The sequence below is a fragment of the Pristis pectinata genome, chromosome 9 (assembly GCF_009764475.1).
Source record: "Pristis pectinata isolate sPriPec2 chromosome 9, sPriPec2.1.pri, whole genome shotgun sequence".
Taxonomy (NCBI): domain Eukaryota; kingdom Metazoa; phylum Chordata; class Chondrichthyes; order Rhinopristiformes; family Pristidae; genus Pristis; species Pristis pectinata.
This window is the reverse complement of record NC_067413.1, coordinates 93,268,373-93,543,509: the sequence shown is the minus strand read 5'-3', so window position 1 is coordinate 93,543,509 and position 275,137 is coordinate 93,268,373. Positions and strand designations below refer to the sequence as shown.

Below are 275,137 nucleotides of genomic sequence, written 5' to 3'. Positions count from 1 at the left end.
CCTCAATGACTACCGACCAGTGGCTCTGACATCCACCATCATGAAGTGCTTTGAGAGGTTGGTCATGGCACATATCAACTCCAGCCTACCAGGCAATCTTGACCCACCGCAATTTGCCTATCGCTGAAACAGGTCCACAGTGGACACCATCTCCCTGGCCCTACACTCAGCTCTGGAGCATCTGGACAGTAAAGACACCTACATTAGACTATTGTTTATTGATTACAGCTCTGCCTTCAGTACAATAATCCCAAGCAAACTTGTCACCAAACTCCGAGACCTAGGACTCAACACCTCCCTCTGTAACTGGTTCCTTGACTTTCTAACCGACAGACCGCAATCAGTAAGGATAGGCAGCAATATCTATGGCACAATTATTCTCAACACTGGTGCCCCACAAGGCTGCGTCCTCAGCCCTCTACTCGACTCTCTATACACTCATGACTGTGTGGCCAGATTCTGCTCTAACTCCACCTACAAGTTTGCAGATGATACCACTGTAGTGGGCCGTATCTCAAACGGCAATGAGTTGGAGTACAGGAAGGAGATAGAGGGCTTAGTGGAATGGTGTCATGACAACAACCTTTCCCTCAATGTCAACAAAAGAGCTGGTCATTGACTTCAGGAAAGGGGGTGGCGTACATGCACCTGTCTACATCAATGGCGCTGAGGTCGAGAGGGCTGAGAGCTTCAAGTTCCTACGAGTGAACATCACCAACAGCCTGTCAACATCAATGCACTCTGTACTAACCCAATGTAACTGCACTGTGTAATGAATTGATCTGTACAATCGGTATGCAAGACAAGTTTTTCACTGTACCTCGGTAAAAGTGACAATAATAAACCAATACCAATGACGGAGCTGCCTGAGTCTATAACTCTCTGCAGCCTCTTGCGATCCTGTGCATTGGAACCTCCATAGCGGGCTGTGATACAACCAGTCAGAATGCTCTCCACCGTACAGCTATAGAAATTTGTAAGAGTCATTGGTGACACACCAAATCTCCTCAAACTCCTAACCAAGTAGAGCCACTAGTGTGCCTTCTTCGTGATTGCACCAATGTGTTGGACCCAGGATAGATTCTCTGAGATGTTGACGCCCAGAACTTGAAGATGCTCACCCTTTCCACCACTGACCCTCAATGGGGACTGGTGTGTGTTCTCCCGGCTTCCCCTTCCTGAAGTCCACAATCTATTCCTTGGTCTTGCTGACGTTGAGTGCAAGGGTGTTGTTGTGGCTCCACTCAACCAGCCGATCTATCTCACTCCTGTATGCCTCCTTGTCGCCATCTGAGATTCTGCTGAGTCTTCAGCGAATTTAAAGGTGGCGTTTGAGCTGTGCTTAGCCACACAGTTCAAATACTCACCCCTCATTCCTGCCCCATCTGTCCCCTCTCACTCTCTCCCCACACTCCTGCCCCATCTACCCCCTCACTCTTGCCCCCTCTGCCCTCCTCACTCCTGTCCCGTCTGCCCCCTCTCACCTCACTCCTACCCCAAATGCCCCTTCACTCTCTTCCCTCACTCCTGCCTGTTCTTAATTTCCCCTCACTCCTGCCCTGCCTGCTGCCTCTCATTCTTGCCCTGCCTGCCCCCTCACTCTATCCCCTCATTCCTGCCCCATCTGCTCCCTCTCACTCTCTCCCCTCACTCCTGCCCCATCTGCCCCCTCTCACTCTCCCCTCACTCCTGTCCCATCTGCCCTCTCTCCCCTCACTCCTGCCCCATCTGCTCCCTTTCACTCTCACTCTCTTCCCTCACTCCTGCCTGCTGTCCCCCTCTCACTCTCTTCCCTCACTCCTGCCCCATCTGCCCTCTCTCCCCTCACTCCTGCCTCATCTGCCCCCTCTCACTCTCTCCCCACTCCTGCCCCATCTGCTCCCTCTCACTCTCTCCCCTCACTCCTGCCTGATCTGTCCCCCTCTTTGCCCCCTTTACTCTCCCCCATCCTCACTCCTGCCCCCTCTCACTCTCCCCCACCTCTGCCTCATCTTCCCCCTCTCACTCTCCCTCCCCACTCCTGCCCCCTCTCACTCTCCCTACCCACTCCTGCCCCTCACACTCCCTCCTGCCCCCTTTCACCCCTTCCCCCATTCCCCCCTCACCCTGGCCCCTCTCACCCCTTCCCCCATTCCCCCTCTCACCCCTTCCCCCTCACTCCTGCCCCCTCTCACTCCCTCTCCCCGTCCTCACTCCTGCCCCCTCTCACTCTGCCCCCTTCATTTCCCCTCCTGCCCCCCTCACTTCCCCTCCTTCACTCCTGCCCCCTCTCACCCCCCTCACTCTGCCCCTCACTTTCCCCTCCTTCACTCCTGCCCCCTCTCACACCCCTCACTCTGCCCCCTCACTTTGCCCTCCTCCACTCCTGTCCCCCTCACTTTCCCCTCCTTCACTCCTGGCCCCTGTCGGCCCCCTCACTTTCCCCTCCTTCACTCCTGCCCCCTCTCACCCCCCTCACTTTCCCCTCCTTCACTCCTGCCCCCTCTCACCCCCTCACTTTCCCGTCCTTCACTCCTGCCCCCCCTCCCTCTCTCCCTCACTCATTCCCTCCCTCTCTCCCCCCTCCCTCACTCTCCTCCCCCCCTTTCTCCCTCCCTCACTCTCCCTCCCCCCCCTCACTCCCTCCCCCCTCCCTCCCCCCCCTCCCTCCCCCCCTCCCTCCCCCCTCCCCCCCCTCCCTCTCCCTCCCCCCTCCCCCCCCTCCCTCTCCCTCCCCCCCTCCCTCCCCTCCCTCCCCCCCTCCTTCCTCCCCCCTCCCTCCCCCCTCCCCCTCCCTCCCCCTCCCTCCCCCCCCCTCTCCCCCCCTCACTCCCTCCCCCCTCCCTCCCCCCCTCCCTCTCCCTCCCCCCCTCCCTCCCCCCTCCCCCCCTCCCTCTCCCTCCCCCCCTCCCTCCCCCCTCCTCCCTCCCCCCCTCCTCCCTCCCCCCTCCCCCCCCTCTCTCCCCCCTCCCCCCCCTCCCCCTCCCTCCCCCCCCTCTCCCCCCTCACTCCCTCCCCCCCCCTCACTCCCTCCCCCCTCCCTCCCCCCCTCACTCCCTCCCCCCTCCCTCCCCCCCTCCCTCTCCCTCCCCCCCCCTCCCCCCCTCCCTCTCCCTCCCCCCCCTCCCCCCTCCCTCACTCTCCCTCCCCCTCCCCCCCCTCCCCCCTCCCCTCCCCCCCCTCCCTCCCCCCTCCCTCTCCCTCCCCCCCCCTCCCTCCCCCCCTCTCCCTCTCCCCCCTCCCTCCCCCCCCTCTCCCTCCCCCCCCTCCCTCTCCCTCTCCCCCCTCCCTCCCCCCCCTCTCCCTCCCCCCCTCCCCCTCCCTCCCCTCTCCCCCCTCCCTCTCCTCCCCCCCCCCCCTCCCCCTCCCTCACTCCCTCACTCCCCCTCACTCCCTCCCCCCTCCCTCCCCTCTCCCCCCCTCCCCCTCCCTCTCCCCCTCCCCCCCCTCCCCTCCCCCCCCTCCCCCTCCCTCTCCCCCTCCCCCCCCTCCCCTCCCCCCCCTCCCCCTCCCCTCCCTCCCCCTCCCTCCCTCCCCCTCCCCCCCCTCCCTCCCTCCCTCCCCCCTCCCTCCCCCCCTCCCTCCCCCTCCCCTCCCTCCCTCCTCCCCCCTCCCTCCCCCCTCCCCCTCCCCTCCCCTCCCTCCCTCCCCCCCCTCCCCTCCCCCCTCCCCCCTCCCATCCCTCCCTCCCCCTCCCTCCCTCCCCCCCCCCTCCTCCCCCCCCTCCCCCTCCCCTCCCTCCCTCCCCCCCCTCCCCCCCCTCCCCTCCCCTCCCCCCCCTCCCCTCCCCTCCCCCCCCCTCCCTCCCCCCCTCCCCCCCCTCCCTCCCCCCTCCCCCCTCCCCCTCCCCCCCTCCCCCTCCCCCCTCCCCCCTCCCCTCCCCTCCCCCTCCCCCCCTCCCCTCTCCCCCTCCCCCCCTCCCCTCTCCCCCCCCTCCTCCCCCCTCCCCTCTCCCCCTCCCCCCCTCCCTCTCCCCCTCCCCCCCTCCCTCGCCCCCTCCCCCCCTCCCCTCTCCCCCTCCCCCCCTCCCCTCTCCCCCCCTCCCTCCCCCCTCCCTCCCCCTCCCTCCCCCCCTCCCCTCTCCCCCCCCCTCCCTCCCCCCCCTCCCCCTCTCCCCCCCCTCCCTCCCCCCCTCCCCTCTCCCCCCCCCTCCCTCCCCCCCCCTCCCCTCTCCCCCCCCCTCCCTCCCCTCTCCCCCCCCTCCCTCCCCCCCTCCCCTCTCCCCCTCCCCTCCCTCCCCTCTCTCCCCCTCCCCTCCCTCCTCACTCACTCACTCACTCACTCACTCACTCTCCTCCCTCCCCCCGCGGTTGCGCCGTAAACATCCGGTGTGTTTGAACCTCTTTGGGCGGGAAGTGGCAGCGGGCGCCGCCATCTTGTCGAGCGCTGGCTGGCGGCCGTGCGGAGCGGCTCCGGACCTGGCGGGCGAGCGGCCGGCCGGCGGGGGGAGGCGAACCGAGCAGCGGTCCTGCACTTCTTACCCGTAAGTGATGGCGCGGGTAACCGAGCCCGCGGCCACCGGGCGTGAGGGTTTTATATTTGCGGCCGAGGACGAACGGAGGCGGGCCTCAGCGGTGGTGGAAGCGGAGAGGCCCGTTGCCCGGACCTGGGCCTCCGGCCCGGGGAGCAGGATCCCTGCACCGCCGTGTACCGGCGGGAGGAGAGCTGAGCAACCCGCGGGGGAGAGGACATCCTTCCCCTTTTGCTGGGAGAGAGAGCCGGCGATGCGGGTAAAATGGCGCCAGCGGACGAGACGAGGCCTTGTCCCCGACCTCGAGTTGCTGGATTGCCTGCTAGCCCTGCTCCTGAGAAGCGGCTGGGTCCGGCCGCTGTCTCATTGCGGCCCGGGCTGTTTGGCAATTCATTTTAGGTTTGTGCATCGGCTAGATGACGACCCTAAGATTGTTTGATAACTCAGTGTGTGTCTCCACCACCCCCCCCCCCCCCCGCTCCATTTCACACAGGCCTTTCGGTTATTCCCCCGGTAAATTGCGGCGCTGCCTTCAGATGCGCCGTTCTGCTCAGATTTTACGCGACCCGAAGGCTTTCTCTTTAACCCGCGCTTTATTGGGGGCCAGTTCTAGTTTTCTACGTGTTGTGCCCGCTGCAATTGAACTGGAGTCAGTTCCTCTGCAGTGCTTGGGGCGCCTGAACAACACAGCTCTGAGGCGCAGTCCTGTTTTACAACATTGTTCGTTGCCCCATTAACATTACCGAACTAGAAAGGTTCCGGATGTTTCTACGTTGACCCCACGTCCGTGAGGTTCCTATCTCGTATTAAATTGTTTTCGACATAACAACATAGGAAAAGTATTTTCTCTTGTCCTGATCTGTTAGCCCATGGCAGCCCAGGAGGAGAAAAAAACTTACTCAATTTCCCTACTGTACAATGTCACGGAAGTACCTTTGTTCACGAAATGAGCAACCAGCGTAGCATCTAAATGTTAAATTTTTGTCTTGTGTGCAGTGACGGGATGGGCATGTTTTTCTGCAAAGCTGAAGTGAAAACTGTTTATGGTATTGCCGCCTAAGTCGCTTTTACTTTCTAAAAATAGGTTGGATATGCTATTTGCATTCTTGTTTGGAAGGTCCGTTTATTATGCGTTGAAAGAAGACGCCAGGCGCCAACTTTTTGGAATTGTAATGGAACATTGAATCATTATTTTGGTCATAACCTTTATGCAGAATGTAGGATTTGGTCTCTAATAGGATTTATAGACTCGAGAATATTTTCGCTAAGTTAATAGTTGCTCAAAACAACTCAAATATAATGAACTGAATTATTGGGTATTTGTGTGGGGCGAAACAAAAGTGCTGTTGTTCCCTAGGGTTGGAAGATGACTTGTTCGATCTGGTTTTCTAAGTTCCAAGGTAGCTAATGAGGCCAGTACAGCACTCTTCCTTAGATGGGGCAGAAGGTAGCAGATGGGGTGGGTAATTGGTGCATTCCTTCCATCATTTACACACGACTTCTGCTTGTTCTTGATGCGTACACGTAAGGTTCTCAGTACCATCCTGAATATTCCTTCTCCGATTTGAGTAGTCGTGGGCCAAAGATTCCCAGGAGTCAATGGGGATGTTGAATTTATGACTTGATTCTATGTGACATCTTTTCAGGCCAGATTGGCATTACACAAGAGCTTGTGTTTCGTGTCTGAAGAAAAGTTGACTTGTAACAAGAATTGTGTAGTTGACTTGTAACAAGAATTGTGTAAGTGAGAGACCTTCAATAATAGTACTTTTCCCTTCTAAATATTAGGTTAAAAAAACTCAGGTCTGAAATTCAATTTGTTTTATTGATATAATTATTGAATTACTCCTAGTTAAATGGCTCTTGTGTAACATTTCTGGTAGATCATTTAAGGTGCACACAAATCTGCCACTAGCCAATCAGAATGCTAATATAAAATCTCCAATCCTGCAACTGTGTTTTTGGGGATTTTACATCTATGATAAACCCTGTCTTTGAAAACCCATCTGCTGACAGTTAGATATTGTACAAGTGCTAACTGTTGTCAATGTATGTGTTTTGATATATTTTAACCATGGTTCCATTACAAAATTTGTTTGAATAAATTAAGTATTCGGAGGTAAGCAACCTGAACAATGGAAATACTGTGGTGTAATTTTGCGCCATTCTACAGCTGAAGGTGTTTTGCATACTCCTGACTTTGTCAGTCACTTTGGAGAGCTTTTGTTTAAAGTATCAGGGCCATAAAGGATATGCTCCATTCGCAGACTTTTTTAAAGAAGGAAAAAATATAATGCAAACAAATTTGATCTTGAGTAAATATTTTCAGTTGGAGACATCATATTTGAAACTTTTTAAGGTAAGAATTATAAATATAGGCTGCAGCATAGCTTGTATGCTTAATATCAATGGCACACACATGATTCTAACGCTTGAATTACGTTCTTGTATAGCGTTGTCTTTTCACCTGCCAAAAGCCTTGTTTTTCTCATCACACAGTTCTTTATTTCCCCAGGGTAGCCATTGTGTTCTGTAAACCTAGGGGTAGTGAACAAATACACTATCTGTATTTTCTCTTGTTCCTTTCTAAATTTAGTGGTGTAATTTCCATTATAGCACATCTGTTTTCAAATTTGTATTCTTGAGATGTGAAATTACCCAGTAAGTGGTAACATCAGAACAGAAAACCCATAGGAGTAAATTGGCTCAGGTCATACTGTCATTTGTCATAATGTTCTGTCCCAGGTTTGCAGTGCATAATGCTATTAAGTAATGAGGTTCTAGATTGTTACTAGAAAAGGATATGCTGGTCACTCTTAATGGCCATGACCAGAACATTTAACTTTTTTTTCCCCTTATCCCACCAGCCCATCCCACCTTCTCTATCTGCCCACCACCCACACATTCCTCCCTCCAGTTCCCCTCCTCACCTCCTTCCCTTTATTTCATGGTACCCCTGTCCTCCTATCAGATTCCATCTTCTTCAGCCCTTGGTCACTTCCACCTATCACCTCCCAGCTTGTATCATTCCCACTCTTTCCTTTCTCCACCCCCACTCCCCACCTGCCCATCAACCCCCTCTCAACTGGATCCACTTATGACCCACCAGCTCTTGCTCCACTTTCCCCCACCTCCCCACCTTTTTATACTGGCTTCTCCACTCCTCCTTTCCAGTCCTGATGATGGGGCTCAACCTGAAACGTCATCTGTCCATTTCCCTTCATCGATGCTACCTGACCCGCTGAGTTCCTCCAGCATTTCATGTGTTGCTGATTATTCATCTCATTTGTTTTATGTGGGACCTTGACTGTGAGCAAATTGGCTGTTACAGTGACTGCTAAATGGTGTGGCGCCATTATTCTCAGCTAGAATGCAGGTACCATTCAATCTGTTAATCAGGGACTAGGATTGACTTTACAGTTTCCTTGTAACTACCCTGCACTCCATGCTTTCTGCTGCAATTGTAATTGATTATTACATAACGCCCCTGCATTCATTTCAGAATAAATATGATCTTATCAGAGAAAGATGATATTTTGGTAATGAATTATGTTTGCTGTAATCCATACTATTTAAATAGCCACGTTTAATTTAAATAGACTCATTTAAATAGACTAAATGTGGACTGTTTGCTGTAGTGTTTTGTTTAAATAAACATAGTTTGCTGAGCAACTTGATTGAGAGTCCTATTCCTGGCTGGCACAGTGGTATCAGTGGACACTTTGAACTATGTATTTCAGAGGTAAATAATTGGCTATGCAGTACTTTAAGGTGTTACAAGGGGATTTGAAAGGTACCATTCTTTCAAAATGTCTTCCCTTGGGATAAAATAATGAATGACATAACAATTTATTTGGAATAGAATTAAAAATTAATGTAAAAAAATAATTCTAATAGTTAACAATAGAGTTCAACCCAATAGAACTTAGCTTCATGCAGGTCAGTGGAACTGTTGAAGATTCATTTCCAAGATGATTTAGCATTTGAAGTTTTCAAAAATTGAGAATTTTGTAGTAAGAAATAAAGAGCACTGTGTTTTCAAAAGGTTAAGTTTAATTGATCATCATAATAAAATGAGAATTCTCAAGCAGAATATTGCCATAAGATGTAAAATCAATCATAGGACAGTATTTATATTGGAAATATTTAGAAGATGCAGAACAAAGCCATTCAGAAGAATGACTGAGAAAGTACTTAAAAGATTTCAACTTCAGTTTGCTGCATTTCTTTAATCCATCTGGAATGATTTTTCATCCATCAATTGGTCAGAGCTAAAAAGACATACTACATTGAGTTCTACAAGCGGGGGGATAAATTTAAAATAATTGGTAGAAGTATTAGAGAAGAGGTGAGGAAAATTTATTTCAATCAGGCATCTGGAACTCCGTGAAAGGATAGTAGATGCAGATTTTAAAAAGTACTAGGACGTTTACTTGAAGAAGCACGATCTGCAGACTAAGGACCTTGTGCTGAAAGGTGGTAATAAGCTGGTAGCTCTTTTTGACTGGTGATGGACCAAATGGCCTTGAGTGTTGCCAGTTTTCTGTGCCTTGCATTAATATTTGAATACTCAAAATATGTTGCATATTCAGTGGACCAGCTTGCTGAAGGATAGGTATCCAATCGCTTCTCTGTTTGCGATAGTTGAATGACATGTATTTCCAGAACATGATTTCCATTATTTCATGTGAGGTGTGAATTTTATAATTGGTGAGGGTTTTGTAATTCACAGTGGCTTGATGTGAATGATATGTAGTTAATTCCATGAATTAGTTCACAGCTTTCGTGTAGTTGATAAACTGGCTTATTCTCAATAGTTTAAGGGCAAGATGACGTTTCTGATGTATACTTTTAAATACAAAGGAGAGTATTATCTGATTCTTCAAGCATAAATAGTAGCTTCTCTTGTATGTTTTTCAATGTAATAGAGAGGGAAACAGTCCAATTGATTAATGATATTCCCCAGTAGCTTATTCACTTGGCTTTTTCTTTTAAATTGTAAGTGGTATCAAATTAGGGTCAATAGTGAAGCAACAGTGCACACCAGTGGCCTCAAAGTTGCCACAGATTTTCCAGCATGAATGGCAGAAACCAGTAAACTGATGAGTACACCAGGTTTTTAAGAATTATCCTCACTAAAAGAAACCATAAAGTTCTTTCCTCCCCACAGTATTTGAAGGCACTTCCATTGCAGCTCTATATTCCATATCTACTATCACTCACTCCCCTTTCACGCAACGACAGGAGATGCAACACCTTCCCTTTTACTTTTTGCCACCCATCATCCGAGCTCCTGAACACTCCTTCCAGGTGAACCCTAACCCTTTTCAATTTAGCATACAGCATTTGGTGCTCACATTGAAGAAAAGAAACGCAGATTCGATGATCACTTTGTATCGTGTTTTATTTGCACCAAATTTTGGTTAGGCCACATTTGGATTGCAGTATATTTGTTCTCCCCACTCCCCATATAGTGAGAATATTACAGGAAATGACAGGGAATATGTGTTATTAACAATTAAGTTATAGTCATGAAAGATTGTGAAAAATTGTGACCTCTGGTGAGATCAAAATTGAGGTCTTCCAATAAAGGTTTCAAAAGTGATAAAATATTTTCAGGTTAAACAGTGAAGGGGTTTTTCCACTGGTTGGACGTACAAAGTTAGGCTTATCACTGGCATTTGGAAGATACCAGGACAGATCTGCTGTCTGAGGTAGTGACTAGACCTACTGTTTCCAGGGTGCAGCAGCACGTGCCTTCATGCTGATGTGCATATGTTTGACAGCCCAAGACTCTTTGGTTATCAAAGTGACATTTATTGAAAGTTTGTGAATATCTTTGACGCATTCAAAATCGCAGGATCTGTTAAATACTTCTTTTAAAAAAAAATGTTTGGTTTTTGATCTTTTAAAAAAAATTTTTAAAAAGCTAACTTAAATCAAAATAATATCTTTTTACTTTTCTCTCTGCAGCCAATTTATCTCTTTGATTTTAATGGAAGTGCTCTAATTGCCCAGGGTTTAACCTGACATAAGCGGAGTGGGCAGATTTGTCAGTCTGAATTGGAAAATTTATTGTGGAAGTTGGTACAGTGCCACTGGAATAGCCAAATCCAGGTCCGTGTCCAAGATGTGCACCAGTTTTCCACAAAAATGGAGTGCTTTGCGTTAAAGTGCAGCATATAAAAAAAATGAAATATATATTTACAAAGGAAGAATGAGGATTAGAGAGATGATTGATAAAATTGGATTGAACACATTGCTGCTTTTGAAGAGCCACTGCATTAACTGGTTGAATGCCTTTAATTGGGGGTAATTTAAATTTTGTTACACTAAGTGATCATTTCAAATTAGGTCACCTGTTGTTTTGCACGTGGGTCTATGTTACTTAATACCATTGAAAGAATCCTCATTATTTTCCATACATCTCTCTTTGACCATTATTCAGGAAACATGTTAGAATGGTTATTGATCTTTAATAATTTCACATATTTTGGGTCAAATTGGTTATTTAAAACCAGTAAATTCCTAATGCCAATGGGTACTAAATTAATTTCCTTCTCTCTGTTGTCAGATTTCTAAATATAAAAATTAAGAGCAGGAATAGACCACTTGGCTCCCTCAATCTCACTCTCACTTAAACAGATCAACCGTAGATTTTTATTGTATCCTCAAGTCCACATTCCTGTCTACCTGCGGTCATGCTGTTATCATGTATTCATCTATCTCTGCCTTAAAGATATTTAATGACTCTGCTTCCTCCACCTTTGCACGTGAGTTCCAAAGGCTCTCAAACTCCAGACCAAAAAATATCAAACTCATCTCTGTTAAATTGGTAACTCATTTATAAGCAGTGGATCCTAGTTCTAGATTTTTTTCACCAGCGGAAGCATCCTTTCTGTGTTCACAGACATCTTTTCAAGACCTCTCAGGATCTTTTGTGTTTCAGCCGAGTGCCCTCTCACTCTTTTAAGCTCCAGTGCAAGCAAGCTAAACCTGTCCAACCTTTCATCGTAGACAACACACATTCCAGGTATTGGGCAAGTCAACATTCTCAGATCTGCTTATGTGCTGTTCTTGAATACTAGCTTTTTGTGAATCATGCATTCAAACAGCCACATCTCTCTGCGTAATGGAGGTCTGCAATCTCTCATCATTTCAACAATATACTTCTCTTTATTTTTCCTGCCAAAAGGGACAGTTTCACATTTTTCCATATATGCTACGTTTGCTAGATCTTTGTCCATTCACTTCACCTACCCACACACCTCTTGTATCTTTCTTATGTCCTTCTCACAACTTGCTTTCCTACTTGTGAAATATATATTCTAGACATCAAAGTATTGTATTCCCCTTTATCCACAGCATATGTTACTTCAAACAATTGTAATAAATTGGTCAAATGAGATTTCTCTTTCATAAAACCAAGGTAATCAAGCAAAGTTGGTGTGAATTTTTTTTCAATATATCCCCTATTATTATGTCTTTAATAAAAGCTTGTTTTAAAAGAAAGTCCCCATGACAGATATTAAGCTAAGTGGCCTGTAGTTTCATGCCTACTGTCTCCCTTTTTGAATATACGGTTACATTTACTATTTTCCAATGTATTGAAACCTTGTCCAAAATAGGCAGTTTTTAGGAAATTAAAAGTAATGCATCAGCAATTTTGCTAGCTGCTATTTTTAAGAATCTGGGATGAAGTTCATCAAGCCTTGTAGACTTGTCAGCTTGCAACTCCAGCTATTTGCTCAGTAACACTTTGCTGGGGATGGTGATTCTCCTGAATTCCTCCCTCCCTTCCAATTCCTGACTTAGTGCTACAATGAAGACTGGCATACGATAACAAAAAACAAACTGGAGGAACTCAGCAAATCAGGCAGCATCTGTAGCAGGGTTTCAATCGGAAACATTGACTATCCCTTTGGCTCCACAGATGCTACCTTATCCACTGAGTTCCTCCAGCAGTTTGTTTTTTTTGCTCCAGAGTCCAGCATGTGCAGTCTTGTGTGTCTCCATTTTACTGGTGTACAATATCTTTTTAATTCACCTACCGTGTCTCATTTAATTTTTTTAAAGATTTATAGAAGCTCCTATGATCTTGCTGGGTAGCTTTAACTCATACTCTGATTTTTCCTTCCTAATTAATCTCATAATTCTTTGCTGTTTTTATGTTCTCTCCAGTCTTTGTGCAGTACCTTTTATTTAAATATGATGTTATCTTTAACTTTTTTGTTAACAAGAGAAGATTAGTGCTTCCCTCAAAATTTGTCTTTCTCGTTAGTAAGTATTTAGGCTGTGCATTCAGACTGCAACCCATGGATACAGTATCTGCCTCTGGATCTTGACCTACCAGTTCCCTTTATCTAAATTGCCAAATTTCTTGAGCTTGCTCTACTTTCATGTCCTCACACCTGCCCTTATTTAAATTTACAATGTTGGTCTTAGAACTTTTCTTTCTATTAATATGACTGAATTTTACATTCCATTTATGTTGCCGTCAAGATGAGGTAATTAATTCTATCTTGTCTCACAGTACCAGATCTAGTAAACTGCTGTCTGGTTTGCTCCAGGACTTAGTGTTCTAATAATGTACCCCAAAAACACTGAATTCCTCATCCAGGCTATCTTTGCCAACAAAATTTTTCCAGTCTATCAATGATTATCACTGTTCCTTTTTGACAAGCCCCCATTATTTCTTCTTCTATGTGCTGTCATACTGTGAGATTCCAATTTGGGAGCCTGTACACCACTTCCATGTGTTATGAACTAACATGGCTTCTTCTGTCACCAGTATTACATTTGGGATTAAGTCACTTGTAACATAGATTTAGGCTGTGCTGGAGAGACAATTTTCAGGTACTTTTATTCCACATGCTTCTGTCTTGAAAAGGTGCTCCAACAGTACTTTCTTGACCTTCTGTGTAAGCTGCGCTCTTGTCATTCTTTATTTGTTGCATTCTAGATGTTCCCATCACAACCAGCTCTTGCCTGTTGTTAGTATTCTATTTGATTTTAACCATAGAACAATACAGCACAATACAGGCCTTTTCTCATGCTCTATCACCTGGGAAAACTTTACTTCATAAATGCTTATTTTTGTTATTTACCTAAATATTGTAAGCCTTTCATATCCTGCTTAAATCCTTCAAAAGCAGACTAAATATATTTAATCCTTTTGTGTGTACAATTTCTGTTCTGACAGCAGCACACCAAAGCATACAAACTGTTCCAAATGCATCTACACTGCAGTTTTTGATGCTTCCCACATATAACTTGTAATCCAGGTTTTCTGCTTTTGCCAAATAAGTTTCTATGAACCTTTTTGATACTGCTTTATTATGTCATTGGAAAATCAGAGATTGTTTACATTTTTGCCACATAAGGGGGCTCTTCCAGAATCTTTTTATCACCTTTACGAATGGTAATGACTTTTGTATCAAATGAGAAAGTGCATCCTTGTCTTAACTACTGAACAAAAAATAATTTCAACAGAATAGAGGTGCTTAATTTTTTCTGTCTCTGGCAACATTTTCAGGGCATGTCATTGATACCATTTAGTGCCATACAATGTCAAAAGCTTGCATAAAGGCTAGAATCTTAAAATCTAGTTCTAACAATGAATATTTTCTCAAATCTGTTTTGCCACAAATAATAAATCTTGTGTTTATCTAAAACAAGCTTGTACTTCACACATGGTATGATGTTTATGATGCTTTTCATTCTCTGGTGAAGTCATATGTTCAACAAGCTGATATTAACTCCAGCCAAAACCTTCAAACTCTAGCTCTTCACAGATTTTACGGTACTTGGTGCATGCATCACTTGCATGCAGTGATGATGCAATTATATTATGGAATTATATATGGCTGGAAGATTGGCTGACTGGCAGAAGGCAAAGAGAGGGAACAAAAGGGAGCCTTTTCTGGTTGGCTGCTAGTGACTAATGGTGTTCCTTAAGGGTCGGTGTTGAGCCCGCTACTTTTCACGTTATAGGTTAATGATCTGGATGACAGAATTGATGTCTTTATGGCCAAGTTTGCGGAGATACAAAGATAGGTGGGGTGGGCAAGTGGTGTTGAGGAAGCAGGCAGTCCAAAGAAGGACTTGGACCGGTTGGGAGAATGGGCAAAGAAGTGGCAGATGGAATACAGCATTGGGAAGTGTATAGTCATGCACTTTGGTAGAAGGAATAAAGGCGTAGACTATTTTCTAAAAGGGGAGCGAATTCAGAAATCAGAGGTGGAAAGGGACTTGGGAGTCCTAGTGCAGGATTCCCTAAACTTGCAGGTTGAATCTGTAGTAAGGAAGGCAAATACAATGTTAGCATTCCTTTCGCGAGGACTAGAATATAAAAGCAAGGATGTAATGCTGAGGCTTTATAAGGCATTGGTCAGATCATATTTGGAGTATTGTGAGCAGTTTTGGACCCCATATTTAAGGAAGGATGTGTTGGCATTGGTGAGGGTCCAGAAGCGGTTTGCGAGAATGATCCCAGGAATGAAAGGGTTAATGTATGACGTGCGTTTGATGGCTCTGGGCCTGTACTCGCTGGAGTTTAGAAGGATGAGGGGGGGATCTCATTGAAACCTACCAAATATTTGAAAGGCCTGGATAGAGTGGATGTGGAGGGGTTATTTCCAGTAGAGGGAGAGTCTAGGACCAGAGGGCACAGCCTCAGACTAGAAAGATGTCCCTTTAGAACAGAGATGAGGAGGAATTTCTTTAGCTAGAGGGTGGTGAATCTCTGGAATTCATTCACACAAATGGCTGTGAAGGCCAAGTCATTGGGTATATTTAATGTGGAAGTTGATAGGTTCTTGATTAGTAAGGGTGTCAAAGGTTACAGGGAGAAAGCAGGAGACTGGGGTTGAGAGGGAAAATAAATCAGTCATGATCGAATGGCTAAGCAGAGTTGATGGGCTGAATGGCCTAATTCTGCTCCTATGTCCTATGGTCTTGTATATGGAAGGATGCAATATTAGTTAAACTCTGATAAACGGGCATCTATGGGATTTTAGTGCAGCTGGATTGACAGATTTGTCAGACTACTGGATATTACCCTTACTAATATCCCAACATGTCTTTCGTTCACTTTTCTTTAGATGTTGCACAGTTATATAAATTTATCAGTTAACCAGGTGAGTTTAAAGGGAGCGTGGGAACAGGGACCTGATGAGGTTAAAAAGAGGGTGGGAAACAGGTTCCTGGTGAAAGGGAGCTTGGGAAGCAGGGCCCCCGGTGAGTTTAAAGGCAGCGTGGGAAAGGGGCCCTCAATGAGCTTAAAGGCAGCGTGGCAACCAGGGGTGTAGTGAGTTTAATACAATCACTTGGATATGTTTAAGGTGGTGATAGAAATATTTAAAAGACAGAGGAATTGATGATTATGGGGGAAATGGCACACAAGAGGAGTGGAAGACTGCATAGATCAGCTGTGATCATAATGAATGGCAGGGCAAGCATGAAGGGCCTCGTGGCCCACTCCTATTTTCTTGTGTGTTCTTAAAGGGTGTGGGGGAAATGGGCCCCCAGCTAGTTTACAGGGAGTGCTGGAAATATCACTCAGTGAGCCAAATGCCAAATCATTGGGATTTCCGAACAATCAGATAGCATATTATCAGAGTTTTACTTTAACCTGTTGTAAATATTTAGAAGAATGAGAGGCCTCATCAGAACATGCAAGGAAGTTGCTTCTCCTGACAGAGGAGTTTGGAACCAGGGGATGAAATTTGAGAATAAGTGGCGGACAATTTACGACTAAGATTAGGAGAATTGTTTTCCACTCCTGTGAAGGGTGGTGAACCTTTGGAATTTTCTGATGTGAGTGGTACTTGTACCTTATTTGTGTTAATAACTTCTTTGTTTCTGTCATAAAAACAGAATATTAGAAATACTCAGAACAGGTCAGGCAGCATCTGTGGAGGGAGAAACAAAGTTAGGCTCCGACGTTGGTGACCTTTCAACAACTTTGTTTCTGTCGCCTTGTATTCTCTAGCCACTTCAGTGGGATTGTTAACATTCAAACACTGTCATCAAAGTCATTTTCATTAATACATGGTACCAAATATTTTCAGGGAAGTACACACATGATTAAAGTCAAAAGGACAATGTTAAGCTATGTTTAAGTTAGACCATACCAGGTTGTGATGAGCTTCATGGATCTTGCTGATCTTTATTAACATTTCCAATTGTCCTGGTCCAGCCATCTGTACATAATTGAATGGGTTCAAGGAAAATTTGTGGAGTTGAGTATTTGCAGTGTTTAACACTTTAAAATTAATTTGCTTACCATAAGTTTGGTATATGAAAGATTGGGTAGGTGACAACAAGGATTTTAAGCTGGTATCTTCAAGTGCAAATGTACCTCATTATTTTACTCTTTAACGATACTAATTAATTATATTATGGTTTAATAAATTGTTCCTTCCTGAAGAAAGGAAATTGTTCTTTTGTCCCATATTCTCATCTTTGACAGCTCCCAACAGAACACATGCTTGGTGGGTGGCTGGCTGGCATAGTCATGCTTTTGTCATTGTTGTAATTTCTCTAGTAGCTTAGAGGTTTTTCTCTCATAAAATTCGTCCCTGTTTGAGAAAAGGTAAAACGCCACCTTTGATTTCATTGCTAAAGCTTTTGTCCACTGCAGCAAACAAAATAGCCACGTTTCATTTCTAATCAGCATTGAATTAGTTGATTTTTAAATTGCACTTCTGTGATGTTTTTCTGTTCTAAATGTGTGCCAAAACAAAAGATGGTTGTGTCTATTTTTAGTTTACTATTTTGAAATTACTTCCCTTTGATGTGAATATATGTGTAATTATTTCATAAAGTACTGTAAATCCTTGTGTCACTGTCTACCAGTGATACAACTTTGCATTCAGTGGTTAATGGTTTCTGCTTTTTCTTTGTGCCTATTGATTAATGTATATTAATCTATTAAATACTATTCTTGCAAATATTGTTTTGAATATTTTTTCCTGGATTATTTTTGGTCTTTATTATTAACGCTAGCACTATTGAATTTAGGCTGGGGAAATTGGGATGAAATATTTGCACTCTAATGTGGAGTAAATCTGTACTTTGCGGGTTATTGATGTTTTTTTTTCTTTATGTAGATTAATGATCTGGTGCTGCAAGTGATCGCACAAGATGTTCTACGCTCACTTTGTGTTGAGTAAAAGGGGGCCGCTTGCCAAAATTTGGCTTGCAGCCCATTGGGACAAGAAGCTCACTAAAGCCCATGTATTTGAATGTAATCTAGAGAGCAGCGTGGAAAGCATAATTTCTCCCAAGGTAAACCTTAACCTAATTAAGCCAAATTTTTTGAAAATCACTAACGTGCTTTTTGTAAATGCTTATCGCAGAAGTCCTGCATTGTTGCATATGGTATGTGTACACTGGCTGTTCTGGATACTCTCGTTCTTTGCTTGCACCTAGCATGCATGCACCAAATGCTTCAATGCAGGACTTCCAAAATCTGAATTTTTCATAGTTAATTCATTTCAATGATAACACCTGGTATTGTCTACCAGGATTGCATAATTCCCCTACAGTAAAAGCTTAGTTCTTTGACAGGTTAACCTGACATCAGCTGACCATTTCCTCAGTGCTGTTGGGCCCTGTCGCTCCCTTGGCGCAGTCTGCTCCTCTGTCAGTCCCTATCACTCCCTCTGAAGTATTGTCTGTGGGATGTGTTAACTTGTGAAGCGCTGGGTAACTGAGCTGTTACTATATTAGAACTTAGAAATGACAATGGTTTAATCTCTCATGTTCCAATATTGTTATGAAAACCAAATTCAGCTGAGTAAACGTTCAAATAAAGATTATTTTAAGACTTTATAAATAAAACATTTTGAGATTTTAACCTCTCATTGGAGAAGAAATTCATACATTTGATGATTGATAATTTGGAAAAATTTTCAATGTTAAAAGTTATATATACTGTTTTCCAGGTCAAGATGGCTTTGCGAACCTCTGGGCACCTTTTGCTCGGTGTGGTAAGGATTTATCATAGAAAAGCCAAGTATCTTTTGGCAGACTGCAATGAAGCCTTCATAAAGATTAAAATGGCTTTTCGTCCAGGTAGAATATGGTCCTTTGTTTGCATACTATTAATGTTTTTGGTATCTTAAAAAATGGAAGAACCAAAGACAGGGTAGAAATATTTTTATTCGGAAATGGCTAAGGATTATATGTTAGAACCTTGGAATGACAGCTTATAAAATTTTGAGCCAACATTTCCACTGGTTTGTTTCTGGTTTATTTATTAATTGGTCCTAACTTAGGATATATCAAAGAGTGCAATGTTAGTTCTTTACAATCCTCCAGATCAACAAAATTGAAACAAGTCAAAAAATTATATGCCAGCCATAAGTTGAGCTGCTAAGACTGTTGTATTGTGTCTCCTGTTGCCGTTTGTTGCCACTGTGGTAGAACGTGAAATTGCTGGTATTGTCATTTTTGCTCACAACAGCTGCTTTTTTTTACCAGTAGTTAAATTAAGGGATGCATAATGATATAAAAAGTAATTACTAAATGTTTTGTATTCTAATGCATTGTGTAATATCATTGATGCAAAAGTTGGGAATACATCTGAGATTTTGTTTATTCTCTTGGAACTGAAGAGAGAAAATTGGAAAGCATATACCCGTTTCATAATTTTCAATCCAAAATGATCTGCCACATTTTTTATCATCATGCATATTGCAAATTTTCACTGGGGATCCAACTTAATTTCATTTAAAAAAGAACATTATACCACATGTAAGTTAGAACTGCAGCATATCTTTTTTTTTCTGTTCTTTACTCCATTCCAGACATAGAGCAAGCAAATTTAGTAAAGTCTAAAAACTGTTGGGTCCAGTGGGAATTCCTGCCATAGTTTGACTCCTATATGTCCAATACGTTGAATGTTTGTACGTGGATGCTGAGGCCAAACTAAAGACAAGTTTTGGGTTGGAATTAAAAATTCAATGCCGTTTTAAATGCTTAGTGTAGTTTAATCTCAGAAGACAGACAAATTCTAATCAAATTCAGATTTTTGACAGCATAATTCATTTTGGACTGGAACTTTAAAATTGCCTAATGAAGAATGCAAACAGTTACTTTTGTCTAATTGTACATTATAATGCATTCAGTCATGGGGCACGTTTGGTGTTCACCTGAAACCTGTGGTCAGAAACTGGTCATCGATAGTGGCCTTGTGATACTTTGGCATTCTTTTTCTCATTTCTTCCAGAGTAACGATGGATGATGGCACACCAGGTATTTAATAAAATTAATTAATTTTTATATGCCTTATAGGTGTGGTCGATCTTCCAGAAGAGAACAGGGAAGCTGCATACAATGCTATCACCTTGCCTGAGGAATTTCATGATTTTGATCAACCATTACCTGACCTAGAGTAAGTGCTATTAATTGTTTTTTAACATTTTTCCTGCACGTCACACAAACGTTTGAGAATTAAACTCGAACCTAGCACAACTTGAGAACATCTTACTGTTGAATAATATTAAAAATAGCGTTTGTTGTCGGATTGGGCAGAATGGATTAAAAGAAACAAAGCTGTGTATTTTAGACAGTACAGAATAATTGTGTTCATGGCATTGTGCTAGAGTGAAAATTCAGCCTGCGTTCCTAGTCTAGACTGTTAATTGTAAAATATTTAATGAATTAAAGTTGGTGTTGAGATGTGATATCTTGAATTCACATGAAGGAAAGCTAAGTGGAAAAGATGCAACTGTTGCTTGAGCATGGAGAGCCATCCCATGCCACTTGTCATTGTTTTAAGGAGACAAGATAAATTGAGAAAGAAATTTAATAGTTGCCAAATGTGATCCAACAAACTTTTCTTGAGATAGGATATTGAGGCATTGAATAATTTTGCTGTACACATAAGCAAGCATATGATAGAAAACACTCACTGCTCATTTTGAGGACCTGACAAAACTTAGAAATTGTAAGGTATTTCAAGTTTTCAAAATGCACAATAATCATTTTTTAAAAATTGTAGACAGAAAAAAGATTTAAATTCCATTTCTTTCTAATTATTTTACTCTCCCATCTGTTAATGATATTACCACCATTTCCTTGATGGCCCTCCAATATCTTGCCAAACAGGCAAACCTTGACAATGACCATCACAACAGACTGTAGAAAAACTGGCATTACAAATGAGTCCCTTGATAATGATCTTATTCAGTACCAAGTGCCAAGGAAGGATATTCTTGCTATGGAGGGAGTGTAACAAATGTTTACTTGACTGATTTCTGGAATGGCAGGACCAGCATATGAGGAGAGACTGGGTCATTTATGTCTATGTCCACTGGAGTATTGAAGAATGAGGATCTTTTAGAAATCTATAGGAATTCTAACAGACACGAGACAGAAAAGATGTTCCTGATGGCTGGAGAGTCCAGAACTAGGGGTCATTACTTCTGGATGTGGGATATGACGTTTAGATTTGAGATCAGGAGAAATTTCTTCAGCCAGCAGTGAACTTATGGAATTCTCTACCACAGTAGGTAGTGAAGGCCAAGTCATTAAATATATTCAAGAAGGAGGTAGATGTATTTCTCAATGCCAGATGAATCAATGGATGTGGAGAAAAGGCAGAAGTAGGGAACTATTATTGTGCTGAATGTTTTTGCAGGCCCAAAAGGCTCTACAGCCCACACCTCGTTTTGATGTTTCCCCTTTTCTAAATATAAAGAATTATTTAGTGATTAGGAACAAAAAAACCTTAAATAATTTCCTTTTCTGCTATCTTATTTAACGGTGGGACATGGATTTTAATATGATTATGCATTTTAAAATAATTGCTTTCCACTGAAAATACATGCAAGGTCAAATTTGTTGTTTAAAGGTAAAAACTTAGTCTTGTCCCACTTACCTATTTGGATTGTGTATTTCAGTTTATTAAATTTTTAACTGAACAGTGTGCAAAATATATTACAGTAAGAAACAGTGCTATTGCATATTATTAAAGGACTAGTTTTGTTTTGATGTCAAATTTGTAAATGGTGTTAACATTTTTGTTTGCGATCCTAAAGTGAATATAAAATCATTCTGTGGAGAAGCCCCCATATTACAGTTAAGTGTTCATGGGTTTTGAATGGTCCATGAACCCATCATTACCTCGTTATTCCTTTTTTTCTTGGGTGCACATTATTTATTTATTTCATAATTTATAGTGATTCTATGTCTGCACTGTACTGCTGCAAAACAAATTTCACGTCATATAAGACAGTGATAATAAACCTGATTCTGATTGAAGCAAAAATCAAGTTGTGTAGCATGTTTAAAAACTGTAAAATTGTCCACCAGAAGCTCTCAAAACGTTTGAATTTAATCTAGAGTGGTTAGCTACAACGATGGCTATATAACATTTCTAGCAGAAAATTAAGTCTCTGTAAAAGATGCATATATTTTGATCAAATAAAATTGATAAAAAATTGTTTTTGTATGTTGTTGCCAATCATAAATTTGTAATTCCTAAAAAAAAGCAACTATCCAGTAGTCATACCAAGGAAATTCGCCTGGTCCTGGTCCTGAGCTACAGGGTTCGCTGGAAAACTTTTCTTCATAACATCTTTCATATGGCGGTCAAAAAGTGAATTCAAAGTGTGTTGAAGTATTAAGTGGAATGATAGTCCAGAAAATCTGCTAGTCCAGGGCTACCAAAATCCCAAGCATGCTGTATTAACATTTTTTTTACTGTATTTTGATTTACTGCTAAGTTCTGGAATAGTTACAAAACCTGAATATAGTGGGTATCTTGGGTGAACAAAATGTCATATGTAAATGTCTAATTGCTTTTCTAGAGTTATGATAAAAATATAAATTTATAATATTTGAAACAGGATTTTTATGAATACTATAGGCAATTCTTTACCGACTCCTGTGTAATGAATTTAATTTGCACTCTCGATGTTTTCTCTGAGGCAAGTAAAATATGATCCATTTTCTAGTGACATTGATGTGGCTCAACAGTTTACCTTGAACCAGAGCAGAGTGGAAGAAATCACAATGAGAGAGGAAGTGGGGAACATCACTTTAATTCAGGATAATGACTTTGGTAAGAACTGAGATTTATCTTTACTGCAGCAGAAATTTTTGTAAAAACTCAAGACACAACTCATTCACATTTTTTCATTTATTTAATAACTTGGGAATTTAGTCCCTAGCATTTCTGCTGTTGGGTACAAGTTACAAAGTATTACTTTAACGGTTAAATAAAATTGTACAGTGATAGCTAAGAAGAGCTGTTAGCTCAATTGTTTATTCTTCATTGGTTGCTTCATTAATGTACCACAAAGGGATTTTGGTCTTGAACCAAGTCATTAAAGTTACCAGTAAGTAATTATTTTCTAAATATTTTAAGGTTATAATGTGTAATTTCCATTTTAGAAAACATTGCATTTGTGGTAAGAGTGCTATAGCAAAGCGAGCTTACGCAGTGAGTGGATTGGTGGAATGATTGTATCTCACTCACATAGAAGTCACATCATAATAATATGGCTAAGGCTTCATGGCTGGATGCTCTTTTTCTCTCTCATTTTTGTATCTTAATAATAGTATTTTCAACCCACTGTCAGTAACATTGAAAAGATTGTTTTTTTTTGTTTTACTGAAATAGGTTAGCTGCAAAGCATTGATTCTTTGGCTGTGATTTTAACTCTTTATACAGAAAAATTGGTGAAACAGGTTAAAATTTCAAAATTCTAATTATATGTTCCAAACCATTTTGTTCTCAGCCACACTAATTTTTATAATAGCGAATCATTGTGGGCAAAGCAGCCCTATTAAAGTCAGGTAGAAGCCTACGTAACGTAAACAAGTAACAGTCCAATGACATTATTTCTGCTGCTGTTTGGAATTTAGCTCTGATCTACATTTGTAAAAGGCAGTGACGAGGACTGGAGCTGATCAATTCTAGCAAAAATGGGCTCCAGTGAACAGATTGTTCGTAAGTGCTACTTGATGGCACAGGAAGCCCAGTACTGTCTGCAGCTCAACAACTGAAAATATAGTGGAAATGGATTAGTCTTGATGAGGTCACGATGCAATTTTTTTCCCTAAAAAAAAATCTTTTGGAATTTTTTATGGGCTGTGAAAAGCAGGAAAGTTCATCATAGTTCCAGTTCTGAAGACACTCCATAACTAGTGCCACCTGCAGCTAAGCAGCTACAACACCAGCATCTACACAGTATGTCATATTTTCAAAAAACAAGACACATCCAATCTGGTTAATTGCCAGTTAGTCGACTCTCAATGTAGTGGAAGGTGTTGTTGCAATACAATCAAGCAACACTTACCAATAAACTGCTCACTGGTGACCAGTTTTACCAGAATTGATCAGCTCCAGCCCTCATCATTGCCTTTTACAAACATGGATCAGAGCTGAATTCCAGAAGTGAGATAAGAATAACTGCCAGCGTTTGATAAAGAGTGTTGTGAAGGAGCCCTGGTAAACTGAATTAATGGGCATCAAGGGAAAACACTCCAGTGGCTGGAGTCATACCTCACATAAAGGAAGATGGCTTTGGCCATTGCAGATCATTCATCTCATCCCCAGGACAAAACTGCAGAGGTACTTACGGGCAGTATCCTAGACCCAGCTGTCTTCAGCTGTTTCATAAAGGCAGAAGTGGGGACGTTTGCTTGTGATTGCACAATGCTGATTTGTGTTTGCAACTTCTCAGCATTACCTGCATGCAGCAAGACAACATTCAGGCATGGACTAAGATATGGCAAGTAATTTTAGAACCGCGAAAATGCCAGGCAGTGACCACTCCACAGACAGCGATGAACCACCTACCCATGACATTCAATGGCATTGCCATCTCTTAGTCTGCCATCGTTAGTAACCTGGGGGTCACCTTTGACCAGGCATTTAATCATATAAATACCAGGGCTCCAAGAGCAGTTGAGAGGTTCTCCACTTACTGGAGCTAATTCATCCAGGCAACTCTTAAGAAGCTTGACATGGGCATTAGACTCATGGGAGCTTTAGCAACTCCATGTTCTCCTCTATGTTGCACACTATACTGATTTGGTATATATCACTCCTCCTTTCATGGTCACTGGGTCTAAATCCTGGTATTCCCTTCCCAATATCACTGGGAGTACCTTCATGGGAAGAATCGCAGCTGTTCATGAAACTGACTCACTACCACCAGTAAGGGGATGCAATAAATGGTGGGTTTACCAGTGATGCCCATACCCTGAAAAATGAATGAATTAAAACAAAATGGTTGAGCTAGAAATTCTTTAACTAATCGTGATGTAACCTCTCTACCCTTTGACTATTTCCATATCCATGGCCTCTTCCAGATACCTTCTCTTAGTCCCAACTAGATTGTTTTTTCAGTATGAATGTTATTTAATTAATACTTTTCTATTAGGAATAAATAGATGGGTTTCCACATATTGGATTCCTCAGGTAGGCTGGAACACTCAAATATAACCCTGCCTTTAGATAAATCTTGGTAGTATCACATGTTATAGGTCAGTGTGTTCTGGATCCGATAGGTTGTGCTGGAAGAACAACAAATAATGAGTTTTCTAATGGGTTTTGATTGTGAATGTCATTTAAGAACTTATTTGTTTTGAGAATTTTTTGCTTTGGTCATTCTGGGAAGATTCAGGCCAATAGCAAAATTGAATATTTTGGGGGAGAAACATTTTACAATGTTCAGCAACTGTGCCACTGTATGCTAAGCATTGATGTTTTGATTGTGCAATGATATACAAAAGTATGAATGAATATTGAATGTCCTAATATAATGAATAATGATAAACATTTAAATACTTCTAAGTACCATATGATGTACAGGGACTCCCCAGTTTACGAAATTTGACTTCATGCAAATTCCCCCATTCATTTTTAAACCATTTTTCAAGATGGTAATAATAAAATGTTTCATGGTATTCATCAACATCTGGATACAGTATATGTTCCATTAGTTTAATTATGGGTAGTGTTAGCGTGAATATTCAACGAAGTGAAAGAATCAGAAGTGCAATACAATATAGCTTGTTAAAGAAAATTGGGTGAATATGAAAACAGACAGTTCTTAGGAATAGAACTCTTACATAACCCAGGGACTGCCTGTTGCTGGAACTATGTATGGCACTCTTCCAACTTGAAGTTATTGGCTGTTTTACTCCTGTGTTATTAGAACATTAAAAACTGAACAAAGTCTAAATTTAGTTTCAGATCCTTTTTCCTGTTTGACATAAATTTTGTTTTAATACGCTTGACATCTGGAGGATATTAAAATTTATTACTGATGTGGAATTTTTGTCCTGTGTGTAGGTGACTTTGGAGTAGATGACCGGGAGATTATGCGAGAAGGAAGCACATTTGAAGAAGATATAATGGGAAGCACTAGTGATTCCAATCTATTGTTGGAGCCAGTACAGAACACCACAGCTCAGCTTGCTGAGAAAAGTAATCATCTGGCATATGATGATCCCCTCAAAAATGATGGATTTGGGGATGGTATTGATGGTGGAATTCTTGGTATGTTTTGCTTATCCTCCTTGCTGCAGAATTTAGAATATGGCTAGACATTACACATAATTCCTAGAGCAGTAACTTAATCAAAATGAGTGCTGTCAAAAGTGCTTTCAAAATAAATATAAAACTTTTGTTTATTTAGAACTTCACATGTAGTTCAACTTTGTACAGCTTTCACATGTATGCCATTCAACTACAGTGAATTTTCTTGCGCAGTGTAGCTTCAGTATTCAAAGACTCATCAAGCCATCAGTTATCCAAAGCATAATAACAGCATGTTTGCTTACTGTCAGAATTTTCATATACAAATCACACATTGGCTATAAAATCAAACCACATTTGTCCCTTGTTCTGATTGTTTGAAAGAGATGCTCAGTTTGTACAAAACATTGTTTGGGCTGAACTTTGGGTATTATGTACAATTCTGGTCGCCACACCACAGGAATGATATGGTAGCAATAGAGAGTGCAGAAGAGGTTCACCAGGATGTTGTCCGGATTGGAGAGCTGTATTTTTAAGGAGAGCTGGGTTTATTCTCACTAGAACGTGGGAGGTTAAGGGTTGATCTTGTGGGGAGTTACAAAATTATGAGTGGGATCGGTGGTCAGAATCTTTTTCCAGGACAGGGGAGTCTAGAACTAGATGTTTTTAAAGTGAGAGGGGAGAAATATAAAGGGGATCTGAGGGGTAAATTTTTCACACAGAGGATAGTTAATATTTGGAATGAGTTGCCAGAGGAGGTCATGGAGGCAGATACAGTTATAATGTTTAAAAGGCATCTGGACAGGTACTTGGATAGGTAAGGAGTAGAGGGATGCAGGCAATGGGATTAGCGTAGATGGGCATCACCGTCGATGTGGATGGGGTGGGCTGTAAGGCCCCTTTTCTGTGCTGTATGATTCTACGAATTATTCCCACTACCCCGTGGATTATTCTTTTGCATATGTTTCTTCTGCAAGCTATTATTGAATCTGCTTCTCCTGCCCTTTAGTGTTTGTCAGATCAGAAGAATTCATTGATTTTAAAAAAACAAGTTATCTCTTGTCCTTTTGCTAATCATAATTAATTTTTCTTTTGATTACTGATCCTCCTACTAGGCAAATCTGTTCTCCATATTTACTCAAACCCTTCATGGTGTTGTACAGTTATTAAATTGCTTAACCTGAATTCCTTATAAGAGAACAACACAACTGAAATTTCTTATTTCTAACAAAATGTTGCCTGTAATCTCTCCAAACCCTTGATCTCTTTCCTAAAGTTTCAAGGCAAAGATTTAGTGTTTCAAATAATCTATAACTATTTGTATAACTTCCTTGCTTTTGTACTCTTAAACTCTAAAAGGCCAAGTTTGTCCCACATGCCATTTAAACTATCAACTTATCTTTCCACCTAAAAAGATACTTGCACATGAATCTCCAAATTTTGCTCCTCTGTTATCTTAAAATAGTGTCAGTTTTTTATTGTGGCTCTATTCTGCTTACTTTCATAAATATTTAACAAAAATATTCTACTTGCCAGATGACAAGCTTTTAAGTCACAACGATGGTGGTATCTTTGATGATCCACCAGTGTTAACAGATGGAGGAGTGTTGATGCCGGAAGAACCTGTTCATAATGATGATGAGGATGACGTCATGTCTAGTGAGTACTTTGAAATGTCTTTAATCTTCATAGGATGCATAAACTAAATCTGAATTGCTTTGTGTCAAGGTTCTATGAGCATTACATTATGGTTAGGAAAATAAAGTCTCACAAATTTCTTTTAAAACAGTTGGTGGACCTGACAGTCCAGACTCCGATGATCCTGTTGAACCTCTTCCAACAATGACTGATCAGACAACTTTAGTACCAAATGAAGAGGAAGCATTTGCATTGGAACCAATTGATATAACTGGTAAGTTTTTTTGTGGAGTTCCATTAGGACCTGTGATCAGATAAGTTGGGTCAAATATCAAAACCAAGAGGACTTTCCAAACATTTGTATAAAGCAAGCCAGAACTTTCAGGCAAATGTTGCATGGAGCTTGCAAGTCAAGCTCTTGAATGTGTTTTTCCTTTATTCTCCAAGGTTACCTTTTCCAAATATTTGTGAAGTCTTAAGTCCCCCATGATTGTCACATTACATTTGTTATGGTTGCCCATTATTTCATGATTGTACCTTGCTCAACAGCACAGTTACTGTTTGAATGCCCAATGAGTACACCCACCAATGGCTTCTTTGCTTTTTTTTCTCCACCCAAAGTGATTGTACTTTTTAACCTCCTGAGACAAAAGCATTTCTTGCTACTGTCCTAATGTCATGCTTTATTATCAGATCTATATCATGTCATTTTTCATTCTATCTCCTTTTGCCCAATGTCGAACACCCTGGAATATTCAGTTCCCCAGCCTCCGTTCCCTTGCGTAACTTCTTTTTCTAATGGCTACAAGATAATGCCCATGGCTACTTAAGAAAACAAAGTATTTAGGTAATTTTCACTCACTTATTTTTTTTTGAGGTGTGTAAAACTCAGATTCCAACTTGTTTACTCTGAACTGAAGAGCAGAAAAATAAATTGATAAATTTGGGATGATTTCTTTCAGTTAAAGAAACAAAAGCCAAGAGGAAGAGGAAGCTGATTGTAGACAGTGTAAAGGAACTGGACAGTAAAACTATTCGGGCACAGCTGAGCGACTATTCTGACATTGTAACTACGTTGGATCTTGCACCACCAACCAAAAAACTTATGATGTGGAAAGAGACAGGCGGTGTGGAGAAGTTATTCTCGCTTCCAGCTCAACCTCTCTGGAATAACAGATTGTTGAAAGTAAATAATGATTTATGTATCCATGCTCTGTTCGTGCTCTTGCATATGTATAGTAACTAGTCATTTTTACCAGATAAAAAGTAAAAACCAATCTTTAAAGTTTAATTTTTGTTATTGTACATTTGATATTTAATACAATTCAAATGTGAAATACAACATTGCTTTCTACTACAAAACTACTTAGAGGGTTAGCAAGCAATCTGATGTCCAAGTTTTATCTGTTATACTTAATATAAGGTACAGTGATTGTATGAATTCGTGTCACACTTAGAGATAAGCATATATGTTATTTGTTATTTAAAATGTTATTTATAATCCTCTACTTCATTTCTGCATAGCTGTTCACGCGTTGCCTCACTCCAATTGTCCCCGATGAGCTGAGAAAAAAGAGAAAGGGAGGTGAAGCAGACAATTTAGAACAATTCCTGAAAGAGATTGAAAATCCAGAAGTACCAAGGGAAGAGCAACAGCCACAGCAGCAGCAGCGTGATGTAATTGGTAGGAATTGTTGTTCATTTGTTTTGCCATTCCTTCTCTTTGAGAGTTTGGGTATCTAATTTCTTTCAACTGAACAAATTCCCTGAATCATCCATATCCCTCTTTGAATTGTATTTTTTTAAAGTAGCATGTCAGAATTGTTCAGTATTACAAATGTAGTTTTGTCAGACACCTTAATTGTGATCACCTTCAAGGAAGACAAATTCGACTGCATTAACTACAGAAGGATCTCTTTCAAATGGCAATTAATCCTGGGTCAATTTTAATTTTAAATCTAAGATCGATTTTAAATATGTGATTGATTAGATTTTTGTTAACCAAAAGATATTTGCAGACATATGGTAAAAGCAGGCTTATGGAGTTAGTATTCTTCATAAATGTTGGAGCATGTATAAGGAGGTAAGTAGCCTGCCCATGTTCCTGTGATACCCATTTACTACTTAGTGAAGAGAATATTATAGATTTTGTCTGTTCGTTAGGATTTTGTTTCCACATTGTATTCTTATTGTGAAGTAGTGCAAAATTAGGTTTGTAAAGATTTATTATCGATGTCTTTTTCAAATACTGGGATTCAGAAAATATCAAAAATTGTGTTTCACTAGTGGCAAATATTTATAAAGCATTCAGTTTTTAGTCCAGATTTAATTAAATCCCTTGAAGAAATGAGAGGCAGTGAATAAATTTATTGTGATCCTGCTAATGGCAAAGTCAGGATCTGCACACTGACCAGGATTGATATTCTTTCTATTATCTAGATTGATCTTTAATGGTTTCTTGACCATTCCAAATAGTTGTTGATTTCTTCTTTTTGCTGTTGTCATACTTTATACATTAATTTTACCAGGTTTTTATTTTGCTATTTTCTTTACTATTAATGCACATGGTAACTTTAAAAAGACAGCTACAATATGAAATTGAATTTGTCTGGCAAAATAAGTATATTAAAATTTTCAGTGTTTTTGGAATCTAGATGAACCCATCTTGGAAGAGCCCAGTCGCCTGCAAGAATCGATATTGGAGAGCAGTAGAACCACACTAGATGAGTCAATCATGCCACCACCACAAAGAGTTTCCAAGCGTAAATCAAAGGAAATGGAATCTGAGCCCCCATTACCTGTAAGTATAGACATTTTAAATAACAGCTTTTATAAAAAAAAACTTTTTGCACATTACCAAATCTTTATTCCAAATTTTAAGTATAGTCATAAAGTAGCAAGTTACATTGGAAAAATAGTGTATAGTTTGGAGTCAAACAGCTTGTGACTTAGATACTAATTAAAATATCAGCTGAATTATGAATTTTCTTTTTAAATTGAAAGCTGTTTTGTTCCCTTATTGAATGTTACATGTACCTAATGAGAAAATCAATGTTTTAGTGTTTTTCACCAAGTGCCAATGCAGTAATGGTGGCCACTATCAGCTCCTTCTCTACTGACAATGAAAATCTTTCTCAGGTGATTTATCTTGCTAGGTCATGAATGGGTGAATGCACTTACAGTTCAGTCCTGATTTGGGAGCCTCACAAAAGTGATGAATATTTTCCCCACAAATGTGATGCCCTTCTGTTTTGATGTCAGCTATTGCTGCTTGGTGAAGAAACTTCATTCCCATTCCTGCGGGATGTATTTGTATTTCTCATTTCTAACAGTGTCTATGAACTTTCCTGCAGCAAGAAGAGCAACAGCAGCCACAGCAACAAGAGCAGGAACTGCAGATTCCACCTGTGGAGCTTCCTCCAGAGGAGCAAATGCACATTACTGACCTTGTCCCAGAACTTGCAGTTCTGCCAGAGAAAAAAGAAAAAGATGAAGAGGAGGAAGAGGAGGTGGGAACAGCTACTTGTTTACTTCTGAACCATAGGGAAAATAATTTTATCAGATAGATTCTTTTATTTTTTTTCCAGTCATTGATGTAAATCTACGAGCAGTGGATTTTTTTGATCTTTTGCACAGTGGTGAATATATGAGCTATATGCCATCATTACACAGCTCTGAAACAGGCCCTTTGACCCATCCATAGAACCATACAGCACAAAACAGGCCCTTCGGCCCACCGTGTCGTGCCGTCCATCAGACCACCCTCACACTACCTAACCCCTTCCTCCCGCATATCCCTCTATCTCACGTTCCTCCATATGCCTATCCAACAAGCTCTTGAACCTGTTCAATGTATCTGCCTCCACCACACCCCAGGCAGTGCATTCCATGCACCAACCACTCTCTGGGTGAAAAACCTCCCTCTGACATCTCCCCTGAACCTCCCACCCATAACCTTAAAGCCATGACCTCTCGTCTTGAGCATCGGTGCCCTGGGAAGGAGGCGCTGACTGTCTACTCTATCTATTCCTCTCAATATTTTATATACCTCTATCATGTCTCCTCTCATCCTCCTCCTTTCCAGTGAATAAAGCCCTAGCACCTTAAGCCTCTCCTCATATTCAATACCCTCCAATCCAGGCAGCATCCTGGTAAGTCTCCTCTGCACCCTCTCCAACGCCTCCACATCCTTCCTATAATGAGGCGAACAGAACTGAACACAGTACTTTAAATGTGGCCTAACTAGAGTTTTGTAAAGCTGCATCATAACCTCGCGGCTCTTAAACTCAATCCCGCGACTTATGAAAGCCAACATCCCATTGGCCTTCTTAACTGCTCTTTCCACCTGTGAGGCAACTTTCAACGAACTGTGAATATGAACCCCCAGATCCCTCTGCTCCTCCACACTGCCAAGTACCTTGCCGTTTACCCTGTACTCTGCCCTGGAGTTTGTCCTTCCAAAGTGTACCACCTCACACTTCTCCGGATTGAACTCCATCTGCCACTTGTCAGCCCAGCTCTGCATCCTATCAATATCCCTCTGTAAGCTCCGACAGCCCTCCACACTATCCACAACACCGCCTATCTTAGTGTCGTCCACAAACTTACTAACCCAGCCCTCCACCCCCTCATCTAAGTCATCTATAAATATCACAAAAAGTAGAGGTCCCAGAACCGATCCCTGCGGGACACCACTAGTCACTGCCTTCCAATCCGAGGGCACTCCTTCCACCACAACCCTCTGCTTTCTACATGCAAGCCAATTCCTAATCCACACAGCCAAGCTTCCTTGGATCCCTTGGCCTCTGACCTTCTGAAGAAGCCTACCATGAGGAACCTTATCAAGTGCCTTACTAAAATCCATGTAAACCACATCCACCACACTGCCCTCATCAATCTTCCTGGTCACCTCCTCAAAGAACTCTATCAGGCTTGTGAGGCAAGATCTTGCCTTCACAAAGCCATGCTGGCTGTCCCTAATCAGTCCATGATTCTCTAGGTGTTCATAAATCCTATCCCTTAGAATCCTTTCTAACAGCTTACCCACCACAGACGTGAGACTCACCGGTCTATAATTCCCTGGCCTATCCCTATTACCTTTTTTGAACAAGGGGACCACATTCGCAATCCTCCGGCACCACCCCCGTAGACAACAAGGACTCAAAGATCCTTACCAGCAGTTCAGCAATCTCCTCCCTAGCCTCTCGAAGCAGTCTGGGGAAAATCCCGTCAGGCCCCGGAGATTTATCTGTCTTAATATTATTTAACAACTTCAACACATCCTCTCTCTTGATATCAACAACCTCGAGAACACTACCCCTACCAGCACTCCCTTCCGCATCATCAAGACCCCTCTCCCTGGTGAATACCGAAGAGAAGTACTCATTCAGAACTTCTCCCACTTCCGCCGCCTCCAGGCAAATTCTCCCACCTTTGTCCTTAATCGGACCTACCTTCACCCTAGCCATCCTCCTACCCTTCACGTACTTGAAAAAGGCCTTGGGATTTTCCTTAACCCTACTAGCCAAAGCCTTTTCATGTCCCCTTCTAGCTCTCCTCAGCCCTTTCTTAAGTTCCTTCCTCGCTACCCTATATTCCTCACGGGCCCTGTCTGAACCTTGCTGCTTATACCTCACGTATGTTACCTTCTTCTCCCTAACAAGTCGTTCCACCTCTCTCGTCACCCACGGTTCCTTCACCCTGCCATTCCTTCTCTGCCTCACCAGGACATATTTATCCCTAACATCCTACATAAGATCCCTGAATATCGACCACATCCCCATGGTACATTTACCTTCAAAAAGGACATCCCAATTTACACTCCCAAGTTCTCTCCTTATAGCCTCGTAGTTAGCCCTTCCCCAATTGTCCTCTCTGCACCTGTCCCTGTCCATGACAATTTTAAAGGTTATGGAGCAATGGTCACTGTCCCCCAAATGCTCACCCACCAATAGATCCTTCACCTGTCCCGGTTCATTTCCTAAAACTAGATCTAACATGGCATTCCCTCTAGTCGGCCCGTCAACATACTGCGTCAGGAATCCCTCCTGGACACATTTAACAAATTCTGTCCCATCTAAACCTTTGGCACTAAGCAGGTTCCAGTCTATATTTGGGAAGTTGAAGTCTCCCATTATAACAACCCTGTTATTTCTGCTTCTCTCCAAACACTGCCTGCCAATCTGCTCCTCTATATCTCTACTGCTACCGGGGGGCCTATAGAATACTCCTAGTAGAGTAACTGCTCCTTTCTTGTTCCTTAACTCCACCCATATGGACTCTAGAGATGATCCTTCTACAACATCCATCTTTTCCACAGCCGTAACAGTGTCCCTGACCAGTATTGCCACCCCTCCACCTCTTCTCCCCCCCTTCCCTATCCCTCTTAAAACACTGAAAACCAGGAATATTCAATATCCACTCCTCTCCTGACGTCAGCCACGTCTCAGTAATAGCCACGATATCAGAGTCCCCCATACTTATCCAAGCCCTCAGTTCATCCCCCTTATTCCTGACACTTCTTGCATTTAAGTAAACACACTTCAGTCCATCTACCTTACTACTTTTACAGCCTGTATTCTGCTTCTCCTTCCCCAAAGCCTCTCTACCTGTTTGATCTAACTTTTCCCCATTCCCTTCTTCCTCTGACCTACTCCTCCGGTTCCCTTCCCCCTCACAAACTAGTTTAAACCCTCCTGTACCACCTTAGCAAATCTCGCCGCAAGGATATTGGCCCCCTTCTGGTTCGGGTGTAACCCGTCCTCTCTGTACAGGTCCCACCTTCCCGAGAAGAGATCCCAATGATCCAGAAATTTAAAACCCTCCCTCCTGCACCAACTTCTCAGCCACACATTTATCTGCCTCCTCCTTCTATTCCTACCTTCACTATCACATGGCACTGGCAGCAATCCCGTGATTGCTACCCTTGAGGTCCTGTTCCTCAATTTTCTGCCTAGCTCCCTGAACTCGCTCTTCAGGACCTCATCCCCCTTCCTACCTATGTCATTGGTGCCAATATGGACCACAACTTCTGGCTGCTCTCCCTCCCACTCAAGAATTCTGTGGATCCGATCAGTGACATCCCGGACCCTGGCACCTGGGAGGCAACATACCATCCGGGATTCATGCTCACTGCCACAGAACCTCCTGTCTGTTTCCCTGACTATCGAGTCCCCTATCACTACCGCATGTCTCTTTCCCACCCTTCCCTTCTGAGCAGCAGTACCAGCCCCAGTGCCAGAGACCTGGTAACTGCAGCTAGGCCCCTGCAGGTCATCCCCCTCAACAGCTTCCAAGGCAGAAAACTTGTTACTGAGGGGAACAGCCTCCGGGGCTCTCTGTCCTGTCTGCCTGCCTGACTTCTTCTTCCTCTTCCCTCCCCTGACCGTCACCATTCTATCTGCCTCCTGAACCTCAGATGTACCTACCCTAAGGGGGGTGACTGTCACCTGATGCACCGTGTCTACATAACTCTCTCCCTCCCTTATGCTGCGCAGTGTTTGTAGCTGCGACTCCAGCTCATCAACTCTGAGCCGAAGATCGTCCAGCCTCAAGCACTTACTGCAGATGTGACCATCTTGGACCACAGCAAGGTCCACGAGTTCCCACATCAAACAGCTGCAGCACACCACCATGTCCTCCATCTGACTACCTTTTTTTTCCCTAGTTAGTCCCACCTACAAATCTATAATGAGCAAAAGCTAAACCTTGCCTTTACCTACTTACCAGCTACTTACCCTCCTTGCCCCTTCACACCGAAGCCCCTTGAGCCAAAGCCCAGAACACTCTGCTCCCTCTCACTCCACGGCCCGCTCTATAGGCTGTTTCCTTTTTAAGCTGCCCGCGCCGCGCCTGCGCAGTCCAGCCCCCACTCGACTACTTAAAAAACTTATTAAAAAATCTAAACCTTACACTAAAAACCCTAACAAAAACTAACCCTTACACCCAAAAACCCTAATAAAAGTGATAAACAGAGAAAACACTTAGCTGCTCCGAAGTCCTCCGAACTGTAGCCCGAGTCCTCCGAAGTTTTTTTTCTCTCCTTTTTAAGCTGCCCATAGGAAAACTAGCCCATAGGAGATGATGCATATTTTTATTCACAAAATTATTGGAACATTATGCGAAAATGGGAAGATACTAGTCAGAAGAACATGCCTCATTGCCTCAAAAAAACGTAAGGTTAAGAGGTAAAGCACAAAGCTTTAGGAATGTCGTTTTTCTCTAGTTATTTTGAGCTTGTTGATTTTTGTTGGTATAATTCATCCAAACATTATTGTATCAGAGATGAGAAATTTTTCCTGGGGCTTACATTAATCATTGAGCACATTGTTGTCAAGTGAGAGCAGATTCAGTTCAACTATCCTATCTGTCAGATACTAGTATTGTCCGCTTAAGTGAGATACTGGAGAGTGCCCATGGAATCTTGGTCCAAAGTCATATTGATATCTTGGGGAAAGGAAAAGGGGGGGGGGGGGGGGGGGGGGGGGGGGGGGGGGGGGGGGGGTGGGGGGGGGGGGGGGGAAAAAACAAAAAGAATCAGAAGCTTTCCATATTTACCTTTCCTAAAGCTTACCCCAGAACAAAATTCAATTAAAATGGCTCCAGTATATCCCAGAGGATTGACTGGCTGTTCCAACTTACTAAGCATTCATTTGGGAGCTTTCTAGTTTGCAGAGGTAACTAACTACAATTGGTAGCAATAAGTAATTGGATTCTAGTAAGAGTTCTGTTTGAAGACCTCTTGTGCTTTTTTCATTAATTTTAAATATCAAAATTCCTTTCTTAACATTACCACAAAGATAATTGTGTAATGGAAAAGGATATGGATTTGATCAACAAAGTGACTTTCATTTTATTTTAATTGACTTTATTTAACATATGAAAAATAAATTCTGGAAAATTTCTGTTCTATGAATTCAAACAGAATGATCTGAGCTGGTTTGCAGCCTTTTCTGGTGCCAAGTGTAAAAAAAATACTATTGTTGGAAGTTGTAGCTCTGAAAACAAAAAACAGTGGCAATACCCAGAAGTAGATCTGCAAATTTTGACATCCATTATGGCCTTATTTCTTTTGAAATCTGTTTACTTTCATACAGCAACTTGTAATTCATGTACTTGAGTGATTAGAATGCTTGATAGGCTTATTATTTCATAGAGATTTTTATTTTATTCAAGCCTCTGGGATGAAGTTTGAGTTATTGGTGTTTCCTCTTCTATACTTAAAATATAATTACTACGACATGAAACTGTTTTGTTTTCAGGAAGGGGAAACAGTAGGAGGTGACCAGGATCAGGAAGAAAGGCGGTGGAATAAGAGAACTCAACAAATGCTTCATGGTCTACAGGTAAGATTATTTGTATGTAATTTAGAAATAATAAGCTACTGAATATTCAGTAGAGATTTGTGCAGTTAAATTGTATAAAATGATCCAAATGTTAAGCTGTGATTCAATGACATGTTAGTTAATAAAGTAAGAATTATTGAGAAATTGCAGAAAATGGTTTAACCATTTAACTTACTCATGTCAACACAGCAATTAATTTTAATATGCTGTTTTAAATCTGTTCTGTCCATATTTCTGAGAGTAGGGGTTTTGCACTAAATCTCTGGAAGGCCAAAATAGGGTCAAGACAAACTATTACATGTTCTCAGCCAACTGAGATACACGGAGTAAAATTGTAGTTAGATGACTCATCATTGGATGGCATCTTTTGGACTGAAATTTTACCTTTTTCATTGGGTGTTTGGAAGGCCTCTAGGACTACAGAATAATACACCACAAAAGAAGGGCATTTGAACAATTGTTCAATTCTAGACAACAAGCTTTAGAAAGGATATGAGAAGTTAGTAAGATTTTGAAGTATAATCTGAGTTGGTCCCAATCCTGCACATTCCCCATAATCACTACTGCAATGTTTAAAAAAAATTTCTTTTGTAAGTCTCAATTGAATGCATATACATTACTCAGCTAGTGCTTTCTAAATGCTAATCACTTATATTAAAAGATTTTTCTTATTGGAAACAGTTTCTCATTATTTAAAACCTTCATGATTTTCCAGCACATTCTGTCAGATTTCCTCTTGACACTTTCTGCTCCAAAAAAAAAATGTCGTTCTTGAAAATATTTCAGTAAAATTCTAGTTTCTCTGAACTTTTCATTTCCTTCCTAGTGCTGTGCCTAGAACTGAACATAATACTTAATCTGGCGCTAAAATAGGATTTTATGTAGGTTTAGTGTAATTTCACAGATATTGTACCCTATACTTCATTTGAAACTATTGCTGCCATTCTTGATCCATGTGGGGGTGGTCCCTGTGGGAGACATCATTGGAGTTGCTCAGTAAGAAGGAGCCTGACATTTGAGCCTCCATGTAATAAAAGGTAAATATCAATTGTCAAGCTTTATTTAAATAAAATAATTTTTGTATCAAAAGGAGTCGGCTTCATAACCCCATGATATCTTCAGCTGCTCCATCAGTGATGTTCCCTTATTATAAGGTCAGAAGTATGGATCTTAGCTGATGTTTACACAATGTTCACTTTCATTAGTAACTCCTCAGGTAATGGAGGAGTCTGCCTTCATGCAAGAACAGGACAATATTCACACACATGTCATTAAGTGGCACCCAACTTTCTTGACAAAAAGTCTCTGGCAATCCACCCGTCACCTCTTAACGTTCACTTCCATTACCACTGCCAGAACTTTCGTCATCAACACATTGGTGTCACCATTAATAGAACTGAATTGGTCACTAACTACTGTCCTTGGTGTTTTGCACCAACTGACTTGTCAAGCACATGGCAGATGTCAGGTGCCTTACGAAATACTCCCCAGAATTTCTGGATCTGTTGAGCTCCCAGCAGCAGCCTAGATGGTCAATACCCATCTACAAGTAAACAGTGAAGCAGTGTGCCTGATTGGCATGGCATTCATCACCAAAACTTTGTCTTAATCCCAAAGGTGCACTATGGCTGCAGTGTGTTCATCTAGATGATGGCTTGCAATAGCTCCTAAATGTTTAATCTCTGTTACTGAGAGAGTCATGGACCCAGCAAGGTATAGTTACCATCATAGTCATTACCCCTCCGAGTCATTACCATTCAGACTTGGAAGTATAACATTTTTCCTTCATAGTACTATGTCAAAATCCTGGAAATCCTTAATTAGTAATCAGGTAGGAACACCTTCACCACAGACCGCAAAGGTTCAAGTAGACAACTAGCCACGAAACCTCAAGGTTAAAAAGGAATGGGCAATAAGTATTGGCTTTGCCAACTACAGACACACTGCACAAGTGTATAAAAATCCCTTTCATCCTTTAAAGTGGCTTTAACCTCAGCTTTTCTTTTTTTCTTTTTCAATATTTTTATTAATTTCAAATAAGTACAAAATGCATGAAACAGGAAAAAAAAAACAAAATGTTACAAAATAGATTGTATTGAATCACACTAGAAATCACAATGTTTCATATTGATAAACAAAAAAGATATCAATTGATATTGATAAGTTGGAATAATTTTATTATATAAAAAAAATCTAACCCCACTACCAAAACCAAAGCCGTTTAATAACATCCTAAAGACGTAGTATTGGCCAATATCTGTACATTAAGCACCAAATCAGTGGTTTTGAAAGTAGTTCAAAAAAGGTCCCCATAATAATTGAAAGTCCAGAATAGATCCAGAAATAGAGCAATGGATCTGCTCTAAATTTAGATATGACATAACATCCCGTAACCATTGAGCATGAGTGGGAGGAATAGTTTCCTTCCATTTAAGCAATACGGCCCTCCTGGATATAAGAGAAATGAAGGCCAATATGTGTAAGTAGGAAGTCTCCAAAATTATATCTTTTTCTCCAACAATCCCGAATAATGCAGTTAAAGGATTTGGCTTAAAATTTATTTTAAAAAGTACGGAAGAAGTTTGAAATACCTCTATCCAGAATTTTTCCAAACTCAGACATGACCAAAACATATGGATTAAAGAAGCCTCTCCATTATTGCATTTGTCACAATAAGGAGATGTATCCGAACAGAAACGCGATAACTTATCTTTGGACAGGTGAGCTCTATGGACCACTTTAAATTGAAGGAGGGAATGACGCGCACATAATGATGAAGTATTAACCAGTTTAAAAATTTGATTCCAGGTTTCCTCAGAAATTGAAATCTGCAGATCGCATTCCCAAGCATTTTTAATTTTGTCTAAAGGGCCCTTATTCATTTCTGATAATCTACCATAAATCTTAGATATTGAAGCATCATAAAAAGGCTTCAAATTAAAAATTACATCTATTAAGTTCTTATCAGGACTTACAGGGAAGGTATGTACTTGAGATCGGAGAAAATCTCTAATTTGCAAATATCGAAAAAAGTGAGTTTTTGGCAAATTATATTTAGTTGCCAATTGTTCAAACGTTAAAAAATTTCCTCCTACAAACAGCTCCTGAAAACGAGTAATACCCAATCTATCCCATTCTTTAAAAACTATATCAGTCATAGAAGGTTTAAAGAAAAAAATTAGCAAAAATGGGACTAGACAAAGAAAATGTCAATAAACCATAGTATTTTCTAAATTGTAACCAAATCCTCAAAGCACGTTTATCTACCAAATTATCAGTTTATTTATTGATAAAGGAAGTGAAGAATCAAGCAAAGAAATAATAGAAAATTTTTTAACAGAATTAACTTCCAAAGAGACCCATACTGGACAGGCTTGGTGATTAATATAATGTAACCAAAAAGTAAGATTTTGTATATTGGCTGCCCAGTAATAAAACCTAAAGTTAGGTAAAGCAAACCCTCCATTATTTTTAGCTTTCTGAAGATGAACTTTATTTAACCTAGGATGTTTATCTTCCCATATGTAAGAAGAGATAATTGAGTCAAGGGAATCAAAAAAAGAATTAGGAATAAAAACAGGTAAAGCCTGAAATAAATACATACATTTAGGTAAAATATTCATTTTAATAGAATTAATGCGACCAATCAGCGATATAGAGAGGGGTGACCAATTTGATAAGATCTTTTACACATAATTCAATAAGGCAAGAAAGTTATCTTTAAATATATGTTTATAATTCTTAGTAATAGTTACACCCAAATAGGTAAAATGATTTCTTACAGTTTTAAAAGGAAGATTAATATCAAATGGTATCAGATTGTTCAAAGGGAAAAGTTTGTTCTTGTGTAAATTCAATTTATATCCTGAAAATTGGCTAAAACGGGAAAGTAAAGAAAGCAGAGAAGGTAACGAAGTCTCAACATTAGAAATGAAGAGCAGTAAATCATCAGCATAGAGTGAAACCTGCCCTAGAGATACCGGCAATCTCTGTAGATTCTCAAAAAGCAATAGCTAAAGGTTCTAGGACTAAGTCAAATAGCAGAGGGCTCAAAGGGCATCCCTGTCTAGTTCCACGTTGAAGTTTAAAAGGTTCGGAAAGTTGAAGATTAGTAAGAACATGGGCAGAAAGAGATAAATAAAGTAATTTAATCCATTGAGTAAAATTGGGCCCAAAGTTAAATTTCTGTAAAGTTTTAAATAGGTAACTCTATTCAACCCAGTCAAAGGCCTTCTCAGCATCTAGAGAGATCACACATTCTGATATTTCGTTAGAAGGAGAATATATAATATTCAATAAACGATGAATATTAAAATGAGAATAATGGTTTTTGATAAACCCCATCTGATCATCAGATATAATCAATGGTAAAATATTTTCTAATCTACGAGCCAAAACTTTAGATAAAAATTTTAACATCAACATTTAGTAAAGAAATTGGTCTATATGAAGTACATTCCGTTGGGTTTTTATTCTTCTTAAGAATAAGTGAAATGGTAGCTTCATAAGAAGATTGGGGTAACCTTCCCAATTTAAAAGAATCCAAAAAAACAGAACTTAAATAAGGTATAAGCAATGAAGAGAAAGCCTTATAGAATTCTCCCGAAAATCCATCAGGGCCCGGTGTCTTTCCAGAGTGCATTGATTGTATAACCTCAGCGATTTCCTCATGGGTAATAAACTTATCTAATTGTTTTCGGTTATCTGCAGAGAGTGTAGGAATATTTAATTGGTCAAAAAAGTTGTTCATTACAATATCTTCTTTAGGAGAGTCAGAACTATAAAGTTCAGAATAGAATTCTTTAAAAGTATCATTTACTTCTAAATGATCTGTTGTCCTTTGTCCATTGGCTTTGCAAACTTCTTTGATTTGCCGTCTAGCTATAGAGGTTTTTAATTGATTAGCCAATAATTTACCTGTTTTATCTCCATGGATATAAAATTGAGTTTTATCTTTTAAGAGTTGATTCTCAATTGGATATGTTGAAAGGAGATTGTATTTGGTTTTAATTTCAACTCACCTTTTGTATAAAGTGGGATTTGGATCCAAGGCATATTTTTGGTCTAAAAGTTTCAATTGATTGGCTAAATCAATCCTCTCTGTATTATCTTTTTTCTTAATGCTTGCTGCATAAGAAATAATTTGTCCTCTAATATAGGCTTTAAAAGCATCCCATATAATAAGACTAGAAGTCTCTCCCGGGGTATTCTCTTTAAAAAAGAAAGTGATTTGTTTCTCCAAAAATTTTAAAAAATCTTTTATCAGATAGCAAAGTTAGATCAAAACGCCAGGAACTGTTTACTTGAGGGAGTCTGGGGAGGTTTAAAGATAAAAAGACAGGAGCATGATCTGAAAGAGCAATCTCTTTATACTCACAGGATCGAATTGATGAAATCAATTGACTATCAATACAAAAAAATAATCAATCCTGGAATATGTGAGATGAACATGAGGGAAAAAAATGAATGTTCCTTGTTTTCTGGATGTAAAAAATGCCAGACATCAGTAATGCCAGTTTTCATTAAAAAAGATTGAAGAAATAAGGCTGATTTATTAAGAGCTGCTGGTTTAGTAGATGACCTATCTAATCTTGAATCTAACCAACAATTAAAATCTCCTCCTAGAACCAGAGAGTAAAGATTCAAATCTGGCGAAAGTACAAAAACTCGTTCAAAAAATCCTGGATCGTTCGTATTCAGAGCATAAATATTGGCAAATACCACTAGTCTGTTATCTAGCTTCCCTGATACTGTAGCAAAACGACCTTTAGTATCCGTTATTACCTTATGTTGAACAAATGAAACAGTATTATCTGTAAAGATTGAAACGCCTCTGGATTTAGCCTGGAAAGAAGAATGGTATTGTAACCCTCTCCATTGGCTGAAAAAGTGTAAAGTATCACAATTACGCGCGAGTTTTGCGTAAAAAAAAAAATAATAATAATTGAGGCTTTGAGCTTCTTAATATAAGCAAAAATCTTGTTTTGCTTTACAGGATGGTTTAGTCCTTTAACATTAAAACTCATTAAATTAATCACTTGATCCATTTTAATAATGTTTAACTGTGAATAATAAACAAGGTAATATACAAGTCATATTAAGATGTAAATTCAAATAAGACACTGAACTTTAATTAAGCAACAGACTTGGCTAAAAGCCCAAAACAGCTTCCAAAGAAAGAACCCAAACCCCCTCCCCCCACCCAAAGAGAGAAAGCAGCTGACCAAAAGAAAGCCGGCATCTCTACCTAAAGACAGTATAACCCAAATAAACCTGTTGCCAATTTCTCAAGGTTGGTAAAATTCAAGCCAGTCAAAACAGTAACTCGAGAAGAAACACCACGGTTTCAAAATCATGAAATAACAAGTATCTTTGTTAGTTTATTAGTAAAAGACCTCAAAGAAATATATATAAAATAACATGTCAAAAAAAAGATCAAAAATCAAAGTACATAAAATATTCAAAGTATTAGTAAAGAGTTATTGAGAAAAAAATTAAAAAAGTAGATGTTAATGAAGAAAATTACAAAGTATTTCAATCCTCAGATTGTAGAAAAGCTTGAGCATCTGCTGGAGAGGTATTTTTCAAAATGATTCTTAGCTTTGCCGGGTAGCTCCGACATGACCTTTTTAAATTTCACACGTTCATTCATAACTTCAGGTGAGGAATCTTCAACGATTCTAATCTTGTAATCTTGGTAGTTAATTATTCCTCTTCGGTGGGATTCACGAATCAAAAGGTCTTTGATTTGAAAGTCATGCAGTGAGATAATGACTGACCTGGATTTGCCTTCTGTAAGAAATTTGTTCATTGGTGACCTATGTGCTCTGTCAATCTTAGGTGCAGCTTTTAAAATAGAAGGAAACAATTCAACCAGAAGGTTTGCAAAGAATTCAGTAGGTTGATTCCCGTCGACAAATTCTCTAAGTCCGAGAATTATGATGTTGTTCCGTCTGGTCCTGTTTTCTAAATCAATAATCTTCTGCTTTAGCTTCCCATTAGCTTTAGATTGTTTTTCACAGAGCTTTTCCAGGTCATGAAATTTCTCATTCAGAACAGAGAGAGATGCTTCATGTTGCTTAATCTGTTCGTCATGATCATGTAAAGTTTCTTGGAAAGAGTCCAACTTAGAATTAATATGCTGAAGTTGCTTTTGAAATTGTTCAAATTTCTCGGAAGAATCATCTATATGTTTTCGAAGCAATTGTAAAATAGATTCCAGAGATGCAGGAGGGTCATCTTCTTTAGTAATTTTAGTAACCTTTGGCAGCCCTTGTAGCCATGGTGAAGTAAAGTTGCAATTAGAGAGAGAGTTTCAAGCCGGCATGTAGCTGTTACTCCATTGATGACCAGCAGGCCTCTCTCTAACTGTAGCTTTTCAATCAATTTTTTTTCTTGCTCCCTTAGCTAACAGATAACAGATGCTCTTTTCTGTAGTCTTTTGTCTATAAATATTGATAGTTTGATTTTAGGGTGCACCTTCAATATTTTTATCTTTTGCAGAGAGCTTTGGCTAAAACAGGAGCTGAATCTATTAGCCTGGCAGATTTATGTCGGAAAAATAATCGAAAACAAGCAGCTGCAAAATTCTACAGTTTCTTGGTACTGAAGAAGCAACAGGCAATTGAGCTTACGCAGACTGAACCTTACAGCGACATTATTGCGACACCAGGACCCAGGTTCAATATTGTCTGATCTGATTGATCTTAAATGGCTAGTGTTTATTCACTAGATACGTATTGCCCCAAATGGGGAATTGAGACCATTGCAACCCTTTGATATGATGGTTTTAATGTATATTGACTATTAAAAGATTATTTTGGACAGAGAAACTTCAATTTTTTGGGATAGGTGTGTTATTCCAGTGTTTATGGCAAATAAAATTAATTCTCACTCCTTGGCAGGTTTTATACTGAAAAATCATGATTGGAGAAATACATAACATTTAAGATTATGAACACATTTGGTATGTTTCTGTGCAGACATAATTATGGGTTTGTTGATTGCATTATTCAGAAATGTCACATGTACCACCATTGCTGGTAGATTATCTCAATAAGCTGTCTTTTGATTAAATTTGCAACAAAGTACTATAGAATTGGTAGTGAAAACTTGCACTTAAGTTAACTTTTACAATTGTGTGCTGGTTCCTCTGTATTGAGATTTTTTTTTAGAACACAGGCTACCAGTATGCCCATTCTGCACTGGAATTTCAAACTATTTGTTAAAATTACAACCAAGGACATATGAAATATTCAATTAATTCTAAAGTCATGCTCAATTTTAGGATGCTCTAACTGTCTGGAGTGTTACAAAGCTGTTTTCATTTTAAACATTATGTGCCTGTAAGCTTAAATCCCCATTTTGTATAAAATGTGTAGATAATTTTTAATGAATGTTTAATAATGGAAAAGGTGACAGCTTTCATTTTAAGCAGCATTTTGCTGATGCTACTGAGTCTCTAGTTTGTTGCTTAATTAGGTCATTGCTAAATGTTGCTGAACAGTGATAGTTCTTGCTGTTATGTATAACTTTTCTAATAAAATACTTGTATCAGTTTTGATAGTTTTGTCTTGTGCAATGCCTTAATCTGAATTTTGTTTTCAAATCATGTATGTGTTCGTGTAGATGTAAACTAATTTAGCATGACATTATTACATTCAGTTTTAATTGGGTGTGATCATTTTTGGTCCATCTTATTGGGGAAAGTGGAGCTTCTGTTTATGATTAAGTGAAGTCCTGAGGCATTGTCCAAGCTTTGAGGGGCTAGAAGAATTTTATTTCCAGTATGTGCAACTGAAAGTAATGTACAAGGAAGGCAATAGATGTGAGTTAAGCATTGGTTAGTAAATTATGGAGCAAAGATGCCATTAAAATATATGGGTTTCCCTACTGGCCAGTGGAAGGTGGAAGAAGAGAAAGTGCCTGGGGTGGGAGAGGTCTTTGATTATGTTGGCTGCTTTCCTGAGGCATCAGAGAGTATACACAGAGTCAATGGAAAGGAAGCTGGTTTTCGTGATGGACTGAGCTGTGTCCACAACTCTCTGCACTTTCTTGCGGTCACGGGCAGAGCAGTTGCCATACCAAGCTGTGATGCATCTGGATAGGATGCTTTCTATGGTGATTCTACAAAAATTGGTGAGTTTCTTTTTCTGCAGAACCTGCCTGACCTACAGTGTTTCCAGCATTTTCCATTTATAGTTTAAATTATTCATAAACTTGGCATGGTGGTTAATCATTGGACAGAGCTTCTGGACACTTTTTTGCCTTCACTATTGTAGCATCACCCACAGCATCCTTGCCTCAGCTGCTGAACACCTTGTTATTGCTGAACGTCACCATTCCAATGTACTCCTCAACTCCTATTTTCTATATTTTGTAAATTAGTGCAGCAGAGTTGTAATAACAAGAAGATCATTGGTTACAGGAAGGAAATGCCTTTCATCCCTGAGCCTGCTCTGAAAATCATCCATTATTAGCATCAACGTGTTCAGCCACTTAGGCCTGAAGCCCTGGATTTCTTCCCCAGTTTTATTTGCTTATTTTTTTTTCTCCTCTAAGAATTTTTCTAAAGCCAATTTCTGACTAGGCTTTGGGTCATCTACCCTGATTATGACAGTCAATAGTTTGAAAATAATGGTGTTTGGTGCTAACCAAGTGCAATTCATTATATACAATCATTCTGGATGAACTCTTTGCCTGCATTCTTCACCCTGCCACTTGGTCTAATAATCTCAGACACACTATCCATGGACAAATTGTTTCTGGATTGGAACAATAAACTGCCATCCGCCAAGGAATGTATGTTGAGAAAAATAACAAGGTAGAAAAAAAATTCAAAGCCGTGATTTAATGGTGTACTTTAAAAAAAATGCTTTAGTGCCAAAGCCTACTCACTTATAAATTGCTGCTACTGATAAAAGTGAATACCATATTTTTCTCAATTTTGCCTGCCTTATTCACATCTCGACTGCAATTTTTTTTTGAAGTTCACCCACTATTTAGGTGGGGCCAAAAGGATAATCCTTTCCGTGGCAATTTAGTAGAGGCCATTATAACACCCACATGTTAAGCCTTGGAAGAAAGTGGAGGACAGCTGGATATCAAAGTGCTAAAGGTCTACCAGCAAGGCAATGAGACTAAGTGCAAATATGGACAGTTGACAATAAGACTGAATATTTTCTTTCATCCTTAATTAAAGTTAAAGGAGCCAGCAGCTTTTTTTTTTAAGAAGTTTTTTAGTTGGGACTTTTTTTTTGTAGTTCCAGCAGCCAGAGCAGCAGAGGGGAGGAGCTAGCAGCTTTAAAAGTTGCTTCTGATTGGCTAAGTGCGTGGCAACTCAGCCAATAAAAGGCAGGAAGGGTAAAGCGGAGCAGCCATTGTGTGAGTCGGCCAGTTTAAGAGTGGGGAGCTGAGGCTCTGGCTCAGGCGTGAAGAGGTGGAGGCTAAGGTGAGGTTCTGTTAAGTTCTCTTTCTTTATTATTGCACAGGTGGAGCAGTGGGAATGACGCCCAGGGCAGTGGTGTGCTCTCGTCTGATGTGGGAAGTCGGGGAGACCTCCAAGTGTCCCTGATGACTACATCTGTGAGGAGTGCATCCGGCTGCATTTCCTTACAGACTGTTAGGGAAATGGAGCTGGAACTGGATGACCTTCAGTTCATTCGGGAGACTGAGGGGTTGATAGGAATTACAGAGACGCAGTCACACCTAAGTTGCAGGGGGCAAGTAGCTGGGTGACTGTCAGGAGAGAGAAAGGGAGTAGGCAGTCAGTGCAGGGTATCCCTGTGGCTGTTCCCCTCAATAACAAGTGCATTGTTTTAGATACAGTTTGGGGAAGGGGGGGGGGGGGGGTGGAAACCTACCAGGGGAAAGCCACAGCGGTCAGGTCTCTAGCACTGAGTCTGGCTTTTCGACTCAGAAGGGAAGGGGGGGGGGGGGGGGAAGAAGAGGCAAGCGGTAATGATATGGGGATTCATTGGTTAGGGGAGCAGACAGGAGGTTCTGCGGACGAGAACGAGACTCAAGTGGTATGTTGCCTCCCAGGTGCAAAGTCAGAATTGTCTTGGATCGAGTCCATAGCATTCTTAAGAGGGAGGGTGAGCAGCCAGTGGTTGTGGTACATGTTGGTGCCAATGACATAGGCAGGAAAAGTGATGAGATCCTGTGAAGTGAATTCAGGGAGTTGGGTGCTAAGTTAAGAGACATGACATCCAGGATGGAGATCTCAGGATTGCTACCCGTGCTACTTGCTAGTGAGGTAAGAAATAAGAAGATAATACAATTTAACATGTGGCTAAGCAGATGGTGCAGGAGGGAGGGCTTCAGATTTTTAGATCATTGGGCTCTTATCCATGGCAGGTGTATCTGTACAAATGGGGTGGTTTGCACCTGAACTGGAGGGGGACCAATATCTTTGCGGGAAGGTTTGCTGGTGCTGCTCAGGGGGGTTTAAACCAGAGTCGCAGGGGGGTGGGAACCAGAGCGGCAGGGCAGCAAGTGGAGGGGCTGTGGGGAAGGTAGATGTTAAGACTACAAGCAAAGATGGAAACTGAAAGCATGGTGGGACTGATGTTCTGAGTTGCATCTATTTCAATGCAAGGAGCATTGTAGATAAGGCAGATGAACTTAGAGTGTGGATCTGTACGTGGAGTTATGATATCGTAGCCATTAGTGAGACTTGGTTGCAGGAGGGGCAGGACTGGCATCTCAACCTTCTGGGGTTCTATTGTTTTAGACATGATAGAGGGGGAGGTATTAAAGGGGGAGGGGTGGCATTACTCTTCAGGGAAAATGTCACGACAGTGCTCAGAGAAGACATACACAAAGGCTCAACCGCTGAGGCAAGTTGGATGGAACTGAGGAATAAAAAAGCAATGACCACATTAATGGGACTATATTATAGAACTCCCAATAGTCAGTAGGATTTAGAGGAGCAAATTTGTAGAGAGATAGCAGACAATTGCAGGAAATATAAAGTTGTGATTTTAATTTTCCACATTGGCTGGGACTCCCCTACTGTAAAAGGACTGGATGGGATCCAGTTTGTCAAATGTGTTCAGCAAAGTTTTCTTAATATGCAGAGGTCCCAACTAGAGAGAATGCAATACTGGATCTTCTCTTAGGGAATGAGACAGGGCAGGTGACAGAAGTGAGTGGAGGGGAACACTTTGGATCTACTGATCATAATTCCATTAGTTTCAAGATAATTATGGAAAAGGATAGGACTGGTCCTAGGGTTAAGCGTCTAAGCTGGAGGAAGGCCAATATTGATGACATCAGAAGGGATCTGGCAGACGTGCAATGGGATAGGTTGTTTTCCAGCGAAGAGATGCTTGGTAAGTGGGAGGCCTTCAAGAGTGAAATATTGAGAGGACAGAATCTGTACGTTCCTGTTTGGATAAAAGGCAAGGCTAACAGGTTTAGGGAACTTTGGTTACCGAGGGATATTGAGGCCCTGGTAAAGAAAAAGGAGGTGCATATCAGGTATAGGCAGTTAGGATCAAATGAGGCACTTGAGGAGTATAAGAAATGCAAGAGAACACGAGAGAAATCAGGAGGGCTAAAAGAGGACATAAGGTTGCTCTGGCAGAGAAGATGAAAGAGAATCCAAAGTGTTTCTATAGCTATATTAAAAGCAAAAGGACAGCAAGGGACAAAATTGGTCCTGTTGAAGATCAGTGTGGTCATCTATGCATGGAGCTGGAAGAGATGGGGGAGATTTTAAATGGATTTTTTGCATCTGTGTTTACTCAGGAGACAGAGTCTACAGAACGGAGGAAAAAAAGTAGTGAGGTCATGGACCGTATCCGGATTACGGAAGAGGAGGTGCTTGCTGTCTTGAGGCAAATTAGGGTGGATAAATCCCCAGGGCCTGATGAGGGTCCCTTTGGACTTTGTGGGAGGCTAGTGCAGAAATTGCAGGGGCCCTGGCAGAGATATTTAAAACGTCCTTTGCCACGGGTGAGGTGCTGGAGGACTGGAGGATAGCTAATGTTGTTCTGTTGTTTAAGAAAAACTCTAAGAATAAACTGGGAAATTATAGGCCGGTGAGCTTGACGTCAGTCATAGGTAAGTTATTGGAAGGTATTCTGAGGGACAGGATATACAAGTATTTGGATAGACAGGGCCTGATTAGGGATAGTCAACATGGCTTTGTGTGTGGCAGGTCATGTCTAACCAATCTTAGAGTGTTTTTCGAGGAAGTTATCAGGAAGGTTGATGAAGGGAAGGTGGTGGACGTTGTCTACATGGACCTTAGCAAAGGCCTTTGACAAGGTCCCACATGGGAGGCTATACCAGAAGATTAAGTCGCTTGGCATTCAGGATGAAGTAGTCAATTGGATTCAATGTTGGCATGGTGGGAGAAGCCAGAGTGTGATAGTAGATGGTTGTCTCTCTGATTGGAGGCCTGTGACTAGTGGTGTGCCGCAGGGATCGGAGCTGGGTCCGTTGTTATCATCTATATTAATGATTTAGATGTTAATGTGGTAAACTGGATCGGCAAATTTGTAGATGACACCAAGATTGGGGGTGTAGTGGACAGCGAGGAAGGCTATCAAAGTTTGCAAAGTGATCTGGACCAGCTGGGAAAATGGGCTGAAAAATGGCAGATGGAATTTAATGCAGACAAGTGTGAGGTGATGCACTTTGAGAGGACAAATCAAGGTAAGACTTGCACAGTGAATGGTAGGGCACTGAGGTGTGCGGTAGAACAAAGGGATCTGGGAATACAGATCCACAATTCCTTGAAAGTGGCATCACAGGTAGAGAGGGTCGTAAAAAGAGCTTTTGGCACATTGACCTTCATAAATCAGGGAATTGAGTACAGGAGTTGAGATGTTCTGTTGAAGTTGTATAAGATGTCGGTGAGGCCGAATTTTTTGTGTTCAGTTCTGGTCACCTACCTACAGGAAAGATATCAATAAGCTTGAAAGTGCAGAGATAACTTACATGGATGTTGCTGGGACTTGAGGACCTGAGCTACAGGGATAGGTTGAATAGGTTAGGACTTTACTCCCTGGAGCACAAGAGAATGAGGGGAGATCTTATAGAAGTATACAAAATCATGAGGGGTATAGATAGGGTGAATGCATGCAGGCTTTTTCCCCCTCAGGTTGGGTGAGACTAGAACTAGAGGTCATAGGTTTGGAGTGAAAGCTGAAATTTTTAAGAGGAATTTGAGGAGGAACTTCTTCACTCAGAGGGTGGTGCAAGTGTGGAACGAGCTGCCAGCAGAACTAGTGGATGCGGGTTCAATTGTAGCATTTAAGAGAAGTTTGGATAGGTACATGGATAAGAGAGGTATGGAGAGCTATCGTCTGGGTGCATGTAGATGGGCCGAAGGGCCTGTTTCTGTGCTGTAATTCTCTATGATTCTATAAAACTTTGGTCAGGAATTGGAATACTGTAGTTTTGGCTTATGATGTGTGACATTAAGGATTTGGAAAGGATGCTGAGGAAAGGCCTTAGATCAATTCCCAGTTTAACGCATTTCAGCTGAGTATATGGGTGAAGTAGACAAGCTAGTAGCAGACTTACTCTGTCATTTCATGTTCATGTGTGCAAGATTCATTGGGAAGTAATTCAGACATCTTGGGGGTTCAGAGTCATAGAGTTATACAGCACGAAAACAGGCCCTTTGGCCCAACTGGTCCCTGCCGACCAAGATGTCTCATCCAATTTCGTCCCATATGCCAGTGTTTGTCCCAGAACCTAAACCTTTCCAATCCATGCACCTGTCCAACTGTCTTTTAAAAGTTGTTATTGTACCTGCCTCAACCACTTCCTCTGGCAGCTTGTTCCACATACATACCACCCTTTGTGTAAAAACGTTTCCCCTCGAGTTCCTCTTAAACCTTTCATCTTTCTCCTCTCACCTTAAACCTATGCCCTCTAGTTCTTGATTCCCCAACTCTAGGGGGTGGGGAGGGAAGTCTGAATGTATTCAACCTATCTATGCCCCTCATGATTTTATACACCTCTATAAGATCACCTCTTAGTCACCTATGCTCTAAGGAATAAACTAGCCTGTCCAACCTCTCCCTGTAACTTAGTCCCTCAAGTCCTGGCAGCATCCTTCTAAATATTTTCTGCACTCTTTCCAGTTTAATAACATCTTTCCTATAGCAGAGGGACCAAAACTGAACACAATACTCCAAGTGCAGCCTCACCAGTGTCCAGTACGACTGCACCGTGACCGACTTTTATACTCAATGCCCTGACTCCACTTTCAGTGAACCATGTGCTTGTACTATAAGGTCCCTCTGTTCTACAACACTACCCAGGGCCCTGCCATTCACTGTGAAAGTCCTACCTGGATTTGACTTCCCAAAATGCAACACCTTTCATTTATCCGAATTAAACTCCATTTGCCATTCCCTGACCCACTTACTCAACTGGTCAAGATCCCCCTGTAATTTTTGATAACCTTCTTCATTGTCCACTATACAACCTATTTTAATGTCATCTGCAAACTTACTAACCATGCCCTGTACATTCCTATCCAAATATAGATGACAAACAACAATGAGCCCAGCACTGACCCCTGAGGCACACCACTTGTCATGGCCTCCAGTCCAAGAAACAACCTTCCACCATCGCCCTCTGCTTTCTACCATCAAGCCAATTATGTATCCGATTAGTCAGCTCTCCCTGGATTCCATGCAACCTAACCTTCCAGAGCCTACTATGATCTAACCTACCATGTGGAACCTTAACAAAGGCCTTACTGAAGTCCACATAGACCACCGCCCTGCCCTCATCAAAGGAACTCAAGTGCGTAAGACATGATCTATGCACAAAGTCATGCTGACTACCTCAATCAACCCATTTTACCAGATGCACATATATCTTATTCTTCAGCAACTTACCTACAACAGATGTTATACTTACTGGTCTATAGTTCCTAGGTTTTTCTTTGCCACCCTTCTTAAATAAAGGCACAACATTCACTACCCTCCGGTCTACCGGCACCTCACCCGTGGTTAATGATGATGCAAGTATCTCAGCCAGACCTCCTGAAATTTCTTCTCTAGCCTCCCACATGTTCTTGGATATAGCTGGTCAGGCCCTGAAGATTTGTCGACCTTCATACCTTTTAAGACATCCAGCACCTCCTCTACTGTCATGCGGACTATCCCCAAGACCTCCCCATTTATTTTTTCTAGTTCCGAAGTCTTCATGTCTTTCTCCATGGTAAAAACAGAGGAGAAATATTCAGTAAGGATATTGCCCGTCTCCTGTGGTTCACGCAAAGGTGTCCCCTTTCATCTTTGTGGGTCCCTATTCTCTCTCTAGTTAGTCTTTTCCCCTTAATATACATAAGATCTCCTAATCTGTACTTGGGCTCTTCAAGTGTATAGGAGACTGCATCGTGAGCAACAAATACGGTACAAAGCTTGATGAGATACAAGTCATATGCACCTGGTAGGAATGTTTGGAAACCTGGACAATGGGGAAGATGCAGGTCAAAGTGCAAACATTGGATCTCCTGTGCAATCAAGGCAAAGGATAGCAGGTTTTGGTGGTGCTGGAAAAGTATATCAGTAGATACATTTGATTATGTGAATGGGAACTACAAAGCAGATTTGGAGGGTATACTTGTGAGGAACTGTATCAGTATAAATGTAACATACCTTTTGCAAAATATGCTGAAATGAAGCCATTTAGAAGAAAACCAGGAGAGACCTCTTCCAAACCCATGAGTATGTGAAGCCTAGGAGCCAACTACCAGTGTTATGCACTAAAACCTGGTTTTGCTGAAGACTTCTAAGTATTTTGTTCATGGTCTAGAGATAGTAATGAATTATTGGTAACTACTATCACTAAAAAGTCTCTGCAATTGAATCTTTAGGGTACATGCCTTCAATTTATCAAGCATTTTTTTCACTGTCATACCCAACACTTGATGTTGGTGATTCAGAGGATGGTGCAATGGTACAAGTAGTGTTGTGCCTCACGGTTCCAGTGATCTAAATTCAATCCTGATTTCTGATGCTGTCTGTGTGAAGTTTGCACGTTCTTCCAACAACCCAAAGGGCTGGTTGATCAGGTAATTGGTCACTATAAGATATCCTGAGCCTAATTAGGTGGAAGTTGATGTGGGAGAAAGTGGGTTAAAGAGAAATAAGAGAAATTGCTCTAAGAGCCAAGTGGCTTCTTTCTTAAAAAATATAAGAATGAATGGCAATTGAAATCACAGTTGAATTTGGGAGGGAAGACTGAATGTATTCAACCTATCTATGCCCCTCATGATTTTATACACCTCTATAAGATCACCTCTCAGTCTCCTATGCTCTAAGGAATAAACTAGCCTGTCCAACCTCTCCCTGTAACTTAGTCCCTCAAGTCCTGGCAGCATCCTTCTAAATATTTTCTGCACTCTTTCCAGTTTAATAACATCTTTCCTATAGCAGAGGGGCCAAAACTGAACACAATACTCCAAGCGCAGCCTCACCAGTGTCCTGTGCAACTGCACCATGACCGACTTTTATACTCAATGCCCTGACTCCACTTTCAACCTTCATTGATCTAAGATCACAATCCATTTGACTCACAGCAGGGGAGATGGGGGAAGAAACAGTGGGGAAAGGTGAGGTGGAGTGAGGGGATGGATAGTGGGGGACGAGGGAAAAGAATTGGTGTGGAAGAGTGAGTGAGCAGTTTGGGAGATAAGAGTTATGGGTAGGAGGGAGTTGGTGGACTGCAGAGAAGGACATGGCAAGAATCAGGTAGAAAGAAACAGGTGGAAAGAGGGAGGGGAAGGGCTGACAGAGTGTTTCACGGTGAGTACCCTGTAAGGACCAATGTTTATGTTACGTATGTCTTATTATCTTATTTTGACATTTAATTGTTAGTAATCAATATTTTATTTCAGATACTCGTGTTCCTGGAATACAACCAGAGCTTTTACATTGAAACCAATAGAGAATGCTTTTCCAAATTAAAAAATTTAGCTTAATGGATTTTTGTTTTACAGATTGTAACCCCTTCATAACTCAAGGAATATCAGTAATTGATGTTTTGTCTGTTTGCAGCATAACCTAGGTTTAGTGTTAATAGAGGACTTTTAGGACAGAATATCCACCAGGTTCTTCTTAGGCCCACATTAAAATTGCTTTTATTGGATTACCTCTACATTCATTAAATGGTTTTGTTCACTGTCTTCTCATCTTAGGTAAATTTACTAAGAGGACAGAGGTATTTCCAGTATGCACCAACACAGATTATATCTTGGATATTATTGTGGAGAAATAACCATTAAACACAATGGGAGCCTGTCAGAGCAATCCCCACTGACTCATGGAACAAGATCTCTACACTTAATGAGTACTATTTGTATGCATATCTACAGTGGTGTTTTTACATTTTTTTGTTCCTAACAAAGGTAGTAACACAGGAAAATGGTTCAAATTATGTTTGCTCAAACACTGAACTTCTTGGTTTCACTGATAGATGAATTTCAGGACTGTATGTATTACACATAAACAAGTAAACTAACCAGAGAAATATTTTGTTTAAAGAATTCAGATTGAAATGCAAACTTTTACTCTTTTCATCACACCAGGGGATAGAGTTAGGAAAGAAACTTGCTAAAATACAAAAAAAAGTTCTAAAACCCATTAAATTAAATACCTCACAGCAGCAAACCTTGTAGTCTCTGCTATTGCATTCATTGCCTCTTTCTGGAGCCTGCCAAGTCTGGCATTGGTTCACTGCATCAAAACCCTGGAACAAAACATGCTGAATGGGGGATGCTGAAGGGATCAAATCCCCAGTTTCCTATGTATCTAAGATGCCAGGTGACCAAGCCCTCTCAAATAATTTTTTAGACCAAATGAAACAAGACCCAAAACAAAAATAACATGCTACACTTCCACTTTCATTTCACCTCAGTGCAAAGTATCATCTTTACATTTTGCTGCTGATTCTATAAGTAACATTATTGCATTATGATGTTACCTGGGACAATGGAGTGCTGACAAATATAAGACAATGATGCACACCCAATACTTTATTGATTTGGTTTTGCTTAGTAGGTAATAGGAAATACTAAAAAATTCTGGAACGACTCAGCAGGGCGGACAACATCCGTGGTGAGAGAGACAGAGTTAATGTTTCAATTTGAGAACCTTTTATCAGAACTGTTAATCCAGCAAGCTCGAGACTTGGTTTTGCTGGATGACAAGATTTTAGGATAAGATTTTAGATAATACTCTAAAACACTTCTAACCCATTTTTTAAAAGGTATTACACAGTAGAATAATATTTTTCAGCAAACCTAGTAAGTCAAAGGGGGCGCAGAAAACAAGGCACCAGTAAGTTTCAAAGCGGCATGGGTAACAGAACCAGTTAAGTTTTAAGGGAGGATGGCCAATGGAACTAGTTGAGTTTAAAGGGAGCAGCAGAACCGGGACACCAGCGCATGGAATGTGGGAACGGATGACCAGGTGAGTGGAAGGGAGTGTGGGCATCAGCAGCTGGTGAGCCAGATGTTGAACAAATGAAACTCGTGGACAGTTGGATGGCGGATTATTGGCGTGTTCAATTCCAAAAGTGAGGGAGGGAAGAAGGGAAAAGGCAAGGCCCGTCACAGGGTGGAATGCAGCAGAGATTAATGACAAAAAGATTGTAATACAAAAGTAAAACACTACAGATATTGGACCTCTGAAATAAAAACTTAAAGTTCTGTAAAACACACAGCAGGGCTTGCAGCATCTGTGGCTAGAGAAAGAATGAACTGTTTCCCTCTCCACAGATGCTTCCTGACTTGCTGACTACTTGCAGAATTTTCTGCTTTTGTTGAAAGGATGGTAGTGCAAAGTGAAACAAGGTAGTAATTGAACTAACAAGGGAACTAAGGTCCAGACCAGAAGAGGTGCAAAGGCGGGAAGCAAAATCATTATCTGAAGTTACCAGAGGGAAATAATGTGAGTGATGGAATGTCAATTATCTGAACTCAATGTTAACTAACAAAGTCGTAATATGCCTTATCCAAAGCTGAGGTATTGTTCCTCAAGCTTACATTCAGCTTCACTGCAGCAGTGGACTAGGGAGTCAGAGTGGGAGCAAATTAAAATGACAGGTAACTGGAAGTTCAGGGTTACACCTCTGCACTGAATCAAGGTGTTCCACAAAGCAGAACACTGGTGAGCAGGGTTAAGAAAACAAACCTACTGTTTAATGATGGAAAACAACATTCAGCCACAGAAGACTGGAGTACTGTGAGGAATGGAGGAAAAAACGGAAGGCATTGGACTCATGGCCTTCTTTGGATTTTGCAGATGGAACAAAGTGACTGTAAAAAAATATTAAACCTGGGCTTCTGCAATATGAAATGGCCACAATGGTTGAAATGAAGTCTGTTTATACTGCAGAAAGACATTATGTTTTGAGTATCCAGTAAGTATATTTGGAAATTTCAGAAGCCAAGGTATTTTAGTTATATTTGCATTTTTTCAGGTCACTGAAGAGCCTTTTAGTCTAGTATCAAGAAAGATCTTATGAATTCTATAAATGTTAAACTAATTCCCAAAATTTCTACTTTCTGAATATCTGCCAGTAAGTTTGCGGATGGCACAAAATTAGGTGGTCAATACAGATAAGAGTGAGATAATGCTTCTTGGAAAGTCAAACCAGTGTAGGACTTATACTATGAATGGTAGGCACTAGGGAGTGTAATGGAACAGAGGGACCTAGGAGTACGTGCATAGTACGTTGAAAGCGGCATCACAGGTAGACAGGGTGGTGAAAAAGGCATTTAGCACGCTGGTCTTCATCAGTCAGGACACTGAGTACAGGAATTGGGAGATTACATTGTATAAGTAATTGGTGAGACTGCATTTGAAGTACTGTGTACAGTTTTGGTCACCCTGTTAAAGATATGGTTAAACTGGAAGAGTATGTTGCCAGGACTAGAGGGCCTGAATTATAGGGAGAGGTTGGCCAGGCCAGGTCTTTATTCCTTGGAGTGTAGGAGAATGAGGGGTCACCCTATAGAAGCGTTTAAAATTGTGAGAGGCATAGATAAGTGGGATGGTAGCAGTCTTTTCTCCAGGGTAGGGGAGTTCAAAACTAGGGGGCATAAATTTAGGGACCTGAGGGGCAACTTTTTCATGCAGAGGTGGGGAGTGTATGGAACGAGCTGCCAGAGGAACTGGTTGAGGCAGGTAAAATAGTAGCATTTAAGAAGCATTTTGACCGCCTGCTTTTCTCCACAGATGCTGCCTGGCCCACTGAGTTCCTCCAGCATCATAGTATTTTTCATTTAAGAAGCACTTGTACAGGTACAAGGAGAGGTGGGGCCTAGAGGGATATGGGCTGAACGCAGGAAATTGGGACTAGCTGGGTGGGCACTGTGGTCAGCATAGACTGGTTGGGCCGAAGGGCCTGAATCTGTGCTGTATTGCTCTATGACTCTAAGAGGTACTTGCCATGAGTAGAAACATTCCTATTTTCACTGATGAGGTTGATCAAACCATACAATACTTTCTAAATGAGGCCTTCAGAAATACAGGGCACTGCAGTTCAGCCAGCTCCCCAGATTTTCCACTGATTTCCTTCAACACATGGTGAGAGGTACAAGCAGAAACATTTTGAAAAAAGGTTTCAATAAATATTTGTAAATTAAAAGACAAACTTGAAATAATAACTTATGGTCACTATTTTTCCTCATAAGTGAGCCACCTAATGTACAAAAACTCACACTATCTGCAAGAGTAAACATGTTATTGGAATACACTCTAGTGATTTGCCAGTTCTACTGGTTCTATGTAGTCATGACCTCAGGGGCAAGAAGTTCAGCTATTTCTTCTCTGAAACTCAATAAACCAACTATCACCGTCACATTTTCACCCCTCGAAGAATCATGTCTTTGGAATGCTCTTCCTCAAAGGGCAGTGCTAAGAGGCAATGAATATTTTAATACAGAATTAGATAGATTCCTGATAAGTAAGGGGGTGAAAGGTCAATACAGATAGGTGGGAATGCAGAGTTGAGGTTACAATAAAATCAACCAAGATTGTATTAGAGGGGAGGAGTGGTCTACATTATGTACTTAAGAATGTTGGTTGATTCATTTATGGAAGTAGCTCCAAAGAAATTTAGTGAAGGAGACATTCCAAATGATAATGGAGGCATTTTTATATTCTCAACCATATCTTTGCAGTAAATTTACCACCATAAAGTACCTTGTTGTTACTTTATGTTTGTAAACCAAACAAAGTAGAGATTTCACATTTAATACTTAAATTTGAGATTTCTAATGTAATATTTAACATCAGGGCAAAGCATTATACTTTTTAATCAATAATCATTTTCTATGGTGCAATTTATTTGCACCATTGTTATAAACAGACCATCAGCATTTAGGCAATGTTTCATATGAAATTACAAATACCGTACAAAGCCAAAAATGATAACTTTTCCTTCCAACAAAGATTTTTTCAGATAGTCTTAAATTTTAAAAGCTGCTTCCATTAGGTTGTATAGTGAAGTTGCTGTTTAAATTTGTTGCAAATTTGAAAATGCCCAACCCAGCTACCAAATGATATGGAAAAATGATGCTGTAATACACTTTGACCCATGTCTTTATAAACTTTATAGTTACACAGAGGTTTCTACACTGGTGGTGCTTGATTGAGCTGTTCTCCTTCTCTTCCTTGATCTTTTCTTTTTCTCTTTAGCTGGTTGTTGTGGCGGCTTAACTTTCTTTTTCAGACAACTGAGGGGATTAGGACCTCCTTTCCTTTTGCGTTTCTTGTGTCGGGGTTCAGATTCCATCACTAGACCCTGTTTTTCTTTCAAGTGCTGGATAGTCTGCTGCTGGTGTACAGGGACAAACTGATGACTATGCAGTGATGGTAGCTGCGCAATTGATTTGGAAGAAGGTTTCTCCAAGACTATGGTGTTCTGTATAATGTACATGAGAGGTACTCCTGGCAACTTCTTAATTTTCATTGTTAACTGTTGATCCTGTTAAAGAGTTGGAAATAATGGCATAAAAATTATCATAAGAGTGCGTCTGTTTGCCTTATCTGTCAAATGGCACTATACATGCACCATGTGTTGCTGGAAACAGGTACGAATGATGGCACAGAGATATCAAGGAAGCATCAGGAAGAGTAATCAAAATACACTGCATTTTTGAGAACAACTAAAACAAGGATCTTAAATCTGAACAACAGTAATGAGGACCAAGGTAAACCGAGCAACCATATTGAAAAGATAAGGCAGGTAAGCCAGAGCAAATTTTCAAAGAAATAATTCATAATTTTTAACAAATATACATTTCCTTATGGAATAAAAACCCTTAGGCAAAAGTATTTAAAATGGCTAGAAGAAAATAAACAAGATAATAAAACAGATAAGAGCTTCAATTTATTTATAAAAGCTGAGCAATGGTAAATGAACACATTACAGGGAGAAGCAAGAGAAATGATTATGATAGTAGTCCTCACAAACATCTTAGAAATAGTAAAGTAATAAGTGAAGAATTAGTGGACTAAATGATAATGAAGCCCCTGGCTCTCAAGACTTACAACTTTAAAATTAGGCGGTACAGAGAGAGTAAATGTATTGGTTTTGATCATCCAGAATTACCTGGATTGTAGAATGGTCCCCTGTGATTAGAAGGCAGAAAACATAAACCGAATGTTTGAATGAGAGCGAGAGAGAGAAACCAGTAAGCCATAACCTATTAAGCTTGACATCAACAGAATCTATTATTAATGACAAATGACATGGTAACAGGGGACTTATAATATGAAAATCATATTATAAAAGGGCAGCAGATTCAATACAGAACCTTAGAAAAAGTTTTTTTGAGTTTGTAACTAGCAGGGTAGGTTAGGGATGATGATTGGAGGTTGAGTATTTGGATTTTAAAAAAGCATTCAATTAAATACCATTTGAGAGGTGATTACTCAAAATGGGGTTGGGGATAACAGTTTAGCATTGTTTGATGATTGGTTAACAGACAGAAAACTGCAAGGAAGAATAAATGTAATTTTCAGGTTGACATGGCTAGTGTAGTATCATAGCATCAATACCTGGCTTCAGACATTTAAAATTTATATTATTACGCTGCATGAGGGAACAGGATGTGATATATCCTTGTCTCTGATGGTGGAAAACTAGGTGGGGAAAAAATGGCTGTGAAGATGAATCCCAGAGATAACAGATTGATGGAGACAGTTGCGTGAATGGGCAAGCACATTCAGATGGAGTATACGGGGAAATTTGAAGTTATTCACCTTGGTAGGAAAAACAAAATAGAATAGTTTTTCAAATAGTGAAAAGCTAAGAAATGTTGATATTCAAAGGCATCTGTTTGAATATGCATCACAGAAAGTAAACATCTAAATACCATTTGCTTTCTTAATTGTGTGTCATATGTGAACATAAATTAAAAAAGGACTGGAGTTTCCGATCAGCAAAGTTTTGCCTGAAATTATGTAAGGTCTAGGTTGGACCACATGTGTGTGTACATTTTCAGTCTGGTCTCCTCATTCAACTAAGGATGCATGTGCCTTAGAGGGAGTGAATTGGTTTATTGGATTGAAGTGGTTTATTATTGTCATATGTACTGAGGTACAGTGAAAAGCTTGCCTTGCATACCATTCATACAGATCAATTCATTACACAGTGCATTGCAGTAGTACAAGGGAAAACAATAACAGAATGCAACAACAATAGAGTGCAACAACTCTAGAGGATGTGCATTGCAGGTAGACAATAAGGTGCAAGGCCATAACAAGGTAGATCGTGAAATCAAGAGTTCATCTTATCATACTAGGGAACCATTCAATAGTCTCATAACAGTGGGGTAGAAGCTGTCCTTGAGCCTGGTGGTACGTGCTTTCAGGCTTTTGTATCTTCTGCCCACTGGGAGGGGGGAGAAGAGAGAATGTCCAGGGTGGGTGGGGTCTTCGATTATGTTGGCTGCTTTATTGAGGCAGAGAGAAGTATAGGCAGAGTCCATGGAGGGGAGGCTGGTTTCCGTGATGTGCTGGGCTGTGTCCACAATGTTCTGCAGTTTCTTGCGGTCAGGGGCAGAGCAGTTGCTGTACCACTGAAGGTTCACTAGATTGATTCCTGGGATTGGTTGGTGGGAGGAGGAGGAGACACTGTTCTATTTCATATGTTCTTTTGAGACCACATGGAATTCATGCTCAATGGTCCCAGCCAATTAAATTTAAAGAGAGATAAACAAAGCAAGTGATGGAGCAGAAAATAATGAATATGATAAAGAAAAGTAAAGGGAAAGAGTGGATTGAGAGGGAGAAAAAATAAAAAGGAAAGGAACAAGCAAAAGTTTTTAATATAGTTGTGTTAGGAAAATATGGTCTTGTTCTATGAGTCAATAATTGCAATGCAGATATGCAAAATGTGTAATGATGTTACTCATATACCAGATCCCAAAACAGAAGTGTTAAAAATTATGAAGAGTAATTGGTAGACATGAAGACAATGTTTCCAATTATATGGAGACATAGGAGATAAAAATTAATGCCTTTAATTTAAGTCATTTGCTAATAAATCCAATAAAGAATTCAAGGAATCTTCTTCACTCAGACATTAATTAAAATGTGCAAATGGTGTTGTTACAATGTGGAGAATAGCCTAGTTATGTGGTATGCATAAAAAGCAGGACAAATCCAACCGAGCTAATATTAGTAGCCAAATAATCTAGTATCAGTCATCAAGGTCAGGGAAGGCATTGTCAACAGTGCTGTGAAGTGGCACTTAATCTTCAATAACCTGCTCGCTGATGCCCAGTTTGTGTTTTGCCACGACCATTCAGCTTCAGTCCTCATTAAAATCTTAATCTAATCATGGACCAAAAAGATAAGTCCAAGGGGTGAGGTAAGAGTAACAACTCTTGATATCAAGGCAGGATTTGACTGAGGGGGGCATGGAGATGCCCAAGTAAAACCAAATTCAATGGGCATCAAGGGAAAAGCATTCCAATGGTTAGTGTCTGTCATTCCTTGCATATTAGGTCAGAAGATCTGTATATATTTGCTAATGATGGCACAATGTTCAATTCCATTTCATCTCCTTAGCACATGAACCAGTCCACACTAACAGGTGGCAAGAGGAAATATTCAGACATGGGCTGATAAATGGTGGGTAACATTCATGCCACATTGCCAGGCATTGGCCTTCTCCAACAAGAGTGAGTCATTGACATTCAATGACATGACAATCACCAAGTCCTCTAGCATCAATATCCTGGAGGGGTTCCCCTTTGACCAGATATTCAACTGGACCAGTCACTAAATACTGTGGCTACATGTAGGTCAAAGCCTAGGTATCCTGCAGTGACCAACCCACATCCTTACATGCCTAAATATTTCCACCAACAAGGAGGAGTTTGATGGTTTACTCTTCACTTGCCTGCATAAGTGCAGCTCAATCAACACTCAAAATATTCAACAGGTCTCCGGCACTGGGGCTGGTACTGCTGCTCAGAAGGGGTGGGAAAGAGACATGCGGTAGTGATAGGGGACTCGATAGTCAGGGAAACAGACAGGAGGTTCTGTGGCAGTGAGCATGAATCCCGGATGGTATGTTGCCTCCCAGGTGCCAGGGTCCAGGATGTCACTGATCGGGTCCACAGAATTCTTGAGTGGGAGGGAGAGCAGCCAGAAGTTGTGGTCCATATTGGCACCAATGACATAGGTAGGAAGGGGGATGAGGTCCTGAAGAGTGAGTTCAGGGAGCTAGGCAGAAAATTGAGGAACAGGACCTCAAGGGTAGCAATCACGGGATTGCTGCCAGTGCCACGTGATAGTGAAGGTAGGAATAGAAGGAGGTGGCAGATAAATGTGTGGCTGAGAAGTTGGTGCAGGAGGGAGGGTTTTAGATTTCTGGATCATTGGGATCTCTTCTTGGGAAGGTGGGACCTGTACAGAGAGGACGGGTTACACCCGAACCAGAAGGGGCCCAATATCCTTGTGGCGAGATTTGCTAAGGTGGTACAGGAGGGTTTAAACTAGTTTGTGAGGGGGAAGGGAACCAGAGGAGTAGGTCAGAGGAAGAAGGGAATGGGGAAAAGTTAGATCAAACAGGTAGAGAGGCTTTGGGGAAGGAGAAGCAGAATACAGGCTGTAAAAGTAGTAAGGTAAATGGACTGAAGTGTGTTTACTTAAATGCAAGAAGTGTCAGGAATAAGGGGGATGAACTGAGGGCTTGGATAAGTATGGGGGACTCTGATATCGTGGCTATTACTGAGACGTGGCTGACGTCAGGAGAGGAGTGGATATTGAATATTCCTGGTTTTCAGTGTTTTAAGAGGGATAGGGAAGGGGGGGAGAAGAGGTGGAGGGGTGGCGATACTGGTCAGGGACACTGTTACGGCTGTGGAAAAGATGGATGTTATAGAAGGATCATCTCTAGAATCCGTATGGGTGGAGTTAAGGAACAAGAAAGGAGCAGTTACTCTACTAGGAGTATTCTATAGGCCCCCCGGTAGCAGTAGAGATATAGAGGAGCAGATTGGCAGGCAGTGTTTGGAGAGAAGCAGAAATAACAGGGTTGTTATAATGGGAGACTTCAACTTCCCAAATATAGACTGGAACCTGCTTAGTGCCAAAGGTTTAGATGGGACAGAATTTGTTAAATGTGTCCAGGAGGGATTCCTGACGCAGTATGTTGACGGGCCGACTAGAGGGAATGCCATGTTAGATCTAGTTTTAGGAAATGAACCGGGACAGGTGAAGGATCTATTGGTGGGTGAGCATTTGGGGGACAGTGACCATTACTCCATAACCTTTAAAATTGTCATGGACAGGGACAGGTGCAGAGAGGACAAGAGGTTTTTCAATTGGGGAAGGGCTAACTACGAGGCTATAAGGAGAGAACTTGGGAGTGTAAATTGGGATGTCCTTTTTGAAGGAAAATGTACCATGGGGATGTGGTCGATATTCAGGGATCTTATGCAGGATGTTAGGGATAAATATGTCCCGGTGAGGCAGAGAAGGAATGGCAGGGTGAAGGAACCGTGGGTGACGAGAGAGGTGGAACGACTTGTTAGGGAGAAGAAGGTAACATACGTGAGGTATAAGCAGCAAGGTTCAGACAGGGCCCGTGAGGAATATAGGGTAGCGAGGAAGGAACTTAAGAAAGGGCTGAGGAGAGCTAGAAGGGGATATGAAAAGGCTTTGGCTAGTAGGGTTAAGGAAAATCCCAAGGCCTTTTTCAAGTACGTGAAGGGTAGGAGGATGGCTAGGGTGAAGGTAGGTCCGATTAAGGACAAAGGTGGGAGAATTTGCCTGGAGGCGGCGGAAGTGGGAGAAGTTCTGAATGAGTACTCCTCTTCGGTATTCACCAGGGAGAGGGGTCTTGATGATGCGGAAGGGAGTGCTGGTAGGGGTAATGTTCTCGAGGTTGTTGATATCAAGAGAGAGGATGTGTTGAAGTTGTTAAATAATATTAAGACAGATAAATCTCCGGGGCCTGACGGGATTTTCCCCAGGCTGCTTCGAGAGGCTAGGGAGGAGATTGCTGAACTGCTGGTAAGGATCTTTGAGTCCTCGTTGTCTACGGGGGTGGTGCCGGAGGATTGGAGGATTGCGAATGTGGTCCCCTTGTTCAAAAAAGGTAATAGGGATAGGCCAGGGAATTATAGACCGGTGAGTCTCACATCTGTGGTGGGTAAGCTGTTAGAAAGGATTCTAAGGGATAGGATTTATGAACACCTAGAGAATCATGGACTGATTAGGGACAGCCAGCATGGCTTTGTGAAGGCAAGATCTTGCCTCACAAGCCTGATAGAGTTCTTTGAGGAGGTGACCAGGAAGATTGATGAGGGTAGTGTGGTGGATGTGGTTTACATGGATTTTAGTAAAGCATTTGATAAGGTTCCTCATGGTAGGCTTCTTCAGAAGGTCAGAGGCCCAGGGATCCAAGGAAGCTCGGCTGTGTGGATTAGGAATTGGCTTGCATGTAGAAAGCAGAGGGTTGTGGTGGAAGGAGTGCCCTCGGATTGGAAGGCAGTGACTAGTGGTGTCCCGCAGGGATCGGTTCTGGGACCTCTACTTTTGGTGATATTTATAGATGACTTAGATGAGGGGGTGGAGGGCTGGGTTAGTAAGTTTGTGGACGACACTAAGATAGGCGGTGTTGTGGATAGTGTGGAAGGCTGTCGGAGCTTACAGAGGGATATTGATAGGATGCAAAGCTGGGCTGACAAGTGGCAGATGGAGTTCAATCCGGAGAAGCGTGAGGTGGTACACTTTGGAAGGACAAACTCCAGGGCAGAGTACAGGGTAAACGGCAAGGTACTTGGCAGTGTGGAGGAGCAGAGGGATCTGGGGGTTCATATTCGCAGTTCATTGAAAGTTGCCTCACAGGTGGAAAGAGCAGTTAAGAAGGCCAATGGGATGTTGGCTTTCATAAGTCGCGGAATTGAGTTTAAGAGCCGCGAGGTTATGATGCAGCTTTACAAAACTCTAGTTAGGCCACATTTAGAGTACTGTGTTCAGTTCTGGTCGCCTCATTATAGGAAGGATGTGGAGGCATTGGAGAGGGTGCAGAGGAGATTTACCAGGATGCTGCCTGGATTGGAGGGTATTGAATATGAGGAGAGGCTTAAGGTGCTAGGGCTTTATTCACTGGAAAGGAGGAGGATGAGAGGAGACATGACAGAGGTATATAAAATATTGAGAGGAATAGATAGAGTAGACAGTCAGCGCCTCCTTCCCAGGGCACCAATGCTCAAGACGAGAGGTCATGGCTTTAAGGTTATGGGTGGGAGGTTCAGGGGAGATGTCAGAGGGAGGTTTTTCACCCAGAGAGTGGTTGGTGCATGGAATGCACTGCCTGGGGTGGTGGTGGAGGCAGATACATTGAACAGGTTCAAGAGCTTGTTGGATAGGCATATGGAGGAACGTGAGATAGAGGGATATGCGGGAGGAAGGGGTTAGGTAGTGTGAGGGTGGTCTGATGGACGGCACGACACGGTGGGCCGAAGGGCCTGTTTTGTGCTGTATGGTTCTATGGTTCTATTATCTAGGGGCCTATTTGATTAGCATACCATCATCAACACTAAAGGTTCATTCCATCCACCACCATCTAAATGTGGCGGGACTGTTCCACATCCATAAAATGCACTTGTCCAGGCCACTCTGACAGCACTCCATTATCATGACTTCTATCACCAAGGAGAAGGGGAGCAATAGCACAGGAACATCACCATCTACAGGGTCCCCTTCAAGTCACATAACTCCTCATTGTGGCTGGAACTGTCCTGGAACTGGCTACCCAAAAGAACTATGGGAGTATCTTCACCAGAAGGACTTCAGTTCAAGAAGGTGGCTTACCACCACCTTCTCAATGTCACTTCACCATGGGCAATGGACGCTGACCTTCCCAACAATGCCCACATCCAAAAAGTGAATAAGTTGAGGAAAGTTGCATAACTATATTCAATAGGAAGTTAGTAAGTACTTGTGGGAAAAATTAATAGAACCATATCCTGACATGGTGTGGCAAATAAACACTTGCATAGATTCGTTGGGTTAGATGTCCTGTTTCTATACAGTAAAACAGCACCCTACGGTTAACAACAGAATATTGTAATACCACTAAAATTGAAGGACAACCTTTCAGTATGTTGGAGATCTGCTGATACAATCCAAATGGATAAATGACTTGCTAGTGCTGTAAGATGTATGTAATTTTACTTCTAAAATAACTATCTGCTTCACATTTCTCATTGGGAAAATTATTGTTATATGACAAGGTCAGCATGCTGCCAGGATAAATTAGAAAAAAATTATCAACTTCCATAATTCATTACAGGCTGAATGGTGACTTAGTTTGTTGATTTTCTGGGTCACCATGGTCAAATTTCATGTCAGGATCATGAATCGTGTGATTATAATATGAATAATCAGCACAAGTGTTACTAGCAAGATTTGTTCCTGTTTACAATGCAATTAATTTCTACAGAAAGGCTCACAGAGAGATTGCAATTTTTAAATTTGGCATGTAAAATGGTTGCTATCACTTTAGGAACTGTATGTGACCAACTGCTAAGTTGTTGTGATATTATTTAGCTGTGAACTAGCCAGAAAGTCAGTCTGTCTACATGGAGATAGTCACAGTGAAACACATTGTGGCATGCTTGGCAGCTTTTTTTTAATTAATAAAGAATTTCTTTTGTTAGTTAAACTGTCAGCTAATTTCTAGTTTGTTTTAGACAGTGTCAGAAGTGCTGGTTGATGAAACTATAAAACTTGATGCTGTGACCAAAGTGGAACACCAGATTCCAGGTGTAATCCCTTCCTATTGTATCTCATTTGTCTCAAAGTAAGAGAATTGTACCACACCATAAAGCTCTCAAATGAATTAGACACCTCACAAACTCATTGCAACTGCCTGGAAATCAAAATATTGACCATTGTGGATTCTTTACAGGCAAACTAAAAACAACTGAAGTTAAATGAGCAAAAACTGATATTCAAAATTAATCAAGTCTTTTTCACTAACCACTTGATACCAGAGATGGTCTAAAGCCAAATTTTATCAAAGTAAAGGTAATAAAGGAGATGCCAATGTTCTATTACTTAAGTTACCTGTGTGGCCACAAAGTAATGATGAAGATTGTTGTTTTTAACCATTGACAAAAGACAAGCTGAGGCACTTTCAGGGTTTTTGAAATGTGCACAATTTCTAACTTGAAATCGTTGAGCTATTAATTTGGCACCATATAATTCTTTCCCAAGTGATTCCAGCTCTTTCAGGACGCAACTAGAGAAATAAAAAAAAGACATTTATTTACTTTTACTCTTCTTGGACTGCAAGACAAGTAATAAATGACATTAGAGAAACAAAGGACTGCAGATGCTGGAATCTAGATGAAACAATACGATGATGCTGAAGGAACTCAGCAGGCCAGGCAGCATCCGTGAAGAAAAGCAGGCGGTCAATGTTTTGGGTCAGGACCCTTCTTCAGGACTGAAGATAGGACAAGGGGAAGCCCAATATATAGGAGGAAAAGCAGATAAGTGAAAGGTGGACAGAAGAAGGGAGGTGGGGTGGGCACAGGGCGGTGACAGGTAGATGCAGGTAAGAGATAGTGATAGGCAGGTGCGGGGGAGGAGGTGGATGGGACAAAGGAGAGAGAGGGAAGAAAAGTACAAAAAGAGGGGCTAGGAAAGGGAAGAAGAGAAGCATGGTGGGGGGCGGGGGGAGGAATTACCTAATGTGGGAGAATTCAATGTTCATGCTGTTAGGCTGCAAGGTTCCAAGACGGAAAATAAGGTGCTGTTCCTCCAGCTTGCACTTGGAATTCTCCTGGCCGTGGAGGAGGCTGAGGACTGTCATATCAGTGATTGTGTGGGAGGGGGAGTTGAAGTGACCGGCAACGGGGAGATGCAGGTCGTGGTTATGGATGGAGTGCAGGTGTTCTGCGAACCTGTCACCTAGTCTGCGAAACAGTCACTTTTCTATTGGGCTTCTCCCTTTTCCTATCTTCAGTCATGAAGAAGGGTCCTGACCCGAAACGTGGACCACCTGCTTTTCTCCACGGACGCTGCCTGGCCTGCTGAGTTCCTCCAGCATCGTTGTGTTGTTCATAATAAACGACATTCATATTTTTGAAATGGTGTAATCTAGAAGATGCCCTAAAAGCAGGCACCGTAGTGTAGCGGTTAGCGTAACGCTATTACAGCGCCAGCGACCCGGGTTCAATTCTGGCCGCTGTCTGTAAGGAGTTTGTACGTTCTCCCTGTGTCTGCGTGGGTTTCCTCCGGGTGCTCCGGCTTCCTCCCACGTTCCAAAGGCGTAGGGGTTAGGAAGTTGTGGGCGTGCTATGTTGGCGCCAGAAGCGTGGCGACACTTGCGGGCTGCCCCCAGAACACTCGACGCAAAAAGATGCATTTCACTGTGTGTTTCGATGTACATGTGACTATTAAAGATATCTTATCTTAAAACAAAATCACTACACACTAGCTTGCACCTTATTGCACTGCACTTTCTCTGTAGCTGTGACACTTTACTCTGTACTGTTATTGTTTTTACCTGTACTACATCAATGCACTCTGTAATAACTCAATGTAACTGCACTGTGTAATGAATTGACCTGTGTAAACAGTATGCAAGACAAGTTTTTCACTGTACCTCGGTACAAGTGACAATAATAAACCAATACCGATAAAATAATATGCAATTTGACGACGACACTTACGAAGTTGTACACAGCTGAACCTCTCCCATCAGATACTTGGGCATCTGCTCCTTGATCTGAATTTTATTCCTCAGGGCGGCCTGACAAAACGTCCCATCGAACAGGATCTGGAAAGGTTCTCGGAACCCATAGTTTTGTTTATAAAACGAAATAAGTTTTCTTGCTGTTTTCTGTCGTTTTATTTTCATTTTCACGGAGTAAGAAAAACAGAGCGGAGAACGTATTTGAAGTAAATAATGATGAAAAAAAATGAACAGGAAAACCCCCTCAGTCGGAGCTGATCAGCCCTGGGAGGAAGAACCCACGTGTTCACCCCGTGCATCAACTGAACCTTCCCCCGCCCCGGAGGACTGGGCGGCTTTGGCTCCTGGATACAGCAATAAAAATATAAAAGTTAATGAACTAGATGGTCCTTAGTGTCTGTAGTGAATGAGAACAGTCGGGAGTGAATGAAAACAGTCGCACGGTGCAAAAATGCGCCTTCCTTTGGAAAATTATGCAAATAAATAAGAGGCTGAAACAAATTAGTCGCCTGCCGGATTAAACACTGCATTTTGCAAATACGAGTTTAACAACTAATGTGCAAGGTTTTTTTAATCTGAAAAAGGTGGGGGTGGGGGTATCCTGATGCGGATCTGTCTCTCCCGTCGGGTGTTTGGAGCGGACACGTTTTCCCCGCTCGGTGTTTCCAGCGGACGCGGTTCTGCCGCCCGCTCCTTGCACCCACAGCATGGCGGCCCGGAGGGAAGGGGGCAGCGGCGCGGCGGCCTCGGCGGCAACAGCGGCGGCGGCGGGGCTCGACTCTCCCGTCAAACAAGTTCAGATCGACGGACTCGTAAGTAACGGCACCGGGGCCCGAGGATCGAACCCCCGGGGGAATGAGGGACCCCGGGGCTGAGGGGGAGAGGACGGTAAACGTGTCTGTGGTTGGGCGAGGCCGGGTCCCCGGTCCCGGCACCGGCGGGCGGCGAGGCCGGGTCCCCGGTCCCGGCACCGGCGGGCGGCGAGGCCGGGTCGGCGGGCGGCGAGGCCGGGTCCCCGGTCGGTGAGACCTGGTCCCTGGACCGGCGAGGCCGGGATCCCGGTCGGTGAGACCGGAGGGCGGCGGAGAGGCTGGGTCCCTGGTCCCGGGACCGGCGAGGCCGGGTCCCCGAGGCCGGAGGGCGGCGGTGAGGCCGGGTCCCTGGTCCCGGGACCGGCGAGGCTGGGATCCCGGTCGGTGCCCCACACGTGCGGCGTCCCCCGCTGACTCGTCTCGCAGCTTCCATCGGGCAGGAGGTACAGAAGCCTGAAGTCCCAGACCACCAGGATCAGGAACAACTACTTCCCTTCAACCATTCGGTTCTTGAACCAATTGGCACAACCCTAATCTCTACAGTTCAGCAACACTATGATTACTTTGCACTAACATGGACTTTTTTTTGTTCTAATTTTTCTTTGTAAAAAATGTGTATAATTTATGTTTGTTCTTGTGAATGCTGCTCACACGATGCTTATGTCCCTGTGATGCTGCTGCAACTAAGTTTTTCATTGTACCTGTGCATATGACAATAAAACTCAACTTTGACAAGGATAGGTTGTTAAACTCTCATTGACTTTGACTTTAAAATAGGAACAGGAGTAGGATCTTGGGCCCCACCAGTCTGCTCTCCTGTTTCATCAAGATGACAATTGATCTACCTCATCTCCATTTTCCAATCCTGTTCCCACTTTCCCTTAATTTCCTTAGTATCAAATTTTTTTCTTTACTGTTGATCATTGACTCCCTGCAGCCCTTGAGGATAGAGATAAAGATTCGCCATCCTCTGAGTGAAAATTTTTCTCCTCATCTGAATCCTGAATAGCCAATCCCTTATTCTGAGAGTGTGACTTGGGTTCCAGACTCAGCTGGGGAAAGTGTCTATTTTTACATAAGGAGACTAAAACTCCATACAATACTCCAGGTGGTATCTCACCAAGATCTGATATAATTGCAGTAAAACATCTTTGGTATTGTAGTCAGTTAAATCCTTTTGTAATAAAGGCCAGTGTACAGTTTGCCTTCCCAATAGCCTACTGCAACTGCACGTTGGCTTTCAATGACTTGTGTTCAGGCGCACCTAACATCACCATTACCCAATCTCTCACTATTTATACAATCAAAAGTCAGAATTGAGTTTATTGTCATATGCACAAGTGCATGCATGCGCAGGTATCATGACAAACTTACTTACAGCAGCAGCAGCATCATAGGCACATAGCATCATATAAGCAGCATTCACAAGAAAAACAAAGTAAACACAAATTATACACATTTTTTACATGAAAGAACACAGAATTTTAAAAAAGGTCCATTTTAGTGCAAGGTAATCAAAGGCTTCTGTACCTCCTGCCCGTGAGAAGATGGCATGGCCCAGATGGTGGGAATTTCTGATGGATGTCACCTTCTTGAGGCAGCACCTCTGTAGATACTATTGATGGTGGGGATGGATGTGCCTGCTGTATTGGGCTGAGTCCACTATTCTCTGCAGCTTATTATGTTCATTTATAAAGTACTCTGCTTTTCTGTTTTATGTATCGAAGTGGATAGCTTCATATTTTTCTGCATTATATTTTGATTTGCCATGAAAAACACGATGATGCTGGAGGAACTCAGCAGGCCAGGCAATATCAATGGAGAAGAGCAGGTGGTCAACATTTCCGGTCAGGACCCTTCTTCAGGACTGAAGATAGGAAAAGGGGAAGCCCAATATATAGGAAAGAAAAACAGCAGTGATAGGTGGACAAAAAAGGGGAGGTGGGGTGGGCACAAGGTGGTGATAGGTAAATGCAGGTAAGGGATAGTAATAGGCAGGTGCAGGGGAGGAGGGGAGAGCAGATCCACTGGGGGATGGGTCAAAGGTAAGGAAGAAAAAAGGGTAGAAAAAAAGAGAGGGGCTAGGAAAGGGAAGAAAAGAAGAAACATGGTTGGGGGTGGGGTGGGGCAGGGCTGTGAGGGGATTACTTAAAGTGGGAGAATTCAATGTTTGTGCCATTAGGCTGCAAGGTTCCAAGATGGAAAATGAGGTGCTGTTCCTCCAGTTTGCACTTGAACTTCTGGCAGTGGAGGAGGCAGAGGACTGACATATTTGTGATGGAGGGGGAGTAGAAGTGACTGGTAATGGGGAGATGCAGATCGCGATTACAGACGGAGCACAGGTGTTCTGCAAAACAGTCGCCTATTCTGTGTTAGGCCTCGCCAATGTAGAGGAGGCCACACCGAACGCAGTGATGATATTAAGGGAGGTGCGGGTCAATCTCAGTCTCACCTCAAAGGACTGCTTGGGTCCTGACCCGAAACGTTGACTGCCTGCTTTTCTCCATGGATGCTACCTGGCCTCCAGCATCATGGTGTTTTTCATTTAGATATTCCAGCATCTGCAGATCTTTGTTTCTCTTCTTTCAATTTGCTATGTTTGTTGCCCACACACTTGCCCCTTTGAGGCCCCTTTACGTCCTCCCTACTGACAGTCTCATCTAGTTTTGCATCCTTCAGCCAGATTGTTGATATAGACAATAGTTGAGGCCTAAATACTGATCCCTGCAGTTACCCATTAGTCATATGCTGACAACCAGAGAAAGATCCTTTCATTCCTAATCTATGCTTTCTATCCAATAACAAATCTTCCTTAGCATGTTATCTCCAGTTTTGTGTCTTCCAACTTTGTTGGTCAATCTCCTGTGTGGGACCTTATCAAGAACCTACTGAAATTGTAAACACACTGTTGTGAAACAGATTCAGGGTCTCAGCAGGCAAGGACTCTGAACACAGTCTTGGAAATAAATGATTTATTTACAAAAGGACAAACATGGGAAAATGGTAGCGGGGATAACACACACAGTTTATAGCAAGTGTGGGAAAATCACAACGGGGGTAAAATACACACACAACGAACTAGGTACATGGAATCAAGGAAAAACAATATGATACCCGCCACCCCTTGACTCAGTGCAGGCACAGCTCTATGCTACTAGGGACACTAACTAAAACGCTCCCAACCCTTTTAACAGTGCACACCTCACCAACAATTTCTCCAGCACCATTCCACAGTACTCAGCCTGGAATGAAGCAGGGTGATGCCTCAGAGCAGGTAAAAGAGAGCAAGCTAAGCACATGTGGCCCTCTTTATAGGGCTGGTGCGGGGGCGTCCAGGCCAGGTGATTTACAAAGGCCAATGGCCCCATGCCAGCAAGGACTGATTGATACAAAGGCTAATGGCCCAAGGCCAAGCACAAAGCTATTTAAAGGGACCAATGATCAGGTGTGCACTGATGGGTGGGGCCAAACCTTGATTGGCAGTGGTGTGCCTTCCGACCAGGTAATGAGCAGTGCTGTCACGTGACAGCCACAACCCTCCACAATACACACCGTGTTCACTTTTTTTCTTTTCTAAAACAAAACCACAATGTTGGAAATGCTGAGCAGATCAGCCAACATCCGTGGAAAGAAATAGTTAAATTTTCAGGTCAAAGAACTGATTAAGGCTTTTCAACCTGTTACATTAACTTTTTCTCTTTCCACTGATGCTGCTTGACCTGCTGTGTTTCCAGTATCTGCAGTTTTTATTTTTGATTTTTGATTTACATCCACCTGTTCCTCATTATCTATTCTACTGAATCTATCTCCAAAGATTAATCAAACATGATTTTCTTTTCATAAATTCATATTAATTCAGTTTAGTTCTATTATACTTTGAAGTATTTTGTTAGTACATCATACTTTGTAGTTTCCAGGACTTTCCCTACTATTGACATTAGTCTGTTTACACCCTCCCTTCTTAAACAGTGTGGTTGCATTTCACCAAGGTTTTGCAATGTAGCTTCACTGATGCATATTGTCGTGATCCAAATGCACTTTTGGGGATTTCTGAATTGTTTTATTATGAGGATGAGATATACCTCAGCCTCTGATTTAAAAAAAATGATTTGGTGATTTTACATACTGGTTGGGAGTTTAGTAGAACGCAGGTAATGTGTATTTAATGGGACTTCCTGTACATTAGTGATGAAGGGGTCTGTTTGAAGCAGTTGAATTTTTCAGTTTTATTTGGTTCTGCCTGAGTGCATTTGGTTTAATTAGTGTTCAGTGAAATCATTTATTTTCAGTCCATTTTAATTTCTGAGCATAACTAAATCAAAATATGAGCCTGCCAAAATCATATTATGATTCCAATTTATTTAATTCATTGCTTGTATGTAGCATACTTTGCTTACAAAAATGCTACCATTAAAAGAATAAATATTTAAAATGTATACATCATGCATGTTTAGATGGAAGTTTAATTCCCACTCAACATTAAGATTCAGAAAATTGATTGTAGAAGTACATGGCATTTATTTGTCAAGCCTTGTCCTAGCAATTTGTTTATGCATGTTCCTAAGTAAACATTGAATGAAAGGAAGACTTGAAATATTTGTTGGATAGTTGTGAGGTTACCAGTGAACAGGTTTCAGACTTGTAATCACTGAAGTCATCAGATTTTTATTGAACTGTGGTTTTAATTCTCACTTCAAGTTCAGCCTAAGCTTGGTGAACATGGATTGATTCACTTTTTAAAGTTTATTGATTCAATCTGGTAGATAATGTCATGTGACACAGACTTAAATTGATTAAAATAAAATGGAATTTTTTCTTCAAAACAGATTAATTTGCTCAGGTTGAGGGATTTTGACTACGTGGTTTGTAGCCTAGCAGAAATTCTGTGAATAGATTCTTGTATACAACCAAACAGCGAATAGTCTTGGTAAAGAAAGATGCATTTCAGTGTTTCGATGTACATGTGACCAATAAAAGATATCTTAAAAGAAAATCTATGACAAATTGTGACTGATAGTTCACTTTTTGTGCATATTTGAACAAGGCACTAACATAAGTGACAAACTCAACTATCTTCTTAAGGAAGCAGATTTAAGGCTAGCCTTTATCATGGTGTCTAATAAGTGGCAAGGGTTCTGCATGAAAAATCCTATAAAATCATGGTAAGTGGATTTCAAGTCACAGAACAATTTGACTGCAAAGTCAAAGTTGAGTTTATTATCATCTGCACAAGTCCATGTGTGCACAGGTGCAGTGAAAAACTTACTTGAAGCAGCATCACAGGCACATATAATCAGATGAGCAGTATTTGCAAGAAAAAAATAAATTGGTTTATTATTGTCACGTACTGAGATACAGTGAAAAACTGTGTTTTGCCTGTAATCCATGCAGATCATTAATCACATCAATGCATTGAGGTAGTGCATTGCAGAACTGGCGTGCATATACCATACACGTGCAATAACTGACACATCAGTTTTTGAATGTTTCCTAAGCATTGTTGCTGAAGAGGGGAATTGCATAATTTCCAAATTGGACAATAGTATTAATTGTTCTGATTTGTATGCTTACAGTGAATCACTATATATCCTGGGACTTTATCGAGGGTTTTGGCCTTTTTATATCACTTACTATCTTTACAATTTGTCACAAATCATTTTCATTATGGTCACTGATCTCACTAGTGTCCAAGCAAATTCATGAGTGACATCCCATTTTTTGTGCATTTTTAAAGAAAAAAATAGTTGAAGTTTCCTTTAATGACATCTTTACTGTTTCAGAAGTTGGATTAGAATTTTTAATGTTATTTATGGCATACTGCGTAGGTGACCCAACATGATTTTGTTAATAGCAACAAATAACAACTCTCCAGCTTGGTTTCAGTTAATTACTTTAATTTTTGTAGTTCTACACTTGAGGTGGTGAATAGGGTCCAAATCCAGTGGACTATTTTGTCCTGGACCCTGTCAAGCACCTGAGCTCGATGGAGCTTATGACTTTGAAGGAGAAGGTTTTTCTTGTGACTATTTCTGGGTGGCTGATGAACAAGGTTTAAAGGAAGGACCGTTCTCTTCTTCCAGCAAAGCATGGCATTTTCCACACCTGGATTCTACATTAGGATTTTTGTTTTTGAATTGGTGATCACTTTTTCCATGTTGCAGAACATCTCTGAAAGTCTCTGTGTTCAGCTGTTCTTGTTACTGCTTAGGTGGCTTCCGGCTTCTGTGACCTCTAACAGATCCACACGTGTATGCTCTTTGCCACGCAATTCCAGTATCACTTGCACATCATTCCAGTTATATTTCTTCAAACCCAGCCTCATTTTGCTATTTTTTTAACTGAAACAAAAAGGAGTAACCAGCTATTTCAAGTAGTTAATTAAAATAGGATCATGTGGTTTGTGAAAGCCTTGGGAGTCATCACCCAATGATTTTTAACGACTGAGGGGCAACTCTGAGACTGGGAGAGGGGGATTGAGAGAGCAGAAGGTGTAATCATTGTTCTTTACGATTTAAGATAGAATCACAATTTTGTTATTTAATTGAAGCAGACCACCAGGATGATCTGAAGGTCTGATCTGAAAGGATTGTTGCAAGGTAGTAAGAGAAGAGGCGGCAAGCCAGTTGGATTTCCTCCCCTTCATGGGTGTGTTTCCATTTAGTAGGTCTTTCAGTTGTTTAGGATTAGATTAGTTATGATTTGTAGGCACCATTTTAAATAATTTCAATAAAACCCATTAATTTCAAGCAATTGAAGATACTTTTTTGGTCACTATGGATATCATTTCACTTTCTTGAATTATCTTGGCTGTCACTTATGTGATGCATATGTTCAATAATGAAACATTGGTCAGTATTTTTACTTCTTGTGCTCATTGGTGCAAGGGATATTTGATAAAGGAATCTTATGTTGGCATCCAGCAATCCCAGGTCCAGAATAACGTAGTTATACAGATAGGAAACATATACAGATAGTTATACAGATAGGAACTTCCTAGTTTGAGCTAGGAATCCATACAACATGCAGACGGTTTTGTTGTGGATAGGAATTCATGTCCTAGAGGTGAATAACCTACTGCTCACTGTGTACTGTCTGCTTGTCCCGATATATGACTTGTCTCTGGTCAGTGCCTGATACTTGTGGGGTGTGAATGTTATGGCATTTATCACCCAAAGACTGAAGTTTGTACATATCTTTCAGCATGGTATGCTTTCTTATCTGAGGAATATATATATGTGTGTATGTGTGTGTATTTTTCATAACAATATTAGAAAGTTATGAAATCCTGTTGAAGGATTGCTGAGACCCAGCATAGATGTTTCCCTGTAACCTGTTCTTGTACACATGAGGTGTAATATACAGTTGCCATTTACCTCAATGACCAGCATGTCTTTGGGATGTGGGAGGTAAACTGGTGCACCCTGTGAGAAACCATGTCACAGGGAGAAGGTGCAACTTCCACAAAAGTAGCACTGGAGGTCAAAATCAAATGCAGGTTGCTGGACCTATAAGATGACTGCTTTACCAGCAATACCACTGTCACTGTCAATGAAAATGGAGAACTACGTTGTGGAATTTTCAGTGAACTTTCTCTCTTCTGACATGATGGAGTGATGTCTTTCAAGCAGCTGAAAGTGGTTTGGCCTCAAACACTACCCTGAGGAACACCTGCATCAATGTCTTGCCAATTTAAATAATTGACCTCCAACAACAATAGTTATTTTCCCTTGTGTTAGGTATGACTCCAGAAAGTTTCCTCCTTTAATTCCTGTCATTTACCAGGGTTCCTTTATGCCACACTGTCAAATGTTGCTTTGATGTAAGGGCAGTCACTCTAGAATTCAACACTTTTTATTTACTAATAAGATCCAGATCTGGGTGTCCTGATGAAAACCTAAATTAAGCTTTTGTAAGCAAGTATCAATAATATCTTTCTTAACTTAATACCTTTCTTAACTTTGAGATAATGGTGGCAATGCAGTGTTTCAGTTACCAGGCAAGAAACCCTGGACTAATATGCCAGAGACTGGAGTTGAAATTCCATTGTCAGGTTTAATGTGGTTAATAATGTGGCCTACATTTCACTTGAAGGCATGAGACTTTGTGGGATGCAGAAACCACGCTGAGAATTTCAAGGGAAAACTCCTGGCCTTGTGTATCTCCCTGTGCCTTTTGTAGTGTGTCCTTTTATTGGTTGGTGCTGGAGAAATCAGAAACATTAGTTGAAAATGATAATTTTGTGAGTCTAACTCAGATTGCATGTGCCTGCAGAACAACATTCCTAATTTTGGTCCAGGTCCCAAATGTTAGTGAGGAAGATTGGGTTAGAGGATGTTAGAACAGGATTGAATGTGCAGGATGTGTCTTTGTCATTCCAGGTTCCTGGGTGACTCTCAATTTTTCTAACTGATTTTGGTAAATGTTTTATATAGTAGAGGGCAGATAAAGATCAGCCATGTTGTTTGGGTTGGTGGTCAAGGAAAGGAAGGCAGATTTTCACCCCTAAATGAATATTTGTAGTCCAAAAAAGTTTTGTTTTAATTATGACTGCTCTGTAGTTATGTGACTACTTTTTAATTTAATTTATTAACAGAATTTAAAATTTCCTGCTGCTGTTTTGTGATTTTTTAAAAAAAAATCTTCTTTCTCCAGATAAATAGACCAGGCCTCTGGGTGACTGGCCCGGAAATGTAATTACTAAAGTTGGGCTACATCCTGCTGAAATAAGGGAATAAGAAAAACAATAAAAAAATTTTTAAAAAGTGTAAATGCTGGGAACTGGTTTACATGTCATGAATCCAGAATTTGCATTGTTAAAGTAGCCCAGTAAAGAAACAGCATTTTTCAGAATTCAGTACTCTTCTTTTGTATGAAACCTCCCAAGAGGTGAAATTCAATATCATTGTAACATAATAAATTAGAAGATGTCTGGAATACTTTCAGGAATTGGATTAGGAGTTCACTGTGCCATGAATTGTATAAATGGGACTTTTCAAAGCAGTGTGAATTTATGCCGTCCTTATCAAGGGGAAAAATATCAGAGTTGTGAAATTGAATGTTCCAATTATTGCTGTCTGTCAGATTAGCATAGCACAGAAGAATGAAAACTAAACATTTTTTTATTGATTTTTTTCCCCTTGTGCACCTTGGGCTCTTACTAAGATGACAGACTTCAATAGCATTTCAAGCAGTTGCCTTTGGCTCATTTGGAGCTGGGTTCACCCTACACAAATTCAGATGGCAATCAGTAACATGGAATTCTGACAAAAAGAATCATTAATCGTTACCTTGGTTTGGAGTTGAATCCAGATTCAGGAGGTGATAGGCATGTGCCAAACAGTACACCTTAATTTCTAGCTTTGCCTTTTAGTCTTTTGGCTTTCATTGTAAATTTACAATAACATCTTGTTGCTTTGCTTTACTTTTGTGTGAAAAAAGTTACTCAGTTGAATTAGCATAACTAGTTGTAAAATGATGCAGTGCCACCTATGTACGATATATTTATATTGCACTTTAATATAACAAAATATGTACTGCAATTGCTGTAAGATTTTATCTTGAACAATATCAGACTCTACTTTACTGTTTAAATCTATTACAAATGTTAAAAAAAATATCCAGAGAAGAAAATAAATAGGGCTAATGTTGAAAGGATAGCTTGTTGTCCCCCCCATGTTATTTCCCTACTGTTGGATTAGGGTCCAGAGTGTTGTTTTTATTGTGTTTTTCCTTGTAGTTTTAGCTCTCTTTACACTTGCTTATATGTTTGTATAATTAACTGTTTGTCTGTAAACTTTTAGTAACTTGTAGTATATTTGGTTCTGTGGTTCTGTAGTCTGCAAAGCTGAAGTGTGAATCAGTCACTGCTCACAGCTTTCCTATCTGTGACCAGTCTGACCAGTTTTGCAGTGTAAAAAGGGAACATGTGCTCACATTCCTTTGTTACAGTTACTTCTCATTACTGTTACCTGTACTGTGATGAACATGTAATAAAATGGCTGTAACCATAAGATTTGCACTTCATTCTTGACTTCCGAAGAACCTTCTGGACAACATCATCTCCAGATCTAACACTAGCAATAGCTGCTTCTGGCTGTGTTTTACCAACAATATCAGCTTAACAATCTAATACTTTGCCCGTGGCCATCATTTACTGTAAAATGCATTGCTTTTTGTGATTTAATTTTGATTTTTTTCTCTCTTCTTGATATTGATGTGGATGAACAAAATTGGACAATGTTAGTCCATGGGGTTGCAAAGCATACAATAAGACAAATGGCTGCACCTACTAATTAAGTGGAGACACTACAAACAGTAGCATGCATGTTTTCTGCAGTAAAGCATTTCTGAAAGCCTTTATTCATATTTGTTCTATGGAAATCATTAAAAATTGATAGTTTGCACAAAAATTCTGTGGATTTTTAATTAGATCAAAATAATTTATACATTACCTGGATGAATGCAGCTTCAACAACACTCACGCTTGACACTATATAGGACATAACAGCCCACTTGACAGGCACACAGTCCACCACCGACACACAGTGGCAACAGTTTGTACCATTTACAGGATGTGCTGCAGCAACTTGCCAACACTCCCTGGACAGCACCTTCCAAACCCACCACCTCTACCAGCTAGAAGGAAATATCAAAAATTGTTTTAATATTTAAAAATCCACAGAACTTTTTTGTGCAAACTGTATCCATTTTTATGATTTCCATAGCATGGGGACACCACCACTTGGAAGTTGCCCTCCAAGCCACACACCATTTTGACTTGGAAATACATAGCCTTTCCTTTGTCACTGGGTCAAAATCCTGGAATTCTATGCCTTTTAGCATTGTGGGTATACCCACACCTCAAGGGCTGCAGCAGTTGAAGAAGGCAGTTAAATGCTGCCTCAGCTTGTGAAGCCAACATTCCTTGAATGAATGTAAACAAAAATTATAACATTTGTAGCATGAAAGATGTGTCCCCAGAAAATAAAAGATAGTAAGGTAAGAATTGTAGTCTTAAAATCATATAAATCATTACAGCTCATGAGGGGTCACTCAGCTTATCAAGACACAGCCAACAGAAGTGAAAAGCTGAAGCTGTAATCTGACAAATAAGACATATTCCTGAGTTTTGCATTCTGCCTTCTAGCTGGCTATGCTCCAGAATCACAGTCATAACACACACAAACTGCATTTCAATCTAAGATGATGGAATGAAGGTCAATGAGCAAAATATTCATCCATTATGCTACCTGGCTTGTATATCCTTTCCTCAGCCTCAATAATGAGTTATTTAGAACCCTCCCCAGCTATAGAACATCTTCTCTTCCTTCCCACCTCATCCCCAAATCTTGCTCTACAGGTTTTGTTTTTTAATGAACAAGATAACTCCTCAAACCAATGTTAGCAAAACACAGCATAATATCTGAAATTGTTGATGGATCATCACATCCCCTCTTGGCTGCTTCGAGCTGAGCATCAGTTAGGGGTGGGGCCAGTAGGTGAATAGCAACCATTTCTAACCCCCCCCCCATAAATATTACAGGTACACATATACATTATACCAATAGTATCTCTCTAAATACAGTGATATTTAAGTTCTTCACTATGTCTATGTTTATATATTTTGGATTATCCAGCATGTTGGTCTTTTTGCAGTGATCAGTTTTTCACTTCTTGGGATGTTACCACAGTTCTATATTCCAGCATGTTCCCACCTTCATTCCCTGTGCTAAATTTAATCTTCAGCCCCAGCAAAAAGCTGTGGATGTTGGTAATCTGAAATAAAAAGGGAGATCACTGGAAATAATCGGCTAGGTCAAGCAGAGTAAATAACCATTCTGATGAAAAGTCATTGACATGAAACGTTAACTGTTTCTCTCTCTCCACATGTGCTGCTTGCCCTGCTGAGCATTTTTTTCATTTTTAATTTTTTGGCCTTCTGTATTGAAGGCAGAGTTTAATAAATGTGACTGTGAACGTAACAACCTGATTTGCTGACCAAGATGCACACCTAATATGGTCTAAAAACAGGGTCTTAACTTAAAGAGAAGGAATGAATCTTTCATAGAGTGTGGGACCTTACCCCACCTAGATTTTCAGGACGTGTGATTAGATATACCCACTTCAGATTTAACTCTGGTTTTCAAATGGGAGTGGAATATCTACTATTAGAGTCATAGAGCACTACAGCACAAAAACAGACCCTTCGGCCCATCTAGTCCATACCGGCTTGGTTTTCTGCCTAGTCCAATCTACCTGCATCTGGACCAGAAACACAGTAACCCTCACTCAGTGCTGTAATCCATGCAGTAAGCTGCAAAGGAAATCTCTGCCTCCAGAGGGGAGGCAGTTAAATGTCCTTGCTCCCACTGAGAAAGAAATACAGACTTGTAGAAGGAAGAGTAGACCACGGAGATGCAAAGGGCATGGCCCCTTTGAAATGCTGAAAGGGGAGAGAAGGATGCCAGGCAATGGCATTTCTCTGAAGATGGTGGAAATTAACAATGGTGAAAGGAAAGCTTAACTCAGCCTACTTAAAGAATTTTATCATCTCCACCCTGCCCCACCTCACAAAGATAGCTCCCTTGCCTTTGTTTCACTTGAGCCTCCAACACCTGCCAGTAGCACAATAATCATGTTAGTAGACAAGTAGCCTGGACAAATAACCAGAAGAATACAGTTCCTCCCCAGCTTACAGACACCTGACTTGTGTATAGTCTGTACATATGAGTGAATATTTGGGAGACTGGCAGGATGGATTTACCAGCTGCTGTGGGGCTGCAACCATCTTCTGCCATGTAGGGACTCGGGTTACAAACTGTTCTCCAGAATGGAACCCTGTTCTAACCTGGGGAGGACCTGCGAGGACTTCAGATTCCACCTCAGCAGCTGGAATGAATTAACTTTGGTTAATTCTGGTCTCTAAAAAACTGGTCTCAGTAATGCACATCAATCCACTGGATTATAAATGCCATCCAGTTCATGAATATCCTTCTGGGAAGGAAATCCATTGTGTGGCTTGGCCTGTATACAATTCTGGACCCAGAATAGTGTGGTTGACTCTAAACTACTTTCTCAAATGTCCTAGCATTCAGCTGTGTTAAAAATGATAACAAAACAATCAGAATAAAACCAGCATGTGAATTTAGTCAAGATAAAGGGTCTCCTTATCCCATTTGACCTTGTAACATCATCCTCAGGGACATCTGGTAACATGTCTAAGCTGGGAGAGCTATTCCTCAGTCTGGTAAAGCAGCGACCTGATTTGGCATGTTTGAGGAATCTTAGCTTTTATTCCTTCCATTACCATCTCTGGGAATGACCTGTTCCATGGGCAGGTCAGTCCCATCAAGGATGGAAGAACAGAAATAAGCAGTGAACAGAGAATAATGCCAGGAATCTTCAACACTGGCCAGACGTCATTTTTGTGAAACGCGAGCCAGGAAACCTTCTGCTGATAACCACACTCAGCATTAAGGTGATGAGTCAAAATTTGATCCTCCATCTCCACAAATGTTCACTCCCTCTATTACTGACAGACTGTAGTTGTAGTGTGTGCCATCAGCAAGATGCAGTGCAGGAATCTGACAAGTTGTCTTCGACAGAGCTTCTCAAAGCTGTGACAGCTTGCACCTAAAGGGGTAAGGGCAGCAGGTATGGCCTAAGAGCACTGCCTGCAAGTTTATCTCCACGTGCATTCCACATGACTTGGAAATTATCACTGATTCTTCATTGTCACTGTAAGTATGGGAACTCCCTGACTATGCCATTGCAGAGCCTTTACTACAAGGCTCAAGAAAACAATTTTACAAAAGCTTTTGGGGGGGATTTGAGAAGGGCAATCTGTGTTTGTGTGAATTAAAGAAAATAATTGCCCTTCTTTTCACTGTCACTTCACTGTGTTTCTATTGTAGGTTGTCCTGAAGATCATTAAACATTTCCAGGAGGAGGGGCAAGGTAATGAAGTGGTCCAAGGTGTACTTCTGGGACTTGTGGTTGATGATCGGCTTGAAATTACCAACTGTTTCCCCTTCCCTCAACATACAGAGGAGGATGCTGACTTTGATGAAGGTATGTTGTGGATGGTGTTTTCTTTGAATATTTAAATTCCATTTCAAGCAGCTATATTCTGTGAGTATCCTGGTTGGTGCCTTGCAATTGGTGTTCCAAATGTCACAGCTTAACTGTTACATTACACAATATATGCTTCAGTCAATGCAGGTGAAAATGTAAGTATTTTCTGAATTGGAGCATGCTGGATTTGTTCTTTTAATATTACTAAGTAACGTGATGCTTGTACCACATCATGGCACCGTTTAAATAGTCACGTACAGTGCACAATTTTGGCCTCTGTATTTAAGAAAAGAGTTTCACTAGGTTAATTCCTGGGATGAGAGGGTTGTCCTATCATGAGTGGCTAAAGAAATCAGATTATTTTCTTTGGCGTTTAGAAGAATGAGGGGTGATTTTATTGAAACGTGTCAGGTGGGGGGTAGTGTGTGATAGATAGATGTTGACATGTTTACACTAGTGAGAGAATCTTGAACAGGGACATTGTTACAGAACTAAGAGGTGGTCATTTAAAACTGTGGTGTATAAGAACTCCTCGCAGAAGGTGGTGAACCTTTGGCATTCTCCACGCCAGAAGGTATGGCAGCTGCACCATTGGGCCTATTTAAAGAGGAAGTAGATAAATTTTTGAAAGGTCAGGGACTTGAGGGCTGTGGGGCACAGAAAAGCAGATGCGACCTGTAACGGATCAGCCATGATGATAATGAACAGTGGGGCAGGTTTGAGGGGCTGAATGGCCTACTTCTGCCCCTATTTTCTTAAATTCTCAGTTTATGTTCAGTTGGATAAGGGATGAAGGTTGTTGTTGTTTGGAAGCTGAAAGATTTGAAAACAGTAATCTTGAGTGCTGAAAATTGGAAATCAAAATCATTTCCAGTTATTCAAAGCTTTATTGTTATATTGCAAAAGCACTTGCCAGTTCTGTTACCTGCTAGTATATGCTGCATGGGTAGACGCATCCAAGAGATTCCTAACACCAAATTAATAGTACAGTCAGCAATCGCATTATAAATGATTGGAATTAGCAATTAATTTATCCTGATGTTGGAATTAGTATGAAATGAATTCTCTTCCTAAAACTATGTTGGTGCAATGTGGAGCCACATATTTTGGTTAAAACCAGTGTATTCCAGCATCCCTTTTGGAAGTGAATGAACTGATTCAGTTCAGTAGTTAGTGGTTGGTATTCTTCTACCAGTGTGAGATGATGAATTTACAGTTTTCAGAGTTTGGTGAGGTCATGTTATGTACTCCACTTCCATTGATGATTGAATAGTTTACCACAATTAATGCAATGGAAAATGTTGGTTAGTGACATGGGATGATCTTTGGTTTTTGTGGCCTGCCTTATGACGCTGTCATCTACTCTGGAGCTATTGACGTCACTGTTTGTCAAAGTGGCACATTCTAACCCTTCAGCTGATATCACCATTGGTTCTGTCATGATCACTGTTGAAGGTTTTCATATCCCTTTCATGAATATTCTTGGAGTGGAGCTTTGTTTGTCCAACTGGTCTTTAGCTTGTATTTTCCCATTGCTGTATCCTTGGGGATCTGCCCAGCTTTCAGCCTGTGATGTGCCTTGGCTAACCATGTCATCTTTGCTTGATGAGTGCTGGAATGCTTGGCCTCTGGGCTTGTAGGATTCACTAAAATCCTGGCTGATCTTTTATCTCAGTTCCACTTTCTTGTACTAAACCTACATCTCTTCATTCCCTTTAGTATCTAAAAACCTTTCACTGGAATATAATCAGTGACTGAGCCCCCAATTTCTCTTCAGTATTGAATTCCTAAGATTCACCATACTCTGGGTGAAGAAATTTATACACATATCGCTCCTGAACGTTCAATCCCTTATTTTGAGACAGTGACCCATGGTTCTAGATGTTTCATCTGCATGTTATCACAGATGTTCCCTGTGCAACTTAAAACATACTTGTCTTTCATTTTTTTTTCCAGTTTTGATGAAGATTACTTGACCTGAGGTGTTAACTCTGTTTCTCGTCCTTCTGATGCTGCCTAACCTGCTGGCATTCTATTTGTGTATGGTCTTAAAATGGTATTTCAGATTGTGACTGTGTTTAATACAAACTTTTGTAGTGGCCTTTTTCAAAGTTTCCATCCAGTTTGGGGAATGGATAAACAGAAATGAATGGGGAAAAATGTGGCTTTTGAGAACTCTAAGTAAATTATTTTGCTTTATCACCAGTTTTCAGCCGTCATGACTGCACTGATGATGAGCAACTTGTGTTGGACATCTGATTAGACAATATCACTTGTTTCTTTCACTTATATGAAAATAAAAGTTTTTATATTAGATGATCTGATATTTGTTGCATTTCATGTACCACCTTTTATTCTCTTACAAATTAAGTGGACTTGGCACAGCAAGTTTCTTGGTCTGTATGCTTGCTGTTTTCTGCTGAAGCTTTTTGGGGGTAAAAAAACAATTGTGCAGTCAGTGAGACACCACCTTTTTGCTTCTGCTGTCTGGATTTGAATCCTGTTCAAATGAATTAGATGATAATCTTTCATTGTCTGGTGGCAGGAATGGTAAAATGTGCTTTCTCGATCAAACTCCTAATGTGTATAGGTCTGCAGTTTGAAACTGTCCCAGTTTGCCTTTACTGCTGATAATGCTAATGAATTTGGGTTTTCTAGAAATGGACAGATTTGACAGACAGGTCACAGAATGGTAAATGTTGGCAACTGAGGGATGGGGAAAGCAAATAAAATCAGATTAAGTATAATACCAGCTGTGCCATACCTTCCTTGGGGAGCGTGGATGTTGCTGGGTGTCTGAGGTGGAAATAAACAGTGGTTTATTATTGTCACATACTGAGATACAGTGAAAAACTTGTTTGTGTGCCATCCAGGCAGATCATGCCATACATAAGTACATTGAAGTAGTTAAAAGGAAACAATGCTGAAGACAAAGTAGCCACTACAGAGAGAGTGCAATGCAAGTAAATAAATAAAGTGCAAGGGCTACAATGAGGTAGATTGGGAGATCAAGAATTCATCTTTAGAGTATGAGAGGTCCATTCAAGAGTCTGATAACAGTGGGATAGCAGCTTGAGTCTGATGGTACATGCTTTCAAGCTTTTGTATCTCCTGCCCTTTTGTTCCTTAATTTGAGAAGCACAAAATATAATTTCTGAAGTTGAAATAATATTCTGCTTCAGATAACCTGGGAGAGTTCCTGTGATCAGCAATCTGATTTATTCTACCACCAAGATCTATTGTCTTCAATTTTTTTCCATTTCCATTGTCAGATTTAACATATTATCTTCAGTCTTTACTGCTTTCCAAATTATCGACTTGTAGATAATCTTGTTTTATTTTGTTGTTCAGAACTGTGTCAAGAAGTGCTTGCTGCTTGTAGTAGTAATACATTGTTTTGAATTTTACACCCAGCAGCAAGGGAACTTCGCTTTTAGTGCCACGGAGACCATTTTTTTTTCGCAGGCTTGTTAGTGGCAATTTTCATGAATCTGGTGACTTTTTTGAGTGCAGCACCACCTACAGGATATCTGTTGTGTGTACAGTTAAGCAGCAAGGCTCTTCAATCAATCAGGAAAAACAAAAGATATCTAAATGTAACTAAGATTTGTCATGCAGAGGAAACTAAAGTTAGAGCAATACATATAGGTTTATGTAAATTAGATAGGGAGCATAAAAGAACTTAAAACAATTTAAAATACACGTGACATTCATTTTCTGAAAGAACAAGACTTCACTTTTATAAGATTAATTTTCTGTGGCCATAGTGGCTGTTGAGCAATAGATATTCATTATGTTGTTATGAATTCACCTGTTCTTACGTGTGCAGGCCCTTTGGTTTAGGTGTAGTTGTGGACAAGTACTTCAAATTCAAGGTAATATGGTAACTTCATTAGCAAGACTGCACCAAGGCATCCTATGGAGGATTAGGATATATGACAGAAGCTTTTTCCATCAGTAGTAATGATGACTGTTGATAGCTTAGCTTTTATTATTAGAGTAAACATGGAATATTTGCTCAACAATATCAAAAAGTAGAAACTGCTTGTCCCTTCACACCCTACCTTTTTGCCATAAATATTTGCCTGTCACAGCCTCTGGTCGACTGAATTTTTAAAATTTTACATGTTGCAAATATACCTCAAATATACTGAGAAATGTTATCCTCAGTTTGCTTCCATGGTGGATCTGGAATACACATGCACCTCAAATATACAATTTCTTACTCTAAGATGGGTTCTGTTTGGACAGCATTCAACACTGCTTTGATTTGTCTCTGGTAGAACCATTGCTTTTTAATCTTTCTTCTGTATTCTGAAATTTTTATATCCAAGAATATTTACTTAGCAGATATGACAAACTGCAGGTGCTTTTCAGTGATCTTAACCAGTAATTCAAGATCTCTAATTTTGTTTTCTTTTGTAATATGTGTATTAATATGCACACATTTAATTTGAACCTTTGGCTATTTTCCATTTTTTCTGCTAACTACTGATTTTTATTTTGCATTTTCTTCTGTCATTCAAATCTTTTAATTACATACATTTAGTTATGAAGAGCAAGAAGAAAATGTAGCAAGGAAAAGAAAAGTAATTGAACACAGTGAGTTTGAATGCCTTTTCATCTGTTGAGAAATTCAGCACTACAAATTAACATAATAGATTAACTGCAACTGATTACCTAAATGTATTTTTTTTCCCCCTAGAAGTGTTAAATCTATAGCACACTTTGATTGCAACTTAAAATTGTAATGACAGCGCCAGCGATCGGGGTTTGATTCCCGTCGCTGTCTGTAAGGAGTTTGTGCGTTCTCCTGTGTCTGTGTGGGTTTCCTCCGGGTGTTCCAGTTTTGCTCAATATTGCAAGAGAGCCCTATGTGATTGCAATAAGACACGTTCACTATTGTGCTCATATCCTTTGTGCAATAAGTGCCAATGGGCAGTTTGCTCTCTGCCTTGCTGTAGATATGGCATGTTAGCTCTGTGATTCATGTACAAGGACACTCAGGACCCATTGAACATCAAGCCTTTTCAATCTCAGCAAGTGGAAAAATACTGATTTTTCTCACAAAATGGATAACCTTGCATCTTTCACATTATATTTCAGCTGCTGTATCCTTGCCCATACACTTAGCTTGTCAATATCCCCTTGCAGCCTCTTGGCATTCCCCTCACAACTCCAGCTCCCACCCAGCTTTTACCATTAATAAACTTGGATGAATTACACTCAGTCCCCTCATTTATATCAGTGATTTAGTTGTGAACAGCATCGATCCCTTTAGCCTCCCACTGGTTACAGCTTCCTACCTATGTGTTGTTTATTCCTACTGTTTTGACTTTTAACCAATCCTTAATCCACACCAGGATATACCCCAAAATTCCATGTTCTCTAATTTTGTTTAATAGCATCTTGTGTAGCATCTTAACAATCTTATAGCCTTCTGAAAATTCACATCACATTCCTTGGTGTTCCCTTATCTATTGCCAAGGTAAATTACTTTGTGATTATAATATTTCTGTGCCATTAAATCAAATGGAAATAGGAGTGGCATGGTAGTGTAGCAGTTAGCGTGACACTATTATGGTGCCAGTGATCGTGGTTCAATTGTCTGTCTGTAAGGAGTTTGTACCTTCTCCCCGTGTCTGCATGGGTTTCCTCCGGGTGCTCCGGTTTCCTCCCACATTCCAAAGACGTACGGTTAGTAGGTTAACGTGGGTTTAAATGAGTGGTGCGGGCTCGTTGGACCAGAAGGACCTGTTACCGTGCTGTATAAATAAATAAAATAAGAAATAATGTAAGACATGCTTAAGTAATTGTTTCTCAAAGAAGAAAATAGTTCAACCAAAATCAAATAATACAACTTAGCCAAGAGAGCCATTGTTTTAGCTACATTTTAATAATGTATTTGTTTTAATCATATAAGTTAAACTTTCATGACCATGTTACAACTTGTATTTTGTAAGCACCACAGTTGTTAGAAAAATGTTCTCATGATGCTTTGTGGGATATTATGAAACAAATTTTGATACCTAAACATGGGTTCAAGGAATGAGGATATCGTTGGCTCAAGAGGACCAAGCAAACATCTCTCTCAACTATTTCTTCTCTTATCAGTAGGGCTATCCCACCATGTTTTCTTTCCTGCCTCTCCTTCCTAAAAGTCAAATATCCGTGACTATTGAGTTCCCAGCTTTGACCTTACAATCATTAAGTATAAATGAAACCACTAAGTAAATGTATGCAATCAGATATAATATTGCTGATTTGAGCTTTAACATACTAAAATGTCCTGCACTCCTGTAGCTTTTCATTGTATTAACAGGGAAGACCAGAGGAGGTCACTACACACTGCAAAAGTCGCATAGGAAACATCTGAAAATCTTCTTGCAAATTGTAATTGTAATTCCTCACTTTTCAAAATCATTGCAAATAAAGTTAAGATTTGAGTAGTCCTACATAAGTGTCCATCTCTCATCCAACCTAAAAGTGGGCTAATGCTTGTGGTTTGATACATCCCTAATTGGCATGTGTGCTCAGATCAGATTCTTCCCTAGTTCTTATATTGTCACTTGTGGTTAAAAAGGCTGGTGCCTTGTTTGAATTTCTTCTTAACCTTGAGGCAGTATGAGAGATGTGTGCCCTTGTGTGCATTTACATTAATACTTTTTGGAAGTCATCACAAAGTTTAGACCTCTTTTTGGTCAGATAGAGTAGTCTGAGAGGCATGGAAACAATGGAAATCTGTGGTACTGCTTGAAGAGTGTCTTTGTACTCCCGATGATGAGGATTAATTTCTCAATGTGACAGTGTCTCTCGATAAAACTGATGCATAAAAATATTTGCACAGTCATGGCAAATGGTGAATAAATAAGTGCATTTAGCATATATGGAGAAACTGATGCAACCCTTTTAAATGCATTGTTAAATAGAATGTAAGTATTCCTGGGAATACCTAATGGTGGTCTGGGGACAGGAAGAGCTGTTGAGGCTGATATATTAGCAACATCTGGTTAGATGGGAATGGAACTTTGCAGGATTGGCACCCTAAAGCTGAATTGTAGAGGAGAAAAATTGGCCCTTGGTGGAAAAAAGCTGAAGGAAGATGGAGAAGAGAAAGGAGAGGTAAAATGCAGCAGCCGCAGAAAATGTAATTTATGATCTAGGTTGGAAAAGGCAGGCGTTTTGGGAGGCAGATATCGAACTGGAATCCAATGGTGTGTGGATCTCCACAAAAATAGGCTGAGGGACAGAAGGTTAACTATTAGCAAACAGTTATTTTATAGATCTGAGGAGTCTTGAATAGAGTACTTGGGAAACATAATGAGGAGAATTGTGAAGTGAGACATTCTCATAGAAAGATTGAATAGTGATAATAAAGAATAAATTTTACAATTTTATTATGAGGTTTGGGAAGAGAGAAATGTGAATATGTAAATGCATCTCGGAAGGTGATGAGTAGTGGAGAAGGCTATTTTAAGAGACATACACTGCAGCACCAGCGACCTGGGTTCCATTCCGGCCACTGTCTGTAAGGAGTTTGTATGTTCTTCCCGTGTCTGTGTGGGTTTCCTCCGGGTGCTCCGGTTTCCTCCCACATTCCAAAGACGTACGGGTTAGGAAGTTGTGGGCGTGCTATGTTGGTGCCGGAAGCGTGGTGACACTTGTGGGCTGCCCCCCAGAACACTTTATGCAAAAGATGCATTTCATTGTGTATTTTGATGTACATGTGACTATAAAACAAAAGATAAGATATCTTTATTATATATAAAAAAAAAGTCATGGTCTACAGTAGTAATGAAATTCTGTAATATTATACAACACAGGTTAAGTTTCAGCTGGAATATTGTCATTAGTTCTGGACACCTGAATTTTAACAAAGATGTCAACGCGTTGGTGAGGGTGCAGCTGAGATTTGTTGGATTGGTACCTTGATTAGCGATTTTGCAGAGACTGGCAAAGCAAGAATTGCTCTGCTTAGAGCAGTGAAGGTTATAGGGAAATCTAATGTGCTCAAACTCCTTGAAGTGTTTTGATACAATAATTAAACAGTTTCAAGGGGCAGAATGGTTGATAATCAGAGAATTAAGGTAGTTGGGAAAACAACCAAAGGTGACGCGAAGAAAAATATTTTTATGCAGTGAATCATGGTCTGAGATGCACTGCTGGACAGCGTAGTGGAAGCAGATTCAATAATAACTGTCAAAAGAATATTGGAAAGAGGCTAGGAAATTTACATAGTTGGTGAAGAGTGAGTGTGTGAAACTAATTGGATAGCTATTTCAAAAGCCATCATGGGCATAATGGACCTTTCATAGCCTCCTTTTGATCTGAATCAGCGTTTGATTCTATGACTTGAGAAACTTTTGAGGCTGAATGTGAAATTGGAAAATGGTGAAAATTACAACAGATGGGCCCAAAAGGAGGGGATCTGATTAGTGGTATTGAAGGGTAGGTTTAAGGTCTGAGGGAATAAAACCAGTAATGTTCTCAGCCCATGTGGAAACCAAAGGTGAAAAGTAGGACGTCAGAAGGCAGGAGGTTAGGTTTGAGCAAAAGTCTGGTTTGGAGAGAGCATTGCTGCTTGAAAAAAGATATTGTTAGTAATTTGACCTGAAAGCTGTTCCCATTAGCAGGTGGTTCATGGACCCAGGGTACAAATATATAATTTTGCATAAAAGATGCAAGCAGGATTTTAAGAAAAATAGTAGTAGTGATCTGGAATTTGCTCTTTAAAACTGTAGAATTATCTAGCACGGAAACAGGCCCTTTGGCCCAACTTGTCCATGCCGATCAAGGTCCCTTCCCGAACAACTCCTGTTTGCCTGCAGTTGGCCTATGTCCCTCTAAACTTTTCCTATCCATGAACCTGCCCAAATGTCTCTTAAATGTTGTAATTTTTACCCACCTCCACCACTTACTCTGGCAGTTCAATCCATATATCCACCAACCTCTGTGTGGAAAATCTTTCCCCTCTCACTGTGAACCTATGCCCTCTAGTTTTGGACTCCCCTACCCTGGGAGTAAAGACTATGGCTATTCACCCTATCTATGCCTGTCATGATTTTATAAATCTCTTTATGGTCACCCCTTAGCCTTCTACGCTTAGGAAAACAGTCCCAGCCTATTCAGTTTCTTCTTATAACTCCAGCCCTCCAGTCCTGGCCAAATCCTTGTGAATCTTTTTTGTAACCGCTCTACTTTGATGGATGCAGAATTAGTTCATGTTTTCAAAAGGTCATTGGATATATTTGATAGGAAATAATTTGTTGGGGAATGCAGAAAGAGCAGAGGATTAGGACCGATGACATTGCTTGTATTCCACTTGGATGATCCCTTGGGATTGAGGATGATTTGCCTCCTTTCTGGTTCTGTAGGTTCTGCCGTTGTTAATGAGGCCAATGTGAGAACCATGGGCTCCTCCGTAGTTGGGGTGTGAAATGGCTGAGGGTGTGGGCAGGTGAGTAATTTGTGAGGTGGTGCACTCCTGCCATTTATGCAGAGCTTTTATGTGCTCACAATGCATGGGCTTGAGGTTCTCAATACCATTCTGGATACATCTCCAATATGAGCTGTTATGGGCCAAAGGTTCCTCAGAGTCAGTGTGGATATTGCAATTCTTTGAGGAAGCATTGAGCATCTTTTTCTCTGTGCACCTGGAAAGCTCGGAATGTTTCAGGAGTCTAGTGTCAGGTATGTGTATGACATGGCCAGCTGAAAGCAGCTGACGGAGTGTATTTAGGGCCTAAATGCTTAGAATGGTGGCCTGGAAGAAGGCACTGATGTTGGTTCACTATTCCTTCTGGTGAATTTAGGGGTTTTTACAGAGACTGCTTCAGTGATATTTTTCTTGTGCGTTGAAATGCCTTATCTAGATAGTCCAGGTCTCAGAAGCATATAGGACGGCAAGAATTGCTGCTTTCTGGTCGATCTTGAGTTTTGTGCCAAGTTTGAGCTCTTGACCTTCTTTGATGTTCTTTTCCTCAATTCACCATTGAATTTCATCATTGATGTCTGCCTTCACTGAGAGTTGGCTCTCAAGATACGGGAAATGGTCTTGATGTGAACCTTATCGTCGGAGATTAGTGTGACAGGGATAGAAAGAGCCAACATACATCTGATGGACTGAGTGGTCTCCTCCTGCACTGTAACAATTCAGTGACTCTAAACTGGTTCCATATTTAGAAATATGAAGGTATCTCTTTAGCCAATTGGTAAAGTTATTTTAGGCTCTGTTGGAAGATACGGTAGTGTGCAGGCATGGTAGTGTAGTGGTTAGCATAACACTATTACAGCGCCAGCGATCTGGGTTCAAATCCGGCCACTGTCTGTAAGGAGTTTGTACGTTCTCCCTGTGTGTCTGCGTGGGTTTCCTCCGGGTGCTCCAGTTTCCTCCCACATTCCAAAGATGTACGGGTTAGGAAGTTGTGGGCATGCTATGTTGGTGCTGGAAGGGTGGCGACACTTGCGGGTTGCCCCCCAGAGCACTCTACGCAAAAGATGTATTTCACTGTGTGTTTCGATGTACATGTGACTAATAAAGATATCTTATTATCTTATCTTAAGACTGTACCCATACTGATAAGGTTAAATTCTAATTTGTTTGAGGTCGCAGTGATGCTTCCAGATTTAGAGTCAAAGCTATTAAATATAAAAACTTATTTAAAGGTTTGCTGTTCATTATTGGTTGATAGATGCATTCATTATAGTGGATCAAAGGTGATATTTGTCCTTCGCTGATATAGCATTGGTGGGGCTTTTGTCCTTAGAGCAAGTTTTCATCATGCTTGATTTTGAGCTGTGGCCTTTATAAAGGGAGAATATGCAAAATCAAAATGAGCTGATTTCACAGTCAGATTTTACTCAAATTTCTTTTGCTTTCACTAACAGGATGTCGATTTAAATTCTGCAATTAAACCGTGCTAATCAAATATTATAAGCATAACCATTGAACCAGAATTTTTACAACAAAATATGTGGAAAATATTCCAAAGGTCAAGAATTTAAGCCTATAATTTTATGTTAATGTTTGAAGGCTGCAAAATTAGATCTTTCATTGAGCAGTTTTGAATTGAACAGTTCTCGATTATAATGGAAAGAACAAAAAAACCCAGTGTCTTTCATTGAACCATTTTCATCATTGCCTCTATTTTTGGATTTTAAAATCTTTGTTATTTAAAACATTTTTTTTTTGCTTTTATCTTTTTCCATTAAGCTCTGTTATCCAAATGTTCAGTGTTCTCATGTTTTCACCCAGCCTGTGGCTAAATTTTTATTTTTTTATTTTTTGTTTTGCCTCCCTGCCAATTATTTGTCAACTTTGTTCATAGCCTTCCAAATTTTTAAGTCACAATAATCTGATGATCTGTTTTTTTTTTATTAATGAATAACACTCCCCTCTATGTAATAGCATTTTAGCAATTAAGAATCTTTTCTGGAGTAAAGTTATTCTGATGATAGCTGCACTTATGCCTTTGTAATTTTTTTTTAACTCATTTAATTTCATGAAATTAGATAGAAATCAAAATAATTCATCTTAAAAATGCTGACACTGGAACCAAGTGTATAAAACATCTTGTATTATTTATTTACAAGTTATATGACCAAATGTGTAAATAAGTTTGGAATGTATACTTTGATTACTTGTGGTTGGTAAGACCGGCTTAACATACAAGTTGGAACTGTGGTATCAATATATGTCATCAGAAATAGACTGTAAATTAAGACTAACTATCAGTGGAAAATTCAGAGGATTTCTTTAGATTTTGTAACTTGATGAAATTGATAACTGGAGGCATTGTTCAATAGCTTCTAACGTTATTTTCCCCTACGCAGTATGATTTTTTTTGGGTTCATTTTTAGGCATGTAATATTTCACTTTGAAGTTTGTGAGGCAATTTGTGTCTTTCTATAGGGTTAGAGAGAGAAGAAGGAGTGCCCTTTATAACTTATGCTGATTATCATTGAATTGTTAATCATTGAAACACAATTACTATGATTAATTTGTTTGAAGAAGTATTTTGGGAATGTTTTTAATTAGCAAAAATTGAAGTATACTATTGTTGATAAAGTGTATTGCATTACTTTGCTGTTATCGGGATAACTCAACTTGAATACCTTTTTGCTATTTCAAGGTTTATAATTGGGGCCCAACGTCACTACTGTTACATCAGGATCCACGAGGTTGTGACTTCAAGCTAAAACTCAGGAAAGAAAGAAAGAGATTTAAATTTATTTGAAGCTCCTCCTGTTTTATCTGAGCTACTGGTTATCCCAATGCATTATACAGCCATTGAAGTACATTTGAAGTGTAGTCTCTTTTTATATAGTGCAGGCTATGTGGCAGCCATTTTATGCACAGCAAATTCCCACAAGTAGCAATGCTTTCATGATCAGATAATTTGTTTTTGTGATATTGATTATTGGATAAATATTGGTCAGGTACAAGGATAACTTGATCTAATTTGAAATAGTGTGATAATATCTTTTACTTCTGTCTGAGAGACTACATTGGGCCTTGGATTAATAATGAATCTGAAAGATGACGCATCAAACAGTGTAGCACTCCATTCATACAAAATTAGTCTCTGGAGTGAGCCTTGAATCCACAGCCTGCTGACTTGAAAATAAGAATACTTTCACTGAGCTGACAACATGTGAGTTTAAAAAGAATGGAAGCTTTGGAAAGCTCAACATAGTTGTGTATTTTAAAGTTGATAGTGACTTTTTGCCTCAATTCTTGGGTTGTGATATGAGTGAACGATTATCCAGCATGCTTTGAAACTTAGCAGAAATTTTGTAGTTTACAGATTAAAACCCTGTGAGAGCTGAGGGCACTTAATGCTGATGGCTCTGCATAAAATCTAACTGCCAGCAGTCATTTTGAATCTTAATCAGCAAAAAATTAAAATGAGAAGGAGAAAAAGATTAAGAAAACTAGCTGTCTTATTTTATTAATGGACACTTAAGCTGCTGCTTGGATACTTTTTCCTGCTTGGAGACTCATCTGTTGCTTAGTTGCTTGCATCGGGCTGCAAAAAGAAACAGTATTCACCTTCTGCCAAAGCTTCTATCAGTTGTGACATTGGGAAATTTATCCAGGGATTCAATAATTCACTGGAAATGTTGATATCACACATTATTTTAATAGTCATCATTTTAAGATTCTCTGCTTTTGGTTTGGTCTCTGGTTTGCGATTTATTTCATCTCTCACCCATTTAGTGCACCTGTATTTATTTGTTCTTGAATCACACTTAAGATATTTGAATCTCACAAATCTGTTTGAATTTAGATGTTTTAGAAATCAATGACCAGCAAGTGGAAACACTCCAACAATTATCATGGTTGTCGGATGTAAGTTGTGCCTAAGCCAGGACATTACTGCAGAAGGTTCTCAGGGCAGTGTCTTATACCTACCATCTTCAGATGCCTCATCAATGACATTCCTTCTATCATAAGGTCAAATGCAGAATACATGTTGATGTTTGCACATCGTCCCATTCTCAACCCCATAAAATGAAGCCTTCGTCTAACAAGTTCTGTACCACGTTCAGGCATGTGTTGATGGTTGGGGGGGAAACATTAACACCACACAGGTGATCATCTCCATTAAGAGAGAGTTTAACAACCTATCCTTGTCAAAGTCGAGTTTTATTGTCATATGCACAAGTACATGTGTGCACAGGTGCAATGAAAAACTTGTAACAGCATCATATAAGCAGCATTCACAAGAAAAGCATAAATTAAACATAAATTATAGACTTTTTTTGACATCACCATTGGTCTTTCCCTACTGTCAACATGGAGGAGGGAGGATTAAGGGATTGGCGTTGTTGGTGAAAAATGTTTCTGATCCAACCACACACCTACTTTGGCTGCAAGAGCAGGTAAAGGGCTAAGTATCGTGGTAAGTGTCTTGCCTTTGGCCATGCTAAAACCTTTCTACTCTCTGCAAGGAACAAATCGGGAGTGTCATGGAAAATTCTCTCCTTGCCTGTCCGAGTGCAGCTCCATAACAACACAAGAAGATCAGCGCTATCCATGACAAAGTTTCCTGCTGTAATGACACCCCATCCACCCCAAGGATTCATTCTCTTAATTATCAAAACAGCTAGGTTGCAGTCATTAGCCTAGACTAATCCAATGGCATCTTCTAAGCCTAACCCACCATCACCAACAAAGACAAGAATAGCAGGTACATGGAAACACACTCCCAGTTTCCTTCCAAGTTGCACAGTCTTGTCTTGGAAATATATCACCGTTCGATTGTTGCAGGACCTAGATCCCTACCCAATAGCATTTTGTGCGTGCCTTCACCAGAAGGACTGCAATAGTTCAGCAAGGTGGTCAACTAGCACTTGACTAGCCAATGCTAATTTTTTGAGCACCTTCACCTAAAGGACTGTAGCAGATAAACAAGGTGGCTTACCACCACCTTCTCAAGAATAATTAAGGACGATCAAAAATTCTGGCTTTGCCAGTGATGCCCACATTGTAGGAAGTTAAAATTGTACACGTTTTGAAATATAAAAAAATTCTACCCCCCCTCACCCCACCCCGCATACCCTTGATCGTGAGGCCTTCAAATGAGAGGTAGAATTTGTAATTAAGTGTAATGCTTCGGTCCAATTGATTCCCATCTGGAATGTTTATGTTGAGTAATGAAACATGAATTTCTTCTGTTAAATTATTTTGTGTATATCTGGTGGCTTATGTCCCGAATTGGTTAGGAAAAATTCTGCAGCTATTTTTAAACATACTAGCTTTGTACGTCCACAGATACTTTGAAAGAATAAACACTAGTTGTAGAGGAGAAAGAGCATATTTGCTCCTGCAGAACAATAAAAGTAATGATTTTAGCATGTGATTTTTGTGTATTTGCTTTGAATATAATAACATCAGTAAAAGTAGAATGATGTGTTGATTGTCTAATTACCCTGGTGAGTGAAAGAGGAAGATGGTTAGGCAGTGTCAAAAGCTACAGAATGTGAGCAGGATTGCTGCAGTGCAGCTATATTATCTTGGATGTCATTTGCAACACTGAACATGATTTTTGTGCAATGGGAGTGCTGGACTTCTGATTAAGGAGGTTCAAGACAGAGTTGTAGGAAGATGAACTTAGTTTTGGAAATGGCAACACTGAAACTTTTTGGAGAAGAAATTGTAAATGAGGAGATCAGTTTTAAGGATAGAGGAGAGAATATTTTTAAGAAACAATAAAAGAAGTTTGAAAAGGAAATGGTGCACGGCATTATGGACCAGAAGTTGCATGGTTCAAAGGCAGTGGGGTCAAAGAAACACAAGGTCTATCTCAAACAGCAGAGAATCTTGGAATGGGAATGAGAAGAGTTGATAGGGACCAGAGGCAGATGGAGAGGCTTTAAAACAGACTACATAAATGTGTGTGTGGAATTCAGGTTATTCACACGTTATGGATACAAGACCGAGGAAGTGATATGAGGAATCCAATTTAAGATCTGTGGTAGTGTGGAATGATTTTAAATTTGTAGATGTGTAGATTCAGGATTAACAAAACTACTCTCAACGGTGGTTACAGCAAGATGGATTAGCAGTGCCCTCAAGAGACAGATTAGTAGTATGTACATTACTGAAAATTTTCCTATGTCCGCAGGCTGATTTATGACTAAATGGTTTAGATCCACTGGGTGAGTGTATACTGAGGCCACAAACCAGGGATTATGTTCATACTTCAGGATGATGGTAGAGAGTGGGCAGTTATAGAGAAGAATAAGGCCCTGCACTGCATGAACACACAGATCAGTGGAGATGCCCTTATTGTGAATGGGAAGAAGACAATGTGAGAAAGGCCAAGATTATTAATCTTCAGTGATGGGATGAAGGGACTTGAAGTCAACTTTGGAGCATCCATAAACCAGTGTCAAGTTCTGAGATGGAGTGGAGCCAGAAGCCATTCAAGGAATAAAATTCATGGTATCCAAGAAGGAACTCTGAGCTAGCAGCAGATGTTCAAGAAATCCAGTCAAGGTGCTATGTATTGCACCTGTGTCTGCATGAATATTTTAATTCATTTGGCAACCTGATAAAAATAATTAGGTTATCAAATTGGAAGTTTGGGTAAATTTATACACCCGTATTTAACATCATATTTAACATCAAGGCTTTTTGTCATAATCCAGTAGATCTTCATGTACATTTGATTTTTGGCTTTAGCAATGAGCTGCTTTTATTTAGTCTTCTCTGGGGCAATATTTGTAGAATGTCTTTGAGTTGCATCAAATGAATAACTACTGTACCAGCACTGCATTAAATATGGGTATATCACAAAATTTGCAACGCACCAAAATGATGAAAGTATGAATAAATGACAGATGCACATTTGTGCCCTCGGGTGGCAATTCTAAATCTGATCTCCATACTGACATCTATGTAGTTATTAGTGCAATCTGAGAAAATTTTCTCCTTCATGTATATACTAATGTTGAAAATCTAAAAGGTCTTTGTAAAGGCCAAAACTGAACACAGTGCTCAAGATATCTCGCCAAAGGCGGATGCAACCAAGATCACCCAAGAACAACATAAGAAGCATTTTATCTGTTTTTTTTATTGAATTGCAAACACTAAACTCACTATTTTAATGACCTATTTATCATAACCCATTGTTTGGTTTCCTGCTGTTGCATTATGTGACCACTTAACAATTACCTTACATTCTTGTACTTGCCCAATATGTTTATAGCTTTTAGTACTATCTGCAGCTGCCAACTCAATAAAATTTACTGTCAAAATCTTTTGAGTTACCACAAAGTGGATAGCTTCCAATAATGTGTGCTGTTTGTGAAAACCTAGGTTAGAACCCAAGAAAATGTTCAGTCCTCCAAATCATTTCTGAAAATTACAAATAGTGCGCCCTGCGACTGACCTGGAACTGGTTTCCATAATCTTTTCCATAATCCTTTTCCATTCACTATGTGCTGTACTGTATGTTTTCCAGGTTTTAACTGGCATTTATTCTATGGGCATATAAACTTGTCAATTAGCTTGTTATCTTTGGAGCCATAGCATAACTTTGGATGTTCATTGCAAGATTCAACTTGAGTTTGGTGGAATTTGATTTTTTTTCTTGTCTGCTTTCTCTGTGTTGTACTGAGATCTTTATTTGAACCTTCTGTTTTATTTTTCTCCTTGAGACTGGCAACTGATGGTTGCTCTATTGCTTTTATAGGCCAATTATCAATCGTTCCTAACATATACAATTGTACCTGCACAGCAGTTTGATGGAAATAGTGTGACTTGAATCTTTGTGGTATAACACTGAAGGCATTGACTGTGGAATATGTGATCCATTTATACAAATAGGCCATTGTATAACTGAGGTTTCGTGATTTTTGGGTATAATTAATCATGTCTGATAAAACAAGACTGAAAATTTGGAGACTATTTATTTTGGTTGTGTGATTTAAAAGGCGCAGTCCTAAAGGAAAAAAGGTTAAAGAAAAAAGACGATATTCACAGCCTCAGGCTAGAACATGTTGACATCATTACTGTCCACTGGTCCATCAACCTGAATTTAAGATGTAAACTAATTCTTGTCTGCATGATCGCACCAGTACACTTGTAACTTCCCTTTCCTGACTTCACTGAATTTAACACTTTTTTTTAATGAAAGCACCTTAATGCTGGAAATTCAGTGGGGAGAATAAATTTAAAAAACATAAAAATTAATAAGCAGATCTCCCACATAATACTTGGTTGATAATGAATGAGTTCCTTTGTTGCCAAGATAATCAATTTTGCTAAGTTGGGTTTACTGCTTCATCCTGTGCTATGTTACTTCAGTCTTTCAATGTAAAAAAAAATAAATGCAGGAGAAGATAGGTATTTCAAATCGCTTCGTCTCTAGGTATGATTAGTTGTATCCCAACGATTGGCTAGTCACAAAAATCATTTTGCAGTGCGAGTACTCAGAAGAGCGCACATTTTTAAAATTCACAACAAGCTTCCTTTTTTCAAACAAAAAGCCTATTGCAACTGGATCAATGTTCAGTTGCAGCATCAAAAGAGGCTGCAGAGGGTTGTAGACTCAGCCAGCTCCATCACAGGCACAACCCTCCCTGCCATTGAGGACATCTTCAAGAGGCGGTGCCTCAAGAAGGTGGCATCAATCATTAAAGACCCTCACCATCCGGGGCATGCCCTCTTCACATTACTACCATCAGGGAGAAGGTACGGGAACCTAAAGACCCACACTCAACGTTTCAGGAACAACTTCTTCCCCTCCACCATCAGATTTCTGACTGGTCCATAAACCCCTGAACACTACCTCATTATTCCTCTTTTGCATTATTTACTTTTGTAACTTATAGTAATTTTTACATCATTATGTCTTGCACAGTACTGCTGCTGCAAAACAACAAATTTCATGACATATGTCAGTGATAATAAATTTGATTCTGATTGGTAACTTTTTAGAGGCTGAATAATGCAATGTTACTATTAGATGCACTGTTGCTATTGGCATATATCTAAAATTCACCAGAAGACCAATTGACATGAACTGTTAATTCTTTCTCTTTCCACAGATGCTGCCCGACCTGTTGAATATTTTCTGTTTTTATGAGCTAAGATGTTGCTTGAAGACTGTTGGCTTTATTGTACCAAGTACAGACAGATATTTGTTAATGTCATGTGGGATAAAGTGACTGAAAACTGGCTTTTGATATTTGTGACCTCAGAAGAATCCAGGATGGATTATCCAATCTGCACTTGACGGTTTCAAATGTTTCATCTTGTTCATTTTTGTGCTTGGGTCCACCGTTGTTGAGGAAAGAGACATTTACAGATACTGTTGCATCCATTAGTTCAACTGCCTAGCATTACTCTCGGTTGGATATGAAGGATAATATACTGATCCATTGATTGTGGAATTGCATTACTCTCTCTATAACTTGCTACTTCAGCTATTTACCACGCATGTAGTCTTTTGTTCTATCTTCACCAGTTTGGTTCCTCTTCATTAGGGAGTCTATGCTGTTCATGGGATACCCTATGAAATGTGCCAAAGTTGGCACTCTGGCTTAAGGGATATGCTGGGGTATGAGGTTACAGATTTTGGTGAAATGCATATCTGTTGATGGCTACACTGTTTCATGGATGACCAGTTTTGATCCATTGCTTACCTGATGTATTTCTTCTAAGACAGTTCTTATGAGTTGAAGATGATTTGCTTTTAGTTCAGTTCTGTGGCTGATGAGACCAATGTGGAATCTGTAACTGGCAGACATGGAACAAAAGGTGCTTGATGGGATGGGAAGAGCGGTGGGTGGGTAGTATGTGAGGTGGTCCCCTCCTCCTCCCATATTTTTGCCGGACTTCTGTGTGCTCCTGACAAAGATTGATTCATGATGGCACTAAGAACCTTTCTTCAAGTTGATCAGTACTGGGCCAGTGATTCCCACGTGGGTCTTGTACTTTTTCAGTGAGAACATACTTGAAGCGTTTTCTCTGTCTGTCTCCTGATCTGCAGCTGTGATGGGGATTGGAAAAGAATGCCCATTTCGGGAATCTGCTATGAGGAGTGCAAGCAATGTAGCCTGCTCATTGGAGGTGGTTGATTATAATTAGAATCCTGATGCTGGTCGTGTGGACCTGGGAGAGGATGCTGACATTGGTTCAATTCTCCTGCCAGTGTTTATTGAGGCTTCTGTGGAGATAGCATTGCTGTTGCTTCGGCAGAATGTTAATGCCTGTTGTAGATGATGTCACTGAAATGTAGGGGAGGATGGGGTAATAGATCAAAAACGTGCTGGGCTTGAGGTCTTGGTCTTTAAGCACTTTTCTCCCTGCAGTATTGCATCATGCATCCAACATAGTTCCTGCTAGAGCAAAGCTAATCTGCAGGAGAAATAAAAAATCTTTCAACCTCCACTTCCTCCACTGCAGAACCAAGATCACTGCACCACTAGCCATCGAGCAGATAGCACTTGCATGTGTACATGTTTGAAGGCTGAACTCCAAGTCATCACTAAAACATATGAAAGAATGTGTCTTACAGTAAATATTTACAAAACAAGGGTCCTCTATCAGTCACTCCCCGATAATACAGGTCTACAGGCCACTTCATATATCTCAGGACCCATAGCAAAGGCAGGTGTCGATGAAATACATCACTGCCTGCAGTATGCCAGTGCAGCCTTTGGCTGTCTCATCCATTTAACATTGTAGTACATTGTGAAGAGTGTCTTTGTTGTGAATTTTGGACTTGAATCTTCATGATGACTGTGTATTTGGAATGTCTGCCAATACTATCATGACCTGATACATCTCTGATGTGTAGATCAGCAAGGATGAAATTAATTTAGTTATCACCTTTATGTTGGTTCTCTCACCTGCCACTTTTGACTGCCTGCTATATCCATTAGAATTCAGTTAGTATTATTAGAGATTGAAGACCCTTTGAATATTTTCTGTACTCTTGCTAACCTTGCTGCTTTCCTAAGCGCTGTGGGGCAGTTAACAGGTGGCAAACAGCGGATGGTTTCCTTGCCTGTGTTTTCCCTGATGCTTAAAGAGTTGGAGGTTCAGAATCAATGTTAAGGATTTCCAGGTCTACTCCCTCCAGTTGTCTACCTCTGTGCGGTTCTCAGTTCTGCAGTAGAACTAGGCTTCCTGGACTTGGTATAATTGTGGTCTGGGATATTGAATGATATGTTTTTAGATGATAACAATGTTGGGCTCAGGACAATGAAGGAGAGCTATTGTAATTTAGGTGAGTTCCCATATGTTCTTGAGAACTCTGCAGTGTTGCTGTCCTTTTGTCCTGTCTGAATCAAAAGTTGGGACTGATGTCAAGTGGGCTGAGTGATTTTATTATCCAGATGGCTTGCTGGAGCCTTTAAGAGGGTAGTTAAGAGTGAACCTTAATCACGTGAGTTTGTCATTATAGTTTGGCGGAGTTTAAGAGGCTTTTAGATAGACACATGAATGCGAAGGGAATGGAGGGATATGAATGAAACACTGGAGGAGGACATTTAGTATAAATTGGTACCAAGATCAGCACAACATCATAGGTTAAATGTCCTGTCTAGTGCTGTACTGTTCTATGTAATTATATAGGCCATGGTGATACAGTATCTGGAATATTATTTTCAAATCTGGTCACTTACCTAAGGAAGGATAAATGTGAGGGCAGCATAAGTAGACTTCTTTTTCCCACTACGCTCAAGTTGAGAAGGATGAGAGGTGATCTCATAAATTCTTATGGGGCTTGATAATGTAGATGCAGGGAGAGATTTGTCCTGATTGGGATGTTTAGAACCAGGTTTCCTAATTGCAAAGTATGAGGTTGGCCATTCAGGTTCAAATGGTATCTTTTACTGTAGTAAATCTGTCAGTTTTATCCCGTGGTTTCTTTGTGACTATAAATAAAAACAGGAATAAGCCATTCGATCCTTTAGGGTATGCTTGACCATTCAGGACTGAGATGAGAAGAATTTGTTTCACTCGGAGGGTAATGAATCTTTGAAATTATCTATCCAAGGCAGATATGGAGGCACAGTTGCTGAATGTATTCAAGAAGGCAATTGATAGATTTTAGATGTTAAGGAAATTGAGGGGTATGGGGTTAATGCAGGAAAGTGGTGAAGAGGCAGAAGATCAGCTATAATCTCATTGAAGGATGGAGCTGGCATTAAGGGCTGAATGGCCTATCCCTGCTTGGAGTGGGCTCTTCAGCCCATCAAGACCACACTGACCATCGAACACCCCCTTGCACTAATCCTACACTAATTCTATTTTATTTTCCCTTGTATTCCTATCAACTCTCCCCAGATTCTAGCACTCACCTACACACTAGGCACAACTCTGCTGTCACCAGAGGTTGGGTTTGAATGTGGTTGCTGGACCTGTAGGGTAGCAGCTCTCCTAGTTTTGTCCTATTCTCGATCAATAAATGCATAATTCATTATGACCCTTTTTAGAGCTACCTTAGTTAGGTCTCCAGTTCCTGGGAATGCCCCCGAATGCTAACCAAGGCACGAGAATGGTTTCATGGTCCCTCCATTCCTGATGTGGATTTTATTTGTGATTATGTAATTAACTGAATTTAAATTCCCCCGTACTATGGTAGGATTCAAACTCCTGCCTCAATAATTGACCAGGCTCAATATTACAAGTAATAGAATCAACATGGTTCCATTCTATAATTAACAGTGAACCTTAGTTTTAGTACATATCACAGAATGACTTGCGTGATCCAATGAAATAAAATTTTTTAGTTTCTAAATTCTCCTAATACTTGCTATTAAACTCTAAGTAGTTAAATTGAAGGATAAAATGAAGCTGGAACTATGGGACTCAAATGTAGATTGAAAAATATCTGTTGTTAGATTTTAAAAGAAGTATTTCCAAACTCCTTCTAGTGAATATTGGCTGTAAATTTGACCAACTAGGTAATCGGTTAGATTTTAATTGTAAGAGTAAATGAATTACAGAACAAGTAAGACAGACATCAGGTGAACATGTTCTGTTGCTTTGTCTTCTTGACCAGTGCCCAACATTAAGCACTGAGGTCAAGGTGGATCCTTCAAATAAAGCTCAGACCATCTAGCAGCTAATTTTAGTCAGCCAAAGCTATTTTTATTATTTCTCATTTCATATCTTGAGCATGTTGGCCTAAAATAATAGTTTTGTTTATGGATGACAGCAGTTTAAAGACATCTGTTCGGATTGTTCAGTTATTCTGAGCAGGTTATTGCTTCTAATTGGCTCTAACCTTTGACCCATGATCTCCACTTGCTAGGCCAGACCATCCACATCTGATGGGTTTTTGCAGGGGCCTAATTACTTATCTTTTTGCAGGCGTGTTTTCTTTCCTTTCAACCACAGCTGCCTTCCTTCAAACAGACTTACTTCTAGTAAGATGTATTGTCCTTGATTCCACCACTCACTAATGTAAAAAGGCCATTTCTTTGTCTCTTCTAAAAGAGTGTGACTGAACTGAAGCTATTTCACAGGAATTAGTGTGCCTAATTTCTGCTGAGAACACTATTATAACTTAAAAACCCGATTTTTTTTCCACATAATTTTTCCAACTATTGTTACACACAAAACACAATGTGCTGAAAATACAGTGTGACAGTATCTGTTGAGAGAAAAATATTTACTGACTAGGATTGACCCCAAGTGTAAACTTTGTTAATATTAACAGCATTTTCTGCTTTAATTTCAGGTATCCAGTATCCATGGTACTTTTGCTTTAGGGGATTACCCCAAAATAGTTCTGAAGTCCCTCCATCAAAGTCAAAAATGCATGAATCCATTCTGATGAATATTCCTCCTTATTGCTGTCTCTTAGGCAGTCCCCCAGGATCAAGGATAACTTGCTTCCACTGGTTTTGTAGATTCTGAGCTGACTAATGAGGCCAATGTGTGAACCTTAAATTCTTTCCCAGATGGGACAGGAAATGCCTGATGGGATGGGTGGATTGTAAGGGGGTGTGCTCCTTCTGCCATTTATGTAAGGCTTTTACCTGCTCCTTGTGCATGGACTCGGGGTTCTCATCACCATCCCGAATACTGTTCCTTACCATGAGCAGTTGTGTGACAGGACTCTGAGAAGTCGGTGGAGATGTTGCACCCTTCGCAAAGGGACTTTAAACACCTCTTTGAGTCTTTCCCACTCTCTGCTCAGTGATCTGTTCTCATGACAGAGATTGGAATGGGGTGTCTGTATTTTTGCGTCTGGTGTTGGGTATACGAACGATGTGGGGGTCGAACTGTAATCAGGGCCTCTGCTGGGGAAGTTGGTCTGGGAGAGAACACAGACTTTGGTTTACTTTTTCTTCCAGTGGATTTGGAGGAGCAAAGTATAAATTTAGCGCTCAATCTAAATCCGTGCAGATTAATGTACAGTCTAAAATTCTAACACTGCTCTGGTCCAATTATTGGTATTGGTTTATTATTGTCACTTGTACCGAGGTACAGTGAAAAACTTGTCTTGCATACCGATCGTACAGATCAATTCATTACACAGTGCAGTTACATTGGGTTAGTACAGAGTGCATTGAGGTAGTACAGGTAAAAACAATAACAGTACAGAGTAAAGTGTCACAGCTACAGAGGAAGTGCAGTGCAATAAGGTGCAAGGTCACAACAAGGTAGATCGTGAGGTCGGAGTCCATCTCATCGTATAAGGGACCCGTTCAATAGTCTTACCACAGTGGGGTAGAAGCTGTCAAGTCTGGTGGTATGTGCCTGGCTCCTGTATCTTCTACCCGATGGAAGAAGAGAGAATGACCCGGGTGGGTGGGGTCTTTGATTATGCTGGCTGCTTCACCAAGACAGTGAGAGGTAAAGACAGAGTCCAAGGAGGGGAGGCTGGTGTCCGTGATGCGCTGGGTAAATGCTCAAATGTTGCTTCATTTGAAGATTACTTGAACACAATCAGCTGTGTGGAAAATGTTAATTTAAAGAAATAGAATTAAAAATATGCATATAGTTACATTTCTGAATGCTTAAGGGTCAGGTGGAAAATGGAGGTGGCGGGTGGGAAACATTTGCCAGACCTACTGCAAACCATTTTAGGGTGTTGTGACCCCCGACATCCTGCTCTCAAAGTACCGCGTGAAATACTAGGTGTCAGAGTGAAGACAGCATGTGACTGGTGATGTGCTGTGCTGACGTACAGAATTGCAGGAAGCATCACTTTTATCCCACAGGAATAAGGGAGAGGGGAAAGGGAATGCTGGAGCTAATGAAATCTCTTCCACCTCTCCCATCCCTTGATTCTGCCACATCTCTGCTTTTTCTTTCCTGTCCTGTTCCTGCCACTGCCTCCCACTTTCACTCACTTCCCCCGCTCATCCTCTATGACTCTTCATTCCCCCTCCCCTTCCTCCAAAGACCTTTTCTCCCAGGAACCCCAACCCTCCTCTTGCTCTTGTTCACCAGATCACCTCAGTGAGATTTGGCCATCATCCCCTGGAGCATTTGGAGGGTGATTTATACTCTCAAGTGTTCTTGTGTGTGAATATCACGTGAGCACAGAATCAGGCTCAGCTGTGGTACCTGTTACTGTCAAATATCCGTTAAACACCTACTTACTGGCTTAAGCATGACGAATAATGGCTGTCTGAGTGAGTTATTGTAGGTCAATGTTTTGTGAGCAAAATAGAATGCTCAGGTGTCTGATTTGTGTTGACATTGACAGAAATTAATATATTTTGCAAGCAGACAGAAAAGATCTTATTTTGCAAGATGCTAATGGCTTGGGGGAATAGGTAAAAACAAACACAGAGATACCTGCTATGCTTTATGCAAGTTAAATTTGCTATGCTATACAAGGCTTGAAGTGAATGCCATTTTCAAATATCCTCGGAATGGGTAAGTAAATTACTACACATCTGTGCTGCAGGTTCAGACTGCATTACTGTTATGGTTAATGTGATCCAGAAGGGTTGGGGTGATGGTTTGACTTGAGGAAAAGCAGGATCTGTTCTTTCGGTTTCTCACTTGAGAGGGTTGGTTTTTGCTACTTTCTGATGACTTGTATTAGTGTTGGCTATTTCCTCGGCTCTTTTGGTGACAAGTGTGGAAATCAAACTTAAAAATATTGGAGATAATAAAAGGCTGGTGCCTTTAGTTGTGGAGTACCTAAGATATTGTTAGTCCTGCATATGAGGCTCTGCATTTTGGAGAAAAACATTTACAGCATGTGACAATGAAGTTTTTCCTTAAAGGGAACTTTTATTTTGTTGTAGTAATGCTGAGCCACAAGGAGACATTGGCCCAGATGTTGTGGTCAGTAGCAAAGCTACGATACTTGCTGCTGACCATGAAGGTAACTGCACAAAAATTTAGCTGTTTCTATGGTTGATGCTGGTATCCAGCATTGCAATTTCAATTTCACCAAGCCAGTTGTACACCAATCACCTTAAAGCAATCTTTCAGAAAATAAACCAGGAACAAAAGCTTAATAATTAATCTTTTAACTGAGGCCTAAATAAAGATGTATCTATACACACTTGGTTAAGACAGAGGATGAAATATTAAACTTCAATATATTTCAAAATAACATGGAGTTTTTTATTTGAGCAACTCAGTCCACACGAACCTAGGTTTTAGGGCTTGAGAGTTTTGCTAAGCAGCAATGATGTCATGAGGTGCTATTTAGAAACTCAGACCTTGAAACAAAAGCATAAGATTTTTATGAATTTGGATAGTTATTAAACACCCTGTTCACATCTGTTCAAGTGATTTTCCTTGATTTTGTTGGAGAAGACTGCAAACAGCATGTCTTTGGGCGAAGGCTGAAATACCCGACTGTAGCTTCTGGGTTTCTATGTTAAGTTCTATATGTGTGAAAATCCTGAAGCTAGTGTCAGGTTCACAGTGTAATGAAGAAAATGTCAATAGATTACTCATCATTACTCCACTGAAATGAGGGCATATAAAATAGGTTTTCATTAACATTATAAAGGAGGAAAATGTGGAGAGGTAGGGCGGAAATTCACAATTTAAAATCCTGGCAGTCCAAGGTGTGCAAAAATGGAACTGGATAAGTAGGCAGAATTATAGAAATGCAGAAATATTAAAATGGGTTATAGAATTGGAGGAAATTACAGAGTCAGGGAAACAGGATCCCAGGTGTAAGTGAAAATTTTAATAGCAAGGTCTTGTTTTGTAACATTGAGCATAATTTCATACTGAAAGGTTAAAAGAATCTAGAATCAAAAGAAAGGTTGTAAAACTGGGGAACTGTTGAAAATGCAAAGATAAGAAATAGTTGAAAGAAATGGTAATAAAATGGTCCTTTCAGTCTACAAGAAAAGTAGTGAAGTGCCAAAACACACAAGACAGAACCAAGCCCTTCTGTTCAAACCATTCCCAGATTCTCTTTGGTGGAAATACCTATAAGTTCAATTTGACACTTTATCAACAGTCAAGAAGCATCAAGGACCTATGCTGCAAAACAGATGGGAAGAAAGGTCTTGTAAATTGTTTTGTAATGTATGTAATAATCTGAAAGTTCCTTTTCAGTTCTTTAATGTGCTCCTTTTATATTTAAAAGGTGAACTTTATTATTTATTTCTTTGTAAACGAATGAAAATTGCAATTTTATTTCCTCCTAAGGTATGCCAGTAGTTGGTGTGCTTGTGATTTGAAGTATTACCATTTAGGAATTTCAGGTTTTTGCTTCATTATGAATAGATTTTTATAGACATTGATTTCATTGTTAATCCCAATCTGGGTGCGAAATATCATGATTCTGATGAGCAATGTTGTCAGAAGAGAAGGGAATGGAAAAAAAAAGTAATATTTCAAGCAAGTGTACTTATCTGATGCAATATCATATAATTATTAGCAAATTTTCATTATTTCAAATGTTTGTTTAAGTTGGAAGTTGGCCAACCACACTTTTTTGGCAAGTTAACAAAATTTAATCAAGAACGTAGCAGAAGCAATGGAAGCTTTTTAAACAATAAACTTCAGGTGTAAAAACAGTTCATGTTTAAGTCAAAATCCTAGTTTCCTTTGTTCATGCATGGCCAAATGAAAACATTAGTCAATTAAGTGCTTCATTATCCAACAGCTCAGAAAAATGATAGGATAAACCAGAATCATTCCTTTTCTTGGTCTTGTTCTACAGTGGGAAATAAAAAGCAAATGAATAGGTATCTTATAGCCAAATGATTTGCTTATTTTGACCAAAGGCAAGAAAGCTATACTGGTATTCAGAAATCTGTTTTTGAATTTAGGTGGGTGGCAGGAGATTTGGGAGAGAGTTGATGGGTATGTGAAGAGCAAAGGTTGAGAGAACATGTGAGAGAAGATAGACAAGTGAGGAATGGGATTGATGGGTGTCCTCTGAGAGCCAGCTCAGACTCTGGGCCAAACGTTATTCTCCTGTGATGTAGGGAAACATGAGAAGTATCTAGGCAATGGGATTAATTTCCTTATTTAGCTTTTTATTTTATAATTTTTACAATAGAACTGAAGAACAAAATTATTTTTTGTTCCATTTTCCTTTTGGCTCTGGAGGTTTGATTGAACCTAGAAAATCCAAATGATAAGTGTACCTTTGAGACTTTTAATAGAAAATCAAATGGTCTTCATTATTCTTGAAACATCCAGGGATCCAAAATTAGAATTTTTTTCCCCTTAGTAATTGGATCATCGAAGTGTAGGCTTATTTGGCTCCTATCTTATGTTAAACAGTATGAAAGAAACTTTGCATTTATCTGGCATTTTTGTGTACTCATGATATCTGATGCAGTTCCTAGCCAATGAATTACTTTAGATCTGTAAGCAGAGATTCGGTTGTGCATGCTGCAAGGTCACACAGACGGGAATGAGATAAAAAAAACTTACTAAACTCTTCTGATGGTGTTCATTGAGAAGTGAATGCTACTTATCCCCAGAAAAGTATGCTTTCCCTTAAGTAGTGAGGTGGGATTTTTACTTGAGTTGGTAACTAAGGGTCTTCATTTCATAACTTATTGAAAAAGTATCCAGATGCTGTAGCAGCCCTTTAGTATTGTTCTGAAGGAACAGACTAAATTATCTGTACAAATGCTAAGAAAGCTAAGGAAGGCTTTAACTTATGATTTTTTACCATGCATGCAAGCGTTTCACCACTGATTCAAGTTGACACTGTAGTCAACAGTGTTGAATGATGACATTAAGTTTGAATTAAGCTATTCCTTTTAGCTCCATTCTCTTAAACTTCTAATTCAGCCACAATGTGTCCTTTAACAATGTCAGAGTTTGAGGTGGGTAATTTGGAAATGTTCAATAACTACTTCTTGAAGCTGAAATGGAGAACAGCAGACTTCCAAACAAATTTGTTTAAACCATGGGTTTGTTTTCCATTTATATTTAGTAGAAAAGAAAATGCTTATCCTGCATGTTAATAGGAAATGTTAAGATGAATGCTTGGAGCTTCAGCTTCAACAACAGAAGCAAATTCTTCATGGATTTGAGGCAAAGTCTTCTTTAACAACTTTGAGACGTGTCTTTTTTCAAATCTAATGGTACAGTTATACTATGAAGGGAAATGAGCATAATTTACTCCAAAGCTCACATTGCTGACAGAAAAGTAAGCTTTGTAGCAGTGTCCTGCTGGGCATTGGCTCTCCGGGAGACCAGAGTTGTGCTGCTGCAAGGAATTTTCACTTCTGTGAAATCACTAACTGCCTGGAGTTTTGATTTGCAGTCTCAAGTGTTCAAATTTGCATCAGTGTTGTAATGATATTCTGCCAGTATGTGAAGTTTAACCCACGATGTGCCTTTCATTATGTTCATGTTAATTCTGTAAAGTGTTGCAAAGGTACAAGCTTAAGAAAATCAGAATATTGCAGATGCTGGAAATCTGAAATAAAAACAGAAAATGCTTCTTTGTGAACAAGGCTCACCAGAAACTCATTCACCTCAAATGGGTGCATTTTTCTAGTCTAAGTTAATAGGTGTGAGTTTCAGGTTATAATAATTTATATGGACTTTTATTATAACTACTTTTTAAAGAAGTGGTGCAGATACGAGGTTCTGCTCAGTTTGCATCAATGTTCTCAGGTTTTTCTCAACTTCATCATCATAAACTAGCAGTATCAGTTGCTTGTGACCGTGTAAAGACATGAATAGCAGCACCTTGTTTTACCATGTTTTAAAGAAAGTTTGAGCACTTTATAAATACATTTGTCTTGATGTTTACCTGCATGCTTTGCTGGCATTATTGATTATTGAGCTAATTAGGCTCTCATTGCCACCCTTTCTGAGATCACTGACTATAGGTACCCACTGCACAGTATACTCACAGCTGAGCCACTAAAGGACCTGTGATGTAGTTGTATTAATTACACTCAGAGTTCACAGTGGTTAGTTTAACTTTGATTTTATGAGTGAATGTTTTTAGTTGGGGGAGGGCACTGTTGTGGAATGAGGATTTGAATGAAGAACAATACAAGGAAGTGAGCAATCATGGCTGTATCTGTATTGAGGTAATAGGAACAATGAGTTCATGTGAGGTGACAAGATCAACAGATCAATTGAGAACATAGGTTGAGGAAGATGCATGGAGGAAGACGTTCAGAGAGGACAAAGAATTCATTGTACAAGAGAGGATGGTAAACTGAGATCTTGAAATCAAGAATGAAAAATCAGTCAGTCCAGAGGGCGAGGGAGGAAAGCATTCCTGATATCTAGGTAGGCAGTGGTAAATGACAGCCTACATGGAAGACCAGTGGGTGGAGCAAGATAAGGTGATCTGAGGAAGAGAAAGCCTGCGAGGAGCAGGGATACAAACCAGATGTACTTTACTGTTGAAAACCACACTGCCACCTGTGGGGTGAGGAGCTGGAATACACTGGAGAAATGGGTACATTTTGGGAAAAGGTGTCAAGGTCCACAATCCTTGTTTCTGCCAAAGTGAGGACATCCAAAATGATCTCATCAGTGGTGAGCATCATTTTCTGAAGTGACTCAAGGTTTTGGAGGTAGATGCAGAGAGGGGCGGTGATAGCTTTATGTGGTCAATTGCTTGTGAAGGAGATTAACAGGATTAGGCTCCGTCAGATGCACTAAATGGGTAGATGGGTGAAAGACGTGTACAGGGCAGTTGGGGGACACTGCTGTGAAAGATGTAGTGGTGAGAGATTTGATGGCCCGACAGGGAACATTAAGAGACGTACAGCTTAAGTTTATTTAAAAGTGAATAGGGTGAAGGTTGGTTTGGTGTCCCAACCTTGAATAATGACATATGACTAGAAATGTTGAGAAGGACTACTCAAAGGGTTGAGAGGCAGATCTTGAGAAGAATGAATTGAAATATGAGGTAAGGCATTAGAGCCTAGGAAGTGGAAAGCAGATTTAAACAAAAAACAGGGGCAAATGTGCCAGATGTGGTAGTGGGCTTGTGTCTGGAGTTACCTCACCTTGGCTGTTTAAAAAAAGTACATATATCCTGGCTTTGACTGGTAAATTGAGAGAAAAAAATAAGGAATTCAGAATTAACCCCATAAGCTCTGTGTTGGGATATTGATGTAGGTAGGATTAAATCTATATGGAGTGTAGTTTTTGAATCTCGGACTTCAGAGATTAGTGTGGCTGTTGAATGAAAGATAGAAGGAGACAAGGGAAGGGTGCTGGACTGTATCAAGTGAAATTATTTCAATGGGATGTTGGATCCAGTATGGTGTGCAAATTTAATGGTGGATGGGGGGGTGGGAGGGAAGAGTGTGAGGAACTGTGAGAAAGATTTGAAAGCAGTAGAGAAATATATTTTTGACTAGGCATGAAAATCAAGCCAGTAAACACATTTTGGCTGAAGAACTGGTTTGGACCAATTCACCAGGCACAAGCAGAGCAGCAATGTCTGTACACTGAGTTACAGTGGTTGAACAGGAGAACAGAGATGCAGTAGCTGAGAAATAGTGTAATAGTGTAGTCTAGTGAAGAGAATGGAATCTCAATATGCATGGGAATCCAGGAGTTTAGTTTCAAATCAAGGGAAGATCCAGTGCTTCGGACTTGTGGTGGAGCAAGACTGGAGTAGTTGAGCCTTGAAATGGAGAGCAAAGCTTTCTATTCCTAATGTTGACGGGATACAGGAGTAAAGGTCAAATGAGCTTGTAAAGTCCTTGAAAACACCACATTGAAAAGCCATCCTGAACGCTCTTGCTCCACAATGAGCAGTCAAGGGCCAAGGATTCCCAAAAATCAGTGAGGATATTGAATGTTTTTTTGAGGAGGCTTTGAGCACATCCCTGAATCACTTTCTTAGTCCATCTGGAAATCTACACCCCAGACAGGGTATCGGGCATTTGACTTGCAAATTATATGGCCTGCCCATTGAAGCCAATTGAGTGTAATTAGGGCTTATTACTAAGAATGCTGTTCTTGGTAAGGATACTGATATTGGTTCACTTGTCCTTCTGGTAGATTTGGAAGATTTTGTAGAGTTATCCGCTGAAGATAGTTCAGCCTGAGAATCATGGGTGGGCAGGGATTATTACTGCCTGGTGGACCCTGAGTTTTGTGCCATGTCTCTGTCATTATTTTCAAACATGCCTTTTGTCAATTGTACAAACATCATGCTGGCACATTGAAGGCAAGGGAAATTGAGAAAAGTGTGCAGCCTTGTTTGACACGTGTATTCATTGATAGCAGCTCTGTTGCAAAACCATTGATTAGGATCATATCTAGGATACTGTTATGAAGCAAATGTAAAAATTCTGTGGGCAGCCAAATTTTGTGTATTCACATTCTTTCTCAATTGAGAGAGTTAAAGGTTTACATCAGAAAAGGCTTAGAGTTGTCATATGATGGAGTTTATGTACATTTTGCATCTAGATGGGTGGAGTCCACACTATATTCTGGGAACAGCTCTTTGGCCATATGGAGGATGTAGTTGTGGAGGACCTGGCAATGACTTGCCTTGTGGAAGACAGCAGGGAGACCACTCTATCGTTAACATAGTTGAATGTTTCCCTTCTTGAAGATGGTCATGATTACAGTATGAAATCTCTTGGTATGTCCTTTTCCCAGATGTGGATAATGCACTGGGCTCCTCTTAAAACCCACCTTTTTGACCAAGCTTTTTGTGATTTGCCCTCATACTTGATCTAGGTTGGCATAACTTCTGGTTATTATTGCTCCTGAAATGTCTTGTGATGTGAATATTTCTATATTAATAGAAGTTGTTGTAGTGCCTAAGTTGAAATATACATTTTATAAAAAAAAAGGAAACTGCATAGCTTAATCTGCCCAAACCTTTTAGCTTGATCTTGATGGATTTATGCCAAGGCTGTCTTTGCTGTTTGACTTTGTAAATGCCATCTGAGTGAATCTCTAGCACTAGGTGGCAGTCTATTTCATAACTTGAGCAGAATGAAAAAGCTGGCATCATAGTTAAGCTCAGCAGTTCTTAAACTTGGGCTGATCCAGGAAATGTTTACAGTCCTCAAGCTATGTATACAGTAAATGCAAATATAACTGTAGAGTTCATTTTGCTGCTAACCTTGCCTTCCCCATCAACATCAGAACAGGTGGACGGAGAATGAAGACAATTGGCAAAAGAACCAAAGATGACATGGGGAAAAGCTCCTTTGCAGTGAGTGGTTAAGGATCTGGAATACACTCCCAGGATGGTTATGGAGGCAGATTCAATTGTAGTGTTCATAAAGGAGCTGAATAAGTATCTGAAAGAAAAGAATTCTCGGGCTATAGGCAGGTAACAGGAGAGTGAGATAAACTAGACTGCTCTTGCACAAAGGCAGTGCACGCATGGAACACTGAATGGCTTCTTTCCATGCTGTGAACCTTCCATGATTCTGTTATCATTTTCTTTTGGTTTATCTGTTTATATCTCCTGATGATGGAGCACATTTTGTTTTTTTTTATCTTGACTGCTTCATCTTAATTCTAATTGTGTTACCTTGTCTTTTCCTTTGTTTTTGTAATGAAATACTTCTCCATCTTAGCCACAAGCCCAGACCAATTCTTCATGTCTTCTCCTTACACCATCCAGCCCTCTAATACTCTGGCTGTGTGGATGACTTCAGTGATTCTTTCCTGCTTTTATACATTGTGGTACAAATATCTGTAAGGACCAGCCCTCTATCAATGAGATGGCAATCACTCGGCATTTCAGGAAGTATTGAGCAGGCAGCTTTTCTACATTTGCAAGGAATTCTTCATTGTATAACTCCCTCTCTCTGTTCATTGGCCTTAAATGTTCTAATCCCACTTGTTTTAAAGAACTTGGCAGCACACCTTCTAAAAGATATCCAAGACCTAAGAAAACCATCAATCTTTATTTTGAAAAAGAATTAAAATGGCTAGAAAACAAAAATTTAGAAAAACAAAGCACTTAAACAATTTTTAAAAACAGTACTTCAAAAAAATCATACAACTAAAATAAAATCTAAATTAACCATTATTAAGTCTCCCACAGTCTTTCTGTTGCGATGAGCTGTGCAGTGAAGTACTCCTTGAAGTCCATGCAGAATACCCACTTTAAGTGGTGGGAAATTACTGCAACTTCAGGTCCCTTGAGGAGTCAGAGATGGAGAATAGACAAATGGCAGCAAATCACTGACCACACCTTCAGGACTTGAGTTCCCACACAAATCCCAAATTTGGTTGCAACTATAAGGAGAAATAATGGTAGTTACATGAAAAAATGCTTACATTTACCCACAAAACCTGTTTTATTCCTCTTCTAGTATAAATACAGCCTCGGTCAAAGAATTCTAGAATCTTTAGAACACAGAAATATTAAATTCAGTTTAGTGTTTAAAAGAGAGAACTATGAAGAAGCTACAAAGATTGTAATTTTGGAATAGCCTAAATTCCCTGCAATAAGACAGACTATTTGCAATAAATTGAGCAAAGTTCCTCCTAGGTAGACCAGAGTATAGCAGTGAAAGATGTTCAAAAAGGAATTTGTGATACCGAACTAATTTATACCCCTGAGGGAAAGAATTCAAGTTGCTTAAAAGAAAGCTATGGATCACTCAGTACATAAGGGACAAAATAAATCTAAAGAAATAGTACATATAAGAGAAATAATCCATATAAAGCAAACACTGGTGTATATTCTAGCATCTGGGGAAAATGCAGAGATCAGCAAAACATGACACAGCAGTTAGACTTAAGTAGAAATCAAAAGGTAGAGTAGTTTTTAAATAGTGAAAAATTGTAAGGTGTTGCTGCCCAGAGGAACCAGGGTGTCCTTTTGTGCAGATCATTGAAATTGAATATGCAGGTTCAGCAGTGAAAATTCATCCAATTGATTCCTGTGATGGCAGATTTGTCTTATGAGGAGAGAAGAAGCAGATGGGGCCTGTACTATGAAATTAAAAACAGGAAATGCTGGAAACACTAGGCACGTTTTGCAGCATCTGTGGAAAGCGAAATAGAGTTGACATTTCAGGTCGAGGCTGCCTTGAGTTTAGATGGATTGAACTTATTGAAACGTACAAAATTCTTGGTGCAGAATAGATGATATTGTTGACTGAGTTGAGTAGCACCAGGGGGCCACAGTCTCAAAATAAGTACCTGACCATTCAGGACAGAGATGGGAGGAAATTCCTTCACCCAGAGGATAGAAAATGTTTGGAATTCATTATTCGGGAGGGTTGTGGAGGCTCGGTCTGCGAGTTTATTCAAGATAGAGTGCGATAGAGCTTAGGATATTAAGGGAGTCGAAGGCTGTGAGATTCACGCAGGAAGATAGCGCCATGGTCTTGTCAAATGGCAGAGCAGGTTCACAGGGCTGAATAGCCCACAGTTCCATTTGTGTTCATAGAAGTACAGTTGATTGTCAATTATTAAGGGTAATTGAGAGGAGCGTTGCCATGATAATGCAAAAAAAATGCATTAGAAAGTATTAAATATGTTGCATATTGTTGTGAAACAGATTCGAGGTCTCAGAGGCAAGGACTCTGAACAGTCTTAGAGATAAATGATTTATTTACAAAAGACAAACATGGGGAAAGGGTAACGGGGACAACACACCATTTATAGCGAGCGTGGGAAAATCACAAGGGTAAAATATACACACACACACACACACACACACACACACACACAGCAAACTAGGTACAGACAATCAAGGAAAAACAATACGATACCCACCATCCCTTGACTCAGTGTGGGCACGGCTCTATGCTACTGGGGACACTAACTAAAATGTTCCCAACCCTATTGACAGTACACACCTTACCAACGATCTTTCCAGCGCCGTTCCATGGTTCCTCGGCCTGGAATGAAGCAGGGTGAATCCCTCGGAACAGCCAAAAGAGAGCGAACCGAGCACACGTGGCACTCTTTATAGTGCTGGGGTCTGGGGGTCCAGCCCAGATAACTTAAAAAAGCCAATGGCCTGGTGCCAGCAAGGACTAATCGATCACAAAGGCCAATGGCCAGAGGCCAATTATAAAGGCGCTTAAAGGGATCAATGGTCAGGTGTGCACTGATGGGTGGGGTGGAGCCAAACTTTGATTGGCAGTGGTGTGTCTTTCCACCAGGTAATGGGCAGTGCTGTCACGTGACAGCCACAACCCTCCACAATACACACATCACTTAGATTGTAATTGATGCATCACGATCACGTTATTTCTGAACTGCGTGGTTCTACAATTCAGTAATTAATGTTATTAAATACAGTGCAGCGAAGATGGTGGAGGGCCCCCGGGCCCAGAGCTGGGAGGGTGGTGGACTGCCTTAGATACGGAGCCAGGAGGCTGCATTGCAGTTGGGCCCAGGGCAGTTGTGTGTTGGTGTGAGGGGTGGTTGCAGGTGGCATGGCTCATCTGCTAACTGGATGAACCACTGCCAGATAATCAGGTCTTGATCATTTGAATGGAAGCTTACAAGGGATATCAACATCAGCACAACTTTTACACATAATAGGGAGCAAGGAGTGATCAAGCAATATGTGTCCCTTAAAGATATAGGTGATATTGTAAAAGAAATGAGAAAATAACTGGCATGCCAGGTATTACTTACAATGAAACAGAATAATTACACACCCCTTTAAGGCAAAAGAAACACAAAAAGTGATCCAGCCATGGCTATGAAGTGAAGTCAAAGATAGTCTTAGATCAAAGGAGAGGCTTATTGTGTTGCCAAAAAAAATCAGTCAACTTGATTTCAGAGCTCAGAAAAGGAGGACCAAAGCATTAATAAGGAAAGTAAAATACAAATAGTCTAGCATGAGACAAAAAATCGTACTGCAAAGTTCTGTAGATGTGTAAAAAGGAAAAGGTTAGCTAAGTTAACTTGGGTCCCTTGCAGACTGAGACAGCTCAAATTGGGAAAAAGGAAATGGCAGAAAAATTCTGGAAATGGTGTGGAAGTACAGGCCAAGAGTGAATAAGGAGCTCAAGGAACTTAGCATTAGCACTGAAGAAATTAAGAGTTGATAAATGCGCAGGATTTGACTATCTGCATCATAGGGGTTTTGAAGGAATTGGCTGAGGAGGTTGTGGATGCATCAGCTTCCAAAATTGCATAATTTCTGCAGATTGTAAGCAGCAAATCTAACTCTATTTAAGGAAGGATGCAGTAAAAAATTTATACTATTTGAAATGCAGGTGGATAAATATTTGACTGAGGAATGAAGGAGTATGGAGAAATGGCACAGAAGAGGAGTTGAGGCCAGCATGGATCAGCCATGATCATATTAAATGGTGGGGCAGTTAGGAAGAGCCTGATGGCCTATCTTGCTCCTATTTTCTTGTGTTCTTGTGTATAGATCCATAAGGCTGACATCCATAGTAGGGAAAATGCTGAAATCTTTTATTAAGGAAGTGGTAACAGTGCACTGAGAAAATAATAGTAAGATTGGGTAGAATCAACATGGATTTATGAAAAAAAAATTCATGTTTGAGAAACCTTGTGAATTTTTTGAGGTTGTAATGAGCAGAATATGGGCGAACCAGTTTTGTGTTTGGACCGTAAGAAGGCCACACAAGAAATAATTAAGCAAAATTTATAGTGCACAGGATCAGGGGTAATATACTAGTGTGGTTTGAACACAGATTAATGGACAGAGAAAATGGAATAGGCAGGTCATTTTCCAATTGGAAGGCTGTGACTACTGTGGTGCTGTGTAACTATTAACTAACTATGCCAGTGATTTGGATGTGAGATTAGGTTTAATTTATGCAAGTCTGTTGACAATACAGAGCTGAGTGGCAATGTGGACTTCTGGGCAAATTCTGAGCCGCCTTAGGGATGTAGATGAATGGATGAGAACATAATCGATAAAATGTAATTGGGAAAATGTGAAATCATTAATTTAGTAGAAATAAGAGAAAAGAGGAATAATTTAAAATAGAGATTTGAAGCGTGTTTTGACTCTGGAGTCATTATGCATAAATTAATGAAAGTTATGCTGTACCTACAAGCAGTTAGGAATGCCATAGGCTTCTATTGCAAGAGAATTTGAGTACAAGAGTAGCAATGTCTTGCATTTATGTAGTGTACTGCTGAGATAGTATCTTGGATATTTTGTGCAGATCTGGTCTCTCTACTTAAGGAAGAACATACTTGTCATAGAGGGAGTTCATCAAACTTAATCTGGGGTGGCAGGTTTGTCTTGGGAGGAGAGATTAATCGGGCTTGACAATGCACTCTTAACTTTAGAAGAATGAGTGGTGATCTCATTTGAAGATGTTTCTCCCGGCTGTGGTGACTTGAACCAGGCACCATGATCTCAAAGTAAGGGGTCAGTCTTTCCGAATGGTTAAATTTTTTCACCCAGTGGGTAGTTCCCTATCATAGAGGGCTATCGATGTTCATTCACTGCGTGTACTCAATAAACTTTAGATATGAGGGATTAGAGTTGGTGCAGGAAAGTGCCACTGAGGTAAAATATCAGCCATAGGACTAAATGGCCTATTCTTCCTATATTTCTTCCTAAGAGGAATACAGTAAGATCCCAGCCATCCCAAGAACACAGACAATCAGAGATGGGAACTTGGCAAACTTGCATGAGCAAAATGCTGACTAAGAGAAGCATGGCATTTAAAAGTAATAAATGTGCTGGTCCAGGAGTTTCCATCCCAGAATTTTAAAGAAAGGTATGTAAGACCATTGATGAAGGTCTGATCTTTTAGAATACAAAGTTGCATTGTGTCACTCCAGTGCACTAGAAACTAGAATCCAGTGAATGTTAATTCAGTGAACCTAATGTCTGTTGTCAGTAAGTTATCAAAGTCTATAAGAATGGAGTAACTGAACACGAACATTTTCAATTCATTAGAGGGTGTGGATGTTTAATGTGTTATGCTTGATGAATACTTGGAATTGGCAACAGAAGTAGTGGACAAGAGAATGTATGAGGATGCTATTTCTATGGGCTGTCAGGATATTTGATGTCATCCGTCATTAGAGATTGTTAGCTAAAGTTGAAGCTCATGGGATTAAAGGAAACTTACTGAGTAGCCTGAGGAGCATGAGACAGAACAGCGATAATTGAATGGCACTTGAATTGGCTGCTTGTGACAAATATGGTTTTGAAGGATCTGTTCACTGTAATGACAGGTGATATGATTAAATGCCATTTATTGAAGTTTGCAGATGACACAAAATAGATGATGTAAGCACTTTAAATTGCAGCATTACAAAGAAATACTAAATAGATTGAGTGAACAGGCAAGACTCATGTTGATTTCAATGTAGACAATTGCTGGGTCATCTACTTTCCACCTAAAACTAATAGAACAAAGTACTCCTAAATTGTGGAATGCAAGAAGCAGTGAAGACTCAAGAAACTTTGGGTCTGTGTGCATCAATGATTCTGAAACTGCCTGCATTGATGCAGACACACATGCATGCACACAGACTGAACATCCCCTGACATATGAAATCTCTCTACTATCTACACAGCACGGGAATGTGATGGAATACTCTCCACTTGCCTTGAATGCAGTTTCAATAAAACTCAAAAGCACAACACTGCCCAGAACAATGTAACCTGTTTAATTGGGCCACCTGCTTACCATTCTACCTGCGACACATGCATCTGTCCGTGATGTTACTGGTAGGTGGAGACAAAGTCCAACCTTCATACTGAGGGCACCTTCCCTTGATGTGTGGTACTACTAATGTGCTAAATAGGATAATTTCAAACCTGATCTAGCAGCTCGAAATTGGTCATCCACAAGGTGCTGCAGGCCAACAGCATAGTAGAGTCACACTACCACAATCTGCAGTGTCGTGATTCAGCATATTCCTCACACTACTGTTACCATCAAGCTAGGGGATCAAACAGGGCACTGCACCATGCAGAAATAAAAATGACAATGTGCTGGGTCAGTGAAGCTGCAACAGGAGGACCTATGTGCTAAACAACAAAAACAATGTAATAGACTGAGCTAAGTGATCTCACAACCACTGGATCAGAACGAAGCTGTGTCCTACCACATCTAGTCATGAATAGTGGTGGGCAATTATACTGCTAATGGGAGGAGGCAGCTCCAAGAGTATCCCCATCCAAATGATAGTGGGGCCAAGCACATGAGTACTAATGAAAAGGCTGAAGCATTCTCAGCCACCTTCAGTGAGAACCGTCGAATAAATGATCCATCTCGGCTTCCTCCAGAGATCCCCACCTTCAGATAAGCCAGTCTGCAGTCAATAACTATTCACTCCACATAATACCAGGAGATGGTTAAGAGCACTGGATACGGCAAAGGCTAAGCAATCGCTCAACATGCCAGCTGTAGTACTGAATAACTGTACCCCCAGAACTAGCTGCACCTCTAGATAACTGTTCCAATACAGATAGCACTGGCATCAATGTGGAAAATTACCTAAAATGCCTTGTTTATGGAAAGCAGGACAAATCTAATCTGGCCAATTATTGCTCAATTCATCTACTCTCAATCAAAGGATGGAAGCTGTGATTGGCAGTGCTATCGAATGGCACTTTCACCAATAATGGCAAATTCAGCAATAACCAATTCATTGATGCCCATTTTGGCTTTCTCAAGATCAGTCTGCTATGGAACCCATCAGAGTATTAAACAGAAAGCTGAATTCTAAAAGTGAGGTGAGCATGATTGCTTTTTGACCTTAAGGCAACATTTGACCATGTGTAGCATTAAACTGTCCTGGTAAAACTGAAGTAAATGGGCAACAAAGGAAAAAATTCATTAAAAGGACCAAGGGCCACTCCAGTCTTGGCTTCCTGTGCGCAACTGAGTGGACTGTTAACACTTGTGTGTTAGGTGGCTGATAAGGTCAAGTCAGAGAATATTAGTCTCACCAGCCTGTAAGCGATCAGTCTAACAGGTTTTTATTTTTTAAGTTCAGACTTTACTCCTTAAATTTATGTTTGTGATTACAGTTCTTCTGCTTTTTGAGAGAAATTCAGCATTGCAACATTTTAATGTCAGATATCAAGGCTGTTTTGTGTACTAACTTGTGCTTAGAATTTGCCAAGCATCAGTTACATTAAAAATGCAAAATATTTTTTTAAAAAGTAATGTATTTTAATGCAACCAATGAATTTTTTAGTTTCTTAGTAGCAATACTGCACCATGAGCTTGAGGCAATCTTGTTTCTTATGAGCTTCAGCAGTGAGTGTCGGCAGGAATCAGTTAAAAGTTAATATTGCAGGAAGGGATTGCTCAATACTGATCAGGAGTGGGTAACATGGCTAACTTCTTTCTTTCTCCATAACCCCGAGTACTCAAGTGCAGCATTGCTTCTCTCCTGCTGCAAATACTTTCCTACAGGCTGAGAATTGAGTATGGGATTCCTCTCTTTTTTGTCCACCACTTATAAATGTGCATATTTACTGAGTCATGGGATGAACATCTCCATCTACTCTCATCCAAGGTATACTGATTGCTCTTTTTTTCCTGCAGCTGTCTATTCTGTCCATGATGTGATTTAATCACTATTCTCCTCCAACGCCTCTCCACAGCTATCTAAGCTTGTTGGATAACACTTGTCTGGGTCCATCCTTACCTTTCCACTTGTGGCCAGAGAATTGCCAGTAATGGCTTCCTATACTTCCACCATTATTGCTTATGTATCCCAAGGATCTGTCCTTGGCCCTTCACACTGCTTCCATCATTTCTCACTTTCACATTACCCTCTAAGCAATATCAACGTTAATTTCCACATGCATATTGACGTATCCAACTCTATCCCATCACCACAAAGGTTGTTCCCATCACTGTCTCTTAATTGTCACGTTGTTTGGCAGATATTCAGAACTAAATGAGCAGAAATTTCCACCACCTAAAAACTGTGAAGACCAAAGCTTCTATTTTTGCTCCCTGGCATGACTTTGATTCCTTGGCCACTTGACACCATTCATTTTCCTGTCATCTTGCCAGAAACTTTGCTGTTATACTTGACTCTGAGATGAATTTCAGATTAACCATCTTGTTAATCAATAACACATTTTTCCACTTTCATAACACCACCAAACTACACTGCTGTCTCTGCTCATCTGCTGAAGCCCTTGTCCATACTGTTTTTACATTAATTATTCCAATGTACTTCCATTGATTTCCCTCCTTTCCTTGGAAGTGAGGTTATCCAGAACTTTGCTGCCCATGTCCCAACCTGCCTCCTGTCCCAGTTTGTTAGCACCTTGGTGCTTAATAACCTGTATTTGCTCCCAGTTAAGCAATGTTATCCATAAGATTATCCATGAGATAAGGGTGCATGGAGCTGGGGATAATGTATTAGCATGGATAGAGGATTGGTTAACCAATAGAAGGCAGAGAGTAGGGATAAATGGGTGTTTCTTGGTTAGCAATCAGTGGTGAGCAGGGTGCTGCAGGGGTTGGTACTGGGCCCACAACTGTTCACGATATACATTAATGATTTGGAACTAGGGACTGAGTGTAGCGTATCCAAGCCTGCTGATGACACTAAATTATGTGGAAAAGCAAATTGTGCAGAGGTTGCGGAGAGTCTGCAAGGGCCAAAGGTCTGGCAGATGGAGTATGGTGTTGGTAAATGCAAGGTCATCCACTGTGGAAGGAAAAATAGAAGACCAGATTCTTATTTAAATGGTGAAAGATTGCAGCATGCTGTTGTGCAGAGGGACTTGGGAGTGCTTGTGCATGAATTGCAAAAGGTTGGTTTGCAGGTGCAACAGGTTATCAAGAAGGCAAATGGAACGTTGGCCTTCATTGCTAGAGGGATTGAATTTAAGAGCAGGGAGGTTATGCTGCAACTGTACAGGGTACTGGTGAGGGTTCTGGTCTCCTTACTTGAGGAAGGATATACTGACTTTGGAGGCAGTGCAGAGGAGGTTCACCAGGTTGATCCTGGAGATGAGGGGGTTAGCCTATGAGGAGAGATTGAGTCGCCTGGTACTATACTCGCTGGAATTCAGAAGAATTCAGGGGATCTTACAGAAACATAAAATTATGAAAGGGATAGATGAGATAGAGGCAGGAAGATTGTTTCCACTGGTAGGTGGGACTAGAACTAGGGGACATAGCCTCAAGACTCGGGGGTATAGATTTAGGATGGAGATGAGGAGAAACTGCTTTTCCCAGAGAGTAGTAAATCTGTGGAATTCTCTGCCCAGGGAAGCAGTAGAGGCTACCTCATTAAATATATTTAAGACACAGATAGATTTTTGAATAATAGGGGAATTAAGGGCTATGGGGAAAAGGCAGGTAGGTGGCTCTGAGTCCACAACCAGATCAGCCAAGATCTTACTGAATGGCGGAGCAGGCTGGATGGGCCAGATGGTCTCCTCCTGCTCCTATTTCTTACATTACTGAAAATAAAATATTCAGATGCTGGAAATCGGAAATAAAAACAGAAAATACTGGAAAAACACTGCAGATCAGGCTGCATTTGTGGAAAACACAACAGATAACATTTCAGCTTTGAGGCCCTTCATCAGAACTGAGAAAGAGAGAAACTGGTTGGTGTCGGTAGCAGAGGTGAGGGTGAAATGAAGGGAATTTCTCTGATAGGGTGAAATGTCACCAGTGTGTTCAGGGTCCTCTGTGCTTTGCTCTTCCCTTTCTATGTGATCTCCTGCAGCCCTACAACCCACCAAGGTATCAGCACTCCTCCAGTTCATCTTGATCATCCCTGAATTTAACTGTTCTGCCATTCCTCACCATGCCTTTAGCCACTGAGGGCTTAAGCTCCAGAATTCCCTACTCAAACTTCTCTGCCTCTTTCCTCTTCTTAAAACCCATCTCTTTGACCAAGCCTTTGTTTATTTGCTCTATTATTGCCTTTTGTGGATCAGTGTCTCTGTACAGCTTCTCTATAACTGTAAAACTTTATTTTGCACTCTGTTATTGTTTTACCTTGTACTACCTGAATGCACTGTGTAATGAATTGATCTGTATGAATGGCATGCAAGGCAGGTTTTTCCACTGTACCTCGGTACATGTGACAATAATAACCCAATTTTCCAGTGTCATTTTTTGTTTGACACACTTTGAAGTGCCTTCAGATGTTTTGCAATGTTATGGTGCTATTAATGCAGGTTATTGTTACTTAATGTGACTTGATTAACTTGGCCTGTATTCTCTATTTCTATTTATTCCAGTACTGTATTTTAGTAAATGGCCAAATGTAAAAGCATTAAAAGTTGTTAAAGTGGAAGAAGTCAATTAAAATACTGGAGTTGGGAATGCCAAGGTTATGAAGCAATTTAAACCCAAGGATGAGAATTTTAAATGTAAGATGTTGGAAACTTTGTGGCCACTGTAGACCATTGAGGTCAGGGGTGGGGTATGGTATGGAGAAGGGTATACAAATAGAATTTATGATAAACTGTTCACAGTCGATGAAAAATAATGACCATCTAGTGTTAAATATTTATGTCTGGAGATAAGGAAAAGTAAGAACAAATTAAGTGCTGTTACTCAGATGAAAGTAGGATGTCCTTATTGCTGAAGATCTTGGATTGAATAAGGCGCTGAGGTTACAAACAGCCTGAGTGGCGGAAAGGCTACAGATTGTGGCAGGAGGAAGGTAACGGTCTAAGTAGTCCTGATGTTTAAGTGGAAGAAATTGTGGCTCATTGAAGATGGAGGGTTCATAAGCATTTGGATGGAATGGTTGAGAGAGCAGGTGAAAAGCCCAACCTGGGTGTTATTAGCAGATATAATGGGTGGTGACCTGTTGACTGTGGATATTGTCACCAATCGCAGCTTGGGGATGAAAAATGGGGTGAAGGGCATTTCCTTGTGGAAGCTCCAGACATAATAGTATGAGGTGGGAAGCAAAGTTGGTTACAGTCAGGTGTGAGTGGTACCAAGCAAAGGTTGTCCCACTGTGCTGGACAGCAGAGGTGTGACTTTGCACATGGATGGTTTCATTCCTCCAGCAACCAATTTAAAAGTTGGAGGGAGTGGAAGATACTTAGGTTTTATGAACAGTAAGACACACACTTTTTTTTGGGGGTATATTTTCCACTTGCCAAAATTGCATGCGTTTCTTGTGTACATATTGCACAATCTTGAGTGGTGGGCAGGCACTGGTTGTGTGAAAATTATGCAGTGAGATGAAGGCCGTTCTGCATGATTATATCTGGAACATTAGAAAAGTTAAATTTTAGGCATTTTTGACAAATTTGCATCATTATTCCGTCAGATGATTGTAACATATCCTTTTTATCCTACATTACCATTGTGGCCACATGTCAAAAGTTGATTTACAGGTCCTCCCCAGGTTACAGCATGGTTTTGCATCTGTGAACTGTTCATAACCCCAGACAATTTGCAAGTTGGAAATGCGGCTGCAAGCTGAGTTCCCATCCGGCAGAGGATTTCTGCAGCCCTGTAGCAGCTGGTAAATCTATCCTGGGTGTTTGTACGTACAGGCTGTACATAAGTCGGGTGTTCGTAACCTGTCGAGGACCTAAGACACCCTGAGTTTGTGAAAACCACTGTATAAATGCAAGCTATTTCTTTTGCTATTTGTCTTCCCAAAGTGTTTCCTGCAGTGGTTGTTCAATAGCATGCTGAAATTCAAATCATTTCCACTTCTGTTGCTTGCATGACGCAGTGGCAAAAGCTAATTGTTAAGGTGTTTCCCTGCCAGCCTGGTTGACCAGGAATCATACCTGGGTTCAAAGTGTTGAATGCAGTAGCATGATGGTTATATTGTTGGACTGTTAATCACCATGCTACTTCAAATTTTACCATGAATGCTAAAGCGTGCTGCATCCTGTGAAGCATTAAATCATACTGAGGACCCAAGGTTGAATTGTTTAAGATTCCATGATGCTGCAGTAATCCCTAATTAGGGGAAGAATTAAGCAGGATCCCCGTTATCACTTTCCAGTGATCCCGCCTGTTAAATTTGAATGGATGGATATCTAGATTATCTGCTGTGCTCTTTCAGACTGCACTTTTCATGACCACTGCTCACTGTTGCACCAGGTAACAAGGGTAGTTGGCACCTTTGGCCTTTGAGCACTGACAACAGTCACCGGTAGAACATAGTAAAGGAGACTGGTTTCCAAAGAACATTGATCTACCATGCTGAGTCAAAATTCTGGAACCTACTGATAAACTTTGGGGTAGCTGTGAGTGGAACCAAGCAAGGAAAGGTGTGAATTTGGAAGTGAATGTTTGGTCCATCAAACAACCAAGTGGGAGGGAGGGGAAAATATTTACATTTTGCGTAAAGTAAGGCATGCCCGCTTGTTTTTTCTTCTATCTGTCATTTCTCCCTGCTACTCCATGTGGAATCCGAAGGTAGGGCATAATTTTCCTGGGATTTCTCAACATCCCGCCACGGAATCATCATTTTTGCCAGCACGGGCCCAGAGCAGGAACTGAAACCCCACTGATTTCAGTGGAGCTTATAGGGTGCAAATTAAGGAGGCAAAAGAGAAAGGTTTATTTTGTTTTTGTTTAATAATGTCTTTAAACATTTTTAAGTGTCATATGCTTCAATTAACTTAGTTTTTATTTTTAGTCATTTGTAAACTAATTTCCTTCAAATTCAATAATTTTTAAACTGTTAAGATCAGTGACATCTTTGGGAGAAGGCAACATTTCCCTCCCAGTTTTGCCATCTCTCACAGCCCTCCACACCTGGTCCAGATAAATGCAGGCGTGAAAACTGTGGAGAGCATTTCCCGGCAGCGATCCTATGCAACGCAGTTCAGCCCTATACTTCCAATAGATTGAGAGAAAAAATTGCCAAATATAAGATTTATTGGAAAAATTGCTCTTTAGCATTTTCAGTTATTTCTGTGTTTTTTACATACTTTATTTTGATTTCATGTTTTGTAATGTATTGATAACTCAAGTTCAGAACATTGTTATTATATCAATGCAACTTAATTGCTCTGGTAACATTGGCATATCTTGAATGTCTGTTGCTTAAACTATTTTTAGGTTAACTTATTCTCCTTGCTGCACAGATATTGCCTTGTTACTCCAATAATTTCTCTCTCATTCATGTTTTAAAGAAAATTGGGACGAATAGTTGACAATTTTGCATGAATTTGAGATAATTATAGTAAAAGGATCTTGAGTTCTGGAGAGTTCCAAGGGTTCATTTGAAACCAGTTTCTATTCTGTGTGCTTCTACAATTATAGTAGGGGCTGTGAAGCTTACAAGATGAACAATACAAGCTGAAAATTATAATTTGCACTGATTTAAGGTATCTAACAAAAAGGCTATTCCACAACAGGAGTTCAGTTTTACAAAACACTAAATATTGATCAAAATAAATGTTACTGCTAAGTTAGTATCCACAAGAGACCAGATGATGATAGTTACAAAATTATTGAAGAAACTGTGCAAGCTCAACTTCTTAACATTTTAATATACTAGTATGGATACGTTGTTTGCCTTTAATGATCAAGGAGTCAGATATCTTAACTATTCCAGGCAGTGCCATAAAAGTATAGAAATATTTTAAAGGCACAATTATAGAGAAAATGGAAAAGCAAATGTGGATTGAGAGAGGTTGCTTTTGGCTTCACTGAAAACACATTATTTCTTTATTTTGATTGTATCTTGCATCAACCCATTAAACTTGTATTAAAAAAGCTGTAAGATTTATAGCAGTTCTAATCAGTTACAATGATGTCCTGTGCTAGTACAAAAACTAGTTTTAGAGTGTTTGACCATGAAAGAAATAATTTACAAAATGCTACAGCTATGTCAGTCAATTGTTCCTTCCTAGTGAAAAAATGTAATGGACTATTACTGATGCAGTGTTCAAATGTATATTTCAGCCCTCTGTAAAGATGATAAATGTTTTTCTGTGATATTTAGCAAATTATCTTGACTTTCCAGATAATGAAGCTTGATGATCTATGCTTTAACAGTATTCTGCTTCTTGTGATGAGGTGAATATGATATAAAAACAAAAGATGCTGAAAATACTTAGCAGGTCAAACAGTATCTGCAGAGAAAGAAATAGAGTTAATGTTTCAGGTCTCATCAGAATTTTCCCTCCATTTTACATCAGTTAAGTTGGATGCTACCTGATCTGCCTTGTATTTGCAACATTTTCTGTTTTTAAGATTAACAGTATTTGTAGAATTTTGCTATGTAAATATGCTACTTTTGGAGGGATGTTAGTGTAAGATTATGAATATGTTAACCACGACGTGGTAACTATGATTGTTGCTTGGAGATCAATGTAAAGTCTCGATTGTTAAACCAACTGACAATAATGCTGCTCTTGTTACTTTGACAAGCCAGCCTCTAACCTTTGGAACTGAGTGGCAATTCTTTTGACACCACATCCTTTTCACCCTGGACTATGATAAACTGACAAATGTCAAGAAGTTATTTGCCAGGCCGTCATTGTTCTCAACTGTTCTTCAGGTCTTCCTGCCACAGCCATTAATTTCAATTCCACGTCCCCCCACCCATCTCAGCCACGATCCACTTGCACCCTATCTTATTTTTTTATTTGCCCTGTTACCAATCCCTTTTGTCATTTAATCTCTCTTGACTATTACAGTCTTTTCCTTTTGTTCATTCCTCTGAATCCCTGCTGATGTACTAGCTTAAAAGTTGTTCTAGCATTTTCCAGTTCTAATGAAAGGTCATTGACCTAAAGCAATAACTTTCTTTCCTTTCTAAGATACTGCCTGACTTGTGAAGTATTTCCATCACTTTCTGCTTATAATAAAGATACAGTGTACTTACCTGAACACTGTATAAAAGCTCTACTTATTCCTGTGTAGGATATGAGTACGGAAGTCATTCATTTCACATTCTGTTTCAGAGGCAGAAGTAATCTGAATTGTATTTACTTCTCATCTGAATTATGATGTGGCTGCTGGATGAATTAAAGTTGCCCACATTCAGTGTTTTTGATTTATCTTTATGAAGGTTTGAATTCTGGTGCATCCATTAAATGTCAAATTCATTCTAGACCAGCCATGAATGTTTCCAGTTAGAACAGATGGAGGTCCGTGAAATAGTGAGGTTGCTACTGCCTTTCAAAAGGAATTCAAGTCAGAAATGGGCAGGAACAGTTAACTGGAATCTATTCAATCAATTGAAATGGTGGTGCTGACTAATATTTCAAATGGAGCCTTTTGTTTTCTGCAGGGATATTGGATAATTGACCTCCAACAATGGCATCCATTTTCCTTTGAGAGAGGTATTGACTCCAGCCACTCCTTCTGATGGCCATTGATTTCAATTTTACTAGGGTTCCTAGATGCTACATTTGGTCAAATGCTGCCTTGATATTGAAGGCACCCACTTTTACCTCTCTTCTGGGACTTAGCTCTTTAGTCCAGAGCTGTGTATGGTCAGGCTTGGAGCTAAATGGCCCCGGCAAAACTAAACTCTGCACTGGTGAGCAGGTTGTCATCATGAAAGTGCTTTGAGAGGCTGGTCATGGCACACATCAACTCCAGCCTCCCAGACAACCTTGACCCGTTCAATTCACCTACCACCAAAACAGGTCCATGAAAGCTGCTATCTCCCTGGCCCTACATTCATCTCTGGAACAGCTGGATAACATAGATACCTATGTCAAAAATTTGTTTACTATAGCTCTGTCTTCAATACCATAATTCCAAGCAAACTCATCTCCAAGCTTCTAGACCTGGGACTCAGCACCTCCCTCTGCAACTGGATCCTTGACTTCTTGACCAACAGACCGCAATCAGTAAGGATAGGCAGCAACATCTCTGCCACGTTTGTCATCGACCTGGTGCCCAGCAAGGCTGTGTCCTCAGCCCCTTACTTTACTCTCTATACACTCATGACTGTGTAGCCAGATACTGCTCTAACTCCAACTACAAGTTCTAAGATTACACCACCGTGGTGGACCAGATCTCAAACAATGATGAGATGGAGTACCGGAGCCTAGTTGCATTGTGTCAAGACAATAACCTTTCTCTCAATGTCAGCAAAATAAAAGAGCTGGTCATTGAATTAAGGAAGCAGGTGGAGCACACACCCCTGTCTGTATCGATGGTGTTGAGGTGGAGATGATTGGGAGCTTCAAGTTCCTAGATGTAAATATCACCAGCAATTTGTCCTGGTCCAACAACATAGAATCTATGGCCAAAGAAGGACACCAGCGCCTCTACTTCCTCAGAAAGCTAAGGAAATTCAGCATGTCCCTGATGACCCTCACCAATTTTTACAGATGCACCATAGAAAGCATTCTATCTGGATGCATCACAGCTTGGTATGGCAACTGCTTTGCCCAAGAGAGCAAGAAATTGCAGAGAGTTGTGAACACAGCCCAGTCTGTCATGAAAACCAGCTTCCCTCCACTGTCTACACTTTCCACTGCCTCATAGTCATGTGTGTTTAGAGAGTAGAGCAGGGGCTAAGCACGCAGCCTTGAGTTGCACCTGTGTTGATGGTCGGCGAGGAGGAGATGTTGTTAGTGATCCTCACTGATTGAGGTTGTTGATGAGGAAGTCGAGTATCTAGTTGCAGAGGGAGGTACAGAGGCCCAGGTCTTGAAGCTTGATAATGAGTTTGGGTGGGATGATTATGTTGAACGACAAGCTATAGTCAATGAACAGCAGCCTGACATATGAGTTCCTGTTGTACATATGGTCCAGAGCAGAGTGAAGAGCCAGAGAAATCACATTTGCTGTTGACCTGTTGTGGCAGTAGGCAAATTGAAGTGGATCCAGACCATCTCTGAGGCAGGAGTTGACTTGCGCCATAACCAAACTTTCAAAAGCAGCCAACATAATAAAAGATCACCCCCACCCCTGTCATTCTCTCTTTTATCCTCTTCCCCTTCCATGATACAAAATCTTGAATGCTTGTACCACCTGGCTCGAGGACAGCTTCTATCCTGCTGTGATAAGACTCTTGAATGGACCCCCTTGTACAATGAAGATAAGTCTTGATCTCACAATCTAGTCATGGCCTTTGGCACCTTATCTGCCTACGTGCACTGCACTTTCTCTAACTGTAACACTGTATTCTGCACTCCGTTATTGTTTTTCCTTTAGTACTACCTTGATGTACTTGTGTTTCAAAGTAGAGTTCATTGTTATATGCAGGACACGTGTGCACAGACAGGTACAATGAAAAACCTAATTACAGCAGCATCACAGGCACATAGCATCATATAAGCAACATGCACAAAAAAACATATTTTAAACATAAATTGCACACAATTTTTAGAAGAAAGAACATAATAAGAACAAAAAAAATCCATATTTGTGCAGTGATCAAAGTGGTCATAGTGTTGCAAAACTGTACCAATTAGGGTTGTGCCAGTTAGTTCAAGAACTGAATGGTTGAAGGGAAGTAGCTGTTCTTCAACCTGGTAGTGTGGGATTTCAGGCTTCTGTACCTCCTGCTTGATGGTAGCTGCAAGAAGATGGCATGGCCTGGATGGTGGCAATCTTTGATGGATGTTGCCTCCTTGAGGCAGTGCCTCAGGCAGATACTATGGATGGCGAGGAGGGATGTGCTCGTGATGTATTGTGCTGAATCCACTACTCTCTGCAGCTTCTTGCGTTCCTGTGCATTCAAACTGCTGTTCCAGGCCACGATGCAACCAGTCAGGATACTTTCAACAGTACATCTGTAGAAGTTTGTTAGTGTTCGGTGACAGGCCAAACCTCCTAAGAAAGTAAAGATGCTGGCACGCCTTCCTTGTGATTGCATCTATGTGCTGGGCCCAGGACAGGTCATCCAATACGTTAACGCCCAGGAATTTAAAACTGCTGACTCTCTCTGCCCCCGATTTCCCCCCCCCCCCAGTGTAGATTGGCGCATGTTCGCCTGCCTTCCCTTTCCTGAAGTCAACAATCAGCTCTTTAGTTTTGCTGACGTTGAGCGAGAGGTTGTTGTTGTGGCACCACTTAACCAGGTGTCCTATCTTGCTCCTGTACATTGATTCATCACCACCTGTGATTTGTCCAACAACAGTGTCATTGGCGAATTTGTAAATGGCATTGGAGCTGTGCTCAGCCACACAATCGTGTATATAGAGTAGAGCAGGGGTCTAAGCACGCAGCCTTGAGGTGCACCTGTGTGGATGGTCAGCAAGGAGGAGATGTTGTTACCAATCCTCACTGATTGAGTTCTGCTGATGAGGAAGTTGAGGATCCAGTTACAGAGGGAGGTAGAGAGGCCCAGGTCTTGAAGCTTGGTAATGAGTGTGGATGTGATGATTGTGTTGAATGCCAAGCTGCTGTCAATGAACAGCAGCCTGATGTACGAGTTCCTGTTGTCCAGATGGTCCAGAGCAGAGTGAAGCACCAGAGCAATCACACCTGCTGTTGACCTGTTGTGGCGGTGGGCAAATTGAAGAGGATCCAGGTCATCTGAGGCAGGAGTTGATTTGCGCCATGACCAGACTCTCGAAGCACTTCATCACGGTTGATATAAGTGTGACTTGATAGTAGTCATCGAGGCAGGTCACCACGCTCTTTGTGGGCACCGGTACAATCGATGCCTTTTTGAAGCGGGTGGCAACTCAGACCACAGAAGCAGGTGGGAACTTCAGACTGCATATGTCCATAAATACTCCAGCCAGTTGGTCTGCACAGATCTTTAGTACTCGGCCAGATACACCATCTGGACCAGATGCCTTTTGTGAGTTCACCCTCTTGAAGGATGCATTGGCCTCTGAGACTGAGATCACAGGGTCATTTGGAGGTGTGGGGGCTCGTGTGGGTGTATCATTAGTTCTTTTCATCAAAGCGTGCCTATAAAGCATTGAGCTCATTTGGAATGATCTGTCTGGATGGCATGCAAAACAAAGTTTTTCACTGTATCTTGGTACATGTGACAATAATAAACCAATTACCAATTGTTGAGCAAGTGGCACCTGATAGCATTGTCATCAGTGTCTTCTGTTTCTTGATGATTGAGATAAATTGATTAGGCAGTAACTAGCAGATTGAAATTGTCCTGCTTTATGTGAACAGGACACGTATGGGCATTTTTCCACATTGTAGCTTGTAAGTTTAGTGGAGCAGTTTGGATAAAGCTGCAGATAGTTCTGGAGAAACAAGTATTCAGTACTACAGCAGACATGTTCTCTGATCCTGTAGCTCTTGCTGTCTCTGTTCTCAGCTGTTTATTGATATCACTTGGAATGTATTGAAATGGCTGGGGACTGATCTTAGGAGCAAGTCAAGACTGATCACTCACTCGGATTCTTGGCTGAATTTGGCTACAGACAATTCCGTCCTTTCTTTAGCATTGAAGTGCTAGGTGTTGCCATCATTAAGGACGGGAAATGTTCTTGAAGCCGTCGCTTCCATTTAGCTGTTTAATTGTCCACCAACATTCACGACTAAATGTGGCAGAACTGTAGAACTTTGATCTCACTGTTTTATTGTTCAGCACACACATTGCAGCTTTACAGAAAAATTCTGGCAACACTCTGCAGGTCCGGCAGCGTCTGTGGAGAGACAAACAATTATGTTTCAGGTCCAGGACCCTTAAGAACATCAGAATAGTTCTGATAAAGGCATCCTGCACCTGAAACATGACTGTTTTTCTTTCCACAGATGCTCCCTGACCTTCTGACTATTTCTAGCATTTTTAGCTTTTACTTCAGATTTCCAGCATCTGCTATCTTCTTTTATTTTCATTTGCAACTTTATTAATTTGTATCTCATTTTTAGGTTTGAATTTTGGCATGCCATTCTGTATTACTATTTGAAGCAGAGTTGAAACCCTGGCTTGAATAGAGTGACAGGATATGGCAGGCCAAAAGGTTATAGATTGTATTGTGTGCATTTCACTGCACTGATGGTCCACAGCACCACATGCATTCTGTGATATGAGTGTCTCCTTTTTGGCAGGATTTTTGTGCCACACCGCACAATTGACGATGTTCTGTGGCATTTTGCGTCCACAAGGGCTGTAGGGTGGTTACTCCCTCCAGTGTTATGGGAAGATTTGCAACTGGTGGATTGACGAGAGCACTATCAAATAGGTTTATCACTGTAGTGCCTTCTCTATTTGTTTCATCTGCTTGAACTTAATCTTCTGACTCAGGACTCCACTCCTTTGCCTGCCTTAAGTAAAACCCTTCATCAGTCTGAGCCATCCCTGGACTTGGTGAGGAATGACAGAGTGAGGATTTTCCCAGGAATTAGGGGCTTCCATGTTTATGCAAAAGGCTATCAGGAATGTTTTAGATTTTCGATCTGTTTTTTTAAAAAAAATGCACCATTGTTCTTGAATGTTCTGTGGGGGTGGACTGCACTTCACATGACATTGGAAATTGGAGAAGGTCCTGGACCCCTTGCTGTCTTATATTAAAAATCCCTGTTTTAACCATAAATTGAAGTCAATATGTGGCTGAAACTCCTTCCCAAAAATATGAAAATGTCAAGATATCAACACACTAAGTTTTATCAAATTTATAAAGATTAATCGAAAATTTAGAAGTTGAGTTTTAAAATGTTGTTTATGTTCTCATCTCACAGATATATTCATTAGGCATCAGAAACAGCTAATCATTTTCCTGGCCTGATGAAAATATTTGAATTCATGTTTTTGATTACATATTTGAAAATAGAGTATAGCTGCAGAGCCCTAAAACCATTTAAATCTAATGCATTATAAGTGTACTTGCCAACTGGTATAGACTACTTTAGAATATTTTAATAAGCATGACTGTCTCTTGGCATTGCAGGGAACAGAGAACTTTTGAATATTTCTTTGTGACTGTTATAATTTTGTTGGTTGAATTTAGCTAAACTTAACTTCCAGGCATGTAAATTATATTATCTGATCTCCATCCCCAAAATGCACCCTTAATTTCAGATAAAGCTGAAAAACATTATTGCAACTACTTTTTCATTTATCCGCTTTTTAGTTAGCTGCCGAAAGGTGATTGCAAGCAGCCAAAATGGCTCACCGACTCCATTGCTTGGTACAAAGATTTTAGTAAAGCTTAATGAGCATGTGAAATTTTTGTTTTCATTCACTTTATCTGAGGACAAACACTCTTTTCCCTTTCAAGTTTGCAGTGAATTTTCTGAGCTGTTTTGACATGAAGATAAAGTACTGTTGATTACCATTGCCATTATTGTGACAGTTTGAGATGATTTCAGAGTATCATATAAGCGTAGTCGACATTTGGCTCAAAAGTGATTTTTATTTTCCCCTGCAGCATATTGGCATCAATAGTTTAAATGGGATTAATGAAAACCTTGTGATTGATTTCCCTCCCTGTGGGAAGTGGCTAGCACCTCCTTTCTTGGCATATCCTAATTAGTAATTTGCCATTTGAGGAGTTTATAGATGTGATCTCATGTCTTATCACATTGGTATATGACTCCTTGTCTCTAATGAGCTTGTGCATTTTCTAAATTGTAGCCATAAAGGTGCTTTGTCAGCCGTCTTGGCCAGACTTTAGGAAACATTGCTGTTCCCATGCAATATGAGCTGTTCGGGGGGAAGAACTGGATAATGGAAACTGACCCATAGAAGTAAAAGCTGCTGCAGCCTACATCTCATCAATCTCCTTTACTTTGTTTCTGACTGCTTTTCCCACTCTTCACTACTGTTGCTATGTATCAGGATATTCTGCTTAACCTTCCAATGCAGCTTGAATTCTTTGATGACAAGATACAGACTACAAGTTCGAGGGGGAGAGGTGTGATTTAAGGGAAATGCAGGCTACAGATTGGTGGATTATAAAGAGACCAGTCACAAGTGTTTACTTTTATATATAAAGAGTCCAAATTGAACATGCAGAACTAGTTTGAGCAGCTTCATACATTGCAGGTAAAAATCATTACACAAAAATTTAAAAGCATGAAGTGGTAGACCAATGGAAAGGCATTAATGTTGTATAATGCATGGGAACATTATGGTGCAGCAATCAAGTATTCTTATCCTGCTCTGTAGTGAATGTGTATTAGTCCTGAAGATGTGCTTGTGGCCGACTTTCCTTCATGAAGATAGTATTGGCATCTGCTGTTCAACCCCTACTGACCCCAGCCCACACTGGGGTCACTACCTGTGCTAGCACCACAGCCTCAATATATTTCTGCGGCTGCATGGCTCTTGAGGTCCTGTAGGTGTGGTTGCCTTGCTCGCTCTACGTGATGCAATGGGCTTTAGGCAGCAGAAAGAAGGCTATATGCACGGATAACCTTGATGGACCCCCAACAGCTTGTGCTCTCAAAGGCCTTTTGACTATTTCCAAATGTCACTGATATTTGAAAATTGTTGTTTAAAACAAAGTTTGCCATTTTTTAAAATTTGTTTTATTTAAAACAAATGAAATAGCTGTTAACTAAGCAAAAAAAACCTATATTTTTATAGATAGAAAAATAATCAAAAACATGCCAGAACTTAAATGAAGTTTGGTGGATCCCTTCGGCTATGGTTGGTGAAAAGCTGAAGGGAAGTATTTCTGGCCCTGAGGCTCGACGTATGGAACGCTCCTGGACTCAAGGTGGGTCCGGCAGGTGCAGAAGTCCAAATGCACTGCTGATTTCTACAGACCTGCCAACTAACTGTCAGTGTGTTCCAGTACATTGTATGGTGATTGGAATGTAATCTTTTGTTTTACCAAATCTCTCCCATTCTTGCGTAAATTGTTTAATAGCAAATTTATGAAAAAAGACTGCGTGAGTTCCATAAGACTTGAAAATGTATTTCTTCTGCACTGCATTTCTCTCTCCCTCTTCATCTAACCCATTTTGATGTAGAAATGGTTTTGTATTTCTTAAACATTCAAGGTGCAGACAACTTGCAAAGCTGTCATTCATTGATTCCATGGCTGCAAGGATTTGATCCTTGTTTAAGAAAAATCAGCATAATCTGGATACAGCCAAGGAGATGATTTAAATGTGCAAATTATAGCAACTATGAGCAGAACGGATTGGAAGTTGCCATAAAAATCTTCCCTTTTTGTAGAGTTGAAAACAGGATTGATTAATTTTAAATATCAACACAGATTTTCAAACTATTTATATATGTGTGGGTAGTATAACTTAACAATTGGGGTGTTTTTTAATTAGATGATTTGTTTTTAGGCACATTTGTTTGTTCAAAGAGCGATTGCTGTAGCCCAAAATGTCCTCAAATTTCTGTCTTGATTATCATGAATTAAGTGTACACATTAAATGAGAACAAACTTGAAAATAAGATTGTTTAATGGATATGAAATTTTAGACCCCTACTGGTCTGAATGACTATAATAGTGAAAACACAGGATGTTTGAGATTTAAGCCAAATGTCTCCGGTATCTGAATCTTTTTCTCCATGGCTTAATATCTCTTATTAAAGGTCCAGTTGCCATATGGCAGAAATTTTCTCTCTGAGTATTGTACTGTATCTTTAAAAATATCTAGCTTTTTAATTCAGCATTATATTGCTTCTTTCCTCTGGCTTGTATGTGCACTTGAGACTTTTAATGTTCTTTAAAATGGGTAAAAGCAGTTCATAACCTGTACTGATTATTTAACTATGAAGTATTTACAGGTGAAATATGTTTGTATGTTTTATAGACCAGTTTTGTTTGCAGGAAAAATCATGATTACTCCGAAAGATAGTTTAAAAAATGTACTTTGTGTAGAATTCATTGATATTTTGATTGCAGTTGCAATTTTACTGGTCACTGCAAGTGAGACTGCACTTTTTTTCCCCCAAATAGTGCTTAAATAATGAAAATTTGTTGATAAGAATTCTCATATTTAACCCCTTTCACCTTAGTCAAGGTCAACAGTCCTGGGATTTGCATTTGAAGCTCCAAGGTTGTGGATGAAGATAGTGGAATAAGGCTGGTTTAATCTTCCTTGGTGGCCTATACACTGCACCTTTTGGCTTCCTGTGTAATTAATTTGAGATTCTAACAACAATGATGTTTGGAGTCTTGCTTTCAGTTCTATTAGGGCACATCTGGTGAGCACTTTAATATAGTAGCTGTTTTCAGATCTATGGAAGAGTAACTTTTGTGTTTTGTAATTTTAACTTCTCTGGTTATGTGGGATGTTTATATGCCAATAGACGCAGTTCCAACTAGCAGAAGCAACAAAATTATTTTGAGAATTAAATAGAAGTGATGTTTGATGGTCATCTTTGAGTCAGCAGCCTTGTGTAATTTAAAGTCTGGGGCGTGTCTGGACACTTTTGTGGTGTTGAGCATTTTAGACTTTTTGTAAACAATATTCTAAGGAAATTGGATAAAGTTGACCCCTTGATTTTTTTTCAGCCCAACTAATGACCTTCACTAATGCGAAGTAAGTTTTACATTTGTGAAAGGCTCTGCCATGCTGAATATCCATTGATAGTACTTTAATATTCAGCGATGTCTGAGGGTATTTTCAGATTTCTTAAAACATTTGGTATGGGGTAGAATACACATATTCTACCTGTGGCCCATTCCTGGTTAAATGCAGATTGCGCAGAGTTATAGTAATTAGATACTAGCTGGAATAAGTAGAAAAGTAAATTTTGCACAGTTTATTTCTTGCAGCTGTTTCTACATGCAGTGTGAATCTTAATGTATGTGAATCTTAAAATCTTTAACTATACAGATATTTTGCAGAGATTGCTTAAAATATTCGTACCTCCCAAAATTTTTTTGCAAATTTTATTTTTTTAATGAAGTGCTTGTACATTCATCCTATTTCAGTTGTGTTCAGGATGCATTTAATGTACCATATTGGTGGATTTTAATCTTGGGATTTTAATGTTAACAATTTGAGGTCTGAAAACCTCTTTGTGCTAGACTGTAGTATCATCCAATAGAAACTATACTTTTTAAAAAAAAACTCAAGTCTTAGGGGTATTTAATTGGGGGGCTACAAAATGAACTGTTGGTGACTAGTGGTTTTGGTTGGTTGGAATTTTTCTGCCCCACATCAGAAAGCCTCAGCATTGCATATACTTGCACACAATCTTTAATCCAAGGGCCAAATTGGGGGATAATTAAGGCACGGTAGTGTAGCGATTAGAGTAACGCCATTACAGAGCTAGCAGCCCGGGTTCAATTCCCACCGCTGTCTGTAAGGAGTTGGTACATTCTCCCCGTGTCTGCGTGGGTTTCCTCCGGGTGCTCCGGTTTCCTCCCACATTCCAAAGATGTACGGGTTAGGAAGTTGTGGGCATGTTATGTTGGCGACGGAAGCGTGGCGACACTTGCGGGCTGCCCGCAGAACACTCTATGCAAAAGATGCATTTCATTGTGTGTTTTGATGTACATGTGACTAATAAAGATATCTTATCTTAAAATTATTAAACAATAACTTTCAAGCCAGTACGTTTTAAGGTAAGATGTAAAGGGGGAAAACTCACTTCCTCACTGAGATAAGTGCTTAAAGCTAGGAATAGTATTTTTGTACTGGAGAGGGGAATTTTTCTTGCAAAGCATCTAATAAATCATAAAATATATTAGCAGTGGAAACTAGCTTAGAAACTTTAAGAATCAGAAAACCATGATTTTTTTTCTCTGTTTTGTTTTGCAGTTCAGTACCAAATGGAAATGATGAGAAGCTTGCGTCATGTTAACATTGACCACCTCCACGTTGGCTGGTATCAGTCAACTTACTATGGTTCTTTCGTCAGCCGAGCTCTATTGGATTCCCAGTTTAGTTACCAACATGCAATAGAAGAGTCTGTGGTCCTCATCTATGGTCAGTGACGCTTTCCTATTCATTTCTTCTCCGGCACTGTTTACCTGGCAGTGCTGCCTGGCAGCCCCTCTCAGTAAATACCAGCCCAGTGTCTGCCTCAGCCCCAGCAGCAGCTCAGTCTAGACAGGGTTTCCTTCTTTCTGTTTATTTTTCTTGCTATCAGAGCCCTGATGTGTACATTCTGGAATGCTGAAGTTGCTGCTTCATTTTTTTTCATTCCTCTTCCCCCTTGTTGATGGCGGGTGGAACGGGACCAGATGTCTAACAAAAACTGATTGCTTAAGTCTGGCTCAGTACGTGACCTTACAGTTATGACACATTTTGCCAGATTTCGCCTCTGACAGCCGCTCACAAAACATTGACTGTTCCTAGCACAAAGATTTTCTTCTTTCTGACCATTTAGTAGTGTTTCCTTTACTTGCTAAACCAGATGTTCTGTGCAGTATCATAGCTGTAGGTAAAACATCTTTATTGCCTTCCCCAAGCTCACTATTTGCCATAGCTGGCAGGCTGTTACAAAGTTTCCAACCGAGAAGTAAATGTTACATCCTGAATATCTGTCAGAAAAAATACTAATGAACACGATTAATCTTTGAGTAGGACAAAAATTGTTTCAGTATGTTAACAATCGGATTACAGTAGAAAAGCTGTTAAAATATACTTGTATTCATTGGAAATTCTATGTAATTTTTTAATATTCCCTCTCAAATTTTCCATTTGTATCACATTTTCAGTTCTATATATTTACATATGTAGAAGTTTATTTTGTCTGTCTCTTTTCAGTTTTCCATTTACTTGAAACTAATTTTGCATGCAAGTTTACTCGCATTTAATGTGGAAGTGAAATCTATGTATCTTGGAAGTATTAAAATAGAATTGCCAGTAAGCCCATCTACATTTTATCAAAAGAAACTTCATCTGATTTAGTGTCTTTCAAGTATAAAACTGAGATTACATGTAATAAATTAGTAATGAAATGAACATAAGCAGATTTATCCAATACATAAAGATTTATAATGTTGACCTTGGGTGTTTCATATCTAACTTAAATCTACACAGTGATTCCACAGGGCAGTGGAAGAGTGGACATGTGCCGGTACAATTTGTTGTGGAACAATAGAAGCAGTAGTTACATTGTACATTGAATACCCAAAAAAGGAAGCAAGAGTTCCCACATATTGTTCTTCAATACCTCCCTGTCAGTTCCTTGTCTGCCCCCATTTAGAGAATGGTCCAGATTTCTGATTGGACCAGAGACAAATTTGTTATTTAGAAAATAATAGTGGACATTATATTCCTGCTTGATATTTGGTAGTACCCAGCATTTCCTATCTTCTGGGGGCACTGATGTCTTATTCAAATATACCCTTGTCTGTCTGATTTAGTATGACTGAATATATCTTCAAGCTCTCTTTATTCTGCCCCAACAATGTGCCTCATACTGTCCTTAGAGAGAGGAAAAAAGCTTTCCATTTTTCTCCCATATGTAGATGCTTGAGAATCAGGTTTTCTTTACCAACTCATAGCTTTAATTCCCAAAGGAAGATTTTTTTTTCAGATGTATTTCAATTCATAATTCCAGAGAATTTCTGGAGTTTGACTTATCTGACTAAGAATATAAAATATTGCCCATGGATATTTAGTATTCTATTAGTAAGCCAAAACATCATATTCCATCAGTGCAAGAGCTCTCGGTATGGATAGAAGCTTATTTTTCCTTCCATACACAGGGGATTCACTGTATCAGGGTAAAGATTCCTTATTTGCAGCAGCAGGTCCACAGAAAAATGTCAGACCATTATATATGCTCTTTGTATGCGATATCCAAACAATATGACTTTTCTGCAGTGCATACACAACAGAGGCCAGTTTTAGATACAGCTCCAAATGCTTGTTTAAATAAAAAGTTTTCTTGCAGTTTGGCTGACTCTATACTATAGCTTTTTTAAAATACCTGCATTTGTTGGATCTTTTGTAAGTGGAAGAGTATGTCAATGTTGATCCAGTTTGATTTTCACAATGATATTTCTGCAGTGGAGTAGTATCATTTATCTGTCAAATGCAAGTGGTTTTAAGAATTAGGTTACTCTTTCTAACTTTGATGTTTCCAGATCCAATTAAAACCGCACAAGGTTCTCTTTCACTGAAGGCTTACAGACTGACTCCAAAATTAATGGAGGTTTGTAAAGAGAAAGATTTCACTCCTGAAGGGTAAGTTTGTCCACATGGAAAGGTTAAAGGAAATGCAAAACAATCTTGCACACAAAATCAATTTCACTGTCTTTTCTGGAGCCATCCTTGTTCAAGAACATTGAAATTCATCCAGAAATTGCAGTCAGAATTACTCGGTAGATAATTCAGTATGCTGGTGTTGACTATTTTAAAAGTGGATCTTAAACCATGCAATACATATGTATTAAAACATCTGTGAACTCAGTCTATGTATGCTGTAGTCATAGCATCTACTTTCTTAATTTATGGTTTGTGTTGATTTTTAGCTTTTTTTCTGCATCCTAATACAGTCTTGATTGGCGTCAGATTATACACAAAACAATTTAAATACCGTGGACATGCACACATACTAATTCAGTTCTCTGTTTTTCAAAGGTATGGCAAAGTTTGAAATGCTGGAATAACTTCCATTACCCAAGTCTTCAATTTCCATATTAGGATTTTGCAATACAGATGAAAGGTCTTTGACCTGAAATGTCAACTGTTTCTCTCTCCACAGATGCTGCCTGACCTGCTGAGTGTTTCCAGCATCTTCTGTTCTTATTTCAGATTTCCAAAGAAATCTGTGGATGCTGCAAATGTGATATGAAAACAGAAATTGCTGGAAATACTTTGCCAGTCAGGCAACATCTGTGGAGACGGAAAAATGCAGTTAATTTTTCAGGTCAATGACCTTTCAAAACCACAAAATGTGAGAAAATAATCATGTTTTAAGGTTCAGTGAAGGGGAAAGCGTGGAGACCAAAAGAAACTGATTCAAGTGGTGCCAGTTGAGAAATGGCAACGAAGCTCCATAATTGCAAATGATCTGTCTGGAGGAGATACAAGTGGAAGGAAATGATTGAGTGCAGAGGAGAAGAAAATATAACAATTTTGGTATTGTGAGATAGAGAACATGAGTAAATGTTGTCTCTCCTCATTACGAATTCATCAATTTCAGATAACCATCTATCCAGTTTGTATGCTGGCTATTGCAAGGATTCCCTTTTATTTCAGAACTACATTGTTCTATATCTCACAATTCCGGCATTGTTCTTGTTTCTCTCTCTCGCTCTTGCTCTCTCGCTCTCCTCTCATTTCATTCTCCTTTCTCAAGAAAGATAATCTGAAACAAGCCTTCATCACCCTCCTCAGCAGGTGGCAGCAGTTTCATCATGGTCTTTCTTAGACTCTACCCTATCACAAAAATTCCTCAACATAAACATGCTTATTTTCTAACTCTTTCCAGTTCTGATGAAAGGTCATCAGTTTGAAGCATGAACTGTTTCTGCCATCACAGATGCTGCTTTTTCTGCTGTGTATTCCCTGCATTTTGTGTTTTTATTTCAAAACATCTGTTATGCTGCTTTTGTTCTCACCTTGTGTCTTTACACACAAGTAACTTATTCTTTATCCCAATCTCAATTTATGTATCCAACTTCTCCCTCAATGCACTTATGCTAATTGCCTCAAGCACTTCACATGGAAATCTGTCCCATTTATCACATTGAGTGAAGACATTTTTCCTGACTGATTTATTGGATTGATTAGTGATCATCTTATATTTATGGCTCTAAGAAGTGAACACTTTCACATAAGGAAACATCATAATAAGCTATTCTGTTGAACCCAATTATAATTTTAAAAGACTTTAATCAAGTCACCTCATGTTTTTTTTAAAGAACTGGATCACAGCTGCTCAGTCATTTCTGAAGGATATACCATCTTTGTTCTGGTGTTAGTAATGTAATTTTTTTCCACTTTGCTTTTTCATTGTGCATTAAGCAATTTGCACATTTGCAAAAATTAAGACTACAGCTTTATTTCAGTTCTGGAAAGTGCTGTATTGTCAGAGGTGCAGTTTTTCAGAGAAGATATTAATTTAAGGCTATGCCTACTGATTCAAGTGGACGTAAAAGATCTTAAAGCACTAATTTGTGCGAGTTGAGAGGTGGCATTCCCAGTAATTTTCTTTTAATCAACATTGCTGAGATAGTTAATCAGATCATTATCAATTTAATGTTTGTGGGAACTTTTCTGCAAATTAGCTGCCCATTCCCTGCAGTATAACAGTAATCACCCTTTAATAAAGTACTTTGCAAAGGCAGCATGTAAATGCAGCTTTTTTTTATCTAATGCCTTTGTAGTCTTTTTGTATCTTTATAAATTTAACTTAAACTAACTTGCTTGAACTTAGCCAGAACTTAAATTGATGGTTATCAAGGTCAACAATAGCATTTGTTTGTAGAAATGTGAATCATTACACATACTTGTTGTGTATAATGTTGCTATTATCAAACAAAATGGCAAAACTACATGAGGTGGAACTTGTGGCGATTAACATGGGCACTCAAGTGGTCACTTAAGTAACCATTTATGTAATTTATATTTCATAATACATTGTTGTTTATGGACCTGGGCAAAACATTTAATCAGAGAGCCTATAGCAGTGGTTCCCAACATAACATGATAATCAAACCTTTAATAATATTGAGGCAATTTAATTAGAAATCTCGCAAAAAAAGGTGAAAGTAGTTAACAGCAGTAGTTAAAACACTGGCTTCCCTGCTGTAGAATTATTCTGTGTGGATATATAAACAGCATATTTTCTTTATGAATTTAATTGAATTGATAAGAAATCATAAATATATTGGTAGAGGGAAAATCAGTATTTTTTTAATTTCAGAAGGCATTTGGTAAGTTACGATTCAAGAGACTTAAAGGGGCATGATATTAAAGGGAATGAACTCTTCTGACTGAAAGATTTTGAAAGTCAAAGCAAGGAAACATTGAATATACACAAGATGCTAATTCAGAATCAGGTTTATTATCACTGTATGTATTGAAATTTGTTATTTTGTGGCAGCAGTACAGTGTAAGACATAAAGACATTAAAAATTACTATAAGTTACAAAGATAAATAAATATTACAAAAGAGGATTAACGACATGGGTTCATGGACTGTTCAGAAATCGAACAGCGGAGAGGAAGTAGCTGTTCCTGAAACGTTGAGTGTGGGTCTTTGGGCTTCTGTACCTCCTCCCCAATGGTAGTAATGTGAAGAGGGCATGTCCCGGGTGGTGAAGGTCCTTAATGATGGATGCTGCTTTCTTGAGGCGCCGCCTCTTGAAGATGTCCTCAATGGTGGGGAGGTTTGTGCTGTGATGGAGCTGGCTGAGCTTACAACCCTCTGCAGCCCCTTATAATCCTGCACATTGAAGCTTCCATATGCTCTCCACTGGATGCAATCTTACCGGCTATTCACTCAGCTTTGGAGCACCTAGACAACAGCAATACATGCGTCAGGCTGCTGTTTATCCATTACAGCTCAGCATTGAATACCATCACCCCCTCGGTACTAATCAACAAGCTTCAAAACCTGGGTCTCTGTACCTCCCTCTATGTACCTAAGTGAGATAGAGTGTATCTATCGCACTTTTGTAAGTCTTATCATTGCCATCTGAGATTCTGCCAACAACAGTGGTGACTTTAGCGAATTTATAGATCGAGTTTGAACTGTGCCTAGCCACACGGTCATGAGTGTAGAGAGAGTAGAGCAGTGGGCTAAGCATGCATCCTTGAGGTGCGCCTGTGTTGATTTTCAGTGAGGAGGAGGAGATGTTACTATCGATTTGCACTCCTGATAAGGAAGTCGAGGTTCCAGTTGCAGAGTATTGTCTGAGTTCCAGGCACATATTATTGGATGGATCTTAAAACCATGGAAAGGGGGTATCAGAGTTTTGGTAGAATGATGACGTGAATGAGAGGTTGCAGTTATGAATAAAAGCTCATTAAATTGGGTCTCTCCCTTCATGGAGGCCAATGAGAGGCAAATTGAGAGGTTGCACAATGAGATTATTTCCATTGTCTGGGGACCTGATAAAATGAACGTAGTCCATGATCATGTTGGAAATACAAAGCAGAAGTTAAACATTCTTTCCAGAATTGTTACTAAAATTTGTGCACTTTTGATCGGTTTGTCTGAGAAGACCCAAGTTTGCATGGGACAATATTTGTTTCTGTCAATGGAGGGAGCTCTTATGTTTTTCTAGCTCTCACAGGACCTCTGGTGTTTAAACCTTGGTAGTGCCACTGCTTAGAATCAGAATTGCTACTGCACAGGAGGCCATTCGGCCCATAGAGCTCTCTACCAGCTTTGAGCAGAGCAAATTATTTTCTCTCAAGATCCCTTCCAATTCCTGTTTGAAGGCATTGATTCTGAATCCACAGCCATTACAGGTAGTAAACTCCAGATCATAAATGCTCTCTGGATTTTTTTCACATTCCTCTTTGTACTTTTTGGCCAAAATTTTCAATCTGCATCCTAGTCCTTGAAATCATCAGCGAATGGTTGGGCTTTTATCCGTATAACTGATATAAACCACGATCTTGTATACCACCTCCAATCTCTCAACTCTTTTGCTCCAAAGAGGCAAACTCTTGTTTCGACAGTCCAACTTTTAACTCGATTCCTCACCCCTGGAATCATTCCAGCAGATCTTTCCTACACTCTCTCCAGGGTCTTCACAGCCTTTATCTGATCAGAGTTAGTAGCATAACGAGTAATTCATGAAGGTTCAACATGAACTTCCTGGCTTTTGCACATTGTTTCTATAGATAAAGCATATTATCCTTAAGCTTTACAACATGTTCTGCCACTTTCAAAGATTTATTTGCGTATACACCCATGTCTCTCTCTCTGTGCACACCTTAGAACCATGCCATATGTTCTTAATTGTTTCTCCTTATTCTTTCTGCCAGAGTGCATCTCTTTACACTATTCTGCTTTACATTTCATCTGTCTGTTATCTGTATATTCAGCCAGTCTTTCAGCCTTGCAGTCTTTGACTATCTTCCTCACTCTCTTGCATTGCAGGTTTTGTGTAGTCAGTAAATCTGAAAATATTACCCTACACATAATATGTTTAAGTCATATGTATTTTTTTTAAAAAAGTAGTGGTTCTGTCATTGACCCTGGAGACCCTGCAGTCTGCCACTTACCAGTCTGATTCTGTGCATGATGCCTTTTAAGCCAACTTCCAATCCTTGATGCTGCTGACCCTTTAAATCCATAGACATCAACGTTACCTGTCTTTGTGTGGGATTTTATCAAATGCTTTAAGAAAATCTATATAACAACATCCATTGCATTGCGTTCATCGGCCTCTTACATCAGCCCCCTATGTTACCACATTAAAAATTCAATCTGCTTTCTCAAGCACAATTTTACTTTAACAAATCCCTACTGACCGTATAGTAATTTGATCTTTTCTAAGTGCTTATCAATGTTTTCCCTGATTTTTGTTTTTTTTTAAATGTAGCTATAACTGTAGTTACCTGGCAATGCCTTTGCTTCCATTTTTGAATAAAAGGTGTTGCATTTGCCATTTTCCATTCCTCTGGCGCCTGGTGAGGTAAAAAACTTGTGCTAAGTCTTCTGCACACTCTGCCCCTATCCCCCCTCATCAACCCAGAGTGCATCCTATTAAAAAAAAGCAGATAACTTGTTTATTTAGAAGTACCGCCAGCCATGCTTGTACCTCCTTAGTAATTTATACCCCACCCATTGTCACAACTAGTTCCTACTGAGATTTTGGCACTACCCTCTTGGTATAGACTGATATTCAGTATTCATTTAGTATTTCACCTATACCTTCTGCCACTGTCACCTCCTTTATCCCAAGTTAGACCCATCCCTTCTCACTATCCACTACTTTACATGTTTATCAAACACTTTTGAATTTCTTTTCATATTAATTGCTTTTCTCTTCAAATACTCTTTCTCACTTGTCTTATTTTCTCCTTCATTTCCCTCTCAGCCTACTATATGTACTCAGCCTGGCTCTCTGGAATTATTCACCTCGTGTGTGCCATGCACTCTTTTTTTTCTTTCATCACCTTCTCTGTCTTCTTTGTTATCCAGGTAGCTCTGTCCCAGGTTATATAGAACGTAGAACAGTACAGCACAGGAACAGGCATTTTGGCCCATGATGTCTCTGCCGGCTATGATGCCAGTTTAAAGTGCAGACTGCCTGGACATGGTCTATATCCCTCAATTCCCTGCCTGTTCATGTGCCTGTCTAAATGCCTCTTCAGTGTTGCTATTGTATCTGCTTCCACCACTTCTCCTGACAGTGTGTTTCAGCACTGTGTGTATTAAAAATTTTTTTGCTGCATAAATCTCCTTTAAAAGTTCCTCCTCTCACCTTAAACCTATGCCCGCTAGTATTTGACATTTCAATCCTGGGAAGAAGACTCTACCCTGTCTATGCCCCATAATTTTATATATTTCTATTAGTTCGCCCCTCAGCCTCCCACACTCTAGTGAAAACTGTTCAAGTTTGTGTCCAACCTTTCACATGGCTGATAATGTCCAATCCAGGCCACATCTGTACCCTCTCTAAAGCCTCCATATTTTTCCTGTAATCCAGCAACCAGAACTGCACACAATACTCCAAGTATGGCCTAACCAAAGTTTTATGCAGCTGCATCATGACTTCCCAATTTTTATACTCAACACCCCAACCGTTAAAGGCGGCGTACGGCATGCTTGCCTTCACCCACCCGATAACTTGTGTGGCCACTTTCAGGGAGCTATGCACTTGCACCCCAAGATCCCTTTGAACATCAATGCTCCTCGAGGGTCCTGCCATTTGCTGCATACTTTCCTCTTACATTTGACCTGCCAAAGAGCAACACCTTACACTTGTCCAGATTAAACTCCATCTGCCATTTCTCTGCCCCCATTTTCATTTGGTGTATATCCTGCTGAACCCTTTGACAACCTTCCCCACTGTCCACAACTGTGCCACATTTTGTGTCATCTGCAAACTTACTAATCAGCCCACCTACATTTTTGTCCAAATAATTTATATTTGTATATCGCAAACAACAGAGGTCCCAACACTGATCCTTGCAGATCACCAGTGGTCACAGAACGACACCACTCTACCACTACCCTCTATGGGTCTTCTGTGGCCAAACCAAATTTGAATCCAATCTGCTGAATCATAGCGAGGCTGCTATAAATAGAACTTGGCTATCCTCCAGTTTAGAGGTTCTGCTTTAGGTTAAAGGTTTTACCCCTTTCCATTAATCAAGATTTAATGATCCAATGATCAGTGCTCTCTAATATTCTGCCACAGATGCTTGGACCAACAGTTTTTCCCAGAACCCAATCCAACAATGACTTCTTCCTCATTGGGCCAGAAATGTACCGACGAAGGTAGTTCATGCTAGCACATTTCAGAAAGTCTCCCACGATGTTACTCTTTCATGTTATTAGGGTAGTTAAAAGCTCCCAATATCACCACTTTACTGTCCTTACACATTTCTAATTTCCTTACAGATTTTCTCCTTGGTGTTCTCACTATTTTCTGGCCTGTTAAAATACCTAAACATGATAGCTTCCTTCTTGCTTAACTTTGTAAATGGTTTCTGTATGACTTCTCATTGACCTTTTCTCCTTTTAGCAATTAATCCTGCACATCTTTTTCATTCTTCCCCCCCCCCGAAACCATCTTTTCTGAAAACTCTGCATTGTGGAATATTAAGTGCCCAGTTCTGTCCTCTTAGCCATGTTTTAAGTTATCACCACTAAATTATATTCCCACATGGCTACTTGTATTTTCAGTCACCAACCTTATTCATCACACTTGGTGTGCTTGCACACAGGCATCCTAAGGTCATGTTTGTATTCCTCCTCGTCTCTTAGTCTACTCTCATTTGTACTATTTCCTTCCTATTAACATTAACGCTCCCATTGTGCACCTTGTTCCTCTCGACTGTTAATATAACTTGGTGCCCACCCCTGTCAATTCTTTTTAAATCCTCACCAGTGAACCTCCACAAGCAAGATGATATGCTTGCTAAATTTGCTGTTGGTACAAAGATAGGTTGAAAACTAAGTTGTGAAAAGGACAGCAGGCAACAAGATGATCTAGGTAGGTGGTCAAAGATGGTAGGTTTGCCACATGGTCAAAGATCTGGCAAATAGATCATAAAATGGAAAAATATAAAATGATTAATTTTTGCAAAAAAAAAGCATACTTCATTTATATAGTGCATTGGTGAAACCATCTCTGGAACAATGTACTTTGATCTTAACTGAGGAGGAATGTTAATGCCATGCAAGCAGTTAGAACAAGATTTACTAGACCAACACTAGGAGTGAGTGGGTTGCCTCATAAGGAAAAAATTGGACAGGCTCAGCTTGTATCTGCTGGACTTTAGAAGCATGAGAGGGAATTTGATTGAAACATATAAGATCCTGAATGGTCTTGACAGGTGGAAGTAGATGAGGATGTTTTCTCTTCTGGGAGAATCTATAAATGTAAAAGGTCACTCATCGAAGACAAAGGTGGGAGAATTTTTTTTCTTTGAGGGTCTTGAGTCTTAGGAACTCCCTCTTTCAAAGGGAGGTGGAAGCAAAGTCTTTGAATATTTTTAAGGCAGAGTTTGATAGATTCTTGATAAGCAAGAGGGTGAAAGGTTACCATGGGTGTTGAAGCCACAGTCATTCAGCCATGATTTTGTTGAATGCTCAGCGGGTCAAAGGCCTGAGCGGCCTCCTCATGCTTGTAATTAATGTTCATATCTGAAACCTTGAAATGTCTTGAAATCAAGAGGTATGCACATAGCCAGATCAAGATTTGTCATTTAAACAAGTGGTACAAATTGTAAATTCATGTAAACCAAAGTATTTCTTTTTTTAGACCCATTTACAATGTAAAAATAAGTAATTTTGAAGCTCCTCTACAGTTGTTGCTTGAGGACGAATCACCTTTATAAAGAAATGCAAAAGTACTGCCAATCTTAGTAATTCTCATGTGTCTCTATCAACTAGAATAAAGAAAGCACTCATTACTTCTGAGAATATGTTTGAAGAAGTGCCCATTATTATCAAGAATTCTCACCTTGTTAATGTTCTGCTGTGGGAACTAGAAGAAAAGTCAAGTGTGTCTGAAAAGCAGGAGCTCCTCAATCTGGCTAGTGGGTAAGTCTGCTTGCTTTAATATCATTGTTTTGTAAGTTTTTTTTAGTAAAGTAAGTGCTTCATAAGAATTGACAATTCATGCAGCAGTGGTGTTCCAGGAAAGTTAGAGATCAAGGGTTTAAGGAAGGTGAGAAACTTAAGTTAATTAGTATTAGTAAGAAAATAGTGCTGGAGAAATTAGTGGAACTGTTAGCTGATAAATCCCCAGGCCCTGATAATTTGCATCCCAGAGTACTGAAGGTGGTGGTTGTGAAAATACTGGAAGGATTGGTTATCAATTTTCAAAATTATGCAATAGTTTCTGCATTTTGGAGGGTGGCAAAAATACTATTCAGAAAATGATGTGGAGGGGGCTGGGAATGAAAACAGGGAAGCACAGACAGGTTAGCATAAAATTAGATATATAAACAGAAAATGCTGGAAACTCTCAGCATGTCGAGAGCAGCATCTTTTTGAAAAAGGAACAACAGAGTTAGCATTTCAGCTAGGAAACCCTTCATCAGAATTGGGGAAAGTGAGAAAACAAGTTAGCTTTAAATTGCAGAGAAGTTGGGGTCAAGAGCGGAATGAATAGGATGAAGGAATCTCTCTGATAGGGTGAGGTCAGGGCTGCAGAGGTGATTTCACTGTTTCCTGGGCCATCTGGTTGATTGATTAATGAGGGCAGTTAGAAAGAAAATATAAAAGGGCTGTGTAAAAGCTGTGAAATACAGATCTGAGCTGTTGCTGAGACCTGAAAACGCAGAGAATGCTGAAAATGACCAGCTCATCATTCCACTGTCTGTGGAGAGAGAAAAGCTGTGCTGATATTACAGATGGACAGCCAAACGTGAGAAGTAGGGAAAATGCTGGTGGCTATTATAAATGATGGGAGAACAGGACACTTCAACAAAGTATATGAATTTCTGAAAAATAAATTGTTTAACAAACTTACTGGAGTTTTTTTGATGATGTAACTGATAGATGTGGAAAAACCAGTAGATATGAAATACTTGGGGTTTTTGGAAAGCTAAGAATTTCTAACATTTCGAAATCCCACGTAAAAGGTTAACGCGCAAAATTAAAGTGCATAATATTGGCATAATGTATTGGTATGGATTGAAAGTTCGTCACCGCACAGAAAACAGTAAGTGGAAAGAAATGGATTATTTTTCATGGTGGCAGGCAGTGATTAGTACTGGTAACCTGCAGGTCAGTACTTGGGGCCTCAGCTATCCGTAACGCATATCAGTCTTTCTACAGTTGCAGACGACGTGAAATTGGGAGGTATTATGGACTGTGAAGAGGAATTCAAGAGGTTTCAAGGCAACTTAGACTGATGGCGTGTAGTGAGAAAATGACTGGCAAATGTAGTATAATGTGGATAAATATGAAGTTAACAACTTCAGTGGTAAAAACAGAAAGATGTCATGTTATTTAAATGGCATAGATTGGAAAGTGATGACATACAAAGAGACTTAAGTATTCTTGTACACAAATTACTGAAAGCAAAAAAAGCAGGTACAGCGAGCAGCTAAGAAGGGAAACGGTATGTTTGTCTTCTTTACAAGAGGATTTGAAAATAGGAGCAAGGATGTAGAGAATGAGTGGTTATAGTATCTGGTTCTTGGGGAAGAGATTTTGGACTGAGATGAGTAGAAGTTTCTTGACTTTGGTGTACGTGGAATTCGCTGCTTCAGAAGGTTGTGGGCCAAGTCGCTGAATATTTTTAAGAAGGAAATAGATAAATTTCTGGATGCAATAAGCATCAGGGGCTGTAGGGAGTAAACAGGAGTATGGTATTGAGATAGAAGATCAGCTGTGATTATACTAAATAGCAGAGCAGGCACTGAATGTCAAATGACCTACTCTGACTTCTGGTTTCTATATTTCAATGTTGGCTGTTTTTATATTTCTACCTGTATCTTTCCTGACCATTCTTGAAATTGTACATGGCTGTGTTTTAGGTAATCTATATTGTTCCCATCCTTTTACATCTGTACTTATTAATTGCAACCTAAATATTTTTGGGTCAAATTTTCTACTGAATCCAGTATTTTCATTCTTTACCTTTTCAATGGATCCATAATATTATTAGCATTGTGTAAATGATATTTATTAGATATGCTTTGCACCTTTGCTTTCCAAAGTACATAATTCATCACCACTGTGACCACATGAAGATGTTCCATCCAACCCACCTTCCACTTGTACAAGTGGATCACTGGATTTGTTTACATTTTAGATTCGGAGTTGTGAGATGTGTAACTTCAATTTCAGATCCATAAATTACCATTTCAGATGGCAACTGTAGTATAACCAGCCTGGCCCTCTAGTGGCTCTTTCTGTGTTGGACCATTGCTGGTTCAACTGATGTTGCTGGTTTAATGGCTATTTCGATGATGGCACTTTACCAGAATTTAAGGGAAGACAGAGGCCTCTTCGCTATCCTGCCAGTAATTAGTTGTAAAAGGACTAGATGAAACATAGAAAGTTAACAGCACAGAACGAGGCTATTTAGCCCATCAGTTCTGTGCTGTCTCTGTGCAGCAGCAATCCAATTGGTTCATTCCCTCATCCCATCCCAACACCCTTTGTTATTTTCTTTCACAAGCCTGTCCAGTTCCCCATTGAACACCACAACTAAATTGGCACCTGCTACTCCCTCTGGTTTTGTATTCCACCACTCACTGTAAAAAATGTTTATCCTGAAATCACTTTTGTTTCTTTTACCAATCACCTTCAATTTTATTCCTGCTGATACAGTATACACCCCTCCCCCTCACCTCTTTATACTGGTGATCTCCCTTCAACTCTTTCAGACCAGGTGAAGGGTCTCGACCCGAAACATCCCTTCCTCCAGCAGCTCAATTTTTGCTCCAGGTTCTGGCAACTGCAGTCTCTGGTGTTTTCAACAGTGTACATCTGTTGTCTAGACCCTTTGTAATCTTAAATGCTTCTGTCAGATCTCTCCTCAGCCTCTTCTGTTCCAAAGAGAGCACCCCCACTGTCTCCAATGCTGCCATGCACCAAAGTCCCTCATCTTTTGAATCACTTTAGTAGCCAATTAACCAACCAGCATGCTTTTGAGATGTGTGAGGAGGCCGGAGCATTCAGAAGAAACCCACATAGTCACAGACAGAATGTGTAAACTCCGCAAAGACTGTACCCAAAAGTCAGGATCGAACTCTGGTCCTTGTAGCTGTGAGATAGCTGCACTAGCTGCTGTATCATCGTGTTACCTATTATGCACACTTTCAAAGGCCCAAAGGCCTTCACTTCCCTCCTGTCTGAAAAACAAACTTTCACTCCTCTTTCCTGTTACTTCGACAATTTTGTATACGTGCTTGCTACAGCCTCTCTTATTCCATGGCCATCAGTCATGACAAGCTTATTATGTGGCACCTTATCAGATGTCTTTTGAATAAGAGATATATATATATATAAACTGTATTAACCACATTTCTCTCATGGACTCTCTATTACTTCATCAAAAATATGATTTGCCTTTTTTCACATTGGCTTTCTCTAATCAATCCACAATCATCCAAGTGACTGCCAATTCTATCACCGAATATTGTTTATAGAACTTTCCCTACCAGTGAGTTAAATGGATTGGTCTATAGCTACTGAGTTTATCCCTGCATCCTTTGTGGAACAAGGGTATGGCATTTACATTTTTCCTGACGTTGGACAGCACCTTGGAATCTGTAGATGTTTGGGAGATTACAGGCTAGGACCTCTGCAATTTCCTCCCTTACCTAAGCAAGCAAACTGCAATGTATTCCAACAGGACCAGGTGATTGTATCCATTTTAAGTGCAGCTTCCCTTCCTCATGCTCCTTTATCAATGTTTAGCCCATCCAGAATCTCAACCACGTCTTTTGGCTGAGACCCCAGCAACATTCATCCTAATTGGTGAATGTTGATGTAAGATACAGTAACTAACTCAGCCATGCCCTCTGTCTCCACAAGCAAATTTTTGGTCTCTGATCAGTCCCATTGCTTCTTTCGCAATGCCTTTTTTGTTCATATGCTGTAGAGTTTGTTTGCATTTTCTTTTATGTTGGTTCCAGTCTTTTCCCATGTTCTACTTTTGCCTCTTTTACATTCCCTCTGAACATTCTATATTCACTTGTGTTAACGATATGCTGTCTATCATATGCTTTTATTATGCTTTACTTAACTCCATCTTTGATCATGCCTGGAGCTCTGGCTTTAATTTTTGTACCCTTCTCATGGGCTAGACCATAGCTGAATCATCTCCGCTTTAAATGCCTCCTATTCTACAATTACTGTTTTGCCTGCCAAGCTTTGATTCCATTTTATTGATATTGGCCCTTCAATTTACTTTTTTTTTGTGCCTTGGAGTCATCTATTTTTATCCTCTTGCATAGCTATATACCCCACTGGTCCTAGTTGCACTTGGGTTTGGCTAATTCCCCAGAAGTAAGTCCAACAAGGCCTTGTTCCTCAAAGGTTCTCCTGAACAAACATCAGCTTTTTATCCCCTCTATTATTGCCTCCCCAATTTATTTTTGGATAGTTGGTCAACCATTATCACTTCTCTGCAACTTCCCTGCAAATTTATCCTCTGTGTCCTTCCCAGTAATTGGCAGCCTAGCATAGTCCCAGCGCTGTAATTGTGCCTCTGTTGTTTCATAACTCTTATGTGGAGATCATTTTAGCATCTTATCTCTCTGAAGTTCTTCAGTATTTTCCGTAATTCAAACTGTCACTCCCCCTCCTTTCTTTCCTGCCCTATGTTTCCTGAACACCTGGTATCCAGGAATATGTTGGACTCATTCCTCTTTATTTTTCTAGCCAGGTTTCTGTTATTAGCACAGCATGATTAATAGTGCCCACAGCTTTCCAACCTTGGTTAAAATGCTTCTTAGGTTCATAGTGCGTGATTGCAAATACATCTTGGACCTTGATTCACCTCAACTTCCTTTAGAGGTCCCCACCATCACAGAAGCCAGTCTCCAGCCAATTCAATCCATTTCACGTGATATCAAAGAAATGGCTGAGTGTACCAGATTCAGCAAAGGCTACGAGACCAGCCAACATCCCAGCTGTCGTACTGAAGACATCCCTCCAGAACCAGCTTTGCCTCTAGCCAAACTATTCTAGTATTACAACACTGGTATCTACACAACACTGTGGATTATTGTCCATGTTGATCTTGTTCACAAAATGCAGGACCTGTTCAATCAGTCTACTCTCAGTTGTCAGCAGTGACAGAAGCTGTCTTTGACAGTGATATCAAGTGACACTTGCTCACTTTCTCACTGTTTGGCTTTTGTTAGGATTATTACGGTCCAGACTTCTTCACAGTCTTGGTCCAACCTTGGAGCAAAGAGTTGAATTTTAAGAGGAGAAGTGCAAGCGGCTTCCCTTGACATCAAAACATCATTTGACTTGATGTAGCATCAAGGCACCCTGGTTGATGGGCATCAAAGGGATAACATTCTAATGGTACACAGTGAAGAATGTGGGTGTTGGAAGGTCAATCATCCCAGCCCCAGGGCATCACTGCAGTAGTTCCTCGGGGAACTGTCCTGGGCCTGCCATCTTCAACTGTTTCATCAATGACCTTCATAAGATCAAAAGTGCAGATCTTTGCTAATGCTTGCACAATATTTGATTCCTATTGCAACTCTTCAGCAAATGAAGCAGCCCATGCCTGCATACAACAACATTCAGGCATGGGCTGATAAGTGGCAAGTAAGATGTGTGCCAAATAAATTTCAGGCAATGACTACCTCCATCAGGAGACCTACCCTTGACATTCAATGTCATTACTGTCACCAAAAACCCCACCATCGATATTGTGGGGGTCATCATTGACCAGAAACTTTACTGGCTCAACCTGGTAGCTGCTGATCAGCTCAGAGGCTGGGTATCTTGCAGTGAGTGACTTGCCTTCTGACACTCCAGAGCCTTTCCATGATCACCAAGGCACAAGTAAGGACCACGATAGAGTGCTGTTCACTTGCTTGGATGAGTGCAGTGTCAACATCTCTCGAGAAGCTTGACACTATTCAGGACAAGGCAGCTGGCTTGAGTGGCATCCCATCGATCACCTTAAACTTTCATTCCCGCTACTGCTGTTGTGCAATGGCTGTGGTGTGTACCTTCTACAAAATGCACTGCAGTTACTTGCCCTGACTACTCCAGCAGCCCCTCCCAAACCCATTACCTTTATCGACAATGAGGGAAAAGGCAGCAGGCATACGGGAACGCCGTCACTTGCAGATTCCTCTCCAAGTTGAAGACTGTCCTGCCTTGGAAATATATTGCTGGAAAATGCTGGAAATACTTAGCAGATCAGGCCGCATCTGTGGGAATATAAATAGGGTTAATTTTGGGTTGAAGGTCCTTTGTCAGATGCTGCCTGACCTGCTGAGTATTTCCAGCACTTTGTTTTTATTTTGGATTTTTAGCATCTGCAGTTTTTTTTAAGTTTTCCAATATATTGATGGCTGTTCATCACTGGATCTCAGTCCTGGCACTGCCACTGTGGAAGTACCTTCACCAGACTGCAGGGGTTCAAAAATGTGGCTCACCACCACCACCTTAATAAATGCTGGCCTTGCCATTGGTGCTCAGATCCCAAAAATGAATAAATTTTATCTTAATTATTCTGATACATTTTTATCATCCAATCATTTTCATGTATTTTTTTCCCTTTCATTGCTACCTTCCTGTGCCCATCACCCTGCTAAATCCTCCACTGCTCTAGTAAACCTTCCTGTTAGGGCATCTGCAGGACCATCTTCCCAGTCATACATTTATCTGTCCTATGCTCCTATTTCTATACTCACCAACACGTATAACAGGAGTATTCCAGAGATTGCCATCTTTGAGGTCTTGTTTCTTAATTTCTTTCCTAAGTGCACATTTCACATGCCACACCAGGAGATTATACAATACTGAGCTGCAATTCTTTACAGGAATTGAGTGGATTTCTTGACAAGTTGAACAGATGTGAAAACAATCTTCTGGGAAAAAGCAAAACTGAAAAGATAAAGTAGATTTAAGTGGATCTTTTATTCTTGTTAAGTAATTTAGGGGTGCTTTTTATGCACTAAATAAATATTCTGTATTGCCACATGTGTGGGGGGAAAATGTTTGATTGCAAAAGAATCTAAAATTGTTGTAGGTACTTCGGATATATTCACGCAAGGATATCTGAAACAGTAGTTCCTGTTAATTGCCTAACCATCATCGTTTCCTGGTGAACTATCAGAATTGTTGAAGGAGTTGGGGAGGGACAGTTAAAATTTACAAATCTGTTGATGGAGATGTGGTCATTGCTGCTGTCTATTATGTGACAAGTGCATATAGTACATTTGGCAGGCAATTGCCTTCACTAAGCTGCTATGATTCATTATAAAATTTTCAAGTGTGTATGTGTCTTGGAAGAATCTTTGTATAGTAACTGCAGCTTAGAAGCGAGTTACTGATCCAGATTTAAATTGTCCTACAGGCAGGTTGTAGATAAAGTAATACTCTAGATGATTTTGGAGCTCCTGACCCTAAATTTCTGTTTTATTATAAGATGCATGTTCCAAAAATGAAAACATGTAATTTAATTTTCTACTTATAAGAGGCAAGATTTTCTTCAGATTCCCCATTGAATTTTTGTGCACAGTTCCACAGAAATCTGCTTCTCTTGCAGTTCATGGCGTTAATTGCTCATTGCTAGGTTTCCAGCTGAGAATGGTGAACTGAGCTGTGTAGACCATGAAATAATTAATTAATATACATGAATCAAAAAGCTGCAGATTCAAGCAGCATTTTAGAAATCAGTATTTACTTAGACAAAGTGTTAAATTGTCCTCCATGAATTTTTTAAAAAAATCACATGATAACATTTGCATAAACTGCTCCAGACCCAGAGCTCTGTGGTCTTAAGTGCCCTCTGAAACTGCTTACAAAGACATTAATTTGTAATAAAACTGCTACATTAAAGCAGAATTAGAATAATACTGGAGCAAGGAGCAAGACGCTGGTGGAACTCAGTGGGTCAGGCAACATCCGTGGAGGGAAATGGACAGTCAACATTTTGGGTTGAGATCCTTCATCTGGACTGGACAATCAACCTGACCCGCTGAGTTTCTCTAGCAGTTTGCTTTTCTGTTCCAGATTCCAGCATCTGCAGTCTGTTGTGTCTCCTTAGAATAAACAGTGTTGACCACCCAGTTTTAATCGCAACGCAGAAGAGACATAAAGCAACTGACTCCCAGCCAGTTGGTCTTGCAAAGTCCTCCTGACAAATATCAGGGGACTGATCGAAATTGGGAGAGCTGGTCCATAGTCTAGTTAAAGAACTACCTGACATAGCTGCACACTGAGAATCAAACATTTCGGCAAAAATTTCAGACTTTTCCAGCACAATCCCCAGACACATCAGTCTCAGCAGCAGCATAGACCCCTCAGACACAGTGGCACTTTGGTGTATAGTCAGGAGAGAGTTGTCCAGGGAACCTTTGTTGTTATTCAGAGCACCATGAATTCTCAAGGTTAAGGCCAAACCTAGGCAGGCTATCATCTTCTGTCTTCCTCCCACTGACAAATCAATGCTACTCCTTGTTGACCAATACTCAGCAGAAGCACTGAGAGTATGGAGGAACGTACAGTGGGTGGGGGTTTTCAATATCCATCGGCAGAACTGACTTGGTGCCCCTATCGTTGACTGGACTAGTCAAATCTGAAGGATGTAGTTGTCAGACTGGATCTGCAGCAGTTAGTAAATGAGAATAAGCCTGCTTGCCCACAACCTCGCCAACTGACCAGGTGAAGGTGCACCTGTCCATGGTAATGCTGACAAATCCTTGCAGAGAAGTCTCATCTCTGCACCAAGGGCAGTTTCCATCATACTGTATGGTATTACTGAAATTCTAAATGGTCTAGATTCAGGACAGATCTGACAGCCAGTGAGGCTCCGTGGTCCATTCGGCAGTGGTTGAATTGTATCCTAGCACAATTTGTAAGCCCTGAAATATTCCTCAGTCCATCATTGCATTTAATCCAGGTGGCCGACACTGGTTCAATGACTATAAAACAGTATGCCAAGAGCAGCACCAGGTGCAACTAAGAATGAGCTGCCATATGAAGGCTATACACAAGCCGAACAGCAAATGAAATTTGCAATAAGCAAAGCTGAGTAATGCCACAACCAAATAACTCGCACTCAAGTTCTCCACTCCTGCCCCATTCCATCAAGGTTGGTGACAAACAAAGCTCCAGGAAAATCCCTATCCTCAAAGCATACGAGTGTCAAAAAGAAGGCTGAAGTGCATGCTGCCATCTTCAGCCAGAAATACCGAATAGATGATCCTCTTGGCCTCTTCTTGAGGTCTCTGCCATTACTAATGATAGTCCTTAATTAATTTTTCTCTGTGCGACATCGTAAAACAGCTGATACAAGCAGACAGCATCCCCCTCCAGAACTTGCTGTCTCTTTAGCTCAGGTGCTCAAATAAATTTACAACGCTGATAACCATACAAAAATGTGAAAAATACCTCAGTTATGACCTGTCCACAAAAAACAGCCAATCCAGCTGATTGGTGGACTCTCAATCATCAGCAAGCAAAGTGTCAACTGGTTACAAGTTATTCTTTCCAAACACTTGCCCATGGATGTTCATTTTGAGTTTCACCAGGGACACTTGGCTTCAGATCTCATTAAAGCTTTGGTTCCAAACATGGATAAAAAAGCTGAATAATGGAGACAAAATCAGAATAATAGCATGGAGGTAAAATTTGATCAACTCCTGCATCAAATAGGTCTGATATGTTTATCAAGCAGAAAAAGTCTCCATGAAAGAAAACAGTTGTAATTGTTGGTGGTGCCAGGATATTGTCGCAGTGCTTTCTCAGGATGGTGTCCTGAAGGTTCAGCTGCTCCATCAACTTTGGTTCCATTGTTAGTTGAAAAATGGGGACATTTATGCAGTCATCAGTAATATTCAATTCCATGCACAACTTTTCAGAAAGTTATACAGTCTAGACATGTAAGTAGCAGGATCTGCTCAACATTCTGTGGTAGGCCAATAATTAGCAAGTAGAGAGAGACAAGTGCTAAGCAGTAATCATCTCTAGCAACAGAGAGTTTAACTACCTCCCCTTGACATTCAATGATTTGTTATTGTGAGCACCGAACCAGTAACATCCTTGGATTTGCTGTGCCCAGAAAGCTAGATGGACCAATTGCACATATATATGGCTACAAGAGAAGCTCAGAGCTGAGTTGTCCTGTGGTGTGTAACCCATGTCCTGATCCAATGCCTTTCCACCATCTACAAGCTGCAAGTCAGTATGTGATGGAATTCACTCTACTTACTTGCAAGCACCAAAGAACTTGACAGCATCCACCATAAAGCAGTCCATGTGGTTAATATTGCATCCACCAACCTAAATATTCACTCTTTGCTGCCGATACACCGTGGCTGCAGTGTGTACATTATTCTAAATGCACTACATTTACTTGCCCAGGTACTTAAGGCAACAATTCCCAAATTAGTAACTCATGGCCTCAAGAAGGATAAGGGCAGCAGGCACATGGGAACGCCATCTGCAGGTTCCCTCTAAGTTCGACACTATCCAACTTGGAAGCTTATTGCCATTCCTTTACCAGCAATGCGCCTAAATCAGTGGTGCACAATTTTTACAGAGAGGGCTGGATCGACAATCCAAATCATTCATGAGACCTATTCACATGAAATGTGTTTTATTTCAACCATACATAACTGGAAATTTAGTCATGTTATGTGCAGATACAAATTCTAAAAGTTATTCCTAGCCTACTTTTTTGTAGACTGATACCAAACAAGATGACAATAAACATTTCCTTATTTAAAATTCAGTAAATTATGACTTGGGTTTTTGTGTGTGACTACACAATTTGCTTGAAGTTTTTCTAAAAAATCCTGATGTGCCTTGTAGATTCCAACCGTCAAGGGTTTTGATCCAACCAGTGGATTTTAAAATTTTCAGTTTTACAAATTAAATACTCATTTACAAAGTATACTTACTTTTTCAAAAAAAGTTCTTGTTTTTCTCCTTGTCTTGTGTCCAAATTATACTTAGCCAATTGTAACTATATTTTCTTTTACCAAATAATTATCCATCTGTTTACTTGGGATGGGATTAACTTCCTTTTGTGGATGTCTGTTCCATATATTTGCAGTTAGAAATTGGGAAAAGGATTCTAATGTTCTCCAACTTCTGGAATGATAAAACTTAGTGAAAATTTCTCTTTTTTTCTTTAAGAATTTGTACAATTTCACTGTAGTGGATCATGTTTACAAGTACACTATTGATTAAATTGGAAAAAATTTGTAATTAATAAGAATTATGTTTAGAAGATATTATGGTAATGTTAAAGGTGAATGTTAATTAAGTTTCTGAAAGAAAGGATGATTTATCACTCATCTATCCCCTCCCTTGGTACTCTGTTTTGTGTTGATTTTCTTTTTGGCTAGTCAAGTGTCTGACCACAAAGAAACCACAATCATTTTTATAGTTTCCAAATCAGACTATGTAAAATTATGTTTGCCTGATGGGCTGAATATGCAACGTGAAATCTTCCCGCAAGCTGTGAACTTAAAGACAAATTCATTTTAAAAAAAAACAAAATACTACAAATCCTGGAAGTATGAAATGAAATCAAAATGCTCTGGACATTCTCCAAGTAAAGCAGCAGCATTGGATTAGGAAATGAGAATTAGTATTTTAGGTCAATGACCTTTTATCAGGTTCATTGACCTTAAGTATTCTGACCAGCTGAGTGTTTTCAGCTTTTTTGTTGCAGTAAATTTACTTAATGTAGTCCAGTTAATTTAGGTGTAGGTTGATAGAGGCTTTAGAGACCACCAAATATGTGCAGGAATCTTGAAGGATCCTGGGAATGAGCAGCTCAACCATTGGATTATTTCTAGTTAGAGCACAAATCTATTAGAAAAAGTAATTAAACACTTTAATTCTATGAAATAAAATGTAATCCTAAAACTTCATATATATTTATCCTCCTGGATTAGCTTGAGACAGCAAGAAAAAAGGGTATACTGGGATAAGTCCACAAAAATGTGGACATGAGCTCAGAAATCCAAGAGAGAACTTGAGGGAAAAAATAGAGAAGTTCAGGCTGAACATCACAGCTAAAAAAATATTTTGCCAAAACAACAGTTAAAGAAAAAGTGAAAATCCATAAAACATGGAGACAGTCTTGAAAACTGAACACAAAATACAGAATATTGTGATTGGCGGCTACTTATTATTATACCAAAGGGCCAGCCATCATAAGCAACCTTTCCTACTCGTAACGAAAATAGAAAATAAATGCATGTTCTGGAAATCTCAAACTAAAAACTGGAAATGCTCACATCAGACAACTTCTTTGAAAGAGCGGGGAAAAAAACTGCTGGAGGAACTCAGTGGGTCAGGCAGCATCTGTGGAGGGAAATGGACAGTCGATGTTTCGGGTTGAGACCCTTCGTCTGGATTAAAAGAGTAGAGGGGAGGTGGCCAGTACAAAGAGGTGAGGGGAAGGGGTATATACTGTTTCCACCGACAAAAGGATGAAGCGAAACGTCGATTGTTCCTTTCCCTCCACAGATGCTGCCAGACCTACTGAGTTCTTCCAGCAGTTTGTTTTTTGCTCCAGATTCCAGCATCTGCAGTCTCTTGTGTCCCTCTTTGAAAGAGAAATGGAGTTAACTTTTTGGGTCGATGCTGCCTGACTTGCTGTGTGTTTTCACCGTTTTCTGTTTCTATTTTTTGTCTTACTCATATGCTGCTAACTGTAGCAAAATCAATGACTTGATTAAAATCATGGGGAGTTCCTAAACAGACTAGATAGCCTTTAAGTAAATTTTATGAAAAGACAGTAATGAGATTTTGGGTTATATATTCATCTTCTTTTGTGTGGCCTTTGTGCCTAAGGCATGTCATATAGAATTATAAATGATAGTGGAATAGTAGGTATATATTTGGAGTACGTTGAACAGCACAGGAAGAGGCCTTTCAGTCCATGATGTCTGCCCCAACCATGATATCAATCTAAACTAATCCCATCTGCCTGCACAAGGTCCGTATTCCCTGCCTGTCCATGTGTCTGTCTAAATTCTTCATAAACATTGCTATTGTATCTGATTCTACCACTTCCCCTGGCAGCAAGTTACAGGCACCTACCAGCCTCTGTGTATATATAAAACAAATGTGCCTTGTAATTTAACCGCGCCCCCCCCCCCCCCCAACCTTAAACCTAAGCCCTCTAGTATTAGACATATTCATCCTGGGAAAAAGACTTTGACTACCTACCCTATTTATGCCCCTCGTAATTTTATATACTTCTATCTGTTTGCCCCCCAGCCTCCTATGCTCCAGCGAAAACAATCCAAGTTTGTCCAACCTCTCTTACAGCTAATACTCTCGAATCCCAGGCAACAACTTGGTGAACCTCTTCTACACCCTCTCCAAAGCCTCCATATACTTCCTGCAATTTGGCAATCAGAACTGCACACAATATTCCAAATGTGGCCTACCCAGAGTTTTATTGAGCTGCACCATGACTTCCCAATTTTTATACTCAATGCCCTGACTGATAAGTGTGCCGTTATGCCTTCTTTACCACCCTATCTATTGTGTCGCCACTTTCAGAGAGCTATGGATTTGCACCCTAAGATCCCTCCATACATCAGTGCTTCCAAGGGTCCTGCTATTTATACTTCCCTCTTACATTTGACCTCATGTACAACACCTCACACTTGTCCAGATTAAACTCCACCTGCCATTTCTCTGCCCATATCTCCAACTGGTCTATATCCTGCTATATCCTTTGAGAAGCTTCCTCACTCTCTGCAAATTCCACCAATTTTTGTTTTAGCTGCAAACATAATAAGCAGACCACCTACATTTTTGTCCAAGTTGTTTATATTAGGAACTGTGGACATGCTATGTTGGCACCGGAAGAGTGGCAACACTTGCGGGCTGCCCCCAGCACATCCTCAGTAACGCAAAAAGACACATTTCGCTCTGTGTTTCAATGTACTTGTGACTAATAAATATCATATATATATTACAAACAACTAGCACTGGCTAGACATCCTAGCGCTGATCCTTGCAGAACGCCACTGCTCATAGACCTTCAGTCAGAATAACGCCCCTCCATCACTACCCTTTGTCTTCTATGAGCAAGCCAATTTTGAAACAAACTGACCAAGTCACTGTGGATCCCATGTGACATCTTCTGGATCAGCCTATCATGAGGGACTTTGTCAAATGCTTTCCTAAAGTCCAACTGCTCTACGTTCCTCGATCAATGTTACTTCTTCAAAAAAAAACACAATCAAGTTGGTGAGTTATGACCTCCACTAACCAAAGCCATGCTGACTATCCCTAATAAGTCCATGCTTTTCCAAATGTGAGCAAATCCTGTCCGTAAAAATTTTCAGTAATTTCCCTACTACTAACGTAAAGCTAACCAGCCTATAATTTCTTGGATTATCCTAATTGCCCTTAAAGAAAGGAACCGCATTGGTTATTCTCCAGTCTTCTGGGATCTTGTAATGCTTTAAATTTCTAGAGAATGTCAAGGATCCACAGATTTAACTGAACTTTAGGAGTGCTGTTTGGAAATTGATCTTTGAGTGGGATATTATAACTGCAAGAAATGATCTAATTGTGAAGACAGAAACCATGGTAGTGATTCTTTTCATGTAGGATGTAGGTGTTATTGGCATTTATTGCCTATTGTTGCTCTGTCTTGAGAAGTTGATGGCCAGTTGCCTAATTGAACCTCTGCATTCTGAATGTTGAAGGTATTCTCACATTGCTGGTCAGTAGGGAGATTAAGGATTTAGACCCAGTGACAATCAGTGAATGGTGCTATAGTTTCAATCCAGGATGATGTGAATAGTATTGTCTCTTATGTTGCCACTTACAAAGATGAATAACAAAAGTAGAGCTAATAACAAGTTTTATCGAAGGCAGTAGCAGCAGAGTCTAGAAAAAGTCATGGCATGTTACACTCGATTCTTGTAGGTATGCTTCATGTAAGTGTATTACTCTGCTTCCCCTTTGTAAACAAAAATAACCCATACAAACCAACCATTTACATCCACAGAATTATGCAATCAGTTAATTATCTGAATCTAAAAACAATTGTAAATTCAATTAACTGTAAATTCATTGAAATGCTTGGTCTTTTTGTTAACTGAATTCTTCACTTTAATCTGCAGTTGGTACGATAGAAATATACACTGTAGGCACTGATGATATAACCTGCCACCGGCATCAATATAGCAGATTTTGAACTTGGTTCATGGACTCCCATTCCACCTGCCTTTTCTGCTGTCCAGAGGAGTCTGTGTTCCATGTTTATATGAAATGTGAGATGCTGCAGCTCCTGTCTGAGTATTTGAAAAGGCTGCTTATCAAGTTCTGTTTGCACTTCAGCCCCACGCTCCTGATCTTTGAGCATCCAGTGCGAAGGGTGGGTTGTTTGGCAGACCTCATTTGTCTGCTCCTAGGGTTGGCCAGTGTGGCCATGCACAGGTGCGGGCAGCAGGCTGACGAGGGGTCTGTCCCAGTCCACATCCTGCCCCTCTATGTCCCTGCCCAGTCCTCCATGGAAAGGGACCACATGGGTTTGGTTGAGGCTTTCCAAGACCTGTTGGCACTGTAGGGACTGGAATGCATTCTGGACAGCAAGGATCACATTTTAATCTAGAATTGTTTTGGGTATTATGCTAAATAATGGAATAACATTTACTTGTTATGAAAATGTTGACCTGAATGTTCTGTATTTGTATATTTTAGAATTTTTAATGAATAAATTTTGAAATGAACAAAACATCATTCTTTTGTGTTCCCAATGTCCACTCACACTTCCCTAACTTAACAAGATATTTGCCATGTCCACTGCCTGCCATTGTCATTCCCTTAATTAGAGAGCCTCATTCTTCATTCTCTTGACATTAGAACATTGTCATGTTACTCCCTTGAGCAGCAACGTCACATGCTTGTCAGAGTGAAGTGTTGTTGGGCTCTTTTATGTTTGTAGAGGCGAGAACACCTTTTACTGAAGGCAGCAACTCTCAACTAAAGGCAGTGTCTGGTACAGTAGTTTATCAAAAGTCATACTAATTGTACATTCATTTCTCAACTATACACGTAATACTCTTACATACCACGGTGCATTGAATTGAGGTGGAGAGAATGGTTCTCCCTCGTCAAGAGCTTTATGATTTTGTGCATAAGTTTCAGATTTAGTTGTGCAGATTATGATCGCACTATTACTACCTAGGTACATTGGATTACAAGTTGTAACAGAACGAAATCTAAAATGTCAGTACACACTTTACAAATGCAGATTGACCTGTTTGGTAATTCATGTATGTCACAAATGCCTCTGAGTCTGATTCATGGGTCTTAAGTGATCTTAACTGGTAATCTTAGCTGTAGTGTTTTTCAACACAGCTATTTTTCTGGTTATGTAGGTTTAAACTGCCAGCCCTCTTGCACACTTTAAAGCAATGGCTGTTTGATAAATCATGATCTCTTCTAAGTAGAATTATTTGTTGGCTGTGTATGTGAATTGTACATGGCATTCCTTTTCCTTGATAACCAAATGCAGTTTGTATTGTCTGGCTTCACTAGCTCAAGTGTCTGAGAATGGTTGGAGGATCAGGATATCCATTCTTCAATCCTTTAGATTTTTGGCAGGTGCTAGTCAGAACTGACTTAGATTTTCCAGTAGGGCTAAAATACCACCGGCTTTGCTTTCTAGCCCATTTGGTGTTTTAACCAAAGTAGTTGATTGGGATTCCAGATACATAGTTATTAAAACTCATGTTGGTTGTAGAATGCTGGCCGTTCTCTCCTAATTGTGTTACTAGTAAGTAACATTTGTTTCTTCACTGGAACTTCCATACTTAGTGCTGTTGAGATCTGAAGGTTCAGCTTCTATATGATTGTCCCAGAATTGAGTAATATTTATTTTATTTAAGAGTAAAACATTTATTTTTATATGGTGGATAGAGCCTTTGATGTTTGTGTCTTACAGAAATCATCTAGAGAAGAACCTCCAGCTTTTAATGGACAGAGTAGATGAAATGAGCCAAGATATCATTAAGTATAATACTTACATGAGGAATGTAACTAAGCAGCAGCAACAGAAACAGCAAGTAAGTAAAATCAAAGCTACAACTTCTTGCATTGGCAAAGTTTCGAATAAATACCATCCGTCTGCTATCACTCGCTACAGACTGTGGTAGGCACACACTTTATAGCAGCCTAATGATTATGTCATGGTGGTTATTCTAAACTGGGGAAAATGAATCACGCCCTTTGGATTTCATGCTTTAAGAAAACTTTTTAAAGAAAAACATCCTTTTTGTTCGGCTAGTATTTTTCTTTTCTCAGTTTTTCTTGTTCTTTTTCGGCACTGAGTGCTATGTTGGCTTCCTTTCCTCCCTCAGGGAAAGGTCAGTTTTCCTTCGTTTGCTGAGTCAAAGCCGAGGTATTTGGCAACCATTTGAAAGTTGTCTGTGTTGAATCTATGAATATTTTGCATCTTTAGATACGCATTTATGAACTTTGTTTCTGTGTATTAACTTAATATAAGCATACTTTATGTACACTATTAACCTTTTGGCGTTTTAAAAAAATTTGTGCATCACAATTTAGAAATAAAAGCCATTTTTAAACTTCCTAGTAATTGTTTCCCTTCTAAATTTAAACTGTGTAATTCATAGGTTTATTTTTGTAATACACTCATTACATATTGCAAGCAGTGAGGTTTTTCATTTAAATTTTTCTAAATCTAGAGAAATATATTCATTTCCAGAATCAGGGTTGCCTGCTTTTAACTATTGCTCCATAGAAAGGATTTCAAGAAGTATGACACTTGGATGTTTTATAAAGCAAAAGTGCATTTCCACATTTTTTTTTAATTACCAGATGGTTACAGTTTACATGTTGGAGATAGTGGATTAGTTTTCTCAAATACCAATAGCAATGAACACCCTGTTAGCTTGTCACAGTAAATATCTCACACCAATTGCATTTGTTATCCCATATAATGTGCACACAGCAGAGATTGTCTGGCATTGACCCTCCCCTTATGAGCGTTAAAGTAAGAAGGGGACAGAACCACACAATGAATGTAAGATTTTTGAATAAAATGCTATTCTGGCTCGCTGTTGCTCGATTCAGGAGGGGAGTCACAATTACCCAAGTCAAGGCTGGCAATGACTCAGTAAAATAGAGTGCAAAGTGGGCTTAACTTTGTATTACTATGCAGAGGCAGACTGCACTGATTGAATGAAATGAGTTTCATTAGAAGTTAGTTTGTAAAGTCACTTGCTATCTGAGATATGAAATGGCTTAAATTCAGGTATCTGGGTTCATTTAGTCATGAACTTTCTTAGCCTTTGTTTGAATGGATTACAAAGCTCAACACACCAAATTTTAGATTCCAAATCACACAGCATATTGTTGTAACTTTTGAAATACACTGTGATATGTAAGCTACTTGTCTACTCTTGGAGGTGATCAGTACCAATTGACCAATATATGATCTTTTAACAACGATCCTTATTATAAATTAAAAGTAAGTAACACAGTTGGACTTCATAAGTAGTCAGTGGAGAGGGAGGTACAAATCAGGCATGTTGACTTCGATTTTGAAGTCTGCAACAAAGTAGTAATGCTCTTTGCTGACCTTGAAGATCTTTGTGGTATGGACTTCCTTTACAGATCTACAGGGGTCTGTTCAGGGACCCCTGCTCTTTGTGATGTTTATAAATGATTTGGATGAGGAAGTGGAAGGGTGGATTGGTAAGTTTGCAGATGGCACGAAGGTTGGTGGTGTAGTAGATACTGAAGAAGGTTGTAGGTTGCAACAGGATTTAGACAGGATGCAAAGCTGGGTGAAGAAGTGGCAGATGGAGTTCAATCCGGAGAAGTGTGAAGTGATACACTTTGGAAGAACGAACTTGAAGGCAGAGTACATGGTTAATGGAAAGATTCTTAGCAGTGTGGAGGAACAGAGATCTTGGGGTCCAAGTACATAGATCCCTCAAAGTTACCGCACAAGTGCTTAGGGCAGTTAAGAAGGCATATGGTGTGCTGACCTTCATTAGCCGGGGATTGAGTTCAAGAGCCGAGTGGTAATGTTGCAGCTCTATAAGACTCTGGTTAGACCAGAATTGGAATATTGTGTTCGGTTCTGGTCACCACATTTTCTTTTTGGAGCGACTGAGGATGAGAGAAGACTTGATAGAGGTATATAAGATTATGAGAGGCATAGACAAGAGTATACAGCCAACATCTTTTCCCCAAGGTGGCAATGGCCAATGCGGTCACCGGTTTAAGGTGCATGAAGGAAAGTTCAGGGGAGGTGTCAGAGGTAGGTTTATTACACAAAGGGTAGTGGGTGCCTGGAATGCACTGCCGGGGGTGTGGTAGGGACTGATATGATAGGGTCATTTAAGAGACTATTAGATGGGCACATGGATGAAAGAAAAAGGGTTATGGGAGGTGAAGGGGATAGATCGAATGGGGATAAGGTTTATATAGGTCGGCACAACATTGTGGGCTGAAGGGCCCGTACTGTGCTGGACTCTTCTATGTTTTTACCCCACATTGATTACTGGTGTCCAGCTGCAGTTATGTCATCAAGCAGACAGCTGATTGATAAATTCTTAAAGACAACAAATCTCAGAAGTAAAAAGGCACTAATTTTTGACTAAATACAAACCTTTTACAGATAGTGAACACAAAAAAGCTAAAATGTCCTCCATCTCTTTTTCACCTGTTGTTTACTTTAACAATTGACATTGAGTATAATTCCTTTAGACTTAATTCAATATTCCATAGATTTTAAAGTCCAGTGCACATACAAAATGGTTGTTGTATCATTGTAAGCCATTTAAAAATTCAGTTCCACCTCAACAAGGTGGTATATTTTCAGGTCTATTTAATTCAAAAATAGTGTGTAAACAATTGATTTTCTCATTAGTTTGCTGATTCTGCTAATTACACGAAGGCTTTAAAATCTTGTTGAAGAGGTCATGGGGATTGTCCCCGACAAAGCAGCTAGATTTTGGTGTTTAACTCTGCATGTACTTTCTCAAATTGCTGTCAGATTTCCTGTATTAAAATGACGAGCAACAAGAGTTCCGCTGTTAGTCTCATCACAAATTCCAGGCTCATCTAAATTTCCTTTTGGATAAAAGTGTGGAAAGGTGATAATGAATGTTTTTTCTCCCTCTTTAATTCCCATCCCCACCATGCAAAAGATAAAAGGGATTAGCCAAAGCAGCTATCTGAAATTCTTGAATTGAGAGCATGTTTTTTTTTCACAGTATCTGCACAGGCGCCAGCTGGAAAATAGCCAACGACAGAGCAGAGGAGAGACACCATTGCCAGAAGAAGATCCCAGCAAGTTATTCAAACCACCTCAACCGCCACCAAGACTTGAAACACTGCTTGTTGCAGGTTAGAGATTTATAAGGGGAGGAAAAGAGCAAGCTGAATATTAAACAGTTCCTTGTCAAAACTAGTACAGTTAGGTCCACAGTAAAGCTTTTGTATTCTACCCAAGCTCAAGAGGTTCAGTGAAAGTGCTTTGCACAAAATGCTGATCATCTGTTCTCCCTTGGGTTTCCCTCCAGTATCTTGTTTTTTTGCTTCAGTAGAGCACCCTCATTTTTACATTCCTCTAATTAATCATTCTGAATGAAATCGGTAAGTTAATGGGCCCGAAACTTGATGGCTGTGGCCAGCAGTTTCTATGGTAACTGCTGATGTCCACCCATTCAAACAGAAGTAAGTTTTGAATTTATGCATGCACACAGAGTCAAGGGATAACTGAGTGACATATGGTGCTGACCCTGTCACTCTGCTGCTTTGATGAACTCCACATGGAGTCCAGTGGAGAAACCCAGTCTTGTGGGGATTCCTCAGCATTACACTGGGGATTCACCACTCAAAATCTATGTTCAGTCAGAGCTGAAGACCCTTTTGATTCCAATGGTTATTCTAGGCCTGTAAATTATATTAAAATACTTCACTTCATGTTAATATTTTAATTATTTCTATATTTTGTGTTGTTTAAATTAACTTTATTTTCTATTTTACATTTATTAATGATTTTAATTTTGAAATTATTTCACTTTTAATCAGCTTTAAATATCTGATTATCAGAGACATTTAAAAACTTTCAAAATTACTTATAACATTGACAGGAGATGAAGCTGTGCCCAAGCTTTGTCTACTATTAAACTCCATTGGGCATTCTGGGGAAAAAGCCTCAGCTCTCCTGATTTTTATGCCTAACTCAAGGGCGTGGAGGACCAGCGAGGTCAACTCCTTGCATCTGGTGCAGTTAAGTGCAGGCATACGTGGATCACAGGCAGTGATTCTATGCAGCTAGCTCAAGTTCAGCACAGGCTGGCCCAATGCCAGTTGGTAGAGAATTAGGGTCAGTTTTGTGCTACAGACTGGGGTTAGTATGAGCTGTATTGACGCAGTTCAAAGTTACTTCTCATGCACTCTTTAGTGCTGGAAGGGAAAAGAGTTGACTTGTGGCTTGCCTTAAGACCTACCTTCTAAAAATAGAGTGTAGGAGTAATCTCTTTATTTAAAAGCATTATATTTAGATGTTTAACAGCAATACAATTGGAACAAATCACATGTTGGTATGACTGATAGCAGTTTTCAAATGTTATTTGAGATATTAAAATGAGGTTTATTTTTATTAATAAAGTTTGATCAAATTTGAGCAATTCTCTTTCCATCAGTGTTTCTTTGGCTAAGATTTGGGAACAGACCTGCTTTTTAGTAACTGTTTTCAGCTTCAGCGCAGAGGAAAGGGCAATTTCCACACTTTGTCCAATTTTCTCAACTCCTTAAGATGCAACTTTTGCTCGAGATCTCTTTTAAGCAGTTCTCTGCAAGATAATATTTCTGAAAGTGAAATGATTTTGACTTTAGACTGCAATGTTTCTTTTAAGTACTTTCCCCCATCCCACCCCTCCTATTCTTATGTACTCCTAAGCAATATTATGTTTCAGTGAACCAATCAATTTAAAGAAAAAAAGTGTTATTTCAAAGACAGCTGTTTTAACAACCAATATGTCTGTGTAATTATGTTTATCTGCATTATCGAGAATAATAATCTTTGAATCCTAGACTCCTGCCACCTTGCACACAATGCATGGATCACTACTACAGATTATATACAGAATTGGTGCTGATCTGCTTAATTGGACAGATGAGAAAAAGAAGGATGCATGCACAATTCTAGAAATGTCCAGCTATGAAAGAAACATCTTTCCCCACGCCATGCCCCTGCCCCTGTAATTAGCATTTAGATCTTGTGTTTTGTAAGCCATTTCCTCCTTGGGCTTCCCTTGTCCAGTTTTTACTGTTCACTGATCTCAATTTATAATCAGTTGCATGAGACAATTTCTTTACAAGGATGCATTGGCTATTTATATGTAGGCGTTGCTCCACTTGCTGTGATATGCTGAATCCTCCTCGTGACTCCAGTGACTCTCCTGGTTTAATCCACATCTCTTATTCCTGTTATCTTGAATGAATAATTTCCAATTCTGCACATTATTTATTTCTGATTGGTATATTATCAATAAACCAACTCTTTACCTCATTTTTCTTACTACTTTTGTTTTTGCTGTTCTTCCCAAATTCCACCACATGTCATTTGTTGTACTGGCATTCCTTCAGTATTACCATCCCATCTCAGATTGGTGTGTGTACAGAAAGGAATAACCTGAGGACATGAGAGCTTGGTTCTAAGTGAGGGGCAAAAGTATAAAGGAAAACATTTTAATTACACTTTCTCTCAATAATCAAGTTGGAGGAAAGAAATTCTTCAATAACTTGCATATTGCTTTTCCTCTTTCATATTTTTTTTGTTTGTTCAGTTTTGTATCTGTTCTAAAACCAATACATTTTTGATGAGTTCTACCCTTAAAGGGTTTAAGAAGAGCTTATTTGTTGCATCCCTAAAAAGTAAGACAAGCAAGGCAGAATAAATGATGACCAAACCATCCCCTGGTCTTCTCCCTCCTCTTCCTCCTCCACTCCCAAGTTTTCTTGATATTCTCCCTTGCGTTCTTTTCCAGATTTGGCCAAAACTGCTTCAGGTTGTCCAAGCTATTTTGCACTCCTTGATCTAAGTCAGACCAAAACTGGATTGTTAGCAAGTGCCATCATCATTGGTTACTTCCCAAATTATAGACGTGGATCCTTTTTTATCTTTGCATTCTAGGAAGGAGGAGGAAGGGATTATCATTATTATTTGAAACATAATCAGAAATAATCTAAAGTAGATCTGTTGCTGTAGACCAAGTTGGGTGAGTGTACACAGTATTGATTAAATGGGCACTGGCCTGCTGACTTGAAGGCCTGAAATACTATAATATCCCCTGGAACAGTTGAGGGTTTACATAGTTCATCTTTGGTAGCTTTTTTGCTGCTGTTCATCAGTAAATAGTGAAATTTGACCAGCAAAGGCCATTGCGATTAAAGTCCAAATTTCAGCTCATTAAATTGTATTTTGGAGTCTTTGCTTAAGTGAGCATCAACACTTGGCATGTACTTCACCAAGCACGTATCACATGATGGATAAGCAGCAGAACATTACTCACTTGATACAGAGACTTCTACAGTCATAAGTTCTTGTGGTTACATTAGCATGGAATTGTAGAGAAAATTGTAAGTTTGCAAAAAGCTGCTTTTATGAATGTGTTATATAAAAAAAAAAGCCTTGATGTTGATCACATACGGATGTGGCTACTATGATTAAACAAAAGGATCTGTATCTTATCCCATAATGTTTGGTTAGGTTGCGTGCAAGCATTTAAAAACAAAAAAAATACAAAAGAGATGAGTATATTAAATATTGACCAAAGAAAATTGCATTTTTCTATGCGGTACATAATTGTCCTTTGAATTCTGTGTTTCTATTTTCAGGCTGCATTTTTTGATTACCAAGTTCTCAGAGTCTTAATGCTTTTTTTCCCTCCTTCTCAACACTTTACAGGACAAATCAATGCCTATTGCCAGCAGATCAAGGAGTTCACATCACAGAGCATGGGCAAATTATTCATGGCTGAAGCCCTTCAAGGTCACAACAGCTGAGGTCTCAGTTGGAAGTGCTGTAGCTCAAATGTGGTTTTCGAATCCAACAAAATTCCATTCTGAAAAGCAAGCCTGAAGCTAACATACCTGTAAAGTGAGTTTTTGTGCATCTGAAACCGATATTGGAGGTGTAATTGACCCCAGTTTATATGAATTCAGTGAAAATAAATACATGAATTTGACGATCACGAGTCTTTGTTTTTATTCCAGCTCGAACATTGACTGTAAGAATTGATTCATTTCAATAAATTAAATATTAACAATCTTACAATGGTTTGGTGATCTTAAAAAGAAATTTGTAGTAGTTTGACTATTATTCACTCCCTTTTGTTAAACATTGATTCCTTTTAAACATGGTCCAGCTGCAGCAGAAGCTAAGAGAAATTTATCTGAAATATTTTTAAATGATCTCTCCCTTTCAACTGTTTATTTTAGCTCTACATTATCATCCTCACCAAGGCTTGCAGTTAAACAGTTTTGGGTAGACCTCTTACTGCCAACATTGCTGTATAAACCAGGCCAACATATGTGTGGAAATTGTGGTAATTTTTGTAAATAATTTGAATTACTTTCTCCAGTACTGTAGATGACTGTGAACCTCAATAGAATATTTTATGTCCCAGGCTTCCTTTATATATAAAAAAAATCTTTAAAAGTTGTCCTGATGTTGGTCACTTCATGGGGTGTAATTATGATGGTGCAAAACGGTTTGTGTTGTATTTGGAATCATATAATTTGATAAATTAAAACAAAATTGCTGGATCTCTGGAGAGTGTTCTGCTGAAAGGTCATTAACCTGAGGCATTAACTCTATTTCTCTGTGTGCAGATGATGTTTGACCTGCTGTATATTTCCAACATTTTGTGTTGTTTCAGATTTTCAGCATCCACAATATATTTGCTTTGTATTGGTTTCTTCACCCAGCCCTATGGCAAAACATTCAGGTTTGATCCAGAGTGGGAGGGCTGCCGTAAGAACTGTCACCCTTTACCTTTCCGGGTTCATTTTACTCGTGACTAATATTAAGTTTATGTAGCATCTGAAAACAGATACTACAGCAGATGTATTACGAAGATGTATAATGAGGCATGGTAGTGTAGCAGTTAGCGTAACACTATTACAGCGCCAGTGACCCAGGTTCAATTCCAGCCACTGTCTGTAAGGAGTTTGTACGTTTTCCCCATGTCTGCTTGGGTTTCCTCTGGGTGCTCCTGCTCCCTCCCACATTACAAAGATGTACAGATTAGGAAGTTGTGGGCATGCTATGTTGGCGCCAGAAGCATGGCGACACTTGCGGGCTGCCCCCAGAACATTCTCCGCGAAGTGCACTTCGTGTTTCAATCTACATGTGATTAATAAAGAAATCTTATCTTTGCTTATCCTTTATTTTCATCCTTAACACACTATAGAAATATAGCCTGGCTTGATTAAAATGTGGAAAAATTGTATGTTGAGCATTACAAATGAAAACAATGGAATGTTGATTACATGGCGTCACTTCTATGCCATACTAAGCTGCAGAACCTTCCTCAATGTACCTGAAGCAAATGGAATCCACCTAATAATTTAACCACCAATTCCAAGAAAAATCAAATATTTGGTGTGGAGGAAGCATTTTGTTCAAAGAATCAAAGGAAATCCCTCTGGGAAAGACATGAAGGATCCCCCGGCACTATTCAGAGAAGAGTGAGATCTTTTTGCATCTTGGCCAATTTCATCAAGACTCCCTTTGAGGTCATAACCAGCAGCTTGGAAAGACCTGCCCTAGTAGGATGATGTGCAGTGACCAGAAAGTCATAATGGCTGGTTGTGGTCTTGCTGCCAGCCAACTGAGATCCACCAAATCAACACGCTGATCTTTGAGCTTGAGTTGATAAGATTAAGGTAACAAAAATGGATACTTAATTTGGCTTATTGCCTCTTACTTGTCAAATTCCTTAGATTGTCTTTTTTCGAGCAGCCATATTAAGATGACATATGGTAATTTTAAGCAGTCAGGATATTAGAGCTAGTATAGTTTTAGAACATAATAGTAGCAGGAGTAGGCTAGTTCTCTTCTTGAGCCTGCTCTGTCATTCAACAAGAGCATGGCTGATACATTTTTGGCTTCAAGTTCACTTTCCTACTCTCTGCCTTGACTCTTTTGTAGATTAAATGTCTGTCAATCCCTGCCTTGAAAATTTAATGATTCTGCCTTCACAGCTCTCTGAGGCAGAGATTCAGGTGATTCACAATCTTCTGAGAGAAGAATTTCTCATCTCTGTGAAATGGGTGATCCCTTATACTGTGTCTATGTCGCTAGGTTTTTAGATGCCCCAACAAGGGGAAACTTCCTCTCAACATCCACCCTGTCAATCTGTCTCAGAATCTCATGTTTAAAAAAGATCAGCTCTCATTTATTAATGTTCCAATGACTGACAGCCCAACTTGCTCACTCTTTCTTTGTACATCAATGCCTCCTTCCTGGGAATCAATCAAGTGAACCTGTTCTGCATGATCTCCAGTGCAAACATATCCTCTCTTAAATAACCAAAACTGCCCACAGTACACCAGGTGTGTTTTCACCCAACACCCTGTAAAAGTGCATCAAATATTCCCTGTGTTTATATTCTGTACCCCTTTGCACTAAAGACCAACTTTCCAATAACCTTCCTAATTACTTGCCATACCTGCGGAAAGTATCTCTTCGTATTTCATGTACTAGGGCACTCAAAATCTTTAGTACCATACTTTGTAGTCTCGCTCTGTTTAAGTAATAATTTGCTTTTTCATTCTTCCTGCCAAAGTGGATATCCCCACATTTTCCCACATTATATTCCACCGGCCAACATGCTCACTCCATAGTCTATCTATCCCTTCACAGACTCTTTATGCCCTCCTCACAACCTGCAAACCCACCTATTTTTCCTGTCAGCAACAAACTTGGGTATAAGCTTATTTCCTTCATCAAAGTCATCAGTACAGATTCTAAATAGTTAAAGATTTACCACTCTGACACCCCACTAATTACTGGTTGCCAATTTGAAGATGACTCATTTATCCCAGCTTGCTGTTTTCTATCGGTTAGCCCCTTCCTTTTCATTGTACTATTATCTCCTCCTCTCTGATCTTGTGCGGAGATCGTGGCACCTTATCAAATGTCTTCCAGAAATGCGAAAACACTATAAATACTTATTCCTCTTTATCCATTCAGTTTGTTGTATCCTCAAGGTTCCCACATTTGGAAAATTTGACAATTTCAATTTTATAAAACCATGTCGACTCTGCTTTATTCCTGCTAATGCCTCTTTAACGGATTCTAGCAATTTCCCAATGACACATGCTTGGTGAATTGGCCTGTAGTCCTATTCGTTGTTTTTGAATAGTGACGTTACATTTGCTTTTAGAGCTCGTGTCATAACATTGTATCAATAAGATTTAAATGATTCATCCAGGACTTCCTCTGGAAAATATGCCGATCACTGAGGGATATAAGAGAACAGCTGGTTCTTATTCTGTTCCCTCTGATTTGTATGTTAATATTTTGCTGTTTTGATGGAGAATTCAATTTACTTCTTACTTCAGATATCAGCTGCTCTTGTTTTGATTAAATCACTCTTGATTTTCCATTTAACCGTTAACCATTGTAAATGTTGCATGCTATTATTCTCTCCATTTGCATGCTTTATCCAATTAATTTTTTTTTGAGTTCTTGAGCTGTTTTCTCAGAATCAAATTCCGCTAATAGCTTTGCAGAGTTTGATTCTGAGAAAACAGAACAAACCTGAAGGTCTGACCAATTTACAATGAGGTTCAAGAAATAGAAACATTAGCAAATGAAGTATTCAACCCACACAGCACTTTCCCTCACCTTGATGTAACACCAGGCTCACATAAGAATATAGAAATAGGTGCAGGAGTAAGCCATACATCATCTCAAACCTGCTGTGCTCTTCAGTAAGATGGCTAATGTGTTCTTTAACCTTGATTCCGATTTCCTGCCTGATCCTATGACCCTTGATATATCCGTCATTCAAAAGTATATCTTGACCACAATGTACTTAATGGACAGTAGTTCTCACTTGTACCACTGGTATTCAGCCATTGAAATTGATTTCTGCACAGGTGCTCTGACACAGTGAAACCTCGGAATCGTAGCCAGATTCAGGAAGTCAGTTTGTTCCGCCCAATTTTGCTGTAAATTGCCAGCACTAACTCTGGATTTACCTCGAATCCTGCACCAGGTCAGACCTGAATCACAATCTAAGATCCTATTGATTTCAATGGGACTGAAGGCCAAAGGATCAGGAGGTAAAGAGGAAAATAAAGAGTTTTTAAAAATTGTTTTGCTTTTACTTAATGCTTTTAACATGTTTTGTCAACTTATTTTTAAAATAAATATTTAAATTCATTACTTCAAGTTGAATACTTCTGAAATATCTCTCAATGTCAGAGCCAAGATCAATGACAGTCTTCAATTTGCCTCTTTTGCCGGTTGTCAAATTCAGGCAGTTATCTTGGGGTGAAGTGCATTGAATCACAGATTCTAGAGCAGAGAATACCAAGGTTCACAGACATCCGAGAGAAGCAATTCCTCCTTATCTCATTCTTAATGCCTGACTTATCATCCTGAGACAGCGGTCATTGTTAGAGTCACCCACTTGGGGGATCATTCTCCGTATCTCCTCATGTGTAGCCTGCTCAGAATCAATGAGATTATCCTTCACTCTGGTAAACTCTTGAGACTTTTCAAATCTGTTCTGCTCATTGGGCAACTCTCTCATGCCAGGAATCAAAATAGTGAACAAATGTTGCACTGGCTTGAAGGCTACTATCTAATTCCTGAAAGAAACCAAGTACAGTCTCACCAAAGCGCTTGAAGCAAGAAGGGCTTAATTTTGTATGGGGCTGTTGTTCATTTTAAAAATTCTCAAGTTACACCCTGAGCCTTAATAGCTTTGGTCTTAACTTGAATTCAGAAGTCCATCAAGTGCTTTTGGAAAGTCTGGATACACCACATTGTAAGGATTATGATAGTCCACGTGCAATGTCACAGTAAAAATGTTGAGGTAAGTCTGACAGGGTTCTCCCTTCTAAATCCATTGTTAGAATTCATTTCATTTCATAATCCTTAGGCATACATTACAGCCAAAACACTGGAGTTTTTTAGCTGCATGTTATGTATGGTAGATTTTATTTTGTTTTCTTGAATATGTAGAATTAGGGAAGCATGTGCTTGACTCATCTGGTCTGAACTGGTGCTTTTGTTCTGGTTGAACCTTCTCCCACCCCTCTTCTAACTCTATCATCATAACTTTATTTTCCTTTGTCTTATCTGTGTTTAACTAAATTATATGCGTTCACTTCAATCAATTCATGTGGTTGTAAGTCTTGCATTCTTGCCATTCTTTGGGTAAAAGGATTCTTCCTGAATTCATCTTTGGATTTGTTAGCGATATATTTTATTTACGCTCTCTTTACTCCTTTCTTCCTCCCCCAGTCGAATGGAAACAAGTGCTATCACATTGCTTCGTAGCTTTAGTTAGCCCTTTGCCATCATTTTGGAGAGAGAAAAAAAACACCAGCCTGTTTAATGTTTCCTATTGTTCGTCCCCTCAGTTTTGGTGTGTGTGTGCGTGCGTGTGTGTGTGTGTCACCTTCCTTCCTCTGTCTCTACCTCCCCCCTCCTTCCCCCCACCTGTCTCCACCTACCCATCACCCCCCTCCACACCTGGTTCCAAGCATCCCCTGCCCGTCACTGCCTCACCCCTCCGTGTGTGTATATAATACACACACACACACACACACACACACACACACACACACACACACACACACACACACACACACACACACACACACACACACACACACACACACACACACACACACACTATGGAGACCCAAAACTAAAATGAATGGTTAATAGCAGAAGATCATTCTGTGATTTCCTTGCTTCCAAAGAGATTTGTGCTCAGATGAGATTTTCTACTTTCAGTGAATTACTACTGAAGAGACTTATTTGCATTATGTATACCAACACAAATCCTCTACTGCCTCTAATTTGCAAGACTGTCTGATATCCATTACTGTATGAGCAGAAATTTTACAATAATTATCCAGACTGAAATTGTCATCTTTCGTCATCTCAAATCCCAATCCCTTAGCTGCTCTTTACCTGTCTCTGACAATCGGGGTTGGTAACAGTTCTATTTTGTATGGCCCTTGCCTCATTTCAAAAGGAAATACCTCTCCTGTAGAAGATCAATATAGAACAAATTATGTCCATTATGATTTTCTTGGTCTGCACACCTGAAATGTTGGATCCTAAGCCAAGATTGAACCAATAGCCTGGATCCTCCTGTCAGTGGAAAGAAGCAAGTACGGGTGGCTCGCTGATGACTGTTAATATTAAATAGAAACTCACCTTGCAGAGATTCTCCTAGTCAAGAGCCAAAGGCTGCAAGATTGAAGCTTGGCTCATGGCCATCAGTCCTACCCTTGGCAGCACTGCTGGTTTGGCCAATCCCTAGTTGCTAAAAGTCTGTTTTTGACAGGCCAGGCAGCATCTGTGGAGAAAAACAGGCGGTCAATGTTTCGGGTCAGGACCCTTCAGGATTCAGAAGAGGCCTGACCCAAAACGTTGACTGTCTGCTTTTCTCCATGGATGCTGCCTGGCTTGCTGAGTTCCTCCACCATCTTGTTTGTTCATCTAGATTCCAGCATCTGCAGTCGTTTCTCTGTTTTTGACGGTTGGCTGTGCCACAACCAGCTATCAAAGACTAACATTGTAGTGCTCAAGGGAAGGGGGAAGGGATGGCAAGGGCGGGGAGGGGTGTGGTGGTGGAGGGGGTGGAAAGGAGAAGGGGAGGGTTGCCAGCAGTCCCAAGAAGGATGGGACCCCTTTTATTTAAATGAAAAACTGGATCATAGTACTGGCTGCCCATTTTCTAGATCTGGGCACTCCTTCTATAAGCATTTGGTCCTAGGCTGAATAAATGGGAATCAATATCCCAGGCACCTGACATGGGTCCTGAATTCTGCAATTCTTCCTGCTGACCTCCCAATACAAAATATGCCCAGGAGCAATCCAGCCAGGAAAATGTGGGAACTGGCCAGGGAGAACAAACTCTGCCCATAACAACAAGCTGTCAAGCTGTATCCCCAACCTGTCCCTTCAATATGAAGTACTTTTGGCAGTCCCAATTGGCATACGACAGAAAGTCCATCAGATTATTGTCAATCTTGGTATCATTTTTGAACCTGGGTTAAGTTTTGGACCTCAAGTCTGTGCCGTCAGCAGTACTTCTATTACCACTTCTGCGACTTTGCTCATCTCTGAACCCTGTTTCAGCTAATCTGCCTTTGTTTCTGCTAACGTGGCTGTAAAAGTGCGCTCTTGGATAACCAACCCCATTCGATTCTTTGTTAATCTGAAGACATCCAAAACTTTGCTGTCCATGTACTAACTTGCACCAAATCTCATTCACCTATCTTTGTTAACCTGTGCTAGATCCTGGTTAAATAATGCCTCAGTTTAAAAATTCTTCTTGGTTGCAACCCCTTCATATGCCCTAAAAATCTCCTATTACCAAGACGCCTGTATTCCTCTAATTATGGCGTCTTGTTCATACCCAAAGTAAATGGCTCCACCATTAGTGCCCATGCATTCAGGTGCCAAGGTGCCGTGCTCTGCATTTCCCTCCTTGAATCCTTCTGCCTCTACAGCTCCCTCCCAAGATTCTCAATAAAACACCTCTTCGGTTAGGTGTTTTTGGTCATCTGCTCTGATATCTCCTTATGTCAATTTTTTGTTTGATAGCAGTCCTCTAACAGTTTTTTGCTGGAATGCAAATACAATACAAAGGGTTTTTAATGTCTGAGAATAGTTAACAGCTGAAAAATAAGGGTAATCTATATAGAGGCAGTCCTTATCTCTGTAATGATAATGCTCACTGGCTATGTAACTTGAAATTGATGTGTTTTGACATCTGGCATTGTGTTCACGACCATATAATGCAATGCAGGTTCTTTTTAACCTCCAAGGACTCGAGATAAGAGGATCTCATTGAGATCTTTCATCTTTCAGTGGAAGGGAAATCTTTGGCAGCACATCCCTTGAATCTGTAGTTTATGATGGGTGCCAGACACATCAAACTTCCACAAAGTCTTTAATCTTATTCTCTGGTTTTAATCTTAGATTGGATGAATTAATAAAAGACTTCTTTAGATCTATGATTAGCTAAGAATGAAGATGTTTTCATAAAAAGTGTTGTATTGTCATTTCCAAGCTTAAATTAGGGAAATTATAATTGTACTAGGTATGTTAATTGATTAAATTTAGTGGAAGAGTTGTGAGAGAGATTTATGTATAATTTCAGACTTTTTCTAATAAAGCATGGTGATGTCTGAAATGTTCATCAATGTCCACATGAGTTGAGTAATTATTTCAAACTCACTGTAAGACTGAAAAATAATCGCATCTGGAAAGGTGGGATCTGTGAATTTCTCACTTCAGATGGCCATTGTCTGCAGATTTCTTAGATCTTCCTGACTTATTGAAGCCAGGCAAATTCATCATTCTGAAATTAGAGGGTTTTTATCTACTATCCAAAATGATGGAAGACCTAAACTCTTTGTCGTCTATGCTTCCAGAGCTCTGGAGTCCCCCATTTCTGACCGATGTCTGTAATTTTGGGAGCTAAAGGTATATTGCCCTTTATTCCCACTTTTCCATGGCTCAAAAGGGGCCAAAGTAATTTCAATTTCAAACAAAGCTGATCAGATCTCAGAATCAGCATCAGCCCCACCTGGCAAATGTACTGTTGGAAAATGAACTTTCTTCAACCAAATAATGTTGTTGTCTGTAAAATAAAAATCATTGTCCGTAGTAGAATCCAGTAGTATTTTCATTTAGTTTACTGAGATGAAAGAATATTTAAAGCTACACTATAGTATATGAAAAATACTTGTAATTTGATATCCTTTGCTAAAATACCCAGGTGGTTGTTGCACTAATTCAGTAATGGTTATCATTTTAAAGTACATATTTATTTTTATCATCCCCTCTGGTTTACAGTGAGGGCGTCAAAAAACATTACCCATTATGAGAATAACAAACTGGCATGAGTCATTGCTCTTGGGAGATTCTGTGAGTATAAACTATTTCAGCTTCGTTCTTCAGAATTTGAATGTTAACTGAACTAGTCCCTTCAGAGGTTTGTTAGGCAAACTTGGTGTAGCTGAATTATGTACATGAGATGTTATTCCGATCCTGCTAAATTGGCTACAGGCAGGGTAACAGTGGATACACATTTCTTAATTGCCATTCGTTAACACATGCTGTGAGAACAGTACTGAACTTGTTTGTGATAACCACCACAACCAAATAACTTGCTGAAACTCGCCATCTGGGCGGTCACATGAAGAATGGTTTGTTGGTTGAACAAACCATATAATTAGTTAATGCCTTCAGGAAAAGGGAAGGAAGGAATATTCCCCTTTCCTGTTCACTGTCTGTTGATATCATTTTGCATTTGTACTTTTTAGGTGCCGTTGAAGTGCATGCCAGTTAAGGGTTAACCGGATTTGATGTGGGACTGAGCTAAATTAAGCATAGAAAATAGAACCAGAAAGCAAATGAGACAATCTTGTGGGCATGATGTCTGTATTTAATGTGACTTTCTCAAACTAAAATCTCCCACTTGCCCTTAAATAAATAACCATTTCAGCAAATCTTTTATCATTCAGTTATTTCTTTTCATTTTTGCACTGTCAGATTTCCTAGCTAGACTTTTCCATGTCCTTCTCCAGTGAATGGCTTCCTGGCAAGCACAGAAGAAGCAAGCCCAGTCATTATCCTCACTTTAACTAACTTTAAACCATTTTTTTCTTCTTTAATTCCATGCCAGATTTGTAGAGCATCTTTCTTCTTTTCTCTTTTCCTTTTCAATTCATGGTATCTTTTTTTCTCTTAATTTTCCCCTGCATCACACCCAGCTTTATCCCAATCTGTTCCCAACAACAATGAAAGAGAAGCCTATGTTTGAACTTGAGAATTTTTTAATAGACACTTAATATGGAAGAAAGTAGTACATGGAATAGAATTCAGACAATTTACAGATTTGGTTTAATTGTCACTGGAATCTGCTGCATCCCATTAATCTCTGAGATATTCTAATCAAATGCTTCTATTTTTAAGAGCCTGAAGTGAAATTTCAGACATTTATTCCTTGCTCTCAACCTCACTTTTCAATCACAAGCTGCTGTTCACAGTACAGTCCCAATATAGAGTGAAAATTGTGCATCAGACACTATTGATCTTTTCAGCCTGGTTATTCTCTGCATTGCTCTGTGAGTATCAACCATACACTTTCTTTGAGGCCACCACAGCACATTTTTTTGCCGAGTGTTCCACGTGGAACTGTAGAATGATGTAGCCCAGGCAAGGCCATTGCTAAACCAAAGAATAAGCAGGCCTTTTGATAGAACTTTTCAATTATTCTGCTCCCCTTTCTCATTGCCTTGAAATTATCTGCGTCAAATATTTACCTATTTATTTCTGGAAGTTACAATTGAATCTGCTTTATCCATCCTTTCACAGTGAATTCTGCCTCACAGCAATCTGCTGCCTTTGGTGATGTCCATGAGTTTTGAACACCACTTTTGGCTGTCCTCTAACCTTTTCTACTAGAAGGAGAAGAGCACCAGCTTCTTCAGTCTCCACACATCCAGAATCTTTTATTCCTCATATACTGGATCGGTAATAACATCTCTTCCTCACTGACAATCAACACAGACGCACCTCAAGGATGTGCGCTTAGCCCACTGCTCTACTCTCTGTGCACTCAGGGACTGTGTGGCTAGGCACAGCTCAAAGGCCATCTACAAATTTGCCAATGACACCACTGTTGTTGGTAACATCTCAGATGGCCATGAGGAGGCGTACAAGAGTGAGACAGATCGACTGGTTGAGTGGTGTCGCAACAACAACCTGGCTCTCAACGTCAGCAAGACCAAGGAATTGGTTGTGGACTTCAGGAAGGGGAAGTCGGGAGAACACACACCAGTCCTCATTGAGAGGTCAGCGGTGGAAAGGGTGAGCAGCTTCAAGTTCCTTGGTGTCAACATCTCAGAGGATCTATCCTGGGTCCAACACATTGATGCAATCACAAAGAAGGCACGCCAGTGTCTCTACTTCATTAAGAGTTTGAGGTGATTTGGTATGTCACCAAAGAGCGTTACTAATTTCTATAGATGTACAATGGAGAGCATTCTGACTGGTTGCATCACTGCCTGGTATGGAGGCTTCAATGCACAGGATTGCAGGAGGCTGCAGAGGGTTATAGACTCCATCATGGGCATAACCTTCCCCACCATCGAGGACATCTTCAAGAGGCGGTGCCTCAAGAAGGCGGCATCCATTCTAAGGACCCTCACCATCCAGGACATGCCCTCTTCTCGTTACTGCCATCAGAGAGGAGGTACAGGAACCTGAAGAGCCACACTCAATGATTCAAAAACAGCTTCTCTCCCTCCGCCATCAGATTTCTGAATGGTCCAAGAACACTAGTTTGTTATTCCTTTTTGCACTATTTATTTATTTTGTAATTTATAGTAATTTTATGTCTTTGCACTGTACAGCCGCTGCAAAACAAATTTCATGTCATTTAAGTCAGCAACAATAATTCTGATTCATTCTGTTCTTGCAAAGTTTCTTTGTACCCACAGATCTTGACAAGTTTCTTAGAATCGTTATGCCCAGAATTGAAGACTATATTTCAGCTGAAGCTTAACTACTGTTTTAGAATTTGGAACACTACATTATATTCCCTGCTTTATGTTAAATTTCATATGCTGTATAATTGTTGTTTCACATTGTATTACCACAAGGCACATTATTTACTGGGTTTTAGTGTCTTCTGTAAACTTTGAAGTTATGGCCAACATACCCATGCCAAAGTCATTCATGTGTATCAATAAAACTGTGGTCCTAATATCCACTTCTTGGAAGCACTACAGTATACTTCCTTCCAATAGCCATTTATTAGTGATCTTTGCTTTCTATCACATTGCTGTTGAATAAGAATATAAGAAACAAGTACAGAAGTAGGTCAGGTGACCTTTTCAGCTTGCTCTGACACTCAGTAAGATAAGATTAGATTAGATATCTTTATTAGTCACATGTACATCGAAACACACAGTGAAATGCATCTTTTGTGTAGGGTGTTCTTTGGGCAGCCCGCAATTGTCGCCACGCTTCCGGCGCCAAGGTAGCATGCCCACAACTTCCTAACCCGTAGATCTGTGGAATGTGGGAGGAAACCGGAACATCTGGAGGAAACGCACGCAGACACGGGGAGAACATACAAACTCCTTACAGACAGTGGCCGGATTTGAACCTGGGTTGCTGGCGCTGTAAAGCGTTATGCTAACCGCTACAATACCATGCCTAGGATTGTGGCTAATCCAAATCTTGGTCATGGCAGTACTTTCCTGCTCTCTCCCCATGACCTTGGACGACCCTGTGGTTCAGATGTCTGTCACTAGGTAAGTGTTGTACTGTCACTTTAGTCCTATGTTCTTCACTTCTCTGTGGATTGTCACCTTGTCATGGTGGAGAAGCTTGTGTGGTCCTGAGATCCCGAGACCGATGCCGTCTGGAGCTATGCTCCTGGTAGGGTCACCCATGGCAGTAAGGTCGATGGTGAGGTCCCTGACAAAGAACAATCCAACCAAGACCTCAATGGTGGAACAAACAGACGAAGTTACTTCGAACTCAATGGCTGTGAAGGTGGATGAAGGCTGCAACAAATCCATCAGCTCCAATCGTCGTGGTTTCCATGCCATTGGAGTCAGTTGGTTGATTTGTGAAGTATCGTGTGCTTTTTGTAGTGCAACATCAAGTACACGTTAAACAAATACACACACAGGCGTCTTCACTCTGTGGGCAAGAATTTTCAGAGCCAAGATTGGACTCATAAGCCACTTGAGAGCCCGTAAATAGATCAACGGAATGAAGACCATCATCCTTGAGCTCGAGGGATAGCCACGACGACGATGTTCTTCAGTTTTACAATTTTGTACTTCAAACTTCAAATACGTGCATCACAGCAACTGCATCAACCCTCAATATTATGTGAGTAATAAACCTAATCAAGTTAAACACTGTATGATTTTAATAATCTACTCTGACATTCACTTACCAGCCTCTGATATTCAAAATTCCAAATAATTTTGTCCCAAATTACTGGTTGCTCATCACCTGACTGGCCTGTCATTGTTGGGTTTATCCATCTCCCCCTTAATGAATAGGGATGTAATATTTCTCACCCCCTAGACCCAACAAACCTGGTGCCCCCATCCCATCTGATATCACTTCTATCTTTTCCTTTACTACAGTGTTGCATCATTCCTGTATCTTGTGAAGAAAGATGCAAAGCATTCATTTGGCCTGACCCTCAGCCTCCACAAGAATATTTCCTTCCAGCTTCTCAGTTGCTCTTGGGAGTCCTCTTCCTTTGATTACCCTTTTCATTTGTGTGTGTGTTTGGGTTTTGTTTTCTGTTGGCCACTAATCTATCCTTTCTTTGCACCTAATTTTTTGTAACCTGCTTGGTGCTCTACAGTTTTATGAAACCTAGATTTGTCATAAATTTCCTTTTGTTTATTTAAATTCAGTCTCTGTATCTTCAGTTGAGATCCAGGGAACTCCAGCTTTAGGTTGTCTTCCTTGCTCTGCTTGTGGGCAAGTGTTTACTCTGTACCCGGTTGCTCAACGCTGGCTCTTTGAGCAATTGCATTTCCCCACTTATCTCCCTGCTGCCTGTTCTTGTAGTTACTGTATAAAGGTGCAGTTAGGCTCCTTGTCAACAGTAATGAACTGTTGAAAGGGGGAGTTAGTCCCACTGAATATCAGGCCAAGGTGTTTAGACTTTCTTGTTGGAGATGGTGCTTGGCTGGTACTTGTATGGCATGAATGTAATGTGTGAGCCCAGGCCTGAATACTATTCAGATCTCACTGCCTGCAGGCACAGACTAGAGCATTTTCGATACCAGACGCAGTGAACAGTATTGACTTCTGTGATGGGGGAACCTCAGGAAGAGGGCAGGATTGATCATTCACTCTCCCTCTCTTTGAAGATGATTGCAAATGTCTCAACCTTGCTTTCTACATTCTAGATCATTCAATCATTGGTATGTTGTGCTCATGGACTTCCCACCTTCTGCTAGCTACGTAACTGTCCATCACCTATTCATGACAATGTGACAGGACGACAGAGCTTGGATCGAATCCATGGGATGTAGGATCGATTAGATCTGTCTGGACCATGCTGCTTTATCTGTTGAGTATGTGTTTAGTCCTGTGTTGTAGTTTCACCTGCGAATGCTCCTGGCATGTTCTTCTACATTGTTGATCAAGGATTGGTTGCTTAGCTTGAAGGTCCTGGTGGAATGATGTAAATGCATGGCTTTTAGGTTACAGATTGTGGTGCTGCTGCAGCTGGTCCACATACCTCATGGATGCCTGGTTCTGAGGTGGCTAAATCTGTTCTGAGTATGTCCATCAGGTAAGATATTAGTGTCACAGAACCTGGAAAGTGACCTCAAAGCGAATGTAGGACATCAGTTCCCAAAGGGCACGTCAGTGATAATGTTTATGATTACTATTGTGGATACTTGGATCAGCTGTAGGTCACCTGGTGGGACTGAAGTCAAGGAGTTTACCCCCACGGTGGTCTGCACACCAGTTTCCTTGAGGCATGACCAGTTTATTCACTGGTGGGGCTGCCACAGCAGCCTCGGTGATGGATTTATTCTTGAGTGACTCATTATAAATACATAGAACGGTACAGCTTAGGAAGAGGCCCTTCGGCCCACGATGTCTGTGCCGACCATGACGCCATTTTAAACTGCACATCCCTGTCTGTTCGTGTGCCTGTCGAAATGCCTCTTAAATGTTGCTTTTGTATCTGCTTCCATTACGTCCCTTGGCAGTGCGTTCCAGACACCTACCACTCTCTGTATATATTAAAAAAATCTTGCCTTACAAATCTACTTTAAACTTTCCCCCTCTCGCCTTAAAACTATGCCTCTAGTATTTGACATTACCACTCTAGGAAAAAAGACTCTGACTACTGTATCTATGCCTCTCATGATTTTATATACTTCTATCAGGTTTCCTCACTCCAGAAAGAACAATCCAAGTTTGTCCAACCTCTCCTTATAACCAATACTCTCTAATCCAGGCAGGATTCTGGTGAACCTTTTCTGCACCCTTTCCAAAACCTCCACATCTTTCCTATAACGCGGTGACCAGAAGTTATGTGGCCTAACCAAAGTTTTATTCAGTGCGATATGACTTCCTGACTTTTATACTCAATGCCCCAACCAATGAAGGCAAGTATACCATACGCCTTTTTACCACCCTTGTGTTGTCCTTTCTCTTCATTTACTCACCCTCCTCACCAAAGTCTGCACTTCAACCTCATGGTTTGCACCTGAACTGGAGGGGAACCAATATCCCTACAGAAGGTTTGCTAGTGCTGCTCGGGGGGTGGGGTGGGGGGTGGGGTTTAAACTATAGTTGCAGGGGGGTGGGAATCAGAGTGACAGGGAGCAAGCAGAGAGGCTGTGGGGAAAGTAGATGTTAAGACTACAAGCAAAGATGGTAACCAAAAGGTTGAGTGTGGTGGGACTAATATTCTGAGCTGTGTCTATTTCAATGCAAGGAGCATTGTAGGTAAGGCAGATGAACTTAGAGCATGGATCCCACATGGAATTATGATGTTGTAACCATTGGTGAGACTTGGTTGCAGGAAGGGCAGGACTGGCAGCTCAATGTTCCATTGTTTTAGAAGAGAATCCCAAGGGTTTCTATAGCTAAATTAAGAGCAAAAGGATAGCAAAGGACAAAATTGGTCCTCTTGAAGATCAGCATGGTCATCTATGCATGGAGCCGAAAGAAATGGGGGAGATCTTAAATTAATTTTTTGTCTGTATTTACTTGAGAGACAGACACAGAGTCTATAGAACTGAGGAAAAAGAGTAGTGAGGTCATGGACCGTATCCGAATTATGGAAGAGGAGGTGCTCGCTGTCTTGAGGTGAATTAGGGTGGATAAATCCCCAGGGCCTGACAAGGTGTCCCCTCAGACCTTGTGAGTGGCTAGTGCAGAAATTGCAAGGGCTTTGGCAGAGATATTTAAAACACCCTTAGCCACGGGTGAGGTGCCAGAGGACTGGAGGATAGCTAATGTTGTTCTGTTGTTCAAGAAAGGCTCTAAGAATAAGCCAGGAAATTATAGGCCGGTGAGCCTGACATCAGTCATAGGTAAGTTATTGGAAGGTATTCTGAGGGACAGGATATATAAGTATTTGGATAGACAGGGCCTGATTAGGGAAAGTCAACATGGCCTTGGGTGTGGCAGGTCATGTCTAACTAATCTTAGAGAGTTTTTCGAGGAGGTTACCAGGAAGGTTGATGAAGGGAAGGCAGTGAACGTTGCCTACATGAACTTTAGCAAGGCTTTTGACAAAGTCCCGCATGGGAGGCTGCTCCAGAAGGTTATGTCGCTTGGCACTCAGGATGAAGTAGTCAATTGGATTCAATGTTGGCTTAGCGGGAGAAGCCAGAGAGTGGTAGTGGATGGTTGTCTCTCTGATTGGAGGCCTGTGACTAGTGGTGTGCCGCAGGGATCGGTGCTGGGTCCGTTGTTGTTTATCATCTATATTAATGATTTAGATGATAATGTGATAAACTGGATCAGCAAATTTGTGGATGACACTAAGATTGGGGGTGTAGTGGACAGCGAGGAAGGCTATCAAAGCTTGCAGTGTGATCTGGACCAGCTGGGAAAATGGGCTGAAAAATGGCAGGTGGAATTTAATGCAGACAAGTGTGAGGTGATGCACTTTGAGAGGACAAATCAAGGTAAGACTTGCACAGTGAATGGTAGGGCACTGAGGTGTGCGGTAGAACAAAGGGACCTGGGAACACAGATCCATAGATCCTTGAAAGTGGCATCACAGGTAGATAGAGTTGTAAAGAGAGCTTTTGGCACATTGACCTTCATAAATCAGGGCATTGAGTACAGGAGTTGGGATGTTATGTTGAAGTTGTACAAGATGTTGGTGAGGCTGAATTTAGGGTATTGTGTGCAGTTCTGGTCACCTACCTACAGGAAAGATATCAATAAGCTTGAAAGAGTGCAAAGAAAATTTACATGGATGTTGCCGTGACTTGAGGAATTGAGTTATAGGGAAAGGTTGAATAGGTTAGGACTTTATTCCCTGGAGTGCAGGAGAATGAGGGGAGATCTTATAGAGGTACAGAAAATTATGAGGGGTATAGATAGGGTGAATGCATACAGGTTTTTTCCCCTCAGGTTGGGTGAGACTAGAACTGGAGGTCATAGGTTTAGGGTAAAAGGGGGAATCTGAGGGGGACCTACTCAGAGGGTAGTGTGAGTTTGGAATGAAGTGGTGGATGCGGGTTCTATTGTAACATTCAAGAGAAGTTTGAATAGGCGCATGGATGAGAGAGGTATGAAGGGCTATGGTCTGGGTGCAGGTAGATGGGACTAGGCAGAAAACCAGGCTGGCATGGACTAGATGGGCCGAAGGGCATGCTTCTGTTCTGTATTGCTCTATATCAGCCCTTCTCAAAATGGCCACTCCACTAGATCCTGCCTCCCTTTATACTCTGCATGGCCCCAACAGTACAAAAACATACATTTCCACATCTGAAACACATGTTTATAAATGGTTGCTGCTCCTCCTCCACAATAAAAATCCTGTCAACTTAATTTAAACTCTCTCCTTCAGCATTGGCTACAACCAAGCGTACATTGCTCTGTGGCAAAAGACATTATTTTAAAATGGCTTAGCGTATTGATTGTAAACCTTTAGCTCAAGTTAAATAACTTGCTTACCTTTACATCATTACTGACTCAACATTTGAATGGCCTGGATTATGATAATTCTGCTTAAGTAAAGACAAGAACTCCAGTTTTACCGTGACTTTCATTCAGCCAATTTATCAAGCTCTTGTAATATCATACAGTCCCCCTTACGTGGATCAGAGACTAATGTAATTTTTTGATCCCTTCTACTAAAGGTATAGTAATGACATGGGAAATGTTAGAAAAGCAGTTATATGTCTTATTTTTCAAAAACAAACATCCTTTGCTTTTCTCCACTTTGCTCCATTTCCCATGTCTTCAGCCAATGAGGAGGATGCGAAGGGATTTAGGCAGGTTGTGAGTAGGCAAGAAGCTGGGGAAAAATATTTTTATTTGCTTTAGGAAGAACAGAAAGAACAAAATATATTTAAAATAGGCATTGAGTACTAACTGTCGCAGGGAACCACAAAGTTAGTTTGAAGTGCAGCAAGCAAGTGGGAAGGTGAACATAAATTGCTGGAACAACTCAACGGGTCAAGCAGCATCTGTGGAGGCAAAAGGGATGCGTCGATGTTTTGGATCGAGTCCCTGCATCAGGAATCATCCTGAAATGTTGACACATTTTGCCTCCACAAATGCTGCTCGACCCGCTGAGTTCTTCCAGCTGATTACTTATTCCAGATTCCAGCGTCTGCAGTCTTTTCTGTCTCCAGGAAGACAAGCAGCGTGTTAGCTCTTATTGCAGTGTTACCATATCTGAAATAACTGTCAGATCTCATGGAAGATGCAACAGCCCCAGAAACAGTTAAATGAAAACTTACAGGATTGATTTCTTGGATGAAAGGGGTTGTTTTATAAGGAGAGAATGAGTAAGCTCTCCGGAGTTCGATAATGAGAGGTGATCTCATTGATGGGTTTTGACGTTTTTTTTGTAGATATTAGCAGTTGATACCTTGTTTGTGGCCATAGGGTCTTAGAACTAGGAGACAAAGTGTCAGGATAAAGGATCAGTCATTAATGATGGAGATCAGGAAGAATTTTCTTTCTGGGAGCTGTGAATTTTTGGAATTCTCTGCTCTAGAAAGCTGTGAATGCTCTGTCATTCAGTATTTCAAGATTGAATTTGAAGGATAGTCATGGGGTTGTTTTATATTCATTTTTCAGGGACAGTGTATTTCTGGCAAAGCCACCATTTTATTGTCCATCTCTAAATGGCCTTGATGTGGCTTCCTTCGCCTTTCCAGAGGGCATTGCAAAGTGGTGCATCTGGAGTTGTGTATGTCTGACCAGATAATAATACCTTTCGTGAACTAGATGGATTTTTACAACAATCCAGTAGGACGTTTATCTTTTTAATTCACATTGCTAGTCTGGAGTTTTTAAAATCCACAGCCACTATTGTGGGGATTTGAACTTTGGATTTCTATGCTAGCAGGATGCTGAGGTAAAATAGGTTGTTGTGTTGTAACTTCTCCAGGATAAGATAAGACATTTATTTATTAGTCACCTAACCTGATACTAACCTGATCTTCTTATGGTTCCCATACTTTCCAACAGGAGTCCCTCCGTAGCAAACAGCAGTAGAATTTCTGGCTTCCCGTTTTCTCCTTCCTAACCCTAGATCAGTGAAGAGTGAATGATGACCACTCAAGCTGTGATCAACTGACTAAAGGTGAAACAATATTGATCTATACACTTCAGTATAATACTACAGTGTACTTACAAAGCCAGCCTTTGAACAAGTTTGAACAGAGCAGTTTCCACATAAAAAGTTATTGCATTATCAACTTAGGTAAATTGAAAAAATTCAATTTACCTAAGTTGATACCTACACTATGTTTATCCACGTGGATCCACGAGAATACAAAATGAAGGAACACCTGATTTTATTTTCTAAGGAGACAGGTACACCACTTTGGCCCATTGAGTCCATGCCGGCTCTCAAAGCAATCCCATTGGTCTTATTTGCTTGCAGCCTTTTCTTTCTCGAATGTCTATCAATGCCCCTCCGATCATTGCCACCCACCAAATTATTGACCCACACTTCACATGCCATGTTTGCCTCCTCAGTTTAAAATGTCAAGTGGCTAGACTGTCAAGTTTTAATTATTTCTCTGTAAACATCACTTTTCCATATATATTTTGAACACGGCTATTTCAAGGATTGTTGGGAATTTTTGTGGATTTTTATTGATTAAAAATTGCACTTTTTAAGTCTATTGTGGCTACGGGTGTTTATTTAGTTACTGTACAATATCCATGAGACAAATACCGTCTGGTGCAATTAATGAAGCATGTTAATATCAATCATAAATATGCCATTGCTAATATTTCAGTTGTCAAAAAGAAGTAATGCTGGCTGCCTGAGGGCATTGAGGAAAAAGGGGAATATCCTATGGCTCTGCCTCAAAGGAATAGGCCTGTGAATGTACGTGATGATGGGATTTTTATTGAGTAATTGAACATCGATAAAGTTGCAGCTAAAGATCTGCACTTTCCCTTGTTCTGTTGTGTTCTGTCATTACATACACAAACAGAAACACCTCGAGGTTGGGACAAAAGACCACTAATTTGTGATGTTTGAAGAAAAATCAGATCCACTATCTTAAGCATCTTTTATAAGTTACTTTATGATATTGAATAACTAAATCATGGTCAGAAATACATATATAATTGGATACCCTCAGCTGAAATGTTAAAATGTTTTGCTTCTTCTCTTGACCTTTCATTGTATACTGTATATGCGTGCATATAATATATAAAAAAAATATTTCTTTTTAAAAAAAGTGAGATTTAAATATTACGCACTAAAAAAGTTGATGAAAGAACAGAATAAGGCTTCCAGCCATGATTTATATTAACATCCTTTATTAATTGTTCCCTGGACCAGATTATACTTGTTTCTTGGGTAATCTACAGTAATTAAATGCCTGTGGTTAGAGACATGAAAGTAAGATTCCATTATCAGTGGAAGTGCACGGAAAACCATTTAAGATGCATTACATTTGAACCATACCACATGTACAAACTGATAAAATGTGCTGGAAGTTAAATTCATTTTAGATTTATTTTCCCTTTTTGGAAACAAAAACAAGCTCAAAAAATAATCATTTTTATCGGTTAATTTGTTCAAATTGCATCTTCTGATGAGTAGAATTTCTAAAATTATGCAAACTTCTGGAGGCAGAGTGAGAGACTTCCTCTTTTCGTACCTTTACGTTACTTCTTGCAGATGATAAATCTTAACAATGTGACAGTACACATTGTTCTATTTAGCAAGTTGAATGAAGAAAGACATGGCGTTATCGTAAAATATTAATAGAAATATTCTTGAGACTATTATATTGAGAAGATGCATATTGGATGGGAATATTTACATTTTAAAGCTGTAAAAGCTGTTTTAAGTTTTGACAGTTAAAATCATTGGCACTTGTTACCACAAATTCACAGGAGCAAAACCAAGAAATCCTGATGCGATGAATAAAATTAGTTTGCAGAATTCAGGTAGATGCCTAGAACTGGTGTTAAGCATCAAAAATATATAAATTAGAGGCAATTCTTGTGGAAGGAAGCTTGTTGAAAATATATCTGCAAGGGAAGTCTATCTTCCTTCACTCTGCAATAGTGAATAGCATATAGGCGCAAGTTGCTTCTTAAATATTCTTGGAGAATGATTGCTTATAAACTGGAGGCTTGCTACTAATATTTAGTCGCACTTTGGGAACATCAAGATCAAAATATAGCTTGAGCTTAAGAAACCAGAGGAAGTAGATTCAAGGTAATTGAGAAAAGACCCTGGGGTGTTTACTTTTGCTCCGTAACTTGTGAGATCCTCTTGTTAGTAGAGTGGAAGCAGATTTTAATAGTGACTTTCGAAACAGGAATTTGCTAAATATCTAAAGGAAAAAAAATTGCAAGGCTTTGGGGTAAGAGCTAGGTCACAGGACTAATTGGACAGTTCTTTCAAAGATATGATGGCTCAAATGGCTTCCTTCTGTGTTCCTTGATTCTGCTTAGCCGTCTGTGCACGTGTAGAAAGTTCTCACTGTGTGTTTATATAAGTTGAACACATACATCATCTACATCATGAGTAATTTGCCACTTCCCAATGTGGAGTAACAAAGAGTGCAGCAAAGCATCTGCTGATCAGTTGGGTATATTCATTATTGAATGACAGGCTCAGCAAGCTGTTCTGACAAAATGGTTTTAAATCTCGACCCTTGAAGTTGTATGGCACCACTTGATTGCAAAGTAGATTTCCAAATGAAAGAAATAATACAAGCACCTACCATGATTTGTGAAGATTGCAAATCAGGGCTGATCAGGAACTCGGAAGGGGAATTAGCTCAGAATGAGGGGATAATAATTTTCAGAGCCATGGGGAAAGAGCTGGGGAATTTGAGAATTAGATTGATCTGTGGATAGCCGTTGCTGATTCAGTGGGCTGAAAGGCCTCCTTCTCTATGACACAGATTCTAAATGCTAACTAATGCCCTTATTTGTGATGAAGGCAAAGCTTTTTGAGTAGTCAGAGGGGTAGTCTTCTCTTAGTACTTGCAGAATATCCTCTGATAGGAGAGCTGGTTTGGCCATGTTAATTAATGGCAACAGTACCAGAGAGAGGAACTTTTGAATGGTATTAGAAGGGATGCTCCTTCCTGGTTTTCTCCTTTGGCTCTTGGCCAAGGCAAACTTCAACTCTCACAATATGTTTGCCTGTTCCATGCAGGAAAGAGTTTATCATGTTTTGTTTTCATTCTTATATGAACATTTGGAATTGTACTGTAATACAATTAACCTATGAACATTTGACACAACATTACAAACACAGGTAAACAGTACTTTGAAAGGAACCAATTACTGTGTGTGAATTGTGGAGCCAATCACTTCAACTTGTATGGACTTGCTCCTGCAGTGTGTCTTGCAACCTGTTTATGCCTAATGGTGATTGATAATCATGTTAAAGTATTATTCTTTGTGGATAAAATTCCGTTAATTGTTTCACACATCCGGTTTGAATTTCAGAAAATTTTGACTTTGATAGCATTGCAACAAAACTTCAAAAGCAATCAAATCTATTTATAATGCTTTGTGGTACATTAATGCGTCACAACTGGTAACATGCAGTGTTCAAAGCAGGAGGGTTTTTTTTGTACAATTGGATGCCATGACAACAGAGATGGCTGGAAGCAAATGTAACAAAGACTGAAACGTCTGAAATTAACCCCAGTAGTTCCAAATGCAGAAAGCATTGGATACATAAGTAGTACAAGTAAATAATCAATATATTTTCCACAACCTCATTTGACTCGGCACGAGCTCATTTCAGCACTGGAATGGCCGTGAGCAAGTGAAACAGATCCAGGTGATGCATGAAGACTCTCACCTGTATTCTGTATCAATCTTTGGACTAATAGCTGATGTTGACAATTTGTAAATATAGCTTCATTATTTACAGAAGAGTGGGAGGAAGAGGTGGAAAAGTCAGGAACTTGCAGAGATCTTCAATAAACATCGGTGGAGAGGAGCTTGTACATCTCCTCATATGCTGTAGAAGTAGTAGTGCTGGACTGGGTGAGCTGAGAAGCCATTTGTGCCATGACGATTCTATAATTCCAAATTTAAAAACTTAAGCTGGGTTTGCTTGTTCATCCCTTTGGCTGTGACAGCAGGTGGGGAAGTCTGGTGCTAGTTGTGGTAGATCCCAGTGAGCAGGCTGGTATGAGGTATTCCATGGTCTGGAATGTATAGCCATGATCGCATTTGAGGTAATTTCTCACCTTCTGCTGGTGCCCATAGAGTCCACATCCAGTGTGGATTTGATTGAACCCTGCCCACTCTCTGTAACGGGAACTTATAGCCAAGGACTTCAGCTGTTCAGTGAGGATGTGTTAGTGCTCCATGGTGCAGACATCTCATGGTTTAATCCATGTGGATCATCGTCCTACAGCATAGAAACAGGCCCACCTGCCCACTGTCTGCATCAACCACCCATTTGCACTATTCCAACATTTTGTTTTGCCCCCTATTCCCAGCAACTTTCCACATTCCCTTCAGATTCTGCCACTCGCCTACACACTCGGAGCAATTAACCTGCCAATCCACATGTCTTTGGGATGTAGGAGGAAACTGAAGCTCCTGGGAAAACCCACACAATCACATGGAGAAGGTGCAGACTCCGCACGGATAACACTGGAGGTCAGGATCAAACCCCAGTTCTTGTAGCTGTGAGAGCTACCAGCTACACCAATGTGCTGCCTCAGCACTGGATTGATGTCACCTGGATAAATATTATTGCTATTTCCCAGAATGGGCAACACAGTTTTAAGTATTTTGTAGTGGATATTTCAAATCTTCATGTACAGGAAGGTTGGTGATGTTTTCTTAACCCGATGGACCACGGTGGTATTGTGGCAATGGCCAGTGGGCTAATGTGGGACAATACCAGGAACTATTTAGTTGTAGAGGACTTGAGCGATGTGGACACTGCTCTCATGGTGGTGCTTTCCAAGTCTGTATGAGTCATGTTGAAGTGATTGTCTGCACAATTCCAAATTGGTTCCTTTCCCCAGTTGGTTCCTTTTACCTGTGCTTGTAATGTTGTGTCAAATGTCCATAGGTTAATTGCATTACAGTGCAATTCCAAATTTTCATGTAAGAAGCATCATCTTTGAATGACAGCAGCAGAACCATGAGGCAGAATCGACCTATTGTGGTATAAAATGATCTGGCTCTGACATTCCAGAGAGACACCTCCAGGAACAATGCAGAGGCTAGTCACTGAGTGACCTTTCTTGAGCTCACCATAGCCTTCAGTTGGGAGGAACTGTGCAGCATTCACTGTTCACAAGACGAAGGTCCTCGACCAACATGTCCCCACAGCAGCACACTGTCCTCCATCAGTAATGATTCATGGTGAGCCTGGAAAATGTGGTCATCTTCTTCCACTTAGCAGAGACTGAGATTGATGATGAAATTCATCGCCGCCTTCAATACTCTGGCAAAGGCTTTGGTTGATTGAGATGAAAGTTATTTGAAGATCAAGACCTCAAGCCTGGCACAAAGCTCATGGACTACTGGGCAACAATGACCTCGTCCCTCCTAGACAACCTACAGCAAGTACCTCAAGGCACTAGAAAGATGCAATGAATGCTGTATCCACAAAAGCCTCCAAACTCAACGGAAGGATTAGGGAACTATCATCAGTGTCCTCTCCCAGGCCAACATTCCCAATGTTGAAGCCCTTGATACACTCAGTTGGCTCCACTGAAATGGCCAAATGGTTCACATGCCCAACACCTGGCTCCGAAAATAGACCTCTTCTCACAACAGAACTCAGAACAGAACTTCTCTGAAGAGTTGCAATATCCCCACCGACCCCTGGGAATTTCTGGCTCAAAGGAACATTCAGGATGGTGTTGAGAAGCTCGAGTCCATACATTGGGAACACACAGAGACCCTATTCAAGCAGTGGAAAGAGCGCACCACCTCACAAGCTACCCATCACGCCCTCAGGCACCTCGTGCCCCATCTGTGGTTCCCACCATGGCTTCATCTACCACCCCAGAACCCACGGGAGCAGAATGGAAACCAGTCCTCCTCAATCCCAAGGGGCTGCTGAAGAAGAAGTCAACAACCATGAAGGCAATGAAACAATTGGACGTTGGTGCCCACATGTACAAGTTACTGAAAGCTAGCACAAATACAAATAAAAAAAAGCTGTGTTACTGGCAGCCTTTACAACTGAGTTATTATCATCTCCCCTTTGAATTCAGTCCTCTGGGGATGGAGAGCTTTGGTCAGCTGCAGGCACTGCACCTTGAAAAAGCAATTTCTTCAGAGGATGTGCAGTGTACAATACTCATCTAATTTTACATTCCATATTTTTAAATTTTAATGAAAGTCCACACTATTATAATATCTCTATTAAATAAGATTTTCTGTGTCATGGTCTGAGGCATCTGCAGACCAAATTAGCTCCTGACTTTAATCTTTTTAAAAACATGGAAACTTATCAGCCCATAAATTAAATTACTCTAAATGCTTCTTTTGCATGAGGAATTCCTATCCCCTAGAAACACTGAAACACTGGGGACCAGAACTCAAACTAGTAAACAACTAAGAAGCTCACATTTACTGGCAGATTCGCAAGGTGTTTGTGAAACTGTTATAATTTAGTCTCCCCGGGACCCAGCATTACTAACATTTGAGAAAGATAATGTGTGAGTTGTGTTGTCTAATGGATAAGATAAACAATGATAGATGTAAGAATCGTTCCTCCTCCTCAGATTTTGGAAGTACATCAAGGGTGAACTTCAGCAGCTCACTCTAACTATCTATTTCATCAAAATGAAATTCACCCTCCCATGTTCTGATACCATTTTGTATCAGGCTGTCAAATTTTGTTTGCTAATGCTCCAGTAAAATATCTTGGGACATTTCACTAATTTATAGAATTTGTGTTTTAATGCAGCAGAGAGTGACAGATCAAAATCTTCCCTACGATCCTGTGAATCAACTCCTGCCTTTAGGAATAGATTTTATATTCTGAAAATTAGCAAGAGGTTTGGCGTTAATGAGCCACTGAACTTCTCAACCCTGCCAATGTGCAGAGAAAACCCAAAGGTTTGCTTGTTTTTATTACAAAGCCCAATATCTTCAGTACAAGGCAGATGATCTTTACAACGATGAGTGCTCCAAAAAAAAGGAGCATTAATTTATTTGGTTGCTATTCATAACATAATGTTCCTGCACTTCAACCCGTCCCAGAGAATTAAATCACAAGTGAGAGAAAGGAGGCAGCTTGGTTTCTGGAGACACAGCAGCCTGCGGATGCTGGAATCTGCAGCAAAAAATAAACTGCTTGAAAAACTCAGCAGGTTGAGCAGCATCTGTGGAGGCAAAGGGATGGTCGACATTTCAGGACTCATCAGGACTGAGAGTGCAGAGGGAAGGTAGTCAGTATAAAGAGGTGAGAGGGATGGTGAGACAGGAACTGGTAGGTGAGAGGTGGAACCATAGAACATAGAACACTACAGCACAGTACAGGCCCTTCGGCCCGCAATGTTGTGCCGACATTTTATCCTGCTCTAATATCTATCTAACCCTTCCCTTCCACATAGCCCTCCATTTTTCTATCATTCATGTGTCTATCTAAGAGTCTCTTAAATGTCCCGAATGTATCTGCCCCCACAACCTCTGCAGGCAGTGCGTTCCACGCACTCACCACTCTCTGTGTAATAACTTACCCCTGACATCTCCCTTATACCTTCCTCCAATCACCTTAAAATTAGGCCCCCTCGTGTTAGCCATTGTCGCCCTAGGAGAAAGTCTCTGACTGTCCACTCGATCTATACTTCTTATCGTCTTGTACACCTCCATCAAGTTACATCTCATCCTCCTTCTCTCCAAAGAGAAAAGCCCTAGCTTGCTCAACCTATCCTCATAAGACATGCTCTCCAATCCAGGCAGCATCCTGGTAAATCTCCTCTGCACCCTCTCTAAAGCTTCCACATCCTTCCTATAATGAGGCAACCAGAACTGAACACAATACTCCAAGCTGGCTGGTGGTTATCTTCTACCATATCTAACAACCGTATCTCTCCATATCACTGGCTGTAGGTTATCATTCACCCAAATAAAAAATAAAATAAGATTTCATTAGTCACATGTACATCGAAACACACAGTGAAATACATGTTTTTGTGTAGAGTGTTCTGGGGGCAGCCTGCAAGTGTTGCCACGCTTCTTGCGCCAACATAGCATGCTCACAACTTCCTAACCCGTATGTCTTTGGAATGTGGGAGGAAACCGGGGCACCTGGAGGAAACCCATGCAGACACGGGGAGAACGTACAAACTCCTTACAGACAGCGGCCGGAATTGAACCCAGGTCGCTGGCGCTGTAATAGCGTTACGCTAACCGCTGCACTACCATGCCAATCAATATCATTACAAGTCTTCCAAGATTAAAGAGTGTTAAAATTGCAATGAAATCTATTGACCAATAATTTACATTTTTACCAAAATCTTGAAGTATGTACATTTGAGGTTCTCCCAAAGTATAATCTGTCTTTCAAATTTCCAGAAGGAAAAGTGTTGCTGGTTTTCCAGCAACATCTTGGAATTTTGTGAGACCAAAGTTTAGGATCTTGTGCAGTTCCCATCTAGTAAACAGGTATTTGGTACCAAAAGGGTTGTGTGGTGTAGATGCACTTGGCTGTACCAGAGGTGTGATGTTACCATTGATCACAGGACATTAAGTGTTGCTGGTGGATTATCCTCCTGGAACACACAAAAGGGCAATTCGTCGCATCATGAGACAAGCACTGGGTCACTTTCCCATTTTGCAATGGACTACTCATACTGCTGACAGTTTTCTCGATTGCTCATCAGTTCAAACTGCCTGATATGGATCCTATGACTTTGATGGTGTTTGACTGAACTGTCCAAGTTTGGAGAGCTGCACTTTGGGATTTGTGTAGGAGGGAAATAATTATTAATGGAGGAGAGGAACTCTGCTAACATTCATCTCAAGTAATGGGATTATATAAAATTATGAGGGGCATAGATAGGGTGGACAAGCAATATCTTTTTTCCATCATTGAGCGATCCAATACCAGAGGGCATGCATTTAAGGTGAGAGGGGGTAGGTTCAGAACAGACGTGAGGGGTATGTTTTTTACTCAGAGAGTGGTGGACACCTGGAATGCGTTGCCTGATAGGGTGGTGGAGGCAAATTCATTGGGGGCTTTTACGAGGGGCTTGGATGGGCACATGAATGAGAGGAAAGTTGAGAGATGTGGGGCTTCTGTAAGTAGGAGAGATTAGTTATGTCGGCACAACATTGTGGGCCGAAGGGCCTGTTCTGTGCTGTACTGTTCTATTGTTCTACATTCTATATACTGAATCCAAGTACAGAGAAGCCAAAATATTTGAGTAAATAAATTGCTGAAAATATGAGGACCAGTGAATCCAATATTACTGGTCCTTTTACATCTTTTGTACCATTTCACTTTTACATTATCATTGCAGGTTGAGTGCTTGCTCCGTCAGTTTGCCAGCATTTGCCTAATCGTTGAAAATTGTAATAATGTTCTTGGTGGCCATGCACAGTTCTTATAGCCCAGTGCTGAATTCTGTCAGCTGGTTGCCTTTCACAATATGTTTTACCCCAGTTACGATCTGGGTGATTGAATACTCTCAAGGGTGAAGGCTGCCTGTGCATGATCCTTGCCCTGGTGCTTGGTAAATGAGGCCATGTCACTATTGATGGTGTCATAAGATATGATGCCACTGCTTCATTGTCAGTTGACTTAAATGTCCCGGCTGTATTGCGGCAGATGGAATAACCAACTGGAATGCAGAACAATTGTTTGTGGGTACAGAGATTTGGATGCCTGACTCATATTCTGCAACAACCTCTTCAAGTGCCATCAGGACATCTGTAAATTGAGAGGAAAATTCTTGTCTGTGTTTTGCTGTATCTCTGAAACTCCTCTGACACACCATATGGAGGGAAAGATTCATACCTTTTGGAAAATAAAACCATAACCTTTTATTTCTTCCATTGCTGATGCCTGTACTACATAAGACCCATAAAACTTCTCATATGAAAAAACAAACCAAGCAATCAACAATTTAGTTAAGGTCAGGAGAAGATAACAAATATTCCTACACCTACGTCAGACTCCTATGTAATGACTACAGCTCCGCCTTCAACACCATAATTCCAAACAAACTCATCTCCAGACTCCCAGACCTTGGACTCTGCACCTCCTTCTGCAACTGGATCCTTGACTTCCTGACCAACAGACCGCAATCAGTAAGAATAGGTAACAACACCTCCATCATGATTATCTTCAACACTGATGCCCTTAGCTCCTTACTTTACTCCCCGTACACAGGCGACTGTGTGGCCAAATTCTGCTCGAACTCCATTTACAAGTTTGCAGATGACACCACTGTAATAGGCCAAAACTCAAATAGTGACGAGATGGAGTACAGGAAGGAGATAGGGAGCCTAGTGGCATGATGTTAAGTGAACAACCTTTCCCTCAATGTCAGCAAAACAAAAGACCCAGTCATTGACTTCAGGAAGCGGTGGAGCGCATACCTCTGTCTGTATCAATGGTGCTGAGGTGGAGATGTTTGAGACCTTCAGGTTCCTAGGTGCAAATATCAGCAACAATTTGTCCTGGTCCAGCCACGTGGATGGTACAGCCAGGAAAGCACACCAATGCCTCTACTTCCTCAGAAGGCTAAGGAAATTCGGCATGTCCCTTATGACTCCCACCAATTTCTACACGTGCACCATAGAAAGCATCCAATCTGGATGCATCCCAGCTTGGTGTGGCAACTGTTCTGCCCAAGACCACAAGAAATTACAGAGAGTTGTGAACACAGCCCAGTCCACTACACAAACCAGCCTCCCCTCCATTGACTCCATCTATACTTTCTGCTGCCTCGGGAAAGCAGCCAACATAATCAAAGACCCCTCCCACCCCGGTCATCCTCGCCTCTCCCATAGGGCAGAAGATACAAAAGGTTGAGAGCACTAACCACTAGACTCAAGGACAGTTTCTATCCCGCTGTTATCAAACTCTTGAATGGCTCTAGCTCTCATACGCTAGAAGGTGAACTCTAGGTCTCCCAGTCTATCTCGCTGTGGCCCTTGCAGTTTATTTGTCTACCTGCACTATACTTTCTCTGTAACTGCAACACTGTATTCTGAATTCTGTTTTTCTTTTACCTTGATGTACTTATGTATGAAATGATCTGTCTGGATGGCATTCAAACTAAAGCTTTTCACTGTATCTCAGTACATGTGACAATAATAAACCAACAATAAAGGTACACTCCTACTTAAATAGAAATTAGGTGCTGAAAATATGAGAGCTTTTTCTACAACCTACTGAGTAAGCTGCTAATGAGTAAGAGTGGATGAAGATGAACTAGTTCTTACAAAGCCCATGTCCTTCAACACTAGGCTACCAAAATTCAGTAAAATAAGAACCACAAAAATCATTGCAGCTTAAGTCAGAACTCTACAGTTTAAGATAACAAGTAGTATCACAGTTGCATCTCAATATGTTGTATTAGGCAGGAAACAATTCTGTGAAACCTTCCATTTGTGAATTCGAATGTATAGAAATACAAGAGAAAAATAGCAGAATGAACTGATTAATTAAAGGCAAGTTGTGTTTGACAAGTTTAAAAGCGATTTAAGAAGAAGCATTACATTGGATAAAGGAGACATAATGGGTGTATTTAGTAAGGTGTTTCACAGAAGTACTATTGTAAATCTACAGGCATTTGGAAGAGACGGTAAAAGGCACAAGTTTTAGGCGAGCAGGGTTTTGTCTGATTGGTAGATTGGAGGTGATGTACGCACGATCAGTCGCTGGTCATCTTTTGTTCTTGATGTAGATGGTTTGAGGTTTGGTCTAGAGAGTAAGTTACATGGAAAAGTAAGAGGTTTGGTGAAGATCAAGGCTACAGAAGGGTGGAGACGTGTGTGTGCAGAACAGATGTTTAATGTGCGGAAGTGTAAAATAGTATGGTTTATGAGGAAATACTTGCAATGGAAGTAAACGTTGAACAGAGAAGTAAATAGTTGAATGGGTAAATAAAGAAAATTAAAAATTGTCCAAACTGTAGAATACAAGAAAAAAGGTTTTGGATAAAATTGTACACCAACCAATGGTGAGATCACAGTCTAAGTGCCATGTGCAACTTTGGGCACCCAATGAAAGGCTTAGGTTTTGCTGGCAGTCCTCAGTATGAGTACCCATCGGTTTTGCAACTCTCAGCCATATACAGAGGGCCGGAACTTATTGGCCGAACTTTGCCAGCAATTTTGAGCCTATCCCTGGGCTCCCTGCAGTGTCCAACATCAGAGAACAAGTTAAACGAGATTCCCAAGTAGTTACGCTGGAGATCTGGCACTTGTTCTGGAAGTCTCTTCAGTTGTTTGGGGATTGCAGGCTGTTGGGAAGAAAAGTAGAATAAGGTGGCTTGCATTTTCTTAATTATTTATGTTTGGTTTTACCAATTCTGCATTATAAAGAATTTTTAATTATTTTATTTTTTACTTTAATATTTTTAAATGTTTCTTTTAATCAGCATTTAAATGTTTTGGAATGTCAGAGACATTGAAAAGATTGACAGCATTGACAGATGGCAAAACTGGGGCAGGATATTGCAGCTGTCAAAAGTTTCCAGGAAGTGTTGTGGACTGGACTGTTTTGACTCCACCCTCATCATTACTACGGTTCAAATCACAGCCAATGGACTCCAGGGCAGAAATGGCTGGTGAGATCAGCCTACCATATCTGGAAAAGGCAAGTCCAGAAAGCAAGCAGTGGGCCTCACTCAGAACCCTCTCATATTTTTAGGGAATTTTCTTCACTGTAGATCTCTGTACTTATGTTCAATATATGTTATGGCTAACATGAGGGGGCATAATTTTAAGGTGATTGGAGGAAGATACAAGGGGGCCGTCAGATGTATGTTTTTTACACAGAGAGAGGTGGGTGCGTGGAAGGCACTGCTGACAGAGGTTGTGGAGGGAGATACATTAGGGACATTTAAGAGATTCCTAGATAGCCACATGAATGATAGAGAAATGGAGGGCTATGTGGGAGGGAAGGATTAGATAGATCTTAGAGCAGGATAAAATGTCGGCACAACATTGTGGGCCAAAGGGCTTGTACTGTGCTGTAATGTTCTATGTTCTATGTTTACTTGGCAAAATCTAGGCTCAAAAGGATGTAAATTATAGGATGATTTCTATTCGTTTAAAAGCACAATGTGGTGGATGCAAATGATTTTTAGGTGAAGATACTTGAAATTCTGGCACAGTTTCTACTGAAGCAGAGAAGGCTAAAGAGACAGAAAAGCAGAAAATGGTTGAAACACTCAGCCGGTCAGGCAGTGTCTGTGTGAAGAGAAACCTGAAATGTTCACTCTGTCTCTTTTTCCACAGGTGCTGTCTGACCTTCTGAGTATTTTCAGTATTTTCTGTTTTTATTTCAGGTTTCTGCCATCTGCAGTTTTTTTTTAATATTTAGGGCTAATGGGAGGTTTCTCATATTCTGGTGTTTTATTACAACATATACGGAGACCATTTGGCCCATTGTGACCAAGCTAGCTCTCAGAGCAAACCCATCAATTCCATTTCCCACTTATTGGTATTGGTATTGGTTTATTATTGTCACTTGTACCGAGGTGCAGTGAAAAGCTTGTCTTACAAACCGATCATACAGGTCAATTCATTACAAAGTGCATTGACGTAGTACAGGTAAAAACAGTAACAGTACAGAATAAAGTGTCACAGCTATAGAGAAGGTGCTGTGCAATAAGGTGCAAGGTCACAACAAGGTAGATTGTAAGGTCATAGTCCATCTCATCGTATAAGGGAACCATTCAATAGTCTTATTACAGTGGGGTAGAAGCTGTCCTTAAGTCTGGTGGTACGTGCCCTCAGGCTCCTGTATCTTCTACCCGATGGAAGAGGAGAGAAGAGAGAATGTCCCGGGTGGGTGGGGTCTTTGATTATGCTGGCTGCTACACCAAGACAACAAGAGGTAAAGACAGAGTCCAAGGAGGGGAGACTGGTGTCCGTGATGCGCTGGGCTGTGTCCACAACTCTCTGCAGCTTCTTGCGGTCCTGGGCAGAGCAGTTGCTGTACCAAGCCGTGATACATCCAGTTAGGATGCTTTCTATGGTGCATTGGTAAAAGTTGGTGAGAGTCAAAGGGGACAAACCAAATTTCCCTGATACCTATTTTCTCACACATGCCAATTAACACCACCCTGATTCTCCCAACAGATATCAACACTTGGGGCAATTTACTGTCGGCAATTAACCTACCAATGTGCATGACTTTGGCTTGTGGGAGAAAACCAGAGCATCCAGGGGTAACATGCAAACTCTGCAGTGTCAGCACCCAAGGTCAGGATTGAACCCATGCACTACCTGCTGCACTACTGTGCTTATCTATGGATCTCTTTAAAAATATCAAAAGTTTTGGTTGGATGAATATGAAGGTACTTCTAGTGATTCAGCTGTCAGTGAGAAGGGATAATCAATCTAAAGTTGTATCTGAAGAGAGGGTTTAGATGACAGGTCCTGTGACTTCAAGAAGGCAGCATCCATCATTAAGGACCCTCACCATCCAGGACATGCCCCCTTCTTGTTACTACCATCAGGGAGGAGGTACAGGAGCCTGAAGACCCACACTCAACAATTCAGGAACATCTTCCCCTCCGCCATCAGATTTCTGAACGGTCCATGACCCTGTGAACACTACCTCGTTATTCCTCTTTTGCACTATTTATTTATTTTTGTAACTTATAGTAATTTTTATGTCTTTATGCCTTGCACTGTACTGCTGCCAGAAAACAACAAATTTCGCGACATATGTCAGTGATAATAAACCTGATTCTGATTCTGTGCAGAGAATAATTACATGCAACGCCTCTTCCTTGGCTGCAGCTGTGGCAGATTGTCGCATCTTTAATGGGCACCATAGATTAATACCTAAAACAGAGGAAGAGGCAGGCCTACAAGGAGAGAACAGAGGAGGGCAATTAGTTGCAGTCTGCTGTAGGTCAAGCAATGGATGAGTAGCTGTTTTGCTACAGTTGGCCTCATTGGTTTAATCACAAGTAGCAAATAGCAGCAATGGAGTTTCACACAACATTCTCAGAGCAGCAGTACTCTTTCCCAGATTATGAAGCACACTTTCCCACTTAGTTAACAGGACAAGTTCAACTGCAGAGGAAAAAATTAATTGTTGAGCTTGATTTGATGGCCAACGGTTTTTTGAATTCAATTAAAACAAAAGGGTATATTGATTGACTGTTAACCATCGGGCTGGATTGTGCTCGATCTGGCTGCCATCTGCTCTCGATATTTTGTGCTTGTTCATGGCCAGACTTGTGTTTTGCAGCTCAGAGGGATTGATTGAGCTGAGGGCCGAAGGCTGCTGTAAAGCAGTGCAGGCCCTGAGCAGCAAGTAGGTCTCAGGCAGTGGATCCTGAGGCCCTGCTCTGTTATACTCTGATCACGGCAGGCACTGTAGTGTAGCGGTTAGTGTAACGCTTTACAGCGCCAGTAACCCGGGTTCAATTCCGGCCACTATCTGTAAGGAGTTTGTATGTTCTCCCCGTGTCTGCGTGGGTTTCCTCTGGGTGTTCCGGTTTCCTCCCACAGCCCAAAGACGAACGGGTTAGGAAGTTGTGGGCGTGCTATGTTGGCACCGGAAGCGTGGCGACACTTGCGGGCTGCCCCCAGAACACTCTACGCAGAAAGATGCATTTCACTGTGTGTTTCAATGTACATGTGACTAATAAGATATCTTATCTTACCTCTTGGTAGCTCAAAGGACTGCTTTTAAGTACCCCTGACATTAAGACATTGAAAATGAAAGGCATACTTTTACAGGCGACTCCTGCGTTAATGGGTAGGATAAGGGGTGGTGGGGGAGTTTACCTTCTTAGAAAATGGACTATATCACAATTTTCCGATTTTCGGAAAACAGGAGTTGAAAGAAAATGAATGTTGCGTTTATTTATTTGGCTTTTTTCACACAAAATCCATGAGAGCAAATTTTATTCCATATCTCAAATTTTTAGATAGTGACTTGTGAATTCTGTAGGGGTATCTGTATCCTCAGTCCTCTGTCCTCCTCGACCAGCTGCACCCAGAGTGTCTGAGTCGCTGATTGTTCCCATTGAAATGAACCACCTCATCCTTAGAAACATTGATATTTATCTGCACACAAAAGACTAGATGCTGGAATCTGGCGGATCGAACAGGATCTGTGGGGGGAAGGAATTGTCGACCCAAAGCTTGTAGTGCAGGGTTTTCCGGTATATATGCCAGCCAGACCGCACCCCAAATACAAAGTGTATTCATCCCTCAGCTCAGCATGTTGGTCACCACTTGAATCCCTCATCCACTCCCACAGTGACCTTTCTATCTGTGACCTCCTGCACTGTTATAACAAGGGCCAATGCAGGCTGGAGGATTGATACCTCATCTTCCATCAGGGCATGTTGCAGCCTTCTGGACTCAATATTGAATTCTCCAACTTTAAGTGGCGACTCTTTCTTTCTGCCAGAATTGGCCGTTTCTGCCAGTCATCTGTGATTTTTGCTTAGTTTTTCTCTCCCCATTAGTATAGTTTGACCTGCTGCGCATGTACGTAACATAGAGAAAGAAGTATAATGTGTTTCCAACTACTGCATTAACCCATTTGGTCTCACCTTATTGGAGATATTTCCTTTATTCTGCTAATCCCTCCCTCACCCTCTCTGTCTCTGAGCATTCCTTTTCTTTCTTTCCCATCTCTGACAAAGGGCCTCAGGCCTGAAAAGTTAACTGTTTCTCTTTCCACAGATGCTGCCTGACCTGCTGAGTGTTTCCAGCATTTTTTGTTCCAATTTCAGTCTTCAGCATCTGCAGGTTTTTTTTTATTTTCAGACTTGGATCTTTGGCCTGATCTAAAATGTGTCCCTCAGAGTGAAAGGGAGCCACCCCTACCATTCTCATTCCCTGCTGCTTGGCTAATATTAACTTGCAATCAATATGGTAACAAGAGCTTATTTGTCAGAATCACTTTGCCTGTTGTGGGAGTCAGTGGAGTGCATATTCACAACATAATAGTGGCGCCACTTTACGGATTGCTAATTGGCTGAAAGGCATTCTGGGAAGACATGAGGCTAGGGAAAGAGCTGTAGATGTGAAAGTCTCACTATTCGCACCAGTGTTAACTGCTGGTATCTCTACTTTCTTATCTCATACTGTTCTTAATTTGTTATTCCTCAACAAACATCATTAGGATAGATTATCCAGTCATCATCTTGTTGCTGTTTGTGGGAGCTTGTTGTGTTGAAATTAGCTGCCTTGTATCCAGCAACACTGTTATTTGGTGACATATAACTGTAAAATATTTAAACTACAAGTAAAAATCTGAACAGCAAAATAAATCTACAAAGAAATATATATATATAAAAGAATATATATATATACACATACATACATATATATATATATATGTATGTATGTGTGTATATATATATATATATATATATATACACACACACACACACACACACACAGAGTATACATATATATATGTGTGTGTGTGTGTGTGTGTGTGTGTGTGTGTGTGTGTGTGTGTGTGTGTGTGTGTAAACATTATATTATATAACATTTTATATATAAAACATTATTGGACCTTAAAGTTTTAATTTGCAAATTTGGAAAATTTGGAACATTTATAAACGCTTATACACATTATAAGCATTTATAAATATTATTTTGCTTCAGTAGCCTTCACTGTTTCCTATTCACTTTTTCTCCTTATGGGATGGTCCTTTAAAAAGCAGTATATGACTACACTGAACTGGCAACCATTTTGAGGCAAGATGGCTGAGGTGAAGTTTGTTGGCTACAACCACAGCTACAGCAGGATGGAATATATTGAAACCACGTTAGTCCTTTTAATTGAATCTTGGATTACCCAGAACCCTAAAATAATCTTTAGAAAACAGTGTTTCTATAGCAACGACTGGAGACGTGGCAGGTACCTTCTCTCACATCCTCCACGAATAACACAAAAACTAAATAAAATGATAAAATTTACAGTTCTTTCTGCAAATGATCAGACTACTGCTTTACTGTGAGGAATAAGTCAAACAATGTTTCTATTATGTGAGGTCACAACAATTTTCACTCATGGTTTATGGATTAAATTGTACAATTTTATTCATTTACAATCAGAGTTACTGATTTGTGTAGTTGAGGAATTTAAATTTCAGTTGTATTACATGGGATTTGGGGATTTTCAGTGCTGCTTTGGGGATTAAAGTAATTCCATTCATCTTCCTGAGCAGACTGCATATCACTGGCTTTGCAAACGGCTCTTTTGGTTTGGGGGGTAGGACAGAGCAGTAGGAGCGGGAGAGAGGGAGGTGACTAAATATCCCATTTGCCTTGTCCAATGCAAAGGCTGAGCCAGAGACTAGTGTGACACTTGCTCACTATTTATCGACATGTGCATCATCGACACAGCAGACACAGAAACATTTGTCAGTATAATACTAAAGTGATGCTGGTCCAGAGCCGATGTTCCATCTGCTTCATGATATCTGACTATGAGGAATGCGTAATTCACTCTGCACACCCTGGTCTAAATGTCAGTATAAATGAAAACAAATCTGTAACCTAGTTTTGTTTCCTTTTCCTAATTCTCTCGTTTCACTCATATGTTTTATTATTCAGTCTCTGAATTTAACAACTGGAGTGGTCTAAAACCAATCCAGTTATGTAGCGAAGCACAATAAATACCAACAGCTGCAGCACTGGCAATACAGAACATTTAATGGTAATAGCAGAAGGCAAAAACTCCTATGGGAAGTGTCAGAAAGGAAGGATAAAGAAAAATTGTATACATTATGTTAAGAAAATAAAAAATGGCCAGGGGTGTGTTCAATGGAATAACATATGTTCACAAGCACTTATGATCTCCAGATGCTAACAGAACCCCTCGAGTTTCCAGAAAAGGGAATTCAGACTGAGGGGAATTGGAAATAATATGGGCTCCAATTATCAGCGCCAGGGTGACTTTCACTGGCATTTTTTACAGTAATTATGTATGAAGTTCCTGGTTTGTAGAACAAGTGCAGGACTGTGCAGAATATGTATCAATCCCAGCAGACTGAATGAAATTCCCTATCGTTCATCCAGCATTGCTGCTGTATACTGTTTCACCACCTACATACAAGAAAAACTACATGCAATATTATTGTTCTCTTCTAACTCACTTGGAATTAAAAATTAACTTAGTATTAATCACTGGTTCTTGTATTTTTAATTATCATAACTCCTTCATGTTTGTGGTAACGTTAAGTTATGGGTTTCTTGACATACTCATAAAAGAACACCTGTACTGAACACTCAGCAAAGAGTTATCCTCAAATTACCATTCTTTGTATCACACATGCTGTTAAACTTTTCAATTGCTTAGATCAGAAATCATAGCTCTTTTGAAGTTGAATATCTGTGCCAAATCTTTGAACAGTCTATAGTGCTCTTACAATGAGCTAGGCTTAATGTAGCATAGCACCAAAAAGTTATCTTTACTTCAAAGTTATGAACATTAAAACATGACTGAATATTCTAAGACTTAACATTAAATTAAAATGCTAGTTCTCTGTTTTGGCATAATAGATACTAAATCAAATAATACTACTTTAAAAACTGAATTCAGCAGTCAAGGTTCATGTGCCAGCTGTCCACCCTCACCTAACTTAAACAGGAGCCATTCCATAAAATGGGACCATTAACTGGAAGCTAAGCAATAAGATAGATGGGGAGAGACACATCAGCAACTCCTTCTCTCAATAATATTTAGTAAAACATCATTGTGAGAACAAAGTGTCATTTCCTGTTTTTGTACTAGTGCCAATGTTTTCCCCAAAGCTGCCAACAATAACTTCTCTCCCTTAGTGTTCATAGAATGTTGGTGGCATTATTGGGATCTTTCATAGATAAATAATCATAAAACAAAACAGCACGGATACAGGCCCTTCAGCCCAACAAGTCCATGCCGACCACATCCTGCATCTAGTTAGTCCCAATTTCCTGTGTTTGGCCCATATCCCTCCAGGACCCTTCCCTCCATGTACCTATCCAAGTGCTTCTTCAATGATACTATTGTACCTGCCTCAACCGCTTCCTCTGGCAGCTCGTTCCATGTACTCACCACCCTCTGCATGAAAAAGTTGCCCCTCAGGTTCCTTTTAAATCTTTCCCATCCAACCCTAAATCTATGCCCCCTAGTTTTGGACTCCCCTGCCTGGGCAAAAGAAAGTTACCATTTACTTTATCCATGCCTCTCATAATGTTAGACACTTTAAGATAAGATAAGCTATCTTCATTAGTCACATGTACATCAAAACACACAGTGAAATGCATCTTCTGTGTAGAGTGTTCTGGGGGCAGCCCGCAAGTGTCACTTTGCTTCCGGTGCCAACATGGCACACCCACAACTTCCTAACTCGTACGTTTTTGGAATGTAGGAGGAAACCGGAGCACCTGGAGGAAACCCACGCAGACACGGGGAGAACATACAAATTACTTACAGACAGCGGCTGGAATTGAACCCGGGTCACTGGCTCTGTAATAGCATTAAGTTAACCTCTACACTACCGTGTTTGCCCTTCTATAAGGTCGCCCCTCATTCTCCTACGTTCCAAGGAATAAAGACCTAGCCTGGCCAACCTTTCCCTATAACTCAGGCTCTCTAGTCCTGGCAACTTCCTCGTAAATCTTTTCTGCACTTTCTCCAGTTTAACCACACCTTTCCGAAAACAAGGTGACCCATGCTGTACATAATACTCCAAGTGCAGACTCACTAATGACTTGTACAACAGCAACATTCAGTCCCAGCCTCTGAACATTCCCCTTCCCCTTCCCCTTCCCCTTCCCCCTCATCTAGCCATTGGAAGTCACACATTTGAACTCTCTCCTCCAAGTTCTGTTCCAGCTCTCCACCTCCTCTCACCCATTTCTTTAAACTTGCCTCTTTGACCAAACATTTAGTCACCAGAATTAAAATTTCCTTCTTTGGCTTGTTGTCCGCTTTTCTTCTGTTAGATCCCTTGGGTTGTTTTAGCTCATCAAAGGGTGGTATTTTAATTTTGCGGTGTGACATTTTACATTAATAGTAAGAGAGTGAATAAGGGTGACATAGGTCAAATAAATTCTGGCACAGGAGCGATGTTATAGATATAGGTAACAATAGAACTATTAAACAACTACGCTGTATTGCTTTTCAAAGTTAAGGAAGCAGATATAACACCAATAACAAAATGAAAACTAAAAATAGATCAAAGTGAAGAAATCATTGGAATTTACGTAGATGGAAAAACTGATAATGAGTTTCCTCCCCTATATATTAAAAGAAAAAATTCAGTGAATTCCAGGAGTTATGGTCATTATCTTCCAAAGCTCTCTTGGCTAGGAATTTCAGCACTAGATTGGTAATTGGTTAATATCATGCTGCTATTTTTCAGGTTATTGGAGAGCATTGGCAAGCTTGCTTATTTAATGTCGTAAGGGATGTGAGATGATTGGAGGGAGCTAACATGGCCTTTTTTAAGGATACAATATACTTAACTAATCTGGTTGATTCGCCTGAAGAAGTTACTAATAAATTAGTTAAGGGACTGTCTTTGGATGTTTTCAATGTAGACTTCCAGGAAGGAGTTTGAAAAGGTCCCACTTAGGAGGTTAGTAGAAAAGATGGTATTAGACACAACTATTTGACATAGATTAGAAATTGATCAAAATGTTCGACGTATGGCTGTGAGAATAATGGGTACACTGGTTTAATTGTAGTTTCTCCGAGATCTGTTAAGGGCCACAACACTTTAATGTCCATAAATGAATGGGGCCCTGTATCCACGTTGGATTTCAATCAGGCACCGTCCAGGGCATAACTGGATTACTGCATTCAGTTCTGCCTCCACAGTTTGGAGATGATATGAAGGTCCTAGAGAAGTTCTAGGAAGATACAGGAATGGTTCCGGGGACAAGGAATTACAAGGTTTTACTGGGGAAGCTGGGGTTGTTCTCCTTCAAGCGAAGGGGATCGAGAGGAGTCATGGAGTCATACAGCACAGAAACAGGATCTTCATCTCACCATGTCCATGCTGACACCAAGTACCTATCTATGCTAATCCTATTTACTAGCACTTGGTCTGTAGTCTCTATGCCTTGGTGATCCAAGTACTCATCTGGACGTTCTTAAATGTTGTGTTCCTGTCTCCAACAGTGTGTTTCAGATTCCAACTAATCTCTGAGTGAAAAAAAATCTGCCTTAGATCCCCTCTAAATCTATTCTCCCTTATTATAAACCTATGGCCTTCAGTCTTAGATACCCCTGCTATGGAGAAAAGTCTCCTGCTATCTATCTTCTCAATGCCCCTCGTGATTTTGTTTCTATCTCTCCGGTTCCTCCTCTGCTCCATGGAAGACAAACCCAGCCCATCCAGTCTCTCCTTATAACTGAAACACTCCATCCCGGGCAACATCCTCTGCATCTTCTCCAGTGGGATCATATCCTTCCTAGAGGGTGGTGACCAATAGTGCACACAGTACTCCGATGTTTTATAAAGTTGTACCATAAGGGTGAACGCGATCACAACTGGCTTAGGTGGGGTAAATAGGGAAACACTAATTCTCAGTAGCAAATGGTTAAAGGATCAAGGACACAGAATTAAAGTGATGAGCAAAAGACAAAGTGAATGTGAGGAAAAGGTTTTTGTGTAGAGACTGGCTATGATGTGGAAGTTGTTGAACTAAAGGGTGGTGGAAACAGAGTCAGGGCTTTCAAAAAGGAGGTACATAGGCACTTGAGAGGGAAAAATTTCCTGATTTGTATTATATTGTATTGTATTGGTTTATTATTGTCACTTGTACTGAGGTACAGTGAAAAACTTGTCTTGCATACCGATCATACAGGTCAATTCATTACACAGTGCAGTTACATTGAGTTAATGCAGAGTGCATTGAGGTAGTACAGGTAAGAACAATAACAGTACAAAGTGTCACAGCTACAGAGAAAGTACAGTGCAATAAGGTGCAAGGTCACAACAAGGTAGATTGTAGGGGAAAGGGAAGAGAATGATCTGACAGAAAGCCTGTACAGACTTGATACGCTGAATTGCCTCCTCTTTTGCCGTAGCGTTTCTGTGATTCAGTGGGTTTTCTTGATAATACTAAATTGTGATATTAAATAATGTAGATGCCAGCAGAATGTTGCAAACAGACATGATAGGTTAAGTGCGTGAGCTCAGTGTGGAAAGTGTGAGGTCATCAACTTTGGGCCCAAGGAAGATAAATTTAATATCTTCTAAATGATAAAGAACTACCAACTCCTGAAGAGCAAAGTGATTTTGAAACTCAAGTTCAAAAGTAAACAGAAGACAATACATATGCATGACAACCAGCGTGCCCACATACTGTGAATGAATCATAAAACACTCAATATGTTAGCCACTTTCTCAAGTCGGGTGGAATATAAAAGGGAGGAAAGTTATGTTTCAGTTGTAAATTCTTTTTATTTCAAAAAAAACCACATCAGGCCTCCTGTATTCAGTTTAAGGTATCACACTTCATTAACAGTATATTGAGTTTGGAGCGGGTTTGGCTTTTGTTTAAATGATTCTACACTAATCGTCTCAACCACTCCACTTGGTAGTGAGATCCAGATCGGCATCACTCTCAGAGTAAGCAAGATTCTCCTGAATGCCTACTTTGGTTTATTGGTGATTGTCTTATATTTATGGTACCTAATATTGGTATTGCCTATAAATGCAAACAATTTTCCATCCATTCTATTGAAGCCGTCTATAATTTTCGAGCCTTTGAGACTTCTGTTTTCTGGAAAAAGGAGTTCTAGGCTATCCGATCTTCCCAAATGGTTTTACCCTTTGGATTCCAATTTTTTAAAAAAACCTTTTTCACTTTTCCAACGCAGTAAATCTCTGTTAATCCAGCACTTTGCCGGTGCTGGATTAGCAGATTTTATTTTTGCATTTTCAGATGTTATTAATGCTCCAACATACTGTCATTTCACATTTTTAGATTTTACACTGTGGAATAATGAATTTGCCAGTGAACTAGGTATATTTAACAAGGCACCAGTATGTTTATAGGGAGTGTGGGAAACAGAACTGGATAATTTCAAGAAAGCATGACCAACAGAGCCAGGTCATTTTAAAGAGAGCTCCAGTGTGGGAAAGGGAACCCAGGAACCAGTGAGAGCCTTGGTGAGTGGATGAGGAACGTGGCAAACTTCACCTGATAAGCCAGATACTGAACCATTTGGATTTCTGGATAGTTGGAAAGTGGATTAATGGAGTTTTACTGTAATTATAGAACCCAAAATTGTATTGTCCTCTACATTTCTATATAAATTCAGCATAATCTATCCAGTTTTCATCAAGAAATGAAATCCAGTACTCTTGTAATGATTTTGTTAACCTAATTTTAGCTATTTGTAAATCTTTACCCCTTGATTCCTGGTCTGACCAATGCCTGATAAAGCCTCAAGCAGTACATCTTTGCTTTTAGCCAGTTTGCTAAATGTTCTGCTATTCAGCCCCCTGGATTCAGTCAAGAATCTATATACTGCAGCTTCTATACTACGTATAGAATAGAAGCTACCACATATAACTTCTATATCAAATGTAGTGTATAGTACATATATACTATACTATATGTACTAAAGGAAATTATCTGGCCATTATCACATTGCTGTTGTGGAGCCTTTACTGTGTGCAAATAGGCTGCCAGATTTCCTACATTACAGCAGTGACTGCACTTCAACAGTGCTTCTGGCTGTAAATTGCTTTGGGACATCCTGAAGGTTGGTTTCAGTGGGGATATAATACTGTATTAAAATCGGTGCTTATTTAAAAAGACTGTGGCTACTATGAAAATTGGAGCTTTTGAGACTTGAGTTCTAGATTTTTGTCTGGAAGGAGTATCAATTTGTGAAGATGAAAATGGGCAAATTAAGTAAAGGCACATATGTGATATAATGGAATGGCAGAGGTGGCTTCAGGGATTGAACGGCCCGCTCTTATTAAATACAGAGAATGCTATAAACACTCAGCGGGTCAGGTAGCATCTGTGGAAAGAGAAATGGTCAACACTTCAGGTCCAAGACCTTTTCAGAGTTGAGTTTTGATGTGAAACTTCAACCTTTTCTCTTTCCACAGATGCTGCCTGACCTGCTGAGTGTTTACAGTATTTTCTGTTTTTGTTTCAGATTTTCAGCCTCTGCAGTTTAATTTTGGCCTCTCTCATTCCTTGTGTACGTGTGTCATTTGGCGCCACCCCATAGTGATGTTTCATTGTAGCATTCTTGCTCCTCCATTTGAAAACCACCCTCCTAACTACCCCCTGTCCTTTATAAAAGTCATCTACTTGGGATGGGGCTTGCAGTGCTGGGAACCTGGTGTCAACCCCTGCCCTGCACCGGTGCTCCCACAGCAATGGGTTGCCCCTGTCTCGGTGAGGGGAGGCTGCTTCTGAGGGCTGATGTTGTGCGATCTGGGACCAACAGTGTGGCTGCTTGTCACCAAGATGTGAGGCTCAGCAGGTAATCTGCTGTTTCCCTCGCTCTTGAATTGGCTTCACAGCTCTTCCCAACGTGCACTTTTCTCCATGATAACTAATGCAATGGCGGCCCGCTTCCATCACATCTAACAGGAGATGGTGAGAGTGACTGCAGGATCTGGGCAGTCAGTCAACACATGGAACAGGTGCTACCAGTCCCCAGAGATGGGCACACTCCCCCGTGCTGGCCAGAGTGCAGCCCTGAGCCTTGCCTTACTGTGCTGGATGGCTGCACGCTCACTCTGTCCCACCCAAAACCAGCCTCTCCACACTGAACCAGCAGAGATCAAGGACTCATGCCAGGTTCCTGGGAAGCAGCATTGTCAGTAACACATCTCCCTCTAATATAAAACACAAGAGAGATGTGTCTTTCTAACAGAATGCCATAACGACCTTCTCAGTGCAGATTCCACTCATGCTCTCGTTCCTGGGGATACATGCGAAGCACTCTGTACCAACTTAATGTAACTGCACTGTGTAATGAATTGATCTGTACAAACGGTAAGCAAGACAAGTTTTTCACTGTACCTCAGCACAAGTGACAATAATAAACCAATACCAATACCAATACAACCTTACCACTAAGCTGGGCATCTGTTTTTCCAAAAATATATCTTATTCATAAAATTTGCATACATTTTTTATATTTATCTATATATCTATTATATATATCTCTATATATATTTGTGTGTGTGTATACATATACAGTATATAATACAACACATTGATATGTTTCCATCCTATGTGCAAGCTATATACAAGATTTATATCACATCAGCATGACATCAGGTTTTCCTTTACATCTTTCCTTGAGCAAACAGTCTAAGCAACTTTTAATTAGGTTCCCAGCCCCTGGTGTGTAGTGGTGGTAGGACTTAAACTGTGGCCTTTCCCCATGGAACCTTTGGGCAACTGCACCAAGCTTCAGTGCGTCTGTCAACATGTGGTCCAGAACCATGGAACGTGCCAGTACACAATGTTCGGTCACAGATGCCTTCCTTGCATTGGAAGACCAGCAGATTTCAGGCAGGATAGCAGGGTACAGGAATCATCCTTGGAATTGGAATTGGAATTGGTTTATTATTGTCACTTGCACCAAGGTACAGTGAAAAACTTGTCTTGCATACCGTTCATACAGATCAATTCATTACACAGTGCCTTGAGGCAGTACAAGGTAAAACAAAACAGAATGCAGAATAAAGTGTCACAGCTACAGAGAAAGTGCAGTGCAGGTAGACAATAAGGTGCAAGGTCAAAATGAGGTAGATTGTGAGGTCAAGAGTCCAGCTTGTTGTACTAGGGAACCATTCAATAGTTTTTACCAGTGGGATAGAAGCTATCATTGAGCCTGTTGAATGTGCTTTTAGGCTTTTGTATCTTCTGCTTGATGGGAGAGGGGAGAAGAGAGAATGTCCGGGGTGGGTGGGGTCTTTGATTATGTTGGCTGCTTTACTGAGGCAGTGAGAGGTGTAGACAGAGTCCACGGAGGGGAGTCTGGATTCCGTGATGTGCTGGGCCGTGTCAACAACTCTCTGCAGTTTCTTGCAGTCACGGACAGAGCAGTTGTCATACCAAGCCGTGATGCATCCAGATAGGATACTTCCTTTCAAAATATACTTTAGAAAACTTGCGACTTCAGTGCATTCCTATGTCACTCTTCACAGTACACGATATATAGTGGCTTCACTTGTAGAACTGCTGCCTCACCAGTCCAGAAAATCCTGACCTCTAATGCTGTATATGTGGAGTTTTCATGTTCTCCCTGAAACCACAAGGTTTTCCTCCAGATGTGCGGGATGTAGGTTAATTGACCACTGTAAATTTCCTCTACTGTGTAAATGAGTGATGGGGCATTTAATGGGAATGTGGGGAGAATAAAATGGGATTAGTATGGGATTAGGTTAAATTTGTGTTGCTTGTTGGTGTCCACTTGTTGGGCTGAAGGGCCTATTTCAATGCTGTATGTACTCTGTAACATGTAATTTAGTTCACTTACAAGTTTTATCTTACATCGACATGACGTTGATTTTTCTTCCACATACATTCCTTGAGAAAACAGTCTGAGGTTTTTCTTTTGTACATGGATCCCAGCTCTCCGTGTAATGTGGTAGCAGGGTCTTACACTGTGGCTTTTCTCTTTTCTCTATATTATGAAAAGTTGTGGCTGGTTCATTTAATTTCACTGGAATGTGAATTTGAATTCCATTCTTTGATATAACTACATGATGTAGACTGATCCTCCTGCAAAGTATTGGTGGCGCACAGTGTGGATGGTGGTGGTATCCTTTGATTATTTTAAAATATTTTTTATCTCTTCACCTTTGTTCAGTTGCACAGAAGAGGATGGAAGTCTTAATTTTTTATTGCACATTTTATTCCTCATAACAATAACTGAAAACATTTTGCATATTACATTTAATTTGATGTTATATTTTACCATCTGTTTATATACAAATGTTACCTCAACCCATTGGCCAATTCTCGTAAGAAGTGGACATTTGACATCTCATTATAGGCACTCATCAGATTCTGTTCATGTATAAGAAATACTAATATTTAATGACTATGTATATAGTGACATTTATCTTAGGTATATAGTAACTTACTATTTTTCCAGAAGTCCACAATCATGTAGCAACAGAGGTTCAAGTTACGGTATGTCAGCACCTGTGGACTTGCTGGGGTGTATGCATGTGTGCTAAGCCTGGTCTCCAGTCATTGTACCAAAACCTCACTCTGTCAAGGCCATGTTATAGCCAGTGTGCCAAGGCCACTCCATGTTGAAAATATTCACACATAGGCATCTTCCACTCTTCAGAAATAGAGTGGAAGCAGTTCATCCCTGATCCCAAGGGGTTGCCTAAGAAGAAGATCTCCTTCAGGGGAAGAGTTGCAAGGGAGGCGTTAAGATGCCATGGCTGTATTCTAAAAGAAGCAAGGAGTCCTCCTGATGTCCCATGTAACATTTCCTTAATGTAGTCCAAAATGAAAACTAACCACTTGTTCATCTGATTGTGCAGAATGGTGCAGTATTTGTGGACAAGGTAATTATTGACCAGAAGAAGGATATGGTAATGTGATAAACTATTGTGTGATACATTTTTTAATTCATTCATAGGCAAGGCCGACACTGAATGCCTCTTCCCATCCACCTTTAAAACTGTGTGAATAGCTAGGAGTCAACCACATTGGAATCACAAATAGACCAGACATGGGAAGGACTAGAGATTTTCTTCTTTAGACTTCCCTAGGGATGGGTTTGCTTGACAATCCAGTTGTTTTAGAACACAGTACATAGAACATTACAGCAGAGTACAGGCCCTTCGGCCCACGATGTTGTGCCAACATTTTATCCTGCTCAAAGATCTATCTAACCCTTCCCTCCCACATAGCCCCCCATTTCTCTATCATTTGTGTGGCTATCTAAGAATCTCTTAAATGTCCCTAATGTATCTGCCATTTTATGGTCACTATCACAGGTTAAAAAATTTCTAGTCCATCATTTTATATAATTAATTACATTTAAATTCCCCAGCTGCTCTAATAAGGTTTGAACTGAAGCTGGTCCATTAACTTCACCACTACGCCATTGTACGTCAAGTGGAAAACTAATGCAAGTTTGTCTTTCTTTACAAAAAGTGATTAAAAATGTTTCATTATTGAATTTCAGATAATGCAGGCTGCTGCTCTATGGTGGGTTACAGCTTTGAAAAGTCACTAAAGAGATAATATTTTAAGGTACTTTTTTTCTTTTCTACTTCTTCCCCCACACCCATCTATCCACCTTCCGTCATAATTGACTCATCCTTTTCTGCAGGTGCTGATTCTGGCTGAGGTACAAAATCACAGATGTCAGCCATCCTGTTACCATGCCCAAGGGGCATGAACAAGCTTAGGCAGAGAGGCTGGGATTTTCCACCTGTACTCACCAAGCCACAGGTTTTGATCAGTAAAGTGAATGGGTAGAAAATTGCAAGCTGGCAAGCCCAGGTATCAGTTATTAACATATGGGAGGTCATCAAGGATGATGCACTCTAGCACACATTTGTACTTACCAACCGCGATGCCTGACTTTTTTTATTCTCTGGATCTTTGAAAATGGCTCCTTTTAAATGTATTTGGGCTGTTAGCATTGCAGCTAAATGGTCTTTGGTTAGCCTTTTAAGACTGAGGAGATTGATAAAATGTTTGTAAATTTTGATAAGATCATTGCAATCAGACATCTACTTCAACCCACTGTATTATGTCACCTGACAAACTTTTCAACCATATCTTATCTTCAAATTTATTTGAAAATAAATGTCTATGGAAAACTAAACATGGAGTTCTCTGCTGCCTTGCACTTTAATATGAATTTGGTAGAATATTTTAAGCTGGCAAAGTTCTGTGGAAGGGAATTAGACAAACACAATGATACTTCTGTTTGTTTTGACTCTTGTCCTGCACATATTCTATTAACTATTTCACTGTTGCTCTAAATTCCCCCTCAAGGGTAATTAAGTTCAGGAATATGCTATCACAGTTAATTGGTGGCACAGTTAATTGCCCATTGACTCTTGTGACCAAACATTATTTATGTAGTAACTAATAAATTAAAGTCAAAATACTTTCAATTTTTTTGTTGCTCTCTGGACAGCGATAGAGATTTGTCTTGATGGGAAATTGTCTACAACTGAATGTACAAGGGCACAGTGTGTTCCAGCAGTAAAATTCAGGAATTTCAATGCACAAATATTACTGTATAACATGTTTAGCACATGCCACTGAGGATACATTTCTACTTGATTTATTAATCTGAGAGTGTTACTGTAAATTATTTAATTTCATGCACAGTGTTGAATATAAATAAGTCAACACCAAAAAGTATATGGAAGGTGGTGTTCATTATTGCAAGGCCATGAGCCAGTGGAGGCCTTCATCAACACTAAGTAAAGCTTCTCAACTAATTAGTTAAATTCCAACTTATTTTATATGAAATATTGGAATCTGTACCAAGCCTATTAAGGTCCACCTACTTTAGACTTCACTGTAAGGCAAAGTGTGCACCAATAAGTACATCTGAGTGTATTTGTTATATAATAACAGCACTCTGACCAAAGCAACTAACACAGTACCAGTGTTCAACTGTTTGTGACACTACAGTTGTTGGCCCCACTGAGTTACTGGAAAGAATGGATTGATTCCTAATTCCATTGAAAAGAATATTGGAAAATGAAACAGGATCTATGACAGCTACAGGAAACCAGGAAGCTGGAGAAAGTAGTGGCCATAATAATACAGAGCTAGTAGACCTGCTGTCTCACAGTGCCAGAGACTTGGGTTCAATCATGTTCTCAGGTGCTGTCTGTGTGGAGTTTGCAAGTTCTCCCTGTGATTGTGTGTGTTTCCTCTGGATGCTCTACTCTCCCCCGCCCCATCCCAGAGATATGCGGGTTGGTAGATTAATTGGCCACTGTAAATTGCCCCCAATGTGTAGCTAAATGTTAGAATCTGGTGGGAGTTGATGAGAATGAAAAAAAGGATAAATATGGGATTAGTGCAAATGAGTGGACCCAATGGGCTGTGCTGTATCTCTCTCTGACTCAATGACTCTATAAGTGAGCCTCAAAACAACAAGTGAGAGATACCTGCTGTGGAAAATGAATATCAAGTTCTGATAAAGATCTTCCTTTTGCGCCTATTGAAACATATACGAAGTGCATTCGCTTAATTTGCCAGCAGTCGTGTTTTACTTTTAAGCGCAGCAATTTAGACCACCATTACACAACAGTAGATGCAGATCTTAGTAAAAACTACATACCTGGAAGTAAGCTTAGAAAAAGTAAAATTGAACAAGTTGCTGCTTCATTAAAGGGCGAGGAAAAATAACACAGAGATTGAGCTCCCTTGTAGGGAGTTTGATAGAAGCATCTTTCGAAATCACATTGATTTTAGCAAGACATAAGTGGCATTTATTGATGCACGGAGCTTTAAAGAGTGTTTCTTGGTTACTACGGAAATCCTGTATGCTGATTTCATTAATGAAAACGCCACGTTAAAGCAAATAAAAGGGCTGCAACCCTTGGATAATACCATAATGAGAAGGGTGGAGGAAGTCATAAAAGAAATCCGACAACAATTAACTGCAGATATTTTACGATAATCTGTTTGGTTAACTGTTGCTTGGGTGATAAACATTGGCCAAAACTCTAGAACTGACTCACCTGTTCTTCAAAGTAAGGCCCTGGGATCTTCATGTCCATCTGAATGAGCAAATAGGTTTAAAGTCTGATCCACAGGATAGCACTGCTGACAGTGCATCACTTCCTCAGCAGTGGTCTGGAGAGTCAGCTGACTCTTCTGCTTAAATGTCTGGATCAGAGAGCTTGGACCCACAATCTCAATGAAAAGAACTAAGTAGAGGTGAAAGTCAAAAAAACTGGAAATCTGAAATTAAAACACATAACACTGAAAATACTTAGTCGTCCAGGCAGGATCTGTGGAAAGAGAAACAGAGTTAAAGTTTTTAGTGGATGAGCCTTCATCAGAGCTGGGAAAGAGAGAAAACAAATTAGTTTTAAAATGCACAGAGGAAGGAATCAATAGCGTATAGGGGACTAACTCTGATACAGTGGGGGGGATGCAGGATTGCACTGGACCTAAATTGTTACTGAAACCACCTGCTTGTGAGATTAATGAGGGCAGCTGGTAAAAGAAAACAAACAAAAGGACATGCAAAAGCTGTGAAATGCAGGTCAGAGCTGTGGGAAATGCTGAGCAGATCAGGCAGTGTCAGAGGAGAGTGAAAAACAGAGTAAATATTACAGATGGATAGACTACAACAGAACTGATACAAAAAGAGAAAGCGGTTACCTGAAATTGTTGAACCTGATACTGAGTCTCAGATAGAAGATTAGGTGATGTTCTTGAAACCTACACTGGGCTTCATTAGAACAGCACAGGAAGCCACAGACAGGTCAGAGTTAGAGTGGGACAGAAAATTAAAGTGACAATAAAGATGAGTTGTGTAAGATATTCTTAAGAGTTTATATTCTAATTGTTATGTCCACAGATCAATCTATTGTGTTTTATTTGATCTTTATTTAGTAAATGTATGCACCATATATATGTGGTTCTACCCTTATAGGAGAATTAGAATAGAATTAGAATTAGAATTGGTTTATTATTGTCGCATGTACTGAGATACAGTGAAAAGCTTTTGTTTGTGTGCCATCCAGACGGATCATTCCATACAGAAGAACATCAAGGTAGTATAAAGGAAAAAAACAGAATGCAGAATGTAGTGTTACACTAACAAAGAAAGTGCAGTGCAGGTAGACAAATAAAGTGGAAGGCCCACGACGAGGTAGATTTAGAGATCAAGAATTCATCTTTAGAATATAAGAGTCTGATAACAGTGGGATAGAAGCTACCTTTGAGCCTGGTGATAGGAGCTCTCAAGCTTTTGTATCTTCTGCCCGACAGAAGGGGGGTGAAGAGGGAAGTACCTGGGTGGGAGGGGTCCTTGAATATGTTGGCTGCTTTCCTGAGGCAGGGCGGGAAGTGTAGACGGAGTCAATGGAGGGGAGGTTGGTTTGTGCAAGGGGAGAGAGTAAAGTTTGTACCATTGTTTTGTTACGGATTGAACATCTGTATGCTATTTTTTATTTTACACTAAGAAGTTGTCAACATGTTGAAATTCTGAAACCACCAATAAGACAATGGTATTTATATGCTTCATTAATAAAAACAGTAAATGGCTGAAACATTCAGCAGGTCAGTCAGCATGTGTTAAAAGGGAAACGGAGTTGATGTTTCAGGTTTGAGACCCTTCATTAGAACTGGGGCAAAGATTAACAAAGGGTGTCTGACCTGAAATGTTAATTCTCTTTCTCTTTCCACAGATGCTGCCCGACCTGCTGTGTATTTCTGGAATGTTCTGCTTTTATTTTAGATTTCCAGTATCTGCAGTTTTTTAAATTTTTACTTATATGTTTTGTTTGGATCAAGTGTAAAAAGTGGAGTACAGTCATTCCTATAGAGTTTGCGAGGATTTATATACTTCTATTGTGAAAAATTTTACCATAGTGACAATTTCTCTTTGAATTACATTTATGTTATTTCTATCTAAGATGTTGTCACATTTTAGGTGATTTTTTATTTCCCCAGATTCTACAAGTTATTTGCTCATCAGTCTGAATATTGCCATTGCAGAGCAAACATAATTGTCTTTCTGAAACATGAGCAGTTTACCTTTCTGCACGTTCACAGTTAGTGTTCTGGCAACCACTAAAGGACATCGATGGACCATGACAAAAAAACGGAACCAGTGACAGAACCAGCCACATGCTACAACCCTCTGTTAATCTCAACCCTTTAAATTCAAGACTCAGTTTGAGAACCTTGACCAGACAAAGTGTGAGGTTAGTTGACTTGCATCACTTCCTGGTACCTTCATAACCTCATCCAGTTCAATATTCCCTTTGCTGTCTGTGGCCCAACAATCTGCACAGACATCTGGAGACCACCTTGAAACATAAACATCTGGTTTCCCACCAGTTATTACTATCTCAATAAAACTTGTGCCATGTAATTAGTTCATCACTCCTAAATGTAAAGTATACTTGCTTCAAAAGCAGTCAAGCAAAACTCCTTTAGTTGATCAGCTCAGTTCCTTTCACAGTTAACAGGTTTCTTTAACTGTTCAACCCCAAACCTAAAGCATGTTAGTTTCAACTATCAGTTGAAGCTCATCTCAGCGTATCAGTGTTTTTCCCTGAAGTAATAACCTACCATCCAAGAAATAAACTCTGTAGTTAATAACGATCATTATAATTACCTCATATTTTCTGTCTCTGTGAATTTATGTCCCAGATCTGCAGTAGTGCCTACTGGAACATTTTTAATGGGGAAAAACAGATAAAATTTAACTCCCCAGACAATTGGGTTTGGGTCAGGTGGGAGATAGAATATTTGAATCCCGGTTGCTCACTTCCAGTTTTAGTGGGAAAGGTGAGAGGGTGTGGGGTGGTCGGGAGGTGAGCAGTGGTTTCAGGGTGATGTGTTCTTAGTAGCTGAGCTGGCTATTTGAATAAAGGCTAACCTAGTATTATATTTCTGTGACTATAAGGCTAGAGAAACAAAGGACTGCAGATGCTGGAATCTGGATGAAAAACACCATGACGCTGGAGGAACTCAGCAGCTCAGGCAACATCCGTTGAGAAAAGCAGGCGGTCAACGTTTTGGGTCAGGACCCTTCTTCAGGACTGAAGATAGGAAAAGGGGGAAGCCCAATATATAGGAGGGAAAAGCAGAGCAGTGATAGGTGGACAAAAGAGGGGAAGCAGGGTGAGCACAAAGTGGTGATAGGTAGATGCAGGTAAGAGATTTAAGGCTATCTCTATTGTCACAATGTCTCATATTTAACCATCATTTTACATCTAACCAGGTCTTAGGAAACCAATCCTGGAAGGACTTGTGGTCTCCTGGAACCTGGAGGTAAGTCTCTTGCCATAATGACTTGATCCAGCAGATTTCCCTGTGTTTGGATGCCTCACTCTTGTCACTTTGCTGGTCTCTTTCTGACAGCTATTGTCATTTGTCTTTGATCCCCACCCTGCCCTGATGTCTAATGGAACTCCCCCTTTCTCTCAGCTGCCTGTTCCTACTCTCCCCTCAGTATTCCATTGGCCTTCTTACCTAACAACCAACTGACTTCTCACCTGGTTGGCTGCAGTAAGGAAACTGCGAGGACAAATATCATTCAGGCCTTGCTGAAAAATTCAACAGGATATGAAAGAAAACCCCTCTTCTGAGCTTCCCAGCTGCCAAACTGCCCCTCCTCTTGCTCTCCGGCTCTAAGATAAGATCATTTCTGATGTGTTCATGTCATTTTTTCACCTTGTCTTTGAGAACCTTATGCTTTTCAGAAGCATATTACTCATTTCTAAAAATGTCCAACTCTGATTAATATATTGGATGACAAGGTAATGAACATAGCAATGAGAATATAAAACTCGTAGCAAGCCGTTCTGCACCTATTGAATTAGATTGAACCGGGAGATCCACTCCCTTCTGAAGTCGAGGACTGCAGCATTCAAATCAGGTGACCCTGACCTTTACAGGAAATTGAGATAAGATATCCTTATTAGTCACATGTACATCGAAACACACAGTGAAATGCATCTTCTGCGTAGAGTGTTCTGGGGGCAGCCCGCAATGTTTCCACGCTTCCGGTGCCAACATTGCATGCCCACAACTTCCTAACCTGTACGTCTTTTGGAATGTGGGAGGAAACCGGAGAACCCAGAGGAAACCCACGCAGATACGGGGAGAACGTACAAACTCCTTACATACAGTGACTGGAATTGAACCTGGGCTGCTGGCGCTGCAATAGTGTTACGCTAACTGTTACACTACCATGCCTCCGTAAAGCTATCAGAGATGCCAAGAGACAATACCAGTCCAAAATCGAGTCACAGACTACCTGTCAGTTGTGGCAGGACTTACATGCTATAACAGGCTACAAAACAAAGTCAGGCAGCATCGCCAACAACAGCTCATCCCTTCCCAATGAACTTAACGCATTCTAGGCTCGTTTTGAACAGAAGGGGATTGGTTTGTCAGCACCCACCCTGACAGCCTCCAATGCACCTGAACCCGTGGTCACCACTGAGGATGAAAGATCAGTCTTCTGGAGAGTGAACCTGTGGAAAGCATCTGGCCAGATGGTGTCCCTGGCCTTGTGCTCAGATATTGTGCTGATCAGCTGGTGGGGGTACTTGCAGACATATTTAACCTTGCCCTGCTTCAATATGATGTTCCCACCTGTTTTAAGAAGACCACTATCATCCCAGTACCTAAGAAAAACAAGGTAACGTGCCTTTATAACCACCGACCGGTGGCTCTGACATCCACCATCAGGAAGTGCTTCTAGAGGCTGGTCATGGCACACATCAACTCCAGCCTCCCGGAAAACCTCGACCCACTGCAATTCGCCTACTGCCAAAACAGGTCTACAGTGGAGACCATCTCCCTGGCCCTACACTCATCTCTGGGGCATCTGGACAGTAAAGACACCTACGTTTGACTATTATTTATTGACTACAGCTCTGCCTTCAATACTATAATTCCAAGCAAACTCATCACTAAACGCCGAGACCTGGGACTCAACACCTCCCTCTGCAACTGGATCCTTGACTTTCTGACCAACAGACCGCAATCGGTGAGGATAGACAGCAACATCTCCAGCAGGATTATTCTCAACACGGGTGCCACACAAGGTTGTTCCTCAGCCCCCTACTCTACTCCCTATATACTCACAACTCCATGGCCAGATTCTACTCTATCTAATAGTTTGCAGATGATACCACCATGGTGGGCCATAGCTCAAATAATGATAAGTCGGAGTATAGGAAGGAGATAGAGTGCTTAGTGACATGGTGTCATTACAACAACCTTTCCCTCAATGTCAGCAAAACAAAAGAGCTGGTCATTGACTTCAGGAAAGGGGGCAGTGCACTTACATCAATGGTGCTGAGGTTGAGAGGGTTGAGAGCTTCAAGTTCCTAGGAGTGAACATCACCAATAGCCTGTCCTCGTCCAACACATAGACACCACAGCCAAGAAAGCTCCCCAGCACCTCTACTTCCTCAGGAGACTAAAGAAATTTGGCATGTCCCCTTTGACACTCACCAACTTTTATCGATGCACCATAGAAAGCATCCTATCTGGATGCATCACAGCTTGGTATGGCAACTGCTCTGCCCGGGACCGCAAGAAACTACAGAGAGTTGTGGACACAGCTCAGCATATCACGGAAACCAGCCTCCCCTCCATGGACTCTGTCTTTACCTCTCGCTGCCTTGGTGAAGCAGCCAGCATAATCAAAGACCACACACACCCAGCTCATTTTCTCTTCTCCCCTCTCCCATCAGGCAGAAGATACAGGAGCCTGAGGGCACGTACCACCAGGCTCAAGGACAGCTTCTATCCTACAGTGATAAGACTATTGAATGGTTCCCTTATACGATGAGATGGACTCTGACCTCACAATCTATCTTGTTATGACCTTGCACCTTATTGTCTACCCGCAATGCACTTCCTCTGTAGTTGTGACACTTTACTGTGTATTCTGTTATTGTTTTTACCCTGTGCTACCTCAATGCACCATGTAATGAATTGATCTGTACGGACAGTATGCAAGACAAGTTTTTCACTTTACCTTGGTACAAGTGACAATAATAAACCAATACCAATACCAATACCAATATGACTACCAATACCAATACCAAAGATTGAGGCTGGTCTGCATTTTAACTTTTTTCTTCAGGCCTTGGTTCCACCATCCCTAATGCTCTAACCTAACAGAAACCTATCAATCCCACTTTCAAAATTTTCAATTGGCCTCCCCTCAACATTGCTTGGAGGATTTAGGGTCAGATTTCCACTGCTCTTTGTGAATGAATGAGTGAAGGGAAAGTTTAGGCAGGGCAGCTGTGAGCCTTTGCTTAAGGCTGAAATACTGAATTATAGAAAAATAGATTTAGAAAGATTATGATTGCCTCGTACCTTTAATTAGACAGAATTAAAGGACATAACCATGAGATTTTTATTTGATAACTATAATGTTTTCTCTATAAAAGCTGTATAAGTATTCAGTGAAATAGGATTTCTCCTGGTGTGCAGAACAGGAAAATGTTACAATGAAGTTGAGGAAGGAGAAGTTAGGCTTTAATGATGGCGACATTTCAAGAAGCACACAAAAGGGTGATAGCATAAACTAAACAAGATGGAAGCTAATGAAGTATTCCTTACTGAACATGAAATCCTTCATGGTGCAATAATCCAAGAGTTTAATCACTTTGGTGTGTGATGCAGCACTTTTGGTGTGGCGATGAGGTAGACTGATTGGGTTTGAAGCTAAAAATTCATTTGTAATGGTCATTTGATGGATGAGAAATGAAATGGTGGTTACCACATAGGATATCTATGCATCAGTTGTCTTTTTTATTTGTAGTACAGATATTTGAATACTCTTGCTGTCTGCTAATCCAACTTGAATAACATTGTGTATTCAAAGGTATTTGCAGCATGCACAAATAGTATGACAACTAGTGATTTTGCTGCATCTAATTTTGTGCAGTGTACTTCATCCCTATGTTAAAAGGGTAACTAAATATGAATTACATAATTTTTACCTGCAATGATTATATCATGATATTTATGAGATATTTTTGATCAGTTCATTTGTTTAATAAATACATAGAAAAGGTAGCCATAATTCACGTTGTAAACTGTGGTAATTTCAGTGATTGTGGAATGAATTTTCTCCCCATTCACTCTCACCAGCAGAGAATCTATCCACAAAGTTCATTAAGAACTTGTAAGACATATCGTGTAAAAGTAATGATTTACGATGGCTTTAACAAGATATTGAAATTTGATGAAATTAATATGTCTGAATTTTGCTCTTTTCTGATCTTAGACAGATTGGTGGGTGGGGAACTGTAATTGCTTTTTTTCTCTCCCAATTTAGGGAAAGGAAAATGAGATGGAACTCCTGCTTCTGATCAGTTCCCGCCCGCTGAAAAGTACACGTAGATGTCAAGTAGGGAAGGATTAAACACAGCTCTCGATACATTGAAAATCAAATGGACATCTGTTCTTATCTCCTCAGCCTTATTCAAGAAAATTGGACAATTAGGCAGGTATAATATCAAGGTTGGTATTTAGGTCACTGTTTTCAGGAGAGGAAGCAAGAACTAAAATGAACTGGGACTTTGAGATGCAGTGGTGTCCATTTGGGTGTCCTCGTGCGTGATTCACAACCTTATTGAACAGTGGAACAGGCTTGAGGGGCTGAATGGCCTTCTCCTGCTCCTAATTCATATGTTTGTGTGTGTGTAAATTTAAAAGGGAAAAACAAAATTTAATATTGGGCCAGATTCTACAGTCATCTATTAACTAAGTGACAGCAATTCTGCCTTCAATGGTGTTGTTTAGCAAGCCCTCTCTAATCAGGAGTCTGAGACCTATTTTAGTAGGACAAACATTCAGGTGCTAGTGGTTAGTGTAACGCTATCACAGCGCCAGTGACCCGGGTTCAATTCTGGCCACAGTCTGTAAGGAGTTCTCCCTGTGTCTGTGTGTGTTTCCTCGGGGTGCTCTGGTTTCCTCCCACATTCCAAAGACGTACGGGTTAGGAAGTTGTGGGCATGTTATGTTGGCGCCAGAAGTGTGGCGACACTTGCGGGCTGCCCCCAGAAAACTCTACGCAAAAGATGCATTTCACTGTGTGTTTTGATGTACATGTGACTAATAAAGAAATCTTATCTTATCTTATACAATTTGATTTAGGAATCCTAACTGAGCCCTGTTAAATATGAATGAGAAATGGTCAGTTAATGTACCTAATTCAATGCCAAGTCATGTATAGAAACCAAAATAGAATGAAAAACTAATTGAATTGGGAGAGCAAAAACAAAATAAAAGTTATAAAACAATTCTATTAAAAAGTTATTTTTGAAGTCTCTAACAACAGTTAAAATCTGAAGGAAGGGATCTCTCCACTCATGCAACAAACAATCTGCTGGAGGAACTCAGCAGGTCGAGCAGCATCTGTGGGGGGAAAGGAATTGTTGATGTTTTGGGTCGAATTCCTGCATTAGGACAAGGTGACTGTTCCTTTCCCGCTATAGGTGCTGCTCAACCTACTGAGTTCTTCCAGCAAATTGTTTGTTGCTCCAAGTTCCAGTGTCTGCAGTTTCTTGTGTCTCCATCTCTGTGCAAATGAAGTCTTCATGCCAGAGAACTTGTTGTGCTTATGGGAAACTATTGAGAAAGTACTGCAACTCTCATGCTGAATCTCTTAACTTAAAACCAGAGTAATGTAACTTCGGGAGGAGGTCATCAATTTGCTAATCTTTTATAATATAAAATTAAATAAAACAGAAAGTGCAAGAAATGCACAGCAAATTGGGCAGCATCTGTGGAGAGAGAAACAGAGTTAACATTTCAGGTTGAGGATTATAACCAAGATAAGAAAAGATAAGATATCTATTTATTAGTCACATGTACATTGAAACACACAGTGAAATGCGTCTTTTTGCGTTAATGAGAATGTGCTTGGGGCAGCCCGCAAATGTTGCCACCCTTCCAGCACCAAGACAGCATGCCCTCAACTCCTAACCTATGATAGCATATCATAGGTTCTCTAAACTATGATAGAGAATGATAGCAGAGAATGCTACCATTCTCTGGAATGTGGGAGGAAACCAGAGCACCCGGAGGAAACTCACGCAGTCATGGGGAGAACATACAAACTCCTTACAGACAGCGGTGGGAATTGAACCCGGGTCGCTGGCGCCGTAATAGTGTTACGCTAACCGCTACACTACCGTGCTGCCAATCATAACTGGGGAAGGTTATGTTTATGTTGCACAGAAGGAGGAACTGTGGAGACAACAAAAGGAATGTCTGTGATAAGTGGAGATCAAGAGAGACTAAATAATTGAGGGTGGTGAAGGCTTGTTTGTCACAGCTGCTGTGTGTGGAGATGATCCATCCCACTCCCTCTCTGACTTCTCCTGAACTGGGCAGTTCTGATAAAAGATCATCAATCTGTCACCTTAATACTATTTTTCCCTCTTGCTAGATATTTCCAGCATTCTTTTTTATTTCATATTTGCAGAAACAGCAGTGTTTTACATCTAATAGTTCCAACATTGCTTTATTTTTCACTCTGTCCTCTGTCCATACTCATCTCCTCCAAGTTGCCTCTCTTTCAGACAATTCAACTGTAACTAATGAACCTTCACCACCCTCCCTCAGCCGGCACCATCACCTTCTGTGTCATTCAATCTCTCTTGGTCTTCGCCCTATTAGAGACATTCCCTATGTCTTCTTTACCCTTCACTACAACTTAAAATGTATTTGATTTCTAACTTTAGTTCTGATCTATATCATTAACTATGTTCATTTTCCACGGGTGCTGCCTGTCCGGCTGACTACCACCAACATCTCTGTGTGTTACTTCAATAAATTTCTAGCATCTGCAATATTTTACTTCTCAATTCCTGACATTTTTTGTGTTTAATGGGATATGTCATATATTCAAACAGCACAAAAACAGGCCTTTCAACCTGCCATGTCAATGCTGACCATCAAGAACTCATCTACACTAATCCTATTTACCAGCATTTGGTCTGTAGCCAGCTATGGCTTGGCAATTCACGTGCTTGTTTAGATACTTGTTAAATGTCCTGAGAGTCCTTACCCCCACCAGCCCCTTGTGCAGTACGCTCCAGATTCTAACCAAGGACTGGGTGAAAAAATTCATCCATGTGTGGTTACTGGAAGTTACTGTCTGATTTACACTTTAATAACAGTGATTACCACTCAGAAAAGAGAATAGTTGACACTGGAGGTAATAAAGGCATGGCTAACGATTTTAGCAGCAAAGTAGCTAAGGTAGGGGCAAAGATGTGTGAAGTAGAGGTGAAAGTTGGGAATCATGGTGTTAGCAAATATATAGCAACAGAAGCTAGGGTCTAAGACAACTTGTGCAGTGTGGTAACCAACTGTGCATTTGTGTTATGGCCCATTCAGAGAGCCCTATATCAACTTGCATTGGCCAGAAACTCATATGCTCATAGGACCAGATAATAATGCTTTAATTTTGTCTCTGTGATGGTGCACTGATAATTACTTAGTAGGATGAGGTTGGATATGAAGTGAGCTTCTCTGTTTCAGAAAGAAGCCATCATAAGGTACAGACCTATTTCAATACTTAAACTTCTAATCAGAAAAATACAAAACAATGAACATTCCACACCATTCCACATCAGTGGGTTGCCTTACTTGAATTAGATAGATTGGTTTCAGACTACATTTTAGCATTTCTAATCTCTTCTTCAGTGAAAAGCTTTGCAGTTCTTCACTGCAACAAAGCAGAAGGCTCTTACAGCTTTCCTGTCTCTGTTTCGTACAAAGGATGATTCAATTCAGCAGGTACAAGGGTTTTCCAATTTTATAGACAAACTAGCAAATTGCCTACTTTTTAATGTCTTGGGAAATGACTTTGACTTAGCAACCACTCAGTAAAAGGCCTGTTTCTAATATTATGAGAATTCACTTTGCTTAAGAAAAGCCAAGATAAATTCTCTCTGTGGATAAAGCCTTGAAGTGTCTCAGGCATATTTCTCGGCTTGTAAGTGAAGCCTCAGAATGAATAAGTTCTAAAGTTCCCAACTCAGCTATAATTTTTCCTAAAATTATTTGGTATCAAAATTGAAGAGAAATTATTTTTCCAGATGTTATCTAATTGAAAACACTTGCCTATTTTAAATACTGCAAAGGGAATTCAGTACTTAAAGGGTTGATTGTGAATATATCTATATAAGGTGATCATGGGGTGGGGGCTGGAAGGCGCAGGAAGGACAATGTTGCTTTTAGCCTTGATTATTCTCAACCATCCTGACTAGATGATCTAATTTTTAGTAATTGGCTCTGATTGAGTTTAAAGTGAGATGATTGGTGTGCTGCATTGTTTCAAAGGGATTAATGGCGCACAACTTTCCTCACCTCATCATTTGGGTAGCTGTCATAAATCATCGTTCTTCATGCTGTTTATACTCTATCCACAAAGGCTTTCACAATATATATATTCTGCCATTGACAATGAGGCAGAAAACATAGTCCATAACTAATGCCACCACCCTAGTACTTCTATTGTGTATAAACCTTGCCTTAAACAAGAAGAATTAACTAAAAGTATATATTGTAGGCCAACAGATAACAAACCATATAAGTAAAATACTTCTATATCTTGGAAGGAAGTGAAACCAAAAGCCAAAAAATAAAATGGAGTACCAGTCAGATTTTCTGAAAGGGGATTTTGAATTATTTGCCTTTTCTTAATAAAAAAAAATTGGCTCACAGGTGAAATCGGAACCAACAAAACTCAAAGTACACCAGCTGTGAGTCTGTGAGTTATTCCTGGAACTTGGGGTAAGAGACACAACACGTAATGTGAAAGCTGTAATTGCTGCCGGGAGCGGAACAAACCTTGCATTCTCTCATCAGCCAAACATTACTAACCAAATCCCCGCAGCCAAAAGACGTTTGCTACCTCCTTTTCCTATGTGGGTGCATCCTCTGGGGAATACTGGAACACCATCACCCTTTGCCCCCAATCAGATCCTATTCATAAGGTAATTAGAGATTGATTTAACAAAATCTGAACTTGTTTTCCTAATTCTAAAGTAATTCATTCAATTAGGGGGGGGGGGGGCACAATAAAACATTCACCAGAAAGTTCATAACATGTGGTGTGTGGTCCTTCAGCTCTGCTCACAAGCAGCAGTAACATTTGTTGGTGTTTCTTTTTAATTCACTGAGTGGTAGGGCAGTTGGATCCATCTGTGACAGGTCACATGCCAGTCAGCTTGTGGACCTTCCTGAAGTGAGGCCGGATGAACCTCGGAACATTGACTGTAATGGATTCCAGAACTTTGTCTAGACCGAGGCAAGTTTGTTTATCTCAGGCATGTGTTTAACTGTGGCTGTGCCAGTGCCAGGACTGAGACCAGTCTAAGAGAATTCTGGCTTCTCTATCTGTACTTCCACACTGAACAAAACGCTGCATTCTTTCATCCTACCGGTTTTGGCACACTCAGGAATGTGACGCACAGACTTGGCACAATGAGCATGCCCACTTTAGCCCAGTGACCATTCCGTAGTCAGTTTTAATAGGATATTCTGAGGTGGCGTAAACTGTATTTTGAAATATTGAGACATTTCCTGCCACAAAGCCGAAGGATCCTGGCCAGACTGTAAGGTGCAAGGAACAAGGAAGTTACAGCAAACTGCTCCATTCAAGGAAAAACTTTGCAAAATTAGCTCAGGTCTGGCACAATGATACTGTATTGGTGACTAGGGGAGTGAGTGTGTGTGTGTGAGAGAGAAAGAGAAAAGTGCATTTAGTTGCTCTGTCATACTTGGGGAAATAAGACTTCCTATGAAAATGTTAAAGTGCACCTTCCTCAGGAATCTCTGCAAACCTGATAGAAATTCCTACTGGCATAGCGTGCTTTAATGATCAATGTTAATCAAATGAGCCAATGTGGGCATCCACCTCAATGTATTAACATATGGAGCTTTAGATCTCAATGATGCCATTGCAAAGGGGACAAAGGAGAGACCAATACTGCTAAGGAATAAAAGGAAATGGAAGGGACAAGAGGCATTGTCCTTGGCTGTTCCTGTGCACCTCCTAGTCACTGATCCAACTATTAAAAAGAAACAAAGTTGGGAGAACAACTTTTAGGAAATCTGCATGATCTGAGCTGTAAATAAAAATAGAATCACTTGCTTGCCATCCATTTCTAGCTTGTGTTTAAATTGCAGAAGTGGGAGCAATGATTTGTTGAACGACTACTACCCACGTGACTATTGTCCTTTATTCCACAGTTTTTATTGCATGACAGATAACGATCTCTTAGAAAACTGATATCAGGGGAGGAGAATTTCTGTGTTCACTATAGTGGCAATGTTTTAAACCAGCAGTAAGAACATATAAATGATTTCATTCCAGATAGAGAAAATAAGAATTTCTCCCTTCTCTGGGAAAAGGACTAACTAAAGAGCATCTTTTCATGTTTTAAACTCAAAGCGTTACTGTTTGACTTTTGGAACTATTCTAACTTTCAGTCTGCATAGTTTAAAAACTTACTGCAATTCCTAAACTCAAATAGACATGGGATTAATGTTTGTGCCAATTAAGATGATGAGAAGCAAATCTCTTCTGACTTTGTTGCAGTTGAAGAATTAATTCAACAACTTTCCTTGAAACAGAAAAGGTCACTGGAACACTTGTCCTGTTATACTGTTTGCATGTGACCACTGCAACAGCAACTTAATTGGTTTCTAGTACCTTGGCCTATTTAAATTAGGCAGGCTTAAAGTTGACCTGATGGAGCTCCACAAAACTTAGGTGGGCAAAATATGATCAGCTAGTAGCCCACATCGTGATGGTCAGGCCAACAATGATGTTGACCTCACTAACCTCCCGCTATGCCTCCACCTTTATGCTTTTTCATTGATTATTCTGGTTTATCACATTGGGGTTGTCAAACGAGCATCTGTTTAAACTGTGAAGGAGCAGAAATAGACTAGATATTGGACAATTCCTTAGTCAGAAATTAGAATTGATTTATTATTGTCACATGTACCTGAGGTACAGTGAAAAACTTGTCTTGCATACCATTCGTACAGATCAATTCATTACACAGTGCATTGAGGTAGTACAAGGTAAAACAATACAGAATGTAGAGTGAAGTGTCATAGCTACAGAGAACGTGCAGTGCAGGTAGACAATAAGGTGCAAGGTCATAACGAGGTAGATTGTGAGGTCAAGATCCTCTGGAATACAACGTCTTTGGTGGAGTAGGTGTTGACTTGCTCTCTACCTTCAAGATGGAGAGCTTGCAGTTGCGCCTTTGCAGGTCATTTGTTCGACGTAACCTTCCAGATTGGGCCTGATGCACTTGGAGAGGAATTATTCTGAATATTTTCACCCATACTGGCCTTGGGATTTCCTTTAACCTTTGTCTTTTCCAGGAGACTTAACGCTTGCCAGGGGTGAAGTGGGCCAAGGATGAGGTGGGAGATGCTGGGGTGGGGTTGCTGCAGGTGTGAGGTTGGTATTGCATGGCTGTGGGAGGCATGAGAGCGAGGCCAGAGATGTGAGAGGTGCGTGGATGGGGTAGGAGATGCAGGACTGGGGTAGATGCAGATATAAAGGTGGAATTATGGTGTGGGGATGAAGTGGCAGTTGTAGGGGTGAGATGGGAGCCATTGATGTGTGGTTGGATGCTAGTGCGAAGGTCAACATCTGCATTGGTCTGACCATCACGGTGTGGGCTAGCTTTGATGGGCCATCTGTTTGTTTTCTCCCCTCCTAAAATTTTGCGTATCTGTAAGTATCAAGTGCAACATTTCCTGAAGATCCAGTCAACATTAAGGTTATCACTGTTATGCAGCAGGTAGTGTTGTTGCCTCAAAGTTCCAGCTTGATCCTAACTCTAATGCTGTCTTTGTGGAGTTTGCATGTTCTCTCTGTGACATTGTTTTATTCTTTGCTGCTCGAGTTTTCTCACAAGAAAGATGTGGAAGCTCTAGAGAGGGTGCAGAAGAGATTTACCAGGATGCTGCCTGGATTAGAGAGCATGTCTTATGAAGATAGGTTGAGCGAGCTAGGGCTTTTCTCTTTGGAGAGAAGGAGGATGAGAGGTGACTTGATAGAGGTGAACAAGGTGATAAGAGACATAGATCAAGTGGACAGTCAGAGACTTTTTCCCAGGGCAAAAATGGCTAACATGAGGGGGCATAATTTTAACGTGATTGGAGGAAGGCATAAGGGGGATGTCAAAGGTAAGTTTTTTACACAGAGAGTGGTGGGTGCATGGAACGCACTGCCGGCAGAGGTTGTGTGGCAGATACATTAGGGGCATCTATGAGACCCTTAGTTAGCCACATGAATGATAGAGAAATGGAGGGCTATGTGGGACGGAAGGATTAGATAGATATTAGAGCAGGATAAAATGTTGGCACAACATTGTGGGCCGAAGGGCCTGCACTGTGCTGTAAAGTTCTATATGTCATATGTCTCTATAAATTGTCTGTTGTAAATGACCCCTAGTGTAGCTGAATGGTGGGAGAATCAGGAAGCGGTTGATGGGAGTGTGAGAGAGAATAGGTTTGAGGAAAGTAAATGAGGGAGTGGGAATGAAGGGATTACTCTGAGAGTGGGCAGAGATGGGCTCTCTCATAATATTTCCTCAAGGAATGATAGTATGAGAAAATTACCTCTGGCTTCATCGCTATGCACTTACTCTGTGGTTATGATTTTCATGAAGGTAACACTGAACTTAAGGCAGAATGAAAAAAGGTCAGGGCCATTCGTCAGAAACCTTATTTCATTGATGCTTTGGAGCTCAAACCAACTTCGGGTGGTTCAAAGTTCATGCCGATTGCAATCATACACCTTTCCCACAGCTTTAAAGATTCCCCTCTTCCCCATGCCCACCAAGGGCTCATTTACACAAGAGCACCACTTACATGATGATATTGTGCCAAGGAGTGGCCCTATTTCTGAACCACTACTGCATACCTCAGATGGAATTCTTGTGAACCTTGGTGATTGATTGATTGAGTTCAGCCAAGGAAATGCATTACAACAAGAACTAGATGCACTGCTTCCAACTAAGATCACCACAGATCTGTACCAGAGGGAGCTTGCTTATTGATGTTTGCACCATTTTACTGAGACAGATTTGGTCAGTGTTTTGCGGTTGGTATTGAACTACAGGACTGTTTGTTTTGCTTACAGTTGTTCACTGATTCCTTTACGACTTCTGATTAGTAACCTACGATAACAAGAGACCCATTCTAGCATGGTGCCCTCTTCAGGGTATATGGATCTTGCAAGAACAAGGCAAGCAATGTGTGTCTCCTTAACTAATCAGATCAAAGAAACTTACTGGGCCATGCAGAGACTAAATCAAGAAACGTTATTTAGAATAGTTCATTCAAAATTAAATCATGTATAGAATACAAAAGAGAGGGGAAAAATAAGATTAGGAGGTAGAAGCAGAAAATTTGCTTTAATTACTTAACTTATCCTCAATAATTAAACCACAAAGATGGTTTTGTTACAAAGTAAACTTTCCATCCTGGAGAGATTGTCAGTAATTAAGAATGTTCACATGGTTAAAAATTCCCCTAGTTTTGAGTGGACAAGTCCTAACATTTTCATAGCTGCTTGGTAGCAAGTGGTGGATAACTGCGGCATCTGCTTACTCTTTGTGTATGTAAATACCAAATATCTCAATGAAGTACCAATATAGTGAAACTACGGAGAAGTGGAGTGAAACAAACAGAAAGTTTGTGTTCTCATTTAACTAAGCATGTGTGATCACCAGAGGATGGTGCACAATTTATTGTATAAAGTGTACAATTCAGAGCTGAAGATTGCATTGTTCTTCCTACCATAAGCAGCAGGCCACAATAGCTGTCAGCAACCAGTGGGAGATGACTTTTCTCTTCACTGATGCACACAGTGCCAACTTTAACACTTTCATGTCATGTAGTGAATGGGCAAAACATTATATCCCTTAGTGACCTTAAATATCAGAGAGAGTTATTATAAAATTCAGTTTTTGTCAACCATTGCTATTGGCAAGAAGTTCTATATTGGCCAAGCAGTGACTAAGAGTGAAATTATATTTTCCAGTGCGAAATGAAGTCTCTATGTCTCATTCATCAAATGCCAAGCTTCAATCACATTTCCCCTAAACCAGTTGAAGGGATTTCCCTGTCTATAATCTTGGTTTAATGGCTGGTTGAGTCATTTCTAGTGTTGTCTGAGTTATTTGGATGATTGGACAAGCAGCAATATGATTTATTTTGCTACGGATTCCAGCTCTCCTTGGGGAGAAAAGCAACTGTGATGTTACCAAGTCAAAATCTTGATTTATTTTTCAAATAACTGGAATATATTTACTGATAAATCAATTTGAAGAAGCATTAAGTGAAATGAATAAATACCCTTCTAACTTTAGTTGTAAGTTTGTTGATTGTTATTAGCACTGGCATGGGTGCAATGCTAATAGTGTTTAAGTACACCCAAATATAAAAATGTTTTTTTATCTAACAGTTTGCAGATGGTGACAATATTTAAATGTTCATTGAAAGTAATGTTAAGGCATGTTTGTTTTGTTACCTGTTTCATCCAGGAATGAGCTCTTGGAGCCAAGTCTAGGAGTTTTTCATCTGGCATACTGCTGATTGATTTTAACAAAACCTTGGTTGTCTGTAGCAAGCCTCAGCTTTATGGCTTGTATGATATGGGAAAAATGCAACCATTAAATAGCACTTTATCTTGACCCTCCAAAATGCTCAAAGAAATCCCTTTGTGGGAAAATTTTACTCATTGTTAAAGTGCAGAAACAACAATTTAAGGAGCGTCCAGCTAATTTGCAGTGTTAATTAATTGAGAAATCCTTATTAGAACTGTGCTGTGTGTCCATTAACTCTCACGGAGCCACAAAAACAGGCTGACAAGACTTGACTCTCTTCCCGAGGGAGGCAGTGAAACAAAACTTACCTTTTTAGAACTTCTTTGGTTTACTACTTTCATTCGCAAGTCCAATCCTACCAGTGTGTGTTATCGGTTAAGCTGAGTTGACAGCTCTAATAAACCTGGAGTTCCTTCCAAGAATGCAGTCAGCAAATTGCACCCAAAATGGGGCTGAATGATGTCTGCCAAAAATTGGTAAACAAATTGGTAAATTGGTTTATTATTGTCACATGTACTGAGGTACAGTGAAAAGCTTGTCTTGCATACCGTTTATACAGATCATTTCATTACAACAGTGCATTGAGGTAGTACAAGGTAAAACAATAGTGCAGAATAAAGTGTAATAGTTACAGAGAAGGTGCAGTGCAGGTATATGAGACAATAAGGTGCAAGGTCATAACGAGGTAGATTGTGAGGTTACGAGTCTATCTTATCGTACAAGGGAACCATTCAGTTGTCTTATAACAGCGGGATGGAAGCTGTCCTTGAGCCTGGTGGTACATGCTTTCAGGCTTCTGTATAGAACATAGAACAGTACAGTACGGGCCCTTAGGCCCACAATGTTGTGCTGACCTATATAAACCTTGTCCACATTCTATCTATCCCCCTTTCTACTTCACCTCCCATAGCCCTCTATTTTTCTTTCATCCATGTATTTTTTTGCCTGATGGGAGAGGGAAGAAGAGAGAATGTCCGGGTTGGGTGGGGTCTTTGATTATTTTTGCAGCTTTACTGAGATAGTGAGAAGTGTAGGCAGAGTCCATGGAGGGGAGGCTGGTTTCTGTAGTGTGCTGAGCTGTGTCCACAACTCTCTGCAGTTTCTTGCCAAGCTGTGATGCCTCTGAATAGGATGCTTTCTATGGTGCATCGATAAAAGTTGCTGAGGATTGACGAGGATATGCCAAATTTCTTTAGCCTCCTGAGGAAGTAGAGGCGCTGGTGAGCTTTCTTGGCTGTGGCATCAATGTGGTTGGACCAGGACAGGCTATTGATGATGTTTACTCCTAAGAACTTGAAGCTCTCAACCCTCTGGACCTCAGGATCATTGATGTAAATAGGAGCATGTGCACCTCCGCACCCCCCCCGCCCCGCCCATCCTGAAGTCAATGACCAGCTCATTTGTTTTGCTGACATTGAGGGAAAGGTTGTTGTCATGACACCATGTCACGAAGCTCTCTATCTCCTTCCTGTACTCCAACTCATCGTTATTTGAGATACAGCCCACCATGGTGGTATCATCTGCAAATTTGTAGATGGAGTTAGAGCAGAATCTGGCCACGCAGTCGAGAGTGTATAGGGAGTAGAGTAGGAGGGCTGAGGACGTAGCCTTGTGGGGCTCCAGTGTTGAGGATAATCGTGATGGAGGTGTTACTACCTATCCTTACTGATTGCAGTCTGTTGGTCAGGAAGTCAAGGATCCAGTTGCAGAGGGAGGTATCTAACTCTGTGCGTCTTTACTGTCCAGAGGTGGCATCTGCCGTAGACCTGGTTCAGTGGTAAACGAATTACAGTGGGTCGAGGTTGTCTGGGACGCTGGAGTTAATGCGTGTCATGACCAGCGTCTCGAAGCACTTCATGATGGTGTATGTCAGAGCCACCGAGCGGTAGTCATTAAGGCATGTTACCTTGTTTTTCTTAGGTACTGGGGTGATAATGGTCTTTTATGAAATGAAACTGTACCCAAGCTTCTGTGCAATCTCATTAGCACAAAACCACTGTGAAATCAATAAGCATAATCAAAGCTTATCTGAAACAAAGAAGAGAGATCCTGGGAGATAGTTGTACTTTATTCATGTTTAGATATTAACACTTTAATTCAGATTTTGCACAATTTGTTTTGGTCTATAAATTGTTCACTGAATGTGCAAAATTTATATTTTGTGAACACTGGAGATTTCAATATCTTCTTATCATTTAAATGTGAAAAGATCTGTAGCCATCATCTGCTCTTGCTGCCCACAGTGGGGGTAAAGTTGATCAATGAAGAAAGGGCTTCATTGCCTTAAATCTGCATCACTGTCCACATTCTAACATCCTGTCCTGCTGGTCACTTGCCTCCTGTACAAGTGCTGTGTCTCTCTGCTCCAGATCTCACATTGCTGCATCTTTCCTTGCCACCCAACCCCTCTTGGGATGCTACGGTCCAGATCTTCTACCAATGTCAGGGGTGAGTTTTTCACACACAGAGTGGTGGGTGTGCGGAATGCACTGCCAGCAGAGGTTGTGGGGGCAGATACATTAGGGACATTTAAGAGACTCTTAGATAGACACATGGATGATAGAGAAATGGGGGCTATGTGGGAAGGATGGGTTAGATAGATCTTAGAGCAGGACAAAATGTCGGCACAACATTGTGGGCCGAAGGGCCTGTAGTGCGCTGTAGTGTTCTATGTTCTATGTGACTCTATGAAGATGGTGACGTAATGCACTTTGGGAGGTCAAATTCTGCTAGGACCTATAGAATAAATTGGAGGGACTTGGGAATGTTGATGTACAGAGAGATCTTGGCATGCAAGTCCATAGATGTCTGAAAGTGGTACCACAGGAGGATGGAGTAGTGAAAAAGCCATTTGGTATGCTTGCCTTTGTTGGCCAAGGCATCGATTATAAGAGTTGGGATGTCATGTTACATTTGTACAAAACATTGTTTAGGCTGCACTTGGAGTATTGTGTATAGTTCTGGTGGCCAGACAACAGAAGGGATATGCTACAATAGAGAGTGTGGAAGAGATTCACCAAGATGTTGCCTGGAATGGAGAGCTGTAATTATAAGGAGAGATTGGATAAACTGGGTTTATTTTCACTGGAATACAGGAGGCTGAGGGGTGGTATTTTAGAGGTTTATAAAATTGAGAGGCATAGATAGGATGAACAGTCAGAATCTTTCTCTTATTAGTCTAAGACTAGAGGACACAGGTTTAAGGTGAGATGGGAGAAATCTAAAGGAGATCTGAGGGGTAGGTTTTTCACACAGAGGGTGATGAATATCAGGAATGAGCTGCCAGAGAGGTCGTAGGCAGAAACAATTACAACATTTATAAGGTGATTGGACTTGGATCGGAAAGGCATAGAGGAATATGGGATTAGCGTAGATAGTTGGGGAGGGCCCATTTCTGTGCCTTATGTTTCTATGATTCTATAAGAAAAAGGAGCAGAAGTCGGCCATTTGGTCTTTTTGAGCTCAGCCATTCAATAAGGTCATAGCTACTCACTTCAACAGCCATCCAAATTTCCTTTCACTTCACCAGTATCCAGAAGTCAATTGATCTCAGTTTTGAACAAAATCAACAACTTGGTTTCCACAGCCCTATGGAGCAGAGATATCCAAAGATACACCATCCTTTGAATGTATAAATTTCTCCCGATTCAGACGTTACTACCGTTGGGGAGGAGATACAGGAGCCTGAAGACCCACACTCAACAATTCAGGAACAGCTTCTTCTCCTCCGCTGTCAGATTTCTGAACGGTCCATGAACCCATGAACACTACCCCATAATTCTATTTTTTGCACTATTTATTTATTTTGTAATTTATAGTAATTTTATGTCTTTGCACTGTACTGCTGCCGCAAAACAACAGATTTCACGTCATCTAAGACAGTGATAATAAACCTGATTCTGATTCTAACCTAGATGGCCTTTTGAGATTGTGACCATGAGTTCTGGACACTCCAACCAGGGGAAACATCCTCCCTGTATTGACCTTGTTGAGCCCTCTTAAGAATTTGTATGTTTTCATGAGGTTATCTATTGTTCTATCTCTAATGAATGGAGACCTAGCCAATGCAACCTCTCCTTGCATTACTGATCTGCCATCCTAGGTACCAGTACGGTGACACTTCATTGCACTCTCCCTATAGAAGTATACCCTTTCAGGTAAGGAGATCAAAATTACACACAGTACTCGAAGTGTTCCTGCAAGGACCTATATAATAGACAGTTTTACTATTGAAATCCATTTATTTGGCAATAAAGTCCAACATATCATTTGCCTTCCTAATTGTCTGCTGCACCTGCATGTTAATTTTCAGTGACTTGTGTTCAAGGACACCCAGGTCCCTGTAAACAGCAGTATTTCCTAATCTCTCATTATTTTAAAAAATACTCAGTTTTTCCAGCTACTATGCTGTTGCCTACTCATGTAGCTTGTCGTATCTCCTTGAAGCCTCTTTGCATCCTTACCCTACACATTCCAACTGAGTTTGGCATCATCAGCAAACTTGGAAATGTTACATGCAGCTCCTCAGCAAAATTGTTGATGATAGATGTGCACAGTAGGATCCAAGCACCGATCCCTGCAGTCTTCCATTACCCACACGGTTTCTCTTTCATATGTCTGTGTTGTTTCAGTTCCATCCTATTACTAATTTCGAAATGTCACATCCTTTGTTTATAAGATTCCAGGATTTTCCCAACTATTGGTGTTGGAGTAAGAGCTTGTTAGTTTCCTGTTCATATCTCTCCCTTTTTTTTGAAGTGGGGCCATATTTGTAACACTCCAATTTTGGAAGGTGATAACCAGAGTGATCATTATCTCCATAGCCACCTCTTTTGAAATTCTGGGATGCAGATCACTGGGTTCTTGAGATTTATCAGTTTCCAGGCTCAGTAACCTCTAGCAATATATCTTTACTAATAGTAATTTCTCTTGCTTGTTTGCAGTGAACTCTTGATTGTCCATTGTTTCTGGGCGATGTTTGTGTCTTCAATGATGCACAGTATTTGTGAAGGACACATCTCAGCATGATGATACTGGTCATCTCTCTCTGGGAAAACTGTTGTATACCCATTACACAAAATGCTGGAGGAACTCGGCAGGTCAAGCAGCATTTATAGAGGGAAATAAACAGTTGACGTTTTAGGTCAACACCTCTCGTCAGTTCCTCAGGACATTTATCTGATCTGAAGACCTCCAGAGGGGCAGGACACTGACAGCACCTGAGGTCAGAATTGAACCTGTGAGGTAGTTGCACAACTGTGCCTCTCTATCTGCTTTGGTCTGTGCCAACGGGAAATGTTATCACAAGATATACCCTTGTTATCACGTCACTGATCCGTCAATTGATTCACCTACGAAGGTGATGGCAGATGTTAATTCATAGGATGCACAATGAGGCATTCCAGACCTTCAGCATGTTAAGGGAGTAAAATCCCTCCCTATTTCCAGGAGAGATTTGTTTTTAAGGGGACCCTTCATCTTCAACTATCCTAAGTATCAGAACCTCACTATCCAGTATTTATATAATCTGATAGGAGGCCAGGAGGGAAACTGGCTGCAGGAGGCTGTAAATGGGAAACCAGGTGGAAGAAAGGTAGGAGATCATGGTGGGTTGGCTAGGAGATTGGATGAGGGTAGAATCAGAGACAGGACATTGGGGCAGATGAGAGAGTGCAGTGATCAATCTTAATAAGAGCATTGACATACGATGTAGTACCTGGAGTAAGATAAGATATCTTTATTAGTCGTATGTACATGGAAACACACAATGAAAAGCATCTTCTGTGTAGAGTGTTCTGGGGGCAGCCCACATGTGTCACCACGCTCCCGGTGCGAACATAGCATGCCCACAACTTCCTAACCCATACGTCTTTGGAATGTGGGAGGAAACCGGAGCACCCGGAGGAAACCCACGCAGACACGGGGAGAACGTACAAACTCCTTACAGACAGTGGCCGGAATTGAACCCGGGTCACTGGCACTGTGATAGAGTTATGCTAACTGCTCCTTGTGCCAGTTCTCCCATTGAATAAGATCGTGGCTGATCACTTATCTAACTGACACTTTTCTGCACAAACTCCATATTCCTCAGAGGCCGATGAAATCTTTGGATACCGTCCTGAATGTGATCAGCAACAAAGCCTCCGTGACCTTTTTGGTTATAGAATTCCAGAGATTTACCACCCTCTGGGTGAAAAAGGTTTCTTCTGACCTTTATCCCCAATGGCTGAATGTCCCAAACCTGAATCGCTAAAATGTTCTTTAAGAGAAAATGACTTGATTTGCATAGAACAATTCATAGACCCGGAGAGCCCAAGGACTTTTCTTTGACCAATGAAACACCCTTCTGGAAGTATAGCCACTGGTGTAATACAGGAAATTTGAGTAGGGGGGCAGTTGGGAAAGGTTCTAGGACATGAGGAATACTGGAAAAGGCACTGCTCTGATGGAAATTGAAGCTACCACTTCCCTTCATCCCCTTGTTGTGGAAGGGTACTGAATCTCAGGAATTCTTTACACCAGAGAGTTTTTGGTGTTGGTATTGGTTTATTATTGTCACTTGTACTGAGGTACAGTGAAAAATTTGTCTTGTATACTCTTCGTAGAGATCAATTCATTACACATTGAGTTAGTACAGAGCGCATTGAGGTAGTACAAGTGAAAAAAACAATAACAGAGTACAGAGTAAAGTGTCACAGCTACAGGGAAGTGCATTGCAGGTAGACAATAATGTGCAAGGTCACAACAAGGAAGATTGTGAGGTGAAGAGTCCATCTCAACATATAAGGGAACCGTTCAATAGTCTTATCACAGTGGGATGGAAGCTGTCCTTGAGCCTGGTGGTACGTGCCCTCAGGCTCCTGTATCTTCTGCCTGATGGAAGAGGAGAGAAGTTAGAATGACCTGGGTGGGTGGGGTCTTTGATTATGCTGGCTGCTTCACGGAGGATAGATCATTCAAAGTATTTAAAGTGGAGGTTGATAAATTTTTGAAAGATTGGTGAATCGTGGGCTTTAGGAATCAGAATCAGATTTATTCACAGACATATGTCGTGAAATTTGTTGTTTCGTGGCAGCAGTATAGTGCAAGACATAAACAGTACTATAAGTTACAAAATAAAAAGTGCAAAAGAGGAATAATGAGGTAGTGTTCATGGACCATTCAGAAATCTGATGGCGGAGGGGAAGAAGCTGTTCCTGAATCGTTGAGTGTGGGTCTTCAGGCTCCTGTATCTCCTCCCTGATGGTAGTAATGAGAAGAGGGCATGTCCCGGGTGGTGAGAGTCCTTAATAATGGATGCCACCTCCTTGAGGCACTGCCTTTTGTAGATGTCCTCGATGGTGGGGAGGGTTGTGCCCGTGATGGAGCTGGCTGAGTCTACAACCCTCTGCAGCCTCTTTCGATGCTGCACATTGGAGCCTCCATACTGGGCTGTGATGCAACCAGTCGGAATGCTCTGGCACAGAAGAAGGGGTGAGATCTGGGGTGGATCAGCCATGATCATGATTAAATGGCGGGGCAGGCTTGAGAGGCCATCTGGCTTACTCCTGCTCTTACTTCCTTGTGTTCTTGTTCTTGTAGTTACCTGTAGCGTTTCCAGAACTGCCCTGTAAAACCTGGCAGCATCTTGAATCCCCAATTCTGTAGTGGGACCTCCAGTGAAATATTTCAACGAGCCGTCCTGACTCCGGGTGACAGGACATGTGTCTGAGCTGAAGCCCTCCAGAGGGGTGGTTGCGCAGTTTGAGTTATCCGCCAGACCTGCTGCCTGCGTCACCAGGGGAGGTTAGTATCATAGCAACAGGGTCGGGATTGACAGCAGAGGAATGGGGTTGTCTGAGTTCACTTCACTGGGGGCAGCTTCCACGGACGGTGGATGTGTTGACTGCTGTCGGTGGTTCTCTGCTGGTGGGAGCAGGATGGTGCCCAGGTGAACCTGCCCCAGTCTGGTGCCCAGTTAGAGCTGGAGGGGGGCAACCTCCTTTGGAATGTGGAGGGAGTCTCTACAGCACATCACGGAAACCAGCCACCCCTCCATGGACTCCATGTCAATACTTCTCACCGTCTCGGTAAAGCAGACAACATAATCAAAGACTCCACCTGCCGGGGTCATTCTCTCTTCTCCCCTCTCCCATGAGGCAGAAGATACAAAAGCCTGAAAGCACGTACCACCAGGCTCAATGACAGCTTCTATCCTGCTGTTATAAGATGTCTGAACGGTTCCCTGGTACGACATGATGGACAGTTGACCTCACAATCTACCTCGTTGTGACCTTGCGCCTTATTGTCTACCTGCACTGCACTTTCTCTGTACCTGTGACACTTTATTCTAAATTCTGTTATTGTTTTACCATGTACTACCTCAATGCACTGTGTAATGAATTGATTTGTAAGAATGATACACATGACAATTTTTTCACTTTACCTCAGGCATGTAGTGGGCAGGCATGGTAGTGTAGTGGTTAGCGTGACGCTATTACAGCACCAGCGACCCAGGTTCAATTCTGGCTGCTGTCTGTAAGGTGTTTATACGTTCTCCCCATGACTGTGTGGGTTTCCTCCAGATGCTCCGGTTTCCTCCCACATTCCAAAGGCGTACGGGTTAGGAAGTTGTGGGCATGCTATGTTGGCGCCGGAAGCGTGGCGACACTTGCGGGCTGCCCCCAGAACACTCTAAGCAGAAGGTGCATTTCACTGTGCCTTTCGATGTACATGTGACTAATAAAGATATCTTATCTTAAATCAATTTACCTCCACTGGGATGGGGTCAGTTGCAATAATGCACATTTTTTTCCAAGTATTTTCATTCTTTTTTTGAATTGCAGATGTTTTTGAATGTCTGAAACATTCAGACTTCAACAGTGGTGAGGCTGGAGGCTGTGTTATGTACCCTCCCACCTCATGTCTCAGCCCCTGACCTGCTCTCCTGTATGCACCGGGTGGGGATCTCACTGGTCTGAGGCAAGACTGCAGCTGGAATTGAAATTGGTTTATTATTGTCACTTGTACAGAGGTACAGTGAAAAACTTGTCCTGCATACTGATCATACAGGTCAATTCATTACACAGTGCATTGAGGTAGTACAGGGTAAAACAATACAAAATGCATAATGTAGCATCATAGCAATAGAGAAAGTGCAGTGCAGGTAGACAATAAGGTGCAAAGTCACAACGAGGTAGATTGTAAGGTCAAGGGTCCATCTTATCGTACTAGGGAACCATCCAATAGTCTTATAACAGTGGGATAGAAGTTGTCCTTGAGCCTGGTGGTACGTGCTTTCAGGCTCTTGTATCTTCTGCCCGATGGGAGGGGGAGAAGAGAGAATGTCCAGGGTGGGTGGGTCTTTGATTATGTTGGCTGCTTTACCGAGGCAGTGAGAAGTGTAGACAGAGTCTATGAAAGGGAGGCTGGTTTCCACCCGAGGCTGGCAGTAATGGGGGCACTCGGCTCCCTCAGACTCTACCTCCATTTGCTGCTACAGGGAACTTAGAGGTGGTGGAGCACAGAGGGTAACACAGGCAGAAAGAGAAGGGTTGATTACTCCCCGAATGGAGGCCAAACACACTCGCCGCTGACTTGCAGACCTCTCCTCATGGGCTCAGGGTGGCTGGGACTGGTGGAGGGATGCAGCCTGGATCTCCCATGGTAAAGGCCCAGTGCCTCAAGTGGGCCTTCTGCACCACTCTGGGATCATGATCATCTTCTCCGTTAAAGGGCGAGGATACCTTTTGTCTGGACCAAGCCGATATTCTGGTAAAAATGTGCCTGTGTCAAGCATGTACAAGAGGCTGGAAAATGTTGGTGGGTATTGATGGGGGGGGGGGGGGGCGGGGTGGGGGGAGGTGGGAGGATTTGCTCTAAGTAAAGAACATTATTGGAAACCAGGAAAAAGAATAAATGGCATCTGTGATCTTGTGAAGCAAAAGGTTCAGTAATGGGGCAAGAAACATAAGCCCCCTGGATTGCATTGCTGAGCTATTTCTTGAACATTGAAGAAGTTTGATTGTGTCAATGGAAACTTTCAAAGGGACACATGCACTTCAGAGGTTTCTACTTTGCAATATTTTGGGGGTGCAAGAGCAGATTAATTCCTTGCCAATATGGATATTAACTGGCAGAAGGAGTGAGTTAATGCCAGGAGGTATTGATTGTGTTGTGCATCTGTGTTATTGATAGATCTGAAATAAGTGCAGCCACAAACCGGTGAGCATTTAGATCACGCTGCCTGCAATTTAATCTCAGAAATAAATCCAGTCTAACATTAAACAAACTTGAATCCACAAATAATTCATGGCACACAGACAATTTCAGATCTAATCTCACTTTCGTAGAAAGGAAGAATTTGCATTTGCAAAGCATCTCATTACATTCTAAGGTGCAGGCAGCAAATCACATTTTGAAGTGCAGTGGCTAAAGTTATAACGTGCCACTGTTATACAAGCAGCAGGTCCCAGATGAGTGATCAATTAATCTGGTTCTGGCAGCACTGATTGCAGCTGGAATATTGGCCAAAATGTCAGGAGAACTTAAAGAAAAATGTCACAAGTTATTGATATTCCATCTGAACTGCCAGCCTGGGCCTGGGGTCATATTTATTTCAGAAGGATGACGTCCTTGTCATGAGCCACCTTGCTGCACTGTGACAGCAATTATATGGCTTCATCCAGTTTTAGTTAGTGACTGTATCTTGAGATTCAATTACAGTAATTAAGTAGATGTTAAAAGAAATCCGTTTTAGATCGCTGTGCTAATAAAGTTTGCAGTTATATTACAAGTTGAACTGTAGGCTTGAAGTTCAGTGAACTCAAAGAACAGTTAACTTAGAACAAACACAGATGGTATGACTTGTTCAAATAAATGCCAATCATTTTTGTACTTGACACTCCGTTATGAATAATCCAAAGCAGCCAGGCATTCAAATGGTTTGAACTGACCACTGAGCTGAACTGAGTTATCAGAAGGAAATGAAACCAATTGGAAACTTCAAAAGAAGAGATCGGGTTGGCCAGCTAACATATGTCGCCAGCTAAGATTAAGAGAAAATTGTCTGCTTGTAAAATTTTCTATAAAAGCATAACTCAGCATTGGATTTCAATGCTTATTTTATCTATTTGAGGCTTTTGATAAAAGACTTCTTACTATAAATAAGATACTATATTTCATCTGGTATAATAATCATTTCTCTATTATTTAATAAATTCGCTTGATCTATTCAACTAAAAAATGAGGCTTCCTCCTATTTTTAAAAACTGGAGTAAGATCTCATGGAGGCTTAAGATGATCCAATATAAAAATTACAAAGCAGCTTTGTCATTTATTTCCTCTGGTACCTACCTTCATATCAATACAGGGAGAGATGCTCTGGAGTATTTGGTGAGATTGATTTTAAGATCTCATCGATTATGTTGATCTAAGATTGGAGAGGTGAAATATTTATGAAGGGAAGGTTTATAAAAGGATCCAAAAGTGTGATAGTCATGTGCTCTTGGATTGGGCTTTATATACAAATACTTCTTAATGATGAGATTGTTCACCTTGAACAAGAACAGATTGTATGACTTGTTTAATTAAATGCCAGTCATTTATGTACTTGTCATTCAGTGATGAATAATCTAAAGCAGCCTAATATTAAGTGGTTTGAACTGACCACTGACCTGGATGGAGCTAACTCCTGATGGACATTGTCTTCAGTAGACTGTTCAATAAGGTTCAATTTCCATTTAACATTTTTACCATTTTCTCCTTCCTCCCCTAATACACCAGTTTGTGCAGGGGTACATTTCCATTGAAGAAATGACCTCTTGTATCTGAACTCTCTGATTTCCCTTCACAGGGGTGGTTGAAATGGCATTTGCTGGAAGGCTATATGACTATGGATGTGGCACTGTGAAGCCTAAAGCATTTTTCTAAGGATTTCTTGTAATCTGGTTGCAGTTCAGAATTATTGTTTAGTTTTAGTCATTTTATACATATTTCTCATCATCAATTAAACATTTTCATTTAGAATTATTAGGAGGAAATTCATCTCTGGTGTAGGCATCATGGGTAAAATGCAGAAACAAAATACTGCATATGCTGAAAATCTAAAATAAAGGCTGAAAAACACTGAAAATGCTTATATCGGGTACCATCTGTGGAGATAGAAAAACACAGTTGATGGGCCAGAATTGTGCCATCAACAGCAGGCAGCCTGCTGACAAGTGGAAAAACCTTGTGCTTTTGTAGTATGCTGATATTGACGGGCTAGGAAAATAAGGTCCATAAATTAAATGGTGAGGGCTTGTACATTGGCAAAGTCTTGCATGAAATTATCGCAGCCTGGCTGGAAAATGACAGGCCCTGCCCGAAAAATAGTTGAAAAAACATTGACAACCTACAAAGCCCTGACCCCAGCTTTGTTAACGTTACACTGAATGTCCCTGGTATTCCTAATCATTCAAAACCCATTAAAATTCAATTAATTAAAAACACCTAAAAATAATTTATTTTTATTTCAAATAAAATCCCTTAAAACTCTTATATATGCTTCTAAATAATTAAAAACATCAAAACAATATAACTGAATAATATTCTGTACATCACCTTAAACAGCCTTCTCTCTTACAGCCGCTCTTGACTATTTGAAAGAATGCACTCTGCTTAGTTGGCAGGTTCTCCTGTGGATTCTGAGCTAGAATCTCCAGTCAGTTATTTGGCCAGTTATCTTTTTGGGGATTTATCACATTTTCTACCATAATAGCTGTGACTAACCCCAAGTGATAAGATAAGATACAAGATATTTATTTATTAGTCATATATACATCGAAACACACAGTGAAATATGTCTTTTTGTGTTGCTAAGAATGTGCTGGGGGCAGCCCGCAAGTGTCACCCCTCTTCCGGCGCCAACATAGCATGCCCACAGCTCCTAACCTGCACGTATTTGGAATGTGGGAGGAAACCGGAGCACCTGGAGGAAACCCACGCAAACACACGGGGAGAATGTACAAACTCCTTACAGACAGTAGCGGGAATTGAACCCAGGTCACTGGTGCTGTAATAGCGTTACGCTAACTACTATGCTACCATTTGTACAATTTTAATTGTGTCAGGTACAAGAACAAATCATGAGAATCAGAAGTTGTATTCAGGCAACAGAGGTTTAAGATAACTGACCAAAGTTAATACAAGGGAGTTGAAGAGAAAACCTTTTTAAGAACTATGATCTGGAGTGCATTGCTTGATGGAACCTGACTGTCTGAAAAAGAATTGGATGTATTCTGGCAAAAGTAAAATGTGCAACTATGTGGATGAGCAGGGGAGTGGGAATTATTGGAAAGCACAGATGTAATTGGTCAAATTAAAATTTCAACCTGGGAAAGTCAGTAAATTCACAATATCAGAGTTCATCAAGTCCAAAGTCAGGGTGCAACTGTAGTTCTTAACAGAGAGCCAACAGTCAAAATAGCACCCGAATGCTGTGCGTCCCATGCAACCATTAGGGTGCACTAAGCAATTAAAAAAAATAATATGGTTAAGATATTAATGTTTAGGATATTGGAGCAACTCTTCTATTCTTTTCTCTACACCATTACTTACATTCAACTGAGAGGGCAGAAAGTTTGCCATCTTAACTGTTAGGTGGCACCTGACACCATTTTATTTTTAATTTCAAGAATAGACTTTATTCATAATAAAAATATATACAAAGGAAGAAACAGTGCAAGAACCTTTTACATTCATGGTCATTGCATTCAGTAGTGTACACTTCTAAAGAAAAAAAACACAAACAAACATAGCACCATTGCAACACAAAGTGGCAGGGTTAAGTGCTCATATCTCTGGACTGTTGCTTAAACCCATTTCCTTGTCACTCAGAGCGTGCTGCCACTGAGCCAAGAACATAACAACATGCTATAACAACTTTGAATCTGGCTTTCTGTTGACCGTGCTCTGCATATTTTGCCTTTCTGTCTCAGTGAGGGGCAGAGGACAGAAATCCCAACTAGAATGTGACTTTGAAGAGGGATGCTTGCCTCTGCATATGCTAAATTGCGACCATCCCTGTCAGGATAAGATAGTTTGATTTTTCTATGTCAGACACTTCAAGTGTGTTTGACATACAAGAAAATTCTCAGTCACTAATCGTAATTTCAGTGAATGTCCTGCTGGCAGACTCTTGTCAATTGAGACAGTCTTCTTTTGTCCTGGAGCTGTAGAGAATGTTTGATGTTAGGTATCTGTCTGACAGCTTTGATATCTTTGAAGTATGGATTGATTGAAGGGTTTGTGCTCCAAGGCTGCCTAATAGAGATGTATGCTATAGTTTTGTGTGGGTTTGACAGTTTGTATGATCGAAACATTTAACTTGGTGTCATAGTGGTGAGTAGGAACTTTGTAGCATTTAGAATTCATTTACATCATTTAAACTTGGTTTAAAAATTGCTAAGAGTCCTGAAGTGATACACTGTTAGATTCCCAGTGAGGTTTTTAAATTGTGGTCAGCTTTGTTAACTTAATTTTGCATCTGCATGACTTTACTATTCAAATGTTGATGAACAGTTCCATAATCTATCAGTGGTTTTCTTTTGATGTTTTAAAGGAATCAGGAACATATGGTGACATCCATACTATTTCCAGTGCACACCCTAATGGTACGAGGGATTAAGGTTGAGCTTGTGGCGTGCACCCTGAGATGTAACACCCAGCTTGCTCATGAAGGCAGAACAGTAGTAAGTTGGCCAAATTGTAACCGGTCAGATACAGACACTTCCTATCAAGAGTTATGGGATAAAGATCTCACATGAGCTGATGTCCCCTTCCACGTTCCATGTGAAGGAGAAGCCTCTTACAAGCATTGACGATAATGGGAAGATCTTTAATACAACACAAAATGCTGAATATCCGAGAAATTTGAATGTTATGTCAGAAAATTTTTAATGTCTCAACCACGCTGACTGTTGCCATTTTGAGATAAACTGAGAAATAAGGAATGTCGTGAAAAACCAAAGGGGAAAAAAAAATGTGTTGCTGAGGAGTGGGCAGGTCATTTAGTTGGACAGCCTTAAAACACGCATTAAGTTCAGCGAGTGACATCTGTCATGAAGGGATCCTGATGATCTTTGAACAATGAACTATCATGAGTCTGGTATCATGTATCTATCATGAGAAGCAGCAGATGGAGTTCAACCCGGATAAGTGTGAAGTGATGCATTTCGGGAGATCGGATTTGAAGGCAGGATACAAGGTTAATGGCAGGATTCTTAGCAGTGTGGAGGAACAGAGGGATCTTGGGGTCCACGTCCATAGATCCCTCAAGGTTGTCGCGCAGGTCGATAGGGTTGTTAAGAAGTCATATGGGGTGTGTTGGCCTTCATTAGTCAGGGTATCGAGTTTAAGAGCCGCGGGGTGATGTAGCAGCTCTATAGAACTCTGGTTAGACCACACTTGGAGTATTGTGTTCAGTTCTGGTCACCTCATTATAGGAAGAATGTGGAAGCTTTAGAGAGGGTGCAGAGGAGATTTACCAGGATGTTGCCTGGATTGGAGAGCATGTCTTATGAGGATAGGTTGAATGAGCTAGGGCTTTTCTCTTTGGAGGAAAGGAGGATGAGAGGTGACTTGATAGAGATGTACAAGATGATATGAGGCATAGATTGAGTGGACAGTCAGAGACTTTTTCCCAGGGCGACAATGGCTAACATGAGGGGACATAATTTTAAGGTGATTGGAGGAAGATATAAGGGGGATGTCAGAGCTAATTTTTTTACACAGAGAGTGGTGGGTGCGTGGAACGCACTGCCGGCAGAGGTTGTGGGGGCAGATACATTAGGGACATTTAAGAAACTCTTAGATAGCCACATGAATGATAGAGAAACGGAGGGCTATGTGGGAGGGAAGGGTTAGATGGATCTTAGAGCAGGGTAAAATCATGAGCCGAAGGGCCTGTACTGTGCTGTAATGTTCCATGTTCTATGTTCTATGATAAAGTCTCACTGTAATAGTCATTGGGGTGTGCACGTGACAAGCATCCTTTATTCTTCTTAGATGGTCCCTTTGGGATTGGGCACGATTTGCTTCCGTACCAATTCTGTGGGTTCTGAGGTGGCAGATGAGGCCAATACAGGACGTGCAGGTTTTGCGTCTGACGGGCCAGAAACTGCTCGGCAATGTGGGCACATGGGTGACTTGAGATGTGGTGCACTGCTTCTGCTGTTTAGAGGGATTTGTTGTGCTCACAACACATCGGCTTGAGGTTCTCGGTGACATTCCAAATGCTCCTCCATTCTGAGCAATCATCGGCTAAGGATTCCCAAGAGCCACAGGGGATGTTATGTTTTATAAGGAGGTTTTGAGAACATCCTTGAATATTTGTTTCTGTTTATCTGGTAACCTCTTCCTATGACAGAGCTAGGAACAGAAGGGCTGTTTCAGGAGTTTGTTGTTGGGCAAAGCAAGCAACATGGCCTGCCTATCAGAACCGACTGAGTGTGTGTAAAAACAAAAGGTCCTCAGTGCTTCGCTGGGAAAGGACGCTGACCTTGGTTCATTAATCCTGCCAGTGGATTTGGAGGATTTTGTGGGATCTCTCCAGGGCTTTGAGTGCCTACAGTAGTAGTTCAAGTCTCAGAATCATATAGGATGGTAGGGGTAACTGCTTCCTAGTAGATCATGGGTTTTATACAGAGTTTGAAGCCTTGATCTTCAAATACTCTTTTCCTCAGACAGCAAAGGCTGTGCTGGTTTACTGATGGTGATAGAGAATTTCACCACAAACATCAGCCTGCACTGAGAAGTGGCTTCTGAGGTATGGAAAGTATTCTAGTCTAATTGTGAACCTTTATTGTTAGAGGGCAGAGTTTTGCAGCAGGTGACAGGTGGGTAGAAAACCTTTGTCCTGTGGATGTTGAATACAAGGTCCATTCTTTCACATGCTTCATTAAATGAATCAATAATGGCATAGAGCTTGGCCTCCAAATGCATGCATAAGCAAGCATTATCTGCATACTGCAGCTTACTGCTGAGGTTTTATGAGCATAGTTCTGGATTGGAGGAAGTGTAAGTTGAACTGTTTAGCATTACTCTTGTAGATGGAAAAATACGATGATACTGGAGGAGCTCAGCAGGGCAGGCAGCATCCGTGGAGAAAAACGTTTTGAGTCAGGACCCTTCTTCAGCTCCTGAAGGTTCTGACCCGAAACGTTGACCGCCTGCTTTTCTCCACAGATGCTGCCTGGCCTGCTGAGTTCCTCCAGCATTGTCATGTCTTTCACCCAGATTCCAGCATCTGCAGTCCTTTGTTACTCTTGTAGATTAGTTTTACTCCAACAGGAAGTTGTTCAGAGAAGAGGTAGAGTATTGCAGCATGAAAAACTGAGAAAAGCGTCAAGGCAATGACACAGTTTTATTTGACTCTGGGCTGCATTGTGATTGGACCCATTGGTTAGGATCAACGTTTGCATGCCAACATGAAGCAAATGCCAGATGGAAATATATTTCTGTGGGCAACCAAATTTGAGGAGAGTGGTCCACAAATCCTTCCAGTTAATAAAGTCGAAGGTTTAGTGAAGTCAAAAAGGGTAATTAGTAGCAGGTGTTGCTATCTGCATTTCTTGTGGATTTGTCATGTAGCGTAGATCATGCCTATTGTGCGTCCTGATGGATGGAATCCAAGCTGTGATTTGGGGAGCAGCTCACTCACCATTGGAAGGAGGTGGTTGAGGAGGACTGTGGTGATGATTTTCCCTGTGGCAGACAGTATCCCTCTAATTACTGTGTCAGACTTGTCTTCTTTCTTGAAGATGGTAATGATTGCGGCATCTTTGTGCACTCCTTACAAATCCTTCTCTTCCCAGGTGTTGAAGTTGTAGTTTTGTGCCTGAAGTTCCTCACCACCAAGATTTAAAATTTCAGCATGAGAATCTGCTCCAAAGCCCTTGTGTTTTTTTTTAGTTGTGGTATTGTTTTCTCAACTTTTTGTCAGACCACAGGTTGCAGTGGGACAGAGTTGTGGATGATCACGTCAAGCATGGAGTGTGGTTGAGGAGATCTCAAAGAGTTCCTTCCAGCAGGTGCTAACTGCTTTCTTGTCCTGGATAAGTTCACTCCTGTTCTTGACCCTCAGAAGGTAGGGTCTTAGGTTTTTTGGCCACCATTGACTTGACAGTGTTGAAGAATCCCTGCATGACCTGGTTATTGATGAGTTGCTGATTATCCTGTGCCCCTTCCTCCCACCATATCTCCTTTAGGTTAGGATTTTCTAATGGACTTTGATATTAAGGTGGCTGTAGACCTCGCTCTTTTCCCTTCAGACATGATGGAGCTTCCAATCCTGGAACACCTTGTGTTTGCGATTCATTAGTTCCTCAATCTCCTGAATGTTCTCATCTAATCAGTTTATAAAACCATAAGAAATAGGAGCAGAATTAGGCCATTCAGCTCATTGAGTCTGCTTCATTATTCGATCATGGCTGATTTGTTTTTCCCTCTCAACCCCATTCTCCTGCCTTCTGCCCGTAACCTTTGACGCCCTTACTAATCAAGAACCTATCAACCTCTGCTTTAAATACACCCAATGACTTGGCCTCCACAGCCATCTGTGGCAATGAATTCCACAGATTCACCACCCTCTGGCTGAAGAAATTCCTCCTCATCTCAGTTCTAAAGGGATGTCCTTTTATTCTGAGACTGTGTCCTCTGGTCCAGGACTCTCCCACTACTAGAAACATCCTCTCCGTGCCTGCTCTATCCAGGCCTTTCAATATTCAGTAAGTAATACTAAGATAAGATTTCTTTATTTGTCACATGTACATTGAAACACACAGTGAAATGCACCTTTGCATAGAATGTTTGCGGGCAGCCTGCAAGTGTTGCCACGCTTCTGGCGCCAACATAGCATGCCCACAACTTCCTACCCCGTATGTTTTTTGGAATGTGGGAGGAAACCTTAGCACCCAGAGGAAACCCACGCAGAGATGGGGAGAACGTCCAAACTGCTTACAGACAGCAGCCAGAATTGAACCTGGGCTGCTGACGCTGTAATAGTGTCACGCTAACTGCTACACTCCTATGCCTGCTCCCTACACTACCGTGCCTGAAAGTAATTGAATATTGAGCAATGTTGAAAGTAATGTTAACAGTACTTGTTCTTGCTGATTGTGAAGCCTAGAATTTCTTCACAGGTGTTGATTTTAGCAGATTTCATAGTCCAAATGCTGTGGACTGTTCATTTCTCTTGTTGGGTGAGAGTTGACAAGTTGTTTGTGAGACATTATCTAAGAGGAGCTGCTTTTGAGTGTCCTTGAGAGGTGCATGGATGTCAATGCTCACACATTGTTGGCAAGGGTGTAGGCACTTCTTAGCAGGTACACACTTACAAACATGCACATGTGTGCCAGCACACAAACTTACACACGCACTCCTCGCTACCCCCTTCCCACCTCACCCTCCCTTTGAGCCCCTACAAGGTCAGTCCCGGTGGTGCCTGAATCTCTTTTCTTTGTATTCCACATCTCCCCACCAACCCTCTTCCAGTTTGTGATCTCCTTCTATTCTCCTTCAGACCATCTCCATTTAGCCCTTACAACCGCCTCCCTCATTGGGCACACTCACTCACTCTCTGGCCCCTGCTCATGGACCCAACCAAGCTCCAGGTATCCACTCTCACCTACCTACCATGGTGGTGTGTGGGTGTTGTGTTCTGCTTCTGTCTTAAATATCCATTCATAACAATAGGCCTAGAGTTACACGTGAAGCAAGATTTGCTTCCAGGATCCTACATTGTGGCAGGGGCTCTTAAAAACGGTTCCCAACGGTACCTGCTGGACAAGCATTAGGGAAAGTTGCACATGATGATTAAAATATTGATTGGTAATTGCTAGGTTTTTCACAGCACTTACCTAGAGGAAAGGGGCCCCTGGTATAAATATTCAGGTTTTGGATAATTTTCAATTACTCCAGCATAATTCCTGAAATCTCCAAGAAGGGTCTAATTCTGTTTCCTGTTTAATCTGTCTGCTGATCTGTGAGAGAGTTTATTCAGTTTTCTTCTTAATGTGAATTGAGGTCTTTAAACCCCAGATTAATGCTCAATGTAGAAAGAGTAAAAGGACTAGATAATTCCCTCAGGTGCTGAGACCAATTGTACCATGCTAATCATTGTTTTATCTGACATCAACAAACCACAGCTGAGTGAACCACAGCTCCTCCTTTCTCACTAGTGTTTATGCACACACTTAGTCATTCGGGGAAGCTGAAATTCAACTGTTTTGTAAGGTGCAATATTACTCCCCAAATTCCTTTGTCCTGCGCTTTTTTTGCTTCATAAAGGGAGAGGAGTTGACATCTAGTTCACTGATATACTTCTGTACTGAAATCCCACCTAGTGGATTTAGTTCCTGGCATGGTTTACACCACTTGGAGAGCTCACTTGGCAGCAGAGAGATTGAGGCTACATCAAATCAGATTCATAAATATGCAAACTTAGACATGGCTCAAAGTTATGATAACCTAGTGAAGATAGTAGATACTTGATGCTTGTTAATAAAGGATAGTGTCAGCCATATTAAGTAATTGAAAAGTGTTTTCTACAATTTCAAAACAAAGCTTCCTATTTTGCATTTAAATCTAAGACCATAAGACGTAAGAACAGAATTAGGCCTTTCGGCCCATGGAGTCTGCTCCGCCATTCGATCATGCCTGATATATTTTTCTCTCTCAACCCCATTCTCCTGCCTTCTCCCTGTAACCTTTAACACCCTTACTAATCAAGAATCTATCAACCTCCACTTTAAATACACCCAATAACTTGGCCTCCACAGCCGTCTGTGGCAATGAATTCCACAGATTCACCACCCTCTGGCTAATGAAATTCCTCCTCATCTCAGTTCTAAAAGGACATTCTTTTATTCTGAGGCTGTGCCCTCTGGTCCTAGACTTTCCCATGTCCACTCTATCCAGGCCTTTCACTGGAACAATTCCAGGCTATTGGTAATCAGGCAGGTATTTTCTCCCTGTGGACCTGCTGAAATATCAGTGAGCACTTGTTTACTGAGCATCCTCTAATGAGTAGCAACGAATGAGTGAAAATTATTCAGAGATAAAGGAAAACTGATATGAAAAATTGACTAAGTTATGGTAGTGTCAGTGTTTCTCAGGCAGAATCAAGTAGCTGTTAGAGATTTCCATTTGTTCTATCAGCTAATCTACCTGTAGTATCATTGTGTTTTTCATTCTAGATTCCAGCATCTGCAGTCCTTTGTTTCTCTACCTGTAATATACTCTGGCTGTAATATAAAAACATTTTATTTTTCTTAAGCAAAGTTCAACAAAGACACTTCTTGGAATTATCACAGTTTAAAAACATTACTGTGGTTTTGCCATTAAACACCTTATTAAGCTAGTCCATCTCTTCAAGCATGTCCTTGGAAATTGGAAATTGGAAATACTCAGTATTGTTTGGTGTGGAATGCACAACCTGAAAGGATAAATCTTGGCAAAGATATTTACTGTAGGCTGCACATCCTAGCTTAGGTGCACATTGGTAAGGGCAAAGATTTAAGGATGTCTGTGTCTATTTGCAGCACTACTACAATTAAATCAGCTAAAACAACACCATGTTCCATCATATGCCACCATCAGGTTCAGGTTCTGTGATATAGTACTGGTTTACAGGACAATTGAGCTGTCTGAGAAGAGTCTAAACTACCTGTGACCTTTTGTATGCTGCTCAGCTCATTACCCCTGTTACCAAGAACCATAATGCTCAAGTATTAGGTCAAAGGGTCTGGCTCAGAGGGTAACATTGACTGATCAGCTGTCAGACAACTATGTCAATCAGAGGATGCTGACTGCAAAAAGATGATTCACCAACAAATTGGTCATTAGCTAATTTCATCCCTTACCAGGTGGTCACTCTTCCATTTTGGTCTTTCCAACTGATATTATCGACAATTTAATGCAGCACCAAGTGTGGGAATGTGTTGCCTCGGCTCTTGCCATGATGTGGGGGTGAACAAACTTGTGTGGGGGTGACTAGTTGGTTCTCCTCAACAATCCAAATACAGAAGGCATTGAATTGTTGGTGTACCTGCTTGTGTTCTCACACCCAGGCCCTAGCTATGATTTACAACCGCTCTCATCTCACACCTTAGAAGGAGAATCATTTGTCTACAATGGAAGAACAGCTTGTGGCATGGAAACACCCTTCATTATCTCGTTATCCCATTGCACCACTCCATACCGGCCTGACAGGTTTTCCCTGAGCTGCTTTGGAAGAAAGTCACACCCAATATAAATTGACCACTGGGGTAATCAGTGGCTGCATAGGACACAATCTTTTCTGCCTGAAATATTTTCATCTCATATCAGAAATCCACTTTGCAGCTGTGTTCTGATATCACATGGTCAAAGAAAACCCTTTCATAGCAAGTCTGAGCTATAAGAGAGAGCACATGCCTGATTGTTCAAGCCTATTGTGAGAGGACATTGGAAAAATTGAAGAAAAACTGAGAAAGATCAATGGTCTAGAAATAGCAATGTGAAACATGGTACATTCAGAGCTTTGTGCCTGAAAATCATTTATTTTTATAGTAGAATGTGATTATTACCATTTGATAAATTCAAAGAACTTCCCATAGAACACTGCCCAGGATTAGGTCACATTGCCCCAAGGTGTGCCTGTAAATAGGCACTTCCAAATTAAACATGACTCATTGTGCTATTTAAAGGGAGTGTACTAAAGCAGATTCTAGCCCCAGTGGGAACACTTTCATTTTTTAACACTTGCTCTCCTCTGACCCCTACCTCAGTGCTGACCTTTCCCCTCTGCAATTTCGTGACAACTTTGCCAAACCCCCTCTCTCACACCCTCCACCCGAGACACCAAAGCCTGGCTTCCCTGAGGCACTGATCTCCGAGCATTGCTCCCACCCCAAAGGCTCTAATCCCCGGGCACCTGCCATCCCCTCGACTCTGATTTCAGACTATCCAGGTTTCAGTCTCTTGGTTTTCACACCCCACTGCAGGTCCTGCTTGGGTCACCACTCACCCTCTCTCCCTGCTTGAACCCCCAGGAAGCCCTGGTCTTGCACAAAGGAAATGGTTACTAAACAGTAAGAGCCATGCTTTGGGGCTACAGTGTAAGTGAATCATGTTGAAGTAGCCCCTTGGCTGAAACCGATGTTGGCACATTGGGCCGCTTTGAAAGTCACAGATGAGTTTCTGGTCAAAGTATTCTAATTATCACTTAACATGAAATGTATCTAAACCAAAACTAGAACTGGGCATTTTCCCAAGTACTACAATGTAGTGGCAGCTAAGACAAATGACTCTGTGTCTTCCAGTTAGTGTCTTCAAAAATCTCACTTGCAATGCATTTAGAAGCATACTTGACCACGTCAAATTGGCCAACCTATTGTTTAAGACAGTAATGCTAATTCTTCAGGTGAGTTCACCATGAGCACAACATCATCTGCAAAATGGCCCTAAACTCTCCCCATTCACCTCTTAAGGGAGTTGGGCTCATTGAGACTCTTAACCGCACGCAGATGCTCAAATGCTCACCTCAGGTCTGTACAAAATGGTATGGCTGCATCCCACCAGTTGTAGGTGTGTAGAGGCAGGTCCTGTGTATATTCCTCCTAAGTGAAGGAGAAATTGAACAGTTTTTTGCCTAATTTGTTAAAGGAAATTTTGGCATGCTATATCGAGAGTTAGATAGTAAAACAACAGCAACCTTGGACAGAATGGTGTCAGCATAGAGCTAGACTAGGATGCTCATGACACATGATTAGTAAGTTTGTGGATGACATCAAAATTGGTGTGGTGAACAGTGAAGAAGATTGCCTAAGGTTACAACAGGATCTAGATCAACTGGGAAAGTGGGCCAAGGAATGGCAGATATGATTTAACTTGGACAAGTGTGCATTGATACATTGTCTTGATGAAGGGTCTTGCCCCAAAACATCAACTCTTTATTTTCCTCCATGGATCCTGCCTGACCTGCTGAGTTCCTCCAGCACTTTTTGTGTATTGATTGATGCATTTTAGGAAGTTAAACTAGGGTAGGACATAAGCAGCAAATGGCAGGACCCTGGGGAGTATTACTGAACAGAAAGACCTAGGGGTACAAGTACATAGTTCCCTGAAAGTGGCAACACAGTTAGAAAAGGTAGGGAAGAAGGCATATGGCATGCTTGCCTTCATTGGATGGAGCATTGTGTACAAGAGTTGGGACATCATGTTACAGCTGTACAAGATGTTGGTGAGACTGCATCTGGAATATTCTGTGCAATTCTGATCACCTTAGTATAGGAAGGATGTGATTAAACTAGCGAGAATGCAGAAATGATTCACAAGGATGTTGCTGGGACTGGAGGGCTTGAGTTATAAGGAGAGACTGGATAGGCTGGGACTATTTTCCCTGGAGTGAAGGAGGAAGAGGAGTGACTTCGCGGAAGTTTATAAAATTATGAGGGGCATAGTTAGGATGGATCGTCACGGTCTTTTTCCTAGGGTAGGGAAGTCTAAAATTAGAGGGAATAGGTTTAAGGTGAGAGGGGAAAGAATTAAATGAGACCTGAGGGGCAAATTTTTCACACAGAAGGTGGTGGGTATGTGGAATGAGCTGCCAGAAGAAGTAGTAGAGGTGGGTACAATGTTTAAAAGATATTTGGATAGGAAAGGTTTAGAGGGATATGGGCAAAACGCAGGCAAGTGGGACGAACTCAGGAAGACACCTTGGTAAGCATAGATGAGTTGGGCCAAAGAGCCTGTTTATGTGCTGTATAACTATGACTCTATAATTATGTGACTCTATGACATGCAGGAGTGTGTGGTGATACCTCTGAGTGAAGTAATTGTGATAAAACAACAATGTGCATTTCTTTGGCTTTTCTACTTCAAACATGTCATGGGTTTTAGAGTCATAGAGTTGTGATCTGCATTAACTGGGAATGTGGGCCAAGGAATTTAGTATGTTTTTCAGTGCCACGTAAAATATCTCCTTTTCTTTGACAGCTATCTCAACTATTGCTGTCCTAAAGTAAATGATGACCTGTTGTGGCCAACCCCACCATGAGCTGGATTGGCTGAGTCAGGCAATTCAAACTGGGTGCTTTTCTGACGGAAGTGAGATATGGTTCATTGGAAGAACGGATGCTCCTTTAAACCTTCTGGGTGGAGCTGCCAACAAACCAATGACTTGCTAAGCACCGATGAACCACACTTGCGATTTCCATTTGGTTGAACTGAACTGGAGGCAACATCTATAAGGAAGAGCAAGTCACATGTAAACTCTCCAGTGTCATGTGCATGCTACACTTTACTCTGCCTGTCCCACATTGGTATTGGTATTGGTTTATTATTGTCACTTGTATCGAGGTACAGTGAAAAACTTGTCTTGCATACCGATCGTACAGGTCAATTCATTACACAGTGCAGTTACATTGAGTTAGTACAGAGTCCATTGATGTAGTACAGGTACATCCATGTTCCCAAGCTATTGGAGCACTATGTAAAATAGCTAAAGGTTATCCAAGCATCACAGCACTCTTGTGAAGTGACTCATCATCTACTTAGAATGGAGCGCTTCCAAACTCTTAAGATTAGTTGTAGATGTACTATGTTAGAATATAAATGATATAAAATAAAATCTGCTTCCTCCATTTGCAGGGATGTTAATTTTTGGAAGTGAGCAGCCAGACAGGCTAATGCCTGAGCTCCTATAGTGGAAGGCTACATTGAAGCAAATTGCTCTTGGTTTTTGAATAGCTGTCTTGAGTTGGGTATTGGCTGCTGGCACATGGTACAGTATTCCTCTCACTCTGGAGGACTGGTGGCATATTGAACAACAATGTTCAAGAAAAAAACCACATAATTTCCCACTTTATTTAAAAAAATGTTGAACCTCTGTTGAAATGGCTGCAGCATCTGTGCTGCATCACGCAAACCAATTTCCTTCCTGACATTTTCTATTTATGTTCCTTACTTCGAGGTAGGAGAAAAAGAGAAATCGCTTTAACACACATTTAGATGTCAAATTCAGTCAGTTTATATTGTGATTGCATGGCACTTCATGCATTGATATCTTACACATGTGCACTGAATGTATTGCCAGAGCTGCACGCATTTGATTGCACAGAGCATAAGAAGGCTGTAATAGATGTGAGCTGGAGAACTATGTGGGAGGGTGGGTTGGATTCACCACTCTCCCACTTTCTGCTTCGTGACACATTTATGAATGCAGTGTGTTGACCTTAAAGCATGGTGAAAGCTCATATAAATAGCATGGGGAGGGAAGACCACATCTCATCTTTTCAGTCTGCCAAA

The 275,137-nt window shown here is 40.6% G+C and overlaps 3 protein-coding genes across 3 annotated transcripts; 2 read left to right on the top strand and 1 right to left on the bottom strand.

Annotated features, from left to right (window-relative positions):
- Nucleotides 1-4,304: 4,304 nt before the first annotated feature.
- Nucleotides 4,305-45,499, top strand: rad21b (RAD21 cohesin complex component b). Its single transcript, XM_052023103.1, has 14 exons — nt 4,305-4,462; nt 17,563-17,740; nt 18,400-18,529; nt 19,751-19,850; nt 22,417-22,523; nt 25,767-25,973; nt 27,489-27,611; nt 27,742-27,864; nt 28,553-28,776; nt 29,115-29,274; nt 30,245-30,390; nt 30,944-31,099; nt 36,851-36,934; nt 44,438-45,499. Exons 2-14 carry the CDS (start codon nt 17,597-17,599, stop codon nt 44,627-44,629), a joined length of 1,896 nt encoding a protein of 631 aa, XP_051879063.1. The 5' UTR covers nt 4,305-4,462; nt 17,563-17,596; the 3' UTR covers nt 44,630-45,499.
- A 12,031-nt stretch (nt 45,500-57,530) lies between these two features.
- Nucleotides 57,531-70,439, bottom strand: utp23 (UTP23 small subunit processome component). The gene is made up of 3 exons (XM_052023380.1): nt 70,128-70,439; nt 68,515-68,689; nt 57,531-59,905 (listed from the first exon to the last, which is right to left on the bottom strand). The coding sequence occupies exons 1-3, from the start codon at nt 70,313-70,315 to the stop codon at nt 59,537-59,539; spliced, it is 732 nt and encodes a 243-aa protein (XP_051879340.1). The 5' UTR covers nt 70,316-70,439; the 3' UTR covers nt 57,531-59,536.
- Nucleotides 70,440-70,733: 294 nt separating this feature from the next.
- On the top strand, nt 70,734-180,093 carry eif3hb (eukaryotic translation initiation factor 3, subunit H, b). Its single transcript, XM_052023379.1, has 8 exons — nt 70,734-70,962; nt 84,876-85,032; nt 144,379-144,546; nt 146,658-146,757; nt 155,603-155,752; nt 172,806-172,926; nt 176,110-176,242; nt 179,814-180,093. The coding sequence occupies exons 1-8, from the start codon at nt 70,858-70,860 to the stop codon at nt 179,909-179,911; spliced, it is 1,032 nt and encodes a 343-aa protein (XP_051879339.1). The 5' UTR covers nt 70,734-70,857; the 3' UTR covers nt 179,912-180,093.
- The last annotated feature ends 95,044 nt before the right edge of the window (nt 180,094-275,137 follow it).

What these genes read in the sequence shown, in the direction of transcription:
- eif3hb (XM_052023379.1), top strand. Translation starts at nt 70,858, where the DNA reads ATGGCGGCCCGGAGGGAAGGGGGCAGCGGCGCGGCGGCCTCGGCGGCA. An exon ending in GGATGCTGACTTTGATGAAG is followed by an intron (nt 85,033 to 144,378) that starts GTATGTTGTGGA and finishes TTTGTTTTGCAG; the next exon opens with TTCAGTACCAAATGGAAATG. An exon ending in GTCTGTGGTCCTCATCTATG is followed by an intron (nt 144,547 to 146,657) that starts GTCAGTGACGCT and finishes TGATGTTTCCAG; the next exon opens with ATCCAATTAAAACCGCACAA.
- utp23 (XM_052023380.1), bottom strand. Translation starts at nt 70,315, where the DNA reads ATGAAAATAAAACGACAGAAAACAGCAAGAAAACTTATTTCGTTTTAT. An exon ending in GTTCAGCTGTGTACAACTTC is followed by an intron (nt 68,690 to 70,127) that starts GTAAGTGTCGTC and finishes TTATTTCTCTAG; the next exon opens with TTGCGTCCTGAAAGAGCTGG. An exon ending in ATTACTTTGTGGCCACACAG is followed by an intron (nt 59,906 to 68,514) that starts GTAACTTAAGTA and finishes ACTCTTTAACAG; the next exon opens with GATCAACAGTTAACAATGAA.
- rad21b (XM_052023103.1), top strand. Translation starts at nt 17,597, where the DNA reads ATGTTCTACGCTCACTTTGTGTTGAGTAAAAGGGGGCCGCTTGCCAAA. An exon ending in AATTCAGGATAATGACTTTG is followed by an intron (nt 22,524 to 25,766) that starts GTAAGAACTGAG and finishes TCCTGTGTGTAG; the next exon opens with GTGACTTTGGAGTAGATGAC. An exon ending in AAATGCTTCATGGTCTACAG is followed by an intron (nt 36,935 to 44,437) that starts GTAAGATTATTT and finishes TATCTTTTGCAG; the next exon opens with AGAGCTTTGGCTAAAACAGG.